General features: G+C 45.3%; 3 protein-coding genes across 7 annotated transcripts; 2 read left to right on the plus strand and 1 right to left on the minus strand.

Moving 5' to 3' along the window:
* The first annotated feature begins 56,893 nt into the window (after positions 1-56,893).
* Positions 56,894-67,362, plus strand: LOC311127012 (catenin beta-1). Its single transcript, XM_084158747.1, has 16 exons — positions 56,894-57,045; positions 61,104-61,154; positions 61,295-61,519; positions 61,697-61,950; positions 62,108-62,346; positions 62,652-62,853; positions 63,008-63,152; positions 63,286-63,389; positions 63,797-64,135; positions 64,322-64,480; positions 64,635-64,754; positions 64,854-65,004; positions 65,271-65,392; positions 65,769-65,829; positions 66,219-66,443; positions 66,614-67,362. The coding sequence occupies exons 2-15, from the start codon at positions 61,142-61,144 to the stop codon at positions 66,425-66,427; spliced, it is 2,343 nt and encodes a 780-aa protein (XP_084014873.1). The 5' UTR covers positions 56,894-57,045; positions 61,104-61,141; the 3' UTR covers positions 66,428-66,443; positions 66,614-67,362.
* Positions 66,612-208,433, minus strand: LOC311127011 (serine/threonine-protein kinase ULK4-like; the record flags this gene model as incomplete). The annotated part of the gene is given in 37 exon segments (XM_084158746.1): positions 66,612-67,741; positions 68,976-69,064; positions 95,724-95,909; positions 105,300-105,392; positions 107,522-107,623; positions 107,626-107,678; positions 120,132-120,237; positions 127,312-127,360; positions 142,344-142,466; positions 143,079-143,265; positions 145,062-145,113; positions 147,036-147,130; positions 147,251-147,302; positions 147,384-147,440; positions 152,910-153,031; positions 153,766-153,899; positions 159,066-159,193; positions 162,391-162,579; positions 162,972-163,133; positions 176,370-176,453; positions 178,455-178,562; positions 186,395-186,473; positions 190,836-190,882; positions 193,491-193,675; positions 193,868-193,928; positions 199,730-199,834; positions 200,914-200,980; positions 201,167-201,236; positions 201,349-201,518; positions 202,591-202,692; positions 204,963-205,038; positions 205,091-205,174; positions 205,396-205,497; positions 206,534-206,699; positions 207,831-207,970; positions 208,112-208,211; positions 208,296-208,433. Coding segments are annotated over 37 exon segments (3,927 nt in total). The 3' UTR covers positions 66,612-67,677.
* Positions 208,434-232,382: 23,949 nt separating this feature from the next.
* Positions 232,383-285,329, plus strand: LOC311117596 (trafficking kinesin-binding protein 1-like). Of its 5 annotated transcripts, XM_084157545.1 has the most exons (17): positions 232,777-234,306; positions 236,934-237,128; positions 263,678-263,754; positions 263,995-264,111; positions 264,331-264,431; positions 265,980-266,088; positions 266,653-266,731; positions 267,058-267,188; positions 267,468-267,542; positions 268,056-268,193; positions 270,154-270,230; positions 270,370-270,603; positions 272,799-273,106; positions 276,190-276,654; positions 278,302-278,404; positions 278,867-278,957; positions 282,645-282,733. In XM_084157545.1, the coding sequence occupies exons 1-16, from the start codon at positions 234,291-234,293 to the stop codon at positions 278,916-278,918; spliced, it is 2,277 nt and encodes a 758-aa protein (XP_084013671.1). In that variant the 5' UTR covers positions 232,777-234,290; the 3' UTR covers positions 278,919-278,957; positions 282,645-282,733. The 5 variants fall into 5 exon arrangements, with proteins under 5 accessions (XP_084013668.1, XP_084013671.1, XP_084013667.1 ...); XM_084157542.1 differs by lacking the exons at positions 232,777-234,306; positions 278,867-278,957 and adding an exon at positions 232,383-232,583 and having other exon boundaries at positions 282,645-285,329; XM_084157541.1 differs by lacking the exon at positions 278,867-278,957 and having other exon boundaries at positions 282,645-285,329.
* The last annotated feature ends 3,029 nt before the right edge of the window (positions 285,330-288,358 follow it).

Raw genomic sequence — 288,358 nt, forward strand, 5'->3', positions numbered from 1 at the left:
AAATGCCTTCTCGTGAGCACTCCAAATTAAAAACACTGACATCAATTCTCAGCAATGATGATGAATTGGTCTTGCCTCAGCAAATATGATTCAGCAGGCCCTGATGACTTTCTCAAGGCTTTGCAAAACCAACCACTCATCATCATGGAGGAAGACGTAGTCGTAGTCTCAGTCGAACTGTGCTGATGCAACCAGAAGACGTTTTCCTTGTTTCACTTTAAAACAGAGGATTCACATTTTACCACTTCATTGTGAGATGTGTGACCATATAGGCAGGCACATTGTTTCTCTCTCTGCCTGCCGCCATTTGTAATCTTATCTCTTGTCATCGATGTGTATCTACCAGTCAGAGTGAGGGGGAACAGTTGAGCCTGATGGGAGATTACATTTAGTGAAAGTCCTGACTCTTCCATTCCTTTCAGGGCCTCTAGCTACGCCATAGTCTCTCTCTAATGAGACTTAGATGACTGGGACACATGCTCGTTGGAAAAGACGTCCGTTAGCCATTTTCCCGGGATTTCTATTCCAAACAAGAAACCATGTCCTTTGTGTTGTCATTGAAGAGTGATCTGATTCGTCAAAAAGTGATTAGAACTGTCTGCCTCTCATTGACCTTGTAGTGTCTAGTATGGTATTAGGAGCATCAATGGACCACAGCCACTAGGCTAATGGTTAGCAAGAGAAAAAAACTAAACTAAAATTGTTGGACTATAAATCTGAGATTAAATTAGTGTAGCTTTATCGTGCTTGTTTTGGGGGTGTTTACTTCAACTAACTGGAAGGATAAACGGTTAAAGGTTAATTAGGAAATCACATGATGCAACCTTTTGTATCATACTTGAATTATAATCTTTTGATACACCTGAGGCTTTTGTAGTTAAAGCCAAACCAGTCTGTTTGCAAGGAACCAGTCAGCTGGTCGTCAGCTAGAGGCACTGTGTTTCAAGCCATAGTCATTATCAATAATTAAACGTTGTCTCCTTTTGACAACACAAATTAACAAGATAGCAATGATGTGTTGATTAGACAGACATTTGAAATGCTAAACATGCCACGCTCCTTTAGAAGTATCTGTCATAATGAATGTGTCTCACTCCCACACTCACCTGGACAACTAGGTTTCCTCAGAGAGGAGCTGTCAGTGGGTGTGTCGCAAATGGCACCATATCTCCTATGGTGTACTACTTTTTACCAGAGCTGGTCAAAAGTAGTGCACTAAATAGGGAATAGGGTGCCATTTGGGACTTGGACGGTGTCTACCACAGCCTCATCATGGGTTCAGTGTGATACGATGGAGAGAAAAAGCGTGGAATGGGCAAAATACAGCACAGGGCGGATTCTGACAACCCCACCCACCCACCCACCCACCCACTCCAAACCAAACCCCTCAACGCCAGTCATACAACGATGCATCTCCAGTTTGTTTATTAACTTGCTTTTATTACACTCTCCCTCATTGAATAAACATTCTGTGGGGTTTGAACTCTTTAAACCTAAGCAGCCATGTTAAAAAAAACACAAAAAAAACACTTACAGCATATAGATCGACTTGAGTGAGTACTGAGCAGCTAGGCTTTGAAGGGCTGATCCGCATTGAGAGGATCACTAAATTCACTAAGGAGGATTTTTTTGAACACGTTTCCATATAAACAACTTGACCAAATCCCTCTTTTGTATCCAGACAGAACAGAGGCAGTGTAGCTACGTCTCCCCCTCGGCAGTGCTCTGTCAGGCAAGCGTAGAGAGTGTTGTAGAGGGAGGCACGGGGGAGCAGAGCTCCCATCATCGACGGGCGGGCCAGGCCAGGCAAGGCGGAGGTCATCCACTGCCCTGCGGCTCGCTCATTTCCATGCGTTTTGGGGTGGAACCTGAACACAGCCCTGTTCCACTTCTCTCACAGCAGGATGTAATTTACATAACTGATGAAATATGATAATAACACAAGCTGGCGCTAGCTCTGCTTTCTGGGTTGGAATACACAGTTATCTAGGGACTTGGGTCCATGTTGTATAAGCCCAGTTAAGGAACCTTGGTCTTCTGGAATAACATGACTTTTTGACTTTTTAATATAATTGAGGTTGAGGTCTCACAGGATCTTTGAATGAATTTGTGTTTGAATACTCAGTAGATAAGACACTTATTCAAATTTATAAGACTATCATAATCAGATTGAGATCCAAATATATCAAATTATTTGGTCATTCAATTTGGTCACACATACTGTACATGAAATATCCTGCCAAGCAAAAACAACAACAAATACTAAAACAACTAGCAGCATATGTTCACTTCCAAAGGACCTGTGTTTGTGTGGCTATTTTAACATAAGAAAAACCTCTCTCTCTCTCTCTCTCTCTATATATATATATATATATATATATATATATATATATATACAGTGGGGGGAAAAAAGTATTTAGTCAGCCACCAATTGTGCAAGTTCTCCCACTTAAAAAGATGAGAGAGGCCTGTAATCTTCATCATAGGTACACGTCAACTATGACAGACAAATTGAAGGAAAAAAATCCTGAAAATCACATTGTAGGATTTTTAATGAATTTATTTGCAAATTATGGTGGAAAATAAGTATTTGGTCACCTACAAACAAGCAAGATTTCTGGCTCTCACAGACCTGTAACTTCTTCTTTAAGAGGCTCCTCTGTCCTCCACTCATTACCTGTATTAATGGCACCTGTTTGAACTTGTTATCAGTATAAAAGACACCTGTCCACAACCTCAAACAGTCACACTCCAAACTTCACTATGGCCAAGACCAAAGAGCTGTCAAAGGACACCAGAAACAAAATTGTAGACCTGCACCAGGCTGGGAAGACTGAATCTGCAATAGGTAAGCAGCTTGGTTTGAAGAAATCAACTGTGGGAGCAATTATTAGGAAATGGAAGACATACAAGACCACTGATAATCTCCCTCGATCTGGGGCTCCACGCAAGATCTCACCCCGTGGGGTCAAAATGATCACAAGAACGGTGAGCAAAAATCCCAGAACCACACGGGGGGACCTAGTGAATGACCTGCAGAGAGCTGGGACAAAAGTAACAAAGCCTACCATCAGTAACACACTACGCCGCCAGGGACTCAAATCCTGCAGTGCCAGACATGTCCCCCTGCTTAAGCCAGTACATGTCCAGGCCCGTCTGAAGTTTGCTAGAGTGCATTTGGATGATCCAGAAGAGGATTGGGGGAATGTCATATGGTCTGATGAAACCAAAATATAACTTTTTGGTAAAAACACAACTCGTCGTGTTTGGAGGACAAAGAATGCTGAGTTGCATCCAAAGAACACCATACCTACTGTGAAACATGGGGGTGGAAACATCATGCTTTGGGGCTGTTTTTCTGCAAAGGGACCAGGACGACTGATCCGTGTAAAGGAAAGAATGAATGGGGCCATGTATCGTGAGATTTTGAGTGAAAACCTCCTTCCATCAGCAAGGGCATTGGAAGATGAAACGTGGCTGGGTCTTTCAGCATGACAATGATCCCAAACACACCGGCAGGGAAACGAAGGAGTGGCTTCGTAAGAAGCATTTCAAGGTCCTGGAGTGGCCTAGCCAGTCTCCAGATCTCAACCTCATAGAAAATCTTTGGAGGGAGTTGAAAGTCCGTGTTGCCCAGCGACAGCCCCAAAACATCACTGCTCTAGAGGAGATCTGCATGGAGGAATGGGCCAAAATACCAGCAACAGTGTGTGAAAACCTTGTGAAGACTTACAGAAAACGTTTGACCTGTGTCATTGCCAACAAAGGGTATATAACAAAGTATTGAGAAACTTTTGTTATTGACCAAATACTTATTTTCCACCATAATTTGCAAATAAATTCATAAAAAATCCTACAATGTGATTTTCAGGATTTTTTTTCCTCATTTTGTCTGTCATAGTTGACGTGTACCTATGATGAAAATTACAGGCCTCTCTCATCTTTTTAAGTGGGAGAACTTGCACAATTGGTGGCTGACTAAATACTTTTTTCCCCCACTGTATATATATATATATATATATATATATATATATATCCCCCTCCTCTCTCTCTCTCTCTCTCTCTCTCTCTCTCCATCACTAGTTTGTTTGTGCCTGGCACCGAGTGTTGTCTCTCCTCCTAGGCCCTGGCCTGGCATATGCTCTGTGAGCAGTTGGCCCGTTGCCACATGCAACAGCGTTGCCCTGCGCTCCGGCACAGCTCCCAGCCACCTGTGCTCTCTCCCCAGAGCGGAGTGGCACACCGGGGGCCGCCGGCGGCAGCCACACTGGACCCACCGCACCTGTGAACCAAGTCCCTATAGCTAAGATAGCCTATTCACAGTACTAGTCTCTCACAACAACAACCCTGATTAAAATTCCAGAACCACTCCTGGAATAAATCAACATTGAGTTCCTTACCACGTATGAGAGAGAATTCAGACGTGTCAGTGTGTGTGTGTGTGTGTGTGTGCGTGTGTGTGTGTGTGTGTGTGTGTGTGTGATTGTGTGTGTTTGTGTCTCAATGGTAGAAGGTCAGGGAGCAGCAGGCAGAACATGGAAACAGGCAATGAATACATGTGTAGTTTATGGGTTGAGAAATGTGAACATAGTTTCAATGATTATAGCCAGGCTACACCAGACATACCATCGTGAAAAACTTCTCCCCAGAATAGCAATGATGCTTTGAAATCTACCCACAGTAGATGTTAGATCCCCTTTACTGAAAGTGCCGTTTATGTACCAGCAACCATTGTTTTATCTCCATAGCAACCTTTAAAGAATAAGATAATACAATTAAAATAAAAACGTCTGTTGCGTTGACCCACATAAATTAACTTGGTTTTTATTTATTTATTTTAGCCTCTCAAGATGTGCTCACTCTCAGTATTGTCATTCAGCGGACAATGCCACTAAGTATCAATACAATCAGATTAAAGGGCTTAACACTGACCTCAATGCACAATGGCACACACGTCACTCTAGCACTACCAATCACAAGCAGAGATGAGTCATCCTGGTCAAACATCGGTTCCGTTTCAACACCATAGTGCCCACAAAGCTCATCACTAAGCTAAGGGCCCTGGGACTAAGCACCTCCCTCTGCAACTGGATCCTGGACTTCCTGACGGCTGCTCCCAGGTTGTAATGGTAGGTAACAACACATCTACCATGCTGATCCTCAACACCGGGGCCCCTCAGGGATGCGTGCTTAGTCCCCTTCTGTACTCCCTGTTCACCCACGACTGCATGGCCAAGCACGACTAGGAGACAAAGGAGATGATCATGGACTGCAGGAAAAGAAGGGCCGAACAGGCACCCCATTAACATCAACGGAGCTGGAGCGGGTCGAGAGTTTCAAGTTCCTTGGTGTCCACATCACCAACAAACTATCATGGTCCAAACACACCAAGACATTCGTGAAGAGGGCACGACAACACCTTTTCCCTCTCAGAAGACTGAAAAGATTTGGCATGGGTCCTCAGATCCTCAAAAGGTTCTACAGCTGCACCATGGAGAGCATCCTGACCGGTTGCATCACCGCCTGGTATGGCAACTGCTCGGCATCTGACCGTACGGCGCTACAGAGGGTAGTGCGTACGGCCCAATACATCACTGGGGCCAAGCTTCCTGCCATCCAGGACCTATGTACTAGGCGGTGTCAGAGGAAGGCCCAAAAAATTGTCAAAGACTCCAGTCACCCAAGTCATAGACTGTTCTCTCTGCTACCGCACGGCAAGCGGTACCGAAGTGCCAAGTCTAGGTCCAAAAGGCTCCTTAACAGCTTCTACCCCCAAGCTATAAGACTGCTGAACAAATAATCAAATGGCCACCCGGACCATTTACATTGAACTCCCCCCCCCCTTTTGTTTTTAAACTGCTGCTACTCGCTGTTTATTATCTATGCATAGTCATTTTATCCCTACCTACATGTACAAACTACCTCGACTAACTTGTATCCCCGCACATTGACTCAGTACCGGTACCCCCTGTATATAGCCTCGTTATTGTTAAGTAATTTTATTGTGTTACTTTTTATTTTATTTTTTACTTTCATTTATTTAGTAAATATTTTCTTAACTCTATTTCTTGAACTGCATTGTTGGTTAAGGGCTTGTAAGTAAGCATTTTACGTAACGTCTACACCTGTTGTATTCGTCTATTCCTTCTATAGTGCACTACTCTGGTCAAAAGTAGTGCACTATAAATGGAATAGAGTGCCATTTGGGACACACACATTGTTGATACAATGTCCTTAAGAGCGTAGTGTCTGTCCTTAAGTGGACCAATTAGAGCAACATGCCAACCTCAATCAGCTACTGCCTCAGGTTAGATGTCTATCAGGAACATGACCTTTCTCAGGACTGCGATCAGCGAATGACAGCCCTGACCAGCTTGGGTCACCATCCATAGAAATCTGAGTCCAAATGACACCCTATTCCCTTTATAGTGCACTATTTTTGTTAAAAGTAATCCACTATATAGGGAATCTGGTGTCACGTGGGACACACCCTAAATCTACCATAGACTGTCCCCTTATTGCTTTTTGGTCCTGACAGAGTATTAACATGTGTATTGGTATGGACAGTGTATTGGTATGGACAGTGTATTGGTATGGACAGTGTATTGGTATGGACAGTGTATTGGTATGGACAGTGTATTGATATGGAGGTGTATTGGTATGGACAGTGTATTGGTATGGACAGTGTATTGATATGGAGGTGTATTGGTATGGACAGTGTATTGGTATGGACAGTGTATTGGTATGGACAGTGTATTGGTATGGACAGTGTATTGGTATGGACAACATATGGTGGTGAATAGGCCTAAACAGTGTTGTCGAAAATGAAGACTTTCTGCCTGTTTGTCCAATTTGTTCACTTGTTCTTATTGTCCATTTTGTTCACTGTATATCGCATGATCTCCTGAATCGTCAAGGAACGTACCCTGATTTTATTTATTTATTAAATGTATCCAGGGAAGTCAGGCAGAGAACAAATTGTTATTTATGACACACTGGCATCTGATGGTGGAGCTCATAGCTGCCCTTTGATTTCTCCACATTATTACCTCAGTGCTGTGCAGAGCAGGGCAGATCTGATAGGCCCACTGTGTCGGGGCCTTATCAGGCCTGCCCATCTGGAACAGGGAGAACAGGGAGGCGTGAGCTTCAGGTTTGCGTGCAAACGGAGGAGTCAAACAGAAGTGAAGGGGAAGAGGAGCTCTGATTGTTATCCTGGCTGTAGCAGTCATAAGGGCTGCCTCCCTGCCTCACTGAATCACAATATGAATCTGTCTCAAATGTCACCCTACTTCCTTTATAGTGCATTACCTTTGACCAGTGCCCATAGCACTCTGGTCAAAAGTAGTGCACTATATAGGGAATAGGGTGCCATTTGGGCCGAAGCCTGGTCTGTTGAGGATGCAAGGTAAATCTCCAAACTTGAGTGAAAAATGTGTTTATTTTGTAACTCTAAAAGTGATCATGATGTCTCCCTGAGCATTCAAGATGCATTCAGCATATTTGAGTTTTGCTCAAGGTAAAGCAACATCAAAACAAAATGAACAGACACTCCTTAGGGGTTCCATTTTCTATCCAAGAGGTCCTTCATCTGAGGGCCATGGTTTAGGCTGGCATGGCATGGCACACACCTGACCCCGCGCCGCCCCCTGCCCCCCGCCCCCCGCCCCCTGACCACACCACCAAGGCTGACAATATGCCACGCTCCGGTGCCTCCGTCCCAACCCAGGTGCCACTACAACATGCCCCCCCTCCCCCCAACCTGACCTAACCTGATCCATCCAAACATTGCCAAACCTGGGATATAGGGGCTTAGGACGCAGGCCCCTGGATCAGATGGTTGATGGTTCCCCATGTTCTGTGTTGGAGATGGATGGAAACCTTCCAGGTGACATGCTGGGGAGTGGGACAAGGCAGCAGGCTGAGGTGCTGTAGGTTAGGTTAATGTCAGAGGGAAGCTATTAGCTAGACGAATGGGGCTCATTGTGACCCATCTGTTAGGATTAGAGGTCTGCTGCTCCCTGGGTATCCATACTGTACTGTAGGTCACTGTCTCTCTCTGCCTGCTGCTCCCTGGGCATCCATACTGTACTGTAGGTCACTGTCTCTCTCTGTCTGCTGCTCCCTGGGTATCCATACTGTACTGTAGGTCACTGTCTCTGTCTGTCTGCTGCTCCCTGGTTATACATACTGTACTGTAGGTCACTGTCTCTCTCTGCCTGCTGCTCCCTGGGCATCCATACTGTACTGTAGGTCACTGTCTCTCTCTGTCTGCTGCTCCCTGGTTATCCATACTGTTCTGTAGGTCACTGTCTCTCTCTGTCTGCTGCTCCCTGGTTATACATACTGTACTGTAGGTCACTGTCTCTCTCTGCCTGCTGCTCCCTGGGTATCCATACTGTACTGTAGGTCACTGTCTCTCTCTGCCTGCTGCTCCCTGGGTATCCATACTGTACTGTAGGTCACTGTCTCTGTCTGTCTGCTGCTCCCTGGTTATACATACTGTACTGTAGGTCACTGTCTCTCTCTGCCTGCTGCTTCCTGGGTATCCATACAGTACTGTAGGTCACTGTCTCTCTCTGCCTGCTGCTCTCTGGGTATCCATACTGTACTGTAGGTCACTGTCTCTGCCTGCTGCTCCCTGGGTATCCATACTGTTCTGTAGGTCACTGTTTCTCTCTGTCTGCTGCTCTCTGGGTATCCATACTGTACTATAGGTCACTGTCTCTCTCTGCCTGCTGCTCCCTGGGTATCCATACTGTACTGTAGGTCACTGTCTCGCTCTGCCTGCTGCTTCCTGGGTATCTATACTGTACTGTAGGTCACTGTCTCTGCCTGCTGCTCCCTGGGTATCCATACTGTACTTTAGGTCACTGTCTCTCTCTGCTGCTTCCTGGGTATCCATAATGTACTGTAGGTCACTGTCTCCGTCTGCTGCTTCCTGGGTATCCATAATGTACTGTAGGTCACTGTCTCTGCCTGCTGCTTCCTGGGTATCCATACTGTTCTGTAGGTCACTGCCTCTCTCTGCTGCTTCCTGGGTATCCCTAATGTACTGTAGGTCACTGTCTCTGTCTGCTGCTTCCTGGGTATCCATAATGTATTGTAGGTCACTGTCTCTGTCTGCTGCTTCCTGGGTATCCATACTGTTCTGTAGGTCACTGTCTCTGTCTGCTGCTCCCTGGGTATCCATACTGTACTGTAGGTCACTGTCTCTGTCTGCTCCTTCCTGGGTATCCATAATGTACTGTAGGTCACTGTCTCTGCCTGCTGCTTCCTGGGTATCCATAATGTATTGTAGGTCACTGTCTCTGTCTGCTGCTTCCTGGGTATCCATACTGTACTGTAGGTCACTGTCTCTGTCTGCTGCTCCCTGGGTATCCATACTGTACTGTAGGTCACTGTCTCTATCTGCCTGCTGCTTCCTGGGTATCCATACTGTAATGTAGGTCACTGTCTCTCTCTGCCTGCTGCTCCCTGGGAATCCATACTGTTCTGTAGGTCACTGTCTCTCTCTGTCTGCTGCTCCCTGGGGATACATACTGTACTGTAGGTCACTGTCTCTCTCTGCCTGCCGCTTCCTGGGTATCCATACTGTACTGTAGGTCACCGTCTCTCTCTGCCTGCTGCTCCCTGGGTATCCATACTGTACTATAGGTCACTGTCTCTCTCTGCCTGCTGCTCTCTGGGTATCCATACTGTACTGTAGGTCACTGTCTCTGCCTGCTGCTCCCTGGGTATCCATACTGTTCTTTAGGTCACTGTCTCTGCCTGCTGCTCCCTGGGTATCCATACTGTACTGTAGGTCACCGTCTCTCTCTGCCTGCTGCTCCCTGGGTATCCATACTGTACTGTAGGTCACTGTCTCTCTCTGCCTGCTGCTCCCTGGGTATCCATACTGTACTGTAGGTCACTGTCTCTCTCGGTCTGCTGCTCCCTGGGTATCCATACTGTACTGTAGGTCACTGTCTCTCTCTGCCTGCTGCTCCCTGGGTATCCATACTGTACTGTAGGTCACTGTCTCTCTCTGCCTGCTGCTTCCTGGGTATCCATACTGTACTGTAGGTCACTGTCTCTCTCTGCCTGCTGCTTCCTGGGTATCCATACTGTACTGTAGGCCACTGTCTCTCTCTGCCTGCTGCTTCCTGGGTATCCATACTGTACTGTAGGTCACTGTTTCTGTCTTTTAGCTTGCACTTGATTTAAATTGAGCTTCAATGGATGGTGCAATGGAACAAATGGAATAGTCCCAAAACTGCAAACCCCGCCCACCTGGCTGGCACTTTAGGCAGCCTCAATCAAACGCTCAAAGTATTTGAAAGAAAATAAATGCTGTTTGAACCCAGGTCTGGTGTGGAGGACTCCATCAGAGCAAGAAGCAGGTGTGTTGATATGGTCCAGAGCTGAGTAGCTAGGCTCAGGTCAACAGATGGCCTCTTTAGGTTAGTTCTGTCTGCTGTTACTGAGGCCTGGGCAGACCTAGTCTACGCTGGGAAGTCCCTTGACTGTCTCATACACAGTACTGGCCTTTCATTTTGTTTTGAGATCAAATGATGGGTGAATGTATTGGTCTCAAATAGGATGTTTCATTCAAAACTGTATGAAATGAAAAGTTCTTAAATTTGTATTTCATTCTCCTCAACTCAGCTCAGCAAACATGTTGGAGAGTCGTTTAGATATACATCTCTTGATACAGACAGAACAGCCTATTATACAGTATTCCAGATTATAATGTGACTAAATGTTGTTTTAATAAACTGGAATTATATCTATCCTTGTTTACAGATTTCTTGTTCACTTGAGTGAAGATTTTATAAGCATGGCCTTCATTTCCACTCCCAGTTTATATGCTGGCAGGCTGAAGTGTTATGTTTAGAATTTGGGATCCAGGAGGATAAATCAAGCGTTCTGGCACAGAATCCAGTCCATGAGCAGTCAGTGTGCACACTGTCAAATCTCTCCCTGTTGCTAATACAATCTACCTCTCCTACACGACAGCATTGCCATCCGTGAAAGACAGAGACAGAGGGAAACTAATTATTGGTAATTTAATACTGCAAATATCTATTGGAAACCATCATTCCCTTTCCTTTGTCTGACAGTGATGTCTGAATCCAGTATCTGGAAGTGCCATTGCTTGTGTTGTTTTTTCCATGGGGTCAGGAGGAGGAGGAGGAGGAAGAGGAGGTGCTATCCTAGCGGTCTAGCAGGCCAGGCAGCGTGCCAACAGTCTCTCCTACAGGTCATGCTAAGCCCCGGTTAGAGGTTGGAGCCTTGCCTTGCCCTCACCAGGGGCCTGGCATATCAACCTTGACATCTGCGTCCCCAGCAGAAAGAAGCAGCCTGGGCTGGGGCTTGGTGCTGGGCCGGGACTGCATGGGGCTGTGGCCGAAGCTGTGGGGCTGTAGCTGGGGCTGGGGCTGGGACTAAGGCTGGGGCCAAAGCTGTGGGGCTGTAGCTGTGGCTGGGGCTGGGACTAAGGCTGGGGCCGAAGCTGTGGGGCTGTAGCTGGGGCTGGGGCTAGAACTAAGGCTGGGGCCGAAGCTGTGTGGCTGTAGCTGGGGCTGGGACTGAAGCTGTGGGGCTGTAACTGGGGCTGTGGCTAGAACTAAGGCTGGGTCCGAAGCTGTGGGGCTGTAGCTGGGGTTGGGGCTGGGACTAAGGCTGGGGCCAAAGCTGTGGGGCTGTAACTGGGGCTGGGGCTGGGACTAAGGCTGGGGCCAAAGCTGTGGGGCTGTAACTGGGGCTGGGGGCTGGGACTAAGGCTGGGGCCAAAGCTGTGGGGCTGTAACTGGGGCTGGGGCTAAGGCTGGGGCCGAAGCTGTGGGGCTGTAGCTGGGGCTGGGGCTGGGACTAAGGCTGGGGCCAAAGCTGTGGGGCTGTAACTGGGGCTGGGGCTAGAACTAAGGCTGGGGCCGAAGCTGTGGGGCTGTAGCTGGGGCTGGGGCTGGGACTAAGGCTGGGGCCAAAGCTGTGGGGCTGTAACTGGGGCTGGGGCTAGAACTAAGGCTGGGGCCGAAGCTGTGGGGCTGTAACTGGGGCTGGGGCTGGGACTAAGGCTGGGGCCAAAGCTGTGGGGCTGTAGCTGGGGCTGGGACTAAGGCTGGGGCCAAAGCTGTGGGGCTGTAACTGGGGCTGGGGCTAGAACTAAGGCTGGGGCCGAAGCTGTGGGGCTGTAACTGGGGCTGGGGCTAAGGCTGGGGCCGAAGTTGTGGGGCTGTAACTGGGGCTAATGCTGGGGCTGAAGCTGTGGGGCTGTAGCTGGGGCTAAGGTTGGGACTGGGGCTGGGGCAGAAGCTGTGGTGCCGGTGCCAGGGCTGGGGCTGCATGGGGCTTGGGGCTGGATTTCCAGTAAATGATGATCCTGTGAGGAGCTGTGGCAGACGGTGGCTAACCAGTTTGTAGTAATTACAGGGCTTCTCTTAGACTGCCGGGCCCGGCCTGGCTTTGGCTTGGATTCGGGGAAATCACATCCCAGATGGTCCTCTCTTAAAACTAAAATCAAGAAAATCCACCATAAAAGTTGGATGGGTCAACTACTGCTGCTGAGTCCCCTCCTCTACTTCCCTTTAATTCAAGTCATTTACAGTAACACTTTGATCTGTGAAAAACACATTTGTTGACATCAATGGAGACACCTTCGCTACTCCTACAGTATATAAATCACTAACTAATTAGAGAAAAAAATATATAATCAATTTGGCAGTTTTGTTTTGCTTGTCTCCAGGGTATTGTTGCTATGGACGTTGCTATCAAATGACCAGTCAAGTCCCTATCATATTACCCACTACTTTCATTAGAGAGATTCAGTATAGATAAAGAGGCCATTGCCTTAGGTCGAGCGTACCATGTCACAAACATCAGAGTATTGTACAGGTGTAGGATCTTAGGTGTAGGATCTTAATTTGATCACTCTTTTGTTGCTGAGAATGTTCCTGCACGGCAGGAAATGCAGATGAGCTTTGTAATTTACATAAATTCACTGAAAACCCACACTAACACGTGGTTATATTAACAGTATTGCACTTTTCATGTAGCCTACTTTTGGCCAGCTTATTAGCCTTACGATCTAGCAATATTATGGACTAAACGTTAAAATCCTGTTGCTGCAAGATTATTTTGGTTAAAAAAATATAGGACATAGGTCAAATTATGATCCTACATCTGTAACACAATCTGTGTTAGATGAATGAATATCTTATGTATGTACTTCTAAAGTATTCCAAGAGTAATTTTGGAAAAAAGAGATGAAACACTAACAAGGAAGGAGAAGAGGACAAAAATTTAAGGAGGAAACTGTTTTTCTAAACTCTGTTTAATGTTTCCACATGAGAGTTCTGCCTACAGTCACCTAACCACTCGATTTTCCCCGAGGTTGGAACAAAGTGGTTAAAAAACTGGCAGCAGGCAGTGAGCTAGCTAGCTTGCCTTCCACACAGCAGCACAACCCTAGCTGAATATGGACTGGGGCGCTAGCTAGCTGCATTCTGCTGACTACTTCTAAGGAGATTAGAGTGTGGAACTGTCTGCAGCCCTGCAGATTGTCAGCACACAGGGAGAGAGAGGAGACATGATGCACCAAATGAATTCTCAAGAACTGCAGTACAAACAAAGCTGTGGCCAATTAGGCCCTGTGAACAGACAGTGCACCACTAGACCAGACCATTGTCTTGTGGGAAAAAATAAACACAGGCTAGCAACGTTAAAGATTGAAAGGCCGGGATTCAATCCAAGGCATGTGTCACGATCGTTCATGAACGAGAAGGACCAAGGCGCAGCGTGATATGCATTCATATTTATTAACGACTAAACACACGACAAAACAACAAACGAAACGTGACGTCCAAGGTAGCACACAAACAACATACCTTTACGGAACAAGATCCCACAACCCACTAGTGCCAACAGGCTACCTAAGTATGGTCCCCAATCAGAGACAACGAGCTACAGCTGCCTCTGATTGGGAACCACCCTGGCCAACATAGATCTAAACGATCTAGAAACTAACATAGACAAACCCAACACAGAAAATACACACCCTGACTCAACAAATACAAGTCCCTAGAGTCAGGGCGTGACAGCATGCTATAGGGCAGAACACTATATAGCTAGCTGACAATGCGCCTTTTAAAAACATTTTCCCCAACGTTCTCAGATTGCATTTATAATTAATGCTGCGCATGTCGGCTCAAGTGTGAATTACCTTTAAAACTCCATTACAGTGTTCTGTTAATGTGCGCTGTGATAAGCAGTGGTGGAAAGTACTTAAGTAAAAATACTTTAAAGTACTACTTATGTCGTTTTTTGGGGTATCTGTATTTTACTTTACTATTTATATTTTTGACTACTTTTAGTTTTACTCCACTACATTCCTGAAGAAAATTATGTACTTTTTACCCCATAAATTTTCCCTGACAACCAAAAGTACTTGTTACATTTTGAATGCTTAGCAGGACAGGAAAATGGTCCAATTCACACACTTATCAAGAGAACACCCCTAGTCATCCCTACTGCCTCTGATCTGGTGGACTCACTAAACACAAATGTTTCATTTGTAAATGATGTTGGAGTGTGCCCCTGGCTATCCGTAAATTTAAAAAAACACGAAAATTGTGCTGTCTGGTTTGCTTAATATAAGGAAATTTGAAATGATTTATACTTTTACTTTTACTTTTGATACTTAAGTATATTTTAGCAATTACATTTACTTTCGATACTTAAGTATATTCAAAACCAAATACTTTTTTTACTCAAGTAGTATTTAACTGGGTGACTTTCACGTTTACTTGAGTCATTTTCTATTAAGGTATCTTTACTTTTACTCCAGTATGACAATCGGGTACTTTTTCCACCACTGGTGATAAGTGTGCGTGAGCACTAAAGTCCAAATGTAATCATCCAATCGTCTGGTAAAAGGAGATCGTCTCAGCGCACTATTGTGATATCATCAATCTATAGTTGATGGTTAATGACTCATTGCACATGAAATAATACCTATTATCCTTTGGATTCCTGTCATGATATTTGTTATACACATTGCACTTCATATCATTCTCACCTCAATATCATCCCCTTCTAGCTTCTTCACTCATTCCTGATTCAATGATCACTGCTAGCCCTAGTAGTTCCACCACTACAACTACCGCCACCACTACCACCAACACTACCACTACCACCACCACTACCACCAATACCACTACCACTACCACCACCACCACTACCACCAATACCACTACCACTACCACCACCACCACTACCACCACTACCACCACCACTACCACCACCACCACTACTACCACCAATACCACTACCACTACCACCACCACCACTACCACCACTACCACCACCACTACTACCACTACCACTACCACTACCACCACCACCACCACTACTACCACTACCACTACCACTACCACCACTACCACTACCACTACCACTACCACCCCTACCACTACAACTACCACCACTACCACTACCAACACCACCACCACTACCACCTCCACCACCACTACCACCACCACTACTACCACCACCACTACCACCACTACCACCACTACCACCACTACCACTACCACTACCAACACAACCACCACCACCACCACCACCACTAATAACACCACCACCACCACCACTACCCCCACTACCACCACCACCACCACCACTACAACTACCACCACTACCACCACCACTACCACTACCACTACCACTACTACTACTACTACTACCACCACCACCTCCACCACTACCACCACCACCACCACTACTACCACCACTACCACCACCACCACCACCACCTCCACTACTACCACCACCACCACCACCTCCACCATCACTACCACCATCACCACCACATCCACTACTACCACCACCACCATTACCACCTCTCACTGCCACCACCATCACTACCACCACTATTACCACCTCTCACTGCCACCACCATCACTACCACCACCATTACCACCTCTCACTGCCACCACTACTACTACCATCACCACCACCACTACCACCACCACTACCACCACCACCCCCACTACCACCATCACCACCACCACTACCACCACCACCACTACCACCACCACCACTTCCACCACCACTACCACCACCACCTGCACACTCAGGGGGGTTTAGGTTCTCCACTCTGCTCTCTCAGTCTCTCCCAGCATTAATATTTTCCCTGAAAAACTTTTCAGAATGCTCCAGAGTGAGCGTTCCATGTCTCTGGGCAGCTGTTCAATTAAAAGTGTCCTATCTCCAGCGCCCTGATTTATCAGCCTGTAAGAAACAGTGCATAAATTAAAATCTACACCAAACTAATTAGTCTCTTCCTCTGTTCAGATGGGACAGGAGGGCTGGAGGAGTCAACAGTAACCATATTTCAATTTAGTTTGTTTCAACCTTACGGGGCATTGCAAATCTGTTTAATGCATATTTATATTGACCTCCTCTCCACACTGCAATGGTCACGTGCATGCACGCACACACATACTCATGCACACACAACCAACCAATACATATTGGCAGAGATACTTTCAGATTCCTACTTGTGATCTCTGAGGTACAAACGACAGGATATAGTTCATTCAATCCATATTTGTGAATAAATCCCAATGTGTTTCCCGTTGGTAATGTGCAGTGTGAAAACCCTGTAGGTTATGTACAGAGCTCTTGGGGCGGAGTAAAGCTCACTGGTCTACGGGCGTATATGATTGAAAGCTTGGCACAGACCTGCAGGATAAAGACTGCACAGTCAAGTGAGGTCTAATAACATTTGGATTATTTGCATAAAATCCTACAGGGAAAGGATTCTGATAAGAAAAGAACCAGGTCTCCCAATGCATGCTAACATCTTTCCATTCTGGGTATTTGACAAGCTGAACACAAATACTGTGTGATATACTTACACCTACCTTTTTTCAGCACAGTTTCTATGCTAAAAGAAGTGTTAACCAATTCTGATATGGTGTCTTGTCTTCTTTGGTGTGTCACAGGAAAAGGGGACTGTTTTCTCATTGGTTGTGAATCTCATTTAGTTTATCGAATCAAGTTCTGACATTATTGTGTCTGCATCTTCCTGGACTATGGTACATACAATATAATGAACAGAGATGTAGACTATGATACATACAGTATGATGAACAGAGATGTAGACCATGGTACATACAGTATAATAAACAGAGATGTAGACTATGGTACATACAGTATAATGAACAGAGATGTTGACTATGGTACATACAGTATAATGAACAGAGATGTAGACTATGGTACACACAGTATAATGAACAGAGATGTAGACTATGGTAGATACAATATAATGAACAGAGATGTAGACGATGGTACATACAGTATAATGAACAGAGATGTAGACTATGGTACATACAGTATAATGAACAGAGATGTAGACAATGGTACATACAGTATAATGAACAGAGATGTAGACTATGGTACATACAATATAATGAACAGAGATGTAGACTATGGTACATACAGTATAATGAACAGAGATGTAGACTATGGTACATACAGTATAATGAACAGAGATGTAGACTATGGTACATACAGTATAATGAACAGAGATGTAGACTATGGTAGATACAGTATAATGAACAGAGTTGTAGACTATGGTACATACAATATAATGAACAGAGATGTAGACTATGGTACATACAGTATAATGAACAGAGATGTTGACTATGGTACATACAGTATAATGAACAGAGATGTAGACTATGGTACATACAGTATAATGAACAGAGATGTAGACTATGGTACATACAATATAATGAACAGAGATGTAGACTATGGTACATACAATATAAGGAACAGAGATGTTGACTATGGTACATACAGTATAATGAACAGAGATGTAGACTATGGTACATACAGTATAATGAATAGAGATGTAGACTATGGTACATACAGTATAATAAACAGAGATGTTGACTATGGTACATATAATGAACAGAGATGTTGACTATGGTACATATAATGAACAGAGATGTTGACTATGGTACATACAGTATAATGAACAGAGATGTATACTATGGTACATACAGTATGATGAACAGAGATGTAGACTATGGTACATACAGTATAATGAACAGAGATGTCGACTATGGTACATGTAATAAACAGAGATGTTGACTATGGTACATACAGTATAATGAACAGAGATGTTGACTATGGTACATATAATGAACAGAGATGTTGACTATGGTACATACAGTATAATGAACAGAGATGTAGTGTCACGATCGTCGTTAAGAGAGGAGGACCAAGGCGCAGCGTGATGAACGAACATGTTTATTTATCATTAGCGATAAACACGGACAGTAAACAAAAACAACAAACGACTCGTAACGTCCTAGGTAACATAGACCAACACGGAACAAGAACCCACAAACACAAAGGGAAAAACAGACAGTTTAAATATGGCTCCCAATCAGAGACAACCAGCCACAGCTGACACTCGTTGCCTCTGATTGGGAGTCACTCAGGCCAACATAGAAATAAACAACCTAGAACTCCCAACATAGAAATACACCACAATGAAAGAACACACCCTGGCTCAACATATAGAGTCCCAGAGCCAGGGTGTTACAGTACCCCCCCCTAAAGGCGCGGACCGCGCCTCAACTAGAGCAAAACAGGGGAGGGCTGGGTGGGCATTCCTCCTCGGTGGCGGTTCTGGCTCCGGTCTTGCCCACCACCCTCCAATAAACCCCCCATAGTGCCCCTGGACCGGTCTGGCCCCGCTGGCTGGAGCTGAACTGGACTTAGCAGGAGCGGTTAGCTTCAGCTCCGTAGTGGAGCAGTTGACCGGTACCTTACCAGGCACCGGTGACCCAGGCACGGGTTGTGCGGAACTGACGACGCGCACCCCTGGCTTGGTGCGTGGAGTAGGAACGGGCCGGACCGGGCTGACGATGCGCACCCCTGGCTTGGTGCGTGGAGTAGGAACGGGCCGGACCGGGCTGACGATGCGCACCCCTGGCTTGGTGCGTGGAGTCGGAACGGGCCGGACCGGGCTGACGATGCGCACCCCTGGCTTGGTGCGTGGAGTAGGAACAGGCCGGACCGGGCTGGTGACGCACACCGTAGGCTTGGTGCGAGGAGCAGGGACAGGCCGGACCGGGTTGGCGACGCACCCTGTAGGCTTGGTGCGAGGAGCAGGGACAGGCCGGACCGGGCTGGCGACGCACACCGTAGGCTTGGTGCGTGGAGCAGGGACAGGCCGGGCCGGGCTGTGGAGACGGATAGGAGACCTGGAGTGAAGAGCTGCCACAACCCGTCCTGGCTGAATGCCTACCTTCACACACTCTGTGTGAGGCATCAGCACAGGACGTACAGGGCTGTGTACCCGTACTGGCATAACAGCACGTGACACTGGCGCAGGATATCCGGGACCGAGGAGAGGCACTGGAGGCCACGAGCGCTGAGCCGGCACACTCCGTCCTGGCTGCATGCCCACCTTCGCACAACACGTGCGGGGTGCTCGCACAGGACGTACCGGACTATGCCGGACCACTCGTGGCACAGTACGCAGCTCCGCATACCCCGGAACCTGACCAGTCTCATGCTGCCATGCCTGAGTACGGGGAGTTGGCTCTGCTCTCCATCCAGGCTCCGCCAACCTGCCTTCTGGCCCCCCAAACCCGGTGGCCTCCTCTCCAAATCGCCCTGTGGCAGCCTCCTGCTGCCCAGCCGCCCATGCCGTGTGCCCCCCCAAAAATTTTTTTTTGGGGTTGCCTCTCGTCCGTCCGACGATGACACTGCTGACGCCGCTGCTCCTCTCTCGCCAGGGCCTTAATCCTAGCCCATGGCCCTTTGCCCCCGAGCATGTCCTCCCAGGACCACGATTTGCCCACCTGGGCCATCGCCAACCTCTCCATCTCCTTTCACGGCGCTTCCTCCCATGTCCAGTCTGCCTGCTCCTGGACACGCTGCTTGGTCCTTGTATGGTGGGTTCTTCTGTCACGATCGTCGTTAAGAGAGGAGGACCAAGGCGCAGTGTGATGAACGAACATGTTTATTTATCATTAGCGATAAACACGGACAGTAAACAAAAACAACAAACGACTCGTAACGTCCTAGGTAACATAGACCAACACGGAACAAGAACCCACAAACACAAAGGGAAAAACAGACAGTTTAAATATGGCTCCCAATCAGAGACAACCAGCCACAGCTGACACTCGTTGCCTCTGATTGGGAGTCACTCAGGCCAACATAGAAATAAACAACCTAGAACTCCCAACATAGAAATACACCACAATGAAAGAACACACCCTGGCTCAACATATAGAGTCCCAGAGCCAGGGTGTTACATGTAGACTATGGTATATACAGTATAATGAACAAAGATGTTGACTATGGTACATAATATAATATAATATGCCATTTAGCAGACGCTTTTATCCAAAGCGACTTACAGTCATGTGTGCATACATTTTTACGTATGGGTGGTCCCGGGGATCGAACCCACTACCCTGGCGTTACAAGCGCCATGCTCTACCAATTGCGCTACAGAGGACCACAAATTTTAGCAGTCCATCGCCTTAACCACTCGGCCACCTCGTTCTATAATGAACAGAGATTCTGACTATGGTACATATAATGAACAGAGATGTTGATTATTGTACATACAGTATAATGAACAGAGATGTTGACTATGGTACATACAGTATAATGAACAGAGATCTTGACTATGGTACATAAAATGAACAGAGATGTAGACTATCATCCAATATATAACAAAATGGAGTCTGAATGATTTCTCTCTCATTAATATGTGTAGTAGATGATCGGCTCTGTGGTTCAGTAGGTCCATAGGATATATAGTATAAAATAGTATAAAATAGTATAAAATAGTATAAAATAGTATAGTATAGTATAGTATAGTATAGTATAGTATAGTATAGTATAGTATATTATAGTATAGTATAGTATAGTATTTTTCTCTAGCAAACTGGCTCAAACGAAGATCCTACATCTGTAACATGTTCACATAATGTATTTAGATTTTTCAATATACAGTATGATCACAGATCACTGCACATCCCAATGAGATAGATATGTCTCTGTGGTCCATGTCATTTCTGGGTGAGTGGTTTCATTAGAATAATCAGATTAGTGGCACCATAGAGGTGTCCTCCTCCCAGCCAGTACATCATTCATTAATAAACCCTGGTCATGTTGTCTGCATCCAAAATGTCACCCTATTCCCTTTAAAGTGTACTACTTTTGACAAGGGCCCATAGGGGAAATGGTGCCATTTGGGACACTGCTGTTTGGGGATGCACTCTGAGCTCTCCTCTGAGCTCCATATTAATAAAACATGCAATTTGGCACCATCCATCAGATACGCTGCACCTGGTTTTCCTATCCAACCATAGAGGTTAAAAAGATGTGGAATCTCTGTCTCTGACACGTATGACTTTGCTAGTTCAGGCAATATATCTATAATGTACTATTTTCTCTCTCCCTATCCCTCTCTCTCTCTCTCTCTCTCTCTCTCTCTCTCTCTCTCTCTCTCTCTCTCTCTCTCTCTCTCTCTCTCCCTATCCTCTCTCTCTCTCTCTCTCTCTCTCTCTCTCTCTCTCTCTCTCTCTCTCTCTCTCTCTCTCTCTCTCTCTCTCTCTGTCTCTCTGTCTCTCTGTCCCTCTCTCTCTCTCTCTCTCTCTCTCTCTCTCTCTCTCTCTCTCTCTCTCTCCCCCTCCCTCCCTCTCTCTCTCTCTCTCTCTCTCTCTCTCTCTCTCTCTCAATGAAAATAACAACAAACATAAGAGGATATAAAACAAATTAATATCAATAAAAACTGAACCACTAAAAAAGCACCCTAAGGAAAAGCAAAGCTAAAAAGGTGTGTTTTAAGATCTCTTTTAAATATGTCCACAGTTTCGGCCCCCCTCACGTTCTCTGGCAGGCTATTCCAGAGGCTGGGTGCATAGTAACTAAAGGGTGCCTCTCCATGCCTCATGGTTCTAGGCTTTGGGATAGTTAAAAGGCCAGTGCCAGAGGACCTGAGGGACCTACTGGGTACAAAACTCAAAAGCATGTCTGATACGTATTGGGGTGCACAATCGTGGATTGATTTTAAAACCAATTGAAGAATCTTAAAATTAATTCTAAAACTCACAGGCAGCCAGTGCAGAGATCTTAAAACTGGTGTAATGTGTGCTCTCCGTCTGGTCTTGGTCAGTACCCGTGCTGCAGCATTCTGTATGTTTTGCAGTTGACCAATGGTTTTCTAGGTAGACCAGACAGGAGAGCATTAAAGTAGTCAAGCCTGCTTGTAATAAAAGCATGGATAATGTTCTCTCTGTATCAGCCTGAGATAGAAACGGCCGCACCTTGGCAATGTTCCTCAGGTGGTAAAAAGTTATTTTAGTCACATTCCTAATGTGTGATTCGAAATTTAGTTCAAAATCTAAAATGACACCTAGGTTTTTTGCCCAGTGTTTTATCTCTATTGCCCGTGAATTAAAATGTGCGGCTAGATTTTCTCTATGTGCTTTGGCTCCAATAATAAGTACCTCGGTCTTGTCTTGATTTAGCTGGAGGAAGTTGTGAGCCATCCAAGTATTTAAATCACTAATACAGTCTAATAATTTATCTGTGGAGCTAAAATCCTCCGGTGACACAGAAATGTAAAGTTGCATATCGTCTGCTTAGCAGTAAAAATCAATGCCGTGCTTTCTGATAACGCTGCCAAGGGGTAACATATATAAACTGAACAGTACCGTACCCAAAATCGAACCTTGCGGAAAGCCACGTGATATCTATTTTCTCTGAGCTATGTTCAACAAAAAACTCTTGACCGGTTAAATAGGTCCTAAACCAATGTAGAACTTGACCGGAGAGGCCAATCCACCTCTGCAGTCTATCCAGAAGGACATCATGATCAACAGTGTCGAATGCACCACTTAAATCTCAGAGTACAAGGACAGAGAGCTGTGCCCTGGCTATCTAACATACAGTATTTCAAAACATAATTTGTCACCAAAATCCTTATTTTTTAAAAATAAATTATTATTATTATTATTTTGGTGTTTGAGTATGAGCTTAATTGAATGTGCGAAATCTGAAAAAAAAAAAATGTTGGTTTTATAACACACTTCATTCATTAGCCCATTTTAAATGATTGCCATTACAAGAAAAGGTCATCCCAGGAAAGAGCAAAGCAATCCTATATGACGAACCAACGTGCAGTGCCACCTCTTCTAGGAGTTACAATAGTGTCACCTCTTCTAGGAGTTACAATAGTGCCACCTCTTCTAGGAGTTACAATAGTGTCACCTCTTCTAGGAGTTACAATAGTGTCACCTCTTCTAGGAGTTACAATAGTGTCACCTCTTCTAGGAGTTACAATAGTGCCACCTCTTCTATGAGTTACAATAGTGTCACCTCTTCTAGGAGTTACAATAGTGTCACCTCTTCTAGGAGTTACAATAGTGCCACCTCTTCTAGGAGTTACAATAGTGTCACCTCTTCTAGGAGTTACAATAGTGCCACCTCTTCTAGGAGTTACAATAGTGCCACCTCTTCTAGGAGTTACAATAGTGTCACCTCTTCTAGGAGTTACAATAGTGTCACCTCTTCTAGGAGTTACAATAGTGCCACCTCTTCTAGGAGTTACAATAGTGTCACCTCTTCTAGGAGTTACAATAGTGCCACCTCTTCTAGGAGTTACAATACTGTCACCTCTTCTAGGAGTTACAATAGTGCCACCTCTTCTAGGAGTTACAATAGTGCCACCTCTTCTAGGAGTTACAATAGTGTCACCTCTTCTAGGAGTTACAATAGTGTCACCTCTTCTAGGAGTTACAATAGTGTCACCTCTTCTAGGAGTTACAATAGTGTCACCTCTTCTAGGAGTTACAATAGTGCCACCTCTTCTAGGAGTTACAATAGTGTCACCTCTTCTAGGAGTTACAATAGTGCCACCTCTTCTAGGAGTTACAATAGTGTCACCTCTTCTAGGAGTTACAATAGTGTCACCTCTTCTAGGAGTTACAATAGTGTCACCTCTTCTAGGAGTTACAATAGTGCCACCTCTTCTAGGAGTTACAATAGTGCCACCTCTTCTAGGAGTTAAAATAGTGTCACCTCTTCTAGGAGTTACAATAGTGTCACCTCTTCTAGGAGTTACAATAGTGCCACCTCTTCTAGGAGTTACAATAGTGTCACCTCTTCTAGGAGTTACAATAGTGTCACCTCTTCTAGGGGTTACAATAGTGCCACCTCTTCTAGGAGTTACAATAGTGTCACCTCTTCTAGGGGTTACAATAGTGCCACCTCTCCTATGGGGTTACAATAGTGCCACCTCTCCTATGGGGTTACAATAGTGCCACCTCTCCTAGGAGTTGCCACCTCTCCTAGGGGTTACAATAGTGCCATCTCTCCTAGGAGTTGCCACCTCTCCTAGGGGTTACAATAGTGCTATCTCTACTAGGGGTTACAATAGTGCCACCTCTCCTAGGAGTTACAATATTCCACCTCTCCTAGAGGTTACAGTAGTGCCATCTCTCCTAGGGGTTACAGTAGTGCCACCTCTCCTAGAGGTTACAGTAGTGCCACCTCTCCTAGAGGTTACAGTAGTGCCACCTCTCCTAGAGGTTACAGTAGTGCCACCTCTCCTAGAGGTTACAGTAGTGCCACCTCTCCTAGGGGTTACAACAGTGTCACCTCTTCTAGGAGTTACAATAGTGTCACCTCTTCTAGGAGTTACAATAGTGTCACCTCTTCTAGGAGTTACAATAGTGTCACCTCTTCTAGGAGTTACAATAGTGTCACCTCTTCTAGGAGTTACAATAGTGCCACCTCTTCTAGGAGTTACAATAGTGTCACCTCTTCTAGGAGTTACAATAGTGTCACCTCTTCTAGGAGTTACAATAGTGCCACCTCTTCTAGGAGTTACAATAGTGTCACCTCTTCTAGGAGTTACAATAGTGCCACCTCTTCTAGGAGTTACAATAGTGCCACCTCTTCTAGGAGTTACAATAGTGTCACCTCTTCTAGGAGTTACAATAGTGTCACCTCTTCTAGGAGTTACAATAGTGCCACCTCTTCTAGGAGTTACAATAGTGTCACCTCTTCTAGGAGTTACAATAGTGCCACCTCTTCTAGGAGTTACAATAGTGTCACCTCTTCTAGGAGTTACAATAGTGCCACCTCTTCTAGGAGTTACAATAGTGCCACCTCTTCTAGGAGTTACAATAGTGTCACCTCTTCTAGGAGTTACAATAGTGTCACCTCTTCTAGGAGTTACAATAGTGTCACCTCTTCTAGGAGTTACAATAGTGTCACCTCTTCTAGGAGTTACAATAGTGTCACCTCTTCTAGGAGTTACAATAGTGTCACCTCTTCTAGGAGTTACAATAGTGCCACCTCTTCTAGGAGTTACAATAGTGTCACCTCTTCTAGGAGTTACAATAGTGTCACCTCTTCTAGGAGTTACAATAGTGTCACCTCTTCTAGGAGTTACAATAGTGCCACCTCTTCTAGGAGTTACAATAGTGCCACCTCTTCTAGGAGTTAAAATAGTGTCACCTCTTCTAGGAGTTACAATAGTGTCACCTCTTCTAGGAGTTACAATAGTGCCACCTCTTCTAGGAGTTACAATAGTGTCACCTCTTCTAGGAGTTACAATAGTGTCACCTCTTCTAGGGGTTACAATAGTGCCACCTCTTCTAGGAGTTACAATAGTGTCACCTCTTCTAGGGGTTACAATAGTGCCACCTCTCCTATGGGGTTACAATAGTGCCACCTCTCCTATGGGGTTACAATAGTGCCATCTCTCCTAGGAGTTGCCACCTCTCCTAGGGGTTACAATAGTGCTATCTCTACTAGGGGTTACAATAGTGCCACCTCTCCTAGGAGTTACAATATTCCACCTCTCCTAGAGGTTACAGTAGTGCCATCTCTCCTAGGGGTTACAGTAGTGCCACCTCTCCTAGAGGTTACAGTAGTGCCACCTCTCCTAGAGGTTACAGTAGTGCCACCTCTCCTAGAGGTTACAGTAGTGCCACCTCTCCTAGAGGTTACAGTAGTGCCACCTCTCCTAGAGGTTACAGTAGTGCCACCTCTCCTAGAGGTTACAGTAGTGCCACCTCTCCTAGAGGTTACAGTAGTGCCACCTCTCCTAGGGGTTACAACAGTGTAGAATATCCTGCTATTATAGTATAAATCTGAAATCCAACACTCTGGTGACGGCTTCCCCTGGGTGAGGTGCAACAGCAACAGGCATCCCAGCTAAACACTGAGCGAGCCTGGTGGCTTGTTACAGGCAGACGTGTCTCTGTGACTGTGTGACTATTTAAAGCCAGTAAAGCAGTCTAATCTTTTTCTGGTGCCTGGCTGCTACTTGCTGTCATTATGCTCTAGTAGCCAGACCCAAGTCTTTATTTTAATCAGGTTTTTAAATGTAACCAGTACTGTACTCACTTCAAAGTAACTAATTACTGGAATAGTGGAAATAAAATACTTCCTTATTAATATTTATGCATTTATTCACTCATCTCCACTGTGACGGCTAAAATATAATCCTCGTATTATAATACATGTATCTGTCCACCCCTTGTAATCTGTAACACTGGAAACATGACCGTGTCGGTCAGTCATCCTAATCTTAAGTGCTGGTGCATTATGGGGCTGTGGGGGTTCTAAGTGCAGTCTGATGTCACAGTCAATGTGTTCTGAGATGGAGTGCTGGAATGCTGCATGGCTCCATTGGCACTTTGGCATTCAGTAGTTATCAGTGAAGGCCTGGGATAGGACAGGATAGGACAGGACAGGATAGGAGAGCACAGGATAGGACAGGATAGGACAGGACAGGATAGGACAGGGCAGGGAGACTATAAGAGGTATGAGGCTAGAGGTGGGGCAGAGAGCCTCTCAGAAGAGGAATGTTGCCTTCTGACACTGGGCAGGCCCCTTTCAAATAACTCCACCCTCATGTCGTAATTCAGACTAGGTTCTGTGGGGTAGGGAGTTAGCCTATACTGTAGGCCTATGCCTTGAATATTTATTTAATATAGGAATTCAGGCATAGTGTAATTGAAAATGTGTCTAAAATGGAGGCACCCCTGGGATCTGTTTACTTGAGAGGAGAATAGACGTAGAAATAGATTTACTAGAACAGACATTCCCATTCAACTCAATGGGTCTGTGATGGGCTTGTGACTCGCAACATTAAAGAGCACAGTATGTCCTGGAAAGTCAAGGGCTGCAGCAATGTTAGTCTTGGAGATGTTGTTGTTGTTTACATCATGTCACTATGTTTATGTTGAAGCTAAGAGAACTAATGAACATGTCAGTTTCTCTCCGCAGGTGAACAAACGCCACGATATTCTATCTAAATAACCAAATGACATTGAGACCAAGGGTGACATTTTACCTCCGCAACACTGCACTGAACTACATAAAAATATATATTTTTTAAAATGTCTTGCATTTTCCCACAGTTTAGGTTGACTTTAAACACATACAATTTCTGCAAACTCACTGATATCATATAAGAAAAATTACAAAACAATCATTGCCTCTATAATGTTGTGAGTATTACATTTTTTATGCAGAGTTATTTGCAGCTTTTCAGAGGGAAAATGTTGTCCTTGGTCTTAATGTCATCCTCCTGACCTTCCCCCATTAAGCGCTGGTCTGTCTGGTAAACAGCAGGCTGAGAGAGACCCAGGGGCTGTATTGTATAACTGGCTGTAGCTGGGTGGCAAAGGCCTGAGTGCTGACACAGTCATTGAGAAGCTAGGAATCTCAATGAACACATTATCAGCTCCAGGGAGCGTATGTATGAGAGACCTGGCTGGCAACAGAGATGCCATCTAGGCTACATACTGCAGCGCAGTAGCAGCAGAGTTCTCAGTCCCAGGGTTATCACCCATAGAAATATAATGAATTCATTCTAATTCTAATTCTATGTTCTCATCCTCATATGCAGGTTCATATGGCATTTGTTTCTGTTTTTCTTCAACAAAAGGTCTCATAAGCTTATATTTGATGATTTGATGATCAGTCTGCATACAGTGCCTTGCAAAAGTATCCATCCCCCTTGGCGTTTTTCCTATTTTGTTGCATTGCAACCTATAATTTAAATTGATTTTTATTTGGATTTCATGTAATGGACATACACAATATAGTCCAAATTGGTGAAGTGAAATGAAAAAAATAACTACTTTCAAAAAATTCGGAAAAATAAATTACGGAAAAGTGGTGCGTGCATATGTATTCACCCCATTTGCTATGAAGCCCCTAAATAAGATCTGGTACAACCAATTACCTTCAGAAATCACATAATTAGTTAAATAAAGTCCACCTCTGTGCAATCTAAGTGTGACATGATCTGTCACATGATCTCAGTATATATATGCCTGTTCTGAAAGGCCCCAGAGTCTGCAACACCACCAAGCAAGGGGCACCACCAAGCAAGCGGCACCATGAAGACCAAGGAGCTCTCCAAACAGATCAGGGTTGGGTTATAAAAAAATATCTGAAACTTTGAACATCCCACGGAGCACCATTAAATCCATTATAAAAAAATGAAAATAATATGGCACCCAACAAACCTGCCAAGTGAGGGCCGCCCACCAAAACTCACGGACCAGGCAAGGAGGGCATTAATCAGAGAGGCAACAAAGAGACCAAAGATAACCCTGAAGGATCTGCAAAGCTCCACAACGGAGATTGGAGTATCTGTCCATAGGACCACTTTAAGCCATACACTCCACAGAGCTGGGCTTTACGGAAGAGTGGCCAAAAAAAAGCCATTGCTTAAAGACAGAAATAAGCAAACACATTTGGTGTTCGTCAAATGCATGTGGGAGACTCCCCAAACATATGGAAGAATGTCACGCCCTGATCGAGAGAACTCTCGTTGGTTGGCTCAGGGTGTTCCCAGTTTTACACGGAGGATTTGGAGGATGACGACGACGATGAGGTTCTGTTCCCTAACTCATGGGGGCTCCCGGAGGAGTCCTCACTGGAGGAGGATTGGCGAGAGAGAGAGAGAGAGAGAGAAGGACTGGAGCAGTCTGAGAGAGGAGGCCACCACGTTACGGGGGCTGTTAGCTCAGAGGGAGCAGGAGTTATCCGTTCAGAGGGAGGCGCTACAGGAGGCTCAAAGGGAGAAGGAAGTAGTGGAGGCATGGAGAGAGGAGCTGGCCAGGCAACAAAAGGAGCGTGTGTTCATTGAGGAACCTAGGTATGCGGAGAAACGCACTGTGTTGCCAGTGCCCATTCACGTACCGTGCAAAAGTGGGCATCCAGCCAGGACAGGTTGTGCCGGCTCAACGCTCCTGGTCTCCAGTGCGCCTCCACAGTCCAGTATATCCTGCGCCAGTCCTACGCACTGTGTCGCCAGTGTGCGTTCACAGACCAGTGCGTCCTATGCCAGCGCCCCGCACGTGCCATGCGAAAGTGGGCATCCAGCCAGGACGGGTTGTGCCAGCTCTAAGCTCCAGACCTCCAGTGCGCCTCCACAGCCCGGTACAGCCTTTGCCAGCTCCTCGCACCAAACCAGTGATGCCTGTATCCAGTCCGGCACGGCCCATGCCTGCTTCTCGCACCAAACCAGTGGTGCATGTCTCCAGCCTGGTACGGCCCGTACCTTCTCCCCGCACCAAACCAGTGGTGCGCGTATCCAGTCCGGTACGGCCTGTACCTGCTCCCCGCACCAAACCAGTGGTGCGTGTCTCCAGCCTGGTACGGCCCGTACCTGCTCCCCGCACCAAGCCAGTGGTGCGTGTTCCCAGTCCGGTAAGGCCCGTACCAGCTCCTCGCACCAAACCAGTGGTGCGTGTATCCAGTCCGGCACGGCCCGTGCCTGCTCCTCGCACCAAATCAGTGGTGCATGTCTCCAGCCTGGTACGGCCCGTGCCCGCGCTTCGCACCAAGCTAGTGGTGCATGCTCCCAGTCCGGTACGGCCCGTACCTGCTCCCCGCACCAAACCAGTGGTGCGTGTCGCCAGCCCGGTACGCCCCGTACCTGCTCCCCGCACCAGACCAGTGGTGCGTGTCCCCAGTCCGGCCCGGCCCGTGCCTGCTCCTCGCACCAAGCCAGTGGTGCGTGTATCCTGTCTGGCACGGCCCGGTCCTGCTCCTCGCACCAGACCAGTGATGCGTGTCCCCAGTCCGGCCCGGCCCGTGCCTGCTCCTCGCACCAAGCCAGTGGTGCGTGTTCCCAGTCCGGCATGGCCCGTGCCCGTTCCACCGGTGCCTGGTCCAGCACTGGTCAGCTGCTCCACTCCGGAGCCAGAGCAGTCCGCTCCACCGGTGCTGAGTCCAGCTCCGGTCAGCGGCTCCACTCCGGAGCCAGAGCAGTCCGCTCCACCGGTGCCTAGTTCAGCTCCGGTCAGCGGCTCCATTCCGGAGCCAGAGCAGTCCGCTCCACCGGGGTCCAGTTCAGCTCAGGTCAGCTGTTCCACTCCGGAGCCAGAGAAGTCCACTCCACTGGTGCCTAGTCCAGCTCCGGTCAGCGGATCCACTCCGGAGCCAGAGCAGTCCGCTCCACCGGTGCCCAGTCCAGCTCCGGTCAGCGGCTCCACTCCGGAGCCAGAGTAGTCCGCTCCACCGGGGTCCAGTTCAGCTCCGGACAGCGGCTCTACTCCAGGCCCAGACGTCAGCCCCTCTCCAGGGTCGGGGCCTCCCACACCAGGGTCCAGACAGGGCTTGATGCATCGTGGGAGGATTGCCGATCCAGGCCCAGACGTCAGCCCCTCTCCAGGTTCGGGGTCTCCCACACCAGGGTCCAGACAGGGCTTGGTGCATCGTGGGAGGAAGGAGAGGGGAAGCATCGCACCGAGGTCCAGACCAGACCAGGGGTGCAACGGGGAGGCAGAGAGGGAGTGGTCGTCACGCCCGGAGCCGGATCCGCCTCCGAGGACGAAGTCAGGTTGGTGCGGCCGGAGTACGCACCTTTGGGGGGGGGGGGGTACTGTCACGCCCTGATCGAGAGAACTCTCGTTGGTTGGGTCAGGGTGTGAGTTTTCTGTTGAGATCTATGTTAGTGTATTTCTATGTGGTAGATCTAGGTTGTATTTCTATGTTTGGCCGGGTGTGATTCCCAATCAGAGACAGCTGTCGCTCGTTGTCTCTGATTGGGGATCATACTTAGGTAGCCTGGTTGCCTACCTTAGTTGTGGGATCTTGTTCCGTTTAGGCTTGTATGTGTATTCACGTTGCATTGTTTCTTGTTTTGTTGTATGTTTATTTAGTTAATAAACATGTACGCTTTTCACGCTGCACCTTGTTCTGACCCGTCTCTCAACGATCGTGACAAAGAAGGTACTCTGGTCAGATGAGACTAAAATTGAGCTTTTTGCCATCAAGGAAAACGCTATGTCTGGCGCAAACCCAACACCTCTCATCACCCCGAGAACACCACCCCCACAGTGAAGCATGGTGGTGGCAGCATCATGCTGTGGGGATGTTTTTCATCAGTAGGGACTGGGAAACTGGTCAGAATTGAAGGAATGATGGATGGCGCTAAATACAGGGAAATTCTTGAGGGAAACCTGTTTCAGTCTTCCAGAGATTTGAGACCGGGACAGATGTTCACCTTCCAGCAGGACAATGACCCTAAGCATACTGCTAAAGCAACACTCGAGTGGTTTAAGGGGAAACCTTTAAATGTCTTGGAATGGCCTAGTCATAGCCCAGACCTCAATCCAATTGAGAATCTGTGGTATGACTTAAAGATTGCTGTACACCAGCGGAACCCATCCAACTTGAAGGAGCTGGAGCAGTTTTGCCTTGAAGAATGGGCAAAAATCCCAGTGGCTAGATGTGCCAAGCTTATAGAGACATACCCCAAGAGACTTGCAGCTGTAATTGCTGCAAAAGGTGGCTCTACAAAATATTGACTTTGGGGGGGGGGAGTGAATTTTTATGCACGATCGAGTTTTCTTTTTTTTGGTCTTATTTCTTGTTTGTTTCACAATAAATAATATTTTGCATCTTCAAAGTGGTAGGCATGTTGTGTAAATCAAATGATACAAACCCCACAAAAAATAAATTTTAATTCCAGGTTGTAAGGCAACAAAATAGGAAAAATGCCAAGGGGGGTCAATACTTTCGCAAGCCACTGTACGGACAAGCAATGACAGAGCGGCATGGACTAAGATACAGTAGAATATTATAGAATATTTTTAACTAGGACAGAGGAATTTATAACTGTTTTTTTCCGACATAACATAGGTACAGCAAATCCCCTTATTGTATGGGACACTTTTAAATGTGCCTTTAGAGGCCATGCAATTCAGTACTCATCTCGAAAACAAAAGCAATTTAGGTCAAAAGAGTCCATACTAACAAAGGAAATAGAAGGTCTAACAGAACAGATAGATAGCGATAAAAACTGTAACATAGAGGCTCAGAATAAAAAAACAAAAAGAAATTGAGAAATGTATTCAAGAAAGATCATCAGATACTTTCGCAAGCCACTGTACATCCCAAAACCCTAACCATGCACCCAGCTAGTTTTTCAAGAAAACATCTAACTATATCTGTCCTCTCACATAATGTGAATTAATACAAGTTAAAACCACCCACTGAGTCGAGACAGAAACAAACTGGCTATAATGAGAAAGTATTCACCTCATTTTTCACAGCTAGGTACACTAACGGCCCACAGCTAGACTTAAACCATGTTCCGTTGAATGCAGAATATTTGTTTTCAAATATGGAAGGCCTGAAAAAACGCAGCTTGTACAGGCACACAGAACAGGACATGTTTGATACTACAAACAAACCCAGGATAGAGGAAATACAAAAACAACTGAACATGAAGAACTCCGATTTCTAAAAGCTACACAAATCAATGCCCGAGCAGAGAAATATGTGCATACGCACCAGAAAATCAATGAACAGATAAATACACTTAGTAACAAGGGACTTTGAGGAATGTCAGCTAACCACCTTGTGCTGAAGGTATTTGGGAAGGGGAGAGAGAGCGAGAGAGAGAGAGATGAGAGAGAGAGAGGGAGCGAGAGAGAGAGAGAGAGAGGGAGCGAGAGAGAGAGAGAGAGAGAGAGAGAGAGAGAGAGAGAGTAGGCTACGCCAGGGAAAAGTGAAACCAAAGGTTTTTAACAAATGGCTCCATTTGCTGGAAGAAATAAAAGAAAAGTGAAAGAAAACAGTGTCTCAGACCGTCTCAGACCTTTGGTGGAGAAACATTTCTGATGAGGAGACTTGATCACAGGATTAGAGTTAAAGGCTGAGGACTAGCGTCCAAGGAGCCGCTAGAACATCAACATTTGCCTAATCCGCTAGTAATGGAGGTTATGGGCGCCTCAGCCAGAAAAATACTCAGAGCCGCTCGGCCTAAAGCAATTTGCATAACATTAGGACTTTCCAACAAAGTGCATTATGCTCCTATTGGTTTAGTTTCTCACCAGGTCTCGTGTAGCTTTGGTATCGCCCACAGAAGAAAGCCTCTAAACGTCAATGTGGTTGTAGGTTTTTGTCTTTTTTAAGATGGCCGAGTTCTATAGGGGCATTGAAGTGAGTAGGGCTCTACTGCTATTTCAGTGGCAGCCGGGGATGCTGTGTATAAATGTGCACAAGCCCCTAAATGTCTGATAGAAAAGACATGCGCTTTACTTTAAATGTGCTGTTTGTGTGTGTGTGTGTGTGTGTGTGTTTTTAGAATCAAGTGCTAACCAAGCACATGAAACCAATTGTCCAGGTTTTTACTTCCTTTTGTTGTAGCACTACCATAACACTTTATAACAGGAATAAGGTCACACACTTTAGCTCTGTTTTGATACCCACTTTATCTGAACTCAATGACAAATTGACCCAGTTGCATCCAGGCATTTCAATGGAAATTATCTGAACCAATGACAAATTGACCCAGTTGCATCCAGGCATTTAAATGGAAATGATCTGTACTAGAAAACACAATTGAATAGCCTGTATATGTAGAGGAGATTAATTCTGATCTTCTATTTTAATTTCACATCATTTCATAATAGCCTATTTGCAATTAAAACATACTGAAATACAATACTACATAGGAGATAGGGAAAACTGATGATTTTTAAATGTATTGTGTTGCCGTTCAGTAATGAGAAAATACACAGCTGTAGATATCAATTTTATTCAATCAAATATCCTCTCAATAATATCAGAAACTGAATCAAACTTTTTTGATAGGTCAACATTGTTCATGAATATGCTAATGATTTATCAGCACAATAGGCTTCAGAGTGAATGTGTGTCTAAATGAAAACCCGATGAGGGGAGTATAAGTGATTCATAACTAAACATTGTCTATTTTGTGCAATGTATCTAAAGGTGAACTAGATACCAGTAGGAGAGAACAGTTTTATGTGTGCCTGTGTGTAGTTTTAGTTTCCCATGGATTGTTTCAATTTTTTTAATTTAAGAGAGTTTCTTCCCTGGTTCAAAGACCATACTGTGCACAGTTGGGGGGCATCAAAGCTCCAAGTCGACAGAATTAGGAAAGAAAAGCTGCATCTTCAATGCGCTGGCTCAGAAATATCACTAGGGCACACTACCAGACACCCAATATTCCTCTCCTGAACCTCTCGCTTGATGATTTAGGTTTTTCTTACCTGAGTGAGTACCATTTCAGCGGAGAGAAAATGGAGACAATTCTTTCCTCCTTCACTCAGTATGGGCTGGCGGACATGTTGGATTTGGGATCAGATCTGAGCTGAGTCGGCCTCACAGTTTGGTGTCCTGGGTCTTTAGTGAGAGTACAGCAGCGCTGGGTATGTTGAAAGAATGACTTATTTTGATATTGCTGAAAATAACGTGCTCTATCTATCCATCTAACATAACACATAGTGACAGAGAATCGGGGTCTGACCGCAGGCAGGATAGCGTTGTGCTGTGTGCTTGCTTGTACATTACTTACGCCATTGTCGCCTACAACTGGGAATTGTATGGTAAAGTCTCTGACCCAAGATGAGGTTGCTATAGTTACAGTGAGTGTTTACTTTAACATACACAAAAAAATGAGGATGTGGTTATACCTTTCACTGGATTCAGTCCTCATGTCATATGGACAGGTTTGTGCAGGTCTTCATCTTATTATGCTTTGCATGTGGGAACCCTGAGACCTGAGGCTATTGAGGCCAGATCTGTTCTCTCTCTGCTCTCTGCTCTCTGTCTCAATTCAATTCAAAGGGCTTTATTGGCATGGGAAACATATGTTTACATTGCCAAAGCAAGTGAAATAGATAATAAACAAAAGTGAAATAAACAATCGCTCTCTCTCTCGCTCTCTCTGTCTCTTTCTCTCTCTCTCTTTCTAGCCTTTTCTCCCAGTCTGTCAGTAATGCACACTTAGTTGTCGGGAAGAAGGTTAATTTAGGAGATGGCTTCATGAATTAGCAGTAATACTTGCATTACTTGCCTTAGTACCTTGGAGTATTGCTGAACCCAGTGGCCCATAGTTATTCACCGCTGCTCGCATTGGTGGGGATAGGATGGGAAGCTATGACCGGTGTCAAATAATTAGTACAGTGAGAATCTTGGCTGTACTTATGCAAGCTCTGGATCAGTTATAGCTAATGCGGTGTGAAAGGGGATTGTTACCGTACAATGTCTTCCTTTTCTCTCTCTAAATAATGCAATATCTGTCCGCGGTGGGCGTGCGTACAACAGCTCTTACATACTGAGAACCCAATTATATGAACGTCAAGACAATTTTACCTGCCAAGGTGACACGCCAGCCTAAAACTAATGGTGTCTCATTAGCCCTGTTCTCTGTGCGTCTTATTTTGGTCGGGGTGAGACGGAAGCATTAACAGCTGTTTTCTCATCAGCTGCTTGGTGAACCTCTGTCAGGGCTGTTTAGAGGCAGCTAGATTACTGTTGTGGCATACTTATGATGGCCAAATTAGAAAATACGATTTTCATGCATAATGCACTTCCTCAAAAAAGACTGGATACACTTGACAATTATTATTATTTATTTTCTTTATTTTTTAGTATGCAAATTGCAAAACAAAAATAAAATCATTGCACCAACATAGCATTTTAGGGACAAACTTGACTATGCAATGGTAAAATGAAATTCTGATTTTTAAAATAAACAGAATTATCTTTAATCACATACTACATGTTGAATAATTTCATCATACACAGTTTAATTTGTGCTATTTCATAACATGTAAGGCTCTGAAAATGTTCTTCGTCATTGGTGAAACATGCACATTTATTGAACAGAAAATAACCATCATCTGGATTTCATGAATGTACAATTATCTATGACCATTGATTCCTCATACATGTTTTAAGTGTTTCCTGTTTTTTCTGTATCAAGCCTCTGTAGTCCTTGTCAATAAAATCATATCATTATGGTCTATGATTTACTGTATCCAAATACAGTGTCTTATTGAAAGATGCAGTATATTTTCCATCACATCAAATAGTTAATGTATTTAAAGTTGACATCAATTTGAATTTGACTGCTCTGCCAATAGTCACAGTGGTTCCCTCCCCTCTCTTTTAAATATATTATGTTTCTAAGAATAGGTTATGTTTCTAAGGATAGGTTATGTTTCTATGGATAGGTTATGTTTCTATGGATAGGTTATGTTTCTATGGATAGGTTATGTTTCTATGGATAGGTTATGTTTCTATGGATAGGTTATGTTTCTATGGATAGGTTATATTTCTATGGATATTCCTATCCAGTGTATATTATTAATTGCTGAGGAGTCTACTTATCTATCAGCATCTGTCTGCTCTCCTGCTCTACATAGGGACCCAGAATCCATGTGATAATTTACAGAGGTGTACTGCTGTGTCCGTGAAATGCCATTCACCTCCATACCTCTGTCAGGGAGTAGTGAATAAAATGACTTTAACAATCTCTTTACATTTGTCCCCATTACTTTAATAATATATTAATGAGATATACAGGTTGTATACTTGGTGATATCTTAAGAATATTGTGTATATAATATACTGAACTAGATTTAAGTAGAGGTAGACACACAAATGGGTCAAATAGGCTACTGCTCATTTACTGGCTGAATACTTCTATTTAATATTGCTAAATAGATGTTTTGGGACCAATACATTGTGTGAAGTAACCTGTGAAAAACAATGGTTCAGAACTAATGCAACAAACTTTCTTAAAGCTTTTATTTGATTGATGTCTTTAATTAAGCCCTTTTGCTTTAAGCCTCTGTGCCATTTGAAAACCTGGATAAAGCTGACTTTTCACTGTGCTACTCAGCACTGGCAGTCTGTGACATTTCCAACACCAGCCAGGCTCAATGATGTAGCCTTCTATTCCTAATGCGTCTATCCTAACATGCATGCCTGACTAGTTATGGCTGGATTCTAATCCTTTTCACATTTGAAGATGGATGCAGTGAAGCTTTTCACTGTTCAGACATTCAAGCTACAGCATTTCACCAGATATGTGAAATGTGACCTATAGTAATTTGGCGAGGTTAAGTGCTGTTTTCCCCACTATGTGGCCCATGAAATAGGATACAACAATCAATCGGCTATAACATCGCTGCATTAAATTAGAAAATACAGTATGCAATGTATTTTTCTATTTTTTATTTTGTTATTGAATTACGTACATACCCTACCAAATAATGTATGTGAACAGGAATTAAAAAGAGCGCAGTGCAGCTGGAGCTCAGGCCTATATATTATTCATACCATTCTAGATTATCATTTGAGACATATCTTTTCTGTGAGAGCTACAATAAATGTAAAAAGGATTGTCAAGGGGGCCAATAACACAAAGTAGGCCTACCAAATGAGATAATATAATTGGAGGATAACTATATTGACTAAAACACACATATGCCATTAGATATTCAATCAGGATTCACATTTCTGCTGACAAAACAATTATAATTGTTTATAACTACAGTAACTAACTAGTAACTAAAAACTACAGTATGTCCTAATCAATCATGTTATGTTTCTTTGTTACTGTGGTTAACAGCGTAGTTGAAGGTACATTATATGGTGAAATGCGTTGCCATGGACTGATATTATTTATCTTTACAATAACACTGTGTGGCTAATGCAGGTATTCAACACTTAATGTAAACGTTTAGATGGAAATATAGAAGATGCATGGTTTATATATATAATAGTTCACAATGGATTAGAACACTGATGAATCATTTGGAATACACGTGCATCAGGCAAGTTGTTACATTGCTTCAACTAAAAGGTTTACAGCCAGAGAAATGAAAGGACATCAGGAAGTAACTGTAGCATGATGATTCCAAAAGATCTCTCCCTAACCTCACTCATACCCTGTCTCCCTGTCTGTCTCCGTAACCTCACTCATATCCTGTCTCCCTTTCTGTCTCCCTTTCTGTCTCCCTAACCTCACTCATACCCTGTCTCCCTTTCTGTCTCCCTAACCTCACTCACATCCTGTCTCCCTTTCTGTCTCCCTTTCTGTCTCCCTAACCTCACTCATACCCTGTCTCCCTTTCTGTCTCCCTAACCTCACTCACATCCTGTTTCCCTCTCTGTCTCCCTTTCTGTCTCCTTAACCTCACTCACATCCTGTCTCCCTTTCTGTCTCCCTATTCTCACTCACATCCTGTCTCCCTTTCTATTTCCCTTTCTGTCTCCCTCTCTTCCTAGCTGTCTCCCTCTCTTCCTAGCTGTCTCCATTTCTTCCTAGCTGTCTCCCTCTCTTCCTAGCTGTCTCAATTTCTTCCTAGCTGTCTCCCTCTCTTCCTAGCTATTTCCCTCTCTTCCTAGCTGTCTCCCTCGCTTCCTAGCTGTTTCCCTCTCTTCCTAGCTGTCTCCCTCTCTTCCTAGCTGTCTCCCTTTATTCCTAGCTGTCTCCATTTCTTCCTAGCTGTCTCCCTCTCTTCCTAGCTATCTCCCTCTCTTCCTAGCTGACTCCCTCTCTTCCTAGCTGTCTCCATTTCTTCCTAGCTGCCTCCCTCTGTTCCTAGCTGTCTCCCTCTCTTCCTAGCTATCTCCCTCTCTTCCTAGCTGTCTCCCTCTCGTCCTAGCTGTCTCCCTCTCTTCCTATCTGTCTCCCTCTTCCTAGCTGTGTCCCTCTCTTCCTAGCTGTCTCCCTCTCTTCCTAGCTGTCTCCCTCTCTTCCTAGCTGTCTCCCTCTCTTCCTAGCAGTCTCCCTCTCTTCCTAGCTGTCTCCCTCTTCTTAGCTGTCTCCCTCTCTTCCTAGCTGTCTCCCTCTCTTCCTAGCTGTCTCCCTCTCTTCCTAGCTGTCTCCCTCTTCCTAGCTGTTATCCTCTCTTGCTAGCTCTCTCCCTCTCTTCCTAGCTGTCTCCCTCTCTTCCTAGCTGTCTCCCTCTTCCTAGCTGTCTCCCTCTCTTCATAGCTGTCTCCCTCTCTTCCTAGCTGTCTCCCTCTCTTCCTAGCTGTCTCCCTCTCTTCCTAGCTGTCTCCCTCTCTTCCTAGCTGTCTCCCTCTCTTCCTAGCTGTCTCCCTCTCTTCCTAGCTGTCTCCCTCTCTTCCTAGCTGTCTCCCTCTTCCTAGCTATCTCCCTCTCTTCCTAGCTGTCTCCCTCTCGTCCTAGCTGTCTCCCTCTCTTCCTAGCTGTCTCCCTCTCTTCCTAGCTGTCTCCCTCTCTTCCTAGCTGTCTCCCTCTCTTCCTAGCTGTCTCTCTCTCTCTTCCTAGCTGTCTCCCTCTCTTCCTAGCTGTCTCCCTCTCTTCCTAGCTGTCTCCCTCTCTTCCTAGCTGTCTCCCTCTCTTCCTAGCTGTCTCCCTCTTCCTAGCTGTCTCCCTCTCTTCCTAGCTGTCTCCCTCTTCCTAGATGTCTCCCTCTCTTCCTAGCTATCTCCCTCTCTTCCTATCTGTCTCTCTCTCTTCCTAGCTGTCTCCCTCTCTTCCTAGCTGTCTCCCTCTCTTCCTAGCTGTCTCCCTCTCTTTCTCTTCTTCGGTTTCTCCTCCTGTTCTACTTCCTGTTCTACTTTCTCTCCTCAGCCTTCCCTCCATTCTGAAGGGGCATGAGGCAGATTGGTGAATCGATACAGTAGGCTACAAACTTACTCTCCTATTCTGAATCCAGCCAACAGAGCTCCCAGAGGGCCTGCATTAATTACTACCCTTCTCCCTTCATGTGTGGCGGTACACAACTACGCTATCCAACACACAACACACAACACACAACACTGTACGATATGTATGAGTGTGTATGTGTGTATGTCAAATCAAATCAAATCAAATGTTATTTGTCACATACACATGTTTAGCAGATGTTATTACGGGTATAGCGAAATGCTTTTGCTTCTAGCTCCGACAGTGCAGTAATATCTAACAAGTAATATCGAACAATTTCACAACATATACCCAACACACACAAATCTAAGTAAGGAATGGAATTTAAGAATATATACATATATGGACAAGCAATGACAGTGGCATGGACTAAGATACAGTAGAATATTATAGAATAGAATACAGTATATACATATGAGATGAGTAGTGCAAGATATGTAAACATTATTGACTAGTGTTCCATTTCTTAAAGTGGCCAGTGATTTCAAATAGGCAGCAGCAGCCTCTAATGTACGTGTGTGTGTGTATTAGTGTGCTGCGGTGTGTGTGAGTGTGCACTGGGGTATGTGTGTTTGTTTGAGGAGGGGTGTGAGCTGTGTGTGTGGGGGGGGAGGGGGGTTGCTAATAGCCTCTAATCCCAAGGTAGCATGCAGAATGAAAGCAGATTACAGTTGTGAGTGACCAGTTCCAGCCATTCTAATGTTATTGATTAAAAACAGCAGGGGGTCCAGGCACTGAGCTCGGCTGATATTCTCTCCCCTGCCACTACAAAGTCAGTTTGTGCAGATATAATCTAACTCTCTTAGAGGACTGTATGAAAGTAGCTGATTGGCTTGAGGCATTAAAGTCTGTCTGGGTTTCAATTTGAATTTCACTTCCTGTAAGCATATACATCTAGTCGTTCTCTTATGGACCAAAATATTTGTCGCTATCCTTGTTCACAAATATCGTGCTGTAGCTAGAATATAACACTTTGCTGATAATCTAGTTTTAATAAATTATAAGACTCTAAGTCTATTTATGATCTCGTAATAATCATGACTAAATAGCAGCCATTTCAAGTTAGCTGTGTGTGTGTGTGTGTGTTTGCACGTGTTTGCGTGTACGTGTGCATGTGTGTGTTTCCAAGTAAAATCAAATCACATCAAATTGTATTTCTCACATGCGCCGGTGTAACAGGTGTAGACCTTACAGTGAAATGCTTACTTACAAGCCCTTAACCAACAATGCAGTTTTAAGAAAAAAATGTGTTAAGAAAGTATTTACTTAAGTTTTTAAAAAATTGGACAAACGTATTAATTATAATTAAAGAGCAACATTAAAATAACAGTAACGAGGCTATATTCAGGGGGTACCATTAAAGTTAGCATCAGTTCATATGAGGAGGCAGTATGGGGGTTGGGTGGACTTGAGTGTTCAGTTGGAGCTGCTGCTAGCAGCCTTTACTGACTGAACAAACTCACTTTGAGGTTAGAGTGAACACAGCAGGGAGTCCCTCTACAAAACCTATGGACAAATGTCATCAGTCCCTCTGCCTCCCGCAGTCTCCCTCTGCCTCCCGCAGTCTCCCTCTGTCTCCCCCAGTCTCCCTCTGCCTCCTGCAGTCTCCCTCTGCCTCCCCCAGTCTCCCTCTGCCTCCCCCAGTCTCCCTCTGCCTCCCCCAGTCTCCCTATGTCTCCCCCAGTCTCCCTCTGCCTCCTGCAGTCTCCCTCTGCCTCCCCCAGTCTCCCTCTGCCTCCCGCAGTCTCCCTCTGTCTCCCCCAGTCTCCCTCTGTCTCCCCCAGTCTCCCTCTGCCTCCTGCAGTCTCCCTCTGCCTCCCCCAGTCTCCCTCTGCCTCCCCCAGTCTCCCTCTGCCTCCCCCAGTCTCCCTCTACCTCCCCCAGTCTCCCTCTGCTTCCCCCAGCCCTGACAAATCAGCTTTACCAGGCCTTGGCTACTGCTAAGAGACAGAGGGATAACAACAACAACAAACAACAACAACAACAAGCAGAGAAACAAATGAGATATGGAGGGAATGTGTGTGTATCTCGTAAACAGCTGTTGAGACGATAAGTGAAACACAGTGAATTGGGTTCAAGGAGAAGAAGCAATCTCTGTAGTTATGTTCAAATGTATTCTCTTTTCCTTCCCCCCATTATCTTATCTCATAAGACCAAGATTGTGGCGGCAACAACAGGTAGAGTTAGCAGTGCCACAACAATCGTTAATTCCGAGCTCACTCCATCTGCTTCCATTGCTAGAAGAAGGAAATGTTGACTGGAGAGATGGAGGGATGGAGAAATGGAGGAATGGAGGGATGGAGAGATGGAGAGATTGAGGGATGGAGGGATGGAGAGATAGAGGGATGGAGGGATGGAGGGATAGAGGGATGGAGGGATGGAGGGATAGAGGGATGGAGAGATGGAGGGATGGAGGGATAGAGGGATGGAGAGATGGAGGGATGGAGAGATAGAGGGATGGAGAGATGGAGAGATAGAGGGATGGAGGGATGGAGGGATAGAGGGATGGAGAGATGGAGGGATGGAGGGATGGAGGGATAGAGGGAAAGAGAGATGGAGGGATGGAGAGATAGAGGGATGGAGGGATGGAGGGATGGAGAGATTGAGGGATGGCGGGATGGAGAGATAGAGGGATGGAGGGATAGAGGGATGGAGGGATGGAGAGATAGAGGGATGGAGGGATAGAGGGATGGAGAGATGGAGGGATGGAGAGATAGAGGGATGGAGAGATGGAGGGATGGAGGAAACGATGAGTGCTCTTGGTTTTAACTTAATGATCTTTCATGTCACTACAGCTAGCTAGCTGGCTGAAATGACCAGTTCCCTCACTGGAAGCCAATTAGATTTCTGTCCATGAGTCTGTTTTAATCAGTAGTGGTGGTAATTGGGAACCCCCTGCTGTGTGTGTGTACGGCTGGGGACAGAACAGAAGATGGAGGCACAAAGCCACACACGGATGTGCATGCAGCCATATTGGGCTTCAGACAGGAACAATTGCATGATGCTTACAAAGATCGAGATATATGAAAGACTCAAACAAACAATCAGCTGTCTAATAGTCAGATGGTCTGCTGTACATCAATGAAAGAAAAGTCATGTTCGTTGCAAAACTTTTGCGGTTGAGGGAGAAGTTAGAAAACTTGTGCTTCGGTTGCAAAATTCCAGTAATAATAAAAAAAAGTTCCCCGGTTTTCCAGAAATCCTGGTTGGAAGATACCCGGAATTAGGAGGGAATCTTTTGCGGAAAGTTACCAGATTTTTGCACCCCTACACATTTTTTGGAGCTTTAAAGGCTGGAAAGGTTTGCTATGATGCATTTCCAGCTGCTTACAGCAATGTGATATGTGATTAACTTACTTTTCATTGAGGAAAATGAAGGGTGTGAGGCTATGATGTGAAGGTGAAGGTCGTAAAAGAGATATCCATAGTATTATAATGTAAAAGAGATATCCATAGTATTACATTGTAAATGAGATTTCCATAGTATTATAATGTAAACAAGATATCCATAGTATTATAATGTAAAAGAGATATCCATAGTATTATAATGTAAACGAGATATCCATGGTATTATAATGTAAAAGAGATATCCATAGTATTATAATGTAAAAAGAGATATCCATAGTATTATAATGTAAAATAGATATCCATAGTAGTATAATGTAAAAGAGATATCCATAGTATTATAATGTAAAAGAGATATCCATAGTATTTCAATGTAAAAGAGATATCCATAGTATTTAATTGAGACTCACCTGGATGTATAGAAATGTTGTGTTCTCTTTTACACATCCTTCCTACTCACTTATAACAATTTACTATTTACTATTTATCTTCGTGAGTAGAATATTGTTTTCCTGTCTCGTATGTCTGTCAATCACAACATTGTAATGAAATGTCATTATTACAGTATACTGACATTCTCTGTGGAATAGGTGAAGGTCATATATTTTGTCTGGTGCTCTAAAACACAGTGAGATGACATATTGAAGTAAACGTTGTATTTAAGACTAAGAACAATGTCAAAATACCTCCACAGCTTCTATATAAAAGACGACCGATGATGTGTCTGTCTGCTGACACAATGGTTGCCACGGACAGAAGCCATACACTCAATTCATACCCAGTATCTTCCATCATATAATGAAAGTCATTTTCTCCTCGCTTTCAGCTGCTGTTCCTCGCCGCAATTTCTTACAATCATGTTTCATAATGTTGAAAGTCAGTTGTATGGCGAGAAATAGAGCTGTGGCATTTGCAATTTGCAAGATTTAATTAGTTATACGCAATACACAATCACTCACCACTTGTTCTCTCTGCGATTAATGTTTGTCACAGAGGAGTTCAAATTGATGTCTGTGGCAGAGGGGGAAATCAGGAAATCGTATTATTACCTATTTAGTTTTCCCATTCCATTAATTTATCCTTTACATTCACATGCTAAACATTGTGTTTCATATTGAACCATGAGTCAGGTCAGTTTAATGGATAGGCAGAATTCACCCCAATTTCACACTATAAAACAACATAAAACATAACATGAAAAGGAACTAAACGTTAAGAGGATAATGAGGAGTTAACAGGGCCCGTATCCACAAAGCATCTCAGCGATAGTGCTGTTCTAGGGTCAGTTTTGCCTTTTTGTTTGCCTTTTATCATAATTAATAATACTCTGAGACACTTTGGATATAGGCCCAGGTCTCCCTACTCTTCCCAGGTGTTAACATGTGAAATAGCTACCCAGTCTAGTTAGTGCGGTCCTTGAGCATTATCTAAGAGTTAATCTATATATTACTATAAGTACCATATAGTTCAGAGAATTAAATATTGATAATATCTCTAATAGTTTTTCAAAAATTCATCAGATATTGAGTTAGCACAAAGGATATAGAGTGTAGTGGCTGTTTAATGGCTATTTTGGTATTTTGGGAATAAAATAGAAAATAGAATGTTTCAGGCCCTCCCCTCACCCCCTCATCCCCCAACCCCTCCATGTCGGGGTGCTGTGAACCTTTTAATGTCGGCCACCACACCATGTCTAATGGCCCCTGCTGAGACAAGCGTCCTGCTCCCTCCTGCTCCCAGCACCACTTGGCATCAAGAGGATTGTGGCTAAATAAAAACCATAGAAATTGGGGCTTGAAATTTTGGGGGTGTAGCCTCCCCCAAAAGCCCCAAAAACCTTAAACCTGCATCTGTTGCTTGCTGTTGTCATGTACATGAAAGTTGATCACACATGGGATAAGATGTGTCTCAGCTCCTCTCTGTTGAGGAAACTCATGTTTCAACACAAACAGAATATTTTGGCAGAATATTTTATTTCTTCAATCTTATTTTATTTTATTTAGTTTTTACATTTTAATCAATTTTTTTGTCTATATTGGCGTTAATGCTGAGGTTTTGTAGGCCTTGTTTCCACTTAGTGCTGAATAGTGGGTAATCTCACTTGCTGGTAACATCCTGAAGAAGGTGAGCATCATTTTTCATTTCTAATCATTCTAGCATATCTCACAATCCTGAATACGCTGCTTGCTACTGTTCTACTATAGCTCATTGTACTCTAAACACCCTATAGCCTATGTGGGAGCTATACAAAGGGATCAGCAATGCTGCGTTACATTGAAGCTACTTATATTCTAATCAAAATGGTGGGAATTATATATCATGGTTTTGCCTCATTGTACCTTTCAGTGTGAGACAAACATAAGAGAGGATGGCTTGTCAATTTTGAGCCTGTCTGTGGATCCTTTCCTGTGCCATGCCGTTGACTGCCAGCCTGTTCAAAGACAGTGTGTCTAATATAACTACTGGTGTGCAGGAAAGGAAAACAATCATTAAAATTCTCTCCAGAACGTTCTGATTCCGGAACTAGCTGAATATCTCTCAACGTATTGTGGTTTAAGCAGGGAGGGGGGTGAAATAAGGGGATGCTGAGAATCAGAACCTTACAGCTGGCAGAGAGAGACAGAGAGACCCTCCTCCCCCATCCCCATCCCCATCCCTTAACATACATACACAGTTAGCCTGGGAGACACATCAGTCGGCTTTCACCCTCTGCTATGTGTCTCTTTGTCTGCCTGTCTGAAAATTGGTGTAATTTTGAAGCGAGAAATTGGGTGTTGCTGAAACGATTTTAGTGGCCCAAAACGAAAGCATTATTTTATTATTTAAAAAAAACTGAAATATGATTTTCACTTTCTCCTAACGTGTCAGTTTTGTATCAATGGCTCTCTCCAATTTGTTGGCAAAGTTTTTCTGTGCGTGTGCATGACAGTAGAGGTGGGGGACCTCTGTTTACCTCTCCACAGTCTCAGCTGTTCTTTGTTTTGCTCCCCTGGAAGAGACTGACAGACACACAGTAGAGAGACTGACAGACACACAGTAGAGAGACTGACAGACACACAGTAGAGAGACTGACAGTAGAGAGACTGACAGACACACAGTAGAGAGACTGACAGTAGAGAGACTGACAGACACACAGTAGAGAGACTGACAGACACACAGTAGAGAGACTGACAGACACACAGTAGAGAGACTGATAGACACACAGTAGAGAGACTGACAGACACACAGTAGAGAGACTGACGGACACACAGTAGAGAGACTGACAGACACACAGTAGAGAGACTGGCAACACACAGTAGAGAGACTGACAGACACACAGTAGAGAGACTGACAGACACACAGTAGAGAGACTGACAGACACACAGTAGAGAGACTGACAGACACACAGTAGAGAGACTGACGGACACACAGTAGAGAGACTGACAGTAGAGAGACTGACAGACACACAGTAGAGAGACTGACAGACACACAGTAGAGAGACTGACGGACACACAGTAGAGAGACTGACAGACACACAGTAGAGAGACTGACGGACACACAGTAGAGAGACTGACAGACACACAGTAGAGAGACTGGCAGACACACAGTAGAGAGACTGACAGACACACAGTAGAGAGACTGACAGACACACAGTAGAGAGACTGACAGACACACAGTAGAGAGACTGACGGACACACAGTAGAGAGACTGACAGACACACAGTAGAGAGACTGACAAACACACAGTAGAGAGACTGACAGACACACAGTAGAGAGACTGACAGACACACAGTAGAGAGACTGACAGACACACAGTAGAGGTAATTTGTACCAAACTAATTAATGCAATAGACAGCACAAGAAGGAGGAGTAGCCACACAGTGGTCATGTAACATTGAGATGGGCCCCACACAAACCAGGGAGTCACACTCCTTCAAATAGGACTTAATCCACAATCTACAATTTAGAAAATGACAATTAAAAATACAGAAATATGCTCAAATAGTATTGGTGGAGACCAGGGAAGAGAACAGTGAAGGGTTGATGGGAAACGCTGTGCATTTTTCATCCACAGATAAATAAAGATTCGACATATAAAGGGGTGGGTTTTGTCATTGTGTGAGAAATATAAACACAGATGAGTTGTGTCTTTGATTTGTTCCTGCTTTTCAGTCGACACAGCAGGGATGTTCTAAAGAACTTGGCCTCTTTGCATTTTGGGTAAATAGGCACCACGGACCCTGCATGATGAGATTATATTCCCCCGTCTCTCTCTTTTCTCTCTAAACACAAAAACTGCATTTCTGTTTTTCACCAACGTCCCGGGTGATTTTGCCGTCCACCCCCGGACCTGTGTAGTGTGCTGTGTAGTGTTTTGCCGCAGTCTCCATCTGCAGTCCCAGAATGTACGATACCTATGCAATCCCATTTCCAATAGAACACCTCTAACCTTCATAATGTGAGGAAAACCTCTTGTTCGCTTTAGACTGAGATATAAACGAAATAAGGAATGTTTTGAAGCTCAAAACTCTTATAACCAATCAACTTAATATTTAAAACACTCTTATAACCAATCAACTTAATATTTCAAACACAATATATATATATATATTGTGTATAGGGCAATATGTGTTAGTCATTGGTTTGTGTTCGATTTTTCTGTCACACAATTCCAAGTATGTGTATGAGCCAATTTGTTTGCAAATTGCAGTGTGTAGTGATTAGCTCCAACATAAAAGCACCAAACAATGGATGTTCTGCATCACTCAGCCATTTTGTTCCTTCTCCTACGACATCTATGGCCTTGTGAATCTTTTGTTAAGGTTATTGTCAGTGGAGGAGGACACCGTTAAATTCAATGAAGGGGATTGGATTTCTCAGACAGTGTTAGCTGGGTTTCTCAGAACGTCCGTATATTCTAGAATTTTGCATGACGATAGATTGCACCCAAATATGGAGCTTTAAAAGAAGGAAGAACCCTTCTTAGAGTATAGGCTATTTATTTTTTATTTGAAAATAATGATATCCTGTGTCTGGTTAAAACACTGCAAAAGAGGAGTTGAAATAGATCGTGGAGGCCGGTCTTTGTCCCCTAAATGGATTAAGAAAACTGTCCAGACAGACAAGAGGGCCTAAATACAACAATTGTTTACATGGGCGCTTCATTGTAACCTCAGCCAGGAGTACACAGCGTATAAAATATACCTTACTGGAAACCCTTTACAACGGATCTGAAACAGCCGAGGCAGTGAGATTGCCTTGTAACTTCTGTTATAGACAACAGAACTGTTGATTGATGCTCAATAGAGTTAGGTGTCTGAATATCATTAATCACCGCTTTACTAAACAGGAAACACATTTTAGTTCTGCATATCTGTTAAATATGCCATGGGCTAGTGATTGTGTCTCAGAGTATGGGTTATTTTTCAGTCAGAGAGATAGGCATATCCTATTAACAATAGTAAGGGAATTGCAAAACTGAATTGTCGTTGCATTAGAGGACATTCAATTATGTTACACATTAGAGGGAATAAACGTAGAATTTGCTTTTAAGAGATAGGAAAATGTATCCTCTTTCAATACGCCACAATTGCAAAATGCAATATATTTTCAATTTTAACACGGCTGGAATTCAATGAAACCCACCATAGCAATGTTTACACAGGGTCTTAGTTTCTATACTATTAGCCGTGTCTACACTCCTTTCTCTGGAATAGAGAACCATGTATACTGTGACCTGGTAATTGGTTTTTACAGCAACCAAAATCATTGTGATTTTATTTTTATTTCACCATGAGAAAAATAGCTATAGGGCTACTGCCTTAATGATGCAAAGTGTGTTCGATTGAATTGAGTCCCTTTATTTATCAATTGTTTATTTCTTATTACATGTTGTTGTCATAATAATATGTTAGACAGAGTGACCTGTGGAAGAAATGTATTGTATTGCAAATTCTACAACGTTAATTCATATCAATACTAAAAAGATCAGCAGACCATATTACTTTCCACTGCTTGACCTTGCATAAACTGAATAATTGCAATATGGTCATTTGAGTGCCATTTAACCAATATATTTGATCTAAAAAGTCAAGTCTACACAGTAAAATTCTACAAATTAATAGTTGTTATTTTGCACACAGATATATGTATTTAAATGTGTGTTATCTTAACATTTCTCCTCTTTCATTCTGATAATGGATAGAAAGATTAGTGTTAGATATCTTTGTCTGTAACAGGTACATTTATCATGCCTTTTCTTTCTGTTTTCAGGGTTGATCTAATGTGATAAAGACACAGCGACTTGGCCATTTTACTGCATTTCCATCCACAGTTTCCCTAGAAACAGAAATGCATGTCTAAGAATACTTACAGATATCAATATCTTTATAGTATTCTGGTACATACTGTAGAGTTGAGGCTGGTGTGATGAACTATCTCTCTTCTCCCGAGTGGCGCAGTGGTCTAAGGCACTGCATCGCAGTGCAAGCTGTGCCACTAGAGATCCTGGTTCGAATCCAGGCTCTGTTGTAGCCGGCCGCGACCGGGAGACCCATGGGGCGGCGCAGAATTGGCCCAGCGTCGTCCAGGGTAGGGGAGGGAATGGCCGACAGGGATGTAGCTCAGTTGATAGAACATGGTGTTTGCAACACCAGGGTTGTGTGTTCGATTCCCACAGGGGGTATGAAAAAAATAATGTATGCACTAACTGTAAGTCGCTCTGGATAAGAGCGTCTGCTAAATGACTAAAATGTAAATGTAAATGAAAATGTAATTCTTCACAGGTTAAGACATTTGTGCACAGATTTGTTTGTTATTGAGTCTTTGCAGGGCGTCAGTCGGGCTAACGACAGAACAGACTCATGTCGTAGGGATGGATGACCAACACTTTAAGCCGTGGTTTTGAGCCTAACAATGAGGTTCAATACACAAAAGGGGCCGTCGGCTAGTCTGACATTGTTGTCTAAGCAGCTTTACAAAGAAAGGATATTTGTAGAGACGTTTGCATCTGAGTTGTCAGAAGTGACACTTTGCGCTAGTAGTATAGTAAAACACTAACTCTGAAAAGGGTTGGCTATTCAGAAGAATTACATCATATTTAACTGTATTTGATATTATGTTGATGACCTTGAATATGTTGCTTGTATTTCTACTTACACAGGCAGGATTATATAGTAGAAGTGAATATTACCCATTTATTACCAGGTACATGTGTATTGGTACTGGCAGATACATTGCATTTATGTCTTGCTAATACTGTTGTAGTCTTTTTATTTTCATCAGATTTAGAACAATAGACTAAATCACAAGAATAGTATGTTTAATCAAATATATACTTAACTATTTCCCCCTACATATTTTAGGGGTATTTGTGCCACTGAGAGGAGTTAGAGGAGTGAGAGGAGGTATAGCTAGTCACTCTAAACCATTCTGTATTTTTATTTGACCATGGGGAAAAATAACTATACAGGTTCCATTCAATTGTGCCCTCAGTATTTCTGTCTCCAGAAGAAGGAAAATAACATGTATTTCCTGAACATAGCTCTATTATTAAAATCGAATCAAAAATCGAATCACATTTTATCGGTCACATACACATATTTAGCAGATGTTATTGCGGGTGTAGCGAAATGCTTGTGTTCCTAGCTCCAACAGTGCAGTAGTATCTAACAATTCACAACAATACACACACATCTAAAAGTAAAATAATGGAATTAAGAAATATATAAATATTAGGACGAGCAATGTCGGAGTAGCATTGACTAAAATATAGTAGAATACAGTATATACATATGAAATGAGTAAAGCAGTATGTAAACATTATTAAAGTGACTAGTGTTCCATTATTAAAGTGACCAGTGATTCCATGTCTATGTATATGGGGCAGCAGCCTCTAAGGTGCATGGTTGAGTAACCGGGTGGGAGCCGGCTAGTGATGGCACAACCAAACGGTGGCAATCCAAACGTTACGTTTATGTAATTAATGGTACAGTAAGTATAATGACGTACACATCCATTAGGTAGTGTAAATATTTCAATATTTATTCAAGACATACTGCACTAAGACATTGAAGGCCCTATATAAATCTTATTGCTCAAACTCAAATTCATAATAACTTGTATTTCCTGAGAGGGAACTTCATGTGTGGTGACGTATTGCTATATAGAAGACACATAACAACATAGAACACAAAACATGTTCAGTATAAAGGATTGGAAGCGTAATATGTTATCACACACAGGTACAGACACACACACTCTACACACACGTACATTGTAATATTGTTGTATGGTGGTATTATACATTTTGTATTGTAGATATGTGGTGGTGTAATAATGTTATATGATGTACTGTTTTATCTTTTGTTTGATATGTATTGTAATTGCTTTAATATGTTTGGACCCCAGGAAGAGTAGCTGCTGCGAATGGGGATCCCTAATAAATACAAATACAAATACAGGCTATATGTATATTATATATATATTTACAATACAAATAAATAAATACTTCAAGAGTTGAGAAGTTTGATTGACGTTGGCACAAAATTAGAAGCTGCTCTCTTAGGTTTATATGGGAGAGCTGTATACCTGCCTGGAGGGTAGGGGGCTATACTAGTAATTCAGTGTGTATACCTGCCTGGAGGGTAGGGGGCTATACTGGTCATTCAGTGTGTATACCTGCCTGGAGGGTAGGGGGCTATACTGGTCATTCAGTGTGTATACCTGCCTGGAGGGTAGGGGGCTATACTGGTCATTCAGTGTGTATACCTGCCTGGAGGGTAGGGGGCTATACTGGTCATTCAGTGTGTATACCTGCCTGGAGGGTAGGGGGCTATACTGGTCATTCAGTGTGTATACCTGCCTGGAGGGTAGGGGGCTATACTGGTCATTCAGTGTGTATACCTGCCTGGAGGGTAGGGGGCTATACTGGTCATTCAGTGTGTATACCTGCCTGGAGGGTAGGGGGCTATACTGGTCATTCAGTGTGTATACCTGCCTGGAGGGTAGGGGGCTATACTGGTCATTCAGTGTGTATACCTGCCTGGAGGGTAGGGGGCTATACTGGTCATTCAGTGTGTATACCTGCCTGGAGGGTAGGGGGCTATACTGGTCATTCAGTGTGTATACCTGCCTGGAGGGTAGGGGGCTATACTGGTCATTCAGTGTGTATACCTGCCTGGAGGGTAGGGGGCTATACTGGTCATTCAGTGTGTATACCTGCCTGGAGGGTAGGGGGAGGGTAGGGGGCTATACTAGTAATTCAGTGTGTTAAGTCAAAGGCTATTTGTTCCCCCTTTCTTCAGCACTCTTTTTTTGTAGATGACACTGAGGGGTTCCTGGCAAGTTGCTCCAACGACCTTTCCACCGATTCTTACTACTCTATTAAACATTTATACATTGAATTATTTAACACGTTGGAACTTCATACTATTAAAAACAGTAACTACCCATTGCTAGCAGTATTTATTTTAAAATCGTTTTTTTGGAGGAAATTGTAATTGTAGGTCGGCAATGCAGTACAACAAAGACGTTAATGGATTGTAATGTTATAAGCTGTATTTGTTGTGTGAACGGCTTGACCCATTGTTCTCAACTAGGACATGAAACCCCCCTATATCTATATATCTATATCTCAACCCTGTAACAGGACAGGTAGAAGTGTCTAGTAGTATGCCAGTGCCCTCCCTATGTCTGTCTATTGCCACTGTGAACAGAGGAACCCAGGGCCCTGGTGGATTATAATGATATATGCTGTATTTGTTGAACGTGAACTCTTATTTCAACATTATTAGGAGTAAGGACAGGTAGAAATGGATTGTGTCCCCCTCGTGTCGACATGTTACAGAGGAACCCAGGGGCCCTGGTGGCTCACCTTGCCTTGCACCTATTACTATTGTCTCTGCCAGGATGTAGGATCAGGACCTTTGGCTGAGTAGAGGTCAGGGGACACAATCCTATGAGCACACAAGTGGGTTTAGAGTGCCCCCTCCTTTCACAGGGGAAGAAAGGAGACCCTCCCCTCAGCATACAGCATCAATTCCAGCAGCTTCCCAAGGGAGCAAATGCTTTCTCTTCCATCCGGGTATTGTTTCTCTCTCTCTTGCTCTCTCTCACTTTCTCACAGACACACACATGCACGCACACACACACACACACACACACACACACACACACACACACACACACACACACACACACACACACACACACACAACCTTATGTAACCAATCACAATAGAGCACGATGAGTAACCCCAGCCTTTCGTAAACCCTCCTGGCAGTGACTGAGACCTGTGACTTCCCCAGTACATGTGAACCCATTGAGAGGGAACAGGCTTTGCATATGTAATCATTGTCTCTATGTTTATTATTGGTGCATTGACTCTTTCCTTCAGCGGGGAGAATGTGTGCTTAAAATTAGGCGTAGTGATTCCCATCCATGCAAAAGGCCTGATGAATCTGCACTGCGTGTGTGTGTGTGTGTGTGTGTGTGTGTGTGTGTGTGTGTGTGTGTGATTTAAACCAATGTACTATTATGGGAAGGAATTCAAATGAAATATCTCAGTATTCATGTAGCATTGAAAATCACATTTCAAGTAGTCTTGATAATCTGGTAATACAAAATATAGATAATTTAAACTAAAATAAAGGGTGCAGGAACAATAGTTATATTTTTTCCCATAGTGCACATTTCTCACAATATGCAATACGGTCATGATTGAATCTTGCCCAACAAGTATTATTATGTTACTGTATATTTGTTCTTACACACATTACATTTTCCTATATCATCGCCTTAGATTTCAACACAACCAATTCAAATCAGACTGGTGTCAGTGGTATTTCTCTGAAATTCCATCCTCCATTATGAGTGTTTTGTCAATGTAACGCCCACAAACCACATAGAACCAGTTGAGGGCTTGACAATGCCTCTTTTGTCATTGGATAATTTGATCAATAATCATAGTATGCACCTTTTTTTTCCGAAGAGCTACTGTTTTCAGAAATATGTACATTTCTGTAGATTCCTATTGTGGATCTGAAAATCTATGTGTTATGTACTTATTATCATAGTAATTTACATATATGCACTTTGTCTATTTCTGATTTATCAGTGGGTTTCACAGTAACAGTTATTTTGAATTGTTTTATTTCTATATTAAATGTAATTATTTTCTTTAAGGCCCAGTGAAGTAACCATGCGGTAAATTGTTTAATAGACCAATAACAAAGAGAGTTCCAAACCTCTCTGCCAATAACAGCTTGTTTTCAGTTTTCCCCTCCCCACTCAGACCACTCCCATAAAGTCCTAGCAAATTTCTTGCTTGAGAAATAGTTTTTTGCTAAAAAGCTGTTTTGGTCCATTTGAATGGAAATCTAATACAATAAGGTACTTAATTATTACCCATAAATTATTTGATATTGATATAAAAACGGCTGCATTGGGCCTTCAATATAATTGTTTTGCCTTGGAGTCTACATTTACAATAATGTATTGTTATCCATTCAGACATTGCACATTGACTTGGATGCTGAATATCATTTCTTAATGTTTACACCCTGACTGTTCATCAGAATGTATTAAGGTCAAAACAAATCTACAGAAATTTTTTGGGAACTAATGTAATTTATTATTGATGTAATTCTAGTAATATTTTTGTATGAAAGATCATTGGCATGTTACATCTAGGCCTAGTGTTCATTATATATTCCAGCCAATACAATTCCCTTAAAAACAATATTGTAAATAAAGATGTGAAACGAATCTCTGTGTCCACATGATGATGTCACCTGAAGGTTATCTATAAGAGAGAGGTTCTTTGGTCAGGTGAGTACTACACTCATTAAAGTAGTGACAAAGGCCCAGCATTTGAGGTCACAACTGGCAAACCTCTGCTGCCAGTCAACTCTGAGACCCTGCTTTATTTTTGGACAGGAGTCCTCCTGACCATTGAAGTTTTGGTAAGAAAGTCTTCAGTATCGCCTTGATGGCCATATTTTGCAGAGAGATGCAATTAACAACTCATTCCTTGTGTGAAGGTAATTAATTAATTTTATTGTCCATTTTTGAAAATCATTTCAGATATGAGTCTAATTTATATATATATATATATATATATATATATATATATATATATATATATATATATATTAGACTATATTAGAATTGATTGCATTGAAATGGAATTGACCCCAACCATATAATACATCAATGATTAAACCGTAACAAACCCATGCTGACTGTGACATACATACAGTATTAGGCATCTCTTATCAATACTGAACAAAAATATAAATGCAACATGTAAAGTGTTGGTTCCATTTTTCATGAGCTGAAATAAAAGATCCCAGAAATTGTCCATATGCACAAAAAGCTTTTTTCTCTCAAATGTTGTGCACAAATTTGTTTACATCCCTGTTAGTGAGCATTTCTCTTTTGCCAAGATAATCCATCCACCTGACAGGTGTGGCATATTAATAAGTATTTATGTCTGTAATAAAGCCCTTTTGTGGGGAAAACTAATTCTGATTGGCTGGGCCTGGCTCCCCAGTGGGTGGACCTGGCTCCCAAGTGGATGGGCCTATTCCCTCCCAGGCCCACACATGGCTGCGCCCCTGCCCAGTCATGTGAAATCCATAGATTAGGGCCTAATGAATTTATTTCAATGGACTGATTTCCTTCTATGAACTGTAACTCAGTAAAATCTTTGAAATTGTTGTGTTTATATTTTTGTCAGTATATATTGCACTGCCATATTCATTTCTGATTGCAGCTTCCTTGTGTGGAATATTAATCTTCTAGGATGTTATTCACAAAGGGATATTCAGGTATACTAAATCTGTATGATAAAGTATTCAGTACTAGATAAACATGACACAATGTTGTGGAAAAAATAAAAAGGAAATCAAGGTGATCATAAAACCATCATGACTGTTGCAACATTATATGGAATCAGGTGAATCGTTTTGAAAAAGTAACAGTTTCTACACACTACATTCCAAATACCCTCAATATATTCTGAGCAGTGCAGTACCATAGCCTAGGCTAGAGAGAAGCTATTTTCAGATATGCAGTATAACTAAATGCCTCTGAGAAAGTTTTTTGTATACCATTGTGAATGTCTCTTTAGTAAATTCAGTTGAAACAATAAGCTGTCCGTTTCAAGACTCCTTGCAGAAGTACTGCAATTTTTTGAGAATGATGTGATGCCCATTGAAGAACTGCAGTCCAATCCATAGATGCATTCCTGGTCTTCATCCTAATTTATGGAGAAGGTACACTGCCGGAACTTCATACCATCTGGATTCATACGCCGATTTTATGATCGGGATCTAATGTCGATTTGTTCTTTCTTTTTATGAAATACAATACATTGTAGTTGTATGAAGTTGTTTTAAGACTGTTTCTAATATACATATATATAAAATGGACATCACTTTGATAATTTGATAAAGACCATGAAATGGTATCTATTTTATTCGTACATGCGGCAGGATATAGTTGCCACAAGAATTGTAATTCGGTCCATTACAGTGCGACGCCATCTTAAACCCAGTGATTCAACAGCAGTAGCCAAGTTGTTCCTTGACTGCTGAGGGGGTAGTCGAAGGATTCGCTGGTGATTTTATTTTTAACGTATTTTTTTTTCCCACGAGGCGTTGGTTTTATCCACCTAAACGCAAGGAGACGGATTTGTGGCTTTTGACAAGGGTAGGCATCTTCGTTAAATAATCTATTTTCATATTTATTTGGATTTAACATCAAATGTTTTGCGTTGTATTTGGTGGTTAGCTAGCTAAGTTAGCTAGTTTGTAGGCAAATGTTTTCCGCAGTCCAAATTCACATTGCTTGCCACCGCCTATCAGTGCATCACGATCACGACAACTAGTCGTACAGAATTGATTGGAATTCACAGAAAATATGATTTTAGTAGAAACTAATTGAATTCCTTTCTAACGTTTTAGCCAGCTAGCTATGTGGATAGTAGTCTGCGCCATGGCCCGGACACTCCCCGCTAGTCCGCTAGCTAGCCTTTGCTAGTTGCCGTAAACGAGGCTAGCTAGTTAGGTCAACATTCCAGCGCTCGGACTCATGTTAGTGGTCGTGAGAAACAACTGGCTAGTTAATAACTATTCATACAGCTGGCTGTAGAACGTTTTGCCCTGTGACTTTATGAACTGGCAGATATGTAAGTTACGTTAGCAAGGTAGCTAGCTAAGATTAATGAGGGGAGAAAAACAATTTCCAATCAAGCAGTTGACGTTTGCTGGCTAGCTAGATAAATGGTTCCATTGCTAGTGTAGCTAGTTATGTCGAAATGGATGGTAATAGCGCAAACACTATCCCCACTATCCCACGTCCAACATTAACTTCAACTGATTTGACTGTAAATAAAGTAAGGTAAATTCAATGTGAAATGCCCATTGTAACTTTAAGTGGATGTGTTAGCTAACATTAGCAAAGTCAGCAAATATTTTGTTTAATTTCGTCAGACGTGACTTTGCTATCAATAAATTAAGTTTTGTTTTAGGAACTGGGTAAACTTTTTTACTGGTCGTCAATTTAAACAAAGACTGACAAATTCCTTCGCCGTTGTGATTTGAGAGGATGTTGAGGAGGAGCTTGACTGAAATTTGAGTGTATGTTGTTGCTAATCGGAAATTCGGGCAGGCTGAAGTGGACTTGGTTGTATGTGGGGGTGGGGAGCTAGCTCGCTGGTGGAATAGTTTTCTACTTGCCACGGATATCTAGGGAAACACAGCGGAACTACTCCGGAAATACCCCACAAAGAACCCAACTACGTTTTTTAAAATCGGGATCCTCTCACCACACCTGCAAATGATAATTTCACCTTGGAGGTGATTTGCTACTTGGAAAACGTACATACTGTTTTTGGCTTCGACGTTGTAACGTATGTTTGCTACAAAATAGTGACAATACAATAACGTTGCCACGGATATTTTCCGTGATTCATCTACCCACTAACATTTGCATACTTTCCTGGAGGTTTGGTGGCTTGCTAAATCACAGTAACCTCTTTTTGATGAACAAGCGTTGGCTATCGAAACTTCGGTATTGAGCAAGGTATGCCACATGCCTCTGTGAATTCATTGTTTTTGAGAGTCCCGTTGTTTAGAATGAAATTGAGGTTTTAGAATTTGATGCCGTACTTTTTCTCCAACTTTTACAGAAGACTGATGCTGGTATTTATCGACACAACAACCTCATTTTGTTTGCACTTGAGGATAGTAGCTCAGACCACAAGGGCATGATCCATGAGTGGTTACATGTCTAGCGCAGTTAAGAAACCAAGTAATGTTATTGTTGTCTCAAGTCAAATTCAGAGAAACTGTTAAATTCGTAGCAACTGTTCCAGTCCATTTGCTTGGATTCTACTAGTAAATGACGAGTAGTAGCCTAATACAGTAAACAATACTTGTTTTCTGAGACAGGATGGGTCTTGTTTGACATTGTCATGTATTTGAATTAAAATCCTCTTTATTGGTGGGTGTTTAGTTAAAACCTTAGCTGTAATTGAATGGCTAAAGGCTCTAGACAATTTGGCCATGGTAGTATGCACAGTTGGCCAAACGGTGTACCAGGAGCTAGTAGAGCTGTGACTGCTGACCATGCACATTGCTCTGTCTGAGGGGGAGAAATGGTCTGAAATTCAACTCACAATACAGCAGCTACCAAGCTTTCTCTGACTGGTAGTCTTGTTGAACAGCCATGTTCATATGTTATATTTAACTGTCCTCGGCTGAATTTCTCAATTGCTATCTTCTGGTGCTCTAGGAATCCATGTCCTTTTAAATGGAGCTTTAAGTCCCAGTGTGTCTATCCCAGGCCAATATAGTAGTGTTTTGAGTCAGACTCCCTCCACCACATGTTGTCTGCCATTTTGCCTACTAGACTTTTACTGCATGCATTCCAAGCGGATGTGCTGAATAATCTCCATAGAAGCTGTGCAAGAGTGACTATTAAACATTATAGGTATGATGACGAGGACAAGTGTCTCATCGCCCCTTTTTAAAAGTGCAGCCTCTTACTCTCTGTGATTCATACTGCTCTTTACAGTTTAAATGGAATAAATCAGATTGAATTGCCAGGGAGTGTTTTGGATGTTGATTGGTGTGCTGCAGTTTATTAACCTGACTCTCATTGTCTGCTGAGTTCTGATAATGACCCAAATGGGGTAGTGAGCAGAGCAACCTCTGCCTGTCTGTCTACCCATTTGACTCCAGAAACTCCTTCTGTTCTATACAAGAGGAGCCCAGTCAGTGTAGCTACTGCTCTGCATGTTGATTTTAACTTCCCCACCAGAGGGTCTGGTGATACTGGGGGTAAAATGACTCAATCATTTGAATGGAATTCATTACACTTGTATAAACGAAAACACACTAAGTTGTGATTGTATCTCTGCCTTGTGTCCTGCTAATGCTGTAGCAGGGTGTTTTGTAGGGCTGGGAGGATACCAGTATTGCAACAACAAGAATCCCATGGCAAATAACACGAAGCAGACAAGTCTTCGGTCCTTTAAAAACCCATTGTATGTAAAATATTGTTTGCTATAGCTTGGGGAGACAAATGACATTAGGGCTGTTTTCCTAAATGTTGAATCTGCTTTGTTTTTTGTTTCCTTGCCACGATACTAACGAGTATCATGATACGGGTATTGTCACGGCCCTGGTTTTGCATACGACCTGTCTGAGGGATCATGTTGGATTGAATGGTTGAGGGGTCCATAGATTTGTTGTGAAGCGATAGGCTATTTTTTGCGTCAGTCATTTATAATGGAGCTATTATCAAAATCCTCTTAACAATTTTTTTTTACCACTAATCCAGTGACTGGGTTTGTCCATGGTGTGTAAAATGTAATGGCTAGCTATCCTAAAAACATGATTCTCTCAGCAGAAAATCTAAGTCACGTTTATAAGACATCATTGGGTGGTCGTCTGTAGCTCAGCTGGTAGAGCACGGCGCTTGTAACGCCAAAGGTAGTGGGTTCGATCCCCGGGACCACCCATACACAAAAAAAAATTATGCACGCATGACTGTAAGTCGCTTTGGATAAAAGCGTCTGCTAAATGGCTTTATTATTATTATTATTATAACAATATGAAGTCTTTGTTATGATGGCCTGGCGAATGAGCCAGATGGCAGTTACCAGCCCTCCCATACGCAATGTCAGCCTCTCCTGTCCCCTCCCTGTCTACCTGGCAGTGGGGCTGAACCTGAGGGGGGCTGAAACATATTTTTATTTCCCCCCTGTAAAAGTACATTGCGTTGCATTCCATGTCTGCAATGTGCTGTATAAATAAAGCTTGATTTGATTTGCTCCTCTAGAACCCAGAATATAGGCCTAGTCTATAGCAGAACAGTCTCTTTGGAATTCTTATTTATTACTCCATGGGACTGTACTTGCCATATTTTTGTTTTTGAGGATCATGATAGGGGATGTGTGCTACCAATCTGCCATATTTTTTTGTTGCGGTCCCTTTGAAGCCCCCCCATTCAATTCCTCTCCTATTCCCCACTACGTTTTTTTTATTTGGCCTCCATTAGTTTTGCCGCCAAGTTAGCGCTTCATACATGTATCCTCCACGTTAGCAGTACATTTGATGTCTAGGTAATGCAGCCCTGATTCTGTTTTTTCCCTACGCTGGAATTTAGCTGGTCCAATGAAAAGGTTGCTTTGTGCTGTATTTGTTTTTGGCATGAGGTGGAAATGACTGTATGAATGAACTCTGCTGTTCTGTTACTTTCAGATCTGGAAGCTGTGCAGGCTGTGGTTTTTGAAAGTAACATGGCTTCCCAGTGTAAGTATTCTGTTTTTAGACTCCTTCCTTTTAGAATAACTTAAACATCGCTTCCCCTGATTTTAATTCCAGATGGTTTTCCTCTTTGGTTGAACTGCCTCCAGGTAGCCTAATGCTGGTGTTTATTTTCTAACGTCTAGCTGATCTGATGGAGCTGGACATGACAATGGAGCCTGATCGGAAGGCTGCAGTGAGCCACTGGCAGCAGCAGTCGTACCTGGACTCTGGTATCCACTCTGGGGCAACCACCACCGCCCCCTCCCTGAGTGGGAAGGGCAACCCAGAGGAGGAGGATGTGGACAACCAGGTGCTGTACGAGTGGGAGCAGGGCTTCTCTCAGTCCTTCACACAAGACCAAGTGGCAGGTATGAAATGACACTACAATACCATGGGAATGCTTGATTGGGATTTTGAACATGTCACATGGTATGAAGTAAATAGATAGTAGTTAGCGCTTCATTCTACTGACAATTCCTCTTTAGAGGAATCTGGCCACCATTTTAGAGAAGTGGCTCTGACCTAACCCCTCTTTCTTTCTCCAGACATTGACGGGCAGTATGCCATGACCAGAGCCCAGAGGGTGCGTGCGGCCATGTTCCCAGAGACCCTGGACGAGGGCATGCAGCTCCCCTCCACCCAGTTCGATGGGGCCCACCCCACCAATGTGCAGCGGCTGGCTGAGCCCTCTCAGATGCTGAAGCACGCCGTGGTGAACCTCATCAATTACCAGGATGATGCCGAGCTGGCCACGCGCGCCATCCCCGAGCTGACCAAACTACTCAACGATGAGGACCAGGTGCATATAGCTAACCACAACCGGCCCGCTTTGGTCCCCAACCAACTAGGAAATGCACCTAACCTATTGGTGTTCAGTTCTATGTTCTAGTCTCTCCATAGAGTTCTGTGTTGTGGTCTTGTATAGAGTTCTGGCCTGACCTCTTCCATTCCTCCAGGTGGTGGTGAACAAGGCTGCAGTGATGGTGCACCAGCTGTCCAAGAAGGAGGCTAGCCGCCACGCCATCATGCGCTCCCCCCAGATGGTGTCGGCAATCGTGCGCACCATGCAGAACACCAACGATGTGGAAACGGCCCGCTGCACCGCCGGCACCCTGCACAACCTGTCCCACCACAGAGAGGGTCTGCTGGCCATCTTCAAGTCAGGGGGCATCCCCGCCCTCGTCAAAATGCTCGGGTATGTCGGTCAGCCCTTGGACTGTAACCTAATCTGTCTTGAGTGTTAAGGAAGTTGTGTTTTTAAGATGGATTTGGGGTCACGAGGACTGAGTTGGGGAAACTCTGCTCTAACAGTTCCCCCTCAAACACCCCTGATTTTCTTTAGATTGTTTCTCTGAATTGGTGTCACTACAGCTACCTCCCTGTGTTTTCAGTTAACCTTTGGTACCTTCCAACTTAAAGTACTTCTAAGACAGTGACATGTTTTTGCTAGTCCCTGCTGCCATGTAGTTTGGTGTTGTCTTTAAAACTCTGTCTCCTCAGGTCCCCAGTGGACTCGGTGCTGTTCTACGCCATCACCACCCTACACAACCTGCTGCTCCACCAGGAGGGCGCCAAGATGGCCGTGCGCCTGGCCGGAGGCCTGCAGAAAATGGTGGCCTTGCTCAACAAGACAAATGTCAAATTCCTCGCCATCACAACTGATTGTCTTCAGATCCTTGCCTACGGCAACCAAGAAAGCAAGGTAAGGAACTTCCTGATTTTTAATTCTTTTCATTTACTGATCTCTTGGGTATTATACATATTTGATGCTTCGCTCCGTCCCCTAATTTAGGCGTTGATTGTGATCCATCTTGGTGTATTTTAAGCATCTTTGATGCTACTCTCTGTCCCTCCAGCTTATCATCCTGGCCAGTGGCGGGCCCCAGGCCCTGGTCAACATCATGAGGACCTACACATACGAGAAGCTGTTGTGGACTACCAGTAGAGTTCTCAAAGTGCTCTCTGTTTGCTCCAGCAACAAGCCTGCCATCGTAGAGGCTGGTATGTACTTCCTCTTATTGACCTTTTTTATTGATTCTGCCTCAGTACATTTTATCTTGCTCACGTTAGTTCAGTTAACTCTCCATTGATACTCCCAGCGAGCTGGGCTAAAGGCTAATGTGTGTTTCACCAGGTGGTATGCAGGCCCTTGGGCTTCACCTCACAGACCCCAGTCAGAGACTGGTCCAGAACTGCCTGTGGACCCTCAGGAACCTGTCAGACGCTGCCACCAAACAGGTGAGGACCCGTCCCCACTAGCACACCTCTGTTCCTCTTTCCTACACCTTTCCTTCCTGAATTCTTCCTACATAAGAGCTCTCTTTCTGTCTCCCTGCCTTTTTCCATGGAGAAGACGACCTTAGCTGAAGTAGATGTGATGCAGGTAAAAGTAGTCATTCCTGCCTTTCTGTGTTGGCGCTATGGCTAGTCAGAGCCAACTTCATCTACAGCCCAGCTCATCTTACCCTTATGTTCAGCTGACTTACTAAAGGCTCATTAAAGTAAAGCGTTAAACCCACCTGAAGAAGAGGAATTAGTGTAAGCATCTCTCTGAAAAGGAGCACGCAGTGGAAGGCTGTCTGGTGGTTAGCTGGGTGTGTGTTGGTCTGGTTGTGACATTCCTCTGTGTTCCTTTGCTCTAACAGGAGGGTATGGAAGGTCTGCTGGGGACCCTGGTCCAGCTCCTGGGCTCTGACGACATCAACGTGGTGACGTGTGCCGCCGGCATCCTGTCCAACCTCACCTGCAACAACTACAAGAACAAGATGATGGTGTGCCAGGTTGGCGGAATCGAGGCACTGGTCCGTACCGTGCTGCGTGCCGGAGACCGCGAGGACATCACCGAGCCGGCCATCTGCGCCCTGCGCCACCTCACCAGCCGCCACCAGGACGCCGAGATGGCCCAGAATGCCGTGCGGCTGCACTACGGCCTGCCTGTGGTGGTCAAGCTGCTGCACCCCCCCTCCCACTGGCCTCTCATCAAGGTAATTATTTATGAAAATGGGGATGTGGCCAATTTAATCAACATTTCAGTTTCCACACCAGTGTAAGTTAGCAGAATAATATTGTTGTCTGTAGACTGAGTTCCCCGACTTGGAAATAACAGCCTGTCTACTTGTGTATTTAATTGAAGTGGTGTTAATGTGATCTCCTCCTCGCTTTCCTTCCAGGCCACAGTGGGTCTGATCCGTAACCTGGCTCTGTGTCCAGCCAACCACGCCCCTCTGCGTGAGCAGGGAGCCATCCCCAGACTGGTGCAGCTGCTGGTCAGAGCCCACCAGGACACTCAGAGACGCACCTCCATGGGAGGCACCCAGCAGCAGTTTGTGGTAAGACGCACTGAAAATGAAATGCCACAAAGTGGTAATGATTTGATGCACACCTCTACACAGTGCAACTCCACCTGTCTCCCAATAAGCACACAGAGGTTTACTCCAATGCGCTCTGTAGTGTCTCTGAACTAACGGTTGTCCTGCACCACAGGAGGGAGTTCGTATGGAGGAGATCGTGGAGGGCTGTACTGGAGCTCTGCACATCCTGGCTAGAGATGTTCACAACAGAATTGTCATCAGAGGACTCAACACCATTCCACTCTTTGTCCAGGTAAGACCACTAACCAACTTAACTCTACTCCTACCCACAACTACAGAATTTGTAAAGAAAAAAAAAAAAACTTGACTTCCTCCCCTCTTGTTGCTGCAGCTGTTGTACTCTCCCATTGAGAACATTCAGCGTGTGGCTGCAGGAGTTCTGTGTGAGTTGGCCCAGGACAAGGAGGCAGCGGAGGCCATCGAGGCTGAGGGTGCCACCGCTCCCCTCACAGAGCTGCTCCACTCCAGGAACGAGGGCGTGGGTGAGTTAACAGGCCTCGGTCCACAACCATCTCTCATTCGTTGGCTCCTCAGAGCTATCTTATGGATGATTTAGCCCTCAGAAATACATAGAAATGGCTGCCATTCTAGAGCTATGCAGGTCTATGACATCAAGTGAATTCTAGAACATCTATGGTTTAGGCCTCTGTCCAGAAGGATCTGTCTAGCTAGCCGTTGGTGCATGACTTTCTATGGATGGTTGTCTTACGGGAGACCACTCAACCATGTTTCTCTGTTCTGTCCTCAGCTACCTATGCTGCTGCTGTTCTGTTCCGTATGTCTGAAGACAAGCCCCAGGACTATAAGAAGCGCCTGTCTGTGGAGCTCACCAGCTCCCTGTTCAGGACGGAGCCTATGACCTGGAATGAGGTACATAGTACTGCGGCTGTTTAATCACTTCTATCTGCTGCCATCACACACTGGGGTGTGTCTCAAATGGTGCCCGATTCCCTATATAGTTCACTACTTTTCACCACGGCCCATAGGTCTGTGGTCAAAAGTCGTGCACTATGAAGGGAAGCAGCCTGGGAGACGCTGGGGAGCCATGGCAAATTACTTGAAGTGTCATGCTTTAAAATAACTTTAAAGTATTAAAAATGTGCCTGGATCTGGAGCCAAGAGCCCTGTATTTACTAAGGAAGTGTTTGTCCCATGACACAACTTCTGGGCAGAACACCTTAGTGATTACTGTCCACTGATGTGACCCTCGTTCCTGATCTTGTGTTCTGTTTCCTTCTCTCTCTAGACTGGAGATCTGGGCCTGGACATCGGAGCTCAGGGAGATGCCCTGGGCTACCGTCAGGAAGGTAAGCACTGTCTCATGATGCCTAGTACTGTCCTGGTCTGCAGCTCTCAGCCTGCACCTGGGCTCCTCCAGTCCCAGTCCACCCCAACACTAACTCCCTGCCAGGCCCAGTCCACCCCAACACTAACTCCCTGCCAGGCCCAGTGTGCTAGTTAGCTAAAGCTTGCAACTGGTCAGCAGCACAGCAGTCTGCTTTAGATTGCAGACCGAGTAGTTTGGATTGGAAACCATGAATAATTAGTGGCTTTGTCTGGATTTGAACTGTGATTGACTGAGATGCTGAGGATTCTGATTGGTTGTTTTGATCCTACTACTGTGTGGTGCTTGTGTTAATCTGCTCTCTAACAAGTGTGTATGCTTCCCCTTCCCCCCCATCACTTCCATTGGCAGACCCTAGCTACCGCTCCTTCCACTCTGGGGGATATGGGCAGGACTCCATGGGCATGGACTCCATGATGGACCATGACATGGGCGCCCACCACCCCGGCCCCGAATACCCAGTCGACGGGCTGCCTGACCTGGGCCACGCCCAAGACCTGATTGACGGGCTGCCCCCAGGCGACAGCAATCAGTTGGCTTGGTTTGATACTGACCTGTAAATAGACTACTTTTTAGGTAAGGAGCTCTGTTAAGACTAGGCACCACGGCTGTGTGTTTGGGGATTACAGGCTGGTGCATGCTTGGACTTCTACTAATGTGGGTGTGAAGTTTCTAGCTCTAATCTTCTAGCTTTTCCTCATGCTGTGTGGTCCCATAGTAATGCTGGTGCCTCTCCGCTTCTCCAGGTGTATCGTCTGATCTGAATGAACCTGCATTGTGATTTGGCTGGAGAAGTTGCTGGGAGGTTTTGAAAGTGGGCTAGTATCTCAGAAAGTGCCTGACACATTACTAAAAGCTGAGTTTCCTGTGGGAACACGTGGAGTGGAAGTAAAACTTTGTTCTGGTCTTTTGTGGGAGTTAAAACTGCGTTAATGGAATTCCTGGAGTGGGTTACTCGAAGAAAATGACGCTCAAGAGTGGATCTAAAGATGGAATTTAAAACCCTCGTCTGTATTTTTTTACATTTTATTTTGTATGATTCTTCTTCAGTCTCTGTAACGGTACTGATATAGCTTGCGTTATTATACTCATCTCTTTTTTGCAGTAATTTGTATCCATTTTAAGTCTCTCTCGTAGTGTTAAGTTATAGTGGTAATGCTCCAATTAAAATGATCAAGTTATGGTGTAGAACACTAATCAGTTGAATTGTATTTGGATCAAGTGTAACATTGTGTAGCTTTTGTATAAAACCAAGAATTGGAAATGGTCCAAATATTTTCTTGCTTTAATTGTGCACTGTTTGTAGTGTCACAACTGTTCCAAAGGGTCTGTGGGGGAGGGGGCAGTGGATTATTTTTTATTTTATTATTTTATCTGTCTTTTAGTTGATAGCTGTTCAAGGAGGTGAAAATAATCCCTAATTATTGTAGCCTGCTGTGCTTATTGGAGACATGGTCATGACATGGCTAAACAATAAAAATGGACTTTAATTTCAGTGCTGTCTTGGTGGTTTATGGAACCGACTAGTTCTCAGGTAACAGTTCGTTAGGCTACATGGGTGCAAATGTGTCCTTTTTGTTTATACTCTAAAATTAGACAATGTACGATGGCCTGTTAATCTAAACTATTGTACAGTGAAATATTAGCATGGAAAGCAAAACCACAAGGGATTAAATGGTTTTATTAGAAATAAAAGCTATATAATTTCAAAACAAGGCACCATAATAGGGCCACGGTTGATGTTGCTGATTACTGAAGTGAATCATGGTCCTTCTAGAATCCAATCCCCTGTTGCTGATGAATCGACATTCTAGAAGCCAATCCCTGTCAGGATCTCAGCTGTCAGTGAAACCACGGCAACATCGGCATGGGACCTGGGAAGAGATGAGGCAATGGACAGATCTGGTGAAGACCTCTTCTCCTCCCTCAGCTGTTCTTCTCTCCCTCACAACCATTACATGAGCCAGTTGGCCCTCAACTGGCTGACAAGGATTTTAAAAGGCATTAAACTCATTCCTGTTAATTTTAATCAGAGCACTCAATTGTGAAGAATTAGGCCTTGATAAATAAATTGAATATAGGCTACAAGAGTAAACTCAATTTTTCCTAGTAATTACCGGTACTGTATTTGTCTGCTATTTCCAACACTTCTCTCTGTCTCCACGATAAAGCTTTCTCATTTCTCCCATCTTCTAAAGGACTGGTTTTAATTTGGCTACTTGTAGTAGTTGACTCATTCACTAAATCTTAGCCTTTGATTAGCATGACCACTGGATGACTGACTTGCCCAATAAGAGTCCTGAGTTATGTCCATATGTTTTCTTTAAACAAATGATGCACCTCCAGTCCTCTCCTGGCTGTCACACTACAACATTCTGTTAAAGCGGCGATCAGCAGCTGAAACAAAGCAGCCTCCCCACCCCTGGTTCGGTAAAAAGCTGAGGGATGGGGCTGGAATTGTAATCACTCAAATTCATAGACTGAGCTATGGATGCAAGGATTTACCACCTATGATATCAAAATTATAGTTTTAACCATGTTTTGAGGCTATATAGTGTGTTTACAAACAAAAGTAAAACACGCTTATATTTTGGGTTCTGATGGGGTACGACAGTTGGAACAAAGCTCATGAGGCATATTCTTCAAGAATCAATGGGTACATATAAAAAACAATGTGTGTAACAACTGCTGATTGCCCCTTTTTAAGGATCTCAAAATAAAATACATTCCCCATGGTTGCCATGGTGAGCGAGGCGGTGACGTAGTCCAGCAGTCACACAGGGAGAGAAGTTTGGAATTTCACTGCCACTTTGCCCCAAACCCCAATATTGTCCAAAGCTCTGCTTCATAAGCCTGGCTAGGCAACTTCAAAGGGATTGTTTTTCCATTTCAGAAAGAGGAGTGGAGGGAGGGAGGAGTGAGGCCTCTAGCAGCCCAACAATGGGCCACTATCCCCAGTTCGAGACGCAACGGGCTCAAGGAATCTTTCATCGCACAACCCTGCCTTGGCCTCCCACATGAATGGATCAAAGCAGAGCCCTGAGGACAAAGCTGGAGTTCTAGAGAAAGATCAGAGTGGAGACTGGAGAGAGTCTGTGGAATACACACCTGGCAGAATGACTCAGTCTCTGAAGAACATGGACCAGCTCTTGACCCTCAGCCGAGCCGCACCACAAACTCTCTGTAGTTGCTGGGATCTGGGAAAAACAAAGACAGAATGACAAAGTACACACTACAAAAACAATGGATCAGGTTTCACAACTCATTTGCCTTTGGGTTATATTTCTTAGGATGTAGCCAGGCCTAGCTACTATTGCACGAACAGACAATAATTCACTCACTGGCGCTTTAAAAGCTAGCCTACATTGGGGCACACACAAAATGGAGGCAGATAAAGGAGGAATGTCTGTGTGCTAATGGAAAACAGGTGTTGTGCGTTCCCTCCCCTGCCTACTGTTACATTAGAGGCTCCAGCCTTCAGCTCGCTGCTCCACAAGCTTTTAAAGGCCCCCTTCTACATCACAGGACCGCAGCAAACTTGGGTTCAAATACGATTTTTTTTTCTTTCAAATACTTTAGTGTTCGATTGAGCCTGCCTGGAGAGCCAGATGGTCAGGGTTCTGAAAACTTTTGGTACTATTCCATTGGTTCCATTGCGCCAGGCAAGCTCAATCAAGCTCCGCTAAAGTATTTGAAAGAAAACAAATCCTATCTGAACCCAGGTCTGGTTCACAGGAGTTAGCTACAGGAGTTAGCTAGAGTAGACGTCTGACGTTACATTGGAAAATCAACAGCAGCAGGGCGACAAAGAGCTGCCCCTATGGTGATTTATATCTGGAGCAGGTGCCTCATTACAACAAGAGCCTTTTGCATGTAATAACATCTACTTAGTCCAGCTCAGGAACAGAGAGAGGTGAGGGAGACAAGGCAGCCAAGGACTGTTTCCCACTTGACAGGAGAGAAAGGAGAGAGAGAGGGTTTAGTGTTTCTGCCTGTGATCTCCAGCTTAGTGTGTAAAGCCTGAGCCCAGGCATGCAGGCAGAGACAAAGGGGGCTGAGAGGGAGTGTAACCTGGTACAGGGGTTATGGAGCCAGGGCCAGGGGGGATTTCAGTACCATCTCTCTGACAATGGAGCCTGGAGCTACGGAGCTTCTCCGACCAAGGCAGCCAGGGTCTCTAGTCTCTCCTGTCTCTCTCTACCTGTCAACCTGAACTGGGCCACCAGGTGAGGTGAGTGATGCAGTCTGGGAGACTGGGACGCAAGGCTCCATCGCTTCACAGCTTCAAACACAGCAGGGTCAAAGAGGGGAGATAGGTTTGGGATTAAGGCTGAGCACATATTAGAATCTGCCGCAAACTTTGCTTGAGGGCGGTCTTAGCTGCAATGGACACAGCCCGCCAGCAACCTGACCCCCAAGCCGACTTCTCACTTTCCAATCCTCTGGGTGAGAAAAGTCCTGGATCCCACTTCTCTGTTTCAACGCTACTTCAGTTCAGGGCAATGCTCTGGTCTTTCTTGATACCTTCTCTCTCAGACCATCTCAACCCAGAGAGGTGCTGCCTAGAGGATGAGTCATTGAGTTGTCAGTGGTCCTCGTGGCCCTGTATGTGAGCTGCTCTTTTAGTGGGATGGAAAGGTGATGACAAGGCATTCGTGTTTAATGCATCTGGAGGACTAAGCCAACTAGCGGGGGTAATTACGCTGCAGAGTTTATGAAGCTGCAAATAGATTTTCATTGTAATCTCCTGTGACATCGCCGGCTCCTTCCGCTCTCCGCCAGCAAGTACCGCCCGTTGCCAGGCAACAGGGTTATGTACCTCAGAGGAGAGACTTTCCCTAATTCTCCTGAGCTGCTCCCTCGTCCCCTAATTCTATCCGCTGTAATAATGCTATAATACCCCAGTTGCCTACAACCCCATGCTATTCTCCACAACAATACTACGGATTTCATAATGCAATAAGAAATAGGCGAGCATTTCCAGGTTCCCTCTTCTTCCCTGGTCCTATTCTTAGTATGCACACTGAGAACACTATCCAAGAAGACTATATTATTACCAGTAGGTGGCTAGTAGACGACACAATCCCCTTTTCCTGAAAGATCCTGGCTGGGTAACAAGGCTGCATTAGAAAGCAGCATACCTTTCCTTTGCATGCTATTAAACACTGTTAGACTAAGCGAGTCACTGAAGAACTATGCTTGGCTACAGTTGTCAGCGCTGCACAAACGTGGGAGAAAGTTGGTTGCGTGCCGTGCAGCAGACAAATTGGAGAGATGGAGGCTTAAAATAGCAGACAGTCACAGCAGGGACAACTTCTAATCACCTGACAATAAATATGGTCCTCATCTGAGCCTGAGTATGTTTACGTTGCTGTGACTTTCTTCCGATCCGTGTGTGTGTGTGTCCGTCCTGGACAGGGAGAGCCATAAGTAGATAGAGATGGAGATAAAGAGAAAATAGAGAGAGAGAACATGGGAAAGAGAGAAAACATGGGAGAGAGAGAACATGGGAGAGAGAGAGAGAACATGGGACAGAGAGAGAGAACATGGGAGAGAGAGAACATGGGAGAGAGAGAGAACATGGGAGGGAGAGAACATGGGAGAGAGAGAACATGGGAGAGAGAACATAGTAGAAAGAGACCATGTTAGAGAGAGAGAACATGGGAGAGAGAGAGAACATGGGAGAGAGAGAGAACATGGGGAGAGGGAACATGGGAGAGAGAGGGAACATGGGAGATAGAGAACATGGGAGAGAGAGAGAACATGGGAGAGAGAGAACATGGGGAGAGGGAACATGAGAGAGAGGGAACATGGGAGAGAGGGAACATGGGAGAGAGGGAACATGGGAGAGGGGGAACATGGGGGAGAGAGAGAGAACATGGGAGCAAGATACATGGGAGGGAGAGAGAACATGGGAGAGAGAGAACATGGGAGGGAGAGAGAACATGAGAGAGAGAACATGGGAGAGAGAGAACCTAGTAGAGAGAGAACATAGTAGAGAGAGAACATGGTAGAGAGAGAAAGAACATAGTAGAAAGAGAACATGGGAGAGAGAGACCATGGGAGAGAGAGAGAGCATGGGAGAGAGGGAAAAAGAGAACATGGGGAGAGGGACATGGGAGAGAGAGAACATGGGAGAGATAGAGAACATGGGAGAGAGAGAACATGGGAGGGAGAGAGAACATGGGAGAGAGAACATGGGAGAGAGAGAGAGATATTGGGAGGGAGAGAACATGGGAGAGAGAGTCAATGGGAGGGAGAGAGAGAGCATGGAGAGAGAGAGAACATGGGAGAGAGAGAAAAAGAGAACATGGGGAGAGGGAACATGGGAGAGAGGGAACATGGGAGGGAGAGAACATGGGAGAGAGACTCAAAGGGAGAGAGAGAGAACATGGGAGAGAGAGAACATGGGAGGGAGAGAGAACATGGGAGAGAGAGAACATGGGAGAGAGAGAGCATGGGAGAGAGGGAACATGGGAGATAGGGAACATGGGAGAGAGAGTCAATAGGAGGGAGAGAGAGAGCATGGAGAGAGAACATGGGAGAGAGAGAAAAAAGAGAACATGGGGAGAGGGAACATGGGAGAGAGAGAACATGGGAGAGAGGGAACATGGGAGAGAGGGAACATGGGAGAGAGAGAACATGGGAGGGAGAGAGAACATGGGAGAGAGAACATGGGAGAGAGAGAACATGGTAGAGAGAGAACATAGTAGAGAGAGAACATGGTAGAGAGAGAAAGAACATAGTAGAAAGAGAACATGGGAGAGAGAGACCATGGGAGAGAGAGAGAGCATGGGAGAGAGGGAACATGGGAGATAGGGAACATGGGAGAGAGAGTCAATGGGAGAGAGAGAGAACATGGGAGAGAGAGAGAACATGGGAGAGAGAGAGACCATGGGAGAGAGAGAGAACATGGGAGAGAGAGAGAACATGGGAGAGAGAGAAAGAGAGAACATGGGGAGAGGGAACATGGGAGGGAGAGAGAACATGAGAGAGAGAGAACATGGGAGAGAGAGAGAACATGGGAGAGAGAGAGAACATGGGAGAGAGAGAGAACATGGGAGAGAGAGAAAGAGAGAACATGGGGAGAGGGAACATGGGAGAGAGAGAACATGGGGGAGAGAGAACATGGGAGAGATAGAGAACATGGGAGGGAGAGAACATGGGAGGGAGAGAACATGGGAGAGAGAGAGAACATATGAGAGAGAACATGGGAGAGAGGGAACATGGGAGGGAAAGAACATGGGAGAGAGGGAACATGGGAGAGAGGGAACATGGGAGAGAGAGAGAACATGGGAGAGAGAGAACATGGAGAGAGAGAACATGGGAGAGAGAACATAGTAGAGAGATTACATAGTAGAGAGAGAGAGAGAACATATTAGAACGAGAACATGGGAGAGAGAGACCATGGGAGAGAGAGAACATGGGAGAGAGAGAGAGAGAGAACATGGGGAGAGGGAACATGGGAGAGAGAGAGAACATGGGAGAGAGAGAGAACATGGGAGAGAGAGAGAACATGGTAGAGAGAGAGAACATGGGAGAGAGAGAACATGGGAGAGAGAGAGAACATGGGAGGGAGAGAACATGGGAGAGAGAGAACATGGGAGAGAGAACATAGTAGAAAGAGACCATGTTAGAGAGAGAGAACATGGGAGAGAGAGAGAACATGGGGAGAGGGAACATGGGAGAGAGAGGGAACATGGGAGATAGAGAACATGGGAGAGAGAGAGAACATGGGCGAGAGAGAACATGGGGAGAGGGAACATGAGAGAGAGGGAACATGGGAGGGAGAGAACATGGGAGAGAGGGAACATGGGAGAGGGGGAACATGGGGGAGAGAGAGAGAACATGGGAGCAAGAGACATGGGAGGGAGAGAGAACATGGGAGAGAGAGAACATGGGAGGGAGAGAGAACATGAGAGAGAGAACATGGGAGAGAGAGAACCTAGTAGAGAGAGAACATAGTAGAGAGAGAACATGGTAGAGAGAGAAAGAACATAGTAGAAAGAGAACATGGGAGAGAGAGACCATGGGAGAGAGAGAGAGCATGGGAGAGAGGGAACATGGGAGAGAGAGTCAATGGGAGAGAGCAAGAGCATGGGAGAGAGAGAACATGGGAGAGAGAGAAAAAGAGAACATGGGGAGAGGGACATGGGAGAGAGAGAACATGGGAGAGATAGAGAACATGGGAGAGAGAGAACATGGGAGGGAGAGAGAACATGGGAGAGAGAACATGGGAGAGAGAGAGAGAACATGGGAGGGAGAGAACATGGGAGAGAGAGTCAATGGTAGGGAGAGAGAGAGCATGGAGAGAGAGAGAACATGGGAGAGAGAGAAAAAGAGAACATGGGGAGAGGGAACATGGGAGAGAGAGAACATGGGAGAGAGGGAACATGGGAGGGAGAGAACATGGGAGAGAGACTCAAAGGGAGAGAGAGAGAACATGGGAGAGAGAGAACATGGGAGGGAGAGAGAACATGGGAGAGAGAGAACATGGGAGAGAGAGAGCATGGGAGAGAGGGAACATGGGAGATAGGGAACATGGGAGAGAGAGTCAATAGGAGGGAGAGAGAGAGCATGGAGAGAGAACATGGGAGAGAGAGAAAAAAAGAGAACAAGGGGAGAGGGAACATGGGAGAGAGAGAACATGGGAGAGAGGGAACATGGGAGAGAGGGAACATGGGAGAGAGAGAACATGGGAGGGAGAGAGAACATGGGAGAGAGAACATGGGAGAGAGAGAACATAGTAGAGAGAGAACATGGTAGAGAGAGAAAGAACATAGTAGAAAGAGAACATGGGAGAGAGAGACCATGGGAGAGAGAGAGAGCATGGGAGAGAGGGAACATGGGAGATAGGGAACATGGGAGAGAGAGTCAATGGGAGAGAGAGAGAACATGGGAGAGAGAGAGACCATGGGAGAGAGAGAGAGAACATGGGAGAGAGAGAGAGAAAGAGAGAACATGGGGAGAGGGAACATGGGAGGGAGAGAGAACATGAGAGAGAGAGAACATGGGAGAGAGAGAGAGAACATGGGAGAGAGAGAGAACATGGGAGAGAGAGAGAACATGGGAGAGAGAGAAAGAGAGAACATGGGGAGAGGGAACATGGGAGAGAGAGAACATGGGGGAGAGAGAACATGGGAGAGATAGAGAACATGGGAGAGAGAGAACATGGGAGGGAGAGAACATGGGAGAGAGAGAGAACATATGAGAGAGAACATGGTAGAGAGAGAACATGGTAGAGAGAGGACATAGTAGAAAGAGAACATGAGAGAGAGACCATGGGAGAGAGAGAGAACATGGGAGAGAGAGAAAAAGAGAGAGAACATGGGGAGAGGGAACATGGGATAGAGAGAGAACATGGGAGAGAGAGAGAACATGGGAGAGAGGGAACATGGGGAGAGGGAACATGGGAGAGAGGGAACATGGGAGGGAAAGAACATGGGAGAGAGGGAACATGGGAGAGAGGGATCATGGGAGAGAGAGGGAACATGGGAGAGAGAGAACATGGAGAGAGAGAACATGGGAGAGAGAACATGGGAGAGAGAACATAGTAGAGAGATTACATAGTAGAGAGAGAGAGAGAACATATTAGAAAGAGAACATGGGAGAGAGAGACCATGGGAGAGAGAGAACATGGGAGAGAGAGAGAGAGAGAGAACATGGGGAGAGGGAACATGGGAGAGAGAGAGAACATGGTAGAGAGAGAGAACATGGGAGAGAGAGAACATGGGAGAGAGAGAGAACATGGGAGGGAGAGAACATGGGAGAGAGAGAACATGGGAGAGAGAACATAGTAGAAAGAGACCATGTTAGAGAGAGAGAACATGGGAGAGAGAGAGAACATGGGAGAGAGAGAGAACATGGGGAGAGGGAACATGGGAGAGAGAGGGAACATGGGAGATAGAGAACATGGGAGAGAGAGAGAACATGGGCGAGAGAGAACATGGGGAGAGGGAACATGAGAGAGAGGGAACATGGGAGGGAGAGAACATGGGAGAGAGGGAACATGGGAGAGGGGGAACATGGGGGAGAGAGAGAGAACATGGGAGCAAGAGACATGGGAGGGAGAGAGAACATGGGAGAGAGAGAACATGGGAGGGAGAGAGAACATGAGAGAGAGAACATGGGAGAGAGAGAACCTAGTAGAGAGAGAACATAGTAGAGAGAGAACATGGTAGAGAGAGAAAGAACATAGTAGAAAGAGAACATGGGAGAGAGAGACCATGGGAGAGAGAGAGAGCATGGGAGAGAGGGAACATGGGAGAGAGAGTCAATGGGAGAGAGCAAGAGCATGGGAGAGAGAGAACATGGGAGAGAGAGAAAAAGAGAACATGGGGAGAGGGACATGGGAGAGAGAGAACATGGGAGAGATAGAGAACATGGGAGAGAGAGAACATGGGAGGGAGAGAGAACATGGGAGAGAGAACATGGGAGAGAGAGAGAGAACATGGGAGGGAGAGAACATGGGAGAGAGAGTCAATGGTAGGGAGAGAGAGAGCATGGAGAGAGAGAGAACATGGGAGAGAGAGAAAAAGAGAACATGGGGAGAGGGAACATGGGAGAGAGAGAACATGGGAGAGAGGGAACATGGGAGGGAGAGAACATGGGAGAGAGACTCAAAGGGAGAGAGAGAGAACATGGGAGAGAGAGAACATGGGAGGGAGAGAGAACATGGGAGAGAGAGAACATGGGAGAGAGAGAGCATGGGAGAGAGGGAACATGGGAGATAGGGAACATGGGAGAGAGAGTCAATAGGAGGGAGAGAGAGAGCATGGAGAGAGAACATGGGAGAGAGAGAAAAAAAGAGAACATGGGGAGAGGGAACATGGGAGAGAGAGAACATGGGAGAGAGGGAACATGGGAGAGAGGGAACATGGGTGAGAGAGAACATGGGAGGGAGAGAGAACATGGGAGAGAGAACATGGGAGAGAGAGAACATAGTAGAGAGAGAACATGGTAGAGAGAGAAAGAACATAGTAGAAAGAGAACATGGGAGAGAGAGACCATGGGAGAGAGAGAGAGCATGGGAGAGAGGGAACATGGGAGATAGGGAACATGGGAGAGAGAGTCAATGGGAGAGAGAGTCAATGGGAGAGAGAGAGAACATGGGAGAGAGAGAGACCATGGGAGAGAGAGAGAGAACATGGGAGAGAGAGAGAACATGGGAGAGAGAGAAAGAGAGAACATGGGGAGAGGGAACATGGGAGGGAGAGAGAACATGAGAGAGAAAGAACATGGGAGAGAGAGAGAGAACATGGGAGAGAGAGAACATAGTAGAGAGAGAACATGGTAGAGAGAGAAAGAACATAGTAGAAAGAGAACATGGGAGAGAGAGACCATGGGAGAGAGAGAGAGCATGGGAGAGAGGGAACATGGGAGATAGGGAACATGGGAGAGAGAGTCAATGGGAGAGAGAGTCAATGGGAGAGAGAGAGAACATGGGAGAGAGAGAGACCATGGGAGAGAGAGAGAGAACATGGGAGAGAGAGAGAACATGGGAGAGAGAGAAAGAGAGAACATGGGGAGAGGGAACATGGGAGGGAGAGAGAACATGAGAGAGAAAGAACATGGGAGAGAGAGAGAGAACATGGGAGAGAGAGAGAACATGGGAGAGAGAGAGAACATGGGAGAGAGAGAAAGAGAGAACATGGGGAGAGGGAACATGGGAGAGAGAGAACATGGGGGAGAGAGAACATGGGAGAGATAGAGAACATGGGAGAGAGAGAACATGGGAGGGAGAGAACATGGGAGAGAGAGAGAACATATGAGAGAGAACATGGTAGAGAGAGAACATGGTAGAGAGAGAACATAGTAGAAAGAGAACATGGGAGAGAGAGACCATGGGAGAGAGAGAGAACATGGGAGAGAGAGAAAAAGAGAGAGAACATGGGGAGAGGGAACATGGGATAGAGAGAGAACATGGGAGAGAGAGAGAACATGGGAGAGAGGGAACATGGGGAGAGGGAACATGGGAGAGAGGGAACATGGGAGGGAAAGAACATGGGAGAGAGGGAACATGGGAGAGAGGGAACATGGGAGAGAGAGGGAACATGGGAGAGAGAGAACATGGAGAGAGAGAACATGGGAGAGAGAACATGGGAGAGAGAACATAGTAGAGAGATTACATAGTAGAGAGAGAGAGAGAACATATTAGAAAGAGAACATGGGAGAGAGAGACCATGGGAGAGAGAGAACATGGGAGAGAGAGAGAGAGAGAGAACATGGGGAGAGGGAACATGGGAGAGAGAGAGAACATGGGAGAGAGGGAACATGGGAGAGAGAGAGAACATGGGAGAGAGAGAGAACATGGGAGAGAGAGAGAGAACATGAGAGAGAGAGAACATGGGAGAGAGAGAACACGGGAGGGAGAAAACATGGGAGGGAGAGAGAACATGGGAGAGAGAGAGACCATGGGAGAGAGAGAAAGAGAGAACATGGGGAGAGGGAACATGGGAGGGAGAGAGAACATGAGAGAGAGAGAACATGGGAGAGAGAGAGAACATGGGAGAGAGAGAGAGAACATGGGAGAGAGAGAGAACATGGGAGAGAGAGAAAGAGAGAACATGGGGAGATGGAACATGGGAGGGAGAGAACATGGGGGAGAGAGAACATGGGAGAGATAGAGAACATGGGAGAGAGAGAACATGGGAGAGAGAGAGAGAACATGGGAGAGAGAGAACATGGGAGAGAGAGAGAACATATGAGAGAGAACATGGTAGAGAGAGAACATAGTAGAAAGAGAACATGGGAGAGAGAGACCATGGGAGAGAGAGAGAACATGGGAGAGAGAGAAAAAGAGAGAGAACATGGAGAGAGGGAACATGGGATAGAGAGAGAACATGGGAGAGAGAGAGAACATGGGAGAGAGGGAACATGGGGAGAGGGAACATGGGAGAGAGGGAACATGGGAGGGAAAGAACATGGGAGAGAGGGAACATGGGAGAGAGGGAACATGGGAGAGAGAGAGAACATGGGAGAGAGAGAACATGGAGAGAGAGAACATGGGAGAGAGAACATGGGAGAGAGAACATAGTAGAGAGATTACATAGTAGAGAGAGAGAGAGAACATATTAGAAAGAGAACATGGGAGAGAGAGACCATGGGAGAGAGAGAGAGAGAACATGGGGAGAGGGAACATGGGAGAGAGAGAGAACATGGGAGAGAGGGAACATGGGAGAGAGAGAGAACATGGGAGAGAGAGAGAACATGAGAGAGAGAGAACATGGGAGAGAGAGAGAACATGGGAGAGAGAGAGAGAGAGAGAGGAGAGAACATGGGAGAGAGAAAGAGAGAGAGGAGAGAACATGGGAGAGAGAAAGATAAAGAGGAGAGCACATTGTTAGCTAAAAAAAATGTGTTGGCTTGCCTGTTTTGCATGTTATTTTGCCATTGATAGTGTCACATATCAGTTTGCAAACAATGTAATTTTTTTTTTTTTTTTTAATATCATTGAGTTAATAAAGCCACATAAAAACATGGTCTCTTTTTTGCTTTCTTGAGTAAGGCAGCTCCAAAATGCAGGTGTTTCAGCCTAGCTCAGTGCTTTCTGTGATGGTGGGGCAGCCAGCAGAAAATACGGCGCGTAGGGGTTGGTAATGTTCTGTAGTTGCGCTGTGATTGGCTCAGTGTTCTGTCACTCATGGGGACACTATGTCACCGCCAAGTCTAAGGGTAGAGCTAGAAAATTCAAGCCCCTTGGGTGCTGCCTTAGAGTTACATTAGAAGTGCCCACCAAGAAGGCTCAAGGTCATTGGCCACAGATAAAATGACGTCAAATCACGTTATATCCACAGTAGCTTTGATTGGACTAATCATATCAACATCATACTTTCAAAATCTTAGCTAGCAGTCATCTTCGAGAAATAATGAAGTGAAACTATAGATAAAATGTATCGGTGCTCATCGGCCATTGGACATAAACATTACACAACAAATTGGAAATCGCAAATTCAACAATGAGTGGTTTGGAAGGAATCAGTGGCTAACTGCAAGCATTGCAATGCAATCACTAGCCTGCTATTCAGTGGAGTGGCTGTGTGCTCCCAAGTCTGGGATTAAGGGTATATTTTCCAAGCTTAAAATGATAAACATTCAACATTGGCCATGCTGTCAATGAAGCATGATTTGTGCCGCGCTCAAAACAACTGTTACTCAGGAACTGCGAAATCTGACCAGTGAGTTCAAGACAACTGGGAACTCGGGGGAAAATGAGCTCCGACTGGGAAAATACGTTTTGAACGGTCATCCAACTCGTAATTGTAAATCGGGAACTCGGGCCTCTTTCTAGAGCTACGACCGGAAGATCACTGACGTCATCATAATTCGATCTTGTTTTTTTCCAAGTTCCCAGTTGTCTTGAAAGCACCATAAATCCAGAGAATGCCAGACTTTGATGACAAAGTTTGATGACAAAATTTGCCCATGAAGGACCGCCGCGCCAAGTGAAGCACAGCACAACAAGGTGAGTCCAAAAATGTATTGTATGCTGCTGCATAAATGATGTAATATGCCAGGGAGATATGTATACTGTAGCTAAGAAAGTAATACTAAGTGTGTGTTGTGTAGTAAGCTGTTAGTAGCCCATGTGCCTCACTCTAATAATTTGGTATATTTTTCCCTCTTCATTTCGCCTAATGTTCTGACTTGGTGGTGCACATTACATTTACATTTTAGTCATTTAGCAAACGCTCTTATCCAGAGCGACTTACAGTTATAGTGAGTGCATACATTTTCATACTGTAGCCTATAACCTGTTTTAGAGAAATGTAATCATCGAATATTGTAAGAGCTTTCATTGTCTGCTTATATGCCCCCTTTATTTATCCTACAGTTCTGACTTGGTGTACAGGGAGAATACTGTAAGAACGTTCTGAATTCTGTCACTGTACAATTCAAAAGTGCTGAACAAATAGTTATATTGACTACGTCTGTCCTAGCTCACTCATTAATGTCTTAATCGAAATTACGGATTGCCTCTTATCTGCTTGTCGTCCCCTTATGCAATTGTTTGTACATCTCAATTGTCAGTAGAAACCACATTTGTTTAAGCAAGTCAGCCATTTCAGCTATGTTTTTTTTTAAAGACAGTGAGGCTGAATGAACTATTTCGCTGCCAGACAAGGCTCCGATGATAGCCAGGTGTAGCAGTGGTAAGGTGTTGGGACAGCTTCATGAAGGCCCTAACAGTTTGTGGGCACCGTTTGTCACCGTTATAGTGCAATGAATGTATTGTTTAGTGTTGTGTAGTGGCTTTGCTGGCATGCATCCCACATAAAAAATCTTTGTTTGCCCCACCAAGATTTACATGCTAAAATCGCCATTGGAGGAGAGAGAACATGGGAGAGAGAGAACAGGAGGGAGAGAGAGAACAGGAGACAGAGAGAAAGAGAGAGAGGAGAGAGAACATGGGAGAGAGAGAGAGAGAGAGAGAGAGAGAGAGATAGTTATGTGGTGGGTGGCTCTGCTGTCCTGAATCCTGACTCCATACTAACAGGTTATAAGATAAACTGACCAAACTGCATAAATCTGATGTACTGTATACCTGGGTTAAGCCGCTTTGGACCACAGCCTCCCCTAAGTCGGGGCTAGCCTTTTGCTAGCTCAGAGCGAGATAAACATTTGAGCAAAACAACAACCCAACCCTCCTATTTCCCTCCTCCTCCCCTCTCTCCCCCATCTCCACAAACAAGTGGATTCTTCAGAATGTTTAATATGCAAACTCAGTCTGGCACATCAAAGTGCTGACATGGGATGGTAAACCCTAGTCCTTGTAATTACAGTGTGAATTAACATGGTTGTGAAGATATTAGTAGAACCCATTCACAGATACAGTCTGAGGGGATCTACTTTTTAAAACTCATGTGCACAAGAGGAGTGCATGACCCACTAGGAAGTGATGAGGGGGCAAAGATGAGAGGATTTTGACTTGAACCCAATCAATCTGACACTGCACGCCCGGAATGTGTTTTCCAACCACTGCATTGGATATAATCTCTCGCTCTCTCTCTCTCATCGATATGAAAATGATAATCCTTTCATGAAGATGATTTGCTCTATCCAGTGTTGTTATCTGTAGATTTAAGGCCCCCTGCGCTGGACTGGATAAGAAACACAAGTGTTTTGCTTTATTTTCCCCCAGCAGATTAAAGTGAGATCCTCTCTGGTGCTGCTCTTTAATCTGGGTGGAATTTAGCAGATTGGGTTCGCATGATGAGTAACCTTGCCTGTCACCTGAAGACTTGTGTTAGCTCCCAGAGGCAGGAGACCTGGGTTAGAACCCCGCTCGGTCACAATAGCACTCACACAGAAACTCATGTACCTTGTGTGTTCATGGTATAAATTCAGTTTGATGAACACACATATGACCTCAGATGGTCTGAGGAGCATCAGTGTGGCCTGTCTCTCTCTCTCTGTTCTGTGGTCCCTGACTGACTGTTGAGATCAGTGTGTTGAGCTGCAGAGAAGGGAGAGGTACAGGTCAGGCTCTGCTGCTCTCTACCATAGTCCCCCCTGCCTCAGCTTAGATCACAGTGTCTGACACACACAGACACTACAGAGAGAGAGCGAGAGAGAGAGAGAGAAAGAGATGGAGGCAAATGAATCAGAACTCAAACACGCCCGGAACATCCAATTACTGGAAGTTTCCTTCTTTTCTGAGGCCCTTTTGTAACCTCAATTCAATTAGTGTTCCAAGTCGTCAAATGAATATTGAAGCCGTTTTCAGATGAAATGAATTCAGAAGGCAAGGGCAGAGTGGGCTAGGGGATAAAACATTTGTTAGGCATGCTAATAACTAGTGGTGCTCCTCAGCCTCCGTCAGACTACAGACCCAGAGGACTGTCTGTGACCATGGCCGAGACGGTAATGACCAGGTTTGGCCCAAATGAGCCAAATAAAGCCCTGACTTAACTTATTCAGAATACAGGACGTGAACTGTACTACACACTCACTTCCTACTTCCCACTTATCTAATTGGCTAGACGCAACCCATCTATCTTTATGAGGACTCAAAGGGTGTTGGGGTGCAGGGTAGTGGCAACCCACATGTCTTCACTATAATTTGATTTGATTGAAAAGATCAAAACATGTTTGATTTCCCTACCTTGTAAAACACACAAACAGGGCTGGATAGTTGTGGTGTGTCTTCATGTGGCCTGTCAAATGGAAAGTGTTTTGTTGAAACGGTTTTGCTGCAGCTAAAGGCCTGATGACATTTCATTAACTCTCTGGGGCTGTGTCCCAAAATGCACCCTTAAAAAAAAGAAAGAAAAAAAGTAGTGCACTATAAAGGGAATAGGGTGCCATTTGGGAAGCATCCCCTGACATTCATGAGGCTGTTTACCAACAAGTGAAGTGCAGTCAGGCCACAGGCAGCAGACACAAGCCCAGCTCCAGTCTGCAGTACTGGGGATGGCTATTGTGTAGATTAGAAATGATAAGAGGGTCTTGGCAAGAGATAACCTCAATTTATTTTAACAACAAAATGCCAAGGCCAAGAGCAACCCATTTTTCCTTAGTTCGACACCATTGAATGAATGTGTGACATCCACTTGAATGGTGACCAGAAGTTGCAGATAAAGGGAGAAGGTTTGTAGGCAAAATAATAGAAATCAAAGAAACATGACAATAATTGGGGACATTTCTTAGTGAATTCATGAAATCTAAATATTTAGCAACAAAATAAAATTGTCAGTTAGCTAGACCACAGGTACTGACAAATAAACATAGGCCTAAGGTTTCTTATAGCCTCAATGCAACAACAGGTTGGTTATAATTTAAACAATTTCAGTAAAATATCTGATAACAAAATAAAAGTGTGTATTATTGTTCAATTGGACATCCTTGGTGGTCCAAGATGGGCCTTGTGTGCATCCAAAATGGCACCCTATTCCCTATATAGTGCATTACTTTTGACCAGAGCCACCTATGTCGCGCACTATAAAGAATCTCAAATTTAAAATACATTTTGATTTGTTTAACACTTTTTTGGTTACTACATGATTCCATATGTGTTATTTCATAGTTTTGATGTCTTCACTATTATTCTACAATGTAGAAAATAGTAAAAATAAAGAAAAAGTAGGTGTGAATGAGTAGGTGTGTCCAAACTTTTGACTGGTACTATACATGTTTTATTTTTTACTCAAACCATGGGCCGTATGTTTGACACCCCTGATCTAACCCCAAACAAACCTTTCTCCCTTGACACAAACCTGACCACTCTCCTATCTCCTGTTCTCTGTCTTCTTTGAATTGCTTTTTGAAAGGCGTGTCGCTCGGCCGCCATTTCTGACATTATAAGGTAATTAGCCATTTCTTTGATGAGGCGCCGACAAAAGTGGTTGTGCATTAGATGGGTACAGCAGTGAAATGAATGCATGCTAATTAAGCAGCTCTTTGTTGCAGGGAGGGTGCTGGGGAAGATGAGAAGGCTCTGTAGCACTCTGTTCTCTAAGGGCCAGATTGAGCACCCATTGTCAACGGCTCACTCAGGTGTAAATGAGCCCTCTGTGTTATTTTGGAAAGATTGGAAAAATGGATGATGTGCAACATGCATAGTCAATGAGAGCGAGGGAGCACAGAGAAAGAGAGAGGCTGATACTACAATTCTCTGTCAACCCAACCCAGTACTGGCCAGCAGAACAGAGAAAGAGAGAGAGGGGCTGCAGTAGATTTGATGTGAGATCATAAACTACAGCCTGGAGAGGAATGATATTGATCATATAGAAAAACCTCAACATCCCTACAAAAACTGCATGCAGATGAAAAACCTAACAATACTAAACTTACACAATACAATACAGCAGTAAGAATACTAAACTTCCCTGCACGGGCGTCTTCCCTTCCTGCCAAGTCAATACCTGGGCAGCTCTTCCAGTAAATAGCTGAAGAAATATGACCCAGCAAAGACTGGCTCCCTCCCTAGAAGTCAATGCCAAACTGCTATACATCTTCCAGTGGCATCGCTGCCAACGGGCTGTCACTCAGTGAGGAGCTGGGGGCAGTATTTAGCTCTGCTGCTCATCCATTCACAGTGGCATGCCACAGCCCTCGGCCCCCAGCCCTGAGTGTGTGTGTGGCTGTGTGTGTGTGTGTGTCCCTGCCACAGCCTCTCGGCCCCCAGCCCTCAATCAGCCCTGACTCCTGGCTCTCCCAGTGTTCCTCAGTGTCCAGACTAATGGAGCAGGACCTATCATCCCACTCCATCTCCCAGGGAGAGCTGGGGGCTGAGCCGTGGACACGCACACGCACACACACACACACACACACACACACACACACACACACACACACACACACACACACACACACACACACACACACACACACACACCCCATCTGTTCTACTTGTCTCTCTTTGCTCAGCGAGGCCCATGAAACAACCCCAGGCTCCTGTCTCTCTGCGCTGCCTGCCTGGCTGTCCTCCTGTCTGTCTGCTTGGGCCTGGCACCACCATGCCAACACGGACCAGCACACAAGTCACCCAGTACATCAGCAGCACAGCAAAGTTGTTTAACCACCACCATATGTCTGTGTCTAGTTAAATGTCTGATGAAGACCTAAGGGTGGAAACGTTATTATTAATCAAATCACCTGGGAGCATGAGCAGTAGTATGTCTAGTTAAACCCCATAGTCGTCATAGTGATTTCATGTGGAGCAGACCTGTTGGTTTTCAGTGTGATGGGTAATACTGTGTATTACAGTACCAGACAGTGGCTATGTCCCAAAGGGCACCCTATTCCCTACACAGTGCACTACTTTAGACCAGGGCCAATAGGACCAGGGTCCAAAAGTAGTGAACTATATAGGGAATATTGTGCCATTTGGGACACATCCACCGACACCAAAATCCCTTCATTACCTGGCCTAGGCCGACCGCGAGGTCGTCTGTTCTCTGTCAGCTTGTTCCCTCTGATAAGGAGCTGCAGTTGGGACATTAAAGCAGATTCTCAGGGCGATAACAGAGAGAGAATGGGCTTGTTGACAGGATTCTGTTGGCACACAGACACAATGCTGTAACGATTCAGCCCAATTGTTTCAATTGATTGATTTAATAACTTGTTTATGATGGCTGTGATGTAAGTGATGTTCTAATGTAATGTAACTTGTTATAGTTATTGTCTCAGGGCATCATTGAAAATGAGGCCCTTGGTCTCATTTGGGCTGATTAAATCAAAGTTAATAAAAAATCAGTGGCTGTCCCAACCATAATGGCAGGGTGAAATGAAGATAGTAAAGGAGATACGGCCAGGGGAAGTGAAAACAGTTGAATGTGTGGCAGTGACAGAGAGAGCAGGGTGGCATACAAACTAGCAGCTGCCTGGCAGCAGAAATGAGCCAAACTGAACTGCTCGGGCATCCATCTACTCTCAAGAAGTAACGCGTCAGAGGGAGCAGTAAACTTCCATTTATTCATCGATATAAATCTCCATGTAGAATTGTAGAAGTGCGAACGAATCAAATGCAATTATGACTAAAATGACCAAACGGACAAAACAGTCACTAATGAAGTAAGCATTTCACTGTAATGTCTGCACCTGTTGTAATGTCTGCACCTGTTGTATTCGGCGCATGTGACCAATAAAATTTGATTTGATTTGATTTGATTTGAAGAACCTACTTTGGAATCGATGCATTTTATATTTGAACAGTTATTTTTGTGAAGTGGGTGATGGCTAGGCCTATAACTCTGTATAAACTCCTAATAAATCAATCAAATGTATTTATAAAGCCCTTTTTACATCAGCAGATGTCACAAAGTGCTATACAGAAACCCAGCCTAAAACCCCAAACAGCAAGCAATGCAGATGTGGAAGCACAATATTGTATCCTCCATTTTACATCACTGTAGACAAAATGAATGCAAGTTCATGGTGCCCATGAAAGTCTGCTGTGCAAATCCCTTATTGTGAACTCTGACCACTGCCCCGAGGCACAATACCTGGGTCCATAACCTCTCAGTTCCACTGCCAGCTAGAGAACAGACCCATTGTTGTCTCAGTCATGGAGAGAGAGAGAAAGAGTGACAGAGAGATGATGTGTGTGAGAGAGGAAGAGTGAGAGATAGAGAGAGAGAGAGAGAGAGAGAGAGAGAGAGAGAGAGAGAGAGAGAGAGAGAGGAATGGAGGGAGGTAGAAAGAGCAAACCAGAAGAAGACTCTAGTCCAGTCCATCCACAGGACTTAATGAGCACCAATGGTGTGTCTCCAGAGAGAGGGTTCATACTGTCTGCTACACTAGTGGACTGTCCCTGTTCTGAATTATTCATCGGCTCAATATGGGGAGCGACTGACCCGCCTCCTAGCCTCGGTCCCTCTATCTATCTGCATCCCAAATGGCACCCTATCCCTTATATATCCCCTACGGGCCCTGGTCAAAAGTAGTGCACTATATAGGGAATAGGGAAGCCATTTGGGACGCAGCCTATGTCTCTGTCCTGGGAGCTCCCACTAGGCCTGACTAGACACAAGATGGCTGAAAGAGAAGAGAGAGAAGAGAAGCAGCTAGCAGCATCCCAGGGTCACAGGAGTCAGGATGTAACATCTGGAACCAGGGACTGAGAGAGAGGGAGGGAGGGAGGTGGAATATATCCAGGACCAATTCCTCCAGGAGGGACAGACAGAGGATTCAGACTGCAGGAACTAGGATTAGAAAGAGGACATCACCGCTAGCTAGCGGTCGATTCTGGAAAACAAATAATCAACTCTGGTTTCTTTCCAGAGGACCACAGTGGAAATAAGCCCTCAGTCTTTACGGTGTAGTCTCTGGCTAGAGCAACCTTCTACTTTTAATTATCAAATTCCCCTGCCAGGTGAGGCTGTTCATGCATGGTGGAGAAGAAAAAATAAAATCCTACATTTTGTGTCTACATTTCACAGAGAAGATGATCAGTTAAGAATAGAACAGGTGAGAATCATAATCTATGACGTACAGTCAACTCAACTGGTAGGGGAGGGTGAATCATATCCAGATAGAGGTGTCAAATATAGAGCCAGCGTAACAGAAGTATCACCCCTGTGGCACACATGATGTCATTGAAGCGGGGAGGCTAACGTTAGTTACTCTGTCCAGACTAGAAAGGGTCGCTGATTAAATTCTACCCGTAACGTACGACGCATTCAGAGTAGTGCGTTGTCCCGGATACAGGCAGGGGGTGGGGGTGGGTAGGTGGAGGTTGTGTGTGTGTGTGTGTGTGTGTGTGTGTGTGTGTGTACAGGAGGGGAGGCCAACTGAATAAGGCCAGGTCACTTAACTCCATTAACACCCAGGTGGATGAAGTGCCTGTGTACTAATTAGGACAGGGACAGACAGACATGAATCAATAGGAGAGAGAGGAGAGGTTACGTCCCAAATGGAACCCTATTCCCTATACAGTGCACTACTTTTGACCGGGGCCCATAGTGAATAGGGTGCCATTTAGGACACACCCAGAGAGCTCAGCTCGCCATATAATACGCAGCACCCAATACACTAAATACACCCAACAGTGCTGACTATCCTCTGGTCTGTCCACACCAATGGAGCCTCCACTGACTATCCTCCGGTCTGTCCACTCCGAAGGAGCCTCCACTGACTATCCTCCGGTCTGTCCACTCCAATGGAGCCTCCACTGCCTATCCTCCGGTCTGTCCACTCCAATGGAGCCTCCACTGCCTATCCCCAACCCCTGTTAAAATCATGTACATCTGCTATCTCTAAAGCAGAGTCAAGCCCAAACTAATTTCACACTTTTGAGATGAACAGCAAGACTGGTGCAGATAGGGTGGTGTTGGTCCAAAACTTGATGAACACCAAGACTGGTGCAGATAGGGTGGTGATGTCTAAACCTTGATGAACACCAAGACTGGTGCAGATAGGGTGGTGATGTCTAAACCTTGATGAACACCAAGACTGGTGCAGATAGGGTGGTGTTGGTCCAAACCTTGATGAACAGCAAGACTGGTGCAGATAGGGTGGTGGTGTTCCAGACCTTGATGAACACCAAGACTGGTGCAGATAGGGTGGTGTTGTCTAAACCTTGATGAACACCAAGACTGGTGCAGATAGGGTGGTGTTGGTCCAAACCTTGATGAACACCAAGACTGGTGCAGATAGGGTGGTGTTGGTCCAAACCTTGATGAACACCAAGACTGGTGCAGATATGGTGGTGTTGGTCCAAAACTTGATGAACACCAAGACTGGTGCAGATAGGGTGGTGTTGGTCCAAACCTTGATGAACACCAAGACTGGTGCAGATAGGGTGGTGTTGGTCCAAAACTTGATGAACACCAATACTGGTGCAGATAGGGTGGTGTTGGTCCAAACCTTGATGAACACCAAGACTGGTGCAGATAGGGTGGTGTTGTCTAAACCTTGATGAACACCAAGACTGGTGCAGATAGGGTGGTGTTGGTCCAAACCTTGATGAACACCAAGACTGGTGCAGATAGGGTGATGTTGGTCTAAACCTTGATGAACACCAAGACTGGTGCAGATAGGGTCGTGTTGGTCCAAACTTTGATGAACACCAAGACTGATGCAGATAGGGTGGTGTTGGTATAAACCTTGATGAACACCAAGACTGGTGCAAATAGGGTGGTGTTGGTCTAAACCTTGACAAACACCAAGACTGGTGTAGATAGGGTGGTGTTGGTCCAAACCTTGATGAGCACAAAGACTGGTGCAGATAGGGTGGTGTTGGTCTAAACCTTGATGAACACCAAGACTGGTGCAGATAGGGTGGTGTTGGTCCAAACCTTGATGAACACCAAGACTGGTGCAGATAGGGTGGTGTTGGTCCAAACCTTGATGAACACCAGGACTGGTGCAGATAGGGTGGTGTTGGTCTAAACCTTGATGAACACCAAGACTGGTGCAGATAGGGTGGTGTTGTCTAAACCTTGATGAACACCAAGACTGGTGCAGATAGGGTGGTGGTGTTCCAGACCTTGATGAACACCAAGAGTGGTGCTGATAGGGTGGTGTTGGTCTAAACCTTGATGAACACCAAGACTGGTGCAGATAGGGTGGTGGTGTTCCAGACCTTGATGAACACCAAGACTGGCGCAGATAGGGTGGTGTTGTCTAAACCTTGACGAACACCAAGACTGGTGCAGATAAGGTGGTGTTGGTCCAAACCTTGATGAACACCAAGACTGGTGCAGATAGGGTGGTGTTGGTCCAAACCTTGATGAACACCAAGACTGGTGCAGATAGGGTGGTGTTGGTCCAAAACTTGATGAACACCAAGAGTGGTGCAGATAGGGTGGTGTTGGTCCAAACCTTGATGAACACCAAGACTGGTGCAGATAGGGTGGTGTTGGTCCAAACCTTGATGAACACCAAGACTGGTGCAGATAGGGTGGTGTTGTCTAAACCTTGATGAACACCAAGACTGGTGCAGATAGGGCGGTGTTGGTCCAAACCTTGATGAACACCAAGACTGGTGCAGATAGGGTGGTGTTGGTCCAAAACTTGATGAACACCAAGACTGGTGCAGATAGGGCCTGTTGGTCCAACCCTTGATGAACGCCAAGACTGGTGCAGATAGGGTGGTGTTGGTCCAAACCTTGCATTCTTGACGTCCCACACCCATCTTTCATTGCACAAGGTTTTAAATTGCCACAGATGCATATGCTCACTGATGTAGCCTACATTCAAGGACAAACCCCACAAATGCACATTCACATGTTCAGATGAACACAGGGCAGAAGAACACACACTGCCACTGCATAGGCCTCCACTTCATTCACTACGGTGCACTTTCATCACAGCACTTTTTAATTGAACACAAAGGGGGTCAAAGCAGCCAGGCTCTTTCTCCCTTATGCCCACCAGGGCAGGTGATCTCAGGCGTCAAATCCTGACTCAGCCCAAACAACAACAACAACAACAACAACAACAACAATAACAACAACAACAATGCCTGCCACCCTAATGACAGCCCATCTCTGATTCTGCATCCTAAGGACTAACAAGGCTAATTAAGCTCTAGTGTTAATGGTAATTCCAGTGTGTGTGTATGTGTGTGTGTGCGTGTGTGTGTGTAATTCCAGCTCAGCCCCATGATCAGACCATTAAAGAGAAAAAAGGAGGGATTTAGTGAACAACACATTGGTGAGCCCAGATATACATTTTAAATGACTTGCCAGGAAACCAGGGAATGATGAAACACAATCTGTTAAGAGTTTCTCCACAGATTAGAGGGTCTATACATCCTCCCACTCTTCTCCATAGGAAGGAAGGATTGGGAGGAGAGCTTAAGACCACACAGAGCAGGCGTTAGACCAAGGGACTTAATATGAATCTGTCCATACAGCAGTACAGCTATCTACACATTTAAAAAAGCAGCTTACCTACAAGACAAACATTGAATCACAACAAATGTCTGGTTTGATTCCAGTTGAGGAAGCACAATAATTGCTATAACTATACTACCATACCAACACTGTTGCATCCCCATATTCCGATGTTACAGTTACTTACACAGACAGACTCACTGCTGTGCCATCCAAGACAAAGCAGCAGTGGTGGAGTAGCAAGGCCAAGCCTTTATTTTAGGGGGAGAAGTGTGATATTTGATTCACAATGCTAAGAACACACTGCAGCTCATTAGGAGAGAAAGAAAAAAAGCAGATAGCAGGAGAAGACCTCGGATGGATCCGTCTTTACGGAACGAGAGGAGCGTCCAGAGACTACGGCCTGTAAATTGTTAATAACCTTTCATTGAGCGGGAGAGCAGCGAGAGAGCAGCGCAGAGTATAGTAACATGTCTGATGATAAATTAGCCCTGGGGCCCCTTGTTAAAGTCAGATAGAGCCAGGTGCAATGTTTATCTGTAATAGGGTAACCTAGAACTCAGTGAAGAAATGAATTGAAATGTGTTAGACAACTGTTTTGGTGACAGAATTTGGGGTGAGCTGTTGTAACTTTTCAAGGTTTATGCTCTGTTCTGTGTTGGAACTGTGATGTTATGCATTTCACAGACTCCTGTTATGTCTGCACACTAACAAAATGCCATTGTGTTCTGGAACTGTTGCTTGTATAAAATAACTGTTGTGTAACAATATGATTGTATGATCATCCCTCTATATGAGGGACCTGCAACCATCTCCCTAGTGAGTTCTTCCCTGACTGGAAATCAGAGACAGATCTCCCTCACAGCTGCTTCTATTAAATATTTTTCTATTATACCTTAAATAGTCTTTGCCTAAATCTTTGGGATTAAGTTATCCATAACATAGTGAAATAAAGCTTGCATTTTATAATAAATTAGAGACTTGTTTTGTTACACATCACCATAGTGAGATGAATATTGTTTTGCAATTTTCCACCACAAAGAGCAGGCTAGATTAGTTGATGTTTATTTGGAAAGACTAAATTGAAATGTAAGCATATCTACTGGTATAATGTAAAATAAATGTTTCATGCGCCTTGCATACTTTAAGTACCATTATTCATATTGGCTCAAAATGTTAGAAAAGTTTACTGACAGCTTCAGTTCACCAAATCGATAATACTGCTGCATTAAAACTACAAGGTGTTATTTTAACCTGCCTTAACTTGGACTGGATAAATGAGAATGAGATAGCTTTAAGGCATAAGATACAGCAATATAAAATGTTTTAAATATATATATATATTGGGTTTGGCCTGAGTGTTTTGTGTTGTAAATTGTATAGTGCAGCATGGCAGGTATTTCCATACAGGTGATTACTCACTTTGTCAGGAAATGAATCAAACCTGAATGAAGCAATCAAGGATCATGTCCTGCAGAATGCAGCCTGAATCTTTAATACACAAGCACCATGTCCTGCAGAATGCAGCCTGAATACACAAGCAGTCCAACTAAGAAAAGAAAAAACCCATAACTGCCCTGCAGGCACTTAAAGGAAAACTCCACCCAAAAACTATCTTTTGGTATTTGTTTCATTAGTCCATTGTTGATATAGTCCCAAAATGTTTTGCATGTCAGCTTTCAAAACTTTAAAAATACAGAAATACAGCCGGCAAATGCATCATTTGATGCAAAATGCATCATACCGGCTGTATTTCTGGGTTATTATTTACTGAAATAATGACCCACAGACAGCTCCACAAATGAGCATTACATTTCATCAGCGACTCAAGAGAATATGATGGCTCCCTACACTCTTAGAAAAAATTGTGTTATCTAGAACCTAAAAGGGTTCTTCGGCTGTCCCCATAGGAAAACCCTTTGAAGATTCCTTTTTGGTTCCAGGTAGAACCCTTTTGGGTTCCATGTAGAACCCTTTCCACAGAGGGTTCTACCTGGAACCGTAAAGGGTCCTACCTGGAACCAAAAAGGGTTCTCCTATGGGGACAGCCGAGGAACCCCTTTGGAACCCTTTTTTCTAAGAGTGTAAGGTAAGGAGATCCAGTGGTATTACTGCTATATGAAGTGGTTGGTGAGGTGAGAACAGAGAGGAGGCAGAGAGAGGAGGTCTGGTCTAGAGCCCTAGGGAGTCCTGCTGTGGAAGGCAACAGGCTGAGAGGTGAGAAACCACACAACATCAATGAGAGAGAGAGAGAGAGAGAGAGAGAGAGAGAGAGAGAGAGAGAGAGAGAGAGAGAGAGAGAGAGAGACGGAAGGAAGGAAGGAAGGAAGGAAGGAAGGAAGGAAGGAAGGAAGGAAGGAAGGAAGGAAGGAAGGAAGGAAGGAAGGAAGGAAGGAAGGAAGGAAGGAAGGAGAGGGGGGTAAAAGTGAAAGAGAAAAGGAGAGAGACCAGGTTGGTTGAAACAGTAATGAGGTGAAGGGGCACTCGCCACAAAATGACTTCTCCTCTTTCTCCTCTGTCACTCAGACAGACCCTTCACTCCTCCTCTTCCAGTTACCTGTCTTCTGCTGCCTACCTTACCTCTCCTCCCCAATACAATCACTACCACAGATAATATAGACACAGACCAGTCAACAATATGTGTGAATCTCAAATGGCACCCTATATACCTATTTTTGCCAGAGCATTTACCCTTGGACGGTTTCCCTTAACAATGTCCTTAGCAGAGCTTCAGTTGAAATGTAAAGGTTGGGAGTTGCTTGGCAACAAACCTAATATCAAACATCACTCTCTTTCTTCCTGGCCAGAGGCTCCTTTGAAAATCTCCCATTTCCCAACTAATTGCTTTCATACTGATATCAAAAAGCAATGTCTCATGGTTTTGTTATTCATTACGTTTGGTCATCAGTCAGGTTGGAGGCACATTTGAGACATATCAAAAAGCCTAAACATACACCCAGACCACAATATCAAATAATGTATAAATTAAAGCAGAAAACATTGAGTGAAGTGATGACATTCCTAAAGCCCAATCACTGTAACTGTGGCTGCTGCACAGTTTTACTTCCCATATTTCTAACTTTTTTCTTCACAGGAGTTCTTTTGGAATGGATAGACCCCCCGATTTCCCACCCCAGGGAGAGAGAGAGACACACAACAAGGCAGCCTTGAGGTCAGCTGCCCTCCCATTCCTCCAGGCCAGCGCTGAATCACTCCCCACCACAAACACTGGAACAATAGTACGGTTCGTGGCCCCCAGCCACCCGACCTATCCAGTAGAGAATAGCTTTCAATTTGGAACACACACACAAACTTGCGCACACACACACCAAGCGTGTGCACAAATGCACGCTCACACACACACATGCACACACACACACACACACAAACTGTATCTCTCTTCCTTTAATCTCTCTTTCCCTCTCTCTTTTGAAGTGCTGCTGACACCTCTGACAGCAGTGTTCTATAAAAGGCTGCTGATTGTAGAAGTATTTTCAGAGGACCACCACATCACGGCACAGGGAAGGTGAGAAACACATTACTTCATCATCTCACTTTTCTCTTCAACAAAACAACAGAGTGGAGTTGCTGCTAGGGCTGTGAAGCTCATGGAATTCTGGATGACGGTTATTGGTCAGCAAAATGACTGCAGTCACCGTAGCCTCCTGTAGCTCAGTTGGTAGAGCATGGCGTTTGCAACGCCAGGGTTGTGGGTTCGATTCCCACGGGGGGCCAGTATGAAAAATGTATGCACTCACTAACTGTAAGTCGCTCTGGATAAGAGCGTCTGCTAACTGACTAAAATGTAAATGTAAATGTAATAACCGTTTTTTAAAAATGAAGACATTTTAACTTTTTTTTTAAACTACTCTCCTGACTGCATGTGCTGCTGCTGCAGGGAGGGGGCGTTGCCTAGGCAACTGAAGACTCGTTTGCTACAACATCTGGCTTGTTTCAGCAAGGAGCAACAAAGTTTCATCACGTTGTAGTGACTATGTTACTGTAGAGTCCATGTTACATCAGAAACGGACTCAACCGCACGAATGCCCGGCCGTCCCGTCTTCAGTCAGCTGTCCTTTCCACACACCCCCAAAATTTTTTAATTACAATAATACTTTTTAAAAGCGGTTATGACGGTTATTTTATTTTCATGACGGTCTTCATCCATAACCGTCATTTACAAGGCTATTCTGTAATTGTGCCAGGCCTAGTTGCTGCTGCTGGTAAATTATTACAGTATTGTGCCAAAATGAAACCAACACACTGCAGTCAGTGGGAAAAGATGGGTGAAACTCATATGTGCACATCATAAGAGTACGGAGGAAGAAAACATTTTGGGATGTGGTTATGGATGATGATTATGCTGCTGCAAAACTCATGTTTTCTACTACTACTGCTACTGCTGCTATAGCCTTCGGCTTGCAGGCTTCCTCTGATTGATGAACAAGTCTAGGAAGTATGGTAACACAAGACTACTACTACTACTACTACTACTACTACTACTACTACTACTACTACAACACAGTGGTATCTTAAGCTGTCATGAGTGCTATAGGTGGGAGGGTTCTCTACTCACCAGGCGTTTGATGATGCGGAGCAGTAGTCTGTGTTGTTTAGGCTGGGTCTGGAGCTGCAGCGCGTGGCTGAGGCTCTGGAGGTTCAGGGGGCTGAGGGAGTCAGGGCTGTCCCCTCCATACAGCTGCATCAGTAGGGATAAACACTGACTGGTCTCCTCATACACCTCCACATCCCCACACGGCAGCTACAGTACAGCGAACACACACAAAGACAACAAAATATTATTTAGGTGTGCCGGTGCTACCAAACGTTTTCCAGGAATGGGGTGCTCATCTGGGATAGCTTTCTGCAATACTTAGGATCTACACAACAAAAGACCAGTAGTGTTATTTCTGGTTACCGCTTTTATACAACTGTTCTATTCAGCTCTACTGTACCTATATAGTGCTTGTTGTTCTCAGTTTGGTTTCTGCTCTTAGGGAAATGTCAACCTTGACTCATACACCTGTAATGAGATAACACAATGTAAACCACTGTGATGTGATTAGACTGACTCATCATCACCTGGTCCTGTGTGTAATCTCCAAACCACTTCCTGACAAACTACAGCCTAGTCACCAGCAGGCTAACTACAGCCTAGCCACCAGCAGGCTAACTACAGCTTAGCGAACAGCAGGCTAACTACAGCCTAGTCACCAGCAGGCTAACTACAGCCTAGCCACCAGCAGGCTAACTACAGCCTAGCCACCAGCAGGCTAACTACAGCCTAGCGACCAGCAGGCTAACTACAGCCTAGCGACCAGCAGGCTAACTACAGCCTAGCGACCAGCAGGCTAACTACAGCCTAGCCACCAGCAGGTTAAACGTTGGTATGGGACGCTATAATGACATCATATTCTGGTTGTAGAGACCTCAGAGAACCAGATCTGAACCATTAAATACTTATTTTTCTGGTCACTAAAAAGCTGTCTAAAAACATTATTTTACAATCAGTATACAACCGGACCATAACGACACAAGGTTGTGAGGAACAGCCTCCATCAGAAGAGTCCAGAAAGGAACCATTCCAAGAGGTGATCAACATCCCGCTTTCATTTTCACTGCATTTCTTTGGTTCAATCTGGTCTCAAACTGGATTTGGTTCCTCCATAATTTCCTGGTCAGCATCTCTTTATTTCCCTTCTCTTCATGTTGCCAACACCTTGACAGTGAAGGTGTCAGATGCCTCGGATAGTGACAGGCTGCCATGGCAGGGATGAGTGACATCTCAATCTGTGGGAGAAATCTCCATTAACTCAGCTGTCTCGTCTGCCCTTCCCTCTTCCATTCCAATTCTTTATGCTCTGCACTGAATGTCTCCATCCCACATGGCACCCTATTCCCTATGGTCCCTGGTCAAAAACAGTGCACTGCGTAGCGGTCTATGGCACTGCATCGCAGTGCTAGAGGCGTCACTACAGACCCGGGTTCGATCCCAGGCTGTATCACAACCGGCCGTGATCGGGAGTCCCATAGGGCGGCGCACAATTGGCCCAGCGTCGTCCGGGTTAGGGGAGGGTTTGGCCGGTGGAGGGGGGCTTTACTTGGCTCATTGCGCTCTAGCGACTCCTTGTGGCGGGCCGGGCGCCTGCAGGCTGACCTCGGTCGTCAGGTGAACAGTGTTTCCTCCGACATATTGGTGCGGCTGGCTTACGGGTTAAGCGGGCGGGTGTTAAGAAGCGCGGTTTGGTGGGTCATGTTTTGGAGGACGCATGACTCGACCTTCGCCTCCCGAGCCCGTTGGGGAGTTGCAGCGATGAGACAAGATCGAAATTGGGGAGAAAAAAGGGGGTAATCAGTGCACTACAAAGTAGTGCACTATAAAGGGAACAGGGAGCCTTTTGGGACATTACCAATGCCATGCTGCTATTCCATGGACAGCTCTGCCAATACTGGTGCCAAATCAGAGCCATGATGACGTCTCTGGAAGGAGATTTATAATGTAACCTGAGACTGATAAAAATAACGCAGTCTGTGCTGAAGGTATGTATGGGGGGGTTACTGTGATAGGCAGTTCCATAGTTTCTGTTCCGTTTCTGTATTTCTGTGTCAAACAGTACTGACTGACTGAGGAACCATCCATGGGAGGACTCTCTCTGTGCAACTAGGTATAATAGTAGCCTGGCCCGCCACAAGCCTGGTATGTCTGGTTATGCTGTATAGCTATCTCCTATGGTCATTGTTTGCTAATAACAAAACATACGAATTGGCTATACAAAACAAACAGATGTGGGACCAGGCTAGGTATAGTGGCCCTGCCCTGATGAGACTGCCTGCTGTGGACATTAGCGGCTAGGGGGCTAGGCAAGGGGGCCAGGGTAGGGGGCTAGGGTAGGGGGCCATGCTAGGGAGCTAGGCTAGGGAGCTAGGAGGCTAGGGGGATAGGCTAGGGGGCTAGGGTAGGGGGCCATGCTAGGGAGCTAGGCTAGGACGCTAGGGGGCTAGGGTAGGGGGCAAGGGTAGGGGGCCATGCTAGGGAGCTAGGCTAGGGGGCTAGGCTAGGAGGCTGGGCTAGGGAGCTAGGCTAGGCTAGGGGGCTAGGCTAGGGGGCTAGGCTAGGAGGCTGGGCTAGGGAGCTAGGCTAGGGGGCTAGGGTAGGGGGCTAGGCTAGGGGGCTAGGCTAGGGAGCTAGGGGGTTAGGCTAAGGGGCTAGGTTAGGGGGCTAGGGTAGGGGGCCATGCTAGGGGGCTAGGCTAGGGATCTTTGAAGCTTCATCAAGAGAGAGAGACACTTTGGGTTATAAGCAATGGCCCTTCTATAGGAACCCATCACATCACTGTGACCTAGCAATGAAACCCAGCTCAGCTCAGGGCTTCTCCCTCCAGTCCCCACCCAGTCCTCTATTTCAGTAAAAGCTAAAAGCTAGGGGCGTAATCACTTGGGGTTTAGGCTCCTTTCACCGCTGATCCGTTGCTGCCCTCTTCCACTCAGCCTCAGTCCCATGGGGCTGAGGTGGCAGGGGCGCAGAGAGGGCCTAATCCTGCCCCTCTTTTGTACGCCGGCCGCCACTCAGCACGGGCCGAATGCCGGAATCCCAAACAATGATCCAGAAAGAGCCCGCCCCCAGGTCTCTCCCAAAATGCCCAGCATTCTAAACTCCCTGCTCAAGCCAAACCCACCACTGAAAGGCTCTTTAGTCTCACTGTGCAGTCTTGTGCTGATAGTATTGTTCAGATGCCAATCCCAAGTCAAAACAGACAAGAGTTAACACCTGCTCAGCAGGCTTTACATCAATGTCCTGTTTACTCAACAGTGGTAGTAGATGCATCTAAAGAAGGATAAGAAATCAAATGCAATGAATCCAATGCATGAAATGAAAAGGTATTGAAGTGGGCTGAAAGAGGAGAGGGGAGCAACAAGTGGACTGACGTGTAGCAGTGCTGTCCTCAGAGTTCTGCCCCCATCATGACATAACATACTGCCCCTCCCCAGAATGAATTTACTCATTCACACATGCATACACGTAGCGCGCGCGCGCGCAGGCAGGCAGGCAGGCAGGCAGGCAGACACACACACACACACACACAGACACACAAACTCTCCCCAGCCATACTCCAGTTCTTTGTCAGTAAGTAACATTGAGAGGGAGCCTGAGGAGATTTTTAAGTAATTCATTTGCTTTTTATTTAATGACATAAGTATTTGATACATCAGAAAAGCAGAACTTAATATTTGGTACTGTCACGCCCTGACTCTGAGGACTTGTATTTGTTGAGTCAGGGTGTGTATTTTCTGTGTCGTGTTGTGCTATGTTTATTGTCTATGGTTAGATCTAGTATGTATAGATCTATGTTGGCCTGTGTGGTTCCCAATCAGAGGCAGCTGTTGCTCGTTGTCTCTGATTGGGAACCATACTTAGGCAGCCTTTTGGCACCTGTTAGTTGTGGGATCTTGTTCCGAGTGAGGTATGTTGTTTGTCTACCTTGGACTTCACGTTTCGTTTGTTGTTTTGTCGTGGTGTTTATTCAGTAATATAATAAACATGTATGCATATTACGCTGCGCCTTGGTCCGTCCCGTTTATAAACGAGCGTGACAGGTACAGAAACCTTTGTTTGCAATTACAGAGATCATACGTTTCCTGTAGGTCTTGACCAGGTTTGCACACACTGCAGCACGGATTTTGGCCCACTCCTCCATACAGACCTTCTCCAGATCCTTCAGGTTTCGGGGCTGTCGCTGGGCAATACGGACTTTCACCTCCCTCCAAAGATGTTCTATTGGGTTCAGGTCTGGAGACTGGCTAGGCCACTCCAGGACCTTGAGATGCTTCTTACGGAGCCACTCCTTAGTTGCCCTGGCTGTGTGTTTCGGGTCGTTGTCATGCTGGAAGACCCAGCCACGACCCATCTTCAATGCTCTTACTGAGGGAAGGAGGTTGTTGGCCAAGATCTTGCGATACATGGCCCCTTCCATCCTCCCCTCAATACGGTGCAGTCGTCCTGTCCCCTTTGCAGAAAAGCATCCCCAAAGAATGATTTTTCCACCTCCATGCTTCACGGTTGGGATGGTGTTCTTGGGGTTGTACTCATCCTTCTTCTTCCTCCAAACACGGCGAGTGGAGTTTAGACCAAAAAGCTCTATTTTTGTCTCATCAGACCACATGACCTTCTCCCATTCCTCCTCTGGATCATCCAGATGGCCATTGGCAAACTTCAGACGGGCCTGGACATGCGCTGGCTTGAGCAGGGGGACCTTGCGTGCGCTGCAGGATTTTAATCCATGACGGCGTAGTGTGTTACTAATGGTTTTCTTTGAGACTGTGGTCCCAGCTCTCTTCAGGTCATTGACCAGGTCCTGCCGTGTAGTTCTGGGCTGATCCCTCACCTTCCTCATGATCATTGATGCCCCACAAGGTGAGATCTTGCATGCAGCCCCAGACCGAGGGTGATTGACCGTCATCTTGAACTTCTTCCATTTTCTAATAATTGCGCCAACAGTTGTTGCCTTCTCACCAAGCTGCTTGCCTATTGTCCTGGAGCCCATCCCAGCCTTGTGCAGGTCTACAATTTTAACCCTGATGTCCTTACACAGCGCTCTGGTCTTGGCCATTGTGGAGAGGTTGGAGTCTGTTTGATTGAGTGTGTGGACAGGTGTCGTTTATACAGGTAACGAGTTCAAACAGGTGCAGTTAAGACAGGTAATGAGTGGAGAACAGGAGGGCTTCTTAAAGAAAAACTAACAGGTCTGTGAGAGCCGGAATTCTTACTGGTTGGTAGGTGATCAAATACTTATGTCACGCAATAAAATGCAAATTAATTACTTAAAAATCATACAATGTGATTTTCTGGATTTTTGTTTTAGATTCCGTCTCTCACAGTTGAAGTGTACCTATGATAAAAATGACAGACCTCTACATGCTTTGTAAGTAGGAAAACCTGCAAAATCGGCAGTGTATCAAATACTTGTTCTCCCCACTGTACGTCTTCTTGATGCACTGTGCTGGTGAAGGGCTATATTTACAGTGGGGAAAAAATGTATTTAGTCAGCCACCAATTGTGCAAGTTCTCCCACTTAAAAAGATGAGAGAGGCCTGTAATTTTAATCATAGGTACACGTCAACTATGACAGACAAATTGAGATTTTTTTTCTCCAGAAAATCACATTGTAGGATTTTTTATGAATTTATTTGCAAATTATGGTGGAAAATAAGTATTTGGTCACCTACAAACAAGCAAGATTGCTGGCTCTCACAGACCTGTAACTTATTCTTTAAGAGGCTCCTCTTTCCTCCACTCGTTACCTGTATTAATGGCACCTGTTTGAAATTGTTATCAGTATAAAAGACACCTGTCCACAACCTCAAACAGTCACACTCCAAACTCCACTATGGCCAAGACCAAAGAGCTGTCAAAGGACACCAGAAACAAAATTGTAGACCTGCACCAGGCTGGGAAGACTGAATCTGCAATAGGTAAGCAGCTTGGTTTGAAGAAATCAACTGTGGGAGCAATTATTAGGAAATGGAAGACATACAAGACCACTGATAATCTCCCTCGATCTGGGGCTCCACGCAAGATCTCACCCCGTGGGGTCAAAATGATCACAAGAACGGTGAGCAAAAATCCCAGAACCACACGGGGGGACCTAGTGAATGACCTGCAGAGAGCTGGGACCAAAGTAACAAAGCCTACCATCAGTAACACACTACGCCGCCAGGGACTCAAATCCTGCAGTGCCAGACGTGTCCCCCTGTTTAAGCCAGTACATGTCCAGGCCCGTCTGAAGTTTGCTAGAGTGCATTTGGATGATCCAGAAGAGGATTGGTAGAATGTCATATGGTCAGATGAAACCAAAATAGAACTTTTTGGTCAAAACTCAACTCGTCGTGTTTGGAGGACAAAGAATGCTGAGTTGCATCCAAAGAACACCATACCTACTGTGAAGCATGGGGGTGGAAACATCATGCTTTGGGGCTGTTTTTCTGCAAAGGGACCAGGACGACTGATCCGTGTAAAGGAAAGAATGAATGGGGCCATGTATTGTGAGATTTTGAGTGAAAACCTCCTTCCATCAGCAAGGGCATTGAAGATGAAACGTGGCTGGGTCTTTCAGCATGACAATGATCCCAAACACACCGCCCGGGCAACGAAGGAGTGGCTTCGTAAGAAGCATTTCAAGGTCCTGGAGTGGCCTAGCCAGTCTCCAGATCTCAACCCCATAGAAAATCTTTGGAGGGAGTTGAAAGTCCGTGTTGCCCAGCGACAGCCCCAAAACATCACTACTCTAGAGGAGATCTGCATGGAGGAATGGGCCAAAATACCAGCAACAGTGTGTGAAAACCTTGTGAAGACTTACAGAAAACGTTTGACCTGTGTCATTGCCAACAAAGGGTATATAACAAAGTATTGAGAAACTTTTGTTATTGACCAAATACTTATTTTCCACCATAATTTGCAAATAAATTCATTAAAAATCCTACAATCAGATTTTCTGGATTTTTTTTTCTCATTTGGCGCTCCCGAGTGGCGCAGTGGTCTAAGGCACTGCCTCGCAGTGCTAGCTGTGCCACTAGAGATCCTGGTTCGTATCCAGGCTCTGTCGCAGCCGGCCGCGACCGGGAGACTCATGGGGCGGCGCACAATTGGCCCAGCGTCGTCCAGGGTAGGGGAGGGAATGGCCGGCAGGGGATGTAGCTCAGTTGGTAGAGCATGGCGTTTGCAACGCCAGGGTTGTGGGTTCGATTCCCACGGGGGGCCAGTATGAAAAATATATGTATTCACTAACTGTAAGTCGCTCTGGATAAGAGCGTCTGATAAATGACGTAAATGTAATGTAAAAATGTAAATTTTGTCTGTCATAGTTGACGTGTACCTATGATGAAAATTACAGGCCTCTCTCATCTTTTTAAGTGGGAGAACTTGCACAATTGGTGGCTGACTAAATACTTTTTTCCCCCACTGTATGCATGAACATTCTTCATTATGCGGAGCAAATGTTAATTTACAGCCGCAGTAAAATTGCATATGATCAGGCACAGAGTTTGGCAGCTCATGCAAAATTGTATGCATTTGCATAAATTCCCATAAAATCCATTGCTATCGCTGTAAAAAGAGGCAGGGTTATATCAGCAGTATAACACTGATCAGAGCTTTGGCTGTCTCCTTCCAAGTCATTGCTGTTTTTAGTGAGCAATCTGTTTGTGACAGACCACAAGTGCAGGTCACCGAGAGAGCAGGTTTGTGTTTCAGACCCTGTTGTGACACACTCTGTTCAGCAGCTCTTCAGGCAATACACAACCTTACACACACGCACACGCACACACACGCACACACGCACACGCACGCACACACACACGCACGCACACACGCACGCACACACTCACACACACACACAAACAAACAAAGCCCCAGTCAAACAGAAGGCTTTTCAGACAGAGGTTGAGTGTGGTTCAACTGCAGGCCGCTGACTTCCATGCAGGCACTTTGTCATGCTCTCTCTCAGCTCACTGTTTCTATGCAGAAATATGTTGACACAAGGCTAGCAGTCTGGGCTGCTGGTGTACGGAGTGGTGGTGGTGGTTGGTGGGTGGGTGCAGCCAGCCAGCCAGGCAGGCAGGGGGTTGGTAGGTTGAGTCACTCCCCTGCGGCTCAGAGGGACAGCTTGGCTGGGGCTGAGGCTGGGGCTGAGGGCCGGGGCTATGGAGGTGGATAAAGCATGGGCCTGGGTACAGGCTGTCTGTGTGTGTGTCTGTGGCCATGGGTAAACACAGAGTGGGCTCCATGCAGCACCACGGGGCATGCTGGCGTAAAGCGTTTAAAAGGCCCTCCCAGTGGGTCTGTTCTCCTATGCCATCTGTGTGATTTACATGGCCAGAGGGGAGGCTCACAGAGTGTTCCTATGTGTGTGTGTGTGTTCACTCAGTTCACTTGCTCAGAAATACCAACCGAGAGTATGGTGGACCAGAGGTACTCTAGGGGGGAGGCAATATGGTGTGTGTATACTCTCTGTGTGTGTGTGTACTCTTTGCTTTGTGTGTGTGTGTGTGTGTACTCTCTGTGTGTGTGTGTGTGTGTGTGTACTCTTTGCTTTGTGTGTGTGCGTGTGTACTCTGTGTGTGTGTGTGTGTGTGTGTGTGTGTGTGTACTCTTTGCTTTGTGTGTGTGCGTGTGTGTGTGTGTAGGAGTGTGGTGCTACCATGCCCAACAGATACAACTTGTCCTAAAACTGGAAGTCGTCAATCATTCAAGCCCCTGGTACTTTATGAAATTGAGTTACCTTCTCCTAACCTCAAGGCCAAAGTTAGCAGTGAATGAGAAATAATTTTGAGGAATACGAAGGACGTCGAAAATCCAAAATGTTTATATATATTTTTGAAGCCTATTTCACAGTGGAATGATGGGGCTAATAATACAATTAAGTATGTAACGCAATATCTACCCAATAACCCAAACTCTTCATTTTAAAACGCAGGCACCATCTTTCTCTGGAGCTTCCATCATCTATTTCTATAGATTCTCATATCACAGAACTAGCAGAAACCATTCAATCACAATGGGTTGTCCATTATTGATGATGCATTCAGAATCCACTCAGTTTATGATGTTGTATCAGCAACAAGTCAAGTTTTCAGGGGCTTTGTCAAAAGGCATGACTGACAATGAAAATTGTATTTAATATTTGAATGTTTTGAATGAATTATTTCAAGCTGACTATTTTAAGTTTTATCATAAGACCAGCTACACTCAATTAGAATGGAAATGGATAAATCACATCAACAATATCTGGGAATAGATAATTATTATTTACTAACCTATTTGGGTCATGGTGAATAATATTCTCAAAGATGGACCAGCATTTACCTGGCAGTGGCTAGCACTCTCTTCCAAACCCCTTGATCTCCAGCACTTTTCAATGAAGTTTTATAAGTATCCTCCATCATTGGATATCTTTTATAAATACACTGTACTGTTTGTTAAATGGTAATAACCACACATACAGTACTAACAAGCAGGCAGACAGACAGACAGGTACAGGTAGACAGGCAGACAGACAGGTACAGGTAGACAGACAGACAGACAGGTAGGCAGACAGATATACAGACAGGTAGACAGACAGACAGGTAGGCAGACAGACAGGTAGACACCATGTCTTACTATCTGAATGAGCAGGAAGGTGAGTTCTGTCAGAGGTTTGTTGATGAGCAGGAGTTCCTCTGCAGCCTGGGTCTCTCCCTGGGACTCAGCTCTCTGTGCCTGTAGGAGGCACACACACACACACACACGCACATGCTCACACACACACACACACACACACACACACACACACACACACACACACACACACACACACACACACACACACACACAGAGAGAGAGATCAGAACTGTTGATTGACAACAATACTGTGTTATTGTTTTCGTCCCACCAGTAAAGAAAATGAGAAATCAATACTGTAGGAAAGAGGCAGAACAGAGAGATGAGTGAAGGGTGTTGAGACAGACAGACATACAGACAGACAGACAGATGGACGGACAGACAGACACGCACACACACAGGCAGCACTGTGTTGAGCTAGGTTTCATCACATCTGCTAAATAATGGCTGAGGTCTGAGATGAACCCAGTGAAAGTCTTGTCTTGGGTAGAACAGTAAAACTAGCCCTGTTGGACAGCTGTAGCAGTGTTGTTTAGGCTAGAACAGTAGAACAGTATTACTGGTCCTTGACATATTCAAATGTTCAAATCTCCTTTAAAACAAATGACTGGCCTTAGTAGCAGTCATTAACAGCACCTTCTGGGAGGTAGATATCATTTCTATGACAAATTGTCCGTTCCCTTTGGTGGACGGAAATAGATGCAGAACGACCAAACAAGTAATTTCCAAACTTCTGTTTTCCCCCCAGACTCATTCTGCTGGTTGGTAGGTTGGACTGAAAGAGACGCTCTCCGTCTGGTTCTCTTTTGGTTTCTCTCTCCTCTTCCTCTTCCTCTCCTCTCTCCTCTCCTCTCCTCTCCTCTCCTCTCCTCTCCTCTCCTCTCCTCTCTCTCTCCTTCTGAGGGACTGCTGGCTTATTTAAGCAGGTTTTTTCTGTCAGCACAAAACTTTGGGAAGGAAGATTGGCTGTCTGCAGTTAATGTGATTATTATTCCATGCTATACTTTTTTCAGCTCTTCTTTTGCTTAATTGCGAAGCATGTAGAACTTTCTCGATTAACTTCCTCATCCATTTAAAATATTAATTCTGAGTGAATCTGAGAGAGAGAGAGAAAGAGTGAGAGAGAGAGCGAGGGAGAAAGAGAGAGAGAGAGAGCGAGGGAGAAAGAGAGAGAGAGAGAGAGAGACAACTTGAAGACGAAGAAGACACTGGCCGCGTATTCTTCCTTCCTTATCATTATTACCTAAATGAATTTGGTTTGTGCAGAAGCCCTTTTAATGAGCTTTGCATTTTTTCATTCCAGTGAGAGAATTGATTTCCATTATGTTATTCTCCCTCTCCTCTCCCAATGTCCGGGCAGCATAAATATGTATGTCAGGAAGTGGAGGGAGGCTCTGTAGAGGACAACTAAAGCTAATGAGGGCCAGTGGGAGACAATGGAGCGTCCCTCGGGTGGGGGACCTTGTGGATCCTCAGTGTCTAAAAGATGAAGTTCAATGGGATGTATTTTCTGCTTAGTGCTCATCCTACTGGAAGTTGAGACGAGGCAAATATACATAAATATAGCTACTTCCTCACTGTGAGTCACCTAGATGTGATAGGTGGATATTGCCTTTCATTCACACACTCAACCTCTCCACCAGCACACGCACGTGCACACACACACACACACACACACACACACACACACACTTAACCCCCATTCACCAGCCTGTTCTAAAAGAGATTATGGATACAGGTAGGGTTGCACGATATGGGCCAAAAATCCAATTGCAATTTTCTTACCAAATATTGCGATTTGACTTGCGATATACATCAAAACACTTGGGTGAACTGTTGGAATCATAGAAATAGAATGATTTATATTAAGAAGCAAAGTGAAAAGCAGCATCGTTCTTGTTAGGAACAATCTGTCGACTGCAATGACCTAACAGAGCAGCATGCAAACTTAGAATGAATCTAACAGGGAGGAGGAGGAGCTGTGCTGCTTGAGTGACAGGGGGCGGGGCTTGGTATGTGGGAAGCAGCCACAAAAGAGAGAGGGAGAGAGACGATAAATGGAGTAAATGATAAAAACGGACGTTACACACGGCTGAGTGGCTCTTCAAAGTATTGCATGCGATACGGATTTCTTGCGATATGGATACTGCACATGTCAATATTGGGATTTCGATGTGAATTGGAGTAATTGTGCAGCCCTAGATACTGTACGTTTAGCATACCTGGAGTGCAAGGCGCACCACGCTGGATACATTGTGCAGAGTGTCCAGTAGAGACAACAGGAGGACATGGCTACTCTTCCTCTCAGGCCTCTCCTCTCTCTCTCCACGTACAGGACAGCTGCCTCGCTGAAAACACTGCAGACCACCTCCACCAGACCTGAATAAAACACAACACACACACAGGATGAAATATGACCAGACCTGAATAAAACACAACACACACAGGATGAAGGATGACCAGACCTGAATAAAACACAACACACACAGGATGAAATATGACCAGACCTGAATAAAACACAACACACACAGGATGAAGGATGACCAGACCTGAATAAAACACAACACACACAGGATGAAGAGGATGAAACAAGGTCTGTGTCCCAAATAGCATCCTACTCCCTACATAGTGCACTACTTTAGAGCCCAATGGGAATAGGGTGCCATTTAGGATGCAAACAAGAGGCTTAAGCTGGTCCCAGAGGTCATAAATACCAAGAAGCCATGGCTCCAGCACACAGAGTTTTAAAGTAAAAACTGGTGTTTTACAAGGCCTCAATACAACTCACTCTACTTAAAGTGATGTTGCACTTTTCTTGATGAAGTACATGAACCAGTTTCAGGCCTTGAGAGAAGGACAGGCCCTGATGGGATCCTTCCTCCACTATGACCTATACAGGATATTATATAATATATAAACCTCAAGATGCTGCCACTTAGTGCAAAATTATGCTAGAAAATAGACTAATAATGACAGGAAATGTAAATGTAGACCGGATGGTTTTTGCACATGGAGGATGCTCGTCCAGACATTCTGCTTCTATAATACAGTTACATCACTGAGTTACAAATCATACTTCTCCTCCATCCCAATTACTACAGAAAGATATCATCTCTTTCCGTTGACACAAAACCTTTGTCTTCTCCTGTCTAGTGCTTTATTTGTCATGCCTTGTTGAAATATTAAGAGTGTATGAATAATCTGCTTCGTCTTTAAAGACAGAATAAACTTTTCAGACAGTTTCTCAAGAGCGCTCTTCTCTGTCTGACCGGTCACCCCAGATCACGGCAGGTAGTTGACCCCTGGGCCGCCATCTGAGAGCAACGCTCTCTCCACATGAAACACCTGACTCTTTCAGTGGAACCATCCAGCTTTGAATCGATAGATACACCTACCAAGGGAGCATGATGGTGATAATATGATACATCATTATGTGTCATCTGGAATACAATGAGCCAGCAGATTTCACCTTGACAAAAATCACCTGACAACAATAAACCATGCAGTCAAAAAAACTCCCAGTACGTTTTATATTTAAAAAATGTGAAGGGTGGTACAAAAATCCTCAGAAAAGAACTGGGCTTAAGTATATTCAGAGTAGATTTGCCTCAGAAAAATGAACTCAATGTTGGGCAGATATTGGCATGTCTGATTGCTCAACAAACTGGCTCCAGTAGAATGGCTGTATTAGTGCTGCTTCAGAGGAAATGATGAAAGGAGTAGAGAAGAGAGAGAGGGAGAGGGAGAGAGAGATAAAACGAAAGGGAGAGAGGGCACGGGAGAGAGAGAGCAGGGGGGAGAGAGAGAGAGAAGAGAGAGCAGGGGAGAGAGAGATAGAACGAAAGGGAGAGAGGGCAGGGGAGAGAGAGAGCAGGGAAGAGAGAGAGCAGGGGAGAGAGAGAGCAGGGGAGAGAGAGAGCAGGGGAGAGAAAGGGCAGGGGAGAGAGAGAGCAGGGGAGAGAGAGAGCAGGGGAGAGAGAGAGAGCAGGGGAGAGAGAGAGCAGGGGAGGAGAGGGCAGGGGAGAGAGAGGGCAGGGGAGAGAGAGGGCAGGGGAGAGAGAGAGAGCAGGGGAGAGAGAGAGCAGGGGAGAGAAAGGGCAGGGGAGAGAGAGAGAGCAGGGGAGAGAGAGAGAGCAGGGGAGAGAGAGAGCAGGGGAGGAGAGGGCAGGGGAGAGAGAGAGAGCAGAGGAGAGAGAGAGCAGGGGAGAGAGAGAGAGCAGGGGAGAGAGAGAGAAGGGGAGAGAGAGAGAGCAGGGGAGAGAGAGAGAGCAGGGGAGAGAGAGGGCAGGGGAGAGAGAAAGCAGGGGAGAGAGAGCAGGGGAGAGAGAGAGAAGGGGAGAGAGAGAGAGCAGGGGAGAGAGAGAGAGCAGGGGAGAGAGAGGGCAGGGGAGAGAGAGAGCAGGGGAGAGAGAAAGCAGGGGAGAGAGAGGGCAGGGGAGAGAGAAAGCAGGGGAGAGAGAGCAGGGGAGAGTGAGTGAGAGGGGACTAGAGGGGGGAGAGCGAGAGAGAGAGAGAGAAACAGAGAAAGTCATACAGTGAGGGAAAAAAGTATTTGATCCCCTGCTGATTTTGTACGTTTGCCCACTGACAAAGAAATGATCAGTCTATAATTTTAATGGTAGGTTTATTTGAACAGTGAGAGACAGAATAACAACAAAAAAATCCAGAAAAACGCATGTCAAAAATGTTATAAATTGATTTGCATTTTAATGAGGGAAATAAGTATTTGACCCCCTCTCAATCAGAAAGATTTCTGGCTCCCAGGTGTCTTTTATACAGGTAACGAGCTGAGATTAGGAGCACACTCTTAAAGGGAGTGCTCCTAATCTCAGTTTGTTACCTGTATAAAAGACACCTGTCCACAGAAGCAATCAATCAATCAGATTCCAAACTCTCCACCATGGCCAAGATCAAAGAGCTCTCCAAGGATGTCAGGGACAAGATTGTAGACCTACACAATGCTGTAATGGGCTACAAGACCATCGCCAAGCAGCTTGGTGAGAAGGTGACAACAGTTGGTGTGATTATTCGCAAATGGAAGAAACACAAAAGAACTGTCAATCTCCCTCGGCCTGGGGCTCCATGCAAGATCTCACCTCGTGGAGTTGCAATGATCATGAGAATGGTGAGGAATCAGTCCAGAACTACATGGGAGGATCTTGTCAATGATCTCAAGGCAGCTGGGACCATAGTCACCAAGAAAACAATTGGTAACACACTATGCCGTGAAGGACTGAAATCCTGCAGCGCCCGCAAGGTCCCCCTGATCAAGAAAGCACATATACAGGGCCATCTGAAGTTTGCCAGTGAACATCTGAATGATTCAGAGGAGAACTGGGTGAAAGTGTTGTGGTCAGATGAGACCAAAATCGAGCTCTTTGGCATCAACTCAACTCACCGTGTTTGGAGGAGGAGGAAAGCTGCCTATGACCCCAAGAACACCATCCCCATCGTCCAACATGGAGGTGGAAACATTATGCTTTGGGGGTGTTTTTCTGCTAAGGGGACAGGACAACTTCACCGCATCAAAGGGACGATGGACGGGGCCATGTACCGTCAAATCTTGGGTGAGAAACTCCTTCCCTCAGCCAGGGCATTGAAAATGGGTCGTGGATGGTTATTCCAGCATGACAATGACCCAAAACACACGGCCAAGGCAACAAAGGAGTGGCTCAAGAAGAAGCACATTAAGGTCCTGGAGTGGCCTAGCCAGTCTCCAGACCTTAATCCCATAGAAAATCTGTGGAGGGAGCTGAAGGTTCGAGTTGCCAAACGTCATCCTCGAAATCTTAATGACTTGGAGAAGATCTGCAAAGAGGAGTGGAACAAAATCCCTCCTGAGATGTGTGCAAACCTGGTGGCCAACTACAAGAAACGTCTGACCTCTGTGATTGCCAACAAGGGTTTTGCCACCAAGTACTAAGTCATGTTTTGCAGAGGGGTCAAATACTTATTTCCCTCATTAAAATGCAAATACATTTATAACATTTTTGACATGCGTTTTTCAGGATTTTTTTGTTGTTATTCTGTCTCTCACTGTTCAAATAAACCTACCATTCAAATTATAGACTGATCATGTCTTTGTCAGTGGGCAAACGTACAAAATCAGCAGGGGATCAAATACTTTTTTCCCTCACTGTACAGACTGAAAGAGAGAGGGCCAGCGAGAGCTGAGTCCATGATGACTGTAAGTCGCTTTGGATAAAAGCGTCTGCTAAGTGGCATATTATTATTATATCTAATGTGCTGTGGAGAACCATTCTGATGATGAATAATACAAACTATTGGCAGCTGTTCCTCTACTATGTCTTGTTTTAAGTACTGACCACATGGAAACCTCTAATGCTAAATCAATAAACACACTACGATAAACCTGCCGCCAGGTCGGCCATCAGAATAAACAACAACAACAACAAATCAAAAATGCACACAGGAGGCATATTCATGAGAGTACAGGCAACACTCAGCTGTTACCAATCCTCTGACATAACATACTACCTATAATTCTGTGTGTAAGGAGGTACACTGGACTCCTACTGAATTCAATAGTTGTTGCTTTGAGCTTTGGTCTTCAGCTATCTGGTCCAGTAGGGACGTAGCCAGGCCTTTATTATGGCAGAGCAAAGCCAGGAGCTTCACTGCAGTCTTCAGTGTTGTCTCCTGAAGGGGCTCCTCTCCCTTTAGGAAGACTCTTCTTTAATAAGAGTGTCTTTTACCTGGAAATGGGAGGGGTTATAACCATGCTAATGAGGGCACCTGACAACAACCCTTCTGCCTGCCTGCCTGCCTGTCTGTCTGTTTGTCTGCTTGTCTTTCTGTCTGTGTCTGTCTTCTTGTCCGCCTGTCTGTCTGTTTGCCTGTCCGTCTGCCTGTCTGTTTGTCTGCCTGTCTTCCTGTCCGCCTGTCTGTCTGTTTGCCTGTCTGTCTATCTGTCTGCCTGCCTGCCTGCCTGCTGAGAAACACACAAAGGCCGTACTGGAGAATCAAGGGCTTGCTGGAAAAAGGTCTGTGTGTGGGTAGAGTACGTGTGTGTGTGTGGCTATATTCAAGCCTCTCCATGAACGACAAGGTTCTTCTGGAAGTGTTGTGTTGTGACTGTGTGATGACCTGAGGCAGCAATACTGTTTATCTGTGTTTACCACTCCAGGCTTTTTGGAAGGAGATATTTGTCAAAGTTTCGCTCTCTCTTGCTCTGCATTTCTGAAGATAACTCATGAATATCTCCACAATGCCTTGCCACGGACAATATAATTACTGTGGTGAATGGCCTAAACACCAGGCAGAAAGGCAGACAGGCGGGACATTGTCCTTTACAGTTCAGGGAAGCTATCCAGATCTCAACAGAAAGCTTCAGTTGCTGCAGTGAAACGGAATAGGATGAGTGGCTCGCGACAATTAAATGACTGTATGTCTGAATAAACCCCTCAGAGAAACATATACTTCATTCGTACACTGTATACAATATACACTGAGTGTACAAAACATTAGGAACACCTTCCTAATATTGAGTTGCACCCTCTTTTGCCTTCAGAACAGCCTCAATTCGTCGGGGCGTGGACTCCTACAAGGTGTCGAAAGCGTTTCACAGGGATGCTGGCCCATGTTGACTCCAATGCTTCCCACAGTTGTGTCAAGTAGGCTGGATGTCCTTTGGGTGGTGGACCATTCTTGATACATACAGTTGGGAAAAAAAGTATTTAGTCAGCCACCAATTGTGCAAGTTCTCCCACATAAAAGATGAGAGAGGCCTGTAATTTTCATCATAGGTACACGTCAACTATGACAGACATATTGAGAAAAAAAATCCATAAAATCACATTGTAGGATTTTTAATGAATTTATTTGCAAATTATGGTGGAAAATAAGTATTTGGTCAATAACAAAAGTTTCTCAATACTTTGTTATATACCCTTTGTTGGCAATGACACAGGTCAAATGTTTTCTGAAAGTCTTCACAAGGTTTTCACACACTGTTGCTGGTATTTTGGCCCATTCCTCCATGCAGATCTCCTCTAGAGCAGTGATGTTTTGGGGCTGTCGCTGGGCAACACGGATTTTCAACTCCCTCCAAAGATTTTCTATGGGGTTGAGATCTGGAGACTGGCTAGGCCACTCCAGGACCTTGAAATGCTTCTTACGAAGCCACTCCTTCGTTGCCCGGGCGGTGTGTTTGGGATCATTGTCATGCTGAAAGACCCAGCCACGTTTCATCTTCAATGCCCTTGCTGATGGAAGGAGGTTTTCACTCAAATTCTCACGATACATGGCCCCATTCATTCTTTCCTTTACACGGATCAGTCGTCCTGGTCCCTTTGCAGAAAAACAGCCCCAAAGCATGATGTTTCCACCCCCATGCTTCACAGTAGGTATGGTGTTCTTTGGATGCAACTCAGCATTCTTTGTCCTCCAAACACGACGAGTTGAGTTTTGACCAAAAAGTTCTATTTTGGTTTCATCTGACCATATGACATTCTCCCAATCCTCTTCTGGATCATCCAAATGCACTCTAGCAAACTTCAGACGGGCCTGGACATGTACTGGCTTAAGCAGGGGAACACGTCTGGCACTGCAGGATTTGAGTCCCTGGCGGCGTAGTGTGTTACTGATGGTAGGCTTTGTTACTTTGGTCCCAGCTCACTGCAGGTCATTCACTAGGTCCCCCCGTGTGGTTCTGGGATTTTTGCTCACCGTTCTTGTGATCATTTTGACCCCACGGGGTGAGATCTTGCGTGGAGCCCCAGATCGAGGGAGATTATCAGTGGTCTTGTATGTCTTCCATTTCCTAATAATTGCTCCCACAGTTGATTTCCTCAAACCAAGCTGCTTACCTATTGCAGATTCAGCCTGGTGCAGGTCTAGACTTTTGTTTCTGGTGTCCTTTGACAGCTCTTTGGTCTTGGCCATAGTGGAGTTTGGAGTGTGACTGTTTGAGGTTGTGGACAGGTGTCTTTTATACTGATAACAAGTTCAAACAGGTGCCATTAATACAGGTAACGAGTGGAGGACAGAGGAGCCTCTTAAAGAAGAAGTTACAGGCCTGTGAGAGCCAGAAATCTTGCTTGCTTGTAGGTGAACAAATCCTTATTTTCCACCATAATTTGCAAATAAATTCATAAAAAATCCTACAATGTGATTTTCTGGAGAAAAAAATTCTCAATTTGTCTGTCATAGTTGACGTGTACCTATGATGAAAATTACAGGCCTCTCTCATCTTTTTAAGTGGGAGAACATGCACAATTGGTGGCTGACTAAATAAAAAATTTCCCCACTGTATGGGAAACTGTTGAGCGTGAAAAACCCAGCAGCGTTGCAGTTCTTTACAAACTCAAACCGGTGCATCTGGCACCTACTACCATACCCCGTTCAAAGGCACTTAAATATTTTGTCTTGCTCATTCATCCTCTGAATGGCACACATACACAATCCATGTCTCAAGGCTTAAAAATCCTTCTTTAACCCGTCTCCTCCCGTTCATCTACACTGATTGAAGTGGATTTAACAAGTGACGTCAATAAGGGATAATAGCTTTCACCTGGATTCACCTGGTCAGTCTATGTCATGAAAAGACACTCAGTGTATAAAAACCCAACAAGCAGACTGGCTGTTGTGCTACTCCTCTACTTCCTCCTGCATGGCTCCACACGGTGCTACACAGCACTCCCAGGGGTTCCTTATCTATCTACTGGCCAATTATAAAACCTCTTCTCATCCTCTCTCTCTCTCTCTCTCTCTCTCTCTCTCTCTCTCTCTCTCTCTCTCTCTCTCTCTCTCTCTCTCTCTCTCTCTCTCTCTCTCTCTCTCTCTCTCTCTCTCTCTCTCTCTCTCTCTCTCTCTCTCTCTCTCTCTCTCCTCTCTCTCTCTCTCTCTCTCTCTCTCTCTCTCTCTCTCTCTCTCTCTCTCTCTCTCTCTCTCTCTCTCTCTCTCTCTCTCTCTCTCTCTCTCTCTCTCTCTCTCACACACACACCCTGCCGTGTTCGTCTACTCTCCCTCCGTCTCTCTGTGTCTCTCTTAAAAGAAGCCAATTATGCCAGTTTTCCCCTGCCTGCGTTTTCGTGAGCCTGATCTGGAGTGGGCCACTAGCACTCAGCCAGAGACGGAGACAGAGTGAGGAGAGCTGCTAGAGATAGCACTAATTACCAGGGTTATATTTAGTGCTGGGTCAACACATTCCTGAAAAAAGGACCTGATTTGTTCATAATGATGCTGACTTCATAAAGTCACTTGCAAGTGACCCTCCTGTAATGAGAAGGGCAAAGGAGGAACGACAGGACGAGCGAGCCCCGGAGTGGAAGTGGTATTTCTATTGGTTGACAGGGGGAGGTAGGGGGAGGGGCAGGGAGAGGAACTTTTGTTGACAGACTGAGGGAGTTCCTCTTTCCTGTTCTGCTGGGTAGCAATTACAGCCAGGGACCTGAAAGCTTTCTGACACTCACAGCTATAATTCACAGGACCCCGGCCCGCGCTCCAGCATGACGCAACATGCAGACACGGTTTGACTCGCCTCCAAAACTCCACCGCAGCTGCAGAGTAGACTCTCCCGTAACTAACAGCTAATTCATTTCCATCACATTCTGAATACATTATCCACTGAGCAGGTGCTACATGTTGTGCTGCTATACAGTAATATAATGACTAACAAATCAACATTGTCGCTATGCAGCAGAAGCATCCAGTCAGTATAAGTGGGGCCAAAACAAAGGTTTGTTCTGTACTGATAATCCTCTCACTCACCTAATAACTTAACAGCTCACGCACCGCCATCTTCCTCTTCCTCTAATATAATGTGAGTGAGCTAATTTACTGTACCAATGTATAACGTATTTTTATTGAATATTCTCCATAGCCATGATTAAGTAGCAGCATCTGTTAGCAGCATCTCTCTGCCAGTCTACACTCGGCTCCATCATATCTGCACATGGTCTCTCCTATCATTGCTATGCAGATGACACTCAACTACTCTTCTCCCCCCCTTCTGACACCCAGGTGGCGGCACGCATCTCTGCATGCCTGGCAGACATCTCAGCTTGGATGTCAGCCCAACACCTCAAGCTCAACATTGACAAGACAGAGCTGCTCTTCCTCCCAGGGAAGGCCTGCCTGCTCCAAGACCTCTCCATCACGGTTGACAACTCCACAGTGTCACCCTCCCAGAGTGCAAAGAACCTTGGCGCAGTGGCGGCTCCTGAAAAAATTCTCAGGAGGGGCAATTTTTCTGATGATTTAGGTGACCTACACACGTGCACGAGTCCGTGCACGCGATTCCAGATATCTTTACCTCTGAATAAACTGCCTTTATTATACCATATCCACCCTGTCCAAAGTCTCTACTTGGTCTCAGTTCTCCAGTAAACTTGTGATTATCAACAGTACACAACGGTAACAAACAATTGGGGGAACTCACGGGGCAGATAGTAACCACTTAAAAGGAAGCGATTCCCAAACCTTCCATAACAAAGCCATCACCTACAGAGAGATGAACTTGGAGAAGAGTCCCCTAAGTAAGCTTGTCCTGGGCCTCTGTTCACAAACACAAACAGACCCCACACAGCCCCAGGACAACAACAACAACAACAACAACAACAACAACACAATTAGACCCAACCAAATCACAAAAAGAGAATTACTTGACACATTGGAAAGAACAAACAAAAAAACAGAGCAAACTAGAATGCTATTTGGCCCTAAACAGAGAGTACACAGTGGCAGAATACCTGACCACTGTGACTGACCCAAACTTAATGAAAGCTTTGACTATGTACAGACTCAGTGACCATAGCCTTGCTATTGAGAAAGGCCGCCGTAGGCAGACCTGGCTCTCAAGAGAAGACAGGCTATGTGCACACTGCCCACAAAATGAGGTGGAAACTGAGCTGCACTTCCTAACCTCCTGCCAAATGTATGACCATATTAGAGACACATATTTCCCTCAGATTACAGCGATCCACAAAGAATTCGAAAACAAACCCAATTTTGATAAACTCCCTTATCTACTGGGTGAAAAACCACAGTGTGCCATCACAGCTGCAAGATTTGTGACCTGTTGCCACAAGAAAAGGGCAACCAGTGAAGAACAAACACCATTGTAAATACAACCCATATTTATGTTTATTTATTTTCCCATTTGTACTTTAACTATTTGCACATTGTAACAACACTGTATATATACATAATATGACATTTGAAATGTCTTTATTCTTTTGAAACTTCTGAGTGTAATGTTTACTGTTAATATTTATTGTTTATTTCACTTTTGTTTACTATCTACTTCCCTTGCTTTGGCAATGTTAACACACGTTTCCCATGCCAATAAAGCCCTTAAATTGAATTGAATTGATAGTAAGGTCGCAATGACACAGAAAGCAGTTCAATGTCGGGGTACAGAGTCGCTCTCTTACCAGGATCGCGGTCCGCTCTGACCAGGATGAAGGTGGCCGGCTCCACTTCTCTGTCCGGGACTCATCCAGCCAAGTCTCCCAGCTGTATTGGGATTCAGCTGCCAGCAGCGTTTTCATTATTTAGTCCGTTCGTAGCGGGTATGTACACGATCAACAAGATCAGTCCAAAACCAACCACTGGAAATCCATGGTTGGCAGAATGTTTGTAAACTAAGTCTACAAATTAAAAACATAAAATAACGCCGCACTGCAGGTCGCAACAGAGACGCTTCTAGCCGCCATTGTCTTAGTTACGTTCAACGTTACGTCACGTATGACGAAAGCGCGTAAGTGCAAGCCCACAGACACCCATAGAGAATGTATTGAAAGCTTTGAAATGTGAAAAAAATAGATTTTACATGACAGGCTATGAGAGACTTCTGGGCGATTTTCAACCTGACTGAAATCGCCCAAAAAACGGGCGGGGCCATTTGAAGCACGACTTTAGCCTGATTTGACATTTAGTGGCTGGCAGATCAGACGTGAACACTGATAACTGCTGTTGCCGTGATATAATTGATTAGAAAAAAAATCCCTTCCTTTTCCCGTTTGGCAGTGCGTCGCCCATATCGCCCTATTGAACACACCGCCCATGCCTTGGCGTGACCCTGGACAACACCCTGTAGTTCTCTGCAAACATCAAATCAGTGACTCGCTCCAGCAGGTTCATGCTCTACAACATCCGTAGAGTACAACCTTTCCTCACACAGGAAGCGGTGCAGGTCCTAATCCAGGCACTTGTCATCTCCCGTCTAGACTACTGTAACTCTCTGTTGGCTGGGCTCCCCGCTTGTGTCATAAACCCCTGCAACTTATCCAGAACGCTGCAGCCCGTCTGGTGTTAAACCTTCCAAAGTTCTCGCATGTCACCCCGCTCCTCCGCACACTTCACTAGTTTCCAGTCGAAGCTCGCATCAGTACTCTGTTCTACCACCTCTGGTCTCTTGGCCCTCCCTCCCTGAGACAGCTCCTCCTCAGTGGTAGCATAACATTAGACCTACGTGGCTCGTGTCTGAGAGGCTGAGAGTGTTTGAACAGTAAGGCCCACTATCTCAAGTGGAGTGTCACAGGGAGAGAGGGGGCACATTTCATTAGGTCTGCTATCTGCAAGGTGCCCCTGCCTTCTCCTAGGAGGAGCATTTCATTAGGTCTGCTATCTGCAAGGTGCCCCTGCCTTCTCCTAGGAGGAGCATGTTGAATGTGAAGCCTGGCTGTGAATCTATGATTCCTCCCTGAGCTCATGCAGAACCACGACAGGGTGGACAGGACAGCCTCTCTCAGCTCCATGCCGCTCGGCGGTGGGAGAGAGATAGAGTGGGGTGCTAACGGGCTAACAGAGAGACTGGGCCGACTAGCTACTGAGAACTGTCAACACAGTACAGCCATAGCAAAATGAATCTGTTATTCAATCATTTAGTGTTATGGAGCGCCTGGTTTTTGCAGCGGGCAGCCAGCTGGGCATTGAAAAGCGATGGCAGAGAAACAAAACATGCCAAGGCAGGAGCGCCGAGCGGGTCGGGTAAAGGAGGCAGACAAACGGCTGCTCAGCAGCTGGGCTGATTGTATCAGATGAGTGAATGCTGAGAGTAGAGAGAGAAAAAGAGAGAGTGAGAGAGAGAGAGAGGCAGACGTGCGGGTGCAGGCTGTCTGTGGACGGACAGGGAGGAGATGAACTGATAGGAGTACCACAACAGGACACACAGTCCAGCCTTATGATGGACAGAGTGGAGGAGGAAGAGGAGAGGCCTTCACCCTTCCCCCTAAGCTGCTGCTGGGAGACCAAAAGCTTGCCTGCTACGCTAACACGAAACACACACACCCACCACCCACACCACACACACACCACCCATACACCACCCACACGCACACACACATACCACACCACACCACACCACACACACACCACACAGACACACACGGCTTAAGGCACCACAGGATCCCAATGAAATAAGCGGTCTGAGCCGAAGGCAAAGGGGTGCCGTGAATGGCATGGAAACACACTCCAGTAATTGAAAACACAGGAGAGGAATCAATACAGGCTGTTTTGTACCTGTGTATGATAGTCTTTGTAAATGATGGAAACACTATTACAGCACAGTGTTGTATTAACCCATCAAAGACATTAATTTATGTCAGTCACCGAGTCCTCACTTTACATTGGCATTTTAGTCATTAAGCAGACGATCTTATGCAGAGCGACTTACAGTAGTGAGTGCATACATTTTCGTACTGGTCCGTGGGAATTGAACCCACAACCCAGGCGTTGCGAGCGCCATGCTCTACCAACTGAGCCACACGGGACCACATGACTTGTGCACAGTTATTTGTAAATGGGGCGGAAACTGTTAGGCCTAGATACAGTACAATACATTCATTTGTGTGAGGCAGTGCACCATACCTTGTTGGTAGAAGGGTTGTAGGTCCACGTCCTTCTGTCCAGTCAGGTTGCTGAGGAGAGCCATGGCGTTCTGCATGGTTCCACCCAGGATATTGTCCTGGTGCTCCTGGAGAGAACACAACATGGAATAAACACAGAGGAGAAATGAATAGTGGGTGAGGGAAAGGCAGGGCAAAAACCTAAGATCGCACACAGTCTTTCAGGACAGTCCTCAAATATTGAGAGCCTTAGGGCTGGATTTGAGCAAATCTGCCTTAGCAATGCTCCTGCAGTACTCTTGTTTTCACAACTACTGCCCCCTGCACCCACAGCACATGTCTTATTCTGAAAACTGAAGCATACAGTAGCTAACATTCTGCATTTGTATTGACTACATTATCATCTGCTGCTTACATTATCCTTTTCTCCTTCACAGTGTCTAGATACACCTGTGTGTGCCTGAGAGTCCCAGCTTAAGAGCCTATATCTGATGATGACTGAAGAAATAGCTGAGCTTTAATGAAGAAGTCATTAGAAATAGCTGAGCTTTAATGAAGAATAGTCATTAGAAATAGCTGAGCTTTAACAAAGAATAGTCATTAGAAATAGCTGAGCTTTAATGAAGAATCATTAGAAATAGCTGAGCTTTAATGAAGAATCATTAGAAATAGCTGAGCTTTAATGAAGAATCATTAGAAATAGCTGAGCTTTAATGAAGAACAGTCATTAGAAATAGCTGAGCTTTAATGAAGAATAGTCATTAGAAATAGCTGAGCTTTAATGAAGAATAGTCATTAGAAATAGCTGAGCTTTAATGAAGAATAGTCATTAGAAATAGCTGAGCTTTAATGAAGAATCATTAGAAATAGCTGAGCTTTAATGAAGAATCATTAGAAATAGCTGAGCTTTAATGAAGAACAGTCATTAGAAATAGCTGAGCTTTAACGAAGAATAGTCATTAGAAATATCTGAGCTTTAATGAAGAATAGTCATTAGAAATAGCTGAGCTTTAATGAAGAATCATTAGAAATAGCTGAGCTTTAATGAAGAATCATTAGAAATAGCTGAGCTTTAATGAAGAATCATTAGAAATAGCTGAGCTTTAATGAAGAACAGTCATTAGAAATAGCTGAGCTTTAATGAAGAATAGTCATTAGAAATAGCTGAGCTTTAATGAAGAATAGTCATTAGAAATAGCTGAGCTTTAATGAAGAATCATTAGAAATAGCTGAGCTTTAATGAAGAATAGTCATTAGAAATAGCTGAGCTTTAATGAAGAATAGTCATTAGCATCTTAACTTTTGAGAGGGGAAGCGTCTTCAGGACCTAGCTGAGGGCTAGATGAAGGCCAGCGGCGGAGCAGGGGAGGTTGGGGAGAGGGAGGAGGGAGATGGGGAAGGTGGGGGTTACTTGGTGAAGGTTGTGTAATTATGAAGGTTGTGTAATTGGGGAAGGTTGTGTAATTATCTGGTGAGCAGGGTGCAGGGGATGAGCCTTGGTGAAGGTTGTGTAATTATCTGGTGAGCAGGGTGCAGGGGATGAGCCATGGTGAAGGTTGTGTAATTATCTGGTGAGCAGGGTGCAGGGGATGAGCCTTGGTGAAGGTTGTGTAATTATCTGGTGAGCAGGGTGCAGGGGATGAGCCATGGTGAAGGTTGTGTAATTATCTGGTGAGCAGGGTGCAGGGGATGAGCCTTGGTGAAGGTTGTGTAATTATCTGGTGAGCAGGGTGCAGGGGATGAGCCTTGGTGAAGGTTGTGTAATAGCTCAGTTGGAAGAGCATGGCGCTTGCAACGTCAGGGTTGTGTGTTCGATTCCCACGGGCGGCCAGTATGAAAAATGTATGCACTCACTAACTGTAAGTCGCTCTGGATAAGAGCGTCTGCTAAATGACTAAAATGTAAATGTAAATATCTGGTGAGCAGGGTGCAGTGGGGATTAGGAACATAATAACTAGGCAGGAAATGAAGGCCTGGGTTAGGATGTCTGGGGCCGTAGATCTAGGCCAGAGTGAACACACACACACACACACGAGTCACAACTGGCAAACACACATACAGAAAATCAATTCAGCCATAATTAGGGCCCAGACGAGGCTTGGTTAAGGGGCTTCCACAGTTTTACAGGAAAGCAGAGAGGAGCAGAGAGAGAAGCACAGAGTAGCCAGTTGCTCAGGGATTCTCAGTCTCCTGGATGAATTAGCCATGAAATCTCAAGGCCTAGAATCATCGCTTTTCCACCTGATTTCTCTGCTAGGCCACTAGAGGAGCAGGGGTCATGCATATACAGTGAGGGAAAAAAGTATTTGATCCCCTGCTGATTTTGTACGTTTGCCCACTGACAAAGAAATGATCAGTCTATAATTTTAATGGTAGGTTTATTTGAACAGTGATAGACAGATTAACAACAAAAAAATCCAGAAAAACGCATGTCAAAATTGTTATTAATTGATTTTCATTTTAATGAGGGAAATAAGTATTTGACCCCCTCTCAATCAGAAAGATTTCTGGCTCCCAGGTGTCTTTTATACAGGTAATGAGCTGAGATTAGGAGCACACTCTTAAAGGGAGTGCTCCTAATCTCAGTTTGTTACCTGTATAAGACACCTGTCCACAGAAGCAATCAATCAATCAGATTCCAAACTCTCCACCATGGCCAAGACCAAAGAGCTATCCAAGGATGTCAGGGACAAGATTGTAGACCTAAACAAGGCTGGAATGGGCTACAAGACCATCACCAAGCAGCTTGGTGAGAAGGTGACAACAGTTGGTGCGATTATTCGCAAATGGAAGAAACACAAAAGAACTGTCAATCTCCCTCGGCCTGGGGCTCCATGCAAGATCTCACCTCGTGGAGTTGCAATGATCATGAGAACAGTGAGGAATCAGCCCAGAACTACATGGGAGGATCTTGTCAATGATCTCAAGGCAGCTGGGACCATAGTCACCAAGAAAACAATTGGTAACACACTACGCCGTGAAGGACTGAAATCCTGCAGCGCCCGCAAGGTCCCCCTGCTCAAGAAAGCACATATACATGCCTGTCTGAAGTTTGCCAATGAACATCTGAATGATTCAGAGGAGAACTGGGTGAAAGTGTTGTGGTCAGATGAGACCAAAATTGAGCTTTTTAGCATCAACTCAACTCGCCGTGTTTGGAGGAGGAGGAATGCTGCCTATGACCCCAAGAACACCATCCCTACCGTCAAACATGGAGGTGGAAACATTATGCTTTGGGGGTGTTTTTCTGCTAAGGGGACAGGACAACTTCACCGCATCAAAGGGACGATGGACGGGGCCATGTACCGTCAAATCTTGGGTGAGAACCTCTTTCCCTCAGCCAGGGCATTGAAAATGGGTCGTGGATGGGTATTCCAGCATGACAATGACCCAAAACACACGGCCAAGGCAACAAAGGAGTGGTTCAAGAAGAGGCACATTAAGGTCCTGGAGTGGCCTAGCCAGTCTCCAGACCTTAATCCCATAGAAAATCTGTGGAGGGAGCTGAAGATTCGAGTTGCCAAACGTCAGCCTCGAAACCTTAATGACTTGGAGAAGATCTGCAAAGAGGAGTGGGACAAAATCCCTCCTGAGATGTGTGCAAACCTGGTGGCCAACTACAAGAAACGTCTGACCTCTGTGATTGCCAACAAGGGTTTTGCCACCAAGTACTAAGTCATGTTTAGCAGAGGGGTCAAATACTTATTTCCCTCATTAAAATGCAAATCAGTTTATAACATTTTTGACATGTGTTTTTCTGGATTTTTTTGTTGTTATTCTGTCTCTCACTGTTCAAATAAACCTACCATTAAAATTATAGACTGATCATTTCTTTGTCAGTGGGCAAACGTATAAAATCAGCAGGGGATCAAATACTTTTTTCCGTCACTGTATCAACACCCCTTAATGAAGAGATACATGATGTGTGGGCCTAGACCTAAACCATGATGGGCTCAAACTATTGACTCACTACTTCCTATAAACAGCTTGTTTAACACAAAGGCTGGTTTGATTTGATAAGGATGAATGGGGAGACACATGGAGGAGAAACGTATGATCATTTCTGACAGATGACCGAGTTGAATCCAAAAGTGGGAGATCGAAACTTACTGAAAGAATAAGGACGCAAAGAAAAACAACTTTTTATCGCCTCCCGAAAAAGCATGTCCTCATTTCTGTATCTTATCACATGTGTAATGGAATTGTGCTGCCTGCCTGCAGCTTGATCTCTCATCATCTATAATGCTAACTTCAGATCTCATCATCACAATCCCAAATACACCATTGGCTGCCTCTGGCCTCACACAGTCTGAACCAAAAATCCCTTCTGTTCTCAAATGAATGTATGTCTCTCTGTGTTTACATGGAACTAGACTGGATCCTCACTATCACAGACCCATTCCCAGAACCTCAAACTCCTATCTAGTTGCTTGGCTGCCTCTTCTAAACTAATTTCAATCCTGTGTGTGTGTCTTTGGGAGGGGTTGGGACAAGCAGTCGATTCATTTCTGTCGACTGCAAGGAAAATTGATTAAAAAAGGATGATTCTCCTTCAGTATGTCCTACAGTGTAAAATAAGTTGTTGTTTTTTCTTTTTGGGTCAAAGCTCTGAAAACCAGCTTTGCAGTACAACAAAAGGCAGCGTTTATGTCTGCAATTTGACTTTTTTTCAAGCTGTAATTTGGTCTAGAGATCAATATTTGTTGCAGTGCAGACTTTTCTTCTCTGTTGTTGTTAATGAGAATGGGAGAGGGGAGCATGCCTATTCTCCAAACACCAGCAACATTGAAATCAGAGCTAGCTGTATAAAACCTCTGATTCTATTAGAGCTCACAAACTCATACAGAGTCCACCGACTGTACCGTCCTATCTACCTTCCCCCCACACACAAGCAAAATGGCTTTTCTTCCAATTAGATTTACACCGTCATATGACATCAAATTGAACATGGGGCAGAGGCACTACAATCAGGGGAAGGGAGAGATAACGACATCCTGAACAGTGAGGGGATCCACTCCACCGAACATCTTTCTCCATTTACTTCCATGCCTTTAAAACAAAGCTGTTAAAATAGAGACATTTGAGGAGTCTCAATTCTCAAGAATTCTCATTAACACAATCAATCATGATCATCAGTAAAAGACCATGATCCATTGCAGCAGCAGCAACAAACTAGGCTTGAGCTTCAGTCTCCAGACATTAGATTCAGGATAGCAAGGAAGGAAGGCTAGAGCCTAGCAGTGTTACTTGGGGCCCTTGTTGTAACCTGAGTCAAGGGTCGCGTCCCAAAGGGCTCTGGTCAAAAGTAGTGCCCTATATAGGGAATAGGGTGCCATTTGGGACACACACAGGGCTCTTGTTGTAACCAGAGTCAAGCTCCCTCAGCACTTGCTTAAGGATCTGTCTGCTGATGTTGGACCAAACTCAATCAATGCCACTGTCAATCACCACTGGCTTCCTCGCCACACTCATTAGTGATGTCCATTACGGCTCCGTCCGCGGACCACTTTCATGCCGTCTCTGGCCTGAATCAATGTCAGTCCGTGAAACTGCTGAACTGGCCTTAAAAGTAAATAAGTGGACAGCCATTACTACTGCAGTCTGCACTAACTGTGTCGCAAAAAGGCAATTTGATACGATCCCAACCTAACCCGCATATCAGCTTCCATTGGATTGGATTGGAGAAGGCAAGCCATTGCGGTTCAAAGTTAAAAGGTATGGTCTGCGTCCCAAAAGCGCACCCTATTCCCTTTGTAGTGCGCTACTTTTGACCAGGACCCATAGGTCAAAAGTAGTGCACTACATAGGGAATAGGCTGCCATTTGGTACACTACACACATGGTGACTACAGTACAGTGAGAGTGAGAAGAGCTGATTTAATCCTGTCACTGTTTATCTGTAATGCCTGTAATGGACTGGCCATAGTGTATGCCCTATGGGTATAAGAACTAGACAGTATATGAATGGTAAACCCTCCAGCGGTGGAGAGGAGCAGAGGATTACAGTGTGTGATAGAGTCCAGACTGGTTCTTTATTGGATAGAGCAGTGGTTAAGTGCTTGACCTGCATGACACTGACTGCATCGGCTGGTAATGCACACTAAATGTCTCTCCTTCCTGTATGGCTGCGTATGTAACACTGCATTGTATAGTGTTAAACTGTATGGATGGAGGCTTTTCTAACGCATTCCAGAATGTATTATTTGAATCACAAATTCAGAATATTAGGTAAATGTGATGATGACATGCATGTGAGAACGTCTACATAGGTCATAGTTGGTACTATCATGGTTAGGCCTATACCTCCAAAACATAGAAGAAGAGAGAAGTGGAAAGCAACACAACATGTGAAGACAATCAACCTAACTGCTAAGTTATTCCGTCTGTGTGATGTTTCTCAAACTGTTCTTACATGCAGTGGCATCTTGTCTGAGAAGTCACCCAAGCGATACGTTCATTAAAGAGTGCAGAGCAGTTACTGGCGGATCGAGGTCAAGGGGGAATTGGCTGTTTACTGGAAATAAGCGTTCTGGTCTGATGAATATGTAACCTGTTGTAGGAGCTGGGGGGCGGGACTTAATATTCTCACTCCATTAAGCACAGCCCCTCCAAAGGCTGTTCCGCTCCCTCCGTCACTCAATTACACAATGTACTGTGATGGGTCATCACCGCACAGCACACTCATTTGCATAATAAATCAATAAAGAACCCTTGCAAATGAGCGCTGCTGGTGCAAAATGGGCTCGGACTGAAATTACAGAGAGAGAGAGAGAAGCCGGCAGGCAGGCGGTGGGGTGGATGGGAGGCGTTTTAACGAGCTAGAATGTCTGGCCCAGCAGAATTCCCCTCACATAACAGCCTTTGAATTATGTTCCAATAGCCCAAAGTCTTCTCTACCCAATGGGACTCATATATTTTCATGACAGAGGATAAAAAAGGGAGGTGGGGTGGGGGAGGAGGAGGAAGCAAGGTGGTTTGTAATATGGCTTTCATCCTAACATTCCTTTACACTATTTTACACCTCGGGCCATCCGAAAGACGGAGAGAGGCACAGACACAGAGTAGAGTTTAGGTGGGAATTTGACAAACCACTTATATTTTCAGCAGAAGTGATAAATAAAACCGCACACCAAAGCTGTTTCCTGGAACACATGATTTTAATATAGAGAAGAAAAAGCAGTATTTAAGTGGGGCTTAACTTACCGCCATGACTTGAAAGACAACAGGTAGGATTCTGCTGTCTCTGACCAGCCTGTGGAGGGGGGAGAGAGAAAGAGAGAGAGATAGGGGAGAGAGAGAGAGAGAGAGAGAGAGAGAGAGAGAGAGAGAGAGAGAGAGAGAGAGAGAGAGAGAGAGAGAGAGAGAGAGAGAGAGAGAGAGAGAGAGAGAGAGAGAGAGAGAGAGAGAGATGGGGGAGAGAGAGAAAGAGAGGAGAGAGGGAGAAAGAGAGAGATAGAAAGATGGAGAGAGAGAGAGATGGAGAGAGACAGGGGGAGAGAAGAGAGAGAGAGAGAAAAGAGAGAGAGAGGGGAGAGAGACAAAGAGAGAGAGAGAGAGCAAGAGAGAGAGAGGGGAGATAGAAAGAGAAAGAGAAACACACAGAGGCACATTTAGCTACCTTCATAGCACAGAGAGACATTAAACATAATCTTCATTAAAGTCCATGCGTTGCGTCTGAATCTGAGGCCTACTGTACATATGGGACTATTGCAGTGTGTGTGTGTGTGTGTGTGTGTGTGTGTATGTGTGTGTGTGTGTGTGAAGGCACCACAGCGTGCCTCGCCTCTAAGATCAGTCATGTGAGAAAAGGACCTCTGACTAATCTTTGGCTGGGAGAAAGGAGCCTTCTGACACCTCGGCACCCAGGAGTAATGTACATCTTTATTGGAAATGACTCTCCACAGCTCCCTTATTGATTAAGCCTTTTGATTCACAACCAATTACATCTTGTGTGTAGAAGTGCTCAAAGGAAGAAAACACTGTGGCAGGCAGGCTAGACACATTTAAACAAGACTAGAGGTCACCCATAGAAAATGTATTAGAGGGAGTTTTTACATAACAATGATGTATTGCATAGCTGGGAAACATTTATTTCCCAGTTTTCCATATATGTTGTCCTCAGTCCTCCAAAGAGAATTCCATCAAATGTTTCTAAAGTAGTATAGCTTTATGTGAGGCAGCTAGGCCATTGTGCAGAACACCAGATAAGAATAAATACCACTGCTGCTAGGACTAAATCTCCCAATAAAGCGCAGAGGGACAACAAAAGCCTGTGATTAGCCAGAGAGACATCCTCTTGAGGTTGAAAGTCACATAGAAGTCAGCAGGCAACCTGAACACACTGAAAAAGGAGAATACTGAAACATGACCGAAGTCAGAAATACAGATGAAAACACAAAAAGTGACTAGGCCAATCTGCTTTCATACTAACTAACTAACCACATCAACTTTGTTGTAGGGGCCTACAGTAGTTTGCCTACAGATGTACGATTCTAATTTGACCTAAATTGTCACAGCAAAATAATCTTGCAGCAACAGGATTTGAACGTTTAATCTATAATGTTGCTTTATCGGTGGTAAGGCTATTAGCTGGCCAAAAGTAGGCTACATAAAAAGTGCAATACTGTTAATATAACCGTGTGTTAGTGTGAGCTTTCGGTGAATTTATGTAAATCCCGAAGCTCATCTGCATTTCCTGCAGTGCAGGAAAATTCTAAGCAACAAAATAGTGATCAAATGAAGATCCTACACCTGTATGTATGCAGTGTACTATATAGCAGTCATACTGTATAAGAGATACAAACTGTCCCCCCATCCATATCTCCTCTTATCTGCACCACCTTCCCTCTCCCTCTTCTCCCCTCTCCTCTCTCTCCCCTCTCTCCTCTCTCCCTCCACTCTTCCCTCTCCACTCTCTCCCTCTCCTCTTCCCTCCCTCCACTCTTCCCTCTCCTCTCTCCCTCCACTCTCTCCTCTCTCTCTCCACTCTCCCTCTCCTCTTCCCTCTCTCCCTCCATCCTTCCCTGTCTCCCTCTCTTCTCTCTACCTCCACTCTCCTCTCCCTCCACTCTTCCCTCTCTCCCTCCACTCTCCTCTCTCCCTCTCCTCTTCCCTCTTTCCCTCCCTCCATCCTTCCCTCTTCTCTCTCTCTCTCCCTCTCCTCTCCCTCCACTCTCTCCTCTCTCCCTCCACTCTTCTCTCTCTCCCTCCACTCTTCTCTCTCTCTCTCCCTCTCCTCTCCTCTCTCTCCTCTCTCCCTCCACTCTTCTCTCTCTCCCTCCACTCTTCTCTCTCTCCCTCGACTCTTCTCTCTCTCCCTCTCCTCTCCTCTCTCTCTCCTCTCTCCTCTTCCCTCTCTCCCTCCACTCTTCTCTCTCTCCCTCTCCTCTCCTCTCTCTCTCCTCTCTCCCTCTCCTCTTCCCTCTCTGCCTCCACTCTTCTCTCTCTCCCTCTCCTCTCCTCTCTCTCCTCTTCCCTCTCTCCCTCCACTCTTCCCTGACCTCCCCCATTATTGTAGTTCAGAAACAACTCTCTCCCATCTATCTACGTGTGAACCTGAGTGATGACACGTCATTAACATTAAATTGTGCTCATAGAACAAAACAGGAACGAATATGGAGAGTTAAAGGGGAGCAGAGGACCCAGGTCGTAATTACACTTTACCCCCAGAGAGTAGACTAGACAGTGGAGTAACCAGAGCTGATGAATGGCCAAGCTTTATCTCCCTGACGGGGTGACAGAGGAGTGCAAATAGCCAGGCCTCCTTGCCAAGCCTCACAGATTGCCGAGTCTGCATCCCAAATTGCACCCTATATAGCACTATATAGTGGATAGGGTGCCATTTGGGATGCATTCCACATTGAACTGAAGGCATCCTGTGTGCGAAGTGACATTAAATTATAGCCTAACTTAGGCTACATCGGTGCCGAGCCAAAGAACAGCCTTCCACCGTGCCGTGATGACTCACATAGCTTTCAGCCATTAAATCTGAGAAATGGAGGGACATTTCTTGAGACAAATCAGGTCCATCTCTAGGGTGGCAGTATCTCACCACCAGCCTGCCTGGTTAGCATTCCCAGTTACACATCATTCTAATCTATAGCACCCTGCATCAGTGTCATGTTAATACAAACTAAGGTATCAAAATCAGTTCCCGTCAAGGCACCCAATAATAATAATAATACTAATGCATGTCTGTTGAAGACATATCATAGAGACAGCAGCGGACACTATCTGGGTCAAAGACACGGCTCTCTAAACACTACCTCTAGCCTACAGAAGTTTTGGGCTCTTCCTTCATGGATATCACAGTATAACATCTCAAGTTTAATACATACATCTCTGTGCCATACAGAATCTACAGACTGATCTTAAACAACGTTAGGGGATAAAAACTAACATTTTCATGCAGACGCAGATTGCGTGGATGAAGTGGCATTTGCCCAGCCAGGCTGGAGATGTTATAGGTCAAAAAATTATAAGATACGCTCTGCCCACATTCTCCATGGCTGCAGACAACCTTCTGATCTTATTTACAATCTGATGAAGTTGAGAGTGTGCCTGAGTACAGCTCTAATTCAACCTGCCACGCTTCCTTAATAATGGCACAATGTGTGGATGACATTTAACACAGTCTGTCTGCTATCACAGATCTTCCGGCAGCTGCCTGGCTGGGAGGGATTTGGATTTCTATATTAAAAAGCACTTTTCTACTCTCTCTCTCAGCTCCACCACCGAACAGCCAATGGTGTCTTGTTTTGCCGCTACTGGTATACTGAGTATTTAAAGCCAGAATCCTTAGTTGCTACATCCATTTTTATTAATTAAATGAATGATATATACCCATTGATTCTTGAAGAAAATAACTCATAAATGCCTCATGAGCTTTAGTTCAACTGTCGTACCCAATCAGAACCCAAAATAAGCTTAATTTACCCCAATGTTTGTAAACAATGCAAATGTTAACAACGACTGTATAGCCTCAAAACATGGTTAAAACTATCGTTCTGATATCATGGATGGTCAGTCCTTGCATCCATAGCTCTGTCTATGAATTTGAGTGTGGTTACATTTCTCCAGGCCCATCCCTCAGCTTTTTCCCAAAACAGAGGCGGGTGGGCGCTTTGTTATTGTTTCAATTAACGATTCAAGTTTTAAGATTAGGTACAGACAGTGCCTTCAGAAAGTATTCATACCCCTTGACTTTTTCCACATTTTGTTGTGTTACAGCCTGAATTCAAAATGGATTAAAGGGATAACCCACCCCAAATCACTAATTAATATGATTAACAGTGTTAAATAGTGTTAAATAACAGTAATATGTGAAAACAATAATTTTTGTGAACACATTTTTCATTTTGTCGTTATAACAAGGTTGGTAGAAACATGTGAAAATCGTTTTTGGAAATCTGTAGCAGCTCAAGTCTACTACAAAACCCACAATGCAATGCTCTCTCTCTGGGCTGGCTGGCTAGCTAGCTAGGTAGCTAGAAAACATAGCTACACACAATAATACGAAAGTCAATATCAGCATGTGAAGTAGCTAGCTAGCTGTTAAATCTGCACTATCAATTTAGGAGTCTATTTCACCGAGTTCAACTAGCCTAGAGCGAGAGCAGAGTACATTTCTTTCCCACTGAGATACTTTTGAGGAGATGGGAAACTCCATTTGAATCTTATTAACGCCTATTGTGTACGTTGCCCATGCGTCGTCAATGGGCCGTGCAGTACATTCTGGGCGATTCTAAGACAAGGAGAGCTCTCCTTCAAGGAGTGAATGTGAGTCAATTGGGCGCTAGCTCAGAAACCGAACATTAGCATGAATTTTGCGAACAACAAGAAGTACAACATTGCAAATATTTTCCAAGATGTGAGATAATTAACTTGTTCTCTGTATTATATTGTATAGCTTTGGAATTGTGACATTACGTACTTTCGAGGAAAATAGGCAGGTTTCTCCACTCATAGCCTGACTTTGAGAAGGGATTGTGTTCAAGGGAATTCGGGACATGGGTGACTAGTTAACGTTAGCTTGGCTCTCTCTGTGTGTTCGTGCCGTGGGAGGAGGGGTTTCTTCGTTGTCTGAAAGCAATGGCTAGCTAGTATGCTAACTATTCTAGCTAACTAACTGGCTGAATAAGTTGACGACGGACTCGCTCAAGCTGTCGGGACTAACCCACAACGTTAGACAAGGACACGAATGATCTGCTTGGCGTGTTGACACACTGGTGGTTTGTTGTGGCCGAGTATTGGTGCTAAACCGTGTTGTTGGAGTCCTGCATGCTAGTTGGCTGTGGCGTCATATGACTAGGTGCCCTGGACGATTTTCACGGAAGAATACTGTACCAAGTTAGCTAGCTGAATAAACTAAGTTAGTCTATTCCTAGAAAACATTGAACCACTGTAGTTTACAACAATTATAGTTTCTGAGGTGGAAGTTGGGAGAGTTATATTTGGGTGTTTCAGTGAAACGTAAGTGAGGGAGGCCCCGCTCTCTCCTTTCCCAGATGTTTAGTTCATTTCATTCCGATCTCCTTTGCATTATTGTAGCCATTTTCTGTAGCCTGTCAACTATGCCTATGTCTATCCCTGTTCTCTCCTCTCCGCACAGGGTATACAAACGCCTCACACCGCGTGGCTGCTGCCTCTCTAACCTGGTGGTCCCTGCACGCACCACCCACGTGGAGTTCCAGGTCTCAGGCAGCCTCTGGAACTGCCGTTCTGCTGCCAACAAGGCAGAGTTCATCTCAGCCTATGCTACCCTTCAGTCCCTCGACTTCTTGGCGCTGACGGAAACATGGATTACCACTGAAAACACTGCTACTCTTACTGCTCTCTCCTCGTCTGACCATGTGTTCTCGCATACCCCGAGAGCATCTGGTCAGCGGGGTGGTGGCACAGGAATCCTCATCTCTCCCAAGTGGACATTCTCTCTTTTTCCCCTGACCCATCTGTCTATCTCCTCATTTGAATTCCATGCTGTCACAGTCACTAGCCCATTCAAGCTTAACATCCTTGTCATTTATCGCCCTCCAGGTTCCCTTGGAGAGTTCATCAATGAGCTTGACGCCTTGATAAGTTCCTTTCCTGAGGATGGCTCACCCCTCACAGTTCTGGGTGACTTCAACCTCCCTACGTCTACCTTTGACTCATTTCTCTCTGCCTCCTTCTTTCCACTCCTCTCCTCTTTTGACCTCACCCTCTCACCGTCCCCCCCTACTCACAAGGCAGGCAATACGCTTGACCTCATCTTTACTAGATGCTGTTCTTCTACTAATCTCACTGCAACTCCCCTCCATGTCTCCGACCACTACTTTGTATCCTTTTCTCTCTCGCTCTCCTCCAACACTACTCACTCTGTCCCTACTCAGATGGTAATGCGCCGTCGCAACCTTTGCTCTCTCTCTCCCGCTACTCTCTCCTCTTCCATCCTATCATCTCTTCCCTCTGCTCAATCCTTCTCACTCCAATCTCCTGATTCTGCCTCCTCAACCCTCCTCTCCTCCCTTTCTGCATCCTTTGACTCTCTATGTCCCCTATCCTCCCGGCTAGCTCGGTCCTCACCTCCTGCTCAGTGGCTTGATGACTCATTGCGAGCTCACAGAACAGGGCTCCGGGCAGCCGAGTGGAAATGGAGGAAAACTAGACTCCCTGCGGACCTGGCATCTTTTCACTCCCTCCTCTCTACATTTTCTTCATCTGTTTCTGCTGCTAAAGCCACTTTCTACCACAATTCCAAGCATCTGCCTCTAACCCTAGGAAGCTCTTTGCCACCTTCTCCTCCCTGCTGAATCCTCCTCCCTACCTGACCGGTCGCTCCTACCAAGTGGCGTGGCGAGAATCTGTCTCCGCACCACGTGCTCTCACCACTGGTGTCCCCCACGGCTCAGTTCTAGGCCCTCTCCTATTCTCGCTATACACCAAGTCACTTGGCTCTGTCATATCCTCACATGGCCTCTACTATCATTGCTACGCAGACGACACACAACTAATCTTCTCCTTCTGATAACCAGGTGGTGAATCGCATCTCTGCAGACATATCAGTGTGGATGACGGATCACCACCTCAAGCTGAACCTCGGCAAGACGGAGCTGCTCTTCCTCCCGGGGAAGGACTGCCCGTTCCATGATCTCGCCATCACGGTTGACAACTCTGTTGTGTCCTCCTCCCAGAGTGCGAAGAGCCTTGGCGTGACCCTGGACAACACCCTGTCGTTCTCCGCTAATATCAAGGCGGTGACCCGATCCTGTAGGTTCATGCTCTACAACATTCGGAGAGTACGACCCTGCCTTACACAGGAAGCGGCACAGGTCCTAATCCAGGCACTTGTCATCTTCCGTCTGGATTACTGCAACTCGCTGTTGGCTGGGCTCCCTGCCTGTGCCATTAAACCCCTACAACTCATCCAGAATGCCGCAGCCCGTCTGGTGTTCAACCTTCCCAAGTTCTCTCACATCACCCGCTCCTCCGCACACTCCACTGGCTTCCAGTTGAAGCTCGCATCTGCTACAAGACCATGGTGCTTGCCTACGGAGCTGTGAGGGAAACGGCACCTCCGTACCTTCAGGCTCTGATCAGTCCCTACACCCAAACGAGGGCATTGCGTTCATCCACCTCTGGCCTGCTGGCCCCCCTACCTCTGCGGAAGCACAGTTCCCGCTCAGCCCAGTCAAAACTGTTCGCTGCTCTGGCACCCCAATGGTGGAACAAGCTCCCTCACGACGCCAGGACAGCGGAGTCACTCACCACCTTCCGGAGACACTTGAAACCCCACCTCTTTAAGGAATACCTGGGATAGGATAAAGTAATCCTTCTACCCCCCTTTACCCCACCCCCCAAAAAAAATAAATAATAATAAATAAATTACATATTGTAAAGTGGTTATCCCACTGGCTATAAGGTGAATGCACCAATTTGTAAGTCGCTCTGGATAAGAGCGTCTGCTAAATGACGTAAATGTAAATGTAATTGTGTGACAATTAGCTTAGCAACCGCGTGAAGCAGCATGACAACGTGAATGTGATGCGTCGACAGTCAGTTGGGTGGGGCGTTTCTCCATTCATTGCTCAGTGGGATTCCTATCTCCTCCTTTCTGTAATATCTCTGTTTCCCACAGACACACAGGGCGCATTGCGACATGGTACTTGAAGGAGAAACGGAGTTGAATAATTTGGTAAACTGTTTAGATTGAGTACATCTAAGCAAAATATATACTTTGTCATGATGATATAAACGGATGGATGTGTTCCAGACATATGCCCATACCATCTATTGGCTGATTTGGCGATCTGGAGTGCAGGTAATTGTTTTAAAAGCGTTATGAAATGTGATAGTGGGTTATCCCCTATCTCCTGTGACAAGAATGATGTAGCTATGACGCATTCCTACACGATTTCCTGATTTTCAAAGAAGGACCACTTAGAAGTTATATCATGGGGACATTTTTATTTTACCCACTGATAGAACATTAATTTTCACCAAATTGACAGGAGTTTCATGATTTGTATTTATGGGGGTGGATTATCCCTTTAAATGTTTTTTTCCCCCTCACCCATCTACACACAATACCCCATAATGACAAAGTGAAAACATGTTTTTAGAAATGTTTGCAAATGTATTGTAAATGAAATACAGAAATATCTAATTTACATAAGTATTCACACCCCTTTGCTATGACATGCCAAATTGAGCTCAGGTGCATCCAATTTCCTTTGATCATCCTTGAGACGCCACTACAACTTGATTGTAGTCCACCCGTGGCCAATTCAATTGTTTGGACATGATTTAGAAAGAAACACACCTGTCTATATAAGGTTCCACAGTTGACAGTGCAGAAACTATACCATGAAGTCCAAGGAACTGTCCGTAGATCTCCGAGATAGAATTGTGATGAGGCATATATCTGGGGAAAGCTATAAAACAATTTATAGAGTGTTAAGTTTCCAAGAGCACAGTGGTCTCCATCATTGGGAAATGTAAAAGAAAGATGGAACTACCCAGACTCTGCCTAGAGTGGGCCGTCCGACCAAACCTAGCAACAGGCCAAGAAGGACCTTGGTCAGGGAGGTGACCAAGAACCCAATGACCACTCTGACAGAACTACAGAGTTCCTTGGCTGAGATGGGAGAAGATGCCAGAAGGACAACAGTCTCCAGAGAACTTTACCAATCTGGGCTTTATGGGACAGTGGCCAGACGGAAGCCACTCCTAAGAAAAAGGCACATGACAGCATGCCTGGAGTTTGTAAAAAGGCACGTGAAAGACTCTGAGATCATAAGGCAAAAGATTCTGTGGTCTGATGATACAAAAATGTAACTCTTTGGCCTGAATGCAAAGCGCTATGTCTGGAGAAAACCAGGCACAGCTCATCACCTGTCTAACACCTCCCTACTGTGAAGCATGGTGGTGGCAGCATCATGCTATGGGGATGCTTTTCAGCGGCAGGGACTGAGAGACTGGTAAGGATTGAGGGAACAACACCTGGAGCCAAATACAGGCAAATCCTGGATGAGAACCCGCTTCAGAGTGCAAACAACCTTAGACTGGCTGCGAAGATTTACGTTCCAACAGGACAACGACCCCAAGCATACAGCCAAAAGCAACATTGGAATGGCTTCAGAACAATAATGTGAAAATCCTTGAGTGGCCCAGCCAAAGCCCAGACTTGAATCCGGTTGAAAATCTGTGGAAAGACTTGAAGATTGCTGTTCACTGCCGCTCCGCATCTAATTGACCAGAGCTTGAGAAAATCTGCAAGGAAGAATGGGAGAAAATCCCCAAATCCAGATGTGCAATGCTGACACAGACCTTCGCAAGACGACTCAAACTTTAATCGCCACCAAAGGAGTGGGAATACTTATGTAAATTAGATATTTCTGTATTTCATTTTAAATAAATGTAATACAATTTCAAAAAACATGTTTTCACTTTGTCATTATGGGGTATTGTGTGTAGATGGGTGAGAGAAAAAAATCAATTTGATACATTTTGAATTCAGGCTGTAACACAACAAAATGTGGAATAAGTCAAAGGATATGAATACATTCCGAAGGCACTGTATATAGTGATGTAATCAAGTCTGAAAGGTAGAGTGTACAGTAATAGTGTACATTAATGCCAGTAAAACACACTGGAAACATTGAGAGGCAGTCTCTATCCTTTACTGTGTACTGTTCCCATACACTTTGCTACACATGGCTCCCCCTGACTGTCAGAGAGTGTGACACAGACAGTCCTGCAGGTCATCTCTGCTGCCTGTCAGAGGGAGAGGCTGAGGCTGAATGGACAGGGCTGCTGCCTGCCACTGAGCCAAGTCAGACCAACACAGCACAAGCCCAGTCAGCTCTTCAGACTGGCCAGTGACACTGACAGTATGAGCCATCCTCCTTTACACACACCAGCTGTCAGAGCTGATTACACACACACGAACACACACACACAAACTCAGTCATTCGCACGCATGCACACACACACACACACACACACACGCACACGCACAGTCAGGGCTCAGATTTTGCACTCCACTCTGCTGTCCACTCCAATCAGCAGGGAGGAGCAGAGGTCTCCATGCAGGCAGCACAGGTGGCAGACAGAGGAGAGGAGAGGAGGGAGGAGAGGACACCTGGTGCTCCCGGGCTTCTAACACAATGGCTGCGACCAAAATGCCACCCTATTCCTCTTAGTGAACTACTCTTGAACAGGGCCCATAGGCCTCTGGCCCAAGTATTGCACGATAGGGTGCCATTTGCGACACATTGAAAATAACACCCACGCCTGTTCATCCCACTGACCAATCACTCATTGTGTATGCACAGACTACAAGGCAAAGGTACCGCGTTGACCAATAGCACGATATCAAACTCTAGTCAAATCGAATCAAAATAACACAACGAGGATTGCCTTGATCTAGTCAGTGTGTAACCTCCGTTAACCTGCTTATTAGAAAATATCTCGTTTTTATTAGCGTTAGTATGCCGGTTTCCTGTAGCTGTAGCCGTGAGGCTGGCTTCCGCTGGGATAAAAGCATTTTTCAAATTCCTGCTAATCAGGGTATAAAAGCGTTCACGCAGATAGCACTGGTTTTGCTTTACTCGCTAAAGCGGGCACAGCTAGGCAGACTGACTGAGCCCACACAAAGGCAACAACGGCCAAAGGTTCAGATAATTGGAAAGTTTGAACTATGTATCAAACCTGATAATGAGGGGGAAAATACATACTTGTATGTAGCCCCGTTAATGTCCCAATTTGCAATCTAATTTAGGCAAGAACCCATCAAGGAGAGAGCTCTGCACTTTTTTAGGACTTTATCAAGCAGTGGTAAATGCAATTTAATTTCTCATTGTAAATGTAATAGCTCGTCTCAGACAAGGGAAATACCACCAACAGGAGTGTGTAGCAGATTGCTGACATCAATTTGAATAGTTCAGTCCGCTCTCTCAGTGCCAGATAGATAGACGGAGGGAGGTAGGTGTGGGGGTTGAGTTGTGTTCAGAGCCTTGAGAGAAATGGCAGTCAGTCTGGGATGTGTTGGAGATCAGAGATAAAACTATGTAAGCGCACCCAGCTGGTGTCCATCATCACCTTCTCAACGACCAGGCAGGCAGCACAGAAACACAGAGAAACAAGCTCTCAATTCATCATAGACAGTGCGTCCCAAATGGCCCTGGTCAAAAGTAGTGCACTATGTAGGGAAAAGGGTGCCATTTGAGACGTAGCCCTCGTTTCAGTTGGTTTCATGAGGATCACCCAGATGAGAGGGCTAGAGGCACTATCAGGGACACAATGGAAACATGCTTTAGACACAGTATCCTACCAGTACCAGAGCAGTCTAAAATCTATTGCTGTTGAAGTATTTCAACATACTACATGGGTTTATTCATTGGTAAACCGGTATAAAGCAGTGGTGTATGGTATATGGTGCAGTGGTGTTCAAAGTTAGTTTATTATGCAGCAGAGTGAAATCGTATTCATCCTAACAACTTCTTCTGCATCTTTCAGTAACATCATGTTCCAACCTCTGCTAAGCAGCGCAGTCCCTAACTTACACTTAGTCTGACCTTCCCTCAGTAACGGATCAATATAAAGGTGAAATAAATAAATAAAAGATATTCCTTACAAATCCCAACCACACAAAGGGCCTGTCTGCCTGCCTGCCTGCTGCATTTCATTACGTTAGAGGACAGTGTGGGTCTCTGATGAACACTAGAACATCTATGGTAAACAGTAAACACTATGCAGGAAAGTCATACAACTGCAGCAGCTAGCTAGCTATAGCAACCTACAACATAGGGTGCATCCCAAATGGCACCCTATTCCCTACATAGCGCACTACTTTTGACCAGAGCCCTATGGGCCCTGTTCTAAAGTAGTGCCCTATATAAGGAATATAGTTCCATTTGAGAAGCAGACAAAGTCTTCTAAGAGGGTGTGAGTGGGTGGGTTGTTTAAGAACAGTGTGTTCTCAGATTTCCCTTTGAGAAGTGACATAACGTCTTCCTCTTTGTACTTCAGGTTCAGTGTGATCTGAAAGCCATTGAGCAGGATGACAGACTGACTGCTGAGGTGTGTGTTGCCACCAGCTGGTGAAAGACTCCTTTAAACTCCCCAGGGAGCTGTTAACCCCCCGTTCTGTTCTCCTGGTCTCTCTCTATCAGCTCCACTGTTCTCCCCTGAACAGCAGCGATATGGCGGTGACATCACATCTCTCTTGTAGGCTGGTCCTAGTTGGACACACCCAATCATCAATCAATCAATGGCTTTCCTTTCCCAGGGAACGGTTCCCCCCTCCTTCAGCCCAGTGTGTGTGTGTGTGTGTGTGTGTGTGTGTGTGTGTGTGTGTGTGTGTGTGTGCGCGCATTCGTGTGACCTTGCGTGCGACCGTGTTTGCGTGTCTGAGTGTGTTACTGCTGCAGCATATCAGGGGAGTCCTACCTATGAGAATCTCTTTAACATAAAATTACCAGTGTAGCTTTCTTTCAATAAGAACAAGCCAATGCCTCTTTTTGCTTAAGCATCAGCTACTGCAATTAAATAATGTGTCTATTTTAGTATTTCTCTAAAATGAGTTTAAGTTTACACTTATTTCTGCTCACCATCTACTTTCCCCACTGATTCAGATGACTGAACGGAGGAGGGGGGAAACGGCCCTGGCAAGCCAAGGAAACGTGGTGTGAGCTGAATTCTAAATGAGCCATGCACTGTGAGTTGGTGCCCCGCAGGCAGGCAGCTACAGAGGGAGGAGGGGGATCTACAGTGTGTTGTTAAGTAAACAGTGCACAGTGTCGGGCCTGAGCTCAACGCTGCTCCCTACATGAGGCCAGAACTCTGGAACACCCCTCAACATGCTGATGCTGCAGAGAAGTCAGACATATTAAACTATAATATAATATTTTTTTAAATATTATTATTTTTTTTTTTGTGTATGGGTGGTCCCGGGGATCGAACCCACTACCTTGGCGTTACAAGCGCCGTGCTCTACCAGCTGAGCTACAGAGGACCACAATTATTCACTTTTTGATTTAGTTTTGTCTGTAGTAATAACATCAATTCAAATCAAAATCAAATTGTATTTGTCACATGCGCCGAATACAACAGGTGTAGGCCTTACCGTGAAATGCTTACTTACAAGCCCTTAAACAACAATGCAGTTCAAGAAATAGAGTTAAGAAAATATTTACTAAATAAAATAACAACTAAAATAAATAGTAACACAATAAATGAATGATCTTATGTGTCTAAAGACAGCTTATGGTTTACAGCTACAAGGGAGAGAGGGAGGAAGAGAGAGAGAGAGAGAGAGCGAAAGAAACAGAGAGAGAGATGTTTACTGTTAATATTTATTGTTTATTTCACTTTTGTTTACTATCTACTTCACTTGCTTTGGCAATGTTAACATGCGTTTCCCATGCCAATAAAGCCCTTAAATTGAAATTGAATTGAGAGCGAGGGAGAGAGAGAGAGAGAGAGAGAGAGAGAGAGAGAGAGAGAGAGAGAGAGAGAGAGAATTCGAAAACAAACCCAATTTTGATAAACTCCCTTATCTACTGGGTGAAATACCACAGTGCGCCATCACAGCAGCAAGATTTGTGACCTGTTGCCACAAGAAAAGGGCAACCAGTGAAGAACAAACACCATTGTAAATACAACCCATATTTATGTTTATTTATTTTCCTATTTGTACTTTAACTATTTGCACATTGTTACAACACTGTATATCTACATAATATGACATTTGAAATGTCTTTATTCTTATGGAACTTCTGAGTGTAATGTTTACTGTTAATATTTATTGTATATTTAACTTTAGTTTACTATCTACTTCACTTGCTTTGGCAATGTTAACATACGTTTCCCATGCCAATAAAGCCCTTAAATGTAATTGAATTGAGAGAGAGACAGAGAAAGAGACAGACAGAAAGAGAGAGAGCGAGAGAGAGACAGAGAGAGAGATAAAGCCCTTAAATTGAATTGAATTGAAATTGAGAGAGAGGGGGGGGGGGGGGGAGAGGGGGAGAGAAAGCAATGAACTTTTTAATTTGAAAATTTCTTAAACCCCAGAGAAATCCTCGCAATTAACAGAGCTTGTCACTAAGCTTGTAATTTAATATTCAACACCAGAAAAAAACTGCAGGTGTTAATCAATATGCTGTGTTGTCTCTTCAGGTTGTGTTGTATACAACAGATGCCACTGAGACACCCATAGCAACCCCATCGCAACTCACCTCCATAAACTTTGGGTTGCCAATAACAGATGTGGAACAAAGCAGCTTCTCAATCATTGAATCATTTTGACATTGTGTTGGTTACACTCTTCGGTTTTAATCAAGATGACATTGTGTTGGTTAGAGTCTTAGTCTGTCTATCTGGAGATGGTTTATAACAGGGTTCCCCAACTGGTGGTGGTTTTATTTGGCACCTCAAATTTTCTGAGCACAAAAAATAAATAAAATAAATCAATGGTTGGACATAGAATACTGTAAAAACACCAGGAAATCAGATCCGAGTTGTTCCCAAGTATTCTCACACATAATAGAGAGACACGTGATCGTATTCAAATGTAAGCAAGGTTTGAAATGATTATGTTTTAGTCAAATATTATATCTGTTTGGGCTTCTTAGGTCAATTTGCAGTCTACAAATTATTTGTAATTATGTTCCGGCCCCCCAACCATCTGCTGAAGAAAAAAAAACGTCCCGCGGCTGAATCTAGTTGATGATCCCTGGGCTAGAAGGCTTTACCTGTTGACGGGGGTGCTGTGTTCTGTGAGGGCCACCAGCAGCTTGAGAGCGTAGACTGGAATTGGGTCTGGCTCCAACAGGAGAGATTCATACATGTACAACACAGGAGAGACATCAGTCACACTTTATATGGATAGCTATTTGGATAGTCCCCTACAGAGGTTTAGGGTATAGTTAGTTCAACAGCTTGTTGATAGTTAGTAGAACATATTTACAGCCATCTAGAAATCCTCTGCAGAGAATTGGCCAACACATATGGGGGCTGGCTTAAATATTGAATTCAATAAATCTAAATTACTAATGAAAAAAAGTTTCAATACATCTAAAACGTTTATTTCTCCACTAGGGAACTGGCCAAATAAAGTTCCCAAAACAAGAAGGTTCACTACTTTGACTGCAGTCCACACGCCCAGGCCCAGATTAACAGTGGAGCTGGGCTGGCTATCAGTTTCTGTTCATTAATGAATCCATGTCATTAGACCTTTTAAATGAGCTAAAGTTGAGAAGTCTGAATAAGCAATTGAAGACAGGGAGGCGCAGAGGGAGAGGGGAGAGGAGAGCAAAGAGAGAGAGAGAGAGAGAGGGTAAAGGAGAGCAGAGAGAGAGAGAGAGAGCGGGGAGAGAGGGTAGGGGAGATAAGAGGGGGGAGGAGAGAGAGGGAAAATGTAGAGAAGAGCAGAGTGATAGAGAGAGGGTAGAGGAGAGAGAGAGAGATGCAGGAGAGAGCACACTCACTGTGGAAGAAGGGCTTCTGTAATGAGAGTCAGTAGTCTGCCAGTTGAAGAGTTGCACTCTCTCGCTCTCCCCCTCCCTCCCTCTCTCCTCTCCTCCTCCTTCCTCTCTCCCTCCTCCACAGCCTCTTGGCTCAGAAGCAGCAGTGTAATCTCTGACAGAACCCGCAAGCTGACGATACGCCACTCCACTACAACACAAAACAGAGCACAGAGTTGAGCATGTAACACACACACACACACAGCATTAGTGATCCATGGAGACCCTCTGCAGTGAGACAGCTGATAGTTGCCTTTTATACAAATCAAAACATTTGCTACAATACCAAGTACATCTAGTTGAGTTAAAGACATGGTTCCTTGTGTTAAACTTTAGACCAAGGGCCTCGCTGTGTGCCATGCTAGATATGGAACATTGCAGAATGGGCACATTGCCAGAATGTCCATCTACAGTGCATTCGGAAAGTATTCAGACCCCTCCACATTTTGTTAAGTTACAGCCTTATTCTAAAATGTATTTAAAAAAAAAAAAATTCTCATAAATCTACACGTAATACCCCATAATGACAAAGTGAAAACAGGTTTTTAGAAATGTTTGAAAATGTATTAAAAATAAAAAACAGAAATACCTTATTTACATAAGTATTCAGACCCTTTGCTATGAGACTCAAAATTGAGCTCAGGTGCATCCTGTTTCCATTGATCATCCTTGAGATGTTTCTACAACTTGATTGGAGTCCACCTGTGGTAAATGAAATTGATTGGACATGATTTGGAAAGGCACACACCAGTCTACATAAGGTCCCACAGTTGACAGTGCATGTCAGAGCAAAAACCAAGCCATGAGGTCAAAGGAATTGTCTGTAGAGCTCCGAGACAGGATTGGGTCGAGGCATAGATCTGGGGAATGGTACCAAAAAATCTCTGCAGCATTGAAGGTCCCCAAGAACACAGTGGCCTCCATCAGGTGGCCACTGAGGTGACCAATAACCCAATAGTCACTCTGACAGAGCTCCTGAGTTCCTCTGTGGAGATGGGAGAACCTTCCAGAAGGACAACCATCTCTGCAGCACTCCACCAATCAGGCCAGACAGAAGCCACTCCTCAGTAAAAGGCACATGACAGCCCGCTTGGAGTTTGCCAAAAGGCACCTAAAGGACTCTCAGACCATGAGAAACAAGATTCTCTGGTCTGATGAAACCAAGATTGAACTCTTTGGCCTGAATGCCAAGTGTCACATCTGGAGGAAACCTGGCACCATCCCTACGGTGAAGCATGGTGGTGGCAGCATCATGCTGTGGGGATGTTTTTCAGCGGCAGGGACTGGGAGACTAGTCAGGATCGAGGGAAAGATGAACGGAGCAAAGTATAGAGAGATCCTTGATGAAAACCTGCTCCAGAGCGCTCGGGACCTCAGACTGGTGCGAAGGTTCACCTTCCAACAGGACAACGACCCTAAGCACACATCCAAGACAACGCAGGAGAGGCTTCGGGACAAGTCTCTGAATGTCCTTGAGTGGCCCAGCCAGAGCCCGGACCTGAACCCGATCGAACATCTCTGGAGAGAAAATAGCTGTGCAGCGACGCTCCCCATCCAACCTGACAGAGCTTGAGAGGATCTGCAGAGAAGAATGGGAGAAACTCCCCAAATACAGATATGCCAAGCTTGTAGCGTCATACCCAAGAAGACACAAGGCTGTAATCGCTGCCAAAGGTGCTTCAACAAAGTACTGAGTAAAGGGTCTGAATACTTATGTAAATGTAATATTTCATTTATTTTATTTTATTTTTGAAAAGAAAATGTAAAGCCTGTTTTTGCTTTGTCATTATGGGTATTGTGTGTAGATTGATGAGAAAAAAACACGATTTCATTCATTTTAGAATAAGGCTGTAACGTAACAAAATGTGGAAAAAGTCAAGAGGTCTGAATACTTTCTGAATGCACTGTATGTCCTATGGAGATCACATGACCCAGCCGTTTCCTTACCATTTTTACTGAAGGCAAGAGAAGTCAGTGGAGGAAGAATGCAATCAACAACCTTGAAGAGATAAAAACAACAACACATAAAAAACAAATAAACAATAAATAAACATAAAAAAAAATCATGTATTTTCTTTACAACATGTCGTCTATAAAAGCTAGGAGCAATGAAACCAAGCACTTGTGTGAGCACTCCCAATTTCTATGTAAATATGATGTTGCCCCTGTCCTTTGATCATATACACCATTAGAAGAAAACACCTGATGTGAGCGCTTTTTATAATAACAATTGGATCCATCCCTGTTATGATGAGGACTATTTCCATAGAAACAACAGTAAACTCTGTTCTGTTCTGTTCTAGTCTCAACGAGGACGTCATCTAAACGGGAGACATCATTAGAATATGAAGCCTGAGGTGGGTATAAAGGATGTACTGTGTCTCGACGGATGCGTCCCAAATGGCACCCTATTCCCTATATAGTGCACTACCCTGGACCAGAGCCCTATGCGCCCTGGACAAAAGCAGTGCACTACTGTGTAAGGGGATTAGGGTGCCATTTGAGACGGATCCATTGAGCCCCTTTGTTTTTTATTAGAATATATCCATCAAAAGAGACAGTTGTGCTTTGCGGAGCATTTTGTGTCGCTGTCGCCTATTTCCCATTATATTTAGTTGAGCACATATTCTCCCTCCATCATGCAAACTGCTTTTAAAGTGTCTGTCTGATTCAGAAGAAGCATTTATATAAAGCAACAGCCAGTCAAGAGTATAAATAGATAGAACTAAAAACAGATGACTAGATCTGATATTGCTGTGGTTCACCTCTGCAGAGAGCTTGTTCCAACAAAAGGAAACATTCAAACTGTGTGTGTGTGTGTGTGTACTCATGCATGTGTTTGTGCTGCTCCCTTCTCAAAATTCCACCGCTGACAGACAACGCTCAGTGGAGTCTAATGACTAGTGTCAGACATGTTATTAAAGTGCCTTCTCATATTACTCAGGAGCTGTGCTTCTTCTTCTGCTTCTTCTGCTTCTTCTTCTGCTTCTTCTGCTTCTTCTTCTGCTTCTTCTTCTGCTTCTTCTTCTTCTTCTGCTTCATCTTCTTCTTCTTCTTCTTCTTCTTCTCCTCCTCAGAGGAGCTGTGCTTCTTCTTCTTCTTCTTCTTCTTCTACTTCTTCTTGCACCCTATTCCCTTTATAGTGTACTACTTTTGACCGTGGCCCATAGTATATAGAGAATAGCGCTCCATTTAGGACTCAGCCCGTGCCTGGCCCAGCTCCTTCCTGTAGGTCAATATTCATTACACAGCCTCCTCAGACCAGACCAAGGCCCAGCTGAGGCAGCACAACTGATAGTCTGATGGTCTGATGGTCTCACTCCAACACCATACATTATTACTCCAAGTCAACCCCAAATGCCAGGGCCCTGTGTTGGGAGGGAAGTACTGGGCTGGTAGACAACCTCTAGTCCTTAGCCCCTCTGCACTTATGAGTGGACATCTGAGTGGACCAGTGCCTAGGGGTTAGGGGTCAAGGGTTGTTTCTGGACGAGGCCAGTGTTGCTGCAGGCTGCAGTGCCTAGGGCTTAGGGATCCGCTGTTGCTGCAGGCTCCTTGCAGACCACAGAGCCAGACTCACAGTACAGTGATGGGGCGTCAATGGAGCCTAGAGGGTTAGGGGTCAAGGGTTAGGGGCTAGGGGCTAGGGGTTAGGGGCTAAGAGGCTAGGGGCTAGGGGGTTAGGGGGTTAGGGGATAGGGGGTTAGGGGCTAGGGGGTTAGGGGATAGGGGGTTAGGGGATAGGGGGTTAGGGGCTAGGGGGATAGGGGCTAGGGGGTTAGGGGCTAGGGGGTTAGGGGCTAGGGGGTTAGGGGCTAGGGGGTTAGGGGCTAGGGGGATAGGGGCTAGGGGGTTAGGGGATAGGGGGTTAGGGGCTAGGGGGTTAGGGGATAGGGGGTTAGGGGCTAGGACCCTACTCACAGTACAGTGATGGGGCGTCAGCAGGGCTGGGTGCTGGGAGATGGCCTCCACAGCTGACAGAGTGTTCCTGATCAGCTCCTCTGAACCTGCTTGTCCTGGGAATCAAACAGCACAAGGTTATACCTACAGTATTGACTCTATGCGCCAGTTGTTCAGATGCAGATGAAGCCTACAGTACTAAAAACCAGTGATAAAGCAAGCTGATATTCACTCACCTATTGCACTGCCCAAACTGGTCTCACTGGCATCAATAGATGTTATGTGATTCTGGAAGACACAACATCAGGAATGAGGGGTGCAGAAGGCCATGGGACGATACCACTATACACCACTGTCTCAATTACTTACCAGCAGTGCTCCAAATTTGAAGAGAAACTCCTCAGTCACTACCTGTGGCCTGAATATCTAAAAAACAGATTGAGAGAGAGAGAGACATATACACAGAGAGAGACAGAGAAAGGGAGAAAGGGAGAGAGAGACAGAGAAAGGGAGAGAGAGAGCGAGAGAGAGCGAGACAGAGAAAGGGAGAGAGAGAGAGAGAGAGAGAGCGAGAGAGCGAGCGAGACAGAGAAAGGGAGAGAGAGAGAGAGAGAGAGAGAGAGAGAGAGCGAGAGCGAGCGAGACAGAGAAAGGGAGAGAGAGCGAGAGAGAGAGAGAGAGAGAGGGAAAGGGAGATATATATTACACTGTGTCCCAGTTACAGTAAGTTCTGTCTCTCTCTCTCTGACCTTAGCCAACCTGTCCTCCTCTCTAACTCTCAATTCCTTGCCAACCTTCTCTGCTCCTGTAAGCAGAGGCTTCATAAAGCCCCACTGAGCTGTCAGCCCACAGTAGAGCATTGTTTTCCCTTTCTCACCAGGTCCAGCGGTGGAAACACACACACACGACACACAGGCGAGAGAGTCCATCCACTAAAACAACCACTCCAAACAACATTAATGTGCTGTGCTCCATCAAGTCTATTCCCCGCCTACCTACCCCCCCCCCCCCCCCCCCCCCCCACCACCCCCACCCTCCACCACACACACATCTTGAAAGGACTGCTCCATTCACTGATTGATTAAGAGCTCCAGGGCAGACGTGGCCTGTAGTAAAGTGATAGACACATAGATGTAAACTAGAGCATCAGTCCAGGCTCACATCAGAACCCCAGCTACAGCTATCTTTAATATCATCATGTCATTACCCACGCATGGCAAGGACCACCGCTATTAGGGACAGACATCTGTCACAACACAGCTAAATAACACAGTAATCCCATTTAACAGACTATTAAATGCGTTACCTTATAAAATGAGGTAATGGCAGTGGGGGGGATCTATCAGAGTGACAAGTTATTACTTTTTCAAATGAGCTGGCTCAACCACTGTGGTGATGCTGTCTAGTCTCCATGAAGAATGGCAGGGGAAATGGAAAAGCTATATTTAATCAGTGCATGGTTTCATCGACCAGGCTGCTTGTTGACAAGCATCTCTCTCACTAGGATTTAGTCATATTTATTAATAATCTCTGCACAATTGAGACTGTCACCACAAAATCCAATTTCCCCACCATTTCTTTTGGCAACTGGCAATAATCTCGCTGTGAGGCAGAGTGGGATGAAAATAACAACCTTTCATACAATTTTCAAGACGTTTAATATGACAACTCTGGGTATATTATGTATTTGTAATTATGGTTTTGGAAAAGAGGAATCAAAGTTTAGCCTAAATGTAAACTTAAATAGTGCATCAGCTATGACTTTGATATCTTTTGCCACAGTGACATAGTAAACACACTTTGACATCAGATATACAGTGGGGTGTGATTGTTTCAACTTCTCCTTTTATTTGACACCCTCTCAGTGTTGGCCAGTCTACAGTTATCCAAGTGAACCATAACCATATTGGGTAAACAACCACATTAGTTTTACCACTCCTAAGAGCTCAGATACTGTATGTCAGCATAAAACGAAGCAACCTCAATTACGTATCAAGGTTATTAACACTCACTGCACACAGTACTTGACGCGTGTGTGTGTGGGCGTGTGTGTTACTGTTCGACTGCAGCATTCTAATACAATTAGCTGTGGCAGTGCTCAGATGAGCCGTGGTCTCTGGCACTGTTCTCTGCTCTATTCTGCCTCTGATAAAGCTGATTAAGATCTCTGTTGGTTTGGATGAGGAGAGAGAGACTCACACCTCTTAAAGCTAACCCCCTGATTCATTGGCTCTAGGTGGTAGGAGTGGACATACATTTCTGAAACCCTTCTGCTAAGTTATCAATAAGCATCAGTTGAAGCCTCTAAGCAGTGTGCTGTATGTTTTACAATGGAGAGATGCTTTAAGACTCCTATAAGATGTTGAAACAGCCAATTGGGAGTTATTCAATAGTGTCAGAGATCCAGACCAATCCTGACCCATTAGCTTGTGAATCAATTATAACTGACTGAGGTCCCATCTTATTAAACAAGTCATCTCATTTTGCAATCACGCACATGCACGCACATACACACACTGTACACTTGATCTGCATGCACACACGCACGCTCACACACACAAACAGTATGGCTGGGCGATATGTGCAAAATATCATATCACGGTCATTTAAAAAAATTGGACGGAAAGACGGTATTTTATGTTTTTTTGAATAATAAAAGTTCTACATTTGCTTTATGTTTATATTTTAGTCATTTAGCAGACGCTCTTATACAGAGCGACTTACAGTTAGTGCATTCATCTTAAGATGTGGAAGAGAGCTTCGACTGGAAGCCAGTGGAGTGTGCGGAGGAGCGGGGTGACATGAGAGAACTTGGGAAGGTTGAAAACCAGGCGGGCTGCAGCGTTCTGGATAAGTTGCAGGGGTTTGATGGCACAAGCGGGGAGCCCAGCCAACAGAGAGTTGCAGTAGTAAAGACGGAAGAGGACAAGTGCCTGGATTAGGACCTGCGCTGCTTCTTGTGTGAGGTAGGGTCGTACTCTACAGGTGGTGTAGAGCATGAACCTGCAGGAGCAAGTCACTGCTTTAATGTTTGCAGAGAATGACAGGGTGTTGTCCAGGGTCACGCCAAGATTCTTTGCACTCGAAGGGCGACACTGTGGAGTTGTCAACCGTGATGAAGAGGATTTTGAGCGGGCAGGCCTTCCCCAGGAGAAAAAGCAGCTCTGTCTTGTCGAGGTTGAGCTTGAGGTGGTGGGCTGAAATCCAAGTTGAGATATCTGCCAGGCAAGCAGAGATGCGTGTCGCTACCTGGGTGTCAGAAGGGGGGAAGCAGAAAAGTAGTTGAGTGTCATCCGCATAGCAATGATAGGAGAGACCATGTGAGGATATGACGGAGCCGAGTGACATGGTGTATAGAAGAGGAGAGGGCCTAGAACCGAACCCTGGGGGACACCAGAACTGAGAGTACGTGGTGCAGACACAGATCCTCTCCACGTCACCTGGCAGGAGCGGCCTGCCAGGTAGGATGCAATCCAAGAGTGTGCAGAGCCTGAGACGCCTAGCCCTGAGAGGGTGGAGAGGAGGATCTGATGGTTCACGGTGATCTAGGAGGAGGAGAACAAAGGAAAGAGAGTCAGCTTTTGCAGAGAGGAGAGCCTCAGTGGCACAGAGGGAGCAGTCTCGTTTGAGTGACCCGTCTTGAAGCCTGACTGGTTAGGGTCAAGAAGATTGTTCTGAGAGGGATAACGAGAGAGTTGGTCAGAGACGGCACGCTCAAGTGTTTTGGAAAGAAAAGAAAGAAGGGATACAGGACTATAGTTTTTGACGTCAGATGAGTCAAGTGTTGATTTCTTGAGGAGGGGAGCGACTCGGGCCATTTGGAAGTCAGAGGGGACGCAGCCAGTGGTCAGGGATGAGTTGATGAGGGAAGTGAGGAATGGGAGAAGGTCTCCAGAGATTGTCTGGAGAAAGGAGGAGGAGATGGGGTCAAGCGGGCAGGATATTAGGCAACCAGACCTCACTAGTCGCAGGATGTCATCTGGAGAGAGAGGGGAGAAAGAGGTCACGGCGTAGGGTAGTTCTGTGTGAGTGAGACCAGTGGACTTAATAGGCTGAGTGAATGAGTAGCGGATGTCGTCAACCTTCTTTTCAAAGTGGTTGACAAAGTCGCCCGCAGAGAGGGAGGAGGGAGTGGGAAGGGGTGGAGGATTAAGGAGGGAGGAGAAGGTGGAAAATAGTTCCTAGGGTTAGAGGCAGAAGCTTGAAATTTAGAGTGGTAGAAAGTGGCTTTAGCAGCGGATACAGAGGAAGAGAAGGTAGAGAGCAGGCAGTGAAAGAATGATAGGTCCTCTGGAAGTTTAGTTTTCCTCCATTTTCGATCAACTGCCCACAGTCCTGTTCTGTAAGCTCGCAATGAGTCACTCAGCCATGCAGCAGGAGGGGAGGGCTGAGCCGGCCGGGAGGAAAGAGGACAGTGCGAGTCATAGGATGCGGAAAGTGAGGAGAGTAGGGTCGAAGAGGCAGAATTAGGAGACAGGAGGGAGAAGGATTTAGCAGAAGGGAGAGATGATAGGATAGAAGAGGAGAGAGTAGTGGGAGATAGAGAGAGTGAAGATTGCGACAGCGTATGACCATCTGGGTAGGGCTGAGTGGTTAGGTTTGGACGAAAGGGAGACAGAAAAGGAAACAAAGTAGTGATCAGAGACCTGGAGGGGGGTTTCAGTGAGATTAGTAGGCGAGCAGCCTCTAGTAAAGATGAGGTCAAGCGTATTGCCTGCCTTGTGAGTTGGAAGGGATTGGGAAAATGTGATGTCAAAAGAGGCAAGGAGGGGAAAGAGAGAGTTGGAAAGAAATGAATCGAAGGCAGACGTTGGGAGGTTGAAGTCGCCAAGTACGAAGAGCGGTGAGTAGTGCGTGACTCTAGGGTTGCAACACCTACATTCTAAGTGATTTCAAATGGGTCTTTCTCCATTCTGATTGTTTTATACTGTTCAATTCAACCTAAAATAATTTTCAGCATGTTCATCCATTTCTGCATTTCCTGCACTCCTTTGAGATCATTTCCACACGTAGGGCTGCACGATATGGGCAAACAATCTACGCCTTATTTTTAACCAAATTTGCGATTTGGCTTGCAATTTAGAGCAAAACACTTCGGTGAACTTTTGGAATCATGGAAATAGAATGATTATTCTAATTATATAGTTAAAATATAATAGTTGGCACTTTGAATACAGTGTTGTTTGACATGACAACGAATGAAAATGCCAGGGAGGCGTTATTGTGACATGGTAGGAACCAAAGTATTGATAAGTGTTTCCTAAGGGACCCTATAATCTTTGGCTACATTTAATGTTTTCTCTCAGCTACTTCATGTAGCTAACATATTCATGCTTTGCGTAATCCTCTTTGATTTAGAAGATTATGTTGCACAAACAACATGCTAATTTAGGTCTACACCCTCACTGGTTATCAGGCAGTATAGCTAATTACGTTTGCTCTGACTCAGTACATTTGTTACTAACTAGCGATTAGCATTAGCGGCTAACATGATTTAGGCCCAACTTGCTAAGAAAAGACAAACTAGCTGTTTGCAGATGTAAGAAACACAAACTAATAGTGAAATTATAGAACGCTAGTGGATTTATATTAAGAAGCAAAGTGAAAACAGCATCGTCGTCATCAACATTGTTGCATGTGCTGCATTGACCATGCAGACTGAACACAAGTGTCTCCTGGTCGAGGAACAACAAATGCGCTCCTTGAGTGACAGGGGGCGGGGCTAGGTCTGTGTGGAAAGCAGCATGGAGATACCGTTCAAATACCGTTATAGAAGGTAAAGTAAAAACCCAAACCGGTCCGTGCATCAATACCGGTATATGGTAAAACACGGTATAGCGCCCAGCCCTAACAGACAGTGTTTGTGACATACAGTAGTACAGTATGCGGGGTCACCTGAGAGGTGAGGAGGTGGAGCACCACGGTCATCATGGGTACACTCTGCTTCAGCTGCTTGGCCTGAACAGTGGAGGGATGCTTCCTGCCCACTATACTGCCCAGCACGGACAGCATGTCATCTATAGAGGACAGAGGACAGAGGAGAGAGGAGAGAGAGACAGACAGACAGCATGTCATCTACAGAGGACAGAGGGGTGAGAGACAGACAGACAGCATGTCATCTACAGAGGACAGAAGAGAGAGGGGTGAGAGAGACAGACAGACAGCATGTCATCTACAGAGGACAGAGGAGAGAGGGGTGAGAGACAGACAGACAGACAGCATATCATCTACAGAGGACAGAGAGGTGAGAGACAGACAGACAGTCAGCATGTCATCTACAGAGGACAGAGGGGTTTCGCTCTCTCCTCCCATCCCCTCCCCTCCCCTCTCCTCCCCTCTCCTACTCTCTCCTCCCATCTCCTCTCCCCACCCGTACCCCTCCCATCCCCTCTCCTCTCCTCCTCTCTCCTCCCCTCTCCTCCCCGTGATGTTAGAGGAGAATGAGCCCGGACCGGTTTGAACCGGTTGGGTCTGGCTTCCGGCCCTGATGGGAGACGTGCCATGTTAGCAGCACTGATTTACAAATGAAACGGCAGGAAAAGGTCAATACCTGGCTGGGTGATTTAAAATTCAATCAGAAAGGTAATTAAAAAGAGGGGGAATCAAATTGGCTTGCTCCATCCAGCCATTGATGCAAGTTCCTCTCTACCCCACTTCACTTCACTTCACCTCCTCTCCCCTCCTCTCCTCTCCCCTACCTCTCCTCTCCTCCCCTTAGTTCTGTGGTTTTGTGTTATTGTGATTGATTTACCCAGAATGGCTGGCAGCTCCAGCACGACGTGACGGATGAGCAGATCGAGGCATTTTGACAGGTATTCATTGCTGCTTTGTAGCTCCTTCCCTGGCGTGGCCTTTCTGATGTCTCTTTCAATGTACATCACCATTCTGCAAAACGAGCCAAGAAAACATTATTATTCACCTACAGCCTCCAATCTACCCTGGAGCCGGACGGAGCCGGGATCAATACAAGCCACTGAAAACAGAATTAGTAAGACGTATTATAGCAAATAATTGATATTCATGACAACAATTAGGGTTAAAATAAAGGGTCATAGATTGAGAGATCAATGAGGAGCATCAAAACAGCCCTCAAGCTGCAACAAGACTCTTGAACTCAAACACACAGCCTACAAGCTGCAACAAGACTCCTGAACTCAAACACACAGCCTACAAGCTGCAACAAGACTCCTGAACTCAAACACACAGCCTACAAGCTGCAACAAGACTCCTGAACTCAAACACACAGCCTACAAGCTGAAACAAGACTCCTGAACTCAAACACACAGCCTACAAGCTGAAACAAGACTCCTGAACTCAAACACACAGCCTACAAGCTGCAACAAGACTCCTGAACTCAAACACACAGCCTACAAGCTGCAACAAGACTCCTGAACTCAAACACACAGCCTACAAGCTGCAACAAGACTCTTGAACTCAAACACACAGCCTACAAGCTGCAACAAGACTCTTGAACTCAAACACACAGCCTACAAGCTGCAATAAGACTCCTGAACTCAAACATACAGCCTACAAGATGCAACAAGACTCCTGAACTCAAACACACAGCCTACAAGCTGAAACAAGACTCCTGAACTCAAACACACAGCCTACAAGCTGCAACAAGACTCCTGAACTCAAACACACAGCCTACAAGCTGCAACAAGACTCTCCTGGCCAGTACACCACTGGACAGAGAGAGAGATGTGATGTCTCCTGGTCAGTACAGCACTGGACAGAGATGGTATGCATGTCAGTTAGCAGACACAGCTGCAAAACAAACACACAGAGACAGACACACACACACAGACAGACAGACATACACACACACACACACACACACACACACAGAAACACACACAGAGACAGACACACACACACACAGAGACAGACACACACACACACACACACATACAGACATACACACACACACACACACACACACACACACACACAGAAACACACACAGAGACAGACACACACACAGAGACAGACACACACACAGAGAGAGACAGACACACACACACACATACAGAGACAGACACACACACACACACACACACACAGAGAGACAGACACACACACACAGAGAGACAGACACACACACACACACAGAGAGACAGACACACACACAGAGACAGACAGACACACACAGAGACAGAGACACACACACATGCACGTACAGCCCCTGGGCGCTTGCTTATTAACATGCAGTGTTTGTCACCAACAGAACACACGTCGGCATGACATACTCCATCCACAGACGTTTACCCAGCAGCCATCTACTCCCCTCCCCAAAAACACCTGGCTTCCAAATTAGACAGTGATGAAAAACACTGAGAAAATTGAGAGAAACACTTGAGTGAGAAAGAAGCCTAAGCAAGTAACTGGCACTGGCATGATATGACTGTCATAAAGCTGTTTTAAAAGCAAAAAGAAACATGCCGTCTTCACACTTCAAACACCAGACAATATGATATTAAATCACAACCAAATGAATAGATGAGAAAAACAGTTTGGCATATTTCAGTATAGCAAAGCAACTTGGGGCTTCAACAGGCCTCTCTGTAGTTGTGATACAGTATATTCTTGGTCCTTGGAAAGAAAATACATTCCCCAGTATGACAGGAAGACAGCTGTGGTATTAACCCATACACTTCTGACCTATAAAGACCTTCCACACAAACACATTCCATTTGCACCAATAAATTCACCTCATTCTACCGTTTGATCATTTCTCTGTAGGGACATACATAGGAGCCTGCTGTGGCAGTCAGCAGGCAGGCAGCAGACAGCCAGGTGAAGCCAAGGCAAGAGGGGGACATACAAAATCCAGGGCCATTCAGATGACTTAAATAAATATATTTATTACAGCATGTAGGGATCAACCAGCCTTCTACTAGTCCTACGTCAGTAGCTGGGCCCTTACATTACCTGAGGAAGAAAAGAGATGAACAGCAGAGAGAGAGAAGTGTGACTTTCACTATAAATTACATTTAGTCGTGGGCAGGACGTTAGGTGCCGACAGCCTACACGCATCGCTCTATAATTGGAATCCTGGGAGGAACGGGGGGCGAAAGGGGAGCTGGTACCAGAGTGACAGGGATTGATAGGCGTGGCAGCCTGACATTTGGGCTTCCCACTTCCTGTTATAGTCCTGGGGGGCCAGTGGGAATATAATTTCAGCAGTGTTCGTTCATTTGTTCTGCTGCTGATGAGAGAATCTGCCCACTCAGTTCCACACAATCAGGCCCCAGTGTTCATTTAACTCTTTCTCTCTCTCTCTCTCTCTGTCCACAGCGGCACGGCCCGATTAACAAGAGTCAGGATGGAATTAACCAGTCTTTTCCCTCAGCCTCAACCATGCTTAATGCTCAATGCTGACAAAGCGGAAAAAAACAGGTTTTTAGAAATGTTTACAAATAAAAAGTAAATAATTATTTGCATAAGTATTCAGACCCTTTGCTATGAGACTCAAAATTGAGCTCAGGTGCATCCTGTTTCCATTGATCATCCTTGAGATGTTTCTACAACTTGATTGGAGTCCACCTGTGGTAAATTCAATTGATTGGACATGATTTGGAAAGGCACACACCTGTCTATATAAGGTCCTACAGTTGACAGTGCATATCAGAGCAAAAACCAAGCCATGAGGTCGAAGGAATTGTCCGTATAGCTCCGAGACATGATTGTGTTGAGGCACAGATCTGGGGAAGGGTACCAAAATATTTTTGCAGCATTCAAGGTCCCCAAGAACACAGTGGCATCCATCATTCTTCAATGGAAGAAGTTTACAACCACCAAGACTCTTCCTAGAGCTGTCCGCCCAGCCAAACTGAGCAATCGGGGGAGAAGGGCCTTGGTCAGGGAGGTGACCAAGAACCCGATGGTCACTCTGACAGAGCTCCAGAGTTCCTCTGTGGAGATGGGAGAACCTTCCAGAAGGACAACCATCTCTGCAGCACACCACCAATCAGGCCTTTATGGTAGAGTGGCCGGACGGAAGCCACTCCTCAGTAAAAGGCACATGACAGCCCGCTTGGAGTTTGCCAAAAGGCACCTAAAGGCTGTCAGACCATGGGAAACAAGATTCTCTGGTGATGAAATCATGATTGAACTCTTTGGCCTGAATGCCAAGTGTCACATCTGGAGGAAACCTGGTACCATCCCTATGGTGAAGCATGGTGGTGGCAGCATCATGCTGTGGGGATGTTTTTCAGTGGCAGGGACTGGGAGACTAGTCAGGATCGAGGGAAAGATGAACCGAATGCACTGTATATATATATATAATTATGTTCACACTACAGGAGGTTAGTGGCACCTTAAATGGGGAGGACGGGTACGTGGTAATGGCTGGAGCGGAATTGGTGGAAAGGTATCAACAAAATAATGGTTTCCATGTGTTTGATGCCAATCTATTTGCTCCGTTCCAGCCATTATTGTGAGCCGTCCTCCCCTCAGCAGCCGCCACTGGTACACACCACAGGTCATGTTGTCCAACCTATGTTTTTGATTTATGATGCATATCACAGGCTACATCATTAAATAAATCATTCCAATGAAACTATAGTGGCTATTAACATGTCATCCATTGGTTATATGCATGATCAAATAAAGGCCTCAATCCCTCAGACCTTTTACCAGTTGTACTAAACTTCCAACCAATTTCTCCACATTTCCAGTTGAGCTATAAAAAGACATGTAGACAACTTTTCTTCAGAGCATATTTCACCCTGCAACGCTGTCACCGTGCGGCGCCTGGCTTGGCCTACAAGTGTCTCTCCATGTCTTCTCCGACCATTGAAAACACTTCACACAAATAACAAACCTGACATTTCCACAACAGGGACGCGGGCGCTAGGCTGGCTTATCAGAAGGCATGACGATGAGGAGCGTGTGGTGGGCCGTGCGCTCTGCGCGCCACAGTGGAGCTAATTAGAGAAGTGTTTGGGTGAGTGCCGCCGCTCGCTGCCGCCTTGCTGCAGACGATTCTCACGTTAGGAGATAGAGTGGGGGGTTAGTGCTGACAGGGACCGCCCTGGGAACACTTGTTAGAGTCTGGGAGCAAATAGAAGCCAACAGCATCACATGGCTGGGGAGGAGAGGGAGAGAGGGAGAGAGTAGAGAGAGAGAGAAAGAGAGGGAGAGGGAAAGAGAGAGAGAGAAGGGGGGGGGGGGGGTGTCCACAGACAGGGCTGGCTAGTCTAGCCTGTTTAAACTGCAACTAGGCCAATTCATTTCCATTTCTAAATATGATGTTGGGCTCACACACAAAAGCAGAAATGCCTATCAAGATATACACTGAAACTTTCACAACTACATTTGTTATGAAACTTTGCATTTAAATATGTTATTTGATTTCTTCACAATTTAGTATTTTAGCAAGGCGCTACTAAAATACTAAGAAATAATCAATAACTCTGCACCAATTATGTAAAGTAAGAACAAGTGACTGAGTACAGAAACTCTGTCCAACATACAACCTAGTATAACCTACTATCAGACCTAGTATAACCTACAATCATACCTAGTATAACCTACTATCAGCTTGATACAAAGAGCTGTTCTACATCCTCTTTATAATTATAGCAGAGATCCGAGTCACAGACAACAACATTCAACCCATATCAAATAACCATCTCTTCTTCCCTTTGATTCAGGATTCCACCCCTTTTCCCCCACTCAAAATACTTTTATCTCAAATCCTGGGGCTTAAAAAAAGTGTTTTTCCGGCATAAATTGGTTTAGAATGATATTTTGCTTGAGCAACCAGTGGAATTTATTAGAGAAAACCATTTCTCCGGTTGCTGTGCCATTTGCTAGAACTCATTTAACTGTTTGTTTTTACACAATGTTGCACTTTGATATTGGTTCTAGGCAGAGGACTTTAAGGCATCTATTCCATTCCAGTCTTCCTCTACAAAGCCAAAATAGTGCTGTTGGACACATTTCATTACGTGTGTGTGTAGGTGTGTATGCTAGCATGTGCGTGCATCCATGTGTGCGTGTGTGTGTGTGTGTGTGTGTGAGAATGTGTAGTAAACCTGTCTGTACCTGGAGTTGCAGCAGAGTAGCAGCATGTCCCTGTTGCTGCAGAGGACCTGAAGGAGAACCAGGAAGGCCTTGGCTCTGATGACAGAGGACGGGCTCTCCAGGGAACGCATTATCTTCACCACAAAGTCCTGTTATGACAGACAGCCACTCGATTAATGGCATAGTTCACTGTTTTGGTGTTATGATACAATCTGTTTGACTATCATTGCTACCTTTGCCAAAAAATGCTAGCCTGGAGATTATGAACTCTCCATAAAAACCAGCCACATTTAAAATTGGTTTTGATAAAACAACAACACCCTAGGGTAAGTCAGAACTATCCCTTTAAGACATGTTCAACTGTAATGGAGTCAAGTGGAGTTAGCTGAGTCTTAGCTGACCAGGAGAGCTAGCTATAGTGTTGACCTGACACTGAGCTACACTGAGTCTTAGCTGACCAGGAGAGCCAGCTATAGTGTTGACTTGACACTGAGCTACACTGAGTCTTAGCTGACCAGGAGAGTCAGCTATAGTGTTGACCTGACACTGAGCTACACTGAGTCTTAGCTGACCAGGAGAGCCAGCTATAGTGTTGACCTGACACTGAGCTACACTGATTCTTAGCTGACCTGGAGAGCCAGCTATAGTGTTGACCTGACACTGAGCTACACTGAGTATTAGCTGACCAGGAGAGCCAGCTATAGTGTTGACTTGACACTGAGCTACACTGAGTCTTAGCTGACCAGTAGAGCCAGCTATAGTGTTGACCTGACACTGAGCTACACTGAGTCTTAGCTGACCAGTAGAGCCAGCTATAGTGTTGACCTGACACTGAGCTACACTGATTCTTAGCTGACCAGGAGAGCCAGCTATAGTGTTGACCTGACACTGAGCTACACTGAGTCTTAGCTGACCAGGAGAGCCAGCTATAGTGTTGACATGACACTGAGCTACACTGAGTCTTAGCTGACCAGGAGAGTCAGCTATAGTGTTGACCTGACACTGAGCTACACTGAGTCTTAGCTGACCAGGAGAGCCAGCTATAGTGTTGACCTGACACTGAGCTACACTGATTCTTAGCTGACCAGGAGAGCCAACTATAGTGTTGACCTGACACTGAGCTACACTGAGTCTTAGCTGACCAGGAGAGTCAGCTATAGTGTTGACTTGACACTGAGCTACACTGAGTCTTAGCTGACCAGGAGAGTCAGCTATAGTGTTGACCTGACACTGAGCTACACTGAGTCTTAGCTGACCAGGAGAGCCAGCTATAGTGTTGACTTGACACTGAGCTACACTGAGTCTTAGCTGACCAGGAGAGTCAGCTATAGTGTTGACTTGACACTGAGCTACACTGAGTCTTAGCTGACCAGGAGAGCCAGCTATAGTGTTGACCTGACACTGAGCTACACTGAGTCTTAGCTGACCAGGAGAGTCAGCTATAGTGTTGACTTGACACTGAGCTACACTGAGTCTTAGCTGACCAGGAGAGCCAGCTATAGTGTTGACTTGACACTGAGCTACACTGAGATGGAAGTCTCCCTGTGGGCTGGTACAGGTGTTATCACTTCCACTATCTGGAAGGTGCTGCAGGGGAAACAACAGCCTCTCCAAAACAATACACTTATCATAAAATCAGAGGTTAATAGGACTAATTGGCTCAACAGTATTTACTGGGCAGCAAATTAGGCAGAACTGATTAACTTACACAATCAGGAGGAAAATGGAAAATGACGACAGGAGTAAGACAGACAAGAACAATCCTAAACACTGTGATTAAATACTGACTGTTGTTGTGTTTGTGAGCAGTTGAGTTAATTAATTTCAAAAGCCTCTGGTCTACTCTGCTGCATAAATTGTAATTACATCAACAGTATTCCAAGCTGCACTAGAAGATTGTTGCAGCTCCTTACCCAATTAGTGGAGTTGCTTAGAGATTCATTGAAATAAAAATTATATGCAAAGACAATGCATGAATAAACACAAGGCTTTCCGGACTTCTACTTATCAAGGGAATGAATGAGGAAAATGTATAGCATTTTATAATTGGTGCAAAGGTGATGCAGTAAGTTTATGCACTCAAAGACTTGTTTTTTCCCAAGTGAAATTGGAAATGTACATGTAGATTAATTCAGGTCAAACTAAATTACCAATGGTAATCTCACAGAACCTTGAACGCAGCGATGTACAGTACCTTCTTAAATCACTTACACCGGCTCATATTCCAATTGATTACCACTTCAGATAATGCAGGATGCGCAGCATTATTGAAGGATAATGTTTAATTTCAGCCAAATTGGTTCTCCTTCAATTCATTTCTGACTATAGGAACTTTACAGGAGGGAGGGCCTTGTTTGTGCATTAGCAAACCTACTGCTATTACGAAACAGTACTGCCCCTCTCAGTGGAGAATCCTGAAAGCAAGATGAATATTTAAAGATAATCATCAGTAAGAATAAGGCATGTTTGTTCAAGTCTCACTGACTGGGAGTCATGTCAACCTAAGGAAAGAAGAGAACAGCGCCAGAACTCCTCTCTTTGAAGAAAATGATTCTCTACCATCCCAGTTGTTGAGGCCCTGAGACAGACTAGACATCACATGCAGACAAACCTTTCTCTTTCTTATCTGCATCTTATCTGGCTTTGGCTCCATGCGCTCCGTTGGGAGAGGATTTATATTCCATTATTTGTTCATACTTAAAACTAACCCTAACTGGGCCAGACGATTAAAGATAGAGGGAGATGGAGAGAGGAGAGGAGAGGATGAGAGAGGAGAGGAGAGGAGAGGAGAGGAGAGGAGAGGAGAGGAGAGGAGAGGAGAGGAGAGGAGAGGAGAGGAGAGGAGAGGAGAGGAGAGGAGAGGAGAGGAGAGGAGAGGAGAGGAGAGGAGAGGAGAGGAGAGGAGAGGAGATTCATCTTCTGTGTTGGCTGGAACTAGCAGCACAAGACGCTAATGGCCAATTATCTGTCAGAGGTTAGGGAGAGGGCGGCGGTGCCGGGACTGATGGGATGTTTAGTGCTGAAGAAGATGGCACAGGGCTGAAACACGTCCACACAGAGACAACACCAAACCCATACTGCTATGGCATGGGCCACACGTCTAGCCTCACAGTGACAGTTCCAATCAAGGAGGGGCTAGAGAGCAGCTCCTGTCATGGCGTTATCCCCATGTTGTGCTTTCATTGTGCTGTCATTTTCTGCGTCCCAAATGGCACCCTTCTCCCTACATAGTACACTACTTTTGATCAGGGACCATAGGGTCAAAGGTAGTGCACTATGTAGGGAACATGGTATCATTTAGGAGTGTTGGTGTTTAACAAGGTGCTAAACTCCAGTAGGTTACATACCGCTCCTGGACTAGCCTGTGTAGCTGTGCGTGGGCCCCGGACGCCAGCATGGCAGCGAACATGGTGAGTATGTGCTGCTGGACACGGCTGATCCCCGACACCAGGCTGGCTAAGATGGCCGGCAGCCCCACCTTGTCAATCACACTCTGGAAGGCACTAGCTGAGAGGCGGGTGATTCTGCACAGGGCCTGTATGAAGTTAATAAGACAGGAAGGCCTCAATCACTATCAAGTTCACTTTCAAACACATCTAATAGTGCCTGAAGTATTAGGCGGGGTTTGCACATTTGGGACTATTCCATTGGTTTATTTGGGCCAGACAAGCTCAATCAAGAAACATTTTAAATAGGAACCTAGGTCTGGTATCAAGATATTAGTCCCAACGCAGGTTATATAAATGGATGTAATCCATCCAGTGGTATTTAATCAGTACATACAGTATGTCTACTTCAATCACAAATGAAAGTAAAATATTTAAGTGAGTGAGTGGGTGAGTAACTGGCTGAGTGAGTGAGTAAGTGAGTGAGTGAGTGAGTTCATGTTCCCCTGGTTAGTGTATTGTGTGTGGTGTTTGTACTCACTGAGATGGCGCTGACGCGTAGTGAGTCGACGGTGGAGTGTGTGAACAGGTACCAGAGCATGGGGCCCATCTCCCCGGTGATGAAGCACTGGCCGTAGAGGGACACCATGGTACACACGTTCTCCACGATCTTACACGCCATGTGGTTCACCACCAGATCCTCCTAAAGACATACACACGCACACACAGACGGACGGACATACACACACACATACAGACACACACGGATGAACGCAAGCACACACACAGTCCCATACAATGGAATGCCCAAGATAAGTTAGCTAGGCTAAATAAAAGAAGCAAACAATTGCTGAGTAACAATTTGATTTACACAAATCATTACAATTGCTGAAATGTGAAGTGGTTCATTATCCACACTATGGGCTATGAACGAGGAATTCTTTATTTAGAGAGAAACACAATTTCAGTGAAATAGGGGTATAGTAATAAAATAATGAAAACATGGTCAGAATGGGTTTTTCAATGCATCCATTATATACTCAATGCATCCATTATATACCACAAATTAATTTTGTCACCTTGTTATCATGGTTACAGTGGGTTACATCATAGGCGTATTATTCCATGAAAACTTGGAAATGTGGGTCACTACTAACACAACCTAATGAAAATATCTTTCACTAGTTAAAACCAGTATTCTACCACAGTACCTTTCTGAATTCTACTACAGCCACACACCGTAACACACAACAACCACATCAATCAATCAATCAAATGTATTTATGAAGCCCTTTTTACATCAGCAGATGTCACAATGTGCTATACAGAAACCCAGCCTAAAACCAAAAACAGCAAGCAATACAAAACTCCCTAGAAAGGCAGAAACCTAGGAAGAAACCTAGAGAGGAAGCAGGCTCTGAGGGGTGCCAGGTGGAGATTATAACAGTACATGGCCATTAAGGCCAGATTTTTCTCCAAGATGTTCAAACGTTCATAGATGACCAGCAGGGTCAAATAATAATCACAGTGGTTGTAGAGGTTGCAACAGGTCAGTACATCAGGAGTAAATGTCACTTGGCTTTTCATAGCTGGGCATTTAGATGTTGAAATAGCAGGTGCGGTAGAGCGAGAGAGTTGAAAACAGCAGGTCAGGGTTCCATAGGCAGAAGAATTGAAACTGGAGCAGCAGCACGACCAGGTGGACTGGGGACAGTAAGGAGTCATCAGGCCAGGTAGTCCTGAGGCATGGTCCTAGGGCTCAGGTCCTCCAGGAGGGGAGGGAGAGAGGGAGAGATTGCATCCCAAATAGCATCCCATTCCCTACATATTGCACTACTTTTGACCAGAGCCCTAGAGGCCTTGGTCAAAAGTAGTAGTGCACCATAAAGGAAATAGGGTGCCATTTGGGACGCAGACTTCGTCTATTTTGGAGGAGTACTCATTACTGAAACTACACAGTATAACGTGAGTGTAGTCTCACAACACGTCTGACAACACATCTCACAACACATCTCATAACACATCTCACAACACAGCTTGAACTTTAAATAACGCCCCAAAACGCTGCTTCAGCTCAGCTCCATCCTTCCCTGCTATCTATCTCCAAGACAAAGAAGCTCTCTGCATAGCTCCTACTTCAGAGAGAGAGAGACAGAGAGACAGAGAGACAGAGAGACAGTGAGAGAGAGAGAGAGAGAGAGAGAGAGAGAGAGAGAGAGAGAGAGAGAGAGAGAGAGAGAGAGACAGAGACAGAGACAGAGACGGAGAGAGACAGAGAGAGAGAGACAGAGAGAGAGACAGAGAGACAGAGAGAGAGAGAGAGAGAGAGAGAGAGAGCTCTAGGTTCTGATATAGTTGAGGTGCTGAGTAGGAGGACACCAGCGCTGATTGAAAAGCTGCTGGAAGGCGAGTGAGGAGTTAAGGAAGGTTGCGTCCCAAATGGCATGGCACCCTATTCCCTACATCAGGGTTCTTCAATTCCGGTCCTGGAGGGCCGAAACACTTCTGTTTTTTATTTCTACCTGGTAGTTAATTGCACTCACCTGGTGTCCCAGGTCTGAATTAGCCCGATTAGAAGGAGAGGATGAAAAACAGAGGTGTTTCGGCCCTCCAGGACCGGAATTGAAGTACCCTGCCCTACATAGTGCACTACTTTTGACCAGAGTCAAAGTAGTGCACTACATAGGGAATAGGGTGCCATTTGGGACAGAACCGAAGAGTGAACATTGTGAGGGGGAACATTCCACTCAGAAAGACCTTGCTGTATCAGTAGAAAAACTCAACCAAAAACTAGTCCAACTTCAAGTCAAGCTAATCCACACAGAACAGCAGCCTCAAGGTTTCTCTTCTCTCTCCACACAACAACGATACAAAAATCACTGTGAAGAAAAGAAGAGGCAGTTTTTTTAAACACGCCCATTTGTACAACTAACTATCTTTTATACCGGTGTGGACATACTGTACACAGACTCCCTTTTCACAGAGGTCAGGCACCCTGGAGGCTACTGTGCATAAGGTGTGCTGTAACTCGGAGCATGTTTTAACCTGATGTTACAAAGACAACTATACTAAAACAGCGTTAACAAAACACACTGAGAGAAAACCTTGGAGTCATGCGATGCGTCACTACTCATTCCAACCTTTCAGAAAGCGAAGTCCGAAAATGGCATTGAAAATCTAATGTAAAGAATAGAGGCAGGTGGGGCATTAGCATAGATCTCTCTCTCCTACGTTTCTATTAATCAATTTAGCTAAATAGGCCGGGCCTACCAATACCAAAATATGCTGCTTGTATACAAGTTGCTCAGGATAAAAAATGTTTTGTATGAAGTAGCTCTCATGAGAGAAAAGGTTGGAGACCCCTGATCCAACTCAATTAACAAAGGGAATTGGTCCTGGTAGATTTACCAGAGTCCTGGTCAAAAGTAGTGCACTAAATAGGGAATAGGGTGTCATTTGGAAAACAGATATTAAACAGGACATCAGGCACACCTGTGGAGTGGAGTATGGTTTATTCTCTACTGCATTAATACTAACATCTAACATGCAGGGAAAAATGTACATTGAACGCAAAAAAAACGAACATCATCCAAGAAGTTCTCATAAAATGCTTGGGTGTGAGCACTACTTTAAACACAATTTTATTTCCTAGTCCAACTGTTCTACCAGAAACATTTCAATTCCTTAATTTGTTTTGCAGATATACTGTAGATTACCCTGGATTAACCTGAAAATAATTCAAAACAGGAGTCTAATTGAAGTCTAATTGAAGACTGATTCACCATGAAAAGGGATGAAATCATGTCTAGACTGTAGGCCGAAAACCATAACCTAGGGCTAATACTGCAGGGCCTACATGGGGATTGAACACAAAACACAAAACTATGAGAGTTAAATGTAGTTCTTTACCAAGCTTAGTATCTCCACTACACGGGGATCGAAAAAGCCCCAGTAAACAATTCTACATGAGAAGAAGACTCTTATCATAGCGCTAGCTACAGCTCTTTACTAAGCTTAGCCTCGGTGTCTCCTCTAGTTTGAGCCTGTGCTATATGTTCTCCCAGAGTGTTAGCCGTGTCAGACTGAGAGGAGCCCTACAGTCTCTCTTGTGGTTTCCCCAGCCTGCAACAAGTGCCTGAGTGTAATTATGTCCCTTTTGAAGCAGCAGCGCAGCACCTGGACCAGAAGAACGCTCTATGTAAATTCACAACCGCCAGCTAAGTCTTTCATTATCCTGCTTGTTTTTCATCTCTCCGCTTAGAACTCAATCGTCTCAGTTTAATTGGCATGTTTAATGAATAAGAGTGACATTAAAACCAAAAAAATATCAATGGGTTTTAACTTTGTGAAATACGTATTTAGAAGATTACAGAAGAACGCAAAGATGGAGCTAGCTTGTATTTAGTCAGACAGCAAAACACACATAAGGCAGTGTAGAAAGGATCTCTCAAATTATTACGATTGAGTACTACATTACTTTAAGATACAATCTCCCTTGAAGAATGTTCTTTTAAAAGAGACACTTCCCAGTGGGCACACACTGGCTGAATCAACGTTGTTTCCACGTCATTTCAATTAAATTACATTGAACCAATGTGGAATAGACGTTGAATTGACGTCTGTGCCCAGTGGGTTCTCTAGCTCACAAAAAAATTAAATGTCATTGATCTTTGCAATATGTACCAGGTCAACACCCTAAAGAATTATGCTTCCTTCTGGAGCAAAACATTTTTTTATTGCAGCATTAAATGTCCTTCCACACAAACGGAGAGCGTACCTGTCGTGATTATTGCAGTACATTGAATTGCATGTCAGAAGTCCATATGTAGAAACGTAGCAGTGTGTGAGGTAGCTGGTTATTATTACGAGTCATCCAGAGGTCACTGAACGTGCGTCCCAAATTTGCAAATTTGCATTGACCCCCCCCCCCCCCCCCCCCTTTGTTTTTACACTGCTGCTACCCGCTGTTTATAATAATATATAATATGCCATTTAGCAGACGCTTTTATCCAAAGCGACTTACAGTCATGCGTGCATACATTTTTGTGTATGGGTGGTCCCGGGGATCGAACCCACTACCTTGGCGTTACAAGCGCCGTGCTCTACCAGCTGAGCTACAGAGGTTTATTATCTATGCATAGTCACTTTACCCCTACCTACATGTACAACTTACTTCGACTAACCTGTAACCCCACACATTGACTCGGTACCGGTACCCCCTGTATATAGCCTCACTACCTCTTTAAGGAATACCTGGAATAGTATAAAAGTAATCCTTCTACCCCCCCCTCCCCCACCCCCCCATAAAAAAAAAACATAAAAATTGTTATTTTATTGTTTTACTTTTTTTAATGTTTTAATTTTTACTTTAGTTTATTTAGTAAATATTTTCTTAACTCTATTTTCTTAAAACTGCATTGTTGGTTAAGGGCTTATAAGTAAGCATTTCACGGTAAGGTCTATACCTGTTGTATTCGGCGCATGTGTCAAATACAATTTTGATTTGGTTTGATTTGAAATGGCACCCTACTCCCTATATAGTGCACTACTTTTGACCGTGGCCCAAAGTAGTACACTATATAGGGAATAGGGCTGTGCTACAGAGAGAGATTAGGCTGCAGCTGATTAGGAGGAGAGCATTACAGTAGTTCCTGTGTTGGACTGATAAATGTTTAATGTGAGTGGAAAGCTGTGTGGTGTGGAGCGGTGCGGTGGCCAGGAGTAGGAGATAAGAGTAGGAGGGTTGAAGCCCTTGGCTCCCTCTCCCTGGTAGAGATACACCACCTCCACTGCCTCTGTTCCCAAACACACCTTTCATCATTGGCACTGGGAACAACTTCTTCACGCTCATAAATATTTCCTGCAGGCAGCTCAAGTCGCTTTCTCTCTCTGGCTCTGCCTTCTCCTCCCGGTCTCTCTCTCTGTCCTCTTTCCCTCGCCTTTTCCTGCCCGTCTCCCCCTCTCCCTCTGCCTTGCCTTCTCCTCCCTGTCTCTCTCTCTGTCCTCTTTCCCTTTTCCTGCCCGTCTCCCCCTCTCTCTCTGGCTCTGCCATCTCCTCGTCTCCCTCTATCTCTCACATTCAGGCCCCCCGCTCTCTCACGCTCAGACTTTCCCCTCCATTTTCCTCTCCCTCCTGAAGCATTTGCTGATACTGCTCCACTCGCTGCGATGTTACAGTATGTGGGTTGTTGCCCATAACAAGAGAACAAGCAACTCTCTTCTTGACATCTTATTCTCACAGTTTGTTTGGGCTTTCAGAATCTGCTGTGGTCATGAAAATCTGACATGCAAACACAGCTAGAATGCAGTTACGTCCATTTAAAGTGGTGTAAGCATTTCACATATCAATTCAATTTGAAATGTTTTAACCATGCAGAGAAATACTGCATCAAATTAGTGCTACCAGTGTTGCAAATGAAGTGTGGGAATAGAGTCATCCATAAATAACATATGAAAACATACACTCACTGGCCAGTTTATTAGGTACATCTAGTATTTGGTCGGACCCCCTTTTTCCTCCAGAACAACCGGAATTCTTAGGGCATGGATTCCACAAGTCGGAAATGTTCCACAGGGATGTTGGTCCATGCTGACGCGATGGCATCACGCAGTTGCTGCGGATTGGACGGTGGTACACCGCTGCCACCAGCCTAGACACCAGGCAGGATTGGACGGTGGTACACCGCTGCCACCAGCCTAGACACCAGGCAGGATGGGTCCATGGACTCATGCTGCTTACGCCAAATCCTGACTCTGCCATCAGCATGACGCAACAGGAATCGGGATTTGTCGGAGCAGAAAATGTTTTTCCACTCTTCAATTGTCCAGTGTTGGTGATCGTGTGTCCACTGGAGCCTTCTTGTTTTTAGCTGATTGGAGTGGAACATGGTGTGGTCGTCTGCTGCAATAGCCCATCCGTGACAATAATTTACGAGTTGCGTGTTCCGAGATGCCATTCTGCTCACCCTGTTGTACTGCGCCATTATTTGTCTGTTTGTAGCCTGCCTGTTAACTTGCACGATTCTTGCCATTTTCCTTCGACCTCTCTCATCAACAAGCTGTTTCGCCCACAGGACTGCCGCTGACTGGATGATTTTTGTTTATCGCACCATTTTCGGGAAACCCTAGACACTGTCGTGCGTGAAAAGCCCAGGGGGGTGTCCGTTTCTGAGATACTGGATCCGCCGTGCCTGGCACTGACAATCATACCACGCTCAAAGTCGCTTAGGTCACTTGTTTTGCCCATTCTAATGTTCAATCGAACAGTAACTGAATGCCTCGATGCCTGTCTGCCTGCTTTATATAGCAAGCCACGGCCACCTGACTCACTGTCTGTAGGAGCGATCCATTTTCATGAACGGGTGGTGTACCCAGTCTAATTGCCATATGTTCTTGTTTACAAAGATATGAAGCCGCTGAATCATGCATGCTTGCCACAGCCGGGATCCATCCAATCAAAACTCCCATCCTATTCTAAAAGTTCTACTTCAATCTGTCTTTAGCTGGGGAGGTTCTCCCTGGAGAAGTAGGCAAGTGTCAGTCAGCACTCATCATCGCTCAATAGAAATAAATAAGAAAAGGCACCCAGTAGGCAGCGTCTTAATGACCGACGTGGTGTGAGTGTGTGTGCATGCTGTGCTTCCCTTCCTCAGTCATATCCCCCTCCCGGCCCTCTAAGAGAGGAGCACCCAGACAGTTATTATTAGTCAAGGCGGCTGGTGGAGAGACACAGACTGACTCTCAACACCTCTTTACTTCCCTGCTAGTATTATTCTCATTACAGCTCAGACAGTCTGTATTGAACAAATCCTTTAATTAATCAACCAGAGTCCCCTGTGCCTGCAGTTCGTACGGGACTCATACAGAACTCTCTCCAGAGCTATCCCAGACAGTCACTCAGACAGAACTCTCTCCAGAACTATCCCAGACAGTCAACGTTGTCAACATTGTAAGAAGCACTAACTCTCTAACCTCCCTCTGATGCTGTGAGGTCCCTATGAGTGAAACAGTCCTCAAAACTACTGACCAACAATTCAACAGATATACAATTTTAGAGGTACACTACCGTTCAAAAGTTTGGGGTCACTTCTAAATGTCCTTGTTTTTGAAAGAAAAGCATTTTTTTTGTCCATTAAAATAACATCAAATTGATCAGAAATACAGTGTTGTCACGGTGTCAGTGTAATGCGGTAGACAAAGTCAGGCGCAGGACACAGAACTAAATGAAAACGTAACTTTACTGAACACGTAAAGAAACAAGTAAACCTCCACGCAGGGAGGAATAAACCCGCTCACCAACGACACACAAAACAATAAACAAACACGCACAGAGCACAATGGGAGCCACAGGGTTAAATAGCGACTCCCCCCCCCCCGACGCGCGGCTCCAGCCGTGCATCGACACCGGCCTCGGGGACGGCCAGGAGGACGCGGCGCTGGGCGAGTCGGATGATTGCGGTGGAAATCCCTCAACATGGAGGGATCGAGGATGTCCCTCCTAGGGACCCAGCACCGTTCCTCCAGACCGTTCCCCTCCCACTCCACGAGATACTGCAGGCCCCCCACCCGACGCCTCGAATCCAATATGGAACGAACCGAGTACGCCGGTGCCCCCTCGATGTCCAGTGGGGGTGGAGGAACCTCCTGTATCTCAGACTCCTGGAGTGGACCAGCTACCACCGGCCTAAGGAGAGACACATGGAACGAGGGGTTAATACGATAATTAGGAGGAAGTTGCAACCTATAACATACCTCATTCAATCTCCTCAGGACTTTGAATGGCCCCACAAACCGCCGACCCAGCTTCCGGCAGGGCAGGCGAAGGGGCAGGTTTCGGGTCGAGAGCCAGACCCGGTCCCCCGGTGCATACACCGGGGCCTCACTGCGGTGGCGGTCGGCGCTCGCCTTTTGCCGCCTGATGACCCGCTGCAGACGTACATGGGCAGCGCTCCAGGTCTCCTGCGAGCGCCGAAACCACTCGTCAACCGCAGGTGCCTTGATCTGGCTCTGATGCCAAGGTGCCAGGACCGGCTGATACACATTGGAATGGAGAAAGGTTAGTGGAGGAGTGGCGGATGGAGTTCTGGGCTATCTCTGCCCAGGGGAGGAAAACCGACCACTCCCCCCACTGGTCCTGGCAATACGAACTCAGAAACCTACCCACCTCCTGGTTGACTCTCTCCACCTGCCCTTTACTCTCGGGGTGAAACCCTGAGGTCAGACTGACCGAGACTCCCAGACGTTCCATGAACGCCCTCCAAACCCTTGAGGTGAACTGGGAACCCTGATCAGACACTATATCCTCAGGTACCCCGTAGTGCCGGAAGACGTGTGTAAATAGGGCCTCAGAAGTCTGTAGGGCCGTAGGGAGGCCGGGCAAAGGAATGAGGCGGCAGGACTTAGAAAACCGATCCACAACGACCAGGATCGTGGTGTTCCCTTGTGAGGGGGGAAGATCTGTCACGAAGTCCACCGATAGGTGGGACCATGGTCGTTGTGGAACGGGTAGGGGTTGCAATTTCCCTCTGGGCAGGTGTCTAGGAGTTTTACACTGGGCACACACCGAGCAGGAGGAAACATAAACCCTCACGTCCTTAGCTAAGGTGGGCCACCAGTACTTCCCAATAAGACAGTGCACTGTCCAACCTATGCCAGGATGACCAGAGGAGGGTGACATGTGAGCCCAATAGATCAAACGATCGCGGACATCCAGCGGTACGTACACACGACCCTCTGGACACTGGGGAGGAGTGGGTTCGTTACGCAACGCCCGCTCGATCTCCGTGTCAACCTCCCACACCACCGGTGCCAACGACGCCGCAAGTATGGGAGTAGGCTCCACGGAACTCTCCTCCGTGTCATACAGTCGGGACAGAGCATCTTCCTTAGCGTTCTGGGAACCTGGCCTGTAAGAAAGGGTGAAAACAAAACGGGTGAGAAACATGGACCACCTTGCCTGGCGAGGGTTTAATCTCCTCACTGCCCGGATGTACTCCAGATTGTGGTGGTCAGTCAAAATGAGAAAAGGGTGTTTAGCCCCCTCAAGCCAATGTCTCCACGCTTTCAGAGCTTCGACCACAGCCAACAGCTCCCGGTCCCCCACATCATAGTTGCGCTCCGCCGGGCTGAGCTTCTTCGAAAAGAAGGCACAGGGGCGGAGTTTAGGTGGCGTACCCGAGCGCTGAGACAGTACAGCGCCTATTCCAGCCTCGGACGCGTCCACCTCCACCGTGAAGGCTAAGGAGGGGTCCGGATGAGCCAGCACTGGAGCCGAGGTAAACAGGTCCTTCAGACGACTAAAAGCCCTGTCCGCCTCAGCTGACCACCGCAGACGCACCGGCCCCCCCTTCAGCAACGAGGTAATGGGAGCTGCTACCTGACCAAAGCCCCGGATAAATCTCCGGTAGTAATTGGCAAAACCCCAAAATCGCTGCACCTCCTTTACCGTGGTTGGAGTCGCCCAATTACGCACGGCCGTAATGCGGTCACTCTCCATCCTCACCCCTGACGCGGACATGTGGTACCCCAAGAAAGAGATGGCCTCCTGGAAGAACAGGCATTTCTCTGCCTTAGCATACAGGTCATGCTCCAAAAGTCGTCCAAGCACTTTACGCACCAGGGACACATGCTCGGCCCGTGTAGCGGAGTATATAAGGATGTCATCAATATACACCACTACCCCTTGTCCGTGCAGGTCCCTGAAAATCTCATCCACAAATGATTGGAAAACTGATGGAGCATTCATTAACCTGTATGGCATGACCAGATACTCATAATGTCCAGAGGTGGTACTAAATGCCGTCTTCCACTCATCTCCCTCCCGGATACGCACTAGGTTGTACACGCTCCTGAGATCCAATTTTGTGAAGAAGCGTGCCCCGTGCAATGATTCCGTCATACTAGCTATCAGGGGTAATGGATAGCTGTACTTGATGGTAATCTGATTTAAGCCACGGTAATCAATGCACGAGCGTAACCCACCATCTTTCTTCTTCACAAAAAAGAAACTCGAGGAGACAGGTGAAGTGGATGGCCAAATGTATCCCTGCCTCAGAGATTCGGTGACATATGTCTCCATAGCCGCCTTCTCCTCCTGAGACAAAGGATACACGTGACTCTGGGGAAGTGCAGCTCCTACCTGGAGATTTATCGCACAATCCCCCGGACGATGGGGTGGTAATTTAGTCGCCCTCTTTTTACTGAAGGCGATAGCCAAATCGGCATACTCGGAAGGAATGTGCATAGTGGAAACCTGGTTTGGACTTTCCACCGTAGTTGCCCCCAAGGAAACTCCTAAACACCTCCCTGAACACTGACCGGACCATCCCTTGAGAGCCCTCTGTTGCCATGAAATCGTGGGGTCATGAATGGTTAACCAGGGAAGTCCCAACACCACAGGATACGCAGATAGAGGCTAATCCTCTCCTCATGACCCTCCTGCGTCATCATCAGCAGTGGAGCGGTGACCTCCCTGATTATGCCTGACCCTAATGGGCGACTATCTAATGCATGCACAGGGAAAGGTTTATCTATAGACACAGTAGGGATCCCTAAACTACGGGCATACTGGCGATCAATAAAATTCCCAGCCGCGCCTGAATCTACTAGCGCCTTATGCTGGGAATGGGGAGAAAACTCTGGAAACATAATATCAATACACATATTAGCAACAGGGAGCTCTGGGTTACTCGGGTGCCTACTTACCTGAGACGGTCGACCAGTGCTCTGCTTGCTGCCTCGACCTCCTGAGAACCCTCCCCAGCAGCGACCAGCAGTGTGTCCTCTGCGGCCACAGTTGGTGCAGGGGACGGTCCCTCTCCCAGTCTCCCTAACCGCAGCACCTCCGAGCTCCATGGGGGTAGGCTCGGAGGTGCTGGGGGATGGAATGGACGGCCCCCCATCAGAACGTCCGCGGGCTGCCAACAGGTTATCCAACCTGATGGACATGTCCACCAGTTGGTCCAGGTTGGGAATTGGTGTCCCTGCAGGCCAGTTCCCAACGGACGTTCTCCCTTAAGCTGCAACGATAGTGGTCGATCAGGGCCCTCTCATTCCATCACACACTGGCTGCTAAAGTTCTAAACTCCAGCGAAAACTCCTGCGTGCTCCTTATCTCTTGTCGTAGGTGGAACAGACGTTCTCCCGCCGCTCTCCCTTCAGGTGGATGATCGAATACCGCCCGGTAGCGGCGGGTGAAATCCTTGTAGCGGACAGTTCTCGAGTCTATTCCTCCCCACTCTGCGTTGGCCCACTCAAGCGCCTTCCCCGATAGACAGGAGATGAGGGCGGACACGCTCTCGTATCCCGAAGGCGCCGGGTGAATAGTGGCCAGGTAGAGCTCTACCTGGAGGAGAAATCCCTGGCACCCGGCAGGTGTACCGTCATATGCCCTCGGGAGCGAGAGACGAATTCCACTGGACCCAGGTGGCGAAGTGGTAGCCAGTGTTGTAGGTGGTTGAGTGGTTGGACATGGTGAAGGGATACCACCTCTCTCCAATCGTTCCATCATCTGGGACACTCGTTCCATTGTGGCACAGAGAGTCTGAATCTTCGTCTCTTGACTTTGGACTCATTCCTCCATCGTCTCGGTAAATCCGGCTGTTCCTGCTCCATATTGGTGCGTGTTTCTGTCACGGTGTCAGTGTAATGCGGTAGACGAAGTCAGGCGCAGGACACAGAACTAAATGAAAACGTAACTTTACCGAACACGTAAAGAAACAAGTAAACCTCCACGCAGGGAGGAACAAACCCGCTCACCAACGACACACGAAACAATAAACAAACACGCACAGAGCACAATGGGAGCCACAGGGTTAAATAGGGACGGAGTAATTACAAGATGGGAAACAGGTGTGAAACAATCAGACAACAACAGGTAGAACATAGAAACATAGATCGGCAGCAGCTAGTACTCCGGTGACGACGAACGCCGAAGCCTGCCCGAGCAAGGAGGAAGGGCAGCCTCGGCAGAATCTGTGACAAGTGTAGACATTGGTAATGTTGTAAATGGCTATTGTAGCTGGAAACGGCTGATTTGTAATGGAATATCTACATAGGCGTACAGAGGCCCATTATCAGCAACCATCAGTCCTGTGTTCCAATGGCACGTTGTGTTTGCTAATCCAAGTTTATCATTTAAAAAGGCTAATTGATCATTAGAAAACCCTTTTGAAATTATGTTAGCACAGCTGAAAACTGTTGTGCTGATTAAAGAAGCAATAAAACTGGCCTTCTTGAGTATCTGGAGCATCAGCAATTGTGGGTTCGATTACAGGCTCAAAATGGCCAGAAACAAATAACTTTCTTATGAAACTCGTCAGTCTATTCTTGTTCTGAGAAATGAAGGCTATTCCATGTGAGAAATCGCCTCTTCACTGTTGACGTTGAGACTGGTGTTTTGAGGGTACTATTTAATGAAGCTGCCAGTTGAGGACCCCCCAACTCACAAATCTTGGGAATAAGTTTGCTCCACATTGGTATATAAGCTGGCCAGTCTAAAAGCTTTGCTAATGAACTTATAATGAACACGTAATATCAACGCTCCCTTCTGGGAGAAGAGCCATCGTCTTTTGAAACAAACTCAGTTTTGTAATTAAGAAGAACAGATGCAGTAGCTGAGGAACAACGGTCCTCTGGCCAGACTGACTATCTGGCTGACTGACACACTACTACACATGCAGTGTGTGTGTGTGTGTGTGTGTGTGCGTGCGCTGGTGTATCCACCGGTCGTTAATTGCCGGCGAGGACATGACAAGGACTCATCCATCCGGGGCTGTTTTGATGCAGTTTGCATGACAGGGGCTGACGACTGAGTCTGCTGCATGCCCTTGACTTGCAGTTGGCAAACAATGCCTGTAGGGCCTTGTAGGAGGATCATTACTGCACGGATCTCCCCCCACCCCCTCCCTCCCCCCTGCTGAGGCAGGTGCAGCAGACTTACCCCTTCCCGAAGGCACCTCATTAACACCGTGTAGGCGGCAGCAGGAACGACCCACAGCTCTCCTGGGTACTCTTTCTTCTCCTCCTGCGGGGAGAGAGAGGGAAGAGAAGGGAAGAGAAGGGAAGAGAAGGTCTGTAGTGGAGACAGAGAGGACTCCTGTAGTGGCTCATTGGGGGAACAATTAGGGCAAAACAAAGCAGCAGCAGCTAGCGTAATTAGGCTAAATAAATAAGCCCCAAACAACGTTCACAAATGCTCTAGCTAGCTACCAAATTTGGAACTTTGGAAATTCCTTTGGTACTGGTGAGGGAATGTGTGTTATTATGTCGTTGTAAACTGGGGATATGTGAACATATTGACAATAAACAGTGTGTTTATGATGAGTGATGTAGTGGACCAAAACCATATGGAAACACTGTTTACACACCTGTTATATTTTCAGAATAATCTTTATGCACCTATTACACTACATGTGAATTTGTTTTGTGTTAGCTATCATTTACGCTATTCTCCTCCCGACATCTCCACTGGTGCTCACACTTTCATCACTACATCCCTGTTAATGAGGCCTTTGATCATACACTGCACTGCATGCAGATGTAGGATCTTAATTTGATCACTCTTTTGTTGCTGAGAATTTTCCATGCAAACTTGTAGTGTATTCAAATTTTTAAAAGGCTTCAAAAGTTTGTAATTTCCACTTTGAAATTTCAGACTTGATTTGCCCTAACGAAAAATGTATCAACCCCTACAAAAATGTTGTTGCTGCAGGATTATTTTCCTGCTGTAGCAAACTGTCTCAAATGAAGATCCTACATCTGTAGTGTTCAGAGAGCCCATTAACCACAAGGCTTGCTTTTACCTAAGGTCTGCTTTTATGCCATCTATTCATTTTTCTGTGTTTTTGCTTTCTATTTTGCTATGTAATAAAGTATACCTACAGTACATCAATCCTCATACATATTTTTTCCCCATTTTGTCCATCATGCAGTAATAATAATCTGAAAGGGCCTCGAAATGTCACTCGCTTCTCAGAATACTGAAATGATTTAGAGGCATCTCTATTATTCTGTGGATATGGTGTACGAATTCATAAGATTCTCAACATAAAATAGGAGAAAGATAATTGTCGGGTGTACCAATATGGTGTGGATCCATAACACGCAATTACTCTTCACAGGTATTTTTATTAAACTAGAACTAACCTACCCAAATTAAGCCTTGAAAGCACATTCCCATACAGTAAAACACTTTGTGGAGAAAAAACAAATAGCCAATAGTGAATAAAGGGCACTTTGAAACCCCTTACCTCTATTGGTTAATCAGCCAATAAAGTCAATAGCCATTGTGTGTGTGCTGCACTGAGTGACCCTGACAAACTGGACAGCTCAGAGAGGAATTCCCCTGAAACTAAAGATAATATCACACCAGCAGGAACCTTCATGTGTGTCTACATGGCGTTCAGGTGCAGTGGGAGATCAAGACAGCTTACAGTCAAAAGGACAGGGTGAAAGTTAAAACAGCTCTTTTGCATAGCTTTTCAAAGGAACAATAAACTAGTGGCAAACCATTACTTATCTATGTTTTACTTAACACTTATTTTTCTTAAAACTGCTTTGTTGGTTAAGGGCTTGTAAGTAAGCATTTCACTGTAAGGTCTACACCTGCTGTATTCGGCGCATGTGACAAATACAATTTAATTTGATGTAGAGCGATAGGTCATTTAGTGTTTTCAAACCCTTGCACAAACATCAAACACAAAAACCAAATACAGACAGACAAACATCTTTAAGTGCTGATATTACTGAGAGTGCTTAAATACAGTAGTTGTTTAAGCAGGTATCTTTGTGGTAGATTATTGACAGTATCAGAATATCTTCATAAAGGCCTACGCCAACAGACATATTAGTCACTTTGTGACAACTGCTAATTTAAAAAGGGCTTTATAAAATACATTTGATTGATTGATTGAATTGAAGTTATTAGGTCTTGTACCGAAAATTGGCATTCATTTCACACACTCATTTCATTAAGACAGTAGTATGCATAGGGTTGAACGAGCACTGATTTGGAGTATATCATCACCTGTGTTGCGATGAGGTAGAGCAGCTCCCCCAGTGGTGGCAGCAGGCACTGCTTCAGTTTGCTGTTCCTGAAGTTCTCCCTGATCAGCTCCGTGAACATGACAACAGCCTGGAGACGCGGAGAATGCACTAGTATCAGTCAGTCACTCACAGTTGTGACAGCACTCCTACCCTTCACAACGCTTTATATTGAATAATGTACCCTATCAAGACTGGATACACAACAGTGTACAGACACAGAGTAGAATACTGTGCTATGGCAGAAGTTTTATTTTTCCCCATTACATCCTGTTATGTTTCTACTTCAGCAATAAGGTCTATATTGTTAATGAGTGACCACCAGACTGCATCAAACGGTGTACATTAATAAACTATGAGGCCTGTAGACCTGACAGATTTAAAGCCCATGAAGCCAAGGGTATGGAGCTACATTATAACACTATAAAGGGTATGGAGCTACATTATAACACTATAAAGGGTATGGAGCTACATTATAACACTATAAAGGGTTTGGAGCTACATTATAACACTATAAAGGGTATTGAGCTACATTATAACACTATAAAGGGTTTGGAGCTACATTATAACACTATAAAGGGTATGGAGCTACATTATAACACTATAAAGGGTTTGGAGCTACATTATAACACTATAAAGGGTATTGAGCTACATTATAACACTATAAAAGGGTATGGAGCTACATTATAACACTATAAAGGGTATGGAGCTACATTATAACACTATAAAGGGTATGGAGCTACATTATAACACTATAAAGGGTACAGAGCTACATTATAACACTATAAAGGGTATAGAGCTACATTATAACACTATAAAGGGTATTGAGCTACATTATAACACTATAAAGGGTATGGAGCTACATTATAACACTATAAAGGGTATGGAGCTACATTATAACACTATAAAGGGTATGGAGTTACATTATAACACTATAAAAGGTATAGAGCTACATTATAACACTATAAAGGGTATAGAGCTACATTATAACACTATAAAGGGTATTGAGCTCCATTATAACACTATAAAGGGTATGGAGCTACATTATAACACTATTTTTATTTTATTTTTTATTTATTTAACCTTTATTTAACCAGGTAAGCCAGTTGAGAACAAGTTCTCATTTACAACTGCGACCTGGCCAAGATAAAGCAAAGCAGTGCGATAAAAACAACAACACAGAGTTACATATGGGGTAAACAAAACATAAAGTCAAAAATACAACAGAAAATATATATACAGTGTGTGCGAATGTTGTAAGTTATGGAGGTAAGGCAATAAATAGGCCATAGTGCAAAATAGTTACAATTTCGTATTAACACTGGAATGATAGATGTGCACAAGATGATGTGCAAATAGAGATACTGGGGTGCAAATTAGCAAAATAAATAACAATATGGGGATGAGGTAGTTGGGTGGGCTAATTTCAGAATGGCTGTGTACAGGTGCGTGATCGGTAAGGTGCTCTGACAACTGATGCTTAAAGTTAGTGAGGGAGATAAGAGTCTACAGCTTCAGAGATTTTTGCAGTTCGTTCCAGTCATTGGCAGCAGAGAACTGGAAGGAATGGCGGCCAAAGGACGTGTTGGCTTTGGGGATGACCAGCGAGATATACCTGTTGGAGCGCAGACTACGGGTGGGTGTTGCTATGGTGACCAGTGAGCTAAGATAAGACGGGGATTTGCCTAGCAGTGATTTATAGATGACCTGGAGCCAGTGGGTTTGGCGACGAATATGTAGTGAGGGCCAGCCAACAAGAGCATACAGGTCACAATGGTGGGTAGTATATGGGGCTTTGGTGACTAAATGGATGGCACTGTGATAGACTACATCCAATTTGCTGAGTAGAGTGTTGGAGGCTATTTTGTAAATGACATCGCCGAAGTCAAGGATCGGTAGGATAGTCAGTTTTACGAGGGCATGTTTGGCAGCATGAGTGAAGGAGGCTTTGTTGCGAAATAGGAAGCCGATTCTAGATCCAACTTTTGATTGGAGATGCTTAATGTGAGTCTGGAAGGAGAGTTTACAGTCTAACCAGACACCTAGGTATTTGTAGTTGTCCACATACTCTAGGTCAGACCCGTCGAGAGTAGTGATTCTAGTCGGGTGAGCGGGTGCAAGCAGCGTTCGGTTGAAGAGTATGGAGCTACATTATAACACTATAAAGGGTATAGAGCTACATTATAACACTATAAAGGGTATAGAGCTACATTATAACACTATAAAGGGTACGGAGCTACATTATAACACTATAAAGGGTACGGAGCTACATTATAACACTATAAAGGGTATAGAGCTACATTATAACACTATAAAGGGTATAGAGCTACATTAAGACACTATAAAGGGTACGGAGCTACATTATAACACTATAAAGGGTATGGAGCTACATTATAACACTATAAAGGGTACAGAGCTACATTATAACACTATAAAGGGTACAGAGCTACATTATAACACTATAAAGGGTACAGAGCTACATTATAACACTATAAAGGGTATGGAGCTACATTATAACACTATAAAGGGTATGGAGCTACATTATAACACTATAAAGGGTACAGAGCTACATTATAACACTATAAAGGGTACAGAGCTACATTATAACACTATAAAGGGTATAGAGCTACATTATAACACTATAAAGGGTATAGAGCTACATTAAGACACTATAAAGGGTACAGAGCTACATTATAACACTATAAAGGGTATGGAGCTACATTATAACACTATAAAGGGTACAGAGCTACATTATAACACTATAAAGGGTACAGAGCTACATTATAACACTATAAAGGGTATAGAGCTACATTATAACACTATAAAGGGTACAGAGCTACATTATAACACTATAAAGGGTACAGAGCTACATTATAACACTATAAAGGGTACAGAGCTACATTATAACACTATAAAGGGTATGGAGCTACATTATAACACTATAAAGGGTATGGAGCTACATTATAACACTATAAAGGGTATAGAGCTACATTATAACACTATAAAGGGTATAGAGCTACATTATAACACTATAAAGGGTACAGAGCTACATTATAACACTATAAAGGGTATAGAGCTACATTATAACACTATAAAGGGTACAGAGCTACATTATAACACTATAAAGGGTACAGAGCTACATTATAACACTATAAAGGGTACAGAGCTACATTATAACACTATAAAGGGTATGGAGCTACATTATACACTATAAAGGGTATAGAGCTACATTAAGACACTATAAAGGGTACAGAGCTACATTATAACACTATAAAGGGTATAGAGCTACATTATAACACTATAAAGGGTATAGAGCTACATTAAGACACTATAAAGGGTACAGAGCTACATTATAACACTATAAAGGGTATGGAGCTACATTATAACACTATAAAGGGTACAGAGCTACATTATAACACTATAAAGGGTACAGAGCTACATTATAACACTATAAAGGGTACAGAGCTACATTATAACACTATAAAGGGTACAGAGCTACATTATAACACTATAAAGGGTATGGAGCTACATTATAACACTATAAAGGGTATGGAGCTACATTATAACACTATAAAGGGTATAGAGCTACATTATAACACTATAAAGGGTATAGAGCTACATTATAACACTATAAAGGATACAGAGCTACATTATAACACTATAAAGGGTATAGAGCTACATTATAACACTATAAAGGGTACAGAGCTACATTATAACACTATAAAGGGTACAGAGCTACATTATAACACTATAAAGGGTACAGAGCTACATTATAACACTATAAAGGGTATAGAGCTACATTAAGACACTATAAAGTGTACAGAGCTACATTATAACACTATAAAGGGTACAGAGCTACATTATAACACTATAAAGGGTATGGAGCTACATTATAACACTATAAAGGGTACAGAGCTACATTATAACACTATAAAGGGTACAGAGCTACATTATAACACTATAAAGGGTATAGAGCTACATTATAACACTATAAAGGGTACAGAGCTACATTATAACACTATAAAGGGTACAGAGCTACATTATAACACTATAAAGGGTATGGAGCTACATTATAACACTATAAAGGGTATGGAGCTACATTATAACACTATAAAGGGTATAGAGCTACATTATAACACTATAAAGGGTATAGAGCTACATTATAACACTATAAAGGGTACAGAGCTACATTATAACACTATAAAGGGTATAGAGCTACATTATAACACTATAAAGGGTACAGAGCTACATTATAACACTATAAAGGGTACAGAGCTACATTATAACACTATAAAGGGTACAGAGCTACATTATAACACTATAAAGGGTATGGAGCTACATTATACACTATAAAGGGTATAGAGCTACATTAAGACACTATAAAGGGTACAGAGCTACATTATAACACTATAAAGGGTATGGAGCTACATTATAACACTATAAAGGGTATAGAGCTACATTAATACACTATAAAGGGTACAGAGCTACATTATAACACTATAAAGGGTATGGAGCTACATTATAACACTATAAAGGGTATAGAGCTACATTATAACACTATAAAGGGTATGGAGCTAGAATGAGGTGGGAGGGAGGAGGAAGGCTGATGAGACTCCATGGAAAACATGTCATTATGGTGTTATTGGAAGGATCCACATAATAACCCTCCCCCCCCCCCCACCACACACACACAGACACAAAGACACACACAAAAATTCACATATATGCAAACCCACACCCTAACTTCGTGGAATTAACATTTTCCTAGTCTCGTCCTCTTCAGAAGTGGGGAGGATGTGACGGGCTTACTGCGGCAGCGCTCCCAGCAGGGTGCTATGCAAATAGGCAGCACACTCAGTGCGAGGCTGCCTGGTGCTGGCCGGTAAAGAACATAAATGGTGACTTTGCAGGGAACAGATGTTTGGCTCACGTTTGATGCAAGAGAGAAAAGTGGCTTTGGCAGGAGAGATGTCCTGCAACTGACTGACGATTCACTGTTCAAGAAAACAAACAGGCTAAGTTGGAGCCGCAACACACGGCTACTTCCTCCAAACGCATCATTATCGCTCCTGTACAATCCGCAACTACCCCCCTCCTCCATCACTCCAACCCATAAGGCAGAGCTTTAAACTACTGAGGCTGCAGGCGGTTTAAGGCCACGCAACATTAAGCATCCCTGCGAGGCTTGGGGAGTGAGAGAGACAGAGTGAGAGACAGAGTGAGAGACAGAGAGACCAGTTTTGTTACTCATCATCACTATCATCATGTCTCAGCCGTGGTTCAGAACAACACATGAGACTGGACTCGTACTGGAGACAGAGATCCGTGGTTCAGAACAACACATGAGACTGGACTCGTACTGGAGACAGAGATCCGTGGTTCAGAACAACACATGAGACTGGACTCGTACTGGAGACAGAGATCCACATACAAAAGCAACTCAGCAGGCATGAAGACAAACAATCACACCAAGAGCAATGGGCCAAAGTCACATGAAAATACTACATTTTTTAATGATTGACAAATAACAATGCTACTGCTTTGTTAGTTTAGATTTTAACATTTGATTTAAACATCACATTAATGCAACTGATCAATTGACTCAATTAAATGTCCCTGGTATGTGATTTAGCCTAATGAATATATTGTGGCATGTAGTGGCTTGTGCCTGATCATTCACCGATTACAAACAGGGAGGCAGGTAGGACAGACAGACAGACATGTCCTGATGTCTTATTGATGGAGGGAGCTAGTTAATAACAAACAGAGATTGACTAAAGGTGACCTGCTGTGCTATAGTGTGGTCGATCAATATCCCGCGGTTGTCCAGAAGACAGGCGTTTGATGTAGGGCTGACGGGCTGCGACAGACCTGACCTCAGGCGTTTCATGAGCCTATGGTCAGTCCCATAGATTACAAATGGCCTCTGCCTATAGTTATCAGAAGGACTTGAGACTGATTGCTTGGCCAGCGAGCAATAATTGACTCAAGCCATTATGGATGTGTTTTTGATGATGAATACATGGATACCAAATGATTCAAATGTTTTTGGAGTAATGGATAAACAAACTAAATTTAACAAACCTAAAATTCCCTAAAATAACAATCTTTACACAATCACAGTTTGGCAAAAGACACAAGAAACCAAACTGAATCGAATCAACTGCAGTGTTCATTGGCCCCAGCACTCTGTTCCTTTTCCAGTAGTGAGGAGTGAGAACTAGCCTCCAAGCCCCGTCTGAGGAAGTGGAACGGGCTAATTCTCCCACAATGAGAGGAGGGAGGGAGGCAGGAGGCAGTCTGCAGGGACGGCCGGCACGGCACACTAGGCCAGTTTCTAAGGGACGCTGGGTGGAAACAGCAGACAGTGTGTGCAACACTATTGACGCGCTGCCATGAGAGAGAGAAAATATCTGAATTGGGGCTTGGTGGTTTGTGGCACAGGAAAGTACTGCCTCTGCCAGGGAAGATAACACTTAATTAGAATGATGTTGGAGTATCCATAGAGACAGGCAGAGGAATGAGGATAATACTGAACTAATTCCTCTCTTCCTGTCCTAACTAAGCCTACAGTATGCCTGAAAAATAGCACCTGCAGTCATTGCCGCTCACTGTTTTAAAGGACTGTGAGAAATGTAGGTTTGTAATGATCATGTAGGGCCAAATTGACGTCTGATTCTGTTATGTAGCCTATAGAGCGTACCGAGGCACCAAATTCAACGCTGACAATAAACATTGAACTATGCGGCATTGTAACTTGTGATTCTCATTGTGAGAACTCCTTTCAAAAGACAATCGGAGCAACAGAAGCCCGGACCAAGAGAGAGAAAACCCATCTCGTCTCACAGTGGAAACTTTTACTGGGATCACGGACGACCACTGAGATCCACAGTGTGGCAGATATATGGTGGTGGCGGGAACAATAGCCCTGCCCTGACGCAGAAATCGCCATGACTGCGGCTGACCATCAGACACAGAACCCCTGTAGAGAGCACAATGGTAAAAGTCTCTGGGATCTGTCACTCTGGGAATCTGAGCTAGCTGTGCCCAGATGGGTGGTGGGGGGCGGGGCGACAAATCAAATCCTCAGCCATCTTTAGAAAAGAAGACTGTAGAGAAAATAAAAAGTCGCTGCGCCATTCTCTGGTGTGCCGACTAACGGCGGCCATTTTGTATATCGCTCGTATACCCCTCCTCTTTCTCTCTACCTCTATGAGCTTTAAACCTATAAACCACCACAGGAAATCATGGAAAACCCCATGTAAGACGTGGATCAAGGGTGGAGGCGCCAGATTTCACATCAAATAGAATCCTGTTTTTTAAAATGATTAACCGCAATGCCTTTGACGGTTTGTTAACGGCTCTATAAGCATGTTTGGGCAGGTCGGTTGGTGGCGCTTGTTTAGAGCTCTACCTACCGCTGGGTTACAGTGGCATCTGGTGAATCACCCTGGTACTTCCTCTCACTACCGCTCCCATTGGATGATCATAAAGCCGCATAGAGACTAGACTTCTATAGCTCTGCTGCGATTAGTAACAGATTTAGGGGATTTTAATTCAACAGATTTGACTGTTGTTGTTGAAGTTGTAGGGGTCTTTCACATAGTTAGAATTGTGTGCATGTGTAAAAGATTGAGAGGCGTTTGTATTGCGACTATGACACGGTCTGCTCTGGTTCTAACAGTTAAAGGTCTGTTCAACTATTCAGCAGCTCATGGCTTTGATAGTTATATGTGACACACCGACCAAATCGCAAATGGCACCCTATTCCCTACATAGTGCCAGAGCCCTATGCATTTGGGACACATCCACCATTGATACACAGAGGACAAGCACAGGTGCTGTGACAATAGGGTGAAGGGGCCCAGTGCAGTGCAGCTGGATTATGCCAGCGTCAGCAGTGTGACAGACAGTTCCACTAACCTCAGTGACGGAGGTCTCCTCTCTGAGCTCAGTGCAATGGGACGCCAGCAGCCCCAGAACCCGCATCACCTTAGACTTCCTGGAATACACACACACACACACACAGGACACAGGTCTAACGATAAATACATGACATACAAAAAATACAAAAACATGACATACAAAAAATACAAAAACATCCATAGATATAGGCCACTAATGCTATAGACTTCCTGGAATAGACACGCAGGACACTGGTCTAAATACATGGAAATCATCCAGAAATAATACTGCTATTTTCTACATAATTGTATCACCATTTAGTAATAAGTGCTGCTGTAATGATATTTATTTAATCCTTACAACATCCCTTCTTAATTCATTTAATCATTGGGGGAAAAAATGAATCCTCAAGTCAAAACTCGTTAAATGATCCTGATGACGGACATACAGTGAGGGAAAAAAGTATTTGATCCCCTGCTGATTTTGCACGTTTGCCCACTGACAAAGACATGATCAGTCTATAATTTTAATGGTAGGTTTATTTGAACAGTGAGAGACAGAATAACAAAACAAAAATCCAGAAAAACGCATGTCAAAAATGTTATGAATTGATTTGCATTTTAATGAGGGAAATAAGTATTTGACCCCTCTGCAAAACATGACTTAGTACTTGGTGGCAAAACCCTTGTTGGCAATCACAGAGGTCAGACGTTTCTTGTTGTTGGCCACCAGGTTTGCACACATCTCAGGAGGGATTTTGTCCCACTCCTCTTTGCAGATCTTCTCCAAGTCATTAAGGCAGGGGTGTCAAACTCATTTTAGCTCAGGGGCCACATGGAGGAAAATCTATTCCCAAGTGGGCCGGACCGGTAAAATCATGGTATATATAACTTAAAAACAACAACTTCAGATTGTTTTCTTTGTTTTAATACGATCAACATAAAACATAAAGCTGGAGCCTGAGGACAGTGTGTCCAAAATAGTACAAGCACAACATCACTATTAATCATAAAACACCTCAAGTTTATTTGAAATTTCTAAAGAAAAAGAACACACAAACACACAATGCCTCAGTGATTTACAGAACTGTTTCACAGATCACAGAACTATATCAGGGTGTCATTTGTCAGGCAGAAATGTAGATAAAAATAATGAAATCCTGTTCCCCAAACAAGTGCAAGAACCACAGAGTCAAGAATAGGTTAAATATATAAATAAAATAAAATCAATTAAAAACAACATCAACATAAAAACATATAAACATAAAGCTGGAGCCTGAGGACAGTGTGTCCAAAAGCACAACATCACTATTAATCATAAAACACCTCAAGTTATTTGAAAATTCTGAGGACAAAGAACACACAAACACACAATGCCTCAGTGATTCACATAAGTATATCACAGATCACAGAACTATATCAGGGTGTCTCATGCAGCACTTTAAGTGGGGTTGCATAGTTTATTTGACTCCTGATACCTGGCATCTTTTAGCTTTCACCAGCGCATCAATATCAGGCGTCACATCCTGAGTGGCAGCCAACTTCAGGATGTGATTCAAGTGCTTGTGCGTGAGCCTTGAGTGCAGCTTTGTTTTATATATGCTCATTACAGAGAAAACTTGCTCACAAAGATATGTGGTTCCAAACATGCACAACAATTTTGCAGCAAGGGCTGTCAAGTTGAGGTAACCTGGCAAGAGATTCTGATAAAATGTGTCCAAGCCAGCTGCAGCAAATTTGCCCTTCAAATCCGAGTCACACTGCAAGTCTATTATTTCAAGTTGGATGCTGAGGGGCAGATCAGAGGGATTCACGGTGAATGCCGAGCAAAAAACGTTGAAGTCTTTCTCCCGTTCACCAAAAATCTGAAAGCGTTGCTCAAACTCCCGTAACAGTCCCGTTATTTTATCTTTGAACCGCATCATGTCTGCCACATGTTGGGTCGCGCACACATTTTTCAGACAGGGGAAGTGAGCTGCATTACCACTGGCGAGTTGCGTCTCCCACAATGACAGCTTCAACTTGAAAGAACGTATGCTGTCATAATACTGCGTGACAACTTTGTTGCGCCCTTGCAGCTGTTTGTTCAAGTTATTCAGGTGCTCTGTAACATCCACCGTAAATGCAAGGTCCTGCATCCATTCTGCGGAATGAAATGGCCAGTTGTGCAACATCTGTAATGTCCGTGCTTTCATCAATTGCAACCGAAAACGCAATAAATGACTTTACTTTTTGCTTCAACTGGCTGTCCAAATCCACTGAAAATCGTAAATCCTGTCTGCAACTGTGTTTCTTGTCAGGCTGATATTTGCAAAAGCCTGGCGCTTTTCAGGGCACACAATCTCCGCTGCCTTCATCATGCATGTTTTTACAAATTCACCCTCACTAAATGGTTTTGAAGCCACTGCGATTTCATTAGCAATGAGGTAGCTAGCTTTCATTGCAGCGTCACTGATGTCTCAGCTGTGAGTAAACACAGACTGCTGTTTCTTCAGAACCCCCAACAGTTCATTCACCTTCTCTCTTCTTCGCTGTCCTTGAAAGTTGTCATATTTGTCGGCATGAAGACTCACATAGTGGCGACGAAGGTTATATTCTTTCAGCACTGCAACATGCTGTGAACACACCAAACATACAGCTTTCCCATTCAATTCCGTGAATAAATAGGAGGATGGCCATTTTTCTTGGAACACTCTGCACTCTGCGTCCACTTTTCTCTTTTTTGACAGAGACATATTGGGGCAATGAGGGTGCCAAAGCACATAATGTTAAAAGTAGAAGCCATAATAAATATCGCGGGCAAAACAAAGTAGCTCATCCGGCTTGACCTACTTGCTCTGCTCTGGTATAAACAGTTTGCTTGCTTAACACAGTTGCTATTGCGCCATCCAGTGGACGCAATTGGAACAGCAGTTTATTTTATTGAAAAATTGCAGCTCATTTTTATACTTTACAAAATCATCTCGCGGGCCGGATTAAACCCGTTTGCGGGCCTGATCCGGCCCGCGGGCCGGACGTTTGACAACCCTGCATTAAGGTTTCGAGGCTGACGTTTGGCAACTCGAACCTTCAGCTCCCTCCACAGATTTTCTATGGGATTAAGGTCTGGAGACTGGCTAGGCCACTCCAGGACCTTAATGTGCTTCTTCTTGAGCCACTCCTTTGTTGCCTTGGCCGTGTGTTTTGGGTCATTGTCATGCTGGAATACCCATCCACAACCCATTTTCAATGCCCTGGCTGAGGGAAGGAGGTTCTCAAACAAGATTTGACGGCCCCGTCCATCATCCCTTTGTTGCGGTGAAGTTGTCCTGTCCCCTTAGCAGAAAAACACCCCCAAAGCATATTGTTTCCACCTCCATGTTTGACTGTGGGGATGGTGTTCTTGGGGTCATAGGCAGCATTCCTCCTCCTCCAAACACGGTGAGTTGAGTTGATGCCAAAGAGCTCCATTTTGGTCTCATCTGACCACAACACTTTCACCCAGTTCTCCTCTGAATCATTAAGATGTCCATTGGCAAACTTCAGACGGACCTGTATATGTGCTTTCTTAAGCAGGGGGACCTTGTGGGCGCTGCAGGATTTCAGTCCTTCACGACGTAGTGTGTTACCAATTGTTTTCTTGGTGACTATGGTCCCAGCTGCCTTGAGATCATTGACAAGATCCTCCCGTGTAGTTCTGGGCTGATTCCTCACCGTTCTCATGATCATTGCAACCCCACAAGGTGAGATCTTGCATGGAGCCCCAGGCCGAGGGAGATTTACAGTTATTTAGTGTTTCTTCCATTTGCGAATAATCGCACCAACTCTTGTCACCTTCTCACCAAGCTGCTTGGCGATGGTCTTGTAGCCCATTCCAGCCTTTTGTAGGTCTACAATCTTGTCCCTGACATCCTTGGAGAGCTCTTTGGTCTTGGCCATGGTGGAGAGTTTGGAATCTGATTGATTGATTGCTTCTGTGGACAGGTGTCTTTTATACAGGTAACAAGCTGAGATTAGGAGCACTCCCTTTAAGAGTGTGCTCCTAATCTCAGCTCATTACCTGTATAAAAGACACCTGGGAGCCAGAAATCATTCTGATTGAGATGGGGTCAAATACTTATTTCCCTCATTAAAATGCAAATCAATTTATAACATTTTTGACATGTGTTTTTCTGGATTTTTTTGTTGTTATTCTGTCTCTCACTGTTCAAATAAACCTACCATTAAAATTATAGACAGATAATTTCTTTGTCAGTGGGCAAACGTACAAAATCAGCAGGGGATCAAATACTTTTTTCCCCTCACTGTAACTCTAACAGTGATTTACAGAACATCCAGACCAGGCACAGATCATTGTAAACGCTAGTGCAGTAGGCTACAGTACATGCTAGACATTATTTCCATGCATTGGCGCATGGAGAATGCAGAGAGTGGTTGTATGTATGTATGGGGTCGGACAGGTGGAAGCTAAAGGAACTCACACATCCCAGTTGGGTGCTAGTCGCAGCTGCTGGGTCAACACAGGGAACTGTCACAAAGGGAGAGGACAGAACAGCAGTTGGTTAACACTGTAAAATACAGTTGAAGTCGGAAGTTTACATACACTTAGGTTGGAGTCATTAAAACTCGTTTTTCAACCACTCCACAAATTTCTTGTTAACAACCTATTGTTTTGGCAAGTCGGTTAGGACATCTACTTTGTGCATGACACAAGTAATTTTTCCAACAATTGTTTACAGACAGATTATTTCACTTATAATTCACTGTATCACAATTCCAGTGGGTTAGAAGTTTACATACACTAAGTTGACTGTGCCTTTAAACAGCTTGGAAAATTCCAGAAAATGAGGTCATGGCTTTCGAAGCTTCTGATAGGCTAATTGATATCATTTGAGTCAATTGGAGGCGTACCTGTGGATGTATTTCAAGGCCTACCTTCAAACTCAGTGCCTCTTTGCTTGACATCATGGGAAAATCAAAATAAATCAGCCAAGACCTCAGAAAAAAAATTGTAGACCTCCACAAGTCTGGTTCATCCTTGGGAGCAATTTCCAAACGCCTGAAGGTACCACGTTCATCTGTACAAACAATAGTACGCAAGTATAAACACCATGGGACCACGCAGCCGTCATACTGCTCAGGAAGGAGACGCGTTCTGTCTCCTAGAGATGAACGTACTTTAGTGCGAAAAGTGCAAATCAATCCCAGAACAACAGCAAAGGACCTTGTGAAGATGCTGGAGGAAACAGGTACAAAAGTATCTATATCCACAGTAAAACCAGTCCTATATCGACATAACCTGAAAGGCCGCTCAGCAAGGAAGAAGCCACTGCTCCAAAATCGGCATAAAAAAGTCAGACTACGGTTTGCAACTGCACATGGGGACAAAGATCGTACTTTTTGGAGAAATGTCCTCTGGTCTGATGAAACAAAAATAGAACTGTTTGTCCATAATTACCATTGTTATGTTTGGAGGAAAAAGGGGGTTGCTTGCAAGCTGAAGAACAACATCCCAACCATGAAGCACGGGGGTGGCAGCATTATGCTGTGGGGGTGCTTTGCTGCAGGAGGGACTGGTGCACTTCACAAAATAGATGGCATCATGAGGAAGGAAAATTATGTGGATATATTGAAGCAACATCTCAAGACATCAGTCAGGAAGTTAAAGCTTGGTCGCAAATGGGTCTTCCAAATGGACAATGACCCCAAGCATACTTCCAAATTTGTGGCAAAATGGCTTAAGGACAACAAAGTCAAGGTATTGGAGTGGCCATCACAAAGCCCTGACCTCAATCCTATAGAACATTTGTGGGCAGAACTGAAAAAGCGTGTGCGAGCAAGGAGGCCTACAAACCTGACTCAGTTACACCAGCTCTGTCAGGAGGAATGGGCCAAAATTCAACCAACTTATTGTGGGAAGCTTGTGGAAGGCTACCCGACACGTTTGACCCAAGTTAAACAATTTAAAGGCAATGCTACCAAATACTAATTGAGTGTATGTAAACTTCAGACCCACTGGGAATGTGATTAAATAAATAAAAGCTTAAATAAATCACTCTACTATTATTCTGACATTTCACATTCTTAAAATAAAGTGGTGATCCTAACTGACCTAAGACAGGGAATTTTTACTAGGATTAAATGTCAGGAATTGTGAAAAACTGAGTTTCCAACTTCAACGTATGTCAGTCAGTCCAGTCGTCTTTCAGTAGTACAGCATTGAATTAGTCATGTTACCAATACATAATTGTTATAAACTCAGTCAGGGCTGGCCATAGTGTCCGAATAAGTCCCAAAACAATGATATACTAAAAGATACCATGAGGTCTAATGATTGTGGCTATGTCATTTTCAGTTCAATCTGAGTGAGTGATGTAACTGGAATGCCATCTAGTGGTTAATAGCTATAGGAGACTCTCCGTCAGACGGATTTACTACGCCTGAATCAATCCTCAGTCTGGACATTTCATTAAAAACGAATGAAGAGATTTGATCTTTAAATTTGACCAGATTAATGTCCCATATGTCATAACTTAATACCTTGTCACTGTAACGAGGAAGCAACTTTATGATATTGGCAGCAGAGTTCTGTGTGTCCCAAATGGCACCCTATTCCCTACATAGTGCACTACATTTGACCAGACCTCTATGGGCCCAATTCAAAAGTGCACTATATAGGGAATAGGGTGTCATTTGGGACGTCCGCCTGGTCTTAGTGCTCTCATACATAACTAGGGTCATTGAACATGTTACAGCTGAGCAGATCTCAGTAACAAAAAGTACAGGAAATAGGAAGTTCATTTTCTTATTATCTTGAGGAAATAACAGTGTTAACTTCCTGGTCCCACGTAGCTGACTACTGTTTCAGCTTCCCGCTGATCAACAGAGGCCGACATGTACTGTAGCCGTGCTGAGGAGCTCGGGGTCACATGGTAAATATAGGAACCCTTTTAACACTTGAGAAACCTCAGCAAGGCCAGAGGTTGTGGAGTGATTCTAAGAATGTTCCTCTGAACACTTAAATTAGCCTAGAGGGGCCCATGTCTTGTTGGAACTCTGGCCACCAGCAGCCCTGGGAGGAATGGCAGGCCTGCTGGGCATGTGGTCGGACCGTCAGGCTGTGACCCTTCCCTTACCAGCTGGGAGTTGATGAGCCTGGTAGCTGTGTCCTTGTGGGCAGCTATGGTACACAGATAGCAGAGGAGGTTGAGTTTGGAGCGGGCCGCCGCCGTGGTCTTATCAGCCTGGGTCTCCAGAGAAGAGCACAGCTGCTGCAGAACCACCCTCCAGTCCCCAGGGCTCAGACACAACAGCTTCTCCACTATAGGGGGGGGGGGGGGGGCAGAGGTGCTCAATAATTACACAGCAGACCCAGCTTTAGCTGTCTGTCTAACCTGTGTGTGTGTGTGTGGATTAACACCTGCTACACACTTGTCAATTTCAGAGTGTGTACAAGTGTTACTCAGCAGCAGCACAGCAGTCGAGAGCTTTCCTGTTTGTTCTTCTTTATTACCTGAGTATGCTCGGACACACAAAGTCTTTGAGTCATATCGCACTGGAGCAGTCTTCAGAATCTGAAAAAATATATATATATATATATCTTTGTTACTAGAATGCACAAGAGTTGCTGATTGCCAACCTCTGTTCTTAAGCGCAATTCAGAGTCCAAAGCCGAGGACCCGTGATAGTCCAGCGTCCCATTGTGACATATCTATCTGGCTCCGAGTCCACCGTCCATGGAGGACGCACAGCGTGACCGCACACTTCCCCAAAATTCCCAATCAGTATGGCTCCGCGTACGCGGCTCCTATTAATTTGAAATTGGGTAACGGTTGAAGAAATTGCTGGGAATTCGAAAAGTATGAAAGCCAACGATCCAATATTCTAGAACACTGCTGTGAGGACGTGTACACATTTTGGACTCTGATAAGCACTTTAACACTAAAATGGGAGAAGTGGGCTGTGGAACTATAGAAAATGTCAGCCTATTCAGCATCAGACAAAGCATGTTAATTTTTTTTTAACATATTGCTTAAATATAGAGCAAGTTTCAAGTTTTAATGTCACATGCACAAGTACAGTGAAATGCCTTTCTTGCAAACTCAAAACCTGTCACGTTTTCTGCCGAGGCTGCTCCTTCTCCTTGTTCGGGCAGGCTTCGGCGGTCGTCGTCCCCGGAGTACTAGCTGCCACCATTCGTTGTTTCTGTGTTTGTTTGGTTTGGTCTGTTTTGGTACACCTGTTTCTCATTTTGTCTTGATTATGTGTCCTTTAAGTTCTCGTTGTTTCTGTCTTGTGGTTGTGTGTAGTTGTTCCTTGTCAGCAGGTGTTTCCAGTCAGTTTGTGCTCTATTTCTGTTTTAGATAGAGAGTCCGCACTTGTTGTGCGTGTTTTGCATTTATACGCTGAGTGCGTTATTTTTCTCGTGCCTCCGGCTCTGTTTGTAGCCGTTCATTCTGTGGACTTTACTAAAGTATTTTGGACTAGCATCTGTGTCCTGCATCTGATTCCTACACCACACCTACGCCCGCTCTGACAGAACTACACACCATTCATGGAATCAGCAGGAGCAGCAGCAGCGACCGAGTCTTGGGAGGAGCGCGTCCACGGACAGGACGAGCGGATAGCCCAAATCACCAACGCTCTGCAGGGAGTAATGAATACCCTGCATCGCCTGGAGACCAGTTGGGCACCCACGCCTCCTCCCACATTACCACCAGCACCGGTCAGTCCCTTTGTCCACGCTCCGGAACCCAGTGGGATTCGGCTCTCGCTCCCGAGGGCGTATGATGGTACCGCTGCCGGGTGTCAAGGTTTCCTCCTACAAGTTGAACTCTACCTCGCCACCGTACACCCGGTGCCCTCGGGACACGAGAGCGTTTCCGCCCTCATCTCCTGTCTCACCGGCAAGGCGTTGGAGTGGGCCAACGCCGAATGGAGGAGAATAGACCCCGCGACGATCACCTATGCGGAGTTCTCCCGTCGCTTCAGGGCTGTATTCGACCATCCACCTGAGGGGAAGGCGGCGGGAGAACGTCTATTCTACCTCCGACAGGGGAAGAGGAGCGCCCAGGAGTTTGCACTGGAGTTCCGGACTCTAGCGGCAGACGCAGGGTGGAATGAGCGGGCCCTCATAGACCACTTCCGCTGCAGCCTACGGGAGGACGTCCGCCGTGAGTTGGCCTGCAGGGACACCACCCTTACGTTTGACCAGTTGGTGGACATGGCCATTCGCCTAGACACCCTGCTGGCTACCCGCGGACGTCCTGAGTGGGGGTCGTCCATTCCACCCTCCAGCACCTCCGAGCCTAGTCCTATGGAGCTCGGGGGTGCTGGCGCTAGAGAGGAGAGGAGAAGGAGCCCCAAGGGGACCACCCCCTGTACCAACTGTGGCCGTGGAGGACACACTGCGGCTAGGTGCTGGGGGGGGTCTCCTAGGGGACGAGACGGCAGGCCACGCACTGGGGAGTCCTTCCAGGTGAGTAGGCGCCCCACTTACCCAGAGCTCTCTGTTGTGCACCTAACCATACCTGTTTGTTTCCCACAGGTTGCACCTCGTTCCCAGCATAAGGCGCTAGTAGATTCAGGCGCAGCCAGGAATTTTATAGATCGGAGATTTTGTGTAGAGTTAGGGATTCCCCTCCTTCCTGTCAACAATCCTTTCCCTGTACATGCTCTAGATAGCCGTCCGTTGGGATCAGGGTTGATTAGGGAGGTCACAGCTCCACTTAGGATGGGGACGCAGGAGGGTCATGAGGAGACTATTCAGCTATATCTTATTGACTCTCCTGCGTATCCGGTGGTGCTGGGGCTTCCCTGGTTGATTACCCATAATCCCTCTATTTCGTGGCAACAGAGGGCTCTTAAGGAGTGGTCTGCCCAGTGTGTAGGGCGATGTCTGGGCGTTTCCGTAGGGGCGACCTCGGTGGAGAGTCCAAACCAAGTGCCCGCATTGCACATTCCCCCCGAGTATGAGGATTTAGCACTGGTGTTTAGTATGGCGAAGGCGACGCAATTGCCACCACATAGACAGGGGGATTGTGCGATAGACCTCCAGGTAGGAGCTGCGCTTCCGCGGAGCCATGTGTATCCTTTGTCTCAAGAGGAGAAGAGAGCTATGGAGACTTACATAGCCGAGTCTCTGAGACAGGGATACATACGGCCCTCCACTTCCCCTGCGTCCTCGAGTTTCTTTTTTGTGAAGAAAAAGGATGGAGGTTTGCGCCCGTGTATTGATTACCGCAGTCTCAATCAGATTACTGTGAAATACAGTTATCCACTCCCTCTGATTGCGACTATGACGGAGTCTTTACACGGGGCGCGGTTCTTCACAAAATTGGACCTCAGGAGCGCATACAACTTGGTGCGTATTAGGGAGGGAGACGAATGGAAGACAGCATTTAGTACCACCTCGGGTCATTACGAGTATCTCGTCATGCCATACGGGTTAATGAATGCTCCTTCAGTCTTCCAATCCTTCGTAGATGAGATCTTCCGGGATATGCAGGGGCAAGGAGTGGTCGTGTACATTGACGACATTCTGGTGTATTCTTTTACCCGAGCCGAGCATGTAGCCCTGGTGCGCCGAGTGTTGAGGAGATTGTTGGAGCATGACCTATATGTCAAGGCAGAGAAATGTCTGTTTTTCCAGGAGTCTGTCTCCTTTTTGGGTTATCAGTTGTCTGCGTCAGGGGTGAAGATGGAGGTTGACCGTGTGTCGGCCGTGCGTAATTGGCAAACTCCAACCACTGTTAAAGAGGTGCAGCGGTTCTTGGGCTTTGCGAATTACTACAGGAGGTTTATCCGGGGTTTTGGACAGGTGGCAGCTCCCTTAACGTCTCTTCTAAAGGGAGGTCCGGTGCGCTTGCAGTGGTCTGCTGAGGCTGATAGGGCTTTTGGGAGACTGAAGGACCTGTTTACCTCGGCGCCGGTGCTGGCGCATCCGGATCCCGCGCTACCATTCCAGGTTGAGGTAGACGCGTCTGAAGCCGGTATAGGGGCCGTGCTCTCGCAACGGTCTGGCACGCCACCGAAACTCCGCCCCTGTGCTTTTTACTCTAAAAAGCTCAGTCCGGCGGAGCAAAATTATGCCGTGGGGGACAGGGAGCTGCTAGCCGTGGTCCAGGCCCTAAATGTGTGGAGGCATTGGCTTGAGGGGGCTCAACACCCTTTCCTCATTTTGACTGACCACCGAAACCTGGAGTACATCCGGGCAGCTAGGAGACTGAACCATCGCCAGGCTAGGTGGAACATGTTTCTGGCCCGGTTCGTTTTTAAGATCACGCACATCCCTGGGTCCCAGAACGGTAAGGCAGATGCCCTGTCCCGGCGGTATGACACGGAGGAGAGGTCTGTTGAGCCCACACCCATACTACCGCCGTCTTGCCTGGTGGTACCGGTGGTGTGGGAGGTCGATTCCGAAATCGAGCGGGCGTTGCGTACCGATCCTAGCCCTCCACAGTGTCCTGTGGGTCGGACGTACGTTCCGCTCGAGGTTCGGGTTCGACTTATATATTGGGCTCACACGTCACCCTCCTCTGGACATCCAGGGATTGGCCGGACGGTGCACTGCCTTACCACTAAATACTGGTGGCCAACGTTAGCCAGGGATGTGAGGGTTTATGTTTCCTCCTGCTCGGTGTGTGCCCAGTGTAAGGCACCCAGACACCTGCCCCGCGGTAAGCTACAACCCCTGCCCGTTCCACAACGACCCTGGTCTCACCTCTCGGTGGATTTTGTTACTGACCTTCCCCCCTCCCAGGGAAATACCACCATCCTGGTCGTTGTGGATCGGTTCTCGAAGGCCTGTCGTCTCCTTCCCATGCCGGGTCTCCCCACTGCCCTACAGACCGCTGAGGCACTATTCACTCACGTCTTCCGGCATTACGGGGTACCCGAGGATATAGTGTCTGATCGAGGCCCCCAGTTTACCTCTCGAGTCTGGAGAGCGTTCATGGAGCGCTTGGGGGTCTCGGTGAGCCTTACCTCGGGGTACCACCCGGAGAGCAATGGGCAGGTTGAACGGGTAAACCAGGATGTGGGTAGGTTTCTGAGGTCGTATTGCCAGGGCCGGCCGGAGGAGTGGGCGAGGTATGTTCCCTGGGTCGAGATGGCCCAGAACTCCCTTCGCCACTCCTCCACCAGACTAACTCCTTTCCAATGTGTATTAGAGTACCAGCCGGCTCTGGCACCTTGGCATCAGAGCCAGATCGAGGCCCCTGCGGTGGATGAGTGGGTGTGGCGCTCGGAGGAGACGTGGAACGCTGCTCACGTACATCTGCAGCGGGCCATCCGTCGACACAAGGCGAGCGCCGATCTCCACCGCAGTGAGGGACCGGTGTACGCACCGGGAGTTCGAGTCTGGCTTTCGACCAGAAACCTGCCCCTCCGCCTGCCCTGCCGGAAGCTGGGTCGGCGGTTTGTGGGGCCTTTTAAAGTCCTGAGGAGGTTGAACGAGGTGTGTTACAGATTACAACTACCTATTGATTATAAGAATATTAACCCCTCGTTCCATGTGTCTCTCCTCAGGCCGGTGGTAGCTGGTCCACTCCAGGACTGTGAGATAGCAGAGACTCCTCCGCCCCCGCTGGATATCGAGGGGGCTCCGGCGTACACAGTTCGGTCCATCCTGGATTCGAGACGGGTCTCCAATATCTCGTGGAGTGGGAGGGGTACGGTCCGGAGGAGCGTGTTGGGTGCGGTGTTGGGTGCCGAGGAGAGATATCTTAGACCCGTCCCTTCTGACTGAGTTCCATCGTGGTCATCCCATGCGCCCTGCTCCGCGTCCTCCTGGTCGTCCCCGAGGCCGGGGTCGGCGCACGGCTGGAGCCGCACGTCAAGGGGGGGGTACTGTCACGGTTTCTGCCGAGGCTGCTCCTTCTCCTTGTTCGGGTAGGCTTCGGCGGTCGTCGTCCCCGGAGTACTAGCTGCCACCGTTCGTTGTTTCTGTGTTTGTTTGGTCTGGTCTGTTTTGGTACACCTGTTTCTCATTTTGTCTTGATTATGTGTCCTTTAAGTTCTCGTTGTTTCTGTCTTGTGGTTGTGTGTAGTTGTTCCTTGTCAGCAGGTGTTTCCAGTCAGTTTGTGCTCTATTTCTGTTTTAGATAGAGAGTCCGCACTTGTTGTGCGTGTTTTGCATTAATACGCTGAGTGCGTTATTTTTCTCGTGCCTCCGGCTCTGTTTGTAGCCGTTCATTCTGTGGACTTTACTAAAGTATTTTGGACTAGCATCTGTGTCCTGCATCTGATTCCTACACCACACCTACGCCCGCTCTGACAAAACCCAACAATGCAATAATTAATAACAATGTATTACTAGAAAGAAAACTAGAAAAAAAAACACGAGAAATAAGAGCAGTTACATGATTTATGGTACCTTTGGGTTGTCCATAATAGGTGTGACTGCCAGGTCAGAGTCAGTGTACACCAGGTCCTTTATACAGTAACTGATGTCATTCAGACCACTGACCACCACACTGTCCTGAAGATGACAACAACCAGAGTGATGTCATCATTACAAATGAGCACAATTACAGTATGTGATAATTATTAACATCAAATCAAATTGTATTTGTCACATGCTTCGTAAACAACAGGTGTAGACTAACAGTGAAATGCTTACTTACGGGCCCTTCCCAACAATGCAGAGACATGTTTTGAAATAATATAAAAATAATAACACAAGGAATAAATACACAATTAACCAATAGCTACCCGGACTAACTATTTAGCAGTCTTATGGCTTGGGGGTAGAAGCTGTTCAGGGTCCTGTTGGTTCCAGACTTGGTGCATCGGTACCGCTTGCCGTGCGGTAGCAGAGAGAACAGTCTATGACTTGTGTGGCTGGAGTCTTTGACAATTTCTAGGGCCTTCCTCTGACACTGCCTGGTATAGAGGTCCTGGATAGCAGGGAGCTTGGCCCCAGTGATGTACTGGGTCGTACGCACTACCCTCTGTAGCGCCTTGCGGTTGGATGCCAAGCAGTTGCCATACCAAGCGGTGAACTTTTTGAGGATCTGAGGGCCCATGCCGAATATTTTCAGCCACGAGGGGGAAGAGGCATTGTCGTGCCTTCTTCACGACTGTGTTGGTGTGTGTGTCATTCCTTCGCAATGTGGACACCGAGGTACTTGAAGCTCTTGACCCGCTCCACTACAGCCCAATAATCGAACATCATTCACACACCAGACTTGCAGAGATCTCATAAATGAAAGTGGCTAAAGCGGCTAAATGAAAGTGAAGTTTATAATACATAAGAATGTCCAATGTCCTTATGTATACAGTCAATTCACCTGGGAAGAAATGATAAGTGAAAAGTGGCACTTCACTGAGAATGTTGTAGAGGGCGCCAAAGGTTAACAAACAACTGTAACTGAGAATAACCTTTGAAAACAATGAATTCTTAACTACCAGTTTCTGCAGTGTACAGGCGCGCCGTGGTAATAGTCTATGTTTCTGACTAAAGACAGCTCACAGAAAGATTACACTTAAAATGTAATTGTGGAGAAAGTTGCAGAGGTATGGGAGTGCTCTCCTTTGGCTCTTTGATAAGAGAAGAACTTGAGGTAATGGTGTCCTGTTGGGTGTATCTCTTGCAGTGCAACTCATTCTTGGAGATGGACGAGAGCTGATTGATGAAAAATATCACATAAAACATGCTTCATTTTGAGATTTAAAAAACATTCAGGAAAAAAAAAATATATATATATATATATATGAAATTAGTATTTTCCAGTTTTACTTACTCAAGCTGTTGATCCAACACAATGTTTAGTAAATGATCAGAACAACTGGAGTTGAACACTGATCGTACCTGAGGAGGAATATGGACTCCCTGGTATCTTTGTCCAGCGCAATCTTTGGTCTAAGCTCTGTCATGTTGTCTAGAAGAAGAAGAAGAAGAAGAAGAAGAAGAAGACTATGTTCAGACATACCACCTACACTGTCATCAACTGTCATCAACATGTCTGCTTCCACCTTCCCAGAAAGCATTACCTAATCGGAATGATTTGTTGGGGTGCATGCAGACAGGCTCCTCTGCCCCGGCGGCCCCTGCTGCCTCTCCCTGTACGATTCTGTGTCCCCCTCCTGGTCCCTGGGAGGTCACTGAGACAGGTGTCACTGCTGATGACTGGCTAGAGGAACAGACACCACTCCTCCCCACACTGCAGCCAAAAGACAGGTCAGATATCAGTTAGTGCGCATCAACTACATTAAAACATCACCAGACTACAAACAGAAAGGAAACATGACCTTCTACCTATGTAACTACACAGTAATATGACACCTGTAGTAGCAACACTGTAGTTACATAGAACCTGTTGTCTTATTAAATAGTTATAGAGTTTAGAGGTATAGGTTATTACACAATTGAAACAAGGACTGTTATCTTATTCTCATATTGCAGTTAGTAAATCATATTCAACTTCAGCTCTGTGAAGGCCTTGCCTTCCTCCCACTAACACCTCACAGCACAACCCATCTGATTGGACAGGTCCCAGGCTCCATCCTGAACACACAGGTATGGTTTATGATAACATCAGACCAACATGCATTCTCAAGAAGTTATGTCATGAGAAAAGGCCGGGGAGGGAGATATGCAATTCCAAAACAGTGTTTGGCATTGAAACAGGTGAGACAGAGCTTCTCAAACAGTTTATAAATGACCTGTCTATGTACATTAAACTAACATTGGCAGACACATGCTTGCTGTACAAGTCCATTTGTCCATTTCCTACAATTGCAGAACAAAGGTTAAGACTTTAAAGGGATACTTTGGGATTTTGGCAATGAGGCCCTTTACTGTCTACTTTCCCAGAGTCAGATGAACTTGTGGATACCATTTTATTGTCTCGGCGTCCAGTATGAAGGAAGTTAGAGGTAGTTTCGCGAACCAATGCTAACAAGCAATGACTCTAAGTCTATGGTGTCTGCTAGCATGCTAGCAGATACCATAGACTTCCAGTCATTGCGCTAACGCTAGTTAGCAATTGCGCTAGCGCTAGTTAGTAACTTCCTTCAAACTTCCTAAAGTATCCCTTTAAGGGGATCAATAAAAAGCTCAAATATTCACAAAGCATCTCAGAATAAGTGTACTGACCTAGGACCAGGTCCCTGCTGTCCACGTAATCTTATTCATTGTGATTTAAAAAGGCAAAACAGATCCTATATCAGCACTCCTTCTCTGATACGCTTTTGAATATAGGCCCTGATTGTAATATGAAACATAAACATTACCTGGAGCTGGATGAGATATCTTCTTCTTCCTCCTTGCTGGTGTAGACCTCAGAGAACACTCCTCTCCAGAATGGGTGGGCCAGTAACTGAGTCCAGTTTATCCTGAGGAGAACAGTTCAATGCTGAAGTCTAATAAAGCACTCTCTTTCTGACCAAACTTATGTCGGCCTACTTGTCCTACACAGGTAGCCTAGCGGTTATGAGCGTTGGGCCGGTCACCGAAAGGTCGATGGTTTGAATGCCCGAGCCAGCAAGGTGGAAAAATCTGCCGTTCTGCTCTTGAGCAAGGCAATTAAACCCCAACAACAACTGCTCCTCGGGCTCTGATGACGTCGATTAAGGCAGCCCCCTACACCTCTCTAATTTAAAGGGGTTTGGTTAAATGGGCTCCCAAGTGGCACAGCGGTCTAAGGCACTGCATCTCAGTGCTTGAGGCGTCACTACAGACCCCCTGGTTCGATTCCAGGCTGTATCACAACGGGCCGTGATTGGGAGTCCCATAGGGCAGCGCACAATTGGCCCAGCGTCGTCTGGGTTTGGCCGGTGTAGGCCGTCATTGTAAATAAGAATTTGTTCTTAACTGACTTGCCTAGTTAAATAAAGGTTAAATAAATAAATAAATGCGGAAAACACAATTCTGTTGAAGGCATTCAGTTGTGCAACTGACTAGGTATCCCCCTTTTCATAGGTTATACAGTGGGGGAAAAAAGTATTTAGTCAGCCACCAATTGTGCAAGTTCTCCCACTTAAAAAGATGAGAGAGGCCTGTCATTTTCATCATAGGTACACGTCAACTATGACAGACAAAAGGAGAAAAAAAATTCCAGAAAATCACATTGTAGGATTTTTAATTAATTTATTTGCAAACTATGGTGGAAAATAAGTATTTGGTCACCTACAAACAAGCAAGATTTTTGGCTCTCACAGACCTGTAACTTCTTCTTTAAGAGGCTCCTCTGTCCTTCACTCGTTACCTGTATTAATGGCACCTGTTTGAACTTGTTATCAGTATAAAAGACACCTGTCCACAACCTCAAACAGTCACACTCCAAACTCAACTATGGCCAAGACCAAAGAGCTGTCAAAGGACACCAGAAACAAAAGTGTAGACCTGCACCAGGCTGGGAAGACTGAATCTGCAATAGGTAAGCAGCTTGGTTTGAAGAAATCAACTGTGGGAGCAATTATTAGGAAATGGAAGACATACAAGACCACTGATAATCTCCCTCGATCTGGGGCTCCACGCAAGATCTCACCCCGTGGGGTCAAAATGATCACAAGAACGGTGAGCAAAAATCCCATAACCACACGGGGGGACCTAGTGAATGACCTGCAGAGAGCTGGGACCAAAGTAACAAAGCCTACCATCAGTAACACACTACGCCGCCAGGGACTCAAATCCTGCAGTGCCAGATGTGTCCCCCTGCTTAAGCCAGTACATGTCCAGGCCCGTCTGAAGTTTGCTAGAGTGCATTTGGATGATCCAGAAGAGGATTGGGAGAATGTCATATGGTCAGATGAAACCAAATATAACTTTTTGGTAAAAACTCAACTCGTCGTTTTTGGAGGACAAAGAATGCTGAGTTGCATCCAAAGAACACCATACCTACTGTGAAGCATGGGGGTGGAAACATCATGCTTTGGGGCTGTTTTTCTGCAAAGGGACCAGGACGACTGATCCGTGTAAAGGAAATAATGAATGGGGCCATGTATCGTGAGATTTTGAGTGAAAACCTCCTTCCATCAGCAAGGGCATTGAAGATGAAACGTGGCTGGGTCTTTCAGCATGACAATGATCCCAAACACACCGCCCGAAGGAGTGGCTTCGTAAGAAGCATTTCAAGGTCCTGGAGTGGCCTAGCCAGTCTCCAGATCTCAACCCCATAGAAATCTTTGGAGGGAGTTGAAAGTCTGTGTTGGCCAGCGACAGCCCCAAAACATCACTGCTCTAGAGGAGATCTGCATGGAGGAATGGGCCAAAATACCAGCAACAGTGTGTGAAAACCTTGTGAAGACTTACAGAAAACGTTTGACCTGTGTCATTGCCAACAAAGGGTATATAACAAAGTATTGAGAAACTTTTGTTATTGACCAAATACTTATTTTCCACCATAATTTGCAAATAAATTCATTAAAAATCCTACAATGTGATATTCTGGAGAAAAAAAAATCTCATTTTGTCTGTCATAGTTGACGTGTACCTATGATGAAAATTACAGGCCTCTCTCATCTTTTTAAGTGGGAGAACTTGCACAATTGGTGGCTGACTAAATACTTTTTTTCCCCACTGTATGTCAAAGGGATAATATTAATTATCCGTCATGGAAACTTCAAACCAAGAACCTGATTTGGTGCAGGGAGTACGGACGTACCTCTTCTGAGGGTCTTTCTGAAGCAAACCTTTAAGCAGGCTTTGGAACTCTTGTGTAGGCTTGCAGGAAGAAGTCCCTTTAACAACAAAGACGATATGGACTATAAGCAATAGAAATGACTGTTTTACCCCTTTGCCTTGGAGATGGAGGATCTTCAAGTAATATCAGCTCAATCAACTCAGAGAAGGTCTCGGAGAAGAATGGTGGTTTTCCTGAGAAATGACCGCAAAACAAGACAGAAGTATTTATGTATGAGATGAGTACTGTTATTCTGTAATCAATGTCAATAAATCAAGTGATTTGATATCCTGAGTGCCAGTCTGTTTGTGCTACAGTGCCAACTACTTGTCACTAATTGAAAATGGCAATGAGCAAAGGAGTTGGCAAGAGGACAAACAGATCTGGTCCACAGCCCAAGTGATTTGATGAGTACCTGAAAACATCTCATAGAATATACAGCCCAGGGCCCACAGATCACTACTGGTACTGGGGTCTCCTCCTTTGACCACCTCTGGTGCACAGTATACTGGAGACCCTGAAGAAAGACAAAGACATCTCCATTACTGCAATATATTGAAAACCATGATATGATATAACATGATATGATATATAACATAATGTGATAATGTAGCGACCCTGTTTTTTGTGTGTTTCTTTTGGGGGGTAAATCAGCTTTAATATTGCAGATTGATTATAGTTTCCATCAATGCATCATTACCAATCCCCCATATATTTTCTGGGGGGGTAAATACATATATAGCGACCCTGTGTTTATGCGCGGATATCGACTCTGCCACTTGAGCATGCTTTTGTGGCTTTGGGCCAGAAGGTTGAGGGTTCATCGACCACTGAGGACAAGCTCACTCTCCCTGCCTGTTCCATTACACTGGTGTCAGAAGTTGGACCCCACTTCTCTTCTGACACCAGTGTAATGAAACAGGCAGGGAGAGTGAGTTTGTCCGCGGTGGTCTGCGAACAATGTCGCTACACAGGGTCGTTACAATAGGATATGTGATATAACTTTCTGGTAAACATCCAATAAGTAAGGGATAATCAACGAGGGGCTATGCATTCTATAGAAAATAATGAACAATGTGGAACTGACCTTCCACGGAGTTGCATTATTTTCCAGAGAACACACCCAAGTTGATTATCCCTTTTATACCATGGCTATAATTTAACATATTTGCCACTAGAAATGTGTTCATTTGCCAGTAGAAATGTGTTCAACATACACTGAAGTAGCTAGCAGGTTTACTAGATAGCTACAGTAGTTGCCTTGGAAACCAAACAAACAGACTTCCTAGTTTAGCTAACCAACCCATCAGTCCTAGCTTGCTATTATGAAAATCGAATACAACAATGCCAATAATGTTTTCAATTTGACTTTTGCTTTCAAAAGCAGCTCAAACATAGAACATGTAAGAATAAACTATAGCCATTGAATTGTACCATGTGGCTATACCATGCGTTATAGGCAAATTAGGCACGCTCTAAAATGCCCTTCAAGCCAATCAGATACGAGTATTCAATAATGCCATGGTATAGCAATATTATCTGTAAAGGATCACCTTGGATTCTGTTCTTGATATTTCTTCTTGATGTGTTTTCTTTGCCATCCCCTCCACCTGTTTCCTCTGCTGTGACTAAAGTGAAAAACTCCTCCAGATTCTCCCCCTCAGCTTTAGACAGGCAGAAGTTAGAGTACTTCAATGTGCCAGGGCCATACAGCAAGATCTATAGGGAAAAAAAAACAAAAGTCATAATCAAATGACATTGATTTCATGAAATCAAAACTGAGACAGAGAATAAATGTTGGCTAGAAATATGTCTCTAAGGCGTGGTCTAAGGCACTGCATCGCTGTGCCACTAGATATCCTGGTTCGAATCCAGGCTCTGTCGTAGCCGGCCGTGACCGGGAGACCCCATGGGGCGGTGCGCAATTGGCCCAGCGTCGTCCAGGGTAGGGGAGGGAATGGCTGGCAGGGATGTAGCTCAGTTGATAGAGCATGGCGTTTGCAACGCCAGGGTTGTGGGTTCGATTCCCACAGGGGGTATGAAAAAAAAAAATAATAATGTAAGTCGCTCTGGATAAGAGCGTCTGCTAAATGACGTAAATGTAAATGTAAATAATCAGCATTGCTTAGTTGACAAAAGGAGCTCATTGGATGTAATGTGTTAGATTGGTTTGATCTATAGAGTGTGTTAAATGTCAGATGTGCCTCGATATATAGAGTTTGTTGATTTTTTAAATTAAATCAAACTTTATTTGTCACATGCGCCGAATACAACAGGTGTATACCTTACATTGAAATGCTTACTTACAAGCCCTTAACCAACAATGAATTCAAGAAAGAGTTAAGAAAATATTTACCTAATCAAATAAAAAATAGTCAATGTAAATAGTCCAGGTGGCCATTTGATTAATTGTTCAGCAGTCTTATGGCTTAGGGGTAGAAGCTGTTAAGGAGCCTTTTGGTCCTAGACTTGGCGCTCCGGTACCGCTTGCCGTGCGGTAGCAGAGAGAACAGTCTATGACTAGGGTGACTGGAGACTTTGACAATTTTTTGGCCTTTCCTCTGACACCGCCTAGTACAAGGTTCTTCAACTCCGGTCCTGGAGGGCCGAAACACCTCTGTTTTTCATCCTCTCCTTCTAATCAGGGGCTAATTCAGACCTGGGACACCAGGTGAGTGCAATTAACTACCAGGTAGAAATAAAAAACAGAAGTGTTTCGGCCCTCCAGGACCGGAATTGAAGAACCCTGGCCTAGTATATAGGTCCTGGATGGCAGGAAGCTCGGCCCTAGTGATGTACTGGGCCGTACGCACTAAATTATAGAGTCAGGACATCTATACTGTACTGCACCTTGGAGGGAGTGAGATCGGAGAACACGATACCAGCATCATGGATGTATCTCAAGCCTTTGACCAGATCAATGGCAAATTTCCTCACTACATCTTCTGACAGGCACTCATCCTGGGTGATGACTGACTCCAGTGAACCCCCTAAAATCTAGAGAAATTATGAATGATTATTATTATCCTACCATTATACACTATCAAATCACATTCATACTTTGTGAAACGTAAAGGTAAAAGGTTGACATACGGTAACAATGGTATTGTATATATAAATAAGCATCTCACCTGTGCACAGTTCCACTACAAGCCAAAGATGGTTGCTGGTTTCATACCACTCATAGAAGGTTACCACATTCTCATGTTTTATGTCGTGAGTTAGCCGTACCTGCGGATACACCAGTCAGTGTTACTCAGTCAAATCAGTTGAAAGGGATGTGTGTACTACTAGGAAGTGATGCTGGATACTTACGTGGTTTGTAATTTCAGGTCTTTTTGATTTGTCACTGCAAATAATTGCAACAAAATGTATGCTCCCTTTCCTCCTGCCCTTATAAACCACTGACTTGCGTCCTGTTCCAATTTCCTCATACAGGACGAAGTTTTCCATCTGCACAGAAGGTTCTCAAGTTAGGGACTGTGGTTGGTCACTTGCTGGGGGTGAATAGCACATTTGTATAGGTTGAAACTAGAAAGTAGTAAATGGCATTTGCATGTAGCTAGTTAAACTAGGTCGCTAACTGCTAGCTAATTTGCTAGCTAACTGTTTTACTGACAGAAGCAAGCTGTGCAGACCAACAACTGTCCTGTCCATGCAAGTTCAATCACAAAACCTAACAGCCAATTCCAATATAAACAGGTTAATACATGCAAGAATCCACAGACTAACTGTAACCATATCACGAATTAGTGAAATTGCTTCATAATTAAAATATATATATTATTAAAAATTGCTGTTTTTACCTTCAAATCCCCCCACGAACAAACTCAAAGCGCGAAGTTTGTTACCGCATATCACATTTGGATCATTTCATTCCGACTGTAGGGGGGTAGAAATACATGCTTTTAAGAAAAATGTAGCTAATAATAAAACTAAAAAAAGGTTTTACATTTGATACACGTTACATTTTTTTATATGACTAAAGGTTGTATGAAAGAGATCCATAACAAGCATGTACATGTGTCTTATTGTATTTCATTATTTTGCTTGAATACCTCTGACTGTGAGCTATTCCTTGGTTACTAGGATACAAGGAAAGACGCGGCAGTGGTACACACACACACACACACTCAGTGCAAGGTACAGGGTCTTCTTGTGCGCAGAGACTGACAAAGTTTTCGTACTAAAACATCTTTGGACAGAGCAGGCCCACATAATGTTGACTGCCTACTCAAACTGTGAATATAGGTCTAGCTAGCATTCGCACATATGGTGATAATTATTGGATCCATCCCTCCAACCTGGGTTAAACCCGTAGCCTAAAATATGCTATTCTATTCTATATTACTTGTATATTTTATTTTATTATATTCTGTTATATTATATCCTGTGTAAAATAAATCCATGGAATATGATAGATTGTATATAGTAGCTAACTCTCCGTCTCCCTTTCTTTCTCTAGCACTCTGTCTGTTTGTCTGTCTGTCTGTCTGCCTGTCCCCACCCACTTGCTGCCCCCTCCCTTGTTCCCAGAAAACTCCAAAACGTGGCTTTGATAGCTATTGAGGGAAAACTGTAGAGGGGCAAGCATGGTTAAATGCACAGGGCAGTGCAATTCAATCTGAACTGTTACTGAAGTGGTGTGAAGACATTAAGTGAAGCTTGTTGCAGGGCAGAGCAAGCAGATAAAGGGCAGATTTTATTTTGAGTGGTCAAAGGGCCTTTTATTCTCTTGTGTTTTCAGACAAAACACATAGGTATACTCTCTCTCCTCTTTGTGTGTGTGTGTGTGTGAGTGAGTGAGTGAGTGAGTGAGTGAGTGAGTGAGTGAGTGAGTGAGTGAGTGAGAGAGAGAGAATGAACATGCTTGCATGTGTGACAGATACAGATGAGATCAATGAAATCAAAATATTGTCACATGCATATAATCTAATGTCAGGTGAATGTCAGGTGCCACTGCCAACAAGGCATGACAGTAGCTAACATGCTCTAACATGCTCCAGGTAGGGCCTACGCTGCTCTATGGTTGACCCCTGTGTGTGTGAGAATGTGAGTATGAGCGTGAGTGTGTGATATAAGAAGTTATGATCTATTCTATTCTACTCTGTCTTCAAGGTCTAGTCTGGTCCCATACTATACAGATGGAATGTAGAAGTTTAATTTGATAGGCCTACCACCCTGCCATTAGCCAGAGAACTAGTCTGTAGCCGCCTCCCTTCACTCCAGCACATAACCATTCATAGATGCTAGCTGCTTTAGCGCCTATTGATGATAGTATCTTCTGGTCAGGGGAGTTTTGTTAAGATCCTCGACACTCGTTAGGACATAAGAAACTTATCTTTCATATCAGCGAGAAATAATAGTAATAATAATAAAGGTTAAATTACTACACACCTTTATAGGGTTAGGTTTCGTGTTCCCACACGACCATATCTCCATGTTACATTGCTTGTTTACGGAAGACAGATGGAAGACATAGCCGGCCACCTGTGCTAATTAGCTATCTAGAGTGCTCTGAACACCTGTGTGTAAGTGTAACTGTGGAGGAAGTGTAGTTCGTCAACTGGCACACACATCTTATGGATCTGTGCAGTAGGCTGTGTTTCTTTTTTTATTTGAAAGATTATTTCTCGCTGATATAAAAGATAAGGGGCATATCAGCATATGTTTTGAAAACCGTTTTGCAAGAAATGATTAGTGATGCTTCTAAACGTTAAAACACAGTGTCGGAATTGTAGTTCACACACAGCCAACCATGTGCGAAGCTAACTGCTAAAAGGCCTACAGATAATAAAAAGGGTTTTCGAGAGCTATAGCAACCTCCAGCTGTGAGAAAAGTGATGTCATCATGTTCGATGCATTCAAGTGGAGTGTGACACCGTAGCGAGCGAGCAGCGTGGATGTTGAACACACTCACACCCGGCTTTCTGTACAACAGTTCCAAATTGATTAAATCTACTCGAATCCGATTCTGTGTTATCGTACTGCACTCTTCTTATTATTTCGCCGTAACTTGGAGGCTTCTCTGAGACAGTGTAGTCTAAACGCGGATGCTGAACGAACCAAGAGGAAACGTAGCATGCTGCGTGCGCTACTTTTCTTTCATCTATAGACTACATTTGCTTCAGAAGTTTTCTCGCCAAAATTAAGCGACGGCAACAGCTTTTTTTTGTACGTTTCTTTGGTTGTTCATGCACTTTAATTGTTTGTGCTATTTAGTCTTTTTTTCTACAAAATAGACCAACCGTTCCATTGACAATATTTTAGAAAAGCGGATGGTCTCCACGACGGAATACAATTGGCGACTGAATGAATTGAGGCCATACGACTGAAAGGAAACAGTTGATTCTGCACCACGACCTGAATGAATTAGGATTCTTTATCGCTATTCACGTGGTAAGTGTCATCGCAGCTCATTGAGTATCAGCTACAAGTGGAAACATTGTATCAATGTAAATAAATACTGATTATTATGTAGCATATGCACATCTTATGTTACACCCCTCGCTCACTGACCGACATTCTGCCAAGTTACTTTACCTGCACGAGAGTGCCCTATCTTCGTTATCAGTAGAACGTGATGATGTGAAATTGATTCCCATCTCTCTCCCTCCTTAAATCAAAGCCGTGTATTTAGAGACAGGGTTTAAGCTTTCTTATACCAAGCAGATTAATGTGGTTCGATTACATTAAAGCTTTCTTAACGTTTAACTGAACCAAACACTTAGGCCTATTGACATGCTGTCTTCAAGGTGTATGGTCAGTTTCTCACGCTGTGGCTGGTGGACTGGGATCCTCTTCTTGGCCACAATTACAATTACAATTTAGTCATTTAGCAGACGCTCTTATACAGAGCAATTAGGGTTAAGTGCCTTGCTCAAGGGCACGTCGACAGATTTTTCACCTAGTCGGCTCGGGGATTAGAACCAGCGACCTTTCGGTTACTGGCACTACGCTCTTAACCACTAAGCTACCTGCCGCCCTATGGACTATAAATGAAGTAATGGACTATAAATGAAGTAATGGACTATAAATGAAGTAATTGAGAAGGCACATGATCTGCCTGTTAACATAGGCCATCACAAATTCCCTATTAGGCAATTTCATTCCTAACGTGTTTTTAAACATTTGGAACATTGTGTTTTGTATCACAATGACACCTTCCTTTATCACAAACACACACTTCAAATCAAATCAAATTGTATTTGTCACATGCGCCGAATACAACAGGTATAGACCTTACTGTGAAATGCATACTTACAAGCCCTTAACCAACAATGCAGTTCAAGAAAGAGTTAAGAAAATATTTACTAAATAAACTAAAGTAAAAAGTAACACAGTAAAGTAACAGTAACGAGGCTATATACCGGGGGTACCGAGTCAATGAGCTGGGGTGCAGGTTTGTCGAGGTAATTTGTACATGTAGGTAGGGGTAAAGAGACTAAGCACTTGGGTCTGTGGTGGCGTTTCCATCTGAAACGCTGGCACTTTGAGATCTAATATTCAAGGCTACATTAAGTTCAAACATAATCATGTGTGTCATAATCCTAATCATGCTCTATTGCCCTTTGTGCTGCTGAGTGTGACTCAGGCCAGCTGTGTGAAACACGTGTCACGTAGGTGCCCTTACTAAAGCATCCTGGTGTCTGAAAGTGAAAGCAGCCTATACTCTAGTGACTGTGTGTGTGTCTATTCAGGATCAGCCGGGGCCATGCTATCCATGCGTGATTTATAATCCCTGTGTTTTAACAGATTGCATCCGAGCATCTCAATAATTGCGCCATCCCATTCCCTGCAGCAGAGAGAGAAAGAGATGTTGGGTTGAATAACCAACCATACAGCTGAGCATTAGAATGGGGTTATATATTGTTCTTAGACAGTTTGTTGATCCCACTATGATTTATTTTATTTATTTTTCACTGGAGAGGCTTTCGAGGGACACATGGGTCCATTGCTTTCCTACTAATTTCACAATCTCTGGGGAAAAGTGACGGGCCTTATTACGGTTTCTTGCATTTTCTCATCCTGTTGATGCATGAGTGATTTCTTCTGCTCTGCTCTTCTGTGTGTTTTGGTCTGAACGCCTGGAGAGCTTGGTCATGTTCCCCTGCTCAGACGTTGCATGCATCAACCAATGGTTGCGTACCACATCATCAACTGTGCCGTTGGGCACCAGATTGCTATAACATATGTGGTAAGCTGATGCCTATCCAGGCGTTGTAAGATCTGGCATGCTTCAGCAACACCTGGGCAGAGCAACGCTCCCCTTATCTCTCACTCTCTCTCTTTTAACCCCTCTCCCCTAACCTCTCCTCTCTCTCGCTCATCCCTAACCCCCCCCCCCCCCCCTCTCTCTCGCTACTCCTCTTTATGGCAACCAGTATCACTCACTATAATTAGGTGGTTGATGTTGTGTCCGTTTGTACAGTCCAATCCTGCTAATGCAAATGTGTTGGGCTAGATTTGTGTGGCCTATCCTATTCTAACCTGCCTACAGCTGAGGCATAGACATGGTTAATGGACTGATGAAAATAAGAGGATCCACTCTCGCTCTTGCAGTCACTTCTCTCTAATCTTACATACAGTAATTATGAAGCATGTTTTACTAGTTGAACACCTACTACCTACGTAACCTACACTTACTGTGGCTTTACAGTTCATATCTATTTCTGCTGTCAATCAAGCACTACATCCGCTTCATTCTGCCTAATAACATCAATATCCTGTTCCTCTTTTTTCACCAGTTGTGCAACATGCATAAAGGGGCAGTTTCGTCATTAAAAGAAGTGAAGCAAAGCAACCCCCCCAGATGACCACATATTTTGTAACAATTCACTCATCCCTAGTATAAATGTTTTCTACAGTTGAAGTTGAAGTGTTTTTTTGTTTTTTTAATCAAATAAGATCACATTTTCTGTCTAATCTGACAAGCATTCACGTGGGAAATATAAATGCATGCTTTTCTAATGTTGATAGTTGATATCCTGAAGAACACTAGCTAGCATTAGCCATGGCAGAAAGACATGGAGACTCCTCCTTTCAGTAACTCCAGATAACTGCCTGCCTCACAATAGTGTGTCTGAGTGTCCTGCTGGAATGAGGCATGCAGGGGCTCTGAGCTCCGCTCCATTCTTTGGCCTCTCCTTTGTAAATAAAGCTTTTGTTTTGTTGGAGCAATGGGCATCCCACTTTCTGCCTTTCTACCCAATCACAGCTACAGACAGCAGCTTCAAATATTGCTCAACACACAGATGACTGCTAGAACAGGAGGGACAACCTTTTTCCTCTAGTTGTTGGGAAATGTAGGCCCAGTGTCGTAGTAGTTGGCTGCTGGCAGAATAACACTGTCCGAGGGCCCAATTAGAATTAGCAGGTATAATTTCTAGTTGACCTCTTCCCCTACTTGTGTAAAACAGATTCAGCGCAACATTTATTCCATGCCAAACAAGGTAGGGGGACAAGTGGGGGACACAAAGTGATTATTAATCATAGCAGAATGAGCAGTTTGTTCACTGTAAGACTCTACACAGCCACAGATAAAGGTGTGCCCCATCCCATCCCATCCCACCGCCATTCCTCAGAAAGTGTTTGTGTGTGACTGAGGCGGTCAACAGAAACAGGGCTCTGAGGTGATCCCATAATGCCTCCACTCTCCACTGTGCTCTCCTTTGTTCAGTTAGTTTAAGGGGGACTTTTAACAAAGAGTTGCATTACTTTGGAGACGTGCCCTGAAATATAATGGGAGAGAGAGCAGACCAGAGTTCCTGTGGAAAGTGTGAGACCTCGGAATGAGCTGGCGGAGGAAAGAAAAACATTGAAGAAACTACGTATGGCCATTTTGAGTTCAGCTAGCTATTAATAGTCAGGCAGGGTAATGGTGTCTAGCTCAATGTATTGTTTTTCTGGTGATATAAGTAGCTCTAGGCTACTTGGTCATCAGGTCAGACCGGTGTCCCTGTTGAGGTACAGACTGGTGTCTCAAATGGCACCCTTTTCCCTATAGGGCCCATAGTGCTCTGGTCAAAAGTAGTGCACTATATAGGGAATAGGGTGCCATTTGGAACGCAACCCAGGTGCTAGTAGGAAAAGCAATTGATTGTTAGTGTCTGACTATGGGTCAGTATGTGTTTGTTTGTTTGTTTCCAGTGAGGGTCAGTGGAAGACATTATTGGATTTAGGCCTACTGTAGACGTGACAGTAAATTGAATAGATTGTGCTGACCTCAGGTGGTCCTGTAGTGTTGCTAGAGGGAGTCCACTTTACTCGTAAGGTAATTATACTGAAAGGCTGTTAGGTGCATAGTCAGGTTCAGATAGAGACCTCTGGTATGTATGTATGTATATCATTTATCAAGTGAATGTCTGTTAATCAAGATAACTGGTGTTTATTAGTGGAATAGTCTCAGGGTAGCCTTGTTCTAGATGTGCTGGTGTTTATTAGTGGAATGGTCTCAGGGTAGCCTTGTTCTAGATGTGCTGGTGTTTATTAGTGGAATGGTCTCAGGGTAGCCTTGTTCTAGATGTGCTGGTGTTTATTAGTGGAATGGTCTCAGGGTAGCCTTGTTCTAGATGTGCTGGTGTTTATTAGTGGAATGGTCTCAGGGTAGCCTTGTTCTAGATGTGCTGGTGTTTATTAGTGGAATGGTCTCAGGGTAGCCTTGTTCTAGGTGTGCTGGTGTTTATCAGTGGAATGGTCTCAGGGTAGCCTTGTTCTAGGTGTGCTGGTGTTTATTAGTGGAATGGTCTCAGGGTAGCCTTGTTCTAGATGTGCTTTTCTATTCAGCCAACTTCTCTGACTATCGTTCCATCAGATATGGGACCAGGCTAGTCTCAGAGTGCATTTAAAACTTATAGATGATCATTTTAGGAACTCATTATGTTATATCCTTCTAGTTGCCAGTGTCTGTCTCATTTGAGGACCGGTAGGCACATTTAGTCCTGAAAGACGAACACAAGTGGTATCAGAAGAGGTCAATAACGTTGTCACAATGTGTTGTGAGTGTGTTCAAATCAAATGTATTTATAAATCCCTTTTTACATCAGCAGTTGTCACAAAGTGCTATACAGAAACCCAGCCTAAAACCACAAACAGCAAGCAATGCAGATGTAGAAGCACGGTGGCTAGAAAAAAATCCCTAGAAAGGCAGGAACCTAGGCAGAAACCTAGAGAGGAACCAGGCTCTAAGGGGTGGCCAGTTCTTTTCTGGCTGTGCCAGGTGGAGATTATAAGTGTACATGGCCATTAAGGCCAGATCGTTCTTCAAGATGTTCAAACATTCATAGATGACCAGCAGGGCCAAATAATAATCACAGTGGTTGTGACTGTGTTCAGCTGTTCTCTAGTGTGTTGTGACCCTTGTTTAGATAAAACACAATGCCCTTGTGACACTTTGGAGAGTTTCCCCTACAGTGCACTCAGGACCTGGTTGGCTGCCAGGTAGTGTCCTGCACGGGTCAGTTTTTTGGAGCCGCACCCGCCCTACGCCGGCCACATCAATTCCTAGCCCCACCCGATATCCGACATAAGGTGGTCCTCTGTAGCTCAGCTGGTAGAGCACAGTGCTTGTAACGCCAAGGTAGTGGGTTCGATCCCCGGGACCACCCATACACAAAAAAATTATGCACGCATGACTGTAAGTCGCTTTGGATAAAAGCGTCTGCTAAATGGCTTATTATTATTATTATTATTATTATTATTATTATAAGGATAGATTTGTCTCCGCAACACGACCCACATGCATAGAATTGTTCTGAGAGCTGATCCATGACCCGCCAAATAACATCCATTTATTTCATTGTTTTTATGACTCCAGAGTAGGAGGTTATTGTTCCCTTCCCTGCATGAAATGAATTTGTGTGCATGTCTATTCAACATTTGGATAAAAGGAAACCATGCCATGCCAGGTACATAGTCCAAAATCAGTTCCCTGACAGGCAGTGCTGATGTCTTGATCCTGATCCTGTATCTCTCTAGAACTGACACAATCCGATTCATTCAGAATCACTAGGAGACTTTGCAGCATGACTTAAAGCAACAGCTGACAGTGTCCTCAGGGGGTGTGGTTTCTATGAGTGTAATTCCTCCATGAAATAGCCTGCTGTGTCTTTGAGTCCACAGCAGGGTTGAGCTCAATTTGAATTGAAGGCAGTCAATTCAGGAAGTAAACTGAAATTCCAATTCAATGATTGAAAAAGGGGCATCTAATTTTAATGACCTCAGTAAGTTGAAAAGGAGAAGCTATTTATGTCAAAAGTTTTTTCAATTTTGGGTTTTAAACTCAAATCACTGAAATGACTGCCTTCGATTCGAATTGACCCCAACCCTGGTCCACAGTGCAATTTACGAGAGGGTTGAAGGGAAATATATTTTGTGATCACGAGACCTTTCTGAGAAGCTCTGTCTATGGATTTGTATTGATTTTATGTCTAGGGAGTGTCATGGGGGCAGGGTGTAACCACTCAGCACCAGATGGGAGATGGTCATTGGTTATCATATGACATATGACCCATTTAAGGTCATAAAACACAATACAACCCCTGGTGGGGAGGAAGCCTTTGTCTCCCGGACCTTCATTTTAGTGTTGTCACGATACCAGTATCGCGATCCTCGGAAGTATTGTGGCAAGGAAACAAAGCATGAAGCGTATTTAATTTCTTGGGAAAACAGTCCTAATGTTAGAAACAAACAGCATGATGTTGTCACCAATAGTCACATTTTGTTTATTTTGCAAGCTATAGCACCCACAATTTACATAAAGTAGGGTTTTATAGGACCATAGAGTTTAGTCTAATTTCTGTTTTATTTTTTGCCATAGAAAATCTGGTATCGTAGTACCACCCTACTTAATTTCACCTTCTAGATTTATCTCAGGGATGTTTGCTGTGTCTACATAAACCATCTGTCTGGACTAGATCAATCCAGGTATGGGGGAGGGCACAGCCATAGAAATAAACTCAGCAAAAAAAGAAACGTCCCTTTTTCAGGACCCTGATAATTCGTAAAATTTCAAATAACTTCACAGATCTTCATTGTAAAGGGTTTGAACACTGTTTCCCATGCTTGTTCAATGAACCATAAACAATTAATGAACATGCACCTGTGGAACGGTCGTTAAGACACTAACAGCTTACAGACGGTAGGTAATTAAGGTTACAGTTATGAAAATGTAGGACACTAAAGAGGCATTTCTACTGACTCTGAAAAACATCAAAAGAAAGATGCCCAGGGTCCCTGCTCATCTGCGTGAACGTGCCATAGGCATACTGCAAGGAGGCATGAGGACTGCAGATGTGGCCATCAGACTGGAACAAATCCTCTCACTAAAGAAACAGCACGGTGTGGAACACACTTTTTCTGAGAGAATTCCTGTACTGATCTCTCTCTCTCTGCACTCTTGATAACAATCCTGACCTTGAGTCTGTGATCTGAGCTGCCTGACCCATGTCCTGAGAGTCAGTCAGTCACAGTAACTGACAGAGAGGTCTCTTTAAAGTGCCAGGCTTGGCCATCCAACTGTGTAATGTCCCTGGGGTTGTCATAAAAGGTAATGGACTGGGAGAATGTGACAATGTGTTTACAGGTGAGTAGATGGGGCGCTGGCACCACCACATGAAAACAGGGCATTGAGTTGAATATTGATTCATTGAGCAGAGCAGACCTTTCCCCCTGTGTTTTGTGTGTGTACCACTGTGTTTTGTTGATGACGTCTACACTAAAGAGGCAGCTGCAAGATCGTTTTGCTGTGCACAAACGCTCTCACGTATGTGTGTGTGTGTGTGTGTGTGTGTATACCGTGTGTGTACAGCTATAGCAGCAGCAGGAACGCCTGGCACAGCAGCACCCGCCCTCTGAGCTCACGGCCCCCTAGCCTACAGGCTGATGATGCCATGGTGATGTGATCAGTGTGTGCTTGGCTTGGCTTTCCCCACGTGGAGCCTGGTCTCAGTGTGGCTGATGACGAGGGGAGGGGAACAGGGTGTGCATCCCAGATAGCACCCTATTCACTATGTAGTACACTACTTTTGACCAGAGCCCTATGGACCCTACATGCACTACTATGATTAAATGGGGAATAGAGTGCTATTGGGGACAGTTGTACATTACATCGCCCTCCAACCAAGTTGTGTGTGGTATGGTGTGTGGTTTGGTATGGTGTTTGGTATGGTGTGTGTGGTATGATGTTTGATATGGTGTGTGTGGTATGGTGTGGTGTGTGGTACGGTGTGTGGTACGTTGTGTGGTATGGTGTGTGTGGTACGTTGTGTGGTAAGGTGTTTGGAATGGTGTGGTGTGTGGTACGGTGTGTGTGGTACGTTGTGTGGTATGGTGTTTGGTATGGTGTGTGTGTGTCCATTCCCCCTCCCCGGCACGTGTAAATATCCTCCTGTAGATGAGTTTGAGTGCCTCCCTGTATTTATATTTCGGGTAAATTTACTGATTTTATTTCATTATTTATTTTTCTTATTATGCAGCATTGTCAAGAGTGAACCTGCAAGTAAGCATTTCATTGTACTGTGTACCATGTTTATCCTGTGCATATGACAAATAGACTTGACGTGTGTGAAGTGCGCACAGGGGCAGATCATCTCTCCTGTAATTGGTGGTCTCTTGGGGATCTATTCAGAGGTTTCTTAGGTTGTACTCTTGTCTGGCACTAGGTCAGTAACCTAAGCCACCACGCTGACTCCACAGTTCGATCAGGTCAGTAACCTAAGCCACCACGCTGACTCCACAGTTCGATCAGGTCAGTAACCTAAGCCACCACGCTGACTCCACAATTCGATCAGGTCAGTAACCTAAGCCACCACGCTGACTCCACAGTTCGATCAGGTCAGTAACCTAAGCCACCACGCTGACTCCACAGTTCGATCAGGTCAGTAACCTAAGCCACCACGCTGACTCCACAGTTCGATCAGGTCAGTAACCTAAGCCACCACACTGACTCCACGGTTCGATCAGGTCAGTAACCTAAGCCACCATGCTGACTCCACAGTTCGATCAGGTCAGTAACCTAACCCATCACGCTGACTCCACAGTTCGATCAGGTCAGTAACCTAAGCCACACGCTGACTCCACAGTTCGATCAGGTCAGTAACCTAACCCACCACGCTGACTCCACAGTTCGATCAGGTCAGTAACCTAAGCCACCACGCTGACTCCACAGTTCGATCAGGTCAATAACCTAAGCCACCACGCTGACTCCACAGTTCGATCAGGTCAGTAACCTAACCCACCATGCTGACTCCACAGTTCGATCAGGTCAGTAACCTAAGCCACCACGCTGACTCCACAGTTCGATCAGGTCAGTAACCTAAGCCACCACGCTGACTCCACAGTTCGATCAGGTCAGTAACCTAACCCACCACGCTGACTCCACAGTTCGATCAGGTCAGTAACCTAAGCCACCACGCTGACTCCACAGTTCGATCAGGTCAGTAACCTAACCCACCACGCTGACTCCACAGTTCGATCAGGTCAGTAACCTAAGCCACCACGCTGACTCCACAGTTCGATCAGGTCAGTAACCTAACCCACCACTCTGACTCCACAGTTCTATCAGTTCCAGGTCAGCTTCTCAGACATCTGCTATGGGAACACTGAATATGCACAGCGCCAATATGACCCACCCATCACTCGTGTGGACCCTGGATGCCAGACATCTACATCAAAGACTAATCAGAGCTGTGCTTTAATTGGTCACATTGTTAGGTTAATGGCTCTATAACCAAATGGTCTTAGAGGTAATAAACATACAGTAGGATTTTAATGTGAATTATATTGAAAAAAGGCCCTCCAACTGTCATGTGTTGTCCAGTATGTTAGATGTGTAATGTATTATGACTGGTGTGTCCATTAGTAACGCTCAGGCACTTCAACCTATTGTAGTAGGTTTTTTGTGATGTTGCGTCATATCACGTGAGATGTAGAATAAAATAAATAAATAAAAATAAATTGGTCATTTAGCAGACGCTCTTATCCAGAGCGACTTACAGGAGCAATTAGGGTTTAGTGCCTTGCTCAAGGGCACATCGACAGATTTTTCACCTAGTCGGCTCGGGGATTAGAACCAGCGACCTTTCGGTTACTGGCACAATGCTCTTAACCATTAAGCTACCTGCCGCCCTTAATAATATTGCATGCTTTCTAGAGGTCACGTTACAATGGCAAGTGCCCTTTAGGGGTAGTTTTAAATGCTTTCTGTTTTCTTTTGGGGTGTGTGTGTGAGAGAGATCTGCTTTCACATACACACCTGGATGATGACCTCAGTTAACCCTTTGTTCAGGTGTAGCAGCTGTAAAAAAGGATGTCAATTTACAGCAAAAAATAGTGACAATGAACGTCACACAGCCTTGTGTGCTGTATAAACCAGGGCTGTCCTCAAACAGTACAACTATAGCAAGATGTAGACTGGATACATACTATATTTAACACATCTCAGTGTTAACATTGAAATAACTTACATTTCTCAAGTAAGCTCCCGTGTCTATGCTTGTTTTCTTTGGCAGAGCTCACAAAGCCCAGCAGGTCATGGTGAACATGAGTACCTGGGAGAGGCTGACCTATCGCTGTGCATCACTATTGCAGTGTGGGCCGATGCAAGCTGTAATGAAGTCCGTAAGGAAATGAACAGCACTGCAGCATAGAATGGAAAACTAACAGCACTCTTGGGTGGGGTTGGGATAAGAAAACAAACATCGTAATCCATTATATTAATTGGTCGATATATTTATTGGTTTTATAAACTTATCCCCCCCCAAAAAAAGCAAGCGACGTATTTGGTCGAATCATCACAGCAGTTCAAGTGAATAGAAATGGTGGTCACTCAATGTAGTCTTGATACCCAGCAGGAGTAGAAACAGACAGCACCTCCTGCTTTAACCTGACATCTGCTTTCAGTACAGACAACAGGGAGAAATAGAGGAGCGAAGGAAAGAAAGAGGGAAGTAAAAAGCAAAGTGGTCTGTTATTTCTAGCAAGCCTTTCAACGTCACTGGTCTTGAGTTCAGTCTGGGATATGATGTGTAATATTGTCTGTAATGTCCCCTAGCTAGCCAGTAACCTCTTACTGTATGGTGGTAGATATTGTGTGTAATATGAACGTGTTGATGTGTACTGTATATATCTGTGAAAGAGACCTTGGTGTCAGCATGACTCCCTGTTAAAGTAAAGGTAAAATTAATTGATCAGCTATTTGATCCTTTGCGATGTTTAAGAGCTCATTGTCAAAGACTTACGAGGTTTTCTTTATTTCATTTCATCGCTTTTCATTTTCAAGTGTGTTTGCTTGTTTGTTTTACTGTGCTTCCACCGGCCGGTCATGTGATCAGCTGTGTGTTCTAGTGTGCGCGCAAACACGTGCCAGTATTTAGCGGGCACAGGTAATACAACATTAAAGTTGACCAAAAAAGACTGACAAAACAAGCAAAACACTGTAAGGGTACAAAACCTAAAAAGGACAAACACAGGTCTAGGCATAATTGAAATCGGAATAGGCCTAAGCAGGCATTCCTGCCAATACAACTCACTTGGCTCAGGTGGGGTCTACAAGACTCTGTCCAGCCTCTCCATGAGCATTACCAACACTGGCTAAAGTTACAGCACAGTCCTTACATGGGTATATATAGGACCTGCTCCATGGTCACGTCACCTTGGAGCATACCTATGGCAACGTTTAGACACAGCGTATGTAGCCCACAATGAATATAGGAGAACAAATCTGATTTATACAGGCAAAAATATATAAACTGACACAAAACCATAATACACTATTCTCATAATGACTTGTCTAAAGCAGACACCAACCTGGGTAAACACCCTTTTAAAATATATACCTTAGACTACTAGCTAGTATCAGCAATATATTCTCTAATTACATGCATAGGCCTCATTCCAAACCAAACAATACAAGGTGCTCTATGTGCCCAAAAACCCATTCTACCTGATTCTGCACTTTTTACTTGATTTCCTGTTGTGTCATGGTCTATCTAAAGGCGTCCTCATGCTTCCCAGCTGAAACAGTTCGGAAGAGTTTCTGCATATATTATGACATTTTGTGACGTTTATGTTAGTTTTGTACTTTGGTAAGGTTTTTTTCCGGCTGTTTGGGCACAAAAAATATTTTTCTCGTGCCCAATACGATCTTCGGGAGCCGACATGTACGCCCCTTCGTCCATGATTGGTCAATTGTAGGGATTCTTCGATAAAGTATTTTTTGTCATTCAACGATAGACAACTAGTTTTCATGCAAAAAATGTAATTGAGAAATACTGAACCAAACTTGTGCGACTAAGATCTCCTCGTCAAAAACGTCAAAATTAATGACCGATTTTTCTTGAGTTGTCTTAGATTAATTCTGACTATTTTGAGGAAGTGTCTACTGGCTACGGCATCTAAAAATGGCCAAATAGTACTATTGCCACTTTTTTCTTGTTTTTCAAGCGAAGTTATTTTAAGGGAGTATGCGAGCACACTTGTTCATTTCGCCTAGCCGACTTCGGCTAGTCGCCACCCGAACTGAAGCATGCTGACACCTTAAGACCAACAGACGTGTTACCTTCTTCAAAATGTGGCTTTAAGTTTCTAATAATTACCCACATTTTATGAAGCATTTTCTAATTTCACACTGTTGATGTTCTGTTTCTCAGTACTAGAAAAACTGGGACAGGGAGGTTCAAACTCTTTTCTGCATCACTGTATCCTAAGATGAATAGAAATGCTTATTTATTTATTTACTGTCCCACTTTATCTTGACATTCTCACAGCTTAATATAAGTCTTGTTGTTGTAACTTCTCCTGAAGTGTGAAAAGGACATCAACACTTTTACTGTTGTTGAAATGTCTTACCAGTCTGCCAATACTATTGGTGGTTTGATAGGGCTATAAATACTCTTAACAGACTTCTGCAAGCACCAGGCAGTGAAAGAGAAAGTTGAGGCCCACCCAACATTCATGTTCTGAGTGCAAAACAGTTCCTTACCCTCCTTCACCCCTCCCATAGTACATTCTGCTGGCTGCTACCTGTCTTACATGGGCCCGTTCCAGAAACAAACCCTAGGCCCTAACTCCTAGGCCCATACTCTGTTTCTGAACAGAGCCTTGATAGAGGCTGGTTATTTTCCCTCCTGAACCAGGGGATACAGTGGCCTGGTGTGACCTGCTTTCCTATTGATTATGTCAACGTCTGTCCTGTGGGTCCTTTTGAATTTGCCTGGCAACCCAATCCATGTTTCTCCTCTCTCTTCTCCCAGGTTCCCTCTACAGCACACGTGTCAAACTCATTCCACGGAGGGCCGAGTGTCTGCGGGTTTTCGCTCCTCCCTTGTATTTGATTGATTAATTAAGGTCAGTAATTAGTAAAGAACTCCCCTCACCTGATTGTCTAGGTCTTAATTGAAAGGAAAAACCAAAAACCTGCAGACACTAGGCCCTCCATGGAATGAGTTTGACACCCCTGCTCTACAGGAAGTGATCTGGTCTGGTGGTGTGGTGTAGTCAGGTGTGGTGTGGTCCAGGGTGTGTAGCTGTTGCTGCTTCTCTCCCTCCGCCTGACGCCCTCTGTCCGCTGCTGGCCCTGCCCATGGCACATACTGCTGTCCTGTGAAACTCATCCAGCAAGCTGGACACCGCAGCTTCGCACCACAACACGTCGGCCTCTGCCTCCACCTCCACCCCTCCCCCCAGGGAACCCTCCAATCCGCAGCCAGACCTCCCCAGCGCCCCCAGCCCCCACGAAGATCAGTATGTGAGTGAGGTCGCGCCCCCCGATGATGTCACCACCGTCTACAGAGATGCCGGGACCATCACTGGTACGTACCATACATCCCTGACAGTAGAAGACTAAATCCGTTTCTGATTGAGAGAAAATGGTTCTGTCTTGAATTCAGTATAACTGAAAGCCATAAACAGCCTCCACTGCACTGATTTTGGATTTCACTGAATTCTAGACTCAAGCTGTAGCCTTCCTCTCAGTTCATTCAGTAACCTTTTGATACTTGTTGTGTATCTTACTGAAGCAAAGCAGCTCTCCCTATTCCCTCTGAACTGGATCCCGTTTCTAACAGTTTGTGATATAGCTTGCTGTACCTACCTGCACACGCATCTGGTGCTTCAGTGTTCTACTCAACACTACAGCAGAGCTCTACACAAATACTTCTTCTCAGAACTTCAGAGTAGCTCCATCTGGAATGGAACACATGTTCCAAAGAGCAGTTGTAGTCTTATTCCAGAACACCTTTATGTCCTGAGAGTGTTGCTGCTTCTGTAATTAAAAGTTTGATGGAACACGAACCACAAATTGGTTCTTTCATTTGTGTGGTCAGTGGGTATGTTATTAAGATGGGATGTACAACAGAAGCACTTAAAAACAAGCTATAGTAGAGGAACAGCTGCCAATAATTTGTGTTATTCATCATCAGAATGGTTCTCCACAGCACAGTGAATATGTTCTGTCTCTCTCTCTTCCCGCTCTCTCTCTTCTCTCTCTCTTCGCGCTCTCTCTTCGCTCTCTCTCTTCCCACTCTCTCTCACTCTTCCCGCTCTCTCTCACTCTTCCCGCTCTCTCTCACTAATCCCGCTCTCTCTTTCCCCGCTCTCTCTTTCCCGCTCTCTCTCTTCCCGCTCTCTTTCCTTGCTCTCTCCCTCTCACGCCTTGCTCTCGCTCTCTTCCCTCGCTCTCTCTCGCTCTCTCTTCTCTCGCTCTCTCTTCCCTCGCTCTCTCTCGCTCTCTCTTCCCTCGCTCTCTCTCGCTCTCTCTTCCCTCGCTCTCTCTCGCTCTCTCTTCCCTCGCTCTCTCTCGCTCTCTCTTCCCTCGCTCTCTCCCGCTCTCTCTTCCCTCGCTCTCTCTCGCTCTCTCTTCCCTCGCTCTCTCTCGCTCTCTCTTCCCTCGCTCTCTCTCGCTCTCTCTTCCCTCGCTCTCTCTTCCCTCTCTCTCTCTCTCGCTCTCTCTTCCCTCGCTCTCTCTCTCTCTTCCCTCGCTCTCTCTCTCTCTCTGCCCTCGCTCTCTCTCTCTTCCCTCGCTCTCTCTCTCTTCCCTCGCTCTCTCTCTCTTCCCTCGCTCTCTCTCTCTTCCCTCGCTCTCTCTCTGTCTCTCTCTCTGTCTCTCTGTCTCTCTCTCGCTCTCTCTCTGTCTCTCTCTCTCTGTCTCTCTCTCCCCCTCTCCCTCTTCTTACCCTCCTTGTTTCTCTCTAGAAGATGGACATAGATAGACCGTGTACTCATCCCTGTTCAGGTAGAGAACTGTTGCAGTAGTTCTAGGTCAGGCTCTCTGCGGTGCATCAATCAAGCCATTATTCAAACACCCAGGATGACTGTCTGCATCCTAAATGACACCCTATTCCCTTTCTAGTGCACTACTCCCTAATGGCAAAGGGCCCTGGTCAACATTAGTGCACTATATAGGGAATAGGGTGCCATTTGGGATGCAACCCCTTCTCTGTATGGTCTGTATAAACTACACTGCAGGAAGAGAGAGCGAGAGAGGGCGGTATCCATTAAACTGAAGCCTGGTATTGACAGTTATAATGCAGCTGCAAGGCAAACAACACGTTAATGTAAACCGTCTCAATGCTTCCGTCTGTGAATATAAAATGGTGAACTGTGAAAATACATTCTATGGATGTTTGGAAAGAAGTTCATGCATTACTGCCCAAATGTTTTTAGTTGTTTTTGAATTGGCTGGACCGGCTGGACTGTCTTGATACGTTTTTCCCAGGCTGGGCCAGAGAGCCGGGCTAGAGTTCTAAATAAAAGTGGCTTCTCAAGATGTAAGAATAAAGTTGTGGCGTCAGTGTTTCAGTCACAGGGGACTGGCAGGGATAGAGCCCAGCAGACAGAGCACAGCGCTTCACTGGGCAGAGCCAGCAGACAGCATGGTACTTGCCTACAGAACAACAAGAGGAACTGCCCCACCATACCTTCAGGCTATGCTCAAACCCTACACCCCAACCCGAGCAGTCCTTTCTGCCACCTCAGGTTTCTTGGCCCTCCCACCCCTACGGGAGGGCAGCTCCCGCTCAGCCCAGTCCAAGCTGTTCTCTGTCCTGGCACCCCAATGGTGGAACCAGCTTCCCCCTGAAGCTAGGACCGCAGAGTCCATGCCCATCTTCCAAAAACATCTGAAATCCTACCTCTTCGAAGAGTATCTTAAATAATCCCACAGCACCAGCAGTCCCTTTTGTGTGGGTATCAGGGAACAAACCCAGCAGTCCCTTTTGTGTGGGAATCAGGGAACAAACCCAGCAGTCCCTCTTGTGTGGGTGTCAGGGGAGTGTCGAAGTCACTGGAGAGATCCGCTTGTTCACCACAACCAGACCATGCTCCTGTGCTCTATTATTTGCCTGTACCCATCTCACTTTTTTATGGCCTAGCTTTGTAAGGCTAAAATCATAGAATTACATATAGAACCAGTGAATTATAAGATCATCGTGGGTTAAATCATATGCTCTGGGTGGTGTTTCAACAGCATTTCTGTTGAACAGTACCAGTATTGGCAACCTGACAAAAAGAGCCCATGGGGAAATTAATATTCCAATTCACTGTGATGACAGTTTCATCTAACTAACGGCTGCATTATTGTGGCTTCTGCGGAGTACTTTAAAATCTCAGGAGGGAATTACAGAGGGCCTCGTCACAAATGGCACCCTGTTCCCTTTATAGTGCACTACTTTTGACCAGGGCCCATAGCGTCAAACGTAGTGCACTATATAGAGAGTAGGATGTCATTTGGGACTGTATCCCAGGAAATGCAGGGTGCTGGGGGGGAGGGAGGGCTTAGCGGGCCGTAGTGGGGGAGAAACCAAACTCGATTGTGCCCCTGACTGTCACTTCCTGTCATGAGGCCAGTCAGGGGACCAGACTATGCTGCTGGCTCAGGCTGCACATCTCAAATGCCACCCTGTTCCCTATATAGTGCACTACTTTTGACCAGAGCCGTATGGGCCTTAGTGAAAAGAAGTGCATTAAATAGGGAATAGGGTGTAATTTGGGACACAACCTCAGTGTGCACTCAGCAAACTCCCAGGGGGGCAGTGCGACTGCATTTCTCATCATTCTGCTAGGTCCTGTTCAATAGAGAAGAAATGTTTTGAAACTGACTGAAACAGGGAGGTGCTATGCTGTATCCAAACTTGTTCAATGAGCACACAAACCGTATTTCAGCTGAACACAGCCAAGCTGAAATGCATACAGAGACTGACTGCAGTGTATGGCAGTGACACTGACTGCAACTTCCCCAAACTGTTGGAAGCAGCTCTAAGAGTTACCCATATGGAAACGTTTGTTGTACCCTTTACCTCTATTCTGATGAATAGATGTCAACCTGTAGTCTCTGGAGTTGGACTCTTGCTATGAGTACAGGAAGAAGCTCAATGTCATTGAAGGACTGAGAGCTGTGCTGCTGTGGTACAGTGCTGCCCCCTGGTGGGGTTAGGTCCCTGGCATTGTTCTGTTAGGTGTAGGGTGAAGTTTCCCCTAGGTACAGATCTAGGATTAACTTCCCCTCCCCCAATCCTAACCTTAACCATTATTTGGGAAAATGCAAAACTGACTCAAGATCAGCAGCTAGGGGTAACTTTCCCTTCTGTTGTTCTGTTCCTCATCAGACATACAGTCTCACCACCAGGCCAGTTGATTGTCTAAGGAGATGAAATACTTTCCTCATGTTTGTTTTCTAGGCATGGATTCACAATATGATATATTCCATGGCTGGATTAGCTGATTGTTTTGCCTTTTATTGTAGTAAGGCTTATCCAATCAGAATCATATGTCCTATAATTCTGTCTCTTTTACTTAGTTTCATACCATGCTGATTTCATTTATTGGTACAGTGCTGTATTCTTCCAGTTGTAATAGCAACATACACCAGTGGATGCTACTGAACCAAGCCCTCCTTTGTTCACTCCCAAACCCATCTCTCCCATTGTGTGTCCCAAATGGGTGTAATTTGGGATACAGCCTCAGTCCATTCTGAAGCCTCCACAACCTTCATAAGCCACTTCCTCTTCCTCTTCCTGTACTGTGACTCATCCATGATGTCATTGTGTAGGGCGTGCCTCTCTGCTGATTGGCTACACTCAGAGAATCAATGAGTACAAAAGACCTCAGTGGGTTTCCCTGCTCCCCATGTGTCCCAGTGGTTGCCATAGGAGCCGTGGATTTGCAATGCTTCTGAATGTGGTGATGTAGAGTATTAAGTAACATCAAACCCCACACTGGGTTCATTATCATTCATTAGGCTGTTTGTAGCCTCTGTCTCAGGCTTTCACCTCTTCAGTGAAGCCAGGGTGTCTGAGACTAACTAGGCTGTCTGAAATAATGCTGATGGGCAATGTAGTACATACCCAGGCTATGGTAGGTTGGGTTCAGTAAGGTTGTAGTGTGAAGAGATGTATTGTAACTATAGTAGGTACCCAGGCTATGGTAGGTTGGGTTCAGTAAGGTTGTAGTGTGAAGAGATGTATTGTAAATATAGTAGGTACCCAGGCTATGGTAGGTTGGGTTCAGTAAGGTTGTAGTGAATAGAGGAGATGTATTGTAAATATAGTAGGTACCCAGGCTATGGTAGGTTGGGTTCAGTAAGGTTGTAGTGTGAAAAGATGTATTGTAACTCCATCTTGTGGCTAAGCATGCTATTTTCTCTGAGACATCTTTCAAAGACCATAGAAAAAAAGGCTATTCACATGATATGATGTTACTAAAGGTCATAGGATGTTTTCAATGCTTAGGGCTCTTCTTGGGCTGTTCTCAAAAGAACATTAGTGTTCATCTAGCTAATCAAATCGTCTGGAAGAACCTCAACAATATCATGCTAACTTTAGTCTATATTACAAGCAGCATACCCAGTCTATAACATGGTGATACTCTGCACCAGTGGGCATCCTTTTCCCACTGGCAAAATATGGGTAAATATGAATTTTGTTCAACATGTGTATACCATTTTTTATCTTCTCCAGTAGTGGCATTAGAAGGCTATTTTATTGATCCAGATATGGCGTATTGAGGTACACACACACACTGAGGTAAAAATATCATGCAAATACAGCTACTATATTACTGCCCAGAAGATATAGATAGGAAGTTGAAGTCATTAACACATATATGCGGTACTGTTAGCTGTTGATAACGGATGCTATATCGTAGTTCAGTTTTGGACTTTAGATACTTTAGATATTAACCTTTTGTCATGTGAACTGAACCCAAAGTTCATGTCAGGGGGCTGTGTGAGTGTTGATGACTAGCTCGGTGGACTTTGTTTGTTTGTCATTACGTCTGTCAGTGCCATTGTTGCTATAATCTCTCGTGGGGAGACTACGTAAACATAGCAGCTGACCAGTTACGCAAGACTTTAGTTCCGGGTTAACTGAGATTGTTGCTCCCCACAGTCACTCTGCTCACAGGTAAGATTGAACCTAGATCTGTGCTGTGTTCATCTTGTGGTGTATTTTGATAATATGCTATAATGCTTCAGAATTATCATGCAGCATTTTTGTATTTTGAGTTTGTAGGGGTTTGTAAGACAGGCTGTGTTTTGATATCACCTCATACAGTGTGTTTTTCATCACTCCTTTAGTTTCAGTCAGCACAGATTTCTGTACATCACTGTTCTGGACTGGTTTTACTGAACAGGACATATTCTGTCCTTTCTTTACTTATGAAAAGTGTTAAGGTCTTCCCATGATGTCATGGACTTCTCTTTTGGCTTCTCTTTCTGTCAGATATGCAGTTTTAGCCAAACCACAGAAATTCCCACAGCATGATGTATCCATGGGAACAGTTTGTCGGTGGACAAAACAGTTGGAATCAGCCAGAGCTACTTTTCCATTAGTCCAGTGAGCAGTGGTCAGGCCAGCTGAATAGAACGGACTGAGACTGACTCATAGCCTGGCCCTGCACTATTCACCAGGTTCTGGTTTTCCTCTGGTACAGATCAACACACACTACAGAACAGTTTCTGGCCCCAGGCCGTTGCCATGGCGTCAGGAGCAGTTGAGCAGTGTGATCCGTCTGTGGTGGATCTGTGACAGACCCAGCCTCTTGGCAAGAGCACATGAATTACAACCATAGCCAGGATAATGTAGGGGGCTTATTAAGTGCAGCGGGCAGACGTTCAATAGCTGAAGGACCCGACTGGGGGGAAAAAAGGTGGAAAAATAGTCATTTCTAATCATACATGTGGACATGTTGCTACTCTACCACAGCGGTGGATGGATAGATGGAGAACAGTGGTTGTCCTGATGTAGAGGAAAGAGGGAAAGAACAATCGGTCACATTTCATTTCAGCAGCTGTTCTGCTCTGTTGTGTCTGCAGCCTTCTGACTCCCTCCCTGCCCACCTGGAGCTCACTGAATCACATGCTGCTCTCTGCCTCTGTCCCTCCCTTCAGCACTGTTGACGTGTGGAATAGCATGTTTACATCTGTATCTTAGCTGGCCCACATCCTACAGAAGAGTTTTATACTTTAATATGCTTTATTCATTCGGGTTTAATTCAAATTTCTAGGGTTCTCACAAATGTTAATTGGCTTTAGCCCCGGTGGGTGTGAGTGTTGGCTGGATCTCGCTGGAGATGTGTTGAGGTAGCACAGCGTACAGTAGTGTTCCTCTAATGGAGATGGAGAAAGTACTGTATGTGTGAGGCTAGCTAGCATAGCTCAGCTGTTGTCACTGCAGCGGGGCCAGAGCCAGGGCCAGACAGTTCCATTCCTCCTCTCAACTCTTATTTCATGTCAGCCTGCTGGAGGATGGGACATTTGTCCACCTTGACATTATGACTACCGTAGTACAGCGGCTGCTTTAAACACTAACTCCCAAGTTCAACAGCCTGGAGAAACGTAGTCAGCTAGTAGTGGCTTGGCTCAAGATGTTTTAAATGTTTTTGATATACAGCCAGGGCTCTGAATATACAGCCAGGGCTCTGAATATACAGCCAGGGCTCTGAATATACAGCCAGGGCTCTGAATATAGGGCTCTGGCTAACGATCTGAATTTGTACTTATAAATAAATCATAATAATCATTTGTTTCATTCCTAATTGTAGAGGGAAAAGTTCCCAGAGTGCCTACAGTGGATCTTTGCTGTTGTTATGATCTGTGGTCTGTGCTGGATGTCATCCTGTCTGAGGAGGCCATCTTCTCCCCTGCTGGCTTCCAGCTGCAGTACAGTCTATCCTGCCTGTTGTTAGTCTCACTTGTCAGACTCCTGGAGATCCAGCAGCTGTGGGAAGAGACCAGCCTGTAGTATGGAGGACAATGAGTGGTCCAGTCCACTGCACTCTCTGGGCCAACAGTAATCCAGTTAGTCTATGTTTAGGTAGCTGGGTGGTGTGGGGGGGGGGGGCTGGGGTGCTGGGGCTAGCTACAGTATGGGGAGGTTGTGGGGGCTGGGGCCCCATGTGACCACCGTCAGTGGCATGCCAGGCATGGTAAAGCAGAGTAGCTGTGGTCTCTTTCCTACGACTACCTCTCTTATTCCCTCTCTCTCCTTCTGATTTCCCTCCCCTCTCTCTCTTTTTTTCTCTCCCACTCCTCTTCGCCCTGCCCTTTCCTGGAGAAACGGAAAATGTAAGTCTGGGTGAGAGGACACGGAGCAAGGGGCAGAGGCGCCATGAGTGAGTACTGGACACCGTGACTTTGGGTTGGATCTATGGGGTTGTTTGGTGTTTAAAACTACTGGGATGCCTCACTTTATTTGGACTTTAGTTTTTGTTTGTTCATGGCAGCAAAGTTATTTTTATGATTTAGTTTTGTACTTCATGTCTGATTTCTTTAACATTTTATGGAATAGTAAGAATAATTGTTCCTATGGAAATTATTGAATTGTTGTTAAGCGTGTTTTTATGAAGGGGATGGTTATAATTTCCCCTTCATAAAAACATGCTCTGGATAAGAGCGTCTGCTAAATGTAAAATGTTATGTAGCCTGGTTTTTAATGAGGAGTACTAGGACAATAGGAGGTCACCAACTGATTTACATTATCTTAGTGGTATAGATTATCCAAATAGATCCTATTCAAGTACACACATTATTTTAGTCATCTCTTAGTAAACATGATAGGGTTGGATATGAAGACTAGAACGTGAACCAGACTAGAGTTAGACACAGTTTGTAGTTGTCCTGCCCCCATGTCGGTCTGTCTCTCGCTCTCGCTCGCTCGCTCGCTCTCTCTGTCTGTCTGTCTGTCTGTCTGTCTTTCTAACGTTTGTCACCATGGGGTGTAGCTTTCTGTGTAGTTGGATGTAGGTTCAGCCAGTATTGACTCTGAGCTACAGTAGGGTACTGTGGCCTGGGAATTTGAAGTGAATGCCAGAGAGGTAGAGGGGACATGAAGGACAGTGGGCCAGCGGGCGCAGAGCAGAGCGCCTTACAGATCTGACTATAAATATAATACAGTCCACGAATAATCAACAGCAAATGGTCTAGCAGCTATCAGCACTCAGAGGCTCTCTGCAACCTTCATACAACATTTATGCAATCTTCATACAACATCCCTTAGTTCCAGCTGTTGCATAGTGACAAGGAAGGCATGACATGTTGGTTTTGTCATACTGTATCAGTTCATGTTGTTGTGATGGATAGTAGAGACTGTTTAATGCCTGTGATGATACAGTATGTCTGGCTGCCCTTATCTGCTTCATCTGACACTTCCAGACATTGTTGTTATTTTGGTTAACATTGGCCTGGGTGTTGAGTGTTGTTCAGGAGCTTTTTATAGCTCAGAGTATCGTCCCTGTTACTCTTTGGAGATCTGAGCTGAATATGAAGAATAGGTCTATAATCTGCTCTATTTAACAAAAATATTAGATTTAAGGAGTTAACAATGAATTTGCATGTTTTTACTACTTTTTAATTTATACCAATGGACAATAACAGTAGTGTGTGTCCCACGTGTTGTAGTCTGTGTGTGACTGTCTGTGACAGACTCCCTTGCTGTAGTCTTCTAATGCTGCTAGGTTTTGCTGGTGACAGTCAGTACCATGGTGTCTGTCAGTTTAGCCTGTTTCACAGCCTGCCAACCCATTCTGTCTGGATTAAGGCTATCTGGGACACCATTGTCTGCTGGAGCGTCTTCACTACCTCAGATATACAGGCCTTATGTATGCAGCTGTTGAACAAATGGATTGGAAACACGCCTGCTCACATAAACTGAGATGTTCCATTCCATTCTCACAACTCAGTCACTTCTTACTGTGATTCTGGTGAAGTTATCGTCGTGACTGTTGGAGATTTTCTTAGGAGCTTTACAGTGATGAGCTGTAAAAGTCTTTGGATGGGAGTTTGGTGGACATCTGGATCAGCTGAGGGAAGGAGTAAATCCCATGGCAGGAAGTGCTGGTAAGATGACTTCACTATGTTCCAGTGAAGCACAGAGTTGACTGTCGCAAACTACACTGCTCAAAAAAATTAAGGGAACACTTAAACAACACATCCTAGATCTGAATGAATGAAATAATCTTATTAAATACTTTTTTCTTTACATAGTTGAATGTGCTGACAACAAAATCACACAAAAATTATCAATGGAAATCAAATGTATCAACCCATGGAGGTCTGGATTTGGAGTCACCCTCAAAATTAAAGTGGAAAACCACACTACAGGCTGATCCAACTTTGATGTAATGTCCTTAAAACAAGTCAAAATGAGGCTCAGTAGTGTGTGTGGCCTCCACGTGCCTGTATGACCTCCCTACAACGCCTGGGCATGCTCCTGATGAGGTGGCGGATGGTCTCCTGAGGGATCTCCTCCCAGACCTGGACTAAAGCATCCACCAACTGCTGGACAGTCTGTGGTGCAACGTGGCATTGGTGGATGGAGCGAGACATGATGTCCCAGATGTGCTCAATTGGATTCAGGTCTGGGGAACGGGCGGGCCAGTCCATAGCATCAATGCCTTCCTCTTGCAGGAACTACTGACACACTCCAGCCACATGAGGTCTAGCATTGTGTTGCATTAGGAGGAACCCAGAGCCAACCGCACCAGCATATGGTCTCACAAGGGGTCTGAGGATCTCATCTCGGTACCTAATGGCAGTCAGGCTACCTCTGGCGAGCACATGGAGGGCTGTGCGGCCCCCCAAAGAAATGCCACCCCACACCATGACTGACCCACCGCCAAACCGGTCATGCTGGAGGATGTTGCAGGCAGCAGAACGTTCTCCACGGCGTCTCCAGACTCTGTCACGTCTGTCACATGTGCTCAGTGTGAACCTGCTTTCATCTGTGAAGAGCACAGGGCGCCAGTGGCGAATTTGCCAATCTTGGTGTTCTGGCAAATGCCAAACGTCCTGCACGGTGTTGGGCTGTAAGCACAACCCCCACCTGTGAACGTCGGGCCCTCATACCACCCTCATGGAGTCTGTTTCTGACCGTTTGAGCAGACACATGCACATTTGTGGCCTGCTGGAGGTCATTTTGCAGTGCTCCTCCTGCTCCTCCTTGCACAAAGGCGGAGGTAGCAGTCCTGCTGCTGGGTTGTTGCCCTCCTACGGCCTCCTCCACATCTCCTGATGTACTGGCCTGTCTCCTGGTAGCGCCTCCATGCTCTGGACACTACGCTGACAGACACAGCAAACCTTCTTGCCACAGCTCGCATTGATGTGCCATCCTGGATGAGCTGCACTACCTGAGCCACTTGTGTAGGTTGTAGACTCCGTCTCATGCTACCACTAGAGTGAAAGCACCGCCAGCATTCAAAAGTGACCAAAACATCAGCCAGGAAGCATAGGAACTGAGAAGTGGTCTGTGGTCACCACCTGCAGAACCACTTCTTTATTGGGGGTGTCTTGCTAATTGCCTATAATTTCCACCTGTTGTCTATTCCAACAGCATGTGAAATGTATTGTCAATCAGTGTTGCTTCCTAAGTGGACAGTTTGATTTCACAGAAGTGTGATTGACTTGGAGTTACATTGTGTTGTTTAAGTGTTCCCTTTATTTTTTTGAGCAGTGTAGTTCCTCGATGGAGAACTTCTTCCCAGTTCCCATGCCAATATGTTCCGCTGTCTGTGGTTTGTTATGCAGATTCCCCTTGTTTATATAGTGTACTGTATGCCCTCTCTTCATTGTCATAAAGCAGCTCCAGTATCAGTTATTCTGTAAATCACTGTCATATCTTGTTTTTCTGTAGCACTATTGTGATACATAGACATCAGCAGGATTGTAGTTCATCAATGTGCCAGAAGAGGTCCTCCTACACTGCTTTCCGTAGCTGTTGCTGCACTCCCTTTATGTAAACAGACTGCTAAGATGATTCTGATGTGTAAACAAGATACAATGACATATCATCACTTATGACCATAGTTCCGAGGTTGTTGTTTGATTATGGTTTAGAAAAGCAGATTGTTCAGAGGGAAAGCCTACTGAGGAGCTGAAAATGCTTTTTCTAAAGCTACGTCTTGATGAGCAAGACTGTTGTTGTTCTCACTCTAGATCAGGGATCATTAACTAGATTCAGCCGCGGGACAATGTTTTGGGTCAGGGGGCCGGAACATAATTACAAATAATTTGTAGACTGCAAATTGACCATAAGAAGCCGAAACGGATATAACATTTCACTAAAACATAATCATTTCAAACCTTGCTTACATTTGTATTCGATCACATACATTGAGTGTACAAAACATTAAGAACACCTTCCCAATATTGAGTTGCCCGCGGGCCGCCAGTTGGGGAACCCTGCTCTAGATGATGAAGTTTAAACATAAACAGCCATTGTTCTGGTGTTTTTCAACCACGCACCTGTTACAAAACCTCCTGCTGCTGTAGGGGGCTAAAACAAACCTCTTGTCTCTCCCGCTCCTCTCCCTCTCCTCTCCCTCTTCTCTCCTCCTCTTCTCTCCCGTCCTATCTCCTCTTCCTCTCCTCCTCTCTTCCCTTTCCCTATCTTCTCCTCCTCTCCTCTCCTCCTCCTCCCCTCTCTCCTCCTCCTCCCCTCTCCTCCTCCTTTCCCCTCTCCTCTCCAGATGTGTGTAACAGTACTGATCTTCCAGAGGTGGAGATCATCAGTCTACTGCAGGAGCAGCTACCCCACTACAAGCTGAGAGCAGACACCATCTACGGGTATGACCACGACGACTGGCTCCACACCCCTCTCCTCTCCCCCGATACCAACCTGGACCTAACCGTCGAGCAGATCGAGGAGACTCTGAAGTATTTCCGTAAGCGCAGTGTTTGTATTTGGTTGTTTTGTTAAGATTATGCAGGCAGGGGGGCGAGGGCTCCCACCCTCCCTCTGCTGTTCACTACTCTGCTTTCTGTTCAGCCTTTTATGTGGTCTGTTGTACGCTGGCACAGATGAGATATTCAACTGGTTCATCTCTTTCACCTTGACATTAGTAGTAATTGTATTGAGCTCATATTGCAGTGCCTTTTTGGAAATGGTGCAGGTTAGAGCCAAGATCAACGATTTAGAAAATGTGGGTGATGGGGGTGGAAGACAAACAGCTGAGATTTTGGTGCAGTAGTGAGACGGAGAGAGACTGAGGAAGTGTGTCTGAGATATATACAGCGGGCGAGACAGACAGACAGACAGACAAGTGTGTGAGAGAGAGGGAGAGGAAGATAGTGATACAAACACAGAGAGACAGAAAGAGATTGAGAGAAAGAAAGAAAGGGCGAAGGAGAATGAAAGATAGAGACAGACAGAGAGCAAGGCCTTTTTAATATGGCCCTGTGCCCATATGGGTCAACGACAGACAGCTGGGCCTGGTTGCCACAGCAAACATACCCGCTGGGCCGTGGGTGCCAGGCAGGCTGAAGCGCCACGCTCTGCCAGTCTGCTCTGCTGCTGGTCCTATCAGCTCAGTGCTGGACGTCTGTTCTAACGTCTGTCTGTGTCTCAAGCAGACATGATGCGCGAGGCTGGACAGACACAAGGCTGTGTGTGTGTGTGTGTGTGTGTGTGTGTGTGTGTGTGTGTGTGTGTGTGTGTGTGTGTGTGTGTGTGTGTGTGTGTCATAGCCTGGTCTGATCTAATCACATACTAATCTGTCCTTGTGTATGACCTTTATGTCAACTGGTTGTCAGCAGCCGTCTTGTGAATGTAGGTCATACTGTAGAGCTCAGGAACTTTGACATCATCAGTCAGCAGATATGTGTTCTGTGTTGCGTTGATACAGTATCTGTACTGTTGTCTGTAAGACGGCACAGTAGGATGCTGTTATAACACATGCTGTGGCTGTTTAATTCTCTGACTACGTTGTGGCAGATCTAGACTACAATGACACAGTACTTTATTCTCACATTTGGGCAGCGTAACACAAATCTCTCTTCCGAAACTGATTTTCTTTGATAGAGGGTTTTAGATATTGTACTCTACTCCTTGCTTAAAACTAGGCTATAGTGATTTATATGACCAATCTTGTTTTGTCATTTCCGGTCTTGTCACCCAGGATTGCATCTGTGATTGTGATGTCACCAGGAGGATAGGCAGCAGGGTGGTTCATTGGTCATCTGGCTAGTCAGCTGATCCCTGATATGCCACTCCTACTCTGATGATGCATCTTCTATCACAGACACATTACTCTCCATATGATGCAATACTGATGGAATTATACACCGTTGAATCAGTCAGTAGCCAGGTTGATGAAGTGTGTTTCTATAATCTCTGGAATAATAATCCTCATTGTTTAATCTCTAAAATGACATCTGTCCTTTTTTTGTGGTGTTAGAATAGGTCATTGTGCACTTTGTCAAGGGGATATGATGTTAAAGAAGTAGAAGCATCTCTGTTATTATCCTGCTGTAAATCAGTGTGGGGGAGAGAACTATATTCCCCACTATAAACCTATTGAATGATTTCTTAATATCATTCAGCAAGGTGAACTCCCTGCCCTGTAGTAGAGGTGCTGTACCAGACGAGGCAGACATGAACAGAGAGCTGGTCGCATACAGAGGCAGCAGCAGTAGCAACACTAGCCTGCATTCAGATGCTACTCAGTGCTGGAGTAGGGAGCCAGTCTCCATGGCAACCTCACAGAAGGACGTACTGTTGGAGAAAGGGAGGGTGAGCCGAGGAGAGAGAGGAGGGGCGAAAGCAGGTTGCTATTGACGAAACAGCTCAGAGCCAGGAGGATGCCTCTGACATAGCCCTTCCTCATTCGCTCGTGGCCCTCCCCAGGCCCCTCCCTCATCTGTGATACAACCTTGACTCACCACCAGACAGCAATACATCCCTACTGCATAACTGTGTTTTGGGCTCCGTTTTTTTTGGGAAATCTCTCTTTCTCTCTCTCATTCCTCTCCTCTACTCCTCTCCAACCCATCCTTCTGCTCTGGTACCAGTGATAAAATGTGCTGTTCCACGCCGTCTCCTCATCATGATAGACTCCTAGAGAACTCAGAGTATGTAATGAAAGGATGGGCAGGTGTTCTCGTGACCTCCGCAGCAGGACGGGAGAAGATGATGCTCCTCTCAACTGAAGGGGACTGAGTATGCAGAAATTTGTGGAGGCGGATTACTATGAGCTAGACTGGTACTATGAGGAATGCACAGATGGTAAGCCTGAAGGGGACGGTTATCTATCTAGCTGTTATCTAACTGTGTGTGTGTGTGTGTGTGTGTGTGTGTGTGTGAGAGAGAGAGAATTGACTGTCTAAATCTGCCGGTCTCTCTCTTCGCTCCAGTATGTATTGCGTCAGTCACATGATGGTGGAACCACTGAGCCAGGGGCTGCTGTGTTGCTTCACTCTGGTCTGTCTGATAACAGGTGCATCTAACAAAGTTTACCTCAGCCAAGGATGCCATGGCTGTAGGATGAGGCTATAGTTTCTTCTCTTACCATCAGTTTGTTCTGTTGGATGTGATATCAGCTTCTGTTGATTGGAACCAGGGTGAATTAGGGACAACAGAAACCGTGGCACCACAAAACAAGGCTACTATGTAAATGTAGCAATGAAGGGGAATGACAAGGTGGTTTTTCATAGAGCGGACTGACTACCCATGGAGCTTTAGAATAGTGAGTCCTGTACAGTCAGAATAACAGTCCTATAGATCTGAGTCCTGTACAGTCAGAATAACAGTCCTATAGATCTGAGTCCTGTACAGTCAGATAGATCTGAGTCCTGTACAGTCAGCGTGAGTAACAGTCCTATAGATCTGAGTCCTGTACAGTCAGAATAACAGTCCTATAGATCTGAGTCCTGTACAGTCCTATAGATCTGAGTCCTGTACAGTCAGCGTGAGTAACAGTCCTATAGATCTGAGTCCTGTACAGTCAGCGTGAGTAACAGTCCTATAGATCTGAGTCCTGTACAGTCAGAGTAACAGTCCTATAGATTATTATTTTTTTTTTTTTTATTTTTTTTTTGTCATTTAGCAGACGCTCTTATCCAGAGCGACTTACAGGAGCACTTAGGGTTAAGTGCCTTGCTCAAGGGCACATCGACAGATTTTTCACCTAGTCGGCTCGGGGATTAGAACCAGCGTCCTTTCGGTTACTGGCACAACGCTCTTAACCACTAAGCTACCTGCCGCCCGATCTGAGTCCTATACAGTCAGTAGGTGTCAGCAACACCGGTGAAGCTGTTGGGTGAGTCATGTGATCAGCTTGGAAAGCAGCAGCACATTGCATCACAGAGCAGTATAATATGGAAATGTGTTACAGCAGCTTCACCTAGCAGACTATAGATATGCCTTCATCCCCTGATGCTTTTATTGAGCCATCATAGATGATCAGTGGCTCTATATATGTAACCCCCGACTAGGCCTATGCCCTTGGCTGAAGATATGTTTTGATTGATGATGGTCATATAAGATGGCCATATATTATGAGACGAGGCCTGTTCTGTTGGATAAGATCTCTTTGTTAATGGTGTTATGTAATGCTGTTATAGATTATGTTCAATGACTCAGTTACTACAGTAGATTGTCTTGCGAGGGCCTCTTGACATTTAATATACACCTCACCTACTGCCGGTCTATTCTAACAGTTCCAACAAGTCTAAATGAAAGGGTTTTATATTCAGATCATTGATAAACATGCTGCAGTGCTGTAGTGTGGATGTCTCTTTACAACTATCCACACGTCTAGAGATCTCCTCCAACATCATGATCGGACAGCCAGCCAGAGATGGCCTAGCCACTAGACTGGTCCCATACTCTTTGTGCTGTAGCCAACCTTCCTATCGTTCATTATCACGCCATATGAAAACCACCGATAGAAGAGCTGACTACAGCACTAACCGGATGTATGGGACGAGGCCAGAGATGGAGGCTCATAATGAAGCAGACAGTACATGTAAGCAGGGGAAGGTTTGGAGGGGAGGGTGTGCTGTGGAGACTGGCGGCTCAGTGGGCTACAGCTCCCTAAACCTGGCGCTGCAGAGAGCCAGAAGAGTGCTCCAGAAGGCCAGGGGCAGCCATGGTCAGCCTGGCCATGCTCAGAGCCTGCTGGTTGGGCCTAGCTCCATGATCACATGGCTGGGAGTCTGGCAGGGACACAGCCCTGGGTGATGCTCAGAATATTGATCACTTCGGCAGTGGGGAGGGCATGGACCATGTACATCTCCCCACTGGAGCGGGGAGGGAAGGCTGCCAGCCAATCCTTTCCTCTCCTCCTCCTACAGTACCCCTCTCCTCCTCCCTCTCTGCTACCCCCTCCATCGCTCCCCCTCCATCTCCACCCTGCTCACAAAGCCCAGGGCTTACAGTTCTGTTGGCCTGGGAGGGGGGGTTGGAGGGAGGTGAGCGGGGCTGTCCTCCTCCACTCTCCTCATGCTGGGAACTTTACCAGTGCACACAAAAAGGGCCTCTGAGGCTGTGAGGTGGGGGGTTATTCACAAGCTATTGTGGATGCTGTATTGTTTCAATAGGAATGTGTGGGTGCATTCAGTATGCCCACACTAGCATACAGTACTGCCCAGGATATTACCAGAAGTGAAATGAGATGAATGAAAATGATTTGGACATGGGATAATTGAAGGAAACATGTTTAATTGGAGAGTTATGTGAAATATTTGCTGTAACTGTTCTAGTTTCTATGAATGGGCATCACAATTGTTTTTTGTCAACTGTTTTTATCAGCCGTTATGGGCATAACGATTATTTTTTTGTCACCGGTTAACTGACTAACCAGCTTGCACATCCATAATAGTTTGTCTAGCCGTTAGCATTTGTCACTGGAATGTTGATGATTTGTTTACTGTTGCATTGCTCTCAATGTGACTAGTTTGCTAAAGCCAGTGCATGTCGATTGATTAGAATTGTGGTCCGTATTGTTTGGGGTCTAATGTGTAACATTGAGTGTCAAATGTTATTTTCTATAGGATGGAATAACCCATACTGGTTCATAAACTAGATTCCTCCTCTATTTTCATATGCTAAACTAGCATTAGTTAGTGTACTCATTTTACTACATACAGTTCTTCCTATACGCTATTTCATCAAGCTCTGTATTTCCTGATGGGTCCTATTCTGTTATTTGACTCTCAGTATATAGCGTCTGCTTTGAATAAGTATGCGTGTGCAAATTGAGTCACCTGTGCATTTGACTGTGGTGAGGCAGGCTGGGGCCCCACCTTTACAACAGGTGTATGTGTATTGTGGTGCGCCCCACCTTGCACTGTTTCCATGGAGAGTCCGGTGGAAGATACCATTTAAACTCCTGAAAAGGAGGGTGAGCAAATGGACGCATTTATATTTAAGCTTCAGCATTATATGGATAAAACGTCAACTTACTATATGGTTATATTAGTCCTTGTCATATATCTGACATTTTGAATTGACGCCATGCTCTAATCTAAACATTCAAAGTCCTGTCAGTCTGAGAATAGTTCAGTGCCACTCCCCTGCTCCGGTTCCACAGTGAGCTGTCCTCTAGTCATGGACCAGAGAGAGCAGGAGGAGGGAGGGAGTGTCTGACTGGGTGACAGACGTGCCTTGCTGTCCTCACACAAACACACACACTGACTTAGACACACACACTCTCTCGCTGACTGAGACTGACACACACACACACACTGAGACATGGCTTTGGACTTGAGACAGCTGGGCTCTGCTGGGCCCCACTAGCCACTAGCCTAGTGTTGGTGTTAGCATGTCACTGCCCTGTCACAGCACCCCAGAGGACAGCTTGGAGTATGTCTGTTCACCTGACCACTGTGATGGAGAGGAGGAGGAGGAGGATGAAGAGCAGCGTACTCTGGAAGAAGGTATACTAACTGGAATTATGGGAGCTTTGCTACTCCTGTCATTCACGTAGTGGTTTTGAACCACATTGTTAGACTGCTGTCTGCTTCTCCTGCTCCCTGTCTATACTACATTGATTGGTTTTAGGTCTTTATGTGAAAGGTTTTCATGTGAATTTGTATTATACCAGGAGAACCAGCGAGGACATTTAGTACGTTGTTTGTATTCAGAGTAAACATGGAATGCAGGTCATCAGGCTTCTGATAGCATCAACAGAACAGGCAGCCGGCATGTCATCAGGCTTCTGATAGCATCAACAGAACAAAGGCAGCCAGCAGGTCAGATCAGTCTTCTGATGTTTACTATTGCTGTTATTTAACATGAGCAGTATCACCGTGGGAGCAGAGAGCAGCTGTCTGCCTATACCCTACCCAGTAACATGGGGCCTGGGTTAGGGGAGCAGAGAGCAGCTGTCTGCCTATACCCTACCCAGTAACATGGGGCCTGGGTTAGGGGAGCAGAGAGCAGCTGTCTGCCTATACCCTACCCAGTAACATGGGGCCTGGGTTAGGGGAGTAGAGAGCAGCTGTCTGCCTATACCCTACCCAGTAACATGGGGCCTGGGTTAGGGGAGCAGAGAGCAGCTGTCTGCCTATACCCTACCCAGTAACATGGGGCCTGGGTTAGGGGAGTAGAGAGCAGCTGTCTGCCTATACCCTACCCAGTAACATGGGGCCTGGGTTAGGGGAGTAGAGAGCAGCTGTCTGCCTATACCCTACCCAGTAACATGGGGCCTGGGTTAGGGGAGTAGAGAGCAGCTGTCTGCCTATACCCTACCCAGTAACATGGGGCCTGGGTTAGGGGAGTAGAGAGCAGCTGTCTGCCTATACCCTACCCAGTAACATGGGGCCTGGGTTAGGGGAGCAGAGAGCAGCTGTCTGCCTATACCCTACCCAGTAACATGGGGCCTGGGTTAGGGGAGTAGAGAGCAGCTGTCTGCCTATACCCTACCCAGTAACATGGGGCCTGGGTTAGGGGAGTAGAGAGCAGCTGTCTGCCTATACCCTACCCAGTAACATGGGGCCTGGGTTAGGGGAGTAGAGAGCAGCTGTCTGCCTATACCCTACCCAGTAACATGGGGCCTGGGTTAGGGGAGTAGAGAGCAGCTGTCTGCCTATACCCTACCCAGTAACATGGGGCCTGGGTTAGGGGAGTAGAGAGCAGCTGTCTGCCTATACCCTACCCAGTAACATGGGGCCTGGGTTAGGGGAGTAGAGAGCAGCTGTCTGCCTATACCCTACCCAGTAACATGGGGCCTGGGTTAGGGGAGCAGAGAGCAGCTGTCTGCCTATACCCTACCCAGTAACATGGGGCCTGGGTTAGGGGAGTAGAGAGCAGCTGTCTGCCTATACCCTACCCAGTAACATGGGGCCTGGGTTAGCTCTGATGTGTGGTGCGCCGCTGGATCTATATCTATTCTATCACATCCCCGATCTATGCTATGTGTGTGCTGTTGATTAGTCTCTGGTTGGTCGGTTGGTTTCCGTGGTTGCAGTCCACCTCAAAATGTTGACACCACACCCTGGTTATTTGTTGTTCTTTTGTTGTGCTCATTAGGATATTAGAATATCGCATTTTCAGTGGTGGTGATGGAATGTGTTTTGTAATGTAACATGACTTTGTATACATGTCTGCCTTTCAGTTTAAATGCACCTGTCACAGAGTAAATTACTCTACATTGTTTTTTTATCATCCAATAACCCTTTCTTATACTGTAGTGGCCATTCGCTATCATGCCTGCACACTGATGCTGCAGGCTGCACATGTATGTAAATATGTACTTTGCATCTAACTCATTTACATTCATTTCCACCATTGGAGTTCAAAACCTGTGTTTGCTGCCCTACAGAAACCTATCTGAGATTAGAACAACTCTCCCTTAAAGGGATACTTTGGGATTTTGGCAATGAGGCCCTTTATCTACTTTCCCAGAGTCAGATGAACTTGTGGATACAATTTTTATGTGTCTGTCTGCAGTTTGAAGAAGTTGCTAACTAGCGCAATTGCTAACTAGCGTTAGCACAGTGACTGGAAGTCTATGGGTATCTGCTAGCTAGTTAGCAATTGCGCTTGCGCTAGTTAGCGACTTCCTTCAAACTGCACGCAGACACATAAAAATGGTGTCCACTAGTTCATCTGACTCTGGGGAAGTAGATAAAGGGTCTCATTGCCAAAATCCCAAAGTATCCCTTCAACCCCAAAGAAATAACACATAGGAGTTGTCTGAAGAAACAAGTCTTCCTATTGTCAACATCCACAAGGTTAGTTAGGAGTAACCACAGATTAAAGTTGGACTCTGTTGTTCCTAGCTCTGTGTTGCCTCTGTTGACGTTTTGGGAACCTGATATGACTTGCTCATTAGTAGACTACAAACTGTGGATGGAGAGATTGAGTGAGAAATGAAAAGGGCAGGAGTGAGTTCAAGGTTTCTTCTTAGAATATGCCTTTAGATTACAGTTGAAGTTCAACAATCATTTTAATATACAGTATAGTTCTTCTTTGTTTTATAATTGTTTTTGTTCTATATCGTGGAGCTCCGCCCCATAGGGGAGCTCTGCTCCTAGTGGTTTACCCTCTGCCCTACGGCAGCAGCAGCCTGAGACAAAATTATGCACACACCTACAGCCAATAGGAGTACAGGTGTCCCTATAACAGGGGATGCCTCCCCTCAATCAGCCTCCCTTTTTCTTCAGCGACTGGATGACTAGACTGAAGAGCCAAGAAGAGACGAAGCACGAAGACTCAGGACGAAAACGCCGTTGATATTCCAGTCATCAACGTCGTCTAAATGAGCACACCGGGAGATTTTCCACCCCCAAAAACTCTTTTCAGAGCTCAGTGCAGATGCACTTCCATGGCGGCCGGTGACCACCACGACCTATGTTTCGTGTGTTTGGGATCCCAGCATGCCAAGGAAGGCGTCTGCAGTCCCCCGAATTGCGCCTCCTGCGCCCTCCTTTCTTTAAAGGAGAGGAAGCAGCGTTGGGCGTTTTTCAGGGAGGACATCCCCCTTGAGGATGTGCTGTCGATACTAGCCTCTGCTTCAGAGGCGTCGTCCGACGGCGCAGACTCGGGGGAAGATAGGGACTTTGAGGAAGGGTCTGGCATTCCAATGGAACAGTCGGACCCCGTCCCTCATACTTTCAAGCCCTCCTTTCCTTTGGAGAGCGAGAGGGCTTGTAGTCCCTATAGCGAAGGGGATACGAGCTCTGAGAGATCAGAAGCTCTCTCTTTCGCTGCAGCCTCTCTGAGATCGGACTTTCCGGGCCTCATTGAGAGAGCTGCTCAACGGCTGGTAAGAAGGCTGCCCCCTCTTCCCTCCGCACCGGAGGTTGATATGATGGAGGGCGGTCCTTATTCCAGGCCAAGGAAGGCGGCAGAGCCAGTGGCTCCTGCCATGCCTTCTTTGGCTAGGTACGTTGAGGGCTCGTGGGAGGCACCTTTAGCGGCGCATTCGCCTGTAAAAGCGTATCTCCCATTCACGAGAGTGGAAGGAAGGTTTCAGGGTCAGGGAATCCCCAGGTTAGAGAGCGCCATGGCGGCGTATCTCGTACCGGGTTCGAGCCCTTGGCCCTCTTCCAAGAAGGCCACGTTGCCATCCCAGAAGGACCGACTCACAGCACAGCTGTTAGAGAAGTCTTTTGGATTGGGAGCCCAAGCTGTAGCAGCAGCTAACAACATTGCCCTCTTTTGGCGGCCTCTCTGTCCCGTTTAACCACGGGTAAGACAGAGATGGCACCGGAGGAGGTGGAGGAGGCGTCCAGAATTTCTGGCGCCATACTCCACCTGACACAGGCGTCCGCAGTCTGCGCGGGGAGATCCATGGCCACTTCGGTGGTCGGGGAACGACACCTCTGGTTGTCATTGACATCCATGAAAGAGGCAGACAGGACGTCTCTCTTGAACGCCCCCCTCTCTGACGACGGCCTCTTTGGGGTCGCAGTCAAAGAGGCGACGGAGCATTTCTCTAAGTTAGAGGAGGAGAAGAAGCAGTTGGCCAAGCACCTGCCGTTGGCAGGACGACTCGGCCCCCCTCCTCCCCAAAGGCCATCTACCTCCGCCCCTCTAAGTAGACCGGGGTCTACGACGAGGCGGCGTAATCGGCGTCATCCGGCGGCCACGAGCAGCAAGGGAACGGGCCCGGCCCTCCCAGCAGCTACGGTAGCCCCACTACAGCCGGCGAGGGAGGTGACGAGGATGCCGACCTGGCCCTCCAAGGGAGGCAAGAGGAGGCGTACGTGACGGGACGCGGGGGAGAGGATGGAGGACGCATCGATGGTGTCGAACGTGCCCACTGTTCCCCCCCACCCTTCGGTTGAAGGGATGTGGGTTGATGTTAATGCCTTTGTTGATGTGTTTAATAAAGAGTTGGCTCCACCTGACTTTGTCAAAAAAGAGCCTCTTTTCCATAATACGTCCGAGAGCGTTCAAATCTCACCCTCTCTTCCTTACCACTCTAAGAGCCGTTCAGCCCACCGAGGATGCGTTGCTGAACAGGCACTAAGAGTAGGTATCCAGAAGACCTCAATCAGGTCGTCACATCACACTTCACGTATAAGAAGTGCTTTACATAGAAGGCAGCAGTCCCGGTCAGATTCTGACATGAGGACGCAGCCGCTATTTGGGGATGGCGCACTAGCACAGACCTAAGGTCTCCACTAGTACGAGCCAGACCCATGCTGCGTTCACGGAGGGCCCGATTACCGCGGTCACCAAGGTGCCCAGAGTATCGGCGCCCCCAGGCATTGTAACACAGCAGCTATCTGGGGACGGCGCATTATCGCAGACCAAGGTCTCGGTTAATGCGATTCAGACCCATGCTACGTTCACGGAGGGCAGGATTACTAGCGTTATGGGTATAACCAAAGTATCAGCTCCCCTGACAGAACGAGCCAGTACTCACCACACTGAGCGTGAATCAACCCACCAGGGGTGCAGTGTTGAACACACACAGAAGGTGAAAGTCAAGAAGGTATCAAGGCACCGCCTTGTTTTACCTCATAGAGACCTCATATTACAGACTTCTAGGAGTACTCTAGTGAAGGGCTCTGATAGCGAATTGCAGTCCCCTAAGATGACGCAATCGCTTGCTGGGGATGGTGCCCTGCCGCAGGCTGTGGCCTCGGTCAGCGCAATTCAGACCCGCGATGCGTTCAAGGAGGGCAGGAATACGACAGTTACGGGTTTAACCGACGTCCCTACTCCTCTTTCTTTCTCAGAACGCATCGATAGTTCCTCTCCCTTTCACGGGAGGCCCACCTTGGGCTGTTCCACCACTTCAATGTTGGGGAACAGTGGCGGTAAGGGCCATAGAGGAATACAGGTCCTTCCTACTGGATGCACCACAGCTTCGCGCCCAGCCGCTTTCTCTGCATTGCTGGCAGTGGCGAAGAAGCTGCACCCTCTCACGCTGGCTAGAACAGACGTTGCAGAAGGGTTATGCCCTCCAATTCCACCAGACCCCACCCCCGTTCAGGGGAGTGGTGGAGACGGTGATGAAAACGCCAGACAAAGTGGCCGCTCTGATGACAGAGATTACGGAACTTTTGGCGAAGGAGGCGGTGACAGTAGTTCCCCAGGAGCAAAGGAACAAAGGGCTATATTCGCCTTATTTCCTAGTGCCCAAAAAGACGGGGGGAGTGAGGCCGATTTTGGATTTACGCATTCTCAACGAGAGCATAACCAAACGGCCCTTCCGAATGCCAACGACAAAACGTCTGCTGGAATGTGTCCAGAGAGGGGACTTTTGTACGAGCATAGACCTAAAGGACGCGTACTTTCATGTGCCGGTTCAGCCGTGTCACAGGAAGTTTCTGCGGTTCTCCTTTCAAGGGGTGGCGTACGAATACACGAGGATGCCATTTGGGTACGCCCTGGCACCTCGCACATTTTCCAAGTGTGTGGAGGCGGCATTGGAACCGTTGCGTCGTCAGGGAATTCGGCTACTAGCCTACCTGGACGACCTACTGGTTCTCGCCCCGTCAGCAGAGCTGGCGATCACTCACACAACACAGACAGTGATGCATCTCACAAGTCTGGGGTTTGCTGTGAATTGGAAAAAGAGCGCGCCCTGGCCCACTCATCAGATTGTCTACCTGGGGATACAGCTAGACACTGTGAGGATGAGGGCCCGAATCTCGGACCCCCGAAGGGTAGCCTTGTTGCTAGCCCTAAGGAAGTGTCGTCCGAATCACACGGTGACGGCGCTGTCGATCATGTCACTTTTGGGTCTCATGTCGTCAGCCCACTCTGTGGTTCCGCTGGGACTCCTGCATATGCGCAGGATGCAGCGATGGTTCGCCCAACTAAGACTAGACCCATTGCGTCAACGTCATCGGTTGGTCACATCTGCCACACTGATCCTCAACATGGGGGCCCCTCAGGGGTGCGTGCTCAGTCCCCTCCTGTACTCACTGTTCACCCATGACTGCATGGCCAGGCACGACTCCAACACCATCATTAAGTTTGCCGACGACACAACAGTGGTAGGCCTGATCACCGACAACGATGAGACCCCTACGGGCGTAGGGAGGAAGTCAGAGATCTGGCCGTGTGGTGCCAGGACAACAACCTCTCCCTCAACGTGACCAAGACAAAGGAGATGATTGTGGACTACAGGAAAAAAAATAGGACTGAGCACGCCCCCATTCTCATCGACGGGGCTGTAGTGGAACAGGTTGAGAGCTTTAAGTTCCTTGGTGTCCACATCACCAACGAACTATCATGGTCCAAACACACCAAGACAGTCGTGAAGAGGGCACGACAAAGCCTATTCCCCCTCAGGAGACTAAAAAGATTTGGCATGGGTCCTCAGATCCTCAAAAAATTCTACAGCTGCACCATCGAGAGCATCCTGACTGGTTGCATCACCGCCTGGTATGGCAACTGCTTGGCCTCCGACCGCAAGGCACTACAGAGGGTAGTGCGTACGGCCCAGTACATCACTGGGGCAAAGCTTCCTGCCATCCAGGACCTCTATACCAGGCGGTGTCAGAGGAAGGCCCTCAAAATTGTCAAAGACTCCAGCCACCCTAGTCATAGACTGTTCTCTCTGCTACCGCACGGCAAGCGGTACCGGAGTGCCAAGTCTAGGTCCAAAAGACTTCTCAACAGCTTCTACCCCCAAGCCATAAGACTCCTGAACAGCTAATCATGGCTACCCGGACTATTTGCACTGCCCCCCCACCCCATCCTTTTTACGCTGCTGCTACTCTGTTAAGTATTTATGCATAGTCACTTTAACGCTACCCACATGTACATATTACCTCAACTACCTCAACTAGCCGGTGCCCCCGCACATTGACTCTGCAACGGTACCCCCCTGTATATATAGCCTCCCTACTGTCACTTTATTTTACTTCTGCTCTTTTTTTCTCAACACTTTTTATTTTTATTTTTTATTCTTACTTTTTTGTTTAAAATAAATGCACTGTTGGTTAAGGGCTGTAAGTAAGCATTTCACTGTAATGTCTGCACCTGTTGTATTCGGCGCATGTGACCAATACAATTTGATTTGATTTGATTTGGTGGTGGTTCCCCTCTCGCTCAGTGCAGACCTAAACTATTGGAGAAACTCGCGCGTTCTCACGCACGGAGTCCCGATAGGAAAGGTGTCCTCTCACATCCCAGTATTCACGGATGCGTCCCTGACGGGATGGGGAGGGACATGTCAGACACAAGCGATAGGAGGTGTGTGGCCTCAATCAGGTCGTCACATCAACCTCCTGGAGTTGGAAACGGTTCGACTGGTTCTGACCCACTTCGCGTCTACCCTTCGGGGTCGCGATGTGCTGGTCTGGTCAGACAACCGGACCACAGTAGCCCACATAAATCGCCAGGGAGGAGTCAGGTCTCCTGCTCTCCATCGGGCGGCAGAGGAATTGTGGCTGTGGGCTCACGAGCACCTTCGCTCATTGAGAGCAGCACACATTCCGGGCTACTTGAACGTAGGAGCAGACCTCATGTCAAGAGGGGGTCCTCGAGACGACGAGTGGTGTCTGCATCCAGACATTGTTCTCCAGATTTGGGAACAATTCGGGAGAGCCGAGGTGGACCTATTCGCGTCACGTGTGAACGCGCAATGTCCTCTGTGGTTCTCTCTGAGGGAACAGGACGAACCGCCACTGGGAAGGGACGCCTTTGCGCACCAACCGTGGCCGAGAGTTCTCCTGTATGCATTCCCTCCGCTGTCCTGCATTCTCCCACTGCTAGCCAGGGTGAGGTCAGGGGGGCTGTCAGTGATACTGATAGCGCCCGATCGCCCGGGGGCTCCTTGGTTTGCGGAGATGAGTCAGATGTTGATTGCGCCACCTTGGCCAATTCCACATCGACGGGACGCGTTGTCTCAGGCGGCTGGCACGATAGGGAAATTGCCCATAATCGGCCAACCACTGAAGGCCTGGCTGCTGAGAGGGACAGGCTAGAGCGCCGTGGGTTATCTGATGCAGTGATCAGGACCATACAGGGTTCACGTGCCAGTTCCACTTCTAAGATGTATGCCAGTAGATGGAACGTGTTTTCACGATGGTGTGTCACACAAGGTGTAGACCCCATGAGCTGTCAGGTGGAGAGTATTCTCTCTTTTCTACAGCTCATGTTTGATAAGCAAAAATCGCCTGCCACGATTAGAGTGTTTGCAGCAGCGATTTCAGCTTGTCATGAGGGTTTTGGCAGAGACAATGTCTTTAGCCACCCTCTAGTGAAACGCTTCCTATTAGGAACGCGGCGACTTAGGCCAACACCTAGAGTCACGCTTCCTCAGTGGGATTTGGCTTTGGTACTCGAAGCGCTATGTAAGTCGCCGTTCGAGCCATTGAATCAAATACCCCTCAAGATGCTGTCTATAAAGACAGCACTGTTGCTCGCTTTGACTACAGCTAAGCGGGTCAGTGATTTGTGTGCTCTTTCGACGAGACCTGACTGCTTGGCCATCAATGGTGACCTGAGCAGAGCAGTGTTACGTCCTAACCCGGCATTTGTGCCGAAGGTTATTAAGAGTTCATATAGGTCACAGACCGTGGAGCTGTGGGCTTTTTCTCCTCCTCCTCATAGAGAGAGGAGTGAGGAAAAGCTCCATCGCCTGTGCCCGGTACGCGCTTTGGCGTGTTACGTCGAGCGCACAGCAGCGATTAGGTCATCGCCTCAGTTGTTTGTGTGTCACGGTGCGGCTGCACTAGGTAGACCACTTTCAAAACAGAGGTTGTCTCATTGGCTTTGTGAAGGCATTGAGACAGCTTATGAGGCAGCGGGGCGGCAATTGCCTCAGGGTATCAGAGCTCACTCCACTCGTGGAGTAGCGGCTTCTACTGCCCTTTTCAGAGGAACAGGAGTAGAGGATATCTGTAGAGCAGCATCCTGGTCGACGCCGTCTCCATTTATCCGTTTCTATCTCTTAGATATGTCTTCTAATTCTCTGGCTCGATCTGTACTCAGCGTGGCTGAAGGGAGATCTTGAGCAAGAAAGAGAGGAGAAGCAGGACTGTGGACACAGGTTTCCATCAGGTCCGCTTTGGTTAGGAAGACGTGTTTTTTGACAGATGTGTTTTCTAACTCTTTGGCTCGGTCTGTACTCAGCATAGCTGAAGGGAGATCTTGAGCTAGGAAGAGAGGGAAAAGCAGGACTATGGACAGGGTTTCCATCAGGTCCGCTTTGGATAGGAAAACATATTTTGTGGCATGAATCCTGACTGACAGGGTCAGTACAGTAGAGGCATGCGTTGATTAACAGAATGTGAGGTCATCTATCTGCTTGTTCAGTTAGTATGACTCATGTTTTTGTTCCTGCCCACTAATCTCTGGGATTCCATTGAGTGAGTGAGGCGGTCTACCGCGTTTACAATGTAGAGTGACACTTGGTGTCATTCCATTAGTGGTCGGTAGTGTTTTCACAGGATATTGAGGCACATCTATCTGCTAGTACAGATTAGTATGGCTTCTATTCTGGTGATCTGCCCACTAGTCATTGGCATTGCCATTGGACTAGGTGGGGCGGGTCTTTAACCGATGACACGGTATATTGTGACGCCCGTAGGGGTTTTTAGTTGCAGTACTGCGGGACTCGGTTTCAGCCATTGCTAGGTCTGACTTTCTCGTTTCGATGGGAAGTGTTAGGCTCGGCAGGGAGTACATTTTGGAGCACTACGCTCCGCCTTAAACCACTAGGAGCAGAGCTCCCCTATGGGGCGGAGCGCCACGATATAGAACGATTAGTTACCGGAGTGTAACTCCAGTTCTATGAGTGGAGCGGAGCCCCATAGGACTTAAGGCCCTGCCGACCCTCTCTAGTCTCGCTGAAGAAAAATATATCGGGAGGCTGATTGAGGGGAGGCATCCCCTCTTATAGGGACACCTGTACTCCTATTGGCTGTAGGTGTGTGCATAATTTTGTCTCAGGCTGCTGCTGCCGTAGGGCAGAGGGTAAACCACTAGGAGCAGAGCTCCCCTATGGGGCTCCGCTCCACTCATAGAACTGGAGTTACACTCCGGTAACTAATCGTTACGTTACAGCCTTGTTCTAAAATTGATTATATTGTTTTTTTCCCTGATCAATCTACACACAATAGCTCATAATGACAAAGCAAAAACAGGTTTTCAGATTTTTTTTGCAAATGTATACAGAATAAAAAACCGAAATACATTTACATAAGTATTCAGACCCTTTAGTCAGTACTTTGTTAAAGCACCTTTGGAAGAGATTACAGCCTCGTGTCTTCTTGGGTATGGCGCTACAAGCTTGGCACACCTGTATTTGGGGAGTTTCTCCCATTCTTCTCTGCAGATCCTCTCAAGCCCTGTCAGGTTGGATGGGGAGCGTCGCTACACAGCTATTTTCAAGTCTCTCCAGAGATGTTAGATCGGGTTCAAGTCCGGCCTCAGGCTGAGGCACTCAAGGACATTCAGAGACTTGTCCCAAAGCCACTCCTGCATTGTCTTGGCTGTGTGCTTAGGGTCGTTGTCCTGTTGGAAGGTGAACCTTCGCCCCAGTCTGAGGTCCGGAGCGCTCTGAAGCAGGTGTTCATCAAGGATCTCTCTGTACTTTGCTCCGTTTGTCTTTTCCTCGATCATGACTGGTCTCCCAGTCCCTGCCGCTGAAAAACATCCCCACAGCATGATGCTGCCACCACCATGCTTCACCGTAGGGATGGTATTGGCCAGGTGATGAGCGGTGCCTGGTTTCCTCCAGACGTGACGCTTGGCATTCAGGCCAAAGAGTTCAATCTTGGTTTCATCAGACCAGAGAATCTTGTTTCTCATGGTCTGAGAATCCTTTAGGTGCCTTTTGGCAAACTCCAAGCAGGCTGTCATGCCTTTTACTGAGGAGTGGCTTCCTTCTGGCCAGTCTACCATAAAGGCCTGATTGGTGGAGTGCTGCATAGATGGTTGTCCTTCTGGAAGGTTCTCCCATCTCCACAGAGGAACTCCAGAGCTCTGTCAGAGTGACCATCGGGTTCTTGGTCACTTTCCTGACCAAGGCCCTTCTCCCCCGATTTCTCAGTTTGGCCGGGCGGCTAGCTCTAGGAAGTCTTGGTGGTTGCAAACTAATTCCTTTTAAGAATGATGGAGGCCACTGTGTTATTGGGGACCTTCAATGCAGCAGATAATTTTTTGGTATACTTCCCCAGATCTGTGCCTTGACACAGTCCTGTCTCTGAGCTCTACGGACAATTCCTTCGACCTCATGGCTTGGTTTTTGCTCTGACATGTCAAGGGGTCTGAATACTTTCCGAATGCTATGTATGCATGTATGCATGTATGCATGTATGCATGCATGCATGCATGCAGTGAGGGGGGAAAAAGTATTTGATCCCCTGCTGAGTTTGTATGTTTGCCCACTGACAAATAAATGATCAGTCTTTAATTTTAATGGTAGGTTTATTTGAACAGTGAGAGACAGAATAACAACAAAGTAATCCAGAAAAACGCATGTCAAAAATGTTATAAATTGATTTGCATTTTAATGAGGGAAATAGGTATTTGACCCCCTCTCAATCAGAAAGATTTCTGGCTCCCAGGTGTCTTTTTATACAGCTAACGAGCTGAGATTCGGAGCACACTCTTAAAGGGAGTGCTCCTAATATCAGCTTATTACCTGTATAAAAGACACCTGTCCACAGAAGCAATCAATCAATCAGATTCCAAACTCTCCACCATGGCCAAGACCAAAGAGTTCTCCAAGGATGTTAGGGACAAGATTGTAGACCTACACAAGGCTGGAATGGGCTACAAGACCATCGCCAAACAGCTTGGTGAGAAGGTGACAACAGTTGGTGCGATTATTCGCAAATGGAAGAAGCACAAAAGAACTGTCAATCTCCCTCGGCCTGGGGTGCCATGCAAGATCTCACCTCGTAGAGTTGCAATGATAATGAGAACGGTGAGGAATCAGCCCAGAACTACACGGGAGGATCTTGTCAATGATCTCAAGGCAGCTGGGACCATAGTCACCAAGAAAACAATTGGTAACACACTACGCCGTGAAGGACTGAAATCCTGCAGCGCTCGCAAGGTCCCCCTGCTCAAGAAAGCACATATACAGGGCCGTCTGAAGTTTGCCAATGAACATCTGAATGATTCAGAGGAGAACTGGGTGAAAGTGTTGTGGTCAGATGAGACCAAAATCGAGTTCTTTGGCATCAACTCAACTTTGGGGGTGTTTTTCTGCTAAGGGGACAGGACAACTTCACCGCATCAAAGGGACGATGGACGGGGCCATGTACCGTCAAATCTTGGGTGAGAACCTCCTTCCCTCAACCAGGGCATTGAAAATAGGTCGTGGATGGGTATTCCAGCATGACAATGACCCAAAACACACGGCCAAGGCAACAAAGGAGTGGCTCAAGAAGAGGCACATTAAGGTCCTGGAGTGGCCTAGCCAGTCTCCAGACCTTAATCCCATAGAAAATCTGTGGAGGGAGCTGAAGGTTCCTTCACGGCGTAGTGTGTTACCAATTGTTTTCTTGGTGACTATGGTCCCAGCTGCCTTGAGATCATTGACAAGATCCTCCCATGTAGTTCTGGGCTGATTCCTCACCGTTCTCATGATCATTGCAACTCCACGAGGTGAGATCTTGCATGGAGCCCCAGGCCGAGGGAGATTCACAGTTCTTTTGTGCTTCTTCCATTTGCGAATAATCGCACCAACTGTTGTCACCTTCTCACCAAGCTGCTTGGCAATGATCTTGTAGCCCATTTCAGCCTTGTGTAGGTCTACAATCTTGTCCCTGACATCCTTGGAGAGCTCTTTGGTCTTGGCCATGGTGGAGAGTTTGGAATCTGATTGCTTCTGTGGACAGGTGTCTTTTATACAGGTAACAAGCTGAGATTAGGAGCACTCCCTTTAAGAGTGTGCTCCTAATCTCAGCTTGTTACCTGTATAAAAGACACCTGGGAGCCAGAAATCTTTCTGATTGAGATGGGGGTCAAATACTTATTTCCCTCATTTAAAATGCAAATCAATTTATAACATTTTTGACATGCGTTTTTCTGGATTTTTTTGTTGTTATTCTGTCTCTCACTGTTCAAATAAACCTACCATTAAAATGATAGACTGATCATTTCTTTGTCAGTGGGCAAACGTACAAAATCAGCAGGGGATCAAATACTTTTTTCCCTCACTGTATGTATGTATGTATGTATGTATGTACAGTGGGGGGGAAAAAGTATTTAGTCAGCCACCAATTGTGCAAGTTCTCCCACTTAAAAATATGAGAGAGGCCTGTAATTTTCATCATAGGTACACGTCAACTATGACAGACAAATTGAGAATTTATTTCTCCAGAAAATCACATTGTAGGATTTGTAATGAATTTTTTTGCAAATTATGGTGGAAAATAAGTATTTGGTCACCTACAAACAAGCAAGATTTCTGGCTCTCACAGACCTGTAACTTCTTCTTTAAGAGGCTCCTCTGTCCGCCACTCGTTACCTGTATTAATGGCACCTGTTTGAACTTGTTATCAGTATAAAAGACACCTGTCCACAACCTCAAACAGTCACACTCCAAACTCAACTATGGCCAAGACCAAAGAGCTGTCAAAGGACACCAGAAACAAAATTGTAGACCTGCACCAGGCTGGGAAGACTGAATCTGCAATAGGTAAGCAGCTTGGTTTGAATAAATCAACTGTGGGAGCAATTATTAGGAAATGGAAGACATACAAGACCACTGATAATCTCCCTCGATCTGGGGCTCCACGCAAGATCTCACCCCGTGGGGTCAAAATGATCACAAGAACGGTGAGCAAAAATCCCAGAACCACACGGGGGGACCTAGTGAATGACCTGCAGAGAGCTGGGACCAAAGTAACAAAGCCTACCATCAGTAACACACTACGCCGCCAGGGACTCAAATCCTGCAGTGCCAGACGTGTCCCCCTGCTTAAGCCAGTACATGTCCATGCCCGTCTGAAGTTTGCTAGAGTGCATTTGGATGATCCAGAAGAGGATTGGGAGAATGTCATATGGTCAGATGAAACCAAAATATAACTTTTTGGTAAAAACTCAACTCGTCGTGTTTGGAGGACAAAGAATGCTGAGTTGCATCCAAAGAACACCATACCTACTGTGAAGCATGGGGGTGGAAACATCATGCTTTGGGGCTGTTTTTCTGCAAAGGGACCAGGACGACTGATCCGTGTAAAGGAAAGAATGAATGGGGCCATGTATCGTGAGATTTTGAGTGAAAACCTCCTTCCATCAGCAAGGGCATTGAAGATGAAACGTGGCTGGGTCTTTCAGCATGACAATGATCCCAAACACACCGCCCGGGCAACGAAGGAGTGGCTTCGTAAGAAGAAGCATTTCAAGGTCCTGGAGTGGCCTAGCCAGTCTCCAGATCTCAACCCCATAGAAAATCTTTGGAGGGAGTTGAAAGTCTGTGTTGCCCAGCGACAGCCCCAAAACATCACTGCATGGAGGAATGGGCCAAAATACCAGCAACAGTGTGTGAAAACCTTGTGAAGACTTACAGAAAACGTTTGACCTGTGTCATTGCCAACAAAGGGTATATAACAAAGTATTGAGAAACTTTTGTTATTGACCAAATACTTATTTTCCACCATAATTTACAAATAAATTCATTAGAAATCCTACAATGTGATTTTTTTTCTCATTTTGTCTGTCATAGTTGACGTGTACCTATGATGAAAATTACAGGCCTCTCATCTTTTTAAGTGGGAGAACTTGCACAATTGGTGGCTGACTAAATAGTTTTTTTCCCCACTGTACGTACGTACATACATACATACATACATACATACATACATACATACATACATACATACAGTACCAGTCCAAAGTTTGGACACACCTACTCATTCAAGGGTTTTTCTTTATTTTTACTATTTTCTACATTTCAAAACTATGAAATAACACATATGGAATCATGTAGTAACCAGAAAAGTGCTAAACAAATCCAAATATATTTTATATTTGAGATTCTTCAAATAGCCACCATTTGCCTTGATGACAGATTTGCACACTCTTGGCATTCTCTCAACCAGCTTCACCTGGAATGCTTTTCCAACAGTCTTGAAGGAGTTCCCACATATGCTGAGCACTTGTTGGCTGCTTTTCCTTCACTCTGCAGTCTGACTCATCCCAAACATCTCAATTTGATTGAGGGGGATTGTGGAGGCCAGATCATCTGATGCAGTACTCCATCACTCTCCTTCTTGGTAAAATAGCCCTTACATAGCCTGGAGGTGTGTTGGGTCATTTTCCTGTTGAAAAACAAATTATAGTCCCACTAAGCCCAAACCAGATGGGATGGCGTATCGCTGCAGAATGCTATGGTAGTCATGCTGGTTAAATGTGCCTTGAATTCTAAATAAATCACAGACGGTGTCACCAGAAAAGCACCCCCACACCATAACACCACCTCCTCCATTCTTTATGGTGGGAAACAAGCATGCAGAGATCATCCGTTCACCCACACCGCATCTCACAAAGACACGGCAGTTGGAACCAAAAATCTCCAATTTGGACTCCAGACCAAAGGACACATTTCCACCGGTCTAATGTCCATTGCTCGTGTTTCTTGGCCCAAACAAGTCTCTTCTACTTATTGGTGTCCTTTAGTAGTGGTTTCTTTGCACAATTCGACCTGATTCACACAGTCTCCTCTGAACAGTTGATGTTGAGATGTGTCTGTTACTTCAACACTGTGAAGCATTTATTTGGGCTGCAATTTCTGAGTCTGGTAACTCTAATGAACTTATCCTCTGCAGCAGCGGTAACTCTGGGTCTTCCATTCATGTGGTGGTCCTCATGAGAGCCAGTTTCATCATAGCGCTTGATGGTTTTTGCGACTGCACTTGAAGAAACTTTCAAAGGTCTTAATGTTCCGTATTGACTTACCTTCATCTCTTAAAGTAATGATGGACTGTCGTTTCTCTTTGCTTATTTGAGCTGGTCTTGCCATAATATGGTCTTTTACCAAATAGGGCTATCTTCTGTATACCCCCCTACCTTGTCACAACACAACTAATTGGCTCAAACACATTAAGAAGGAAAGAAATTCCACAAATGAACTTTTAAGAAGGCACACCTGCTAATTGAAATACATTCCAGGTGACTACCTCATTAAGCTGGCTGAGAGAATTCCAAGAGTGTGCAAAGCTGTCATCAAGGCAAAGGGTGGCTATTTTGAAGAATCTCAAATATAAAATATATTTGGATTTGTTTAACACTTTTTTTGGTTACTACATGATTCCATATGTGTTATTTCATAGTTTTGATGTCTTCACTATTATTCTACAATGTAGGAAATAGTAAAAATAAAGAAAAACCCTTGAATGAGTAGGTGTGTCCAAACTTTTGACTGGTATTGTATATGTAGAAATATAAGCAGTTTGCTTAGAAATAGGCTCAGGGTTGAGTGCTATATATGGATATAGAAAACACTTTTAGTCATGTTTTTGCAGTGGATCAGCTGGGAATAGCATAGCATTATGTTAACAGAGAATGACACTGCCCCTTGGCAACGTGCTGTTATCAGCTCAGCTGTGGTGGGGTGGGGTTCAGGTGAGGTCAGAGTCCGAACCATCTCACTTGTCACTTCCTCTCCTGTCGTCTTTCCGATTTCTCAAAACCTCAGAGGGAAACGAGGAGAGGGTTTTGAGGAACCTTACGAACACGTTTCCTCTCCTCGAATCCTTTCCTGGCTTTCATCTGGTGTTTTGAGAAAGAGACGAGGAGAGGAAGGGTTGAGAGGACACAAGGAAATGAGGAATCAAGGAAACACTATTGAGACAGAGCCAGTGTGTCAGTCTTCCTGATGAGAACAACTTGCTAAAGGTCTGATGTCATCAGGCAGGGCTGTGTGATGTGTACAGTAGGTGGCCCTCTGATAACTCAGCTATTTCTAATATCCGTCTGTCTGCCCTGCCCCAGCTGTTTAGCAGTCAGGCATACATACTCTAAAAAGTAAAGGTTTCTGGAGGATCCTGTAGGGGTTCTTCAATTTGAAACTGTGGGGGAACCCCTATAACTTATTTGAAAAATTATTTTAAAGGGTTCTTCAAATAACCCATTTCAATGGATCCTCAAAGAACCTTTTGGGGTTAATTTTTTAACTACTCCCCCCTCCCCTATTATTGTTGTTATTATTATTATTAGTAATATGCTTAACAATAACACAATATTTTAGATGTCAGTGTTTATTAGGATTTTAGTGGCAAAGCAGAATAAAAAAATCCAAATATAAAGTAAACTCCCAGCAGAGCCCGAAGTCCAATGGGTATATCCTCTGGCATGTTGATGTTAATGTGTTGATGTTCTCCGTATCCATAACCAGAATGATTTTGCAGTGCATGGTGATCGAACAGTTTTCCTTTTATATTCATCAGAGGTGTAGGGAGGGTGAAGTCTGTGAATCCCAAAAATTGTAATTATACAGATGATTAACAAAACATGCACACGACAGTATTCATACCTTGGTTTTTGTGGTAAATGTGGATGAATAAAACTATTTTGATAATGGTTTTCATACACATACCTTGTCCATAATGTAGAGGCCTATGGGATTTTCCTTGAAGAGGTAAGGGAGGAGGATGGTACATGTGATCTGCATAACATACCAATACCAATTGACATATCTTTGTATGCCTCCTCATCTGTAAACCTACAGACACAAAAGTGAGCAGTTCAGTCATCTGCACCCAATACAGCTAGCCTTCAACATATTCTTATAGCATACATATTCTTACCTCTTTGTTGATTGATATCCATTGAATTGTATCCATTTTCTGTTTTAGAAAGATTTGCACAAATATGAAAAGATAGATGGTATCATCATAAAACAATATCAATTTAGATCATACAAGGGACAAACCTTACCTTAAATTGTGGCGATCTTTACATTTTTCAGTTACAGTGAGGGAAAAAAGTATTTGATCCCCTGCTGATTTTGTACGTTTGCCCACTGACAAAGAAATGATCAGTCTATCATTTTAATGGTAGGTTTATTTGAACAGTGAGAGACAGAATAACAACAAAAAAATCCAGAAAAACGCATGTCAAAAATGTTATAAATTGATTTGCATTTTAATGAGGGAAATAAGTATTTGACCCCCTCTCAATCAGAAAGATTTCTGGCGCTCAGGTGTCTTTTATACAGGTAGCGAGCTGAGATTAGGAGCACACTCCTAATCTCAGCTTGTTACCTGTATAAAAGACACCTGTCCACAGAAGCAATCAATCAATCAGATTCCAAACTCTCCACCATGGCCAAGACCAAAGAGCTCTCCAAGGATGTCAGGGACAAGATTGTAGACCTACACACGGCTGGAATGGGCTACAAGACCATCGCCAAGCAGCTTGGTGAGAAGGTGACAACAGTTGGTGCGATTATTTGCAAATAGAAGAAACACAAAATATCTGTCACTCTCCCTCGGCCTGGGGTTCCATGCAAGTTCTCACCTCGTGGAGTTGCAATGATCATGAGAACAATGAGGAATCAGCCCAGAACTACACGGGAGGATCTTGTCAATGATCTCAAGGCAGCTGGGACCATAGTCACCAAGAAAACAATTGGTAACACACTACGCCGTGAAAGACTGAAATCCTGCAGCGCCCGCAAGGTCCCCCTGCTCAAGAAAGCACATATACAGGCCCGTCTGAAGTTTGCCAATGAACATCTGAATGATTCAGAGGAGAACTGGGTGAAAGTGTTGTGGTCAGATGAGACCAAAATGGAGCTCTTTGGCATCAACTCAACTTGCCGTGTTTGGAGGAGGAGGAATGCTGCCTATGACCCCAAGAACACCATCCCCACCGTCAAACATGGAGATGGAAACATTATGCTTTGGGGGTGTTTTTCTGCTAAGGGGACAGGACAACTTCACCGCATCAAAGGGACGATGGACAGGGCCATGTACCGTCAAATCTTGGGTGAGAACCTCCTTCCCTCAGCCAGGGCATTGAAAATGGGTTGTGGATGGGTATTCCAGAATGACAATGACCCAAAACACACGGCCAAGGCAACAAAGGAGTGGCTCAAGAAGAAGCACATTAAGGTCCTGGAGTGGCCTAGTCAGTCTCCAGACCTTAATCCCATAGAAAATCTGTGGAGGGAGCTGAAGGTTCAAGTTGCCAAACGTCAGCCTCGAAACCTTAATGACTTGGAGAAGATCTGCAAAGAGGAGTGGGACAAAATCCCTCCTGAGATGTGTGCAAACCTGGTGGCCAACTACAAGAAACGTCTGACCTCTGTGATTGCCAACAAGGGTTTTGCCACCAAGTACTAAGTCATGTTTTGCAGAGGGGTCAAATACTTATTTCCCTCATTAAAATGCAAATCAATTTATAACGTTTTTGACAAGCGTTTTTCTAGATTTTTTTGTTGTTATTCTGTCTCTCACTGTTCAAATAAACCTACCATTAAAATTATAGACTGATCATGTCTTTGTCAGTGGGCAAACGTACAAAATCAGCAGGGGATCAAATACTTTTTCCTTCACTGTAAGTGCCTGCACCTGCTGTCCTTTCAAATTAAAATCCAAATGGTTCAGTTGGGCAGTTAGGTTCCTGCAAGAACCCCCACCAGCTAATGAGGTTCCTCGATGAACCCCACCTCCTATGGGGATCTTGGAAGAACCTTTTGGGGGCAATTTTCAGTGCCAAGAACCCTAAGGATCTTAGAAGAACCCTTGTTGAACCCCTAATTTTTACATTGTTCAGTACATGGCTGAACTCAGATAAAGCCCAGCTGTTAACTGTGTTTCTCCTCTCTGTTCTCTCTACAGCTGTTAACTGTTTCTCCCCTCTCTCTCCTCTCTGTTCTCTCTACAGCTGTTAACTGTTTCTCCCCTCTCTCTCCTCTCTGTTCTCTCTACAGCTGTTAACTGTTTCTCCCATCTCTCTCCTCTCTGTTCTCTCTACAGCTGTTAACTGTTTCTCCCCTCTCTCTCCTCTGTTCTCTCTACAGCTGTTACATGTGTTTCTCTCCTCTCTGTTCTCTCTACAGCTGTTAACTGTTTCTCCCCTCTCTCTCTCTCTCTATCATCTCTGTTCTCTTTACAGTTCTATGTGCTGAAAGAGTGGGCCAGATGACTAAGACATACAGTGACATAGATGCTGTTACACGTCTGCTTGAAGAGGTAAGAAAACATGGCTTATCACTTAGAGCACCTTCATTTACAATGCTCTCTCTGTTTCGATGATAGTCAAATCTGATCTGACAATATTCAGACATATCTCTCTGCCATGCCAAGTTAACCACATCATAGAACAAGTCAAACATTGTCATACAGTAGCAACTGTTTCCCTTTTACCTGATTCCTAGATCATGATGCATGATACTCAGACCCTCTAACCAGCCTACTCTGCCTCCCCTGCAGAAAGAACGGGACTTGGAGCTCGCCGCCCGCATCGGCCAGTCACTGCTGAAGAAGAACAAAACCCTCAGTGAGAGAAATGAATTCCTGGAGGAGCAAGTGGAGCACATTCGAGAAGAGGTGTGTGTGTGCATCTTGTGCATGTGGACTTTTCTCTCTCAGGACCAGGAGAATGTTTTATCTCTCTCCTCTCTCTCCATCTATCTCTCATTTCTCTCCCTCTCTGTCCCCCTCTATCCCTCTCTCATCTCTCTCCCTCTCTCATCTCTCTCCCTTCTCACCCTCTCTGTCCCCCTCTCTCCCTTCTCACCCTCTCTGTCCCCCTCGCTCCCTCTGCAGGTTTCTCAGCTGCGCCATGATCTGTCTATGAAAGATGAGCTTCTCCAGTTCTACACTAGTGCAGCAGAGGAGAGTGAAGGAGATTCGTCCACCTCTACCCCGTGAGTCTATCTGTCTACGCTCTTCCTCTCCCACTTCACCTGGTCTGATATAAACAGTCATAGCCTGGTCCCAGATCTGTTTGGACTGTATAGCCTGTGAGATTAGCCTGGTTCCGAGAGCTGTTTGTGGTTTATAGCCAACTCCTATGGTTGTTATTATGCTAAAGGCTAGAACTGGCCCTGTTCCCCTCCACTCATCTCATTCACTTTTTCCTCTTAAAGCAAAACTCCTTCATTTTGCCGTTGTCAGTATACCCTCACTATGCTCTATTGCTCAGGTTACTCAGGAGAAAGCATTTAGCTAGAGGAGGTGACCTGGGGGGGTTAGTCCCTACAGTACTGTAAGGTCTCGCTTCCCTTATTTCTCCCAATTGTAGCTACACCCCTTTTACACTGGTATAACAATTCAAGTTAAAGGTCCAATGCAGCCGTTTTTTATCTCGATATCAAATCATTTCTGGGTAACAGTTAAGTACCTTACTGTGATTTGTTTTCAATTGAAATGGTCAAAAGAAACAAAAATAGATACTTAGCGAAGAGCAGTTTCTCAGGCAAGAATTTAGCTAGGACTGTCTAGGAGTGGTCTGAGTGGGGAGGGGGAAACTGAAAACCAGCTGTTATGGGCAGAAGGTTTGGAACTCTCTTATTGGTCTATTAACAAATGTGAAACTTCATCCCACCAAAACAAGCTGAAATTTCAGGCGGTCTTTTCAAACAGCTTTTACACTAAAATGGCATTATCATAATTTTCACAATTTCACAGTATTATTCCAACGTAGTGTGGAAATATATATAAAACACAAGAAAATCATGTTTTTGACTGCACTGGGCCTTTAAGCTCTTATTTCACTGGTCTCACAAGTCCATCCAAAGGGTAGCTACTTGATATGTCTTGTGTCTCCTGCTTAAGGACGGCTTCAAGCCTGTTGTGTAAAGATGAATAAAGGCCTTTGATTCGTTTGTCCAGAAAATCCCCCTCTTTTCTCAGACAGAGGTACTGTGACCCTGTGTGACAGACTGAGGCAGTAGGCTGGGGTTGGTTTGTTGTGTTCTCTCAGGAGGAAAATACACAAACTGACCTGTTTCACTTACCCCTCAAATACAGAGCAGTCGGGTGAAAACCAAGACAGTGGCGTTCCCACTAGCGTCATAATGGCAGACACTACCAGGCGTCCTGTTACACTGGTGGTAAAACATTGATTGACTGTTCCATCTATCCTTGTTGTCTAAATTATGCAGATGGTCCCAGTCTGGTCTGTATATCATGTTAAACCTCTGCCAGCTCTGCCCAGTCATTTCTCCTTGGGCGATATGATGCCCTGTTCTTACAAATGTATGGCTTTGTCCCAAATGGCACCCTATTCCCTATGTAATCCACTACGTTTGACCAGGGCCAATAGGGCTCTGGTAAAACGTAGTGCACTACATGTTGAACTACGGGCCCTGGTGGTCAAAAGTAGTTCAATTCATAAGGAGTAGGTTGCCATTTGGAACGTAGACTATGTCTCTTGTCACTGACCGACCGGCCACCGTGTCTTGTCCACACAGCATCCGCCACAATGACTCCACACTGTTGGTGCCAAGTTACTTCCCCCTGGACTCACTGCAGAAGAAACTCAAAGACCTGGAGGCAGAGAACATATCTCTTAGATCAGAGGTAAAGTCATGTAGCTAACTAACCCTCTGTGTCATTCTGTGTCCTACTGACCATACTGTGAAGGAGAGCTCATCAGATATTAATGTCACTGCTATGGGGACCGATCATGGCTCTGAACCCTGGGGTTAAGATCACACAGTCTGGTGGATTTATTTTATACAGTTCAATCAACACTGTACCTTGCTATACATTGACTAAACCTTAAAGACAGTGAAGAGATGGAAACTTGGTAACACTTTATTTTATAGTCTCCTAATAATATGGAATAAAAAAAAACTACATAACAGCATAATTAAATACTTATTACCTGGTCACATGGGAGTTCATTGTAACAAATACCATAATGTTAGCAAGAATGAGCTAATTGGATTGAATAACTTCAGACGGTTACCAGAAAGATTCAGTAGAGTATTTTCATAGTAAACCAGAGGTACCAGTGGTAATAGGACTGGAATAAGTAGTGCTGCCAATACTTTACACCCAGCTCTCCTGCTGTGTGATGATGATGTTAATGATGATGATGTTGATGATGACGCATGGCTGCATCCTGTCATCCCCCACCAGGCCAGTCACCTGGAGACGGAGACAGAGGAGTACGAGGAGAAGGAACAGCAGCTGGTCAACGACGTCGTCAAAGAGCTGAGTCAGTAACACACACACACACGGTTCACACACACACGGTTCACATCTCACCTCCCCTGTCCCCTGGGCTCCCTGAGAGAAAGCAAAACAGGGCTGTGTTTCATTCCAATAAGGATGTTCCCTCTGCCCTCGTTCACTCCACTTCACACATCTGATAGGACTGGTATGTAAAAGCAATATGGAGGGAACTAGGCAGTTAACCTCATGTATCTCAGTGGAGCTAAATTTAGGCGCTAAGTGTTGCCACGGAGGAGGCCTAGGAGAGGTCAACAACATTGATTCATGGTGGATGCTCATGTCATTTATTTCGCCCCGTGTGCCCACTAGGAGATGCCAACCACCAGATGTCCACCCTGGCGGAGGAGCTGGCGAGGAAGACGGATGACGCATCTCGCCAGCAGGAGGAGATCACACACCTCCTGTCCCAGATCGTAGACCTGCAGAAGAAGTCCAAGTCTGTGAGTGGCCAGGCCAGTAATAACCCAGACTGCCTGATACGGTCCAAGCCAATGGACACGTTCCAGGTTGCCTTTCTTACAGTCCAGCTCTGCAGATTTTTCTGATATCACAACGCCTGGAGAGGTAGAACCATATTCATAATATAGCCATCTTCAGAGATGCACAGCTGCAAAGAAGACGACCTGGAACACAACTAGTCTCATAGCTGTTATCTGTGTGTCTATGATGACGTGTGTGAGCCTATAACCCTAAGGGACTAAGTCATTTATGTTCCTCAGTATGCAGTGGAAAACGAGGAGCTCACCCAGCATCTAGGGGCTGCCAAAGATGCCCAGCGCCAGCTCACTGCTGAGGTACAGTAAGGCCTCATTAATCAATTACCCAGAGGACAGTAAGCACTGCCTAACGAGACCCAATTACCACGCTAGTGATGTTTTCCATTATTTCAGGGGTGTCAACTCATTCCATGGAGGGCCTAGTGTCTGCTGCTATTTGTTTTTCCTTTCAATTAAATCTAGACAACCATGTGAGGGGAGTTCCTAACTAATCAGTGACCTTAAGGGAGGAGCGAAAACCCGCAGACACTCGGCCCTCCGTGGAATGAGTTTGACACGTGCATTATTGCGTCAGCTGGTGGAAGTTGGGTTATATAATTCAATACAATACAATCTCTAACCACATTTAAATAGAATAGTGTTTGATGTCCCCCTGTTGTTTCAACAGCATATGATTTCCACTGTCACTAACATTATCTAGAATGGTGATAGAGTCCATGTCGTTTTCTGAGCATTTCCTCATCTCTCTCGCTCTTCTCTCGCTCTCTCTCCTCTCTCCTCTCTCTCCCTCCTCTCTCTCCCCTCCTCTAGCTGAGGGAGTTGGAGGATAAATATGCAGAGTGTATGGAGATGCTCCATGAGGCCCAGGAAGAGCTGAAGAACCTCCGGAATAAATCACTGCCTCTCAGTACACCCCGACGCTTCCACTCCCTGGGCCTGTTCCCTATGGTGAGACACACATACACACAGGGGGTCAGAGTAATAAAACGCTGCCCCTCAGTACACTTCAACACTTCCTGTTCCCTATGGTGAGACGGGAGAGGGAGAGAGAGAGAGAGAGAGGGAGAGAGAGAGGGAGGGAGGGAGAGAGGGAGAGAGGGAGGGAGGGAGGGAGAGAGGGAGGGAGAGAGGGAGAGAGGGAGAGAGGGAGGGAGGGAGAGAGAGAGGGAGGGAGGGAGGGGGAGAGAGAGAGAGGGAGGGAGAGAGAGAGAGAGAGAGAGAGGGAGGGAGAGGGCGAGCGAGAGGGAGAGAGAGGGAGAGGGAGAGGGGGAGAGGGAGGGGGAGGGAGAGGGAGGGAGGGAGGGGGAGAGAGAGGGAGGGGAAAGGGAGGGGAAAGAGAGGGAGGGGGGGGAGGGAGAGGGAGGGAGAGAGGAGGGATGGATGGAGGGAGAGGGAGGGAGAGAGGAGGGATGGATGGAGGGAGAGGGAGGGAGAGAGGGAGGGGGTTAGGGAGAGGGAGGGAGAGAGGGAGGGGGTTAGGGGGAGGGAGGGAGGGGGGAGGGATGGGGGGAGGGAGGTGGGAGAGGGAGAGGGAGGGGGGGAGGGAGGGATGGAAGGGGGGAGGGAGAGAGGGGGGGGAGAGAGGGAGGTGGGAGAGGGAGGGATGGAAGGGGGGCGGGAGGGCTAGAACTGGTATAGAGGTGAAAGGGATTTCCTTTCATCAGGTTTTGTTTTCAACCCCGTTCCTCAGGTGTCAGATGTTAACAGCATAGTTTATGCCGACGGGGTGAGTGGAGAACCTGTCTATTGCATCTCTGACTGCATGATGTGTTGCCACTCACGAGCAGGGAGGTAACCCTGATGTCCTGGCCCCAGGCCCAGCCTTGGCCACGTCGTAACTGCCGTGCCCTGCCCCAGAACTGTGACGTAACTGTAACATAAAGACAGTCACAGAGAGCAGTAGACACCTTATCTGTGTTAGCGTCTAGCTGTCGGGAGAAGGAGATGGCTGGTATTGACCCTGTAGAGAGAAGTCATGTTTTGAGGTGTTTACAGTAGGATTAACAGGTTGGGGTTGGTTCCCATAGTAAACCTGTTATGTCTGTGTGATGGAGCCTGTCTTGTTTTGTTTGTCCCAAATCGATTGGCTGTGTTTTGGGACCCAGAAGATTCTCTAACAAATTAACCCATGTGTGTCTAGATTCAATTCAGTCACATAGTCTCTCTAGAACATGGGTCTCCAATCCTGTTCCTGGAGAGACCCTCCTGTAGGTTTTCACTCCAACCATGTTCCTGGAGAGATACCCTCCTGTAGGTTTTCACTCCAACCCCAGTTGTAACTAACCTGCTTTAGCTTATCAACCAGATAATTATTAGAATTAGGTGTGATAGATTAGGGTTGGAATGAAAACCTACAGGAAGGTAGCTCTCCAAGAACAGGGTTGGAGTGAAAACCTACAGGGCGGTAGCTCTCCAGGAACGGGGTTGGAGAGCCCTGCTCTAGAATGCACCAATGTTCCAGCTTAACACGGCTGGACATATACAACGTCAGTTTGGCATAGAGAGAAGGGCAGAGTTGGGACATCCAGCTTTCTTACGTCACTGCCTTATCCGCTTGTTGTCCTAGCGTAAACATCCCCCGGACACAAATAAGTAGCTTGAAAGATGGTGATTTTTAATGAGTGCATTTATGCAAGTGGTTAGTTTGCATAAAAACTACCTTCACTTGAACCACTGCAAAGGTTTTGCCTGCAAACTTTGGTTTCCAATCGTGACATTCTGGCATGTCTGCCTCGTGATTTGTTGGGAGAGTGGTCTGTCTGAAGAGGACTCCCCCCTTTTCGAAGTTACCAAGAGAATCCGTCATTAATCGCAGACCTAACCTCGTGCTGTTGCTGCCCTAGGTCTGGGGCTTCAGAGACTAGTCACATAGTACTCATTATTATTGTCTGTCTGTCTGTCCTCCCAGGACTCTCTAGCTGCTGAGATTGAGGGCACCATGAGGAAGGAGCTGGCTATGGATGACCCGGAAGTGGAAGAGCAGAAGTAGACCCTCATCCAATACTAATATCTCTATTCAATAACAATATCTGCTGTAGTACATCTAACCCTAACCCCATTTTAGAGCTACGCTGATATTGTGTGCGTGTGTCCGTGTCCATGTCCATGGTATGTGTGTGTGTAGGTTGCACCCCAAGCGTGTGTTTGAGACCGTGAAAAACGTTAACCTGATGCGTCAGCACTCCTCTCTGGCCCCGTCTCCCATGAACATCCCCGGCTCCAACCGGTCGTCCTGTCTGAACTCGGGCCACTCCAGCTGCCTGTCCACGCCCCACTCCAGCCTGTACGGAGGAGATATGGGGAGCATCCTCAGAGACAACCGCAGCAACAGCTTCATACTGGAGACGCCTGACCACAGGTGCTGGGACTGACCCATGACTCTACTGGCTGGCTGGCTGGCTGGCTGGCTCTTTCACTTTGAAATCTCTCTCTTTCTCTCTCTCTAAATGTGAACACTCTCGCTGAATGTGAACACTCTCGCTGAATGTGAACACTCTCGCTGAATGTGAACACTCTCGCTGAATGTGAACACTCTCGCTGAATGTGAACTCTCTCGCTGAATGTGAACTCTCTCGCTGAATGTGAACTCTCTCGCTGAATGTGAACTCTCTCTGAATGTGAACTAACTCTCTCTCTCTCTCTCTCTCTGTGAATGTGAACTCTTTCTCGCTGAACATGAAGTCTTTCTCTCTCCCTACCAGTCTATCTCTCTCTCTCCCTGCCCTCTGTACTTCTCTCTCTCCCTACCTGTCTCTCTCTCTCCCTGCCCTCTGTACTTCTCTCTCCCTACCTGTCTCTCTCTCTCCCTGCCCTCTGTACGTCTCCCTCTCTCTCCCTACCTGTCTCACTCTCTCCCTGCCCTCTGTACTTCTCCCTCTCTCTCCCTACCTGTCTGTCTCTCTCTCCCTGCCCTCTGTACTTCTCTCTCTCTCCCTACCTGTCTGTCTCTCTCTCCCTGCCCTCTGTACTTCTCTCTCTCTCTCCCTGTCTGTCTGTCTCTCTCCCTGCCCTCTGTACTTCTCTCTCTCCCTACCTGTCTGTCTGTCTCTCTCTCCCTGCCCTCTGTACTTCTCTCTCTCCCTACCTATCTCTCTCTCTCCCTGCCCTCTGTACTTCTCTCTCCCTACCTGTCTCTCTCTCTCCCTGCCCTCTGTACGTCTCCCTCTCTCTCCCTACCTGTCTCACTCTCTCCCTGCCCTCTGTACTTCTCTCTCTCTCTCCCTACCGGTCTGTCTGTCTCTCTCCCTGCCCTCTGTACTTCTCTCTCCTTACCTGTCTCTCTCTCTCCCTGCCCTCTGTACGTCTCCCTCTCTCTCCCTACCTGTCTCACTCTCTCCCTGCCCTCTGTACTTCTCTCTCTCCCTACCTGTCTGTCTCTCTCTCCCTGCCCTCTGTACTTCTCTCTCTCTCTCTCCCTACCTGTCTGTCTGTCTCTCTCCCTGCCCTCTGTACTTCTCTCTCTCCCTACCTGTCTGTCTGTCTCTCTCTCCCTGCCCTCTGTACTTCTCTCTCTCCCTACCTATCTCTCTCTCTCCCTGCCCTCTGTACTTCTCTCTCCCTACCTATCTCTCTCTCTCCCTGCCCTCTGTACTTCTCTCTCTCCCTACCTATCTCTCTCTCTCCCTGCCCTCTGTACTTCTCTCTCCCTACCTGTCTCTCTCTCTCCCTGCCCTCTGTACGTCTCCCTCTCTCTCCCTACCTGTCTCACTCTCTCCCTGCCCTCTGTACTTCTCTCTCTCCCTACCTGTCTCTCTGTCTCTCTCCCTGCCCTCTGTACTTCTCTCTCTCCCTGCCTATCTGTCTCTCTCTCCCTGCCCTCTGTACTTCTTTCTCTCTATCCCGCATTCTCTCTCTTCTTGATCTAGTAAAGTTCTGGCTGTAACAACAGCTCATAGGTCTTCCCATCCATGTAGTTGTCCAGTAAAGTCTTATCAGAGTGTAAAACAAGATGGCGCACATGGTTTCCTGAATGCATGTCTGCTATCGTTGTATTTTGAATAGAGTCAGGGTTAGGGTTACTAAGCACTTTGCAGGCTATACAACAACACTGCCAGCAATGTCATGGCTTTGCTAGGTAAACCAAGAGGGAGAGGAGGAAGTGTGCCTTTTCTAGTTCCCAATAGCAACCACGGTACAATAAAGCCAAACAGTACTTTCTCATGTAACTGCAGTTGAACTGATTATGTTGTGGCACTGCACAAAATGCTAGGAAAGTGAAAACGTCTTGTGTTGATGTCAAGTGACCATTGGTGATTTTTGTTATTAGGAATGCCAACCACAAATAACAACGGTTTACTCTTTTTTTGCTTTGTTGATGTCATCAGCATGTCTTGTTGCGATGCACGCACGTTGTTATGTAAAGGACCAGTGCCTGTCATTGAGTACAGCAGACCAGTTATAGGACCTTTTGTTAGACTTGTACCATTGAATAGGACTATATTTAATAAATAAATACTATGTACACAGTTCCTCCTGTCCTCAGCTAATGCAGGTTGATGGCCAAGACTCATGTCGGCTTCTGCTTTATTCCCCCCCCCCCCCCCCCCCCCCCAGTGTGGATGACTCCAACAAGAAACCAGGGACCCCTGGAACGCCGGGCTCTCAGGATCTGGAAGCAGCCCTCCGACGTCTCTCCCTGCGGCGGGACAACTACCTGAGCGAGCGCCGCTTCTTCGAGGAGGAGAGGGATCGGAAGCTCCAGGGGCTGGTGGAGAAGGGAGAGGTGTACAGCGGCAGTATGACCCCCACAGAGAGCATCATGTCCCTGGGAGGAACCCACTCCTCTTCCGTCTGGTCTGGGTACTCCTTCAGCTCCCGCTCCTACCTGCCGGAGAAGCTGCAGATCGTCAAGCCACTGGAAGGTGACTCCCCCCGCCACCACCCCCGCGACCTCTCACCCTGCTGCTGGTTGACACGCTGTGGGAGCTAATGCACCATGACGAGTGCAGCCTCTCAGTACTCCTCCTACTTCAGACACACCCAGTGCCGCTGCTGGTTCCAGATCCACAGTTAGAGTTGAGGCTCACATACATCGTACTTAATGTGGATCTAGCTTTCGTATGCCGATCGTTCAGCGTGCTGTGTTTTAGGGACCACCCGCTGTAGATGTCTGACTGACGAAAATTCTACATGTAAAATCGGTGCGCACTCGGTTCGCAAATTATTTCAGAGGAGCCAAGTTCCAGCAAACTGTATTGGTGTGTCTGAGCCCTTAGGCTCAGACTTAGTCAGACTTAGAGTTAGAACAGCCCACTGCCACTAGCCCTGCCTGACACATTAGTTTAGCCTACAATGTTATCATGCAAAGCAAATCTAGACCTGTCGCTGGTCTTTTCCACAACAACATTGAGGCCATGTGCTACTCATCCTATGTTTTATCAAGGAGGGATCACATTAAGCACAGCTGTACAGCCTGTTACTCTATGTCCATGTGAAATGATCTCCAAACATGTCAGGCATCTGCAAAAAGCAGTTAAAAAGAGATTTGCTGCATATTTGTGTTATCTCCTGAAAGAACCTGAATGAAACTGTTTGAAATACAAGTTTGAAACTGTGTTATTTTGAATCGATAGACGCAGTTATATTATAGGTATGAAGCACACGTTTAACCAAATAAAAGATAAGTTCCTCACATTTTTATCAAAATGTTTCTTACGTAGAGTATTTTCCTTTGCTAAAATACTAAATATATTTATTTTCCTAATGTTGTTTTTGACATGTTTTTCTATTTTTTAGTCAGATTTAATGGTTGATTGAAATATCACCAGAGATCAAGGGGCCCTGGTCAAAAGTAGTGCACCATATAGGGATGTAGGGTGCCATTTGGGACGTGGCCACGGTCAGGTTATACAGTAGTACAGTATCTAATCTGGGTCTCTAGTGCCACCTGGGGACAACACCATTAACATGCACAATGAATCAATATTTACATTTACATTTTAGTCATTTAGCAGAAGCTCTTATCCAGAGCGACTTACATGAGCAATTAGGGTTAAGTGCCTTGCTCAAGGGCACATCGACATATTTTTCACCTAGTCGGCTCGGGGAATAGAACCAGCGACCTTTCGGTTACTGGCACAACGCTCTTAACCACTAAGCTACCTGCCGCCCCATAAATCAACACTTGCCTGTTCATTACATTATTACACTGTTATTACATTATCATTACACTATAATAATATACACTAAGATTTATTTCAAGTCTAATTATTGCTTATTTTTGCTACCTGTTTTACGCATCTTTTGAAGCCAGTCAGTCATTTGCATGGCATTATCAGTCTGTTTGGAATTGAGACGTAAGGTACAGTGCATCTTATTACATTATCAATCTGTTTGGACTTGAGACGTTAGGTACAGTGCATCTTATTACATTATCAATCTGTTTGGACTTGAGACGTGAGGTACAGTGCATCTTATTACATTATCAGTTTGTTTGGACTTGAGACGTAAGGTACAGTGCATCTTATGACATTATCAATCTGTTTGGACTTGAGACGTAAGGTACAGTGCATCTTATTACATTATCAATCTGTTTGGACTTGAGACGTTAGGTACAGTGCATCTTATTACATTATCAGTCTGTTTGGACTCGAGACATTAGGTACAGTGCATCTTATTACATTATCAATCTGTTTGGACTTGAGACGTGAGGTACAGTGCATCTTATTACATTATCAGTTTGTTTGGACTTGAGACGTAAGGTACAGTGCATCTTATGACATTATCAATCTGTTTGGACTTGAGACGTGAGGTACAGTGCATCTTATTACATTATCAGTTTGTTTGGACTTGAGACGTAAGGTACAGTGCATCTTATGACATTATCAGTCTGTTTGGACTTGAGACGTTAGGTACAGTGCATCTTATTACATTATTAGCTCTTCCAATAAAATCTACATATTTGCCTGTACCTAACCTTTGAAAGACTTTACTCCTCTATCTGATAAGGGACGGGGAGAACCACAGATTTGACTTGAAATAAAGGTACATTTCAGAAACCACTGCTAGAAGTGGCCATACACACTGATATCTTACTTGCAAGTGAGATAATATAACTTGGTGTAAACACCCTAGAACTGGGTGAAAGCTGGGTGAAGGCAACCTCTTCCACAAGTCCCATCAATGCATGTTGAAGTCCAAATCGTCGCCCCTCTCCACACATAGACCAGACCTACTGTATAGTTACACTGCCTTTCCCTTAACTGTTCTTCTCAGGCTTTCCCACTGAGATTTAGCTCAATTCAACCCAATGTTGAATGGTGATGTCACTTGGTTTACGACCTACAGGATGAACTGCCATACAAAGGCAGCTCTGTCTGTTAGAAAGGAGGGAACGCTACTACTAAAGTAGAGTAATGTTGTTGGACATGGATACCCCTGACCTCCCTGGATTCATAGAGTATGCATGTGGATATGTAGAGAGCAATGTAAAGGGGCTATATTTAGATGCCCTTAAACACCCTTCATGTTCTACCGTATCTGTTCACATCCAGATTTATATCAGTGGTCTAGAGAGGGAAGGCCATTTCTGTTACGTTTCTCCAGCCATCTTATGATGTATGATGGCAGCTGATATATTATGATGCATTACCATAGAAACCCATTTAACATAGAAGCCTATATTATTATGCATTACCATAGAAACCAATTTAACATAGAAGCCTATATTGTGATGCATTACCATAGAAACCCATTTAACATAGAAGCTTATATTATGACGCATTACCATAGAAACCCATTTAAGATATAAGCCTATATTATGATGCATTACCATATAAGCCTATATTATGATGCATTACCATAGAAACCCATTTAACATAGAAGCCTATATTATGATGCATTACCATAGAAACCCATTTAAGATAGAAGCCTATATAGAAATGCAGCAAAAACAAATGCAGATGTGTGTGTTTAACGTTTTATATTTTCCCTCCCTCCCTCCCAGGCTCGGCCACCCTGCACCAGTGGCAGCAGCTGGCCCAGCCCAACCTGGGTGGGATCCTGGACACGCGGCCTGGTGTGGTCACCAAGGGCTTCCGTCCTCTGGAACTAGACCTGGAGCACATCTACCAGTTCACTGACTTTGAGGAGGAGGACTTTGAGGTAGTGGAGGACTCAGACGACCTGTCTGTCCACAACCTCTCTACCTCAGGCTCTACCTCAGACTGTAGTGGCATCGCCATCCTCAGCCGGCAGGGCCTCCGTACCCGCTCCACCTCCTGCTCCTCCACCTGCAGCGGCAGAGCCATCAACAACAACCTTCCAGAGGGTGGGGTTGGAGGTGATGGAGAAGCCAAGGAAGAGGGCGAGACATTGGGCCCAGGCAGCACACCACTGTTGTCGCCCGCACCTCCAGACAGCGAGAAGCAGGAGAACCAGGATCAGGCTGCAGCCGCTGACGGGTTGTCCGGTGAGGGAGCCTTCTAAATGGGTCACACAGGCACCAGACGTCCCTAATCCACCCTTCTACCACAGGATGTTGGGGCATTCATTGGCCATTGCCTTCCCCTCCCTGCCTGTCCGTCGGTCCCCGATCCCTCCATGCTCATGCACACATCTCCAGGCACACCCACCTCATCCTGACGTGTCCAGACACACCCACCTCATCCTGACGTGTCCAGGCACACCCACCTCATCCTGACGTGTCCAGGCACACCCACCTCATCCTGACGTGTCCAGACACACCCACCTCATCCCAACGTGTCCAGACACACCCACCTCATCCAGACGTGTCCTGACACACCCACCTCATCCTGAGGTGTCCTACTGTCAAGCCCCTTTTGAGTATATTGAGTTGTATTTATTTCAGTGTCATCTTTAATCTCCAACTCTCTCACACATTCACACTTTTCCTAAAATCTCAAGATCCTTCCTTCCTTACGAATTCAGATTAATTTAAATCATCCAGTTCTGATCACCTCTTCTATCCACTCAAGTAATTTGTGTCCAATCTGGTGTCAAATCATCATTGTCACTCCTGAGAAAGTTGTGATTTTGTTCATGTCTTCCATCACAGCATTCTTAATCTCAAAGGCATGAAGTTCACTCAAAAAGCCAATTATTAGAGATGTCGTGTGTTAGTGTAAACCTACATAGTAATGTAGTGACGTAGTATAAACCTACATATACGAATGTCACACACTCCAGATTGAGTATGTACAACCTATGGCCAGTGTCCAGGTCACTGTGGTTTGGGTGTCGTGGTATCAGATGACCGTGATCTATTAACAACACCATGCTCTCACAGCTGCCCAGAAACTCACATGACACTACTGCCGTCAAAGATAGGGACTCTGGGACTGTGTCCCAAATGGCACCCTATTCCCTATATAGTGCACTACTTTTGACCTTGGACCATAGTGCTCTGGTTAAAAGTAGTATACTATGTAGCAAATAGGGTGCCATTTGGGACAAATGTTCTGTCCATGACCCTGTTTCCTAGGAATCATTATGGGGTGAAGTGGTGTGAATGTCACCTCAGCTCCTGCCTTTGACATTGAGCTGCGGAGTCCACACACAGCTCCAAACAGTCAACACTGCAGAGTCCACACACAGCTCCAAACTGTCAACACTGTCCACACACATCTCCAAACAGTCAACAATGCAGAGTCCACACACAGCTCCAAACAGTCAACACACCACTGCAGAGTCCACACACAGCTCCAAACAGTCAACACACCACTTATCTGCAGTGTTTTTAGTTTAACCCTGCATTGTGTTCCCTATGGAGAATCCCTATGTTAGAGTGGAACACTAATTCATGCCTGGGATGTTAGGAATCTGCTGAAATCATTGTTCATTAACTGTCATTATATGTCATTCCTTTATCTGCCTATCAAATGTTTTCAATGGTTTAAAACGGCATCTACAGGCAAAAATACAGCGGTTTCATCTTTGCAATTGATGCAGCTTTAAACCATCCACTCTGTGTCTTTGAGTGTTGGATTTTAAGTTTTGTGTAAAGAAAAATGTTGGTACCTCTGTGCCCAGTAATAACCCTCCCTCCCTCCACTCTCCCCCCTTCTCTCCCTCTCTCCCCTTCTCTCCCTGTCTACAGCCCACTACCCTGGTAAATGTATGTCCAACACCAGCTCCACCTATACCTTCACCACCTGTCGGATCATGCACCCCTCAGACGAGCTGACCAGAGTCACCCCCAGGTTAGACAACCCTCCGACCCCACACTGGTGGAGTCCCAAATGGCTTCTCTATCCACTATGGGCCCTGGTCAAAAGAAGTGCACTACAGTGTATATAGGGAATAGGTTGCCATTTGGGATGTATCCTGACACTGCAGTGCACCCCTGTAGCCACTAGGTGGCAGTGTCTGTCTGAACCGCTATCACTGCAGACAATGGAAACCTTGGCTTTCAGCGTTGGGCTGAGGGTGATAATACAGAGAGGATAATAATCAGTCCATATTGCTGAAGGAAATACTGACTCAGATTTAAAAAATGAATTAATAATGATGTATAAAGTAAGTTAGTCATGATTTCATTCACAAGTACGTTTTCCTTTGCCCTGGCTGAGCCAAACTGTGTTCAGCACATACCCGCTGTCTGACAGCTATTATTGCCCCTCTTGGATAAATAAAGTTGGTTGAATTGCCCCCCTCCCCTCCAGGTCATGTGATGAGGAAGAGGAAGCCGCTCTATCATGTTGTTCTGAGGGCTGACTTAGGGCTGACTGAGCCACGCCCCCTCCCGCTCCGTGGGTGAGACCTGTCACATGACTAGTAGCATGGCCTCGTTGTAGGGAGTCCAGGGTCTGACTCAGTAGTTTGGGGGTGTTCCTGCCTCGCTGTCTCCTTCTAACTATCCTGCTTCCTTCGATCTCTAAGCCCTCTAACCCCCCTCCTGTCAACTGTCAGTCAAACAAATCTAGAACCGCTCCTCACCAAAGGGCTGAGACTCTCTAATCAATGACAATCAGATCAAAATGTCTTGCATAATATAATGATTGGTCCTGACCCTGGCATTGATTCATACCATACAACTTGATTGTGGTCTGATGATTGATGCTAAGCTTGTGGGTGTTCATTGCTTACTTAACTTTGTTTGGAACAGTGTTCATGACACTGGTTTGTATAAGTGTGTTAGCACTGCGTCTAATTGATTAGCAAATTTCCTTTGGTGGTTTTCCAGGAAATGGTATCTGGGGTTGAAATTGCATGTGTTTGGGTTAACATTCAGATAACCTTGTCAGTGTCTTATTGATTTGTCTGTTTATTAATTAAATTGTCAGTGAGATTTCGATATTAATATTATAAAATTAGATTTTGTATTTGATCTGATATTGATATAGACAGTGATTGATTAGTTTATGTACATTGTAGCAGGAAGTCCCTCTCTATTGTACTAGTCTGCATCAGTGTGTGTACTAAAAAAGGGAACTAACATTGATGATCAGTGATGATCATACTAAAATCAACCTATTGTATAGCTATTGTGTGGCCAAGGCTCTAGAAGGAGCTATTGAGTGGTCTTTTAACTCCATCTGTGTTGACTCTTATAAAATATTGTCATGTGGATGTTATCAATAGCAAGTAATATTAAAGCTTGAATCATCAGTATAGCTTGACTGGCTGTGTCTGTCATAGCTGAGGAGTATGGCTGACTGTATAGCTGACTGTATAGCTGACTGTATAGCAGTACAGCTGACTGTATAGCAGTATAGCTGACTGCATAGCTGACTGTATAGCAGTATAGCTGACTGTACAGCTGACTGTATAGCAGTATGGCTGACTGTATAGCAGTACAGCTGACTGTATAGCTGACTGTGTAGCAGTATAGCTGACTGAGTAGCAGTATGGCTGACTGTATAGCTGACTGTATATCTGACTATAGCAGTATAGCTGACTGTATAGCAGTGTAGCTGACTGTATAGCAGTGTAGCTGACTGTATAGCAGTATAGCTGACTGTATATCCATATAGCTGACTATATAGCTGTATAGCTGACAGTATGGCTGACTGTATAGCTGACTGTATATCTGACTATAGCAGTATAGCTGACTGTATAGCTGACTGTATAGCAGTGTAGCTGACTGTATAGCAGTATAGCTGACTGTATAGCAGTATAGCTGACTGTATATCCGTATAGCTGACTATATAGCTGTATAGCTGACAGTATAGCTGACTGTATTGCTGTATGACTGACTTTATGGCTGACTGTATAGCAGTATAGCTGACTGTATAGCAGTATAACTGACTGTATAGCTGACTGTATAGCTGACTGTATAGCAGAATATCTGACTGTATACCAGTATAGCTGACTGTATATCTGACTGTATAGCAGTGTAGCTGACTGTATAGCAGTGTAGCTGACTGTATAGCAGTGTAGCTGACTGTATAGCAGTATAGCTGACTGTATAGCTGTATGGCTGACAGTATGGCTGACTGTATAGCTGACTGTATATCTGACTATAGCAGTATAGCTGACTGTATAGCTGACTGTATAGCAGTGTAGCTGACTGTATAGCAGTATAGCTGATTGTATAGCAGTATAGCTGACTGTATATCCGTATAGCTGACTATATAGCTGTATAGCTGACAGTATAGCTGACTGTATTGCTGTATGACTGACTTTATGGCTGACTGTATAGCAGTATAGCTGACTGTATAGCAGTATAACTGACTGTATAGCTGACTGTATAGCTGACTGTATAGCTGACTGTATAGCAGAATATCTGACTGTATACCAGTATAGCTGACTGTATATCTGACTGTATAGCAGTGTAGCTGACTGTATAGCAGTGTAGCTGACTGTATAGCAGTATAGCTGACTGTATAGCAGTATAGCTGACAGTATAGCTGACTGTATTGCTGTATGGCTGACATTATGGCTGACTGTATAGCAGTATAGCTGACTATAGCAGTATAACTGACTGTATAGCTGACTGTATAGCAGTATAGCTGACTGTATAGCTGACTGTATAGCAGAATATCTGACTGTATACCAGTATAGCTGACTGTATATCTGACTGTATAGCAGTATAGCTGACTGTATAGCAGTATAGCTGACTGTATATCTGACTGTATAGAAGTATAGCTGACTGTATTTCTGGCTGTATAGCAGTATAGCTGACTGTTGAGCTGACTGTATAGCTGATGGTATGGCAGTATAGCTGACTGTATAGCTGATGGTATAGCACTATAACAGACTGTATATCTGACTGTAGCAGTATAGCTGACTGTATAGTTGACTGTATAGCTGACTGTATAGCAGAATATCTGACTGTATACCAGTATAGCTGACTGTATATCTGACTGTATAGCAGTGTAGCTGACTGTATAGCAGTGTAGCTGACTGTATAGCAGTGTAGCTGACTGTATAGCAGTATAGCTGACTGTATAACAGTATAGCTGACAGTATAGCTGACTGTATTGCTGTATTGCTGACTTTATGGCTGACTGTATAGCAGTATAGCTGACTATAGCAGTATAACTGACTGTATAGCTGACTGTAGAGCAGTATAGCTGACTGTATAGCTGACTGTATAGCTGACTGTATAGCAGAATATCTGACTGTATACCAGTATAGCTGACTGTATATCTGACTGTATAGCTGACTGTATAGCAGTATAGCTGACTATAGCAGTATATCTGACTGTATAGCTGACTGTATAGCAGTATAGCTGACTGTATATCTGACTGTATAGAAGTATAGCTGACTGTATTTCTGGCTGTATAGCAGTATAGCTGACTGTTGAGCTGACTGTATAGCTGATGGTATAGCAGTATAACAGACTGTATATCTGACTGTAGCAGTATAGCTGACTGTATAGCTGACTGTATAGTTAGTTAGTTGGCTGTGTAGCTGGCAGTATAGCTGACTGTGTAGCAGTATAGCTCACTGTATAGCTGACTGTATAGCAGTATAGCTGACTGTGTAGCAGTATAGCTGACTGTATAGCTGACTGTGTAGCAGTATAGCTGACTGTGTAGCTGGCAGTATAGCTGACTGTGTAGCTGGCAGTATAGCTGACTGTCTAGCTGACTGTGTAGCTGGCAGTATAGCTGACTGTGTAGCTGGCAGTATAGCTGACTGTGTAGCTGGCAGTATAGCTGACTGTGTAGCTGGCAGTATAGCTGACTGTGTAGCTGGCAGTATAGCTGACTGTATGGCTGACTGTATCGCAGTATGTCTGACTGTGTTGTTGACTGTATAGCAGTATAGCTTACTGTATAGCTTACTGTATAGCTGACTTTATAGCTGACTTTATAGCTGACTGTCGAGCAGTATAGTTGACTGTGTAGCAGTATAACTGACTGTATAGCTGTATAGATGACTGTATAGCAGTATAGCTGACTGTATAGAAGTATAGCTGACTGTATAGCTAACTGTATAGCAGTATGTGTGTGTGACTGTCTGTCTGTGTGCTTCTCCATCTCCCTCTTTCAGCCTTATGTCGGGCCCTACTGCCTCCTGCGTCATGACCAGCAGCAACAGCGTCAGATCCACCCCCTGCTCCACCCCCTGCACCCCGCGCCGCCTCAGCCTGGCGGCCGAGTCCTTCACCAACCTGAGAGACTCCACCAAGACCATGAGCACTAGTGGAGGTCTGGTGCGGCTCCTCCATGAGCGAGGCATCTCTGCAGCAGTCTACAACCCTCAGAGCTGGGACCGGGCAGACTGTAGCACCTCCATCCCCACTGGGGGGGCACCGTTGCTCCTACCGCCTCGGCCCCCCGATACCCTACCCTCCACGCCGCCCAACTCCCCAACCCACCACTCCCTCCGCTCCAAACCCAGCGGCCCCTTCGACCTCAGCCCCAGTGCCCCGCCCTATGACAACTTCCTGGCGTCAAAGCCGGCCAGCTCCATCCTGAAGGAGGTGAGGGCGGAGGCCCGGAGCAGTGAGTCAGCGGACAGCGAGTGTCAGATTGACGTCAGCGTCCACAACCTGAAGCTGGTGGACAAGCTGAAGCGCTTCAGCGTGGCTGGGGCCGGCCCCTCTTTATCAGGGGCCACGGGGCCCACCATGCTGGGGCCCCTCAGCGGCCTCCACTGCCCTTCCCACTTCGGCCCCTCTGTGGTGGCCAGTCCAATAGGGGGCCTCGGCCCCGCTCTGAACGCAGGCATCCGCCGCAACCGCAGCTACCCAGCCATGGTAGGGGCCGGCATGGCGATGAAGGGCCCGGGGCCCCACAGCCCCACAGACATGCTCCTGGCTTCTTCCTCCAAGCTCCCCAGACAGACTAGTCTCAATGATGAGTGAATGAAGGTTTCCTTTTCTCTTCTGTATGTCACATGTCAGATGAGTTGAATGTGTATATATATAGCTGCTGTATGAGGCCCCCGTTTCCGTGACAAATCAACTCTGTGCCTGAAAGAGATGCCCTTTCTTTGTACAGTTTATTTTGTATCAATGATAATTATTTTGTCTTCCGTTATCTCTCTTTTTCTTTCTCTCTCTCTTCTGCTTCTCTTTCTCTCTCTCTCTTCTGCTTCTTTCTCTCTCTCTTCTGCTTCTTTCTCTCTCTCTCTCTCTCTTCTGCTTCTCTTTCTCTCTCTGTGTCTCTCTCTCTTTCTCTCTCTGTGTCTCTCTCTCTTTCTCTCTCTTTGTCTCTCTCCTTACAACTCTCAGTAAATAGTACCATGATGTATTATTCTTTCTGTTTCTGATTGGCCAGGCAGATCGGTAGGCTGAAGAACATGTACTGTAGCACCTGTTATCTGTTTAGAAAAAGGAGCGGTTCCAAGCCCAGGTAAACTCATTTTAAAAATCTCTTTTTTTTATTCCCAGGTCTAAACGTATACATGTAGACAAAAAAAACATGATCTTCCTGTTAATTAGCCAATGAGTGGCAAGCAGTACCAACGAACGCACCTTAAGTGGTATTTAAGGGTTTTCAGTGGCATCCATGACAATATGCACATAACTAAAACCTTTATTGAGGAAATGAAATGTTGGAGGTACGGTATGCAAACCACTAGCTAGCACAATACTGGGCAACAACACATCATGTTATTCACCTCAAAGTTTTATCAAAATAAAGACTGGGAAGGAGCCACACTTGAAGCTAAGAGGGATGCATGAATGTTTGCCGTGAATGAATAGGCTATGGTTTGAACTTGAAAACAAAATCACTTTATTGTAACAGACCAACATGATTTATAGACGTTTGTGTGCAGTGCGAGTATGTGAACTTGTGTGTATAAAGTTGTTGAAAGATTGACCTATAGGCCTAGATAGTCTAAGACTTGAGTCATTTGGTTAAAGTGATAATCAGATATACAGGACATTTCAACCAGAGCCCACTAACTGCTGTCTCCCAATACAAAACCAGTGTACGAGAGTTCTCTGGGAGGGACGCCATAATTATACAAGTTTGAATTGTTTTTCTTTGTGATAAAAAGCTTTGGTGGCTGAACTGTTAGCTTTAAACTAAAGCCACTGTACTGTAAATGAAGTTGTGAAACGCAGAGACGGAGGGATACGTCCTAGTGCCTCATACTTTACATAGTTTCATTGTTGTTTGACTGACTGACCTGTCTGTCCATTGTGTGGTCTGCCTTCCTCTAATAGATTCCACCCTGGTATGAGCAGTTTAACTACAAATGTGTTTTGAGGATATCCTCCTCGTAGGGGTTTTAACTTGAACTGCAGAGAAGATGAGATATCGTTAGATCTTGGATATCTGTATTTTGAGAGAGCTGCAGTGTATGTGTTGAAATGATGAAGACACACCTGTTATTTATCATTTACTTCTGACAAAAGTAGAGATTCGTCCTCGCTGACATTGTGTGTAACCTGAATATCTTTTGAATGTATTGATTAACAGCAGAAAATATTATGTCCATATGTCTATGTTGATTTAAATGATGGGTTTTACTGCATTTCAACCACAAAGGGAACTATTATTATAGTACTTGTACATTGTAAATGGTATGTATGCAATGAATTTAGCCATGTTAACTATTTTTTTAATAAACTAGAATATATATATATATAAGGGACAAAAATGTTGTTCAGGCAATGAAGTGGTCAGAACACTGGTCTAAAAACAAGCTGGGTTTTTGTGTTCTGGATTTTCAAGAGCACCTATTTGCAGAAAAGGTGTATCAATAAAACAATTGATATGACCTGCTTGCTTTCATGTCTTTTATTTATCCATCTATTTATTGTTGGTTGGAGTTCACTAAAGACAAAGTAATAACACAATGCTTGGAGCACTAATCATTTAAAGTCAGGATAATGAACAATTTTTTAAGAAATGTACTTGACAACAGTAGCGTACATACTGTTTCACCATACTGGTGCCCACACAGCCATATGAGGACAATATGGACCTAGCTACAGCACGTGTTCACATGTGAAAGATCTTGGCCTCCGTTTCATGCAATTAGATGACTATTTGAGCATTTCAGCATTGTTGGAACAAAGTGCATTGTGTTGAGGGTCTATTACGGCAGACGAGCAGCAGAAATAAACCCACTACTCATTCAGCTGGCAATGTTCCCCTAAGTGCTCTTTCAGTGCCTTTTTCTCCATGTTCAAGGAAGTCCTCTCTTTTGTTCGTAATGAGTGGGCACATATGGCATGATCACACCACGGGGAAAAACAATCCACTTGATATTCATAAATGGAGAGAACGTAACTGGTAGCCTCGAGGTTAAAGCGTTGGGCCAGTAACCGAAAGGTTGTTGGTTCGAATAACGGAGCCGACAAGGTGAGAAGAATTATCTGCCACTGTGCCCTTGAACAAGGCACTTACCCCTAATTGCTCTAGGGGCGCTGTACAATGACAACCCTGGCCAGGATCCCACTCCCTGCAGGTGTCTTAGGGGGAGTTGGGATATGCAACAAAAAAAAACATCTCCATTACCCACTTGTGTGTAACAGGACAAATACAAGCACCCCCCCAAATTAATTAATTATTTATGTAAATTTGCATTATTATAAGGTCGTTCAATTAAATATGCTGGAGCTGTCATTCTGTTCAACCTGTTCACATTTTCTTTGTTATATTTTTGATGTCTTACAAACCGACTGATGATCAAATTGACCTTTGACTTACAGTACCAGTCAAAAGTTTGGACACACCTACTCTTCTACATTGTAGAATAATAGTGAAGACATCAAAACTATGAAATAACACATATGGAATCATGTAGTAACCAAAAATGTGTTAAACACATCAAAATATATTTATATTTGAGATTCTTCAAAGTAGCCACCCTTTGTCTTGATGACAGCTTTGCACACTCTTGGCACTCTCTCAACCAGCTTCATGAGGTAGTCACCTAGAATGCATTTCAAATAACAGGTGTGCCTTCTTAAAAGTTAATTTGTGGAATTTATTTCCTTCTTAATGCATTTGAGCCAATTCGTTGTGTTGTGACAAGGTAGGGGGGGGTATACAGAATATAGCCCTATTTGGTAAAAGACCAAGTCCATATTATGGCAAGAACAGCTCAAATAAGCAAAGAGAAACGACAGTCCATCATTACTTAAAGACATGAAGGTCAGTCAATACGGAACATTTCAAGAACTTTTAAAGTTTGTTCAAGTGCATTCGCAAAAAACATCAAGCGCTATGATGAAACTGGCTCTCATGAGGACCGCCACAAGAATGGAAGACCCAGAGTTACCTCTGCTGCAGAGGATAAGTTCAATAGAGTTACCAGTCTCAGAAATTGCAGCCCAAATAAATGCTTCAGAGAGTTCAAGTAACAGACACATCTCAACATCAACTGTTCAGAGGGGACTGTGAATCAGGCCTTCATGGTTGATTTGCTGCAAAGAAACCACTACTAAAGGACACCAATAAGAAGAAGAGACCTGCTTGGGCCAAGAAACATGAGCAATGGACATTAGACCGGTGGAAATTTGTCCTTTGGTCTGGAGTCCAAATTGGAGATTTTTGGTTCCAACCGCCGTGTCTTTGTGAGACGTGGTGTGGGTGAACGGATAATCTCTGCATGTGTATTTCCCACTGTAAAGCATGGAGGAGGAGGTGTTATGGTGTGGGGGTGCTTTGCTGGTGACATTGTATGTGATTTATTTAGAATTCAAGGCACACTTAACCAGCATGGCTACCGCAGCATTCTGCAGCGATACGCCATCCCATCTGGTGTGAGCTTAGTGGGACTATCATTTGTTTTTCAACAGGACAATGACCCAACATACCTCCAGGCTATGTAAGGGCTATTTTACCAAGAAGGAGAGTGATGGAGTGCTGCATCAGATGACCTGGCCTCCACAATCCCCTGACCTCAACCCAATTGAGATGGTTTGGGATGAGTCGGACAGCAGAGTGAAGGAAAAGCAGCCAACAAGTGCTCAGCATATGTGGGAACCCCTTTAAGACTGTTGGAAAATAATTCCAGGTGAAGCTGGTTGGGAGAATGCCAAGAGTGTGCAAAGCTGTCATCAAGGCAAAGGGTGGCTATTTGAAGAATCTCAAATATAAAATATATTTTGATTTGTTTAACACTTTTTTGGTTACTACATGATTACATATGTGTTATTTCGTAGTTTTGATGTCTTCAGTATTATTCTACAATGTAGAAAATAGTAAAAAATAAAGAAAAACCATTGAATGAGTAGGTGTGTCCAAACTTTTGACTGTTACTGTACATTTATCGTAGTTTTCAAAAGACAATGTTGATGCGAAAACATTTTTGATTGACATACCTACTGAAATGATTTATCCTTTTTGTGCTCTACACAAGTTTTCAAAAATGTTTAATGGTCCTACATAATCTGCAGTAGCCTAAATCCCCCGTACCTGCCATCTCTCTCTAGGTCTGTCAAATCACTGTCTCCCTGTGGGGCCTCACCATCACCAGTTCAACCTTCTAACATCTCATTGAGCCTAATGTGGACCCAGCAGTCAGCCACGGTCTGTTGTAAATGGGCAACAATACATGTAATTTCCCCAGCAGCAGCAGACATTTCATGTTTTTCTGTATTTTATTGCAATGCTTTATTGTGCAACAGATCCCTCCCTACTCCCACCTCATCCTCCACCTCCCCTCATCCTCTCCTCCTCCCCTCATCCTCCACCTCCCCTCATCCTCTCCTCCTCCCCTCATCCTCCACCTCCCCTCATCCTCTCCTCCTCCCCTCATCCTCCACCTCCCCTCATCCTCTCCTCCTCCCCTCCTTC

This window comes from Coregonus lavaretus, assembly GCF_964263955.1.
Source record: "Coregonus lavaretus genome assembly, chromosome: 3".
NCBI lineage: Eukaryota > Metazoa > Chordata > Actinopteri > Salmoniformes > Salmonidae > Coregonus > Coregonus lavaretus.

What these genes read in the sequence shown, in the direction of transcription:
- LOC311127012 (XM_084158747.1), top strand. An exon ending in ACGGCAACCAAGAAAGCAAG is followed by an intron (nt 62,854 to 63,007) that starts GTAAGGAACTTC and finishes CTGTCCCTCCAG; the next exon opens with CTTATCATCCTGGCCAGTGG. An exon ending in CCCACTGGCCTCTCATCAAG is followed by an intron (nt 64,136 to 64,321) that starts GTAATTATTTAT and finishes CTTTCCTTCCAG; the next exon opens with GCCACAGTGGGTCTGATCCG.
- LOC311117596 (XM_084157541.1), top strand. An exon ending in TTACACGTCTGCTTGAAGAG is followed by an intron (nt 263,755 to 263,994) that starts GTAAGAAAACAT and finishes CCTCCCCTGCAG; the next exon opens with AAAGAACGGGACTTGGAGCT. An exon ending in AGCCGCTGACGGGTTGTCCG is followed by an intron (nt 276,655 to 278,301) that starts GTGAGGGAGCCT and finishes CCCTGTCTACAG; the next exon opens with CCCACTACCCTGGTAAATGT.